General features: G+C 41.8%; 1 protein-coding gene across 1 annotated transcript; it reads right to left on the reverse strand.

Moving 5' to 3' along the window:
• Positions 1–26386: 26386 nt before the first annotated feature.
• Positions 26387–187583, reverse strand: LOC124556626 (homeobox protein engrailed-like ceh-16). Its single transcript, XM_047130595.1, has 5 exons — positions 187523–187583; positions 145439–145584; positions 42766–42983; positions 39906–40042; positions 26387–26627 (listed from the first exon to the last, which is right to left on the reverse strand). The coding sequence occupies exons 2-5, from the start codon at positions 145569–145571 to the stop codon at positions 26453–26455; spliced, it is 663 nt and encodes a 220-aa protein (XP_046986551.1). The 5' UTR covers positions 145572–145584; positions 187523–187583; the 3' UTR covers positions 26387–26452.
• Between the last annotated feature and the right edge of the window lie 100775 nt (positions 187584–288358).

The raw sequence follows: 288358 nt of genomic DNA on the forward strand, positions 1-288358 counted from the left end.
AACAATATCTGTAGCACAGTTCTTATGACAATTTTTGAATAAGGTATATTTTACTAACAGTGAAACAGTTCCTTGTTTGTACTAAAAGTCTTTCCGTTGTCCTCCTGAAGACAGAGATACAGTTATGCCCAGGCCAAAAGCCCAGCAAAAGGAATTAATTAATCTCTGCAACTGGTAAGAAAGCGTTTGGGGTGATTCTCTCCCATTTTTCTCAAATTTTACTGCGTTGATTATTAGATTTTTGCAGCTAAACAGTGCTTTCTACATTTTGGCCCTAATTTTCCTTGAGTTTCATGAAGACAGATATTAAGTTGTGGAAATATAGATTCACTGATACTTATCAGTGGCATTGTTGTATACGAATGTGTCATGGCGTTCATTGACTGCACGAGCGACTCTGTCTTTTGCTCGCTCGAGGTCATAGAACGTGGTTTGCACGTAGATAGTGCACGAAAACTAACTGATCGCCTTTATAAAAAGCATTTTAAGCGATAACGAGAAGCTTCATCTTCACTCAGATATGAATTTTCTGTGGTGTTGCCTATTAATGACATCTCTACTCATTTACTTTAAGTAAACTTCGTAATTTTGCGACTTCCTTTTGTGTATAATTTCCTGAATCTGTGCAACCAGAGGGCACAGTCTTGGAGAAATTCCTCGGTAATGGTGCAGTGATTATCATGAGCCGTTCTTAATCTTTCGAACTGTTTTTATTTCAGCCTTCTGCGAGTTTCATTTTTACGCATATTTCGTACTTCATGAAAATCTTTCTTCTATTTATCAGTTTACCATCAGATTTTACGAAAAGAAATCTGCTGTACACACTATCTCTTTACTTTTTTAACCAAACATATTAAGAGCATTTTCTTCATCACTGCAAGCTATTACTGTATGTGATTTTCTTCGGCTTCGAAAGTATTGCACTTTTGTTCTGCAATTTAATTACCGCAACAACCCTCGTTCAGATCACGATTCATGAAATCGTTAGAGTTATTCGCTGTTTCTTGCAATGTTTACAGATTTTCCAACGAAATGTCGACATCTTTCGAATACGTTTCTAAGAATTTAACTACTAAATGACAAATATATTCGTCTTTTAGAGAAGTAGGTGATTTCGATTGGATACCGCGGTCTTCATATTTCATCCCTGCAAGGTTTAAAACGTAACTGGATTCCACATTACTGCACAGATTGACTCTATTAGCATGCATATACGAAGAAAACTAATTCAGTTTCATCTCCACTGTTAACACTTAGTGATACTGCAAAGACAACTGCTGATTATTATGGATATTAAATGAGTTGTTAATTCTAATCAGTAGTAACTGTGAACAGTTGTGATAGACAAACTATCAAAGAAAACTGAAATTCGCTTCACCAATTACGATCACGTCGAACCATTTTATCTGGTTATTGTTGAGCAGATAGCCAAGGACAGGCACTCACCTCTTTGTGCCTGCTGTGTCTCTAGGTAACGGTGTACAGTTCTCCAGCCACCTGGCGAGCTACGAATATGGTAATTTTCAGCATTAAAAAAAATTTGTATTGGGTCTTAGCAACTAAAATTTTGACATCGTGTTTCTTTCGGTGTATTCTTCCCGTACAAAAAACATTTCAGGCCCGGTTTCGACAAGTCGTGTTGGACCATTTCCTTGTCAGCACCACATCTGCGCTTATTATAGAAAGTATAACCACTTGGGTTATCAAGTAGTTGTAACATACGATTATTGTGAATGATGCATTTATCTACAATAAAGTACGGCCTGAAAAAAGATGCACATGTTTTCAGATCTTGAGAAGATAGGAGAGTGGTGCAAACATTGGGAACGTGCTTTAAATGTCGAGAAACGCAAAATTTTGCGCTTCACAAAATTATAAAATCGTCTATCCTAAGACTACAAATATTTGGGTGTAACAATCTTTAGGAATATGATAGGCAAGGATCACATAGGCTCAGTTACGGATAAAACACGTGGCACAGTTCGTTTCATTAGTAGAATACTAAGGAAATGCAATCAGTCTTCAAAGGAAATTGTTTACACACCCATCATAGAATATTGCTCAAATGTGGTTCCTGTACCAAAGAGGACTAACAGGGGCTATTGGTCACAGATTTTTTGTTTTCCCTTGGAAGAGTGTCACGGAGATGTTGACGAATCTAGCTGCAGACTATCCCGAGAAAGCTGTTCAAAAAGTTTCAAGGACTTAGGAATATACTCCGACGCCCTACGTATTGCTCCGGTAGGGATCAGAAGGACAAGATTAGTTTAATTACCGCGCGCACAGAGGCGTTTAAGTAAGTATTACCGCCATGGTTCGAATGGAACGGGAAGAAGCCATAATAATTGGTGCATCCACATTTATACTCTGCAAACCACTGTGAAGTGCATGGCAGATGGTACGCTCCATTGTACCAGTTATTAGGGTTTCTTCCTGCTATGGAGTGCGGGAAGAATGAGTGTTTAAATGCCTCTGTGTGTGCTGTAATTAATGTAATATTGTCCTCACGATCTTTATGTGAGCGATATGTAGGGGACTGTAGTATATTCCTAGAGTCATCATTTAAAGCCCATTCTAGAAACTTTATTAGTAGACTTTCTCAGGACAGTTTGTCTAGCTTCCAGTGTCTACCAGTTCACTTTCTTCAGCATCTCTGTGACAATCTCGTACGAATAATGCTAAACCTGCAACCATTTGTGGTGCCTTTCTCTGTACAGGTTCAGTATCTCCTATGAGTCTTATTTCGTACACGCCCTACGGACTACAGCAATGTTCCAGAATAGGTCACACGAGTCACTTGTAAGCAGTCTCCTTTCTAGCCTGATTGCATTCCCCTAGCATTCTTCCAGTACACTGAATGAGAAATACCCTCTGACATGTTTTGTAAAATATGGCTGTAGATGCAGATAAATAGTCTTATGATGACTTGTGAAGAAGACAAACATACTGAAACTGTTTGTGAACCAAGCCTGACAAATATAGTAAACGGATTTCATTAAAAACTGGCCACTGTGTTCTCCTTTGGCGGGATGTCTAGTCCACGTAAACTTTTGATCAAATGTTTGGGCAGAGCGAAAACTAAAGTCTCTATAAATTACGCGATGGGCTTTCGTCCATACATTCATAATCAAACGAAATGTTATAAATGGACAAATGGTGTATCAGATTCACCAACGTGAGACCTAGTTTTCTAAAAAACAGGTTTCTTTGCTTGGAAGTAACCAAGTTAGTTAAGAAAAATGTAATGATAAGAGGGAAAATTTTTGTCCAAATTTTGATAATCAAGCTGAAAGTGGAAAATGGACAAATGGCGTCTCAGAATGACCAGTTTTAGATTTATTTTTGCACAAAACAAAAGGTTTAATTGTATCATATTTCTGGTTCTGTAGCCGTAAGATTCTATCCCTAGATTCACTCCATGGTTTGTTGAGACTGCAATAGCTGAGTTATGACGTAAGAAGTCGGGTGAGAACAGATAGTACAATGAGTATCAATTCTGTGAGTCGTTACGCCAATTTAGTAGGCGAATGATCTGACTGGATGCCGCCACAGGAGCTAGCACACGAAACTTCTAAGACTGATTTATTAATGTTTGGTAAAATACGATTCAGATTTAATTGTCTATCATGCTGAATACACTCTCAATATCAGCTATAATCCACCTATTTTTGATCTCATATTTATAACAATTTTCATTAAAATGTCAACTATAATCCACTAATTTTTGATCTCATGTTTATATCAGTTTTCGTTAACATTAGAATAACGATTCTCAAACGAAGCATTTCCTGTACCTATGGCTCCCGCCAAAATGCAGTATGAAGTTAAGTGGTTCAGGTTGTCGAGTCACTCAGGAACAAGAAGTTGGACGATTTGGATCACGTTACAGGCCACATAATTAATATCTCAAACGCGCGCCGAATAAAAACTATATTCTGTTGTCGCGACTCTGCGTGCAAAGTAGAGAACGCAGGCGTATTTTGTGCAGGATACTCAGTGTAATGGACTTCTGAGTGATTCTAGAACAAACTCTGAAATTTGTGATTTTGTAGATGCATATCCAGGGTGTCCTAGAAATGTTGCCACAAACTTTTCGCAGAGACGGGGCACATCATAAAGATTAAGAATTGCGTGGCCTCAAGTGTCGTCGTATGCTGCTAGTTGGTGCTGGACGCGAGCGTACTGGAGCGGAACGGCCCCAGATTTACCGAGGCTTGATTTTTTTTTATGGAGAGCCATGAATTCTCTCGTGTACTGCGTCGTAAGAATCGTCTGCGAAGCTGCTACGATCGAGGAAACTTCCGGTGTGTACGAGTGTCAGTGTCACGCATGCATGGCGTCTGATGGTGCAAGCTTCGAATATCTGTTGTAACATTAGAGCTGTATTTAATTCGTACACCATGTGTACTCGTTACATCCAGCAACCGTTTCAAATGGATCACTCTCTTGTTTCCTTCCTGATCTTCGAGCTCTGCTACCACTTAGCACTGACGTTTGCGGCTATGGGTGCTATGCATTTCGCTATCCTTACGATGTGCCTCATCTGCTTTGGAAGTCCTTTGCAACAGTTCTGGGACACCCTGTATCAGATCATTTAGGAGAACTGAGAACCTTATCCACTTCACCGGCTATTTTCCGGCCTTAGCTCAAGAACAACTAGTCGCGACATGACCACTACATCTATACTAGGACAAGGACATCTACAGACGATCTCAGGTTTGTGGAGTAAGTGTCAGGAATGGCGAGGAAGGGAAAGCAGTGGGCACCCGTTGAGGTGAAGATATCAAACATGTTTTAATAGCACGGTTATTTAGTACAGTAAGAAAGAAAGGCAGGCCTAAAGAAGCCGCCGAAACTGAATGGGCGACTGCCCAAGACAGCAGGAGAGGAGAGCGTCTGGCCAGGTGAGAAGCTGCCAGCAGAAGAGAGCGGACGGCGTGTCTGCTCCCGACGGCTGGCCGCGGTTCCACCCCCACGTGACCGTTCCAACCGTCCCTATTGGACAGCCAAGTTGTAGACGCGCAGTTCGGTAGCGTTACCTCGTTAGCAACACGTGAGTTTAGCTGCTGATGGTTCAACACGTGAGTTTTAAAGTGGTTCTGTCCAGTTTTGTGCAACGTGACTGATACGCTGCAACTAGCCGCCAGGTAGAAGGCACTGACGAACATAAAGTGAAAAATAAAATCACATTTTTATACTATTAAATCCATTCAGTAATGGCCCAGACTGTAGACCCTTCTCTCCACCTCCGCAGGAGTGAAGCAATGAGGGGGGGGGGGGGGGGGCTAATTGACAGTTACTATTCAGCTCCTGCGAAGGACGGCCTTACATAATTTTGACAATACATTTTTAATTTTTATTTAACTTGCATTGAAAGAATGACAACAATATGGTAATGAGATCTTGCGTGGCAAAATCTGGACGACAGAGGATGGTGCGGCGGTAGTGTGAGGCGCTGCGAATAGCGGCGCTAAGTGCGGCGATGGAAAGAATGAATGACAAGACCATTAACCAAAATATGGGTGCATTTCGTGCTAAAATGAGTATTTTAGTGATTAATTTGCTACTGGTCCATACTGTTTTTTTTTCCTTTTTGCGTTTTGGTATTTATTAATTAATTTTCTTCCCATAGCTTAGATTAGTGTTGTGAAATGTATAGAATGTTGTATAATATGACTGGTGCTTAACATAACTACTACATCACGTGAAGTCATCCATTACACAATTACTGGCACATCAACAAACTTTTGTCACTGGTTTACGATTGACTTTTTTTATGACACTAGTATCTTGCATTTTGTGATGACATACTTTGCTTTAGTTACTGCATTGCATTTATGCTGAAACTTCTGTGTGTACACTTCATTTTGTTTACTGGTTTACCATAACGATTTTTTTGCAGCGTATGCATAGGATAAGATACTTTGCTGTATTGTCTTTCTAATAAAATATTTGACATATTCACATGTTTATGATAATCAATTTGGTTCCATTACTCTTCTGATGAAACTGTTTCATGAATATATGTGTATCGCAGCACCTATCGTTTCGCGATAGCTCACTTAGGAGAAGCATTTAGTATTTACTGTATAGCGGACGCGCTGTCACGTTTGCCTGAAACCGATCATCGGCTTGTGGAGGACGAGTCTGAAGGCGCACTGAAACTGTACTGCTTTCAAGATGCAGAAGGTTGTAATAGAGTAGAGAGCATCTGTAAAATCATGCGTCGTCATCAAAACGAGGACGACTGTGTAATAATTGTTAAGAACAAGTATGGCGAAAAGAGTAGAGAAAGGGGAGTAACTGAGAAAGTGTTACAAAATATATAACCGTATCTTGTACATACGTAAAGGTGAAGATAGCAAGAACTGGCGAGTGTGTTGGCGAGCCAGTACGTCACAGAGATAATTGACTAGTGTCATTTAGCTTATGGTCATTGCAGACCAAAGAAGTGTGCTGAAAAGCTAGCGGAAGTTGTAAATTTTAATAATATACAAAAAAAAAGTTGCTGAAAGAATAAAGATATGTGATAAGTGCCAGAGGGTGAAGGTAACGAATTGCACGAACCGTGGCCCTGTGCAGAGCATAAGACCTAACGATGTGCTGGATTTGGTTTGTACGGACCTCTATGGTCCACTGCCCAAGACTTCGAGGAATTTCGCGTACATATTACGGGTGCCAGAAGCAAAACCAAAAGCGGTTTTGTCCGATAACGGAGCGCAATTTACTTCCAAATTATGGAATGAAGGAATGAAAAATAATGGCATTGATGTAATACACATTTCGGCCTATTGGCCAAGCAGGAATCCCGCGGAACGGCACATGTGTGAATTAGGTCAGCTTTGCCGAACGTATTGTCACCACAATCACAGATTGTGGAGCTATTACGTCGGCGATTTCGAGAAAATAATGAACGCCTTGACGCATGAATCCAGGGGCTACACTCCAGAAGAAATACTATTAGACTATTAGTCTAAAAGTTTAGTGGAATAAATCATCGATTTGTCTCCGAGAGTTGATATTAACCATGAAGTAAAGTAAGAACACCTACGAGAAATGATGAAAAAGAAAGCTGAAGTACGAATACGGCATCATGACGCTAAAGCGCGGTTTGCCAAATTTGCTATTGGCGATCTTGTAGTTGTTAAAGCTCACGAAAAGTCAAGCGAGATCGACCATGAAATTTCAAAATTGAAATTCATTTACAATGGACCATTTGAGATTATCAATGTACCGCATACTAACGCTTACTGTTTAGCTTTTCCTAAATCAGGCAAGCTGTTAGGTATGCGTAATATTGTCGATTTAAAATTGTACCAGTCAGGTTGTAATTAGTCCGAAATTAAAAAATAGAAACCGAGCCATTACGTGCTATTCTAGCATTAGTGAGTTTGTGAATTTTGTATATGTATGTATTACGTTAAAATTTTATTGTAATCTGTATGATATGAGTTATTACCCATGCACTTAGACGAACTGTAAGTTCAGGTCTGTGTACACGTGTGTATTAACGGACAGCGTTGAGTTATCCACTGAGATAGATTTAAAAAGAGTACTCCTTGAGATTGCTTGGGAGTGAGTAACAGCAATTTGAGGCAGGTGGACGTTCTGGAATGCCACTGCATACACAAACACGGAGATCTAGCGTGCCGCTATAGCGCACGCAACATTGCTCCGCTTGAACGGAGTCGTTGCCGGCTCTTGTAGCGCTGCGACGTTCTTTGTGAATGTGCGTGTGCAACGCGAATTGGTTTTCTTTCAGCGCCAGCTGTTAAAGGTTTTGATGTAAATGTCTATGTTTGGTATCGACGTTATTTAAAACATACTCACTCGCGCAATGCGAGAGGACACTTGAAAAAAAATTTTCATGTTCATTATACACATTTATCTAATGAATTTTGTAATTACTATTTCTTATCTTGTTCTGAAAGTTTTTTTACTATTCTTTCTGTACCTTTAAATGATGCTTGAACTTTTCTGTGCCAATATTAGGTATGTTTTCCATTATATTTGTAGTAATTTTAAACTTACTGATTTCTTGAAGGAAATGTTTTGAGTAATAATGACACAAGGTCGTCATGTAAATAACGTGCCCCCTACATAACTGCAATAATTATTTGAATTGATAACCAAGCAATTATTGGATTTTATGCAGACATAATTATTTAACTGTATACACGTGCATTTCCGTTTGTTTAAATTTTAGGACATTCCCTGAATTTGTTTTCCTCCAGAAAAAAAGTCATGAAATTTGGGGCACGTGTAACACCGAAAATGCATGATGCATGGCACCTGCTACCGATATACACTACTGGCCATTAAAATTGCTACACCAAGAAGAAATGAAGATGATAAACGGGTATTCATTGGAGAAATATATTATACTAGAACTGACATGTAATTACATTTTCACGCAATTTGGGTGCATAGATCCTGAGAAATCAGTACCCAGAACAACCACCTCTGGCCGTAATAACGGCCTTCATACGCCTGGGCATAGAGTCAAACAGAGCTTGGATGGCGTGTACAGGTACAGCTGACCATGCAGCTTCAACACGATACCACAGTTCATCAAGAGTAGTGACTGGCGTATTGTGACGAGCCAGTTGCTCGGCCACCATTGACCAGACGTTTTCAATTGGTGAGAGATCTGGAGAATGTGCTGGCCAGGGCAGCATTCGAACGTTTTCTGTATCCAGAAAGACCCGTACAGGACCTGCAAGATGCGGTCGTGCATTATCCTGCTGAAATGTAGGGTTTCGCAGGGATCGAATGAGGGGTAGAGCCACGGGTCGTAACGCATCTGAAATGTTACGTCCATTCTTCAAAGTGCCGTCAATGCGAACAAGAGGTGACCGAGACGTGTAACCAATGGCACCCCATACCATCACGCCGGTTGATATGCCAGTATGGCGATGACGAATACACTCTTCCAATGTGCGTTCACCGCGATGTTGCCAAACACGGATGCGACCATCATGATGCCGTAAACAGAACTTGGATTCATCCGAAAAAATGACGTTTTGCCATTCGCGCACCCAGGTCCGTCGTTGAGTACACCATGGCAGGTGCTCCTGTCTGTGATGCAGTGTCAAGGGTAACAGCAGCCATGGTCTCCGAGCTCATAGTCCATGCTGCTGCAAACTTCGTCGAAATGTTCGTGCAGATGGTTGTTGTCTTGCAAACGTCCCCATCTTTTGACTCAGGGATCGAGACGTGGCTGCACGATCCGTTACAGTCATGCGGATAAGATGCCTGTCATCTCGACTGCTAGTGATATGAAGCCGTTGGGATCCAGCACGGCGTTCCGTATTACCCTCCTGAACCCACGGATTCCATATTCTGTTAACAGTTATTGGATCTCGACCAACGCATGCAGCAATGTCGCGATACGACAAACCGCAATCGCGATAAGCTACAATCCGACCTTTATCAAAGTCGGAAACGTGATGGTATGCATTTCTCCTCCTTACACGAGGCATCACAACAACGTTTCACCAGACAACTGCTGTTTGTGTATGAGAAATCGGTTGGAAACTTTCCTCATGTCAGCACGTTGTAGGTGTCGCCATTGGCGCCAACCTTGTGTGAATGCTCTTAAAAGCTAATCATTTGTATATCACAGAGTCTTCTTCCTGTCGGTTAAATTTCGCGTCTGTAGCACGTCATCTTCGTGGTGTAGCAATTTTAATGGCCAGTAGTGTATAACTTTTTTTTAATTTATGTAAATATTTGTAATTTAAATGCTATCTTTTAATAAGTAAGGACATTGACTCACTGTATGTGTACATTTAGGTAGAAGTCTGTTGACGTTTCATTGTATTTATCTGTGTTTTACTGTGAAACTTGTAAGCTCTGGGAAAAAGCCAAAGGAATTGTTATTTGAATCGACTAGCAAAGACAATAGCAGTGCTTGTGCGCTATAAAATCTTTGGGTGGGGTGTTGTTGCGCAGAGTGCGCGGAGAGACGGGTTCCAGCGCTTGTAGTGTGCGGAAGTGTGGTGTTAACGCTCTCGCAGTAGGGAGTACCATTTTGGGCGGCGTCATGTACGCGCGCCGGCCAGATGTCTAGAGCAGGAGTACAGACAGTTAATGGGCGGAAGAGGCTGTATTAATTACGATTGCCCGTTCCTATAATTAGCCGTGGCTCTACAAAATGCTACCGTCTTCAACAGCAGCAGCAGTTCTAGCAACACAGTTTCGTCGTCTGCTCCGAGTTTCGTCGTATGCACAGCACTGAAGTAAAACTGTTCATTGGTATAATGTATTAAAGGCTAACCCAGCAGCGCCAATGAATATGATTTGATTGATAAGATTTATTTAAATAATAATCAGTTAAACTCAAGGCGATTGTGTCCTCATTACCCTCAGACATTGTTACCAGGCAGGATCCTTGTTTCTTTTTTTTTTTTTCTAATATGCTAACTGAGTGTCATAAGAAACAAATTGAATATTTACAGTTAGTTTATTAATGAATAATTTCTCTTTAAAGAATTTTAGCCTTAGTCTACTTTCAATTAACTGTTGTACAACAGAGGCTTCAGTATGTGACTAAAGTAAAGCAATTTCATTTTTCCAGTTTGAGAATCAATCACTGGAAAAAGTCCAAATCTAAAGAAATGCACAAATTAAGAGCGCAGAAATTTTATTTATTTTACATATAGCTTGGAGCACATGGCTGTTTGGTTTGGTACGTATTCTAGTATTTAATTCTGTTCACGTCAGTAAAAAAGGCTCAGTTGTTGAGACAATAATATGAAACCTTTATTTGCCACGTCAGTGTTTAATAATAAATGTTTTTCTTTGCCATCATCTTGTACAGGATTTTTGATGTAAGTTGCCCTAGTGGGCTGGCGACCGTTAATTACTTCCTTTTCGTTCATTAGTGTAACTTTTGGATTCGTGATCAATGGTACCCCTTTCTGTCCAGTGTTGTTCGTGAGGGAATGCACAAAATAACTTTCATTTTCCAACAGCCATCGGTAATGTTGAAATTCAGTATGGTGGACGCCCACCTTTAACCTTGATGACAGATTCCACTGTCGCAGGTATACGTTCAGTCAGGTGCTGGAACGCTTCTTGGGGAAGAAGAGGCCATTCTGCACGGAGTGCTGCACTGGGGAGAGGTATCGATGTCGGTCAGTGAGGCCTGGCACGAAGTCGGTGTTCCAAAACATCCCAGTGCTGTTCTATAGGATTCAGGTCAGGACCCTGTGCAGGCCAGCCCATTACAGGGATGTTATTGTCGTGTAACCACTCCGCCACAGGGTGTGCATTATGAACACGTGCTCGCTCGTGCTGAAATATGCAATTGCCATCCCCGAATTGCCCTTTAACAGTGTGCTGCTGCTACGGTCGCAGGTTCGAATCCTGCCTCGGGCATGGATGTGTGTGATGTCCTTAAGTTAGTTAGGTTTAAGTAGTTCTAAGTCTAGGGGCCTGATGACCCCAGATGTTAAGTCCCGTAGTGCTTAGAGCCGTTTGAACAATCTTCAACAGTGCGAAGCAAGAAGGTGCTTAAAACATCAATGTAGGCCTGTGCCGTGATAGTGCCACGAAAAACAACAAGACGTGCGAGCCCACTCCATGAAAAACACGACCACACCAGAACACCACCGCCTCCGAATTTTACTGTTGGCACTACACACGCTGACAGATGACGTTCACCGGCGATTCGTCAAAGCCACACCCTGCCATCGGATCGCCACATTGTGTACCGTGATTCGTCACTCCACACGACGTTTTTCCGCTGTTCAATCGTCCAATGTTTACGCTCTTTACACCAAGTGAGGCGTCGTTTGGCATTTACCGACGTGATGTGTGGCTTATCAGCAGCCGCTTTACCATGAAATCCAAGTTTTATCATCTCCCACCTAACTGTCATAGTACTTGCAGTGGATCTAATGCAGTTTGGAATTTCTGTGTAATGGTCTCTATAGATGTCTGCCTATTACAGCTTTTGTGCTGTACGTGTCTCTTCACGTTTCCACTTCACCATCACATTGGAAACAGTGGACCTAGGGATGTTCAGGAGTGTGGAAATCTCGCGTACAGACGTATGACACAAGTGACTCCCAAACACCTGACTACGTTCCAAGTTCGTGAGTTCCGCGGAGCACCCCATTGTGCTCTCTCAAGATGTCTAATGACTACTGAGGTCGCTGATGTCGAGTACCTGGCAATAGGTGGCAGCACAGTGCACCTAATATGAAAAAAGTGTGTTTTTGAGGGTGTCCGGATACTTTTGATCACATAGTGTACAAGTAAACGAATTACCACTTGATTTGACTTATTTGCCTCTCTTTTGTACTTACGGACGAGCGGGCACCAGACCGAACCAGAGAGCTTGTACCATTTCCTAACTCGTACAAATTACGCCACAAAGAGGTAATAGGCCCAACAATAAGCAACGTCGAGAAAGCTGCAGAACGATGAAAGAATTCGCAACATCTTAAGGTAAACGTCAAAAAGCTATGCACTGGTCAGAAAGTACTTGTGGAACTCCACCATTTGTCTCATAAAAATAAGCATCTGTGTCATAATTTTTTCTTGATGTACAATGGATCTTACAAAATTCATCGAATAGCACATGAAAACGCAGTAGAAGTGGAAACAGTATGTACTAAAAGGAGCAAAGAACTCCATCACGTGTCTTACATCAACCCATTTGTAGAATAGTGATTTTTAAATTTTGCCCAGAGATCGTAGTCTTAAAAACTACCCTGAACTGTATGTTGCACATCTCCGACACGTTGTGTTCTTTATGATGTTTTGTGATCATTTGTTTTTTGATCTGCAGCATATGACATACGAGAGCATTATTGAAGTATGTACTTTTTTCTTTTGTAACTAACTACACACATTTTTGTTATCAGGTCAGATAATATATTAAAACGAATTTGGCAACTATGCATATATCCGAGATTTATGAGACACAGTCGCATATAGGCTGCAAGGTAAATGTCATGACAAATAAAAGAACTATGAATTTGGCTGTAGGAAGACAGTCAGCTGAAAATATAGTAGGTGTGCCTAGAAATATGAAATCAATGAGTCATAAGAAATGGGAGTAGTAAAAAGTGTTAGTAGGCAGATCAAATAAAATTGCATATAAGCTGTGGCTGCAGAAAAATGTTGACTGTAATGTGGAAATATAAATGAGTCCCGGATAGTTGAATAATGACTATATGTTGTGGTTATTATGATGTGATAATGAAATTCAGACAAATTGACTTTTTTGAGGGTGAATTGACATGAGAAGTATTATTACGGGAATATCCTGTTTTTGACAGGTAAACGAAGATAAAAGATATCATGATAAAAGTATGAGATTTCAGTGAACATGTAGTATGCTTACAGTACAAAAGTTAGACATTTGATCAATTCAATAGAGTAGTACATAACACTGGGATAAAACATCACACAAACTGACTGAGACTTTAACTTTGAAGTGTGCTTAATCCTTCTTTCCGTTTCCGTTACATGAAGCATGTTACATTTGTCTGTTTGTCCCTTGTTCCTGGTCTATACACCTTCCGCTTACGTTAAGTGTATGTTTTCATGTATGCATTTTTATGACTGCTGTTTCTATGTTTTGCATGCTAGTTCTGTGTAACTAGACGTTTTCTAAGTGATTAGGTAATATAAGATGTATTATCTTGTGCACACTATATTTTCTTTTATATTATCATGGCCATTTATCACTACTGAAAGATAATGGTCTTTTGTCAGTTGCTGCTCTTGTTAAAACTTGACTTTTGTATTTTGCACAATTCGTTGTGTATGTATGTGTTTTCTGGTCATGTTGATTACTACAGTGTACAGATATTCATGGTTTGTACATAAGCTTTATCTAACATTTTCATACAACTCTCTTGTACTATTTCACATATTTGCTAGGAAGAAGTTCATTTCTTTGTGAGACAATATTGCAAATGTAATTCATATTTTTTAACGTATTGTAAAAATCACAAATTCAATGAAGTAGCCAGGGATTTAACTGATTTTTGCACTCTCTCCAAGGAAATAGTACTACTGAGTGCGACGATATCTATGAGGCTTGAACTTGACATAATACACTCCTGGAAACTGAAATAAGAACACCGTGAATTCATTGTCCCAGGAAGGGGAAACTTTATTGACACATTCCTGGGGTCAGATACATCACATGATCACACTGACAGAACCACAGGCACATAGACACAGGCAACAGAGCATGCACAATGTCGGCACTAGTACAGTGTATATCCACCTTTCGCAGCAATGCAGGCTGCTATTCTCCCATGGAGACGATCGTAGAGATGCTGGATGTAGTCCTGTGGAACGGCTTGCCATGCCATTTCCACCTGGCGCCTCAGTTGGACCAGCGTTCGTGCTGGACGTGCAGACCGCGTGAGACGACGCTTCATCCAGTCCAAAACATGCTCAATGGGGGACAGATCCGGAGATCTTGCTGGCCAGGGTGGTTAACTTACACCTTCTAGAGCACGTTGGGTGGCACGGGATACATGCGGACGTGCATTGTCCTGTTGGAACAGCAAGTTCCCTTGCCAGTCTAGGAGTGGTAGAACGATGGGTTCGATGACGGTTTGGATGTACCGTGCACTATTCAGTGTCCCCTCGACGATCACCAGTGGTGTACGGCCAGTGTAGGAGATCGCTCCCCACACCATGATGCCGGGTGTTGGCCCTGTGTGCCTCGGTCGTATGCAGTCCTGATTGTGGCGCTCACCTGCACGGCGCCAAACACGCATACGACCATCATTGGCACCAAGGCAGAAGCGACTCTCATCGCTGAAGACGACACGTCTCCATTCGTCCCTCCATTCACGCCTGTCGCGACACCACTGGAGGCGGGCTGCACGATGTTGGGGCGTGAGCGGAAGACGGCCTAACGGTGTGCGGGACCGTAGCCCAGCTTCATGGAGACGGTTGCGAATGGTCCTCGCCGATACCCCAGGAGCAACAGCGTCCCTAATTTGCTGGGAAGTGGCGGTGCGGTCCCCTACGGCACTGCGTAGGATCCTACGGTCTTGGCGTGCATCCGTGCGTCCCTGCGGTCCGGTCCCAGGTCGACGGGCACGTGCACCTTCCGCCGACCACTGGCGACAACATCGATGTACTGTGGAGACCTCACGCCCCACGTGTTGAGCAATTCGGCGGTACGTCCACCCGGCCTCCCGCATGCCCACTATACGCCCTCGCTCAAAGTCCGTCAACTGCACATACGGTTCACGTCCACGCTGTCGCGGCATCCTACCAGTGTTAAAGACTGCGATGGAGCTCCGTATGCCACAGCAAACTGGCTGACACTGACGGCGGCGGTGCACAAATGCTGCGCAGCTAGCGCCATTCGACGGCCAACACCGCGGTTCCTGGTGTGTCCGCTGTGCCGTGCGTGTGATCATTGCTTGTACAGCCCTCTCGCAGTGTCCGGAGCAAGTATGGTGGGTCTGACACACCGGTGTCAATGTGTTCTTTTTTCCATTTCCAGGAATGTAGTTGTCAGTGTGAAGCTACTTTACCGAGTTTTCTCATATTTGATTCTACATTTACCACCAATGCTCAGAGTGTTATCAGTGATGGGCAGTCAGTAACCTTACAGAGTCTGCCTCTGTTACAGCTTTATCAGTGTTTCAAGAAATGTGTCAATATTGCGCTAGTTGCATTCTATTTCTTAGCCATAGGATTTATGACAAGAGACATTAACAGTATCTTCGTTGGTGCTAAGTCATGCAACATTTTGCGTTTAATTTCATTCACATACTAGCTTCAGAATTAATGATATGAGAAATTAAAGCAAATCTTCGATGGTTATGAATGATGCAATATTTCCTTACAATCTACAGCACTCGGCAAATTGTATGTGCTCTTCCTCCCTGTGCAAAGACAACCTTCATATGTAAAACACCGTTCAGAGCATTATTTTGTACATTTTGTAACCTAAATCAATGTAGTAATATTTATAGTTGTAACTTATTGAATTCACTTCTTTGTAATTTTCTTAAAAATTTCATTGTCCTTGCCTTACCAAGCCTACGACAATCCCTACGAAATTTTTTTCTGGGGGTAAGCGATAATGTAAGGTTCTCATATGTTATCTGGTATTGTAAATATATCATCTTTACTGTTCTGGGAGAAAGATAAATAAGCGCACTTCATGAGCAGTGAATAAAATCTTTAATTCTGTGGCTGACTTGCTAGTCAGTCAATTGAACAGCGCTGGGTCATTCATATTTGAGGCTCTGTAGCGAGCAGTTGTGTTTTTCAAAGGGTGAAATCTGTTTTTTTTTTTTTTTTAATCTGGGAGAAGCTATATGGAATACTTTATTACGGAGAGGAAAACACATTTATAGCACGTTTGTTTGTCAGCACTATTAATAGAAGGAAGTCTCTGTCCCTCAGATAACTAATAACGTTCATGATTAGAGTTATTTTGATCTCTTTGTTTTTTATTATCTCACAAATAACTCAATTGGCTGAACTTTGTAAGTGTAGAGTCCTTTTATGTTTGCAGGTTTTTGTCAATAGTCAGAGTTTAATTTCTCAAGAACGATTTGTTTCTGACACACCAGAAAAATTAGAGTAGATTTTTCCTTTAGCACCTTCATCTGCTAATTTCTATTTCCTTTCGAGGACGTCGGCACATAAGACACAAAACAGAATGCTGAGCAAGAGGTAAGTCACTTTTATTCCAGGGCAGATGTAACCTTGTGTTCTTGAGCAAACAGTGTGTCGCCGGGATTGACAGGTGTCTTGCTAGCAAGTAGATTAGTTTTTCAGTGTTGGTTATTTAAAACAGTTATTTTATTCCGAGTAGAGCAGTAACTTATTTTTGTAGCTATTGTAAGTCAAACATTGCACCACATGTTAGGCACCGTTCATAATGTACTTCGGCACTAAGTTTCAGTTATACAGTTCTTATTGGACCCACAATTAGTTTCTTTTGGCATTTAATGAGACTCATTTTCTTTATTTCAGATTTTGCTTTTCATGAAGTTTAAAGTTTCGATTCACGACACTGTTCACATGTGCACCACAGAGCCAACCAACAGTCAGTTTTGTTCAGCAACTGAATACGATATCTAAAGTACACGTTACGTGAGAAGAAAGTTTTGGAAAACAAAATATTTAGTATTTACACATACAGACAATAATTACATAGAAAGCTTACGCCACTTAAAATATTAAGGAGTTACCAGTAGAAGTTGAAACATTACCACTGCAAAAGTTCAGAGGTTTTAAAGTTATAACTATTGCAGTTATTCATAATTTGAGTAGCTACCACTTTCGGTTGAGTAAACAATTAAGTGTTTATTTCTCCGATTATACAACCTCAAATTCCATTGGTACAGTATTCCGATTATACTGTATGTGTATATGAAGGGCTTATTTCAATAGTGGTACAAGTCCATTTTTGTTAATTGTGAGATACAGAGTCCAAAAATTAAATGAGCTCTGAAAAATCTGCAGATGAGATACCAGAAATATTGAAGCATATGGCTTCTTGCTAGAGATGAACCTATCTTTCTGTTCGTCTGGATCATTAATTTCAGAAGCATTATAGACAGAAAAGTGGAGGTAATGGACTTTTGAATATATTTCTGAGTGTATGTGATTGATGGAATCTGTTCAGTCATGACAGAAGAATGATTATGATTTAATTAAAAGTAGTTATAAAAATAGCATTATTTTGTTCATTTTATTTCTAGTTAAAGCAGAGTTTTTACCATTACGACAACACAAAGACCTCTGAATGTACTACATTTTCATTTGTGCAAGGAAGTCATTTTTCGTAAGTATTAAACATTTTTGTAGTTGTATTGTCATATTTTATTGTTCTGACTAATAGAACAATTGAAGATTTTTTTCCAAGTTCTATTTTTTACAAATATTATTTAAGTCATATAATTTCTGTCTACACCTCGATCTTCATGTGTGAAATATTCGTAAATTTATGTGCAACTGCATTTTTGTCTTGTATTTTATGAATGTTATGTGTAAGGTACTTAATTTGAGAGCTTTTTACGACCTGAAATATATAAAAACTTACATCTATCATAGGCCGCTGTGTTCACATTGGTTGCACACATGCATGCATGACTGGTGAGTGTTTTGGTTGCCATAGGAATGTTAGTTTTAGAGAGCTGTGTAGCTACAACGGTAGATCGTTTCACTGGGAATAATATATTATGTAACAACAACAACGCTGTACTATTATACAAATAATATTTTTTTCTGATTTTTCGATAAATTAGTGTAATTGATGTTCCGATTTCATTTCTTTTTTTGTTTCATGCCATTATGTTAAAGAAATTGTAAACAATTTTCAATGTGAATATTAATGTTTATGTCAAATTTCAAGCAATATTGTAATAGAATTGAAGTGTAACAAACGTTGAATCTATTGTAACATATTTAAAATTGTAATTGTGCGTCTGGTCCATACGTAGGCAATGTGTTAGGATACGTAGAACGCAAAACCTCTGGTGAATACCCTGTCTGTAGGGGAGCGGTAAAAGGTGGATGGCAGGTGACCGCGGGAAAATGCACACGGGCGCTGCACGGCATAACGGGCTCAGCAGTAGTAGTCGGAGTTGGGCATTGGTTTGAGCAACACGTTCTTGATCGAGGAGGCTCTCCCGGAAGACGTAGTTTCATTGAGCCTCGGATATGCCGTTCCGACGCCTATACAGCATGGCAAAATTCCATAGGCACTAAATGGACAAGTATTGCGACGCTATGAAGAAGTAAAGTGCCGATACACCAAGAGCCATTGCTGTGGTTGTATGTGTGCTCTGTGCCTCGCCATCTCGCCGCTCGCCAACCGCCACATCGATACAAACAGGTTGAAACTTTTAGTACTGTATTCGTGTGAACCAGTGTTACTTTTGTTCCATACTGTTCAATAACAACTTAAATTTTACCAGAACTGTCCTATCATTTAATTATCCTCACAACTAACCTAGACAGGGTCCTTTCCAAATGTTGTGCAATCCGAGTGTCCCGAAATGAAGAATTAAAGTTTATGTTAATAATAATTACCGGCAGACCTAGCTATGTTAGAATGATGTTTAAAGAACTTTTTTGTTGATGTACCAATAGACGAATAACAAGGTCTGACAAAGTTGGAAGATAATTTTGATATTGACTTAGTAATGAAGCTTAATTATTTCGAGACAGATATAATGGTATTTAAATGAGTAGGAAATAAGATAAAAAGAGTAGTAACTCATATATTGGAAATCTTGAGCGCATAATGATTTCAGTAATCCAGTTTTTTTATACAGTGATCATAACAGTTTCAGGGTCCCCCCCCCCTCTTTTTTATTCATTTGAATTCTGAAGTGTTCTAGACTGATTTGATCAGCAAAGTTAAAGTCAATATAAAAAAAAACCAAAATTTATCAGTGTTTTACCTTTATCAAAATTGACATTGTGTGTATGATTCGAAAGTGCTATTTCTATGGTAACCTATGCCCGATTTTAATCAGATCAATAGACAGTACGAAGTTTTGCAGTAAACATTATAGTGTAGTGTTATGTATTTATGGTTTATCCCTATCAGTACAGAAAGTGAAATTATCAGTTCAATAGATTTTCTGGTTCTAAAATTTACCATATTATGCTGTGTTACTACGTGTTGTTTTGCTTGAACGTACATCATCTCGTACAGGGAAGAAACTCAGTTAATGCCTAATTAGGCTGGCGACCGTATTATTAACAAATTGGTAGCATCTTCTGTGTTGTTTCTTGTCCGTCCTGACGTGTAGTTGCATTTCGGACTTGCTTGACGTATCATTGTTATTACAGAGTGGGTGTAAGTATGATTTGCCTCCATTCAGGTACACGCGGTCAATTTCTATACAAAAATCCTTTCTCATAAGGTGAAGCCCGTCAACTTACCATAGTACAGGCTTTAATGAGTATCGTGTGCACTAGCGCAGCGTTACAATTAGTGTAGGAGACTGCGAGCTGACTGAGTCTCCTACATGTTATTTTAGAGCCTACGCCTGAAATGGAGAAATAACTGAACTTAAGGAACTTTTTGCGTAATAGAACTCAGTATGTTGTCCTCGGCGGCGAGAGACAAGTGTATCGTCAAGAGTAACCGAGGGAAGTGTATTAGGACCGTTATTGTTTTCTGTATACACAACTGATATGGCGGACAGGGTGGCAGTAATCTGCGGTTGTTTGCTGATGATGTTGGGGTGTACTGGTTGAGTGACTGTGACAGGATACAAGATGGCTTAGGCAACATTTGTAGTTGATGTGATGAATGACAGCTGACCCTAAATATAGGAAAAAGTAGGTAAATGCAGATGAGTAGGAAAAATATCCGTAACGTTCGAATACAGTGTTAATATTGTCCTGCTTGACGCAGTCACGTCGTTTCAGTATCTAGGTATAACGTTGCAAAGCGATATTAAATGGAACGAGCATGCGACGAATGTGCTAGGGAAAGCGAATGGTTGTCTTCTGTGTATTGGGAGAATTTCGGGAAATTTAGTTCACCTGTAAAGGAGAACGTATATATCATGCTGGTGCGACCTATTCTTGAATATTGCTCAAGCGATTGGGATCCGCACTAGGTCGGAGTAAGGAAGCACCGAAGCTGTTCATAGGCGGCCTGCTAAATATGTTACCGGCTGTTTATACCATCTCGCAAATCTTGCGGAGATGGTTCGGAAACTTAAATGCGAATCCCTGGAGGGAAAGCAACGTTCTTTCGAAAACACTATTGAGAAAATTTAAAGAACCGTAATTTGAAGCTGATGGCAGAACGATTCTACTGCTGCCAACGTTATTTACGCTTAAGGGGCACGAAGATGAGATACGAGAAATTAGGCCTCATATGGAAGCATGTAGATAATCGTTTTTCCCTAGCTCTGTTCGCGAGTGGAACAAGTAAAGAAATAACTAGGAGCGGTGCATAGTACCCTCTGGCAGGCTTGCGAAGTATGTATGTAGATTTAGATGTAGAAGGACGAAGGGAAATAACAAACAACTATTGCCAGGTGGCCTATAACTCGAAAGGAAAGAAAGGGGAAATTGATAGATGCTTGTAATGTGTTTAAGGCGAAAAATACCATGCATCAGATTAACCTTCTCGTCACTGATGTGAGGACAGATCCTTGTTTAGGTAAACTCAGACCACAGGTATTAAAAAAGGTATGACTAAACATTTCGAGCCTCGAACCATGGAAATAAAAACAAGCATATCGAAAAATATTCTGTGCCTTAATATAAGATGGTCTAAAATAAAATTTAGGAACTTTTGGTTCGCCGCATGTGTGTACGAGAGTACCTAATGATTCTGATGTTGTCAGAGAAAATAAATAATTATGTTTATTTAGACCAAATTAAGGATACTAGTCATGCAGACATTGATATCTTTACAGAATGTCGTCTAACTAATGGAACAGATATTTTGAATGTGGTGGGATACAGTTAGCATCATCTAACTATATACATCAGATAGTAGAGAAAGGAGGCGTTCCCACTTACATCGGTAAAAAATACAAACAAATGTGAAATCACTTATACAGTTCGTACTTATCAGTATCTGAAAGCTTATGATACACAAACATAAACTGATGGTAAGTTAATAGTAAAGGTGATAATATACAGGGATGCATATAGGAATTTCGAGTAATCCATGAAATAGATGGATTCTTTGTTAAGCCATTGAACTTCTAATCAGAGTGAGGCACAACTAAATGCGGACTTAAATTTAAAATTTATAGAATATAGTTAAGTGGATTCACACTAAAGGCCCATTTAATCCGGTTTTCTTTGTACAGTTGGGACCCAGCTCTAGGTGAACTAGGACTGACAGTGGTAAGATTTTATAGACAGACACAAACACATTACACAACAGTAGTACAAATCCTGTAACTAATCGTCTTGCAAATTGTGATGCTCAAATACTTGAATGTTTTGTATTAAATGAGGGAAGACGTGTGCCTTGAAACATAAGCGTTTATTTAGTTGATGTAAAGGGAAGCAGACACAATATTTGCCTAATATTATGAAAGTTTGCAATCCGTAGATTTAAACTTCTGACAGGATTCACTCCATCTATTCTTGTTGTTGTACCGAACTGTGCATGAGTATAATAATATACACCGATAAGTCAAACCATTATGACCACTGCCCACTGTGGCCTTGGATACCGCCTGGTGGCCATGAGGGCACGTGACGCTGTAACCAAAGTATGTAAGCAGAGGAGGCATGGACGGGGGCTCATCCTAGCGAAGATATTAGCTGTAAATGGGGAAATCCATTGAGATAAGCGACTTTGACAAAGGAAAGATAATTATTACGAAGAGCCTGTGAACGAGAATCTGGAAAACGGCGAAGCTGGTAGAATGTTCACGTGCTATTGTCGTGAGCATCTACGGAAACAAATAGGACAGAAACTGCCACTACGCGCTAAATCGTTGGACGTCCACGACTGTTCACAGAGCGTGGGGTTCGCAGGCTTGTCTGCTCTGTAAAGTAGGATAAATGGTGGTCTGTGGTATCTCGTACCAAATGAGAACAATGCTGGTGCACGTACAAGTGTTTCGGAACACACCGTTCATCGTACATTGCTGAACATTGAGTTCCGCAGCAGACCTCCGCTACATGCCCACATGTTCACCCATCGACATCGTCAGTTACGATTGCAATGGGCACGGGATCATCGGGATTCGATCGTCGAGCACTGTAAATGTGTCGGCTTTTCAAGGGAATCACATTTTTGCTACACTAGGTCGATGGTCGTCTCCACAAACGCCGTCATCGAGGTGAACGGCGGCTCGAAACGTACTGAGCGCCAGGAACGCAAGCTGATGGGAGCATTATTACGCTACGGGAGACATTCTCCTGCGCTTGCGTGGGACCTGTGGTAGTAATCGAAGACACGTTGACAGCTGCGAACCACTTGCATTCCTCCATACTTGACGTCTCCTCCGGCGGCGATGTCATCTTTCAGCAGTATAATTGTCCGTGCCTCGGAGGCAGAACCGTGCTACAGTCGTTCTAGGAGCATTGTACTGAACTCATGTTGATTCTCGGCGACCAAATTCGGCTAATGTACTTCGTATGGAACCCAGGTGGGTCGCTATCGGCTGCCATCACCGTGCACGCAGATCAGCGGTGCGTTATTTACGCGACTTACATGGCATGTGCCTAGACATCTAATGCCACATGTCTCCACATACCTACCGACAAACTGTCAGATCCCAGATTCGCAGAATCAGTGATGTATTCCGTTCCACAACAGGTTATTAAGCCAGTTATCATAATCGTTTGGCTGATCAATGTAAAAAAAAGATACTAATTTATCACTGTGTGAGACAGATATGTGGACCTAGTAAACAAGTTAAAAGGTATATCTGTCTCACACAGTGATAAATTAGTATCCTTTGATGTGAGCAGTTTGTTTTCTAACATACCAGTAGTAGAATGTATTGACATTCTGACCTATTAAAGTATTGTAGAACAAAAGCAAACTGGTGCTTTTCATTTATTATTATAATGTTGTTCTACCAAGAACCGACGGAAGATTCTGTTAATATGGTAAAAAAAAGAGAAAAAAAAGCAACGCACACAGATGAAATGAGTTTCGATAGTTTCGACGGCTTCTGAAAAGTAGCACATTATTGAAGATGACACATTACACAAGCAAATTGAGTAATTGTTCTACAAACCAAGCAAATTAGTGATCAAGGCAAAAAAGTGTAGCCCTCACTTTCAACCATTACTGCTATTATGTAATAGTTTTAGATACATAATGAAAATAAAGTCTTGAAGTTGATGGCAGATGTATACTGAAATTTGTTCGAACGAGTATTTTGAGAAGAATTTATTTTTTGCTCGGAAATAATTCTTATAATCTTTTTGAATCCACGGCTACTGTTGAACATCAAAAAACAAAGGATGGTTACAGTCCCTGCAGATATTTTCTTATGTGACTTATAAAGAAGCGGATTTCTTTGTTTTAGTGTATTAGCTGTTTCATGTATATACTAGCGATTTGAGTGATCCGATAGCAGGTGGGCCACGCATGGCATCCTCTGTAGTTTTATGTTTCCCGCATACGTTGGTTAGTGTAAGAAGTGTTGCCTCGTTAATGCTGTCCGCTGTCCAAAGGGGAAGTGCACGTTCAAGAGAACCTTCACCAAGCTGAGCCACAATCTGTTGTGTTTTCCTCCTGGTTCCGCTCTGATAAGGTCGCGTGGCTGTCTTTCTGTAGTTCGAGTCAGGTCTTTCAGTCAAACAGATAACAGCTGCAATGTGGTCCAGCGAAGACAACACCCATATTATACTTATCTATGGCGAGACGTACCACAATGCAGCTGAGGCCAGAACGCTGTTCATGTTTTAGACGTCCAGGGATGCATTTAAGAACCGTCGGAGCTTTCTGGGTACAACGTGTCGTGGAAAGACAAATCCGCGACCCACACGATGTTGCCCGGAGCGTTAATGAGTCTGTTGAGAACATCCTACGTACGGTAAACGTAGCTTAAATGAAAATAACGTGTACTTACAATGTAGCATAAACGAAAGTGTTATCGTGCTAATGTATTTAGTTTGCGGTATTATTTATACATGTAATAATAAAAAAAAATATAATACTGTTATGGCCAGCATTATTATTATTAAAGTCATGAGATCTCGCCGAATAATACCTATTTCTCATCGTAATTAGGACAAAGAAGAGCTACAGCGGACCTGCGGATATCAAGGTCTTCGGTACAAAGGATTCTGGAGGAAAAATGGCACCCATTTAAGCTGCACCTACACCAACAGCTATACGGAAATGAATTCCAAAATAGGGTATCGTTCTCCATATGATTCGTAAATAAAGTAGACAAGTGGAAGATGTTTTGAGCACCAACGGGTTCCCTACACGGTATTAGGCACTGTGCTGTGCTTCTTTGTTTCCATATTTTTATCCAGCCCCCGTAACAGTACACTCATACTGATATTGTTAGGTCTTATGTCATAAGCTGTGCCTTATATTCTCCTTATGAAGTGCGATGAATGTCCCCTATAAGCCTCAGTATTTCATATACCTGTACGCAATATCTATACTGGAATTCAAACAATTTCAGGATGCAGTTTACAAGGGACGATCCAAATGTTTCCTTTTTTCCTTTTAAGGGCGGTGTTGCAACGGATTTCCAACGTAGCGCGACTACATTGACTGCATGTAAGCACCGACATGTAGATAAGGGATTATTTTGGCATTAGTGTCTTTCCTACGCGCGTGCGCTAAATGCGGAACGTGAACTATGGCGACGTTATTACCATATGCATCCAAACAGAACCAGCGTGCTGTTATTCTTTTCTCGGCTGCCGAAGAACAAACCAAGGTAGGCATCTATCGGAGAATGAAGACTGTATACGGGCCAACATGTCTGCTGGAAATCACCGTTGAAGAGTGGTACACCAAGTTCCGTGCAGCTCGCAATTCTACACAAGAAGCCTGTCCATTTGGGACCCTGTTTTACCAATTATTTATTTCAGTGTACTTGGTGTCGCCATCACTTGGGAACGTTACTGTGTAACGCTGGAGAAATTACGACGTGCATTTAAGGCGAAACGTCTGGGAAAACGGCGACATGGGGTGCTGCTGCTTCATCATAACGTACGTCCCGATATCGCAAATGTCCTAACGCAGAAATTACGGCAACTGAAGTGGGATATACTCAAACACAGGCCCTATAGTCTTGCCTCGAAGGGTCGACGGTTCCTGTCGGACAGGGACGTGCAGCAGGCATTTACAGACTTCTTCACGCCCTGGTGCGTGGGATGATCGTGTCATTGTTCGCTGGAATTTTGCCTGCTTGACCTACCTATTTTGGACTGTACGGCCTTCGAACGGAAACTTTTTGATACCCCTTATAAAAGAGCGGTTCTAGGCGCTTCAGTCTGGAACCGCGCGACCGCTACGGTCGCAGGTTCGAATCCTGCCTCTGGCATGGATGTGTGTGATGTCGTTAGGTTAGTTACGTTTAAGTAGTTCTAAGTTCTAGGGGACTGATGCCCTCAGAATTTAAGTCCCATAGTGCTGACAGCCATTTGAACCAACCCTCATAAAACAGTATCTTTTCAAGCGGGATTTGAATGAAACAAGTAAATATAATTAACAAACACTGCATTACTGTAATCAACGATTTCGACCAGAGATGTAGTCGCTGTTTTCTGTTAGTAAAGACCTCAAGTTCCTTACATTGTTGATAAAAACACTAATTTTCTTAGTAAATTTAACTCATTCATTTTAATCCTGCTGCATGAGATGCAGCAGTTGCGAAAGTCCGTTAAGGTTTCACTACTACTGAAGATGAATCATCTGCCACAGACAAGGAGTGGGTAACTATTTACAAAATCTGTCTCTCGCTGGTACACGAATTTATTTCTAATTCTACAGTGATACGTAAAAAAGAGTGTGAAGAGGCTGCTAGAAGGTGATCTGCGCTGAGCCGTGTTGCGCGGCGCCGAAGTGTGCCGGGTGCAGCAGCGGCGGAAAGCCATGTGTGGGCGGCGGGGGTGGCGGCGGCGGCGGCGGCGGTGGTGGTGGTGGTGGTAGCGTCGCAGGCGTGGGCACTGGCGCACCCCCACACCAGTTGAAAAGCCTGCAATCACAACAAAACGGTCCTACAGAGTCCACATTACTTGGCTTAAGGTCTTCATGTAGGCCCTACTTCTCTTTCATTGTGAACTGTATGCAGGAATGATTGGCTGTGCAGTTCGAGATTGTAAAGTTAGTGATCTCCGAAACACTAAAACTCGAAAACGTTGAGCAATCACGCGATGACCCACCCATTGTGCTTCTCCATGTCCGCGTTGCTATATCTAGAAAAATAGGAATTGTTCTCGGAAGGCGAGACATAACTCCTATTTTGCGACCACCGAAGAAGATAAAGGAGCGCCTGCGATCGGTTAAGGAAAGTCTCTACGCTAGGGTACCTCGAATCGAGAACTTGAAAAGCCAACCATTTCTGAACTACTCCTCACAAATAAACGCAGTATAATGTTTGATGAAACGAAAATCTTGTCCCAGATTCTACACACTGGGAAGAACACTACAGTGTAGAACATTAGAGTACCAACGGGAAAATGTTACTATGTCAGCCACAGCTAAAGCAATTATACACAATTGTTAGTCAATCCATTAAGTATCACAAGGTGTTTACATATATATGTTAAGACATTTAAAACAGAAAACGGAATGAAAAGTCCAATAGGTTGCAGTAGATGTATTTGTTAAAGTTGATTAGAGACTTATACAAATGGTTTCGCAACTTTTAAATTGCGTCGTCTGGTATACATCCGTACAGAAATTTTTCTAAAATTAATACTTTGATAATGGGAAATTAAAATTAATCTGAGATGTTTTCAAAGTTCGGAGTGATTAGATTTAAATAAGGAAGAAAATATTGTGCACCTGGTTAGGAAATTAAGTATGGATCTCAAACGCCCCAGAAAGAATGGGCCTACTCGTATACAATAAATAAGATTTTAATTTCATACCAAAAGATTATTGCTTACAATGCTATATCGTATGGTATAGCGAGCTATTACGAAGTACCGCGGAGTAACATTGGGCGTGGCTAGGTAAAGTTTCCAGCTTTCTTCAGTTGGAAAAACCATCATCGGTGATGAATGACCAGTCTATAAAAGTGAAGGAATGAAATTAGGAATCAGAAACTGATCCGCGTCAAAATCAATGTCTTCTTTATTTACCGCTTCACTGTCTTTTACTCAAGGACCATTTTCTGATTCCTAATTTCATTCCTTAAAATTAGGAATCAGAAAATGGCCCTTGAGTAAAAGACAGTGAAGCGGTAAATAAAGAAGACATTGATTTTGACGCGGATCAGTTTCTGATTCCTAATTTCATTCCTTTTTCTGTTTTAAAAGTTTTAACACCTGTGGTACATTGTATGAATGGTCAATTTGCGAATTTGGCAGGGTACTTAGAAATGCAACAGGCCTTTTAAAGAGAATGCTTACACTACGCTTGTCCCATTTTCTGGAGTACTGCTGCGCTGTGTGGGATCCACATCAGATAGGATTACGGAGGACATCGAAAAAGTCTCGTTTTGTATCATCGCGGAACAGGGGAGAGAGTGGCACGGATATGATATACGAATTTGGGTGGCAATCATTAAAACAGAGGCGTTTTGCGCTGCGGCAAAACCAGAGTGAAATTTCAGTCACCAGCTTTCTCCCCAGAGTGTGAACATATTACGTTGACGCCAACCTACATAGGGAGAAATGATCATCATAATAATATAAGAGAAATCAGAGCTCGCACAGAAAGATTTAAGTGTTCGTTTTTTCCGTGCTCTGTTCGAATGTGAACGGTAGAGAAGTAGCATAAAGGTGGTTCGATGAACCTTCTAATAGACATTTTATTGTATTGCAGAGCAATCATGTAAATCGGGATTTAGATGCAGAGACCCATATCAAATAGGACTAACAGGGAACATCGAAAATATACAAGGAAAGGCCAGATGAACGGCCACAGCTCTGTTTTAACCATGAGAGAGCATAATGTAAGCGGCGAACAACACGAACTGGTAGACTCTCGAAAACGAGCAACTATCCCGAGAAAGCTTACGTGCAACATTTCAAGAATCAGAGCTAGTTGAATAATCTAGTCATATTCTTCAGTCCCCTACGTATCGCTCCAATAGACAGGATTAGACCAATCACAGCGCGCAAGCAGGCAGTTACGAAGTCATTCTTCCGGGGCTTGGAATGGGAAGAAACACTAGCATGTGGTGGACTGTTAAGTACCCTCTGCCATGCACTTCACGGTTGTCTGCTAAATATGTATGTAGATGTAGAGTGACATCCGGCAATACGTAAAAAAGTATCCGCGAAACCTCATCAGGTTCATGAAGTGCTTCGGTTCGTCATCCAACTCCATCACATTTCCAATAGTAGATTTATCATGCATAAGTAATTGACCATTCATACAATATACCACAGGTGTTAAAACTTTTAAAACAGAAAAAGGAATGAAATTAGGAATCAGAAAATGGTCCTTGAGTGAAAGACAGTGAAGCGGTAAATGAAGACATTGATTTTGACGCGGATCAGTTTGAACTTTCATTAAGCATAAATCTAGCAGTTAAATTGAAAAAAAAAAAAAAAAAAATCACAGTGACACAATACCTTGAAGTTCAACTGGACGAAAGCGTAACTTTACACAACTCACTCAGGAAATCGCATACGAAGCAAGCAACATTATGCACATAGTTGCCCGCGCCTTCACAGCTAACTACAAGTTACCGCTACGTGCGGTGAGGACCCAGCGCGATGCTATTTTCACGTCCACTGGAGCCTTCACAGCAAGTGTCTGGATGTGCAGACTTCAGTGCGAGTGGGACAAATAATTCGACGTTCACAGAGAGGTGTGCTCCTCAGACTAGCGTGGGGCTTTGGCATCACCGCCTATCGATGCTTTGCTGGTGATCGTCGGAAGCTACTCACCAGACATTGCGGAAAGATATCGTGCAGCCTACTACAGGTTACATAAAGCGGATTCGACAAAAATGCAACTAATCGTAGACCAGAGGGTAACAATTAAGGCCCAACTCCTGAACTGGAAAGTGAGTACAAGGTAGGACAAATGGACAGCAGTGAAGGGTCCAACTTTTCCATACTTCCGAGAACGCCTGGGCGTTGATAATGTTAAGTAGAGTCCTGGAATGGAACATTACCTGACGAGACACGGCCCATATCCAGTTTACCTGTACAGCTTCAACAGGAAAGACGGTGACATGCGTCAGCGTGCTCATATGGAAACTCCCTATCCTTAATTGTGCCCCCCATTACGAAATTAGGGAACCATTAGAGACTAACCAATCAGTTTACAAAATTTTAAGACATTACAAGTGGAGGAAAATAACAAATTTCTTGGCATGAAAAAGACAAATATGTCAGGATATAGCAATCACAAAATCCCTCCCATTCCGTACAACGTCACCAAAGAAGTGTGAATGTGCTTAACGAAGTGCTAGCCAGTGCATTTATTGTTCGGAAGATGTGAATGTGAGTGTTGCGTTACAGAATGAGCATGTGCAACCAGGATCACAGCGCCGCAGTACCACATCAGCCCCACGACGGTGCAGCATCCAGTTCCACCACGGTGACGTTGACGAGGAAATGCGCGTCGGAGGGACGTGTTCAAAAATGGCTCTGAGCAGTATAGGACTTAACATCTGAGGTCATAAGTCCCCTAGAACTTAAAACTACTTAAACCTAACTAACCTAAGGACATCACACACATCCATGCCCGAGGCAGGATTCGAACCTAAGGCCGTAGCGGTCCCCCGGTCCCGGACTGAAGCGCCTAGAACCACTCGGCCACAACGGCCGGCGGAGGGACGTGTATACCACATCAAGTGTAACACATAGCTGTAAACAGTCACGATGTCTTTCCGAGACAGTTTTTCAAATACAATAAAGATATAAAATAAAAAAATAAAGTGATTAATACGGCAGAGATAGAACGGCGACGTTCTCTGACGCCATTCCACAACATATACACGTTTATAAACAAATACACTCATATCATCATGCAGTGGTAGTAGTCGTCCTGTTTTTCTCTGCCCGTAGAAGTCCTACTTAGAACCTGGTGTAAATGGTTTTTACTATCAGATACTGTCTGACTAGAATTCATTTTTCTATTTAAATTTTCATTTTCTGTACTTCTAGTCTATACATGTGCATATAGTCTCTCAGCTAATATTGTTACTGATTCATAATAAATTTACGTATACATACACATTTCTTTGTTTATCTGTACTTAACCATTACTGTCATTACTAATGTTGCTGTTATTATTGTTATTGTTACTACTGTTATTGCTACTTCTAATATGTTACGTAATCAATGAAAACATGTGACACCTACCAAAGTGTTATAAACACGACCTGTTATGGAGAGAAAGTAGATCTACAGCAAGCAATAAAATAAAATAAAAATTGGCGTGTGGCTACTAGTCTTGCTGCAAACAAACTAGTTTTTCGATAAGAATATGGAAAGACCGTGAGAACTGCATGCTTCAACATAAATGTAGACTCTTACCAAGACTGCAGATAGTGTTGTTGTATATGACAACGAATAGCACCTGCGCAATGTCCTCAAAGCGTTGAATGTATCAATAATGGTCATAACGGTGTTCTGTGCAGTTGTGTGTTCATAATGTCAGGGCTAAGTGAATTCGAACGTGGGCAAATCAATGTTGCACGTGTGGTGGGCGTTACGACAACTAAGGTAGCTCACGTGCTTGGTGTTTCAAGAGGCATAATGTCCAAGATACAGGGAAAGTGAAAAACCAAAAAGCGTGACAGATCATCATTGAAGAAGACTGTGACGAAAAATCGGAGGACGCCAACAAAATTCTCTGCAGAACTGAATGTTCTACTAACGAACCCCGCCAGCACCAAAACAACACGAAGAGAGCTCCATAAGCTGGGAATTGCAGGGCGAGCTGGAATTCCAAAACCATTCATCTTCATGGATACTCTGAAAGCCACATTTAAGTGTCTGGCAGAGGGTTCATCGAACCACCTTCACAATTCTCTATTATTCCAATCTCGTATAGCGCGCGGAAAGAACGAACACCTATATCTTTCTGTACGAGCTCTTGATTTCCCTTATTTTATCGTAGTGATCGTTTCTCCCTAAGTAGGTCGGTGTCAACAAAATATTTTCGCATTCAGAGGAGAAAGTTGGTGATTGGAATTTCGTAAGAAGATAGTGTCGCAGTGCAAAACGCCTTTCTTGTAATGACGTCCAGTCCAAATTCTGTATTATTTCAGTGACACTCTCTCCCATATTTCGCGATTATAGAAAACGTGCTGCCCTTCTTTGATATACTCCGTCAGTCCTATCTGGTAAGGATTCCACACCGCGCAGCAGTATTCTAAAAGAGGACGGACAAGCGTAGTGTAGGCAGTCTCCTTAGTTTTCTAAGTATCCTCCCAATAAAAGGCAGTTTTTCTTTAGCCTTCCTCACATCATTTTATGTGTGTTCTTTCCAATTTAAGTTGTTCGTAATTGTAATACCTAGGTATTTAGTAGAATTTACGGCTTTTAGATTAGACTGATTTATCGTGAAATCGAAATTTAACGAGATCCTTTTAGCATTCATGTGGATGACCTCACACTTTTCGTTATTTAGGGTCAACAGCCACTTTTCGGAACATTCAGATATCTTTTCTAAATCGTTTTGCAGTTTGTTTTGGTCATCTGATGTCTTTATTAGTCGATGAACGACAGCGTCATCTGCATGCAACCGAAGACGGCTGCTCAGATTGTCTCCAAAATCGTTTATATAGATAAGGAACAGCAAAGGGCGTATAACACTACCTTGGGGATCGCCAGAAATCACTTCTGTTTTACTCGATGACTTTCTGTCAATTACTACGAACTGTGACCTCTCTGACAGAAAATCACTAATCCAGCCACATAACTGAGACGATATTCCATAAGCACGCAACTTTACTACGAGCCGCTTGTGTGGTACAGTGTCAAAAGCCTTCCGGAAAGCCAGAAATACGGAATCGATATGTTCCAGAATGTTCAGCACACTCCGAAAGGAACCTAATTGTTATACAGTCTGGACCAGAAGACTTGCTTTTGTTAAGTGATTTAAGTTGCTTCACTACTACGAGGATATTTAATCCTACGTTACTCATGTTGGCAGCTGTTTTTGATTCGAATTCTGGAATATTTACTTCTTCTTTTGTGAAGGCATTTCGGAAGGCTGCGTTTAATAACTCTGCTTCGGATGTACTGTCTTCGATAGTATCACCACTGCTACCACGCAGAGAAGGCATTGATTGTTTCTTGCCGCTAACATACTTCATATACTACCAGAATCTCTTTGGATTTTCTTCCAGCTTTCGAGACAAAGTTTCGTTGTGGAAACTGTTATAAGCATCTCGCATTGAAGTCCCCGCTAAATTTCGATCTTCTGTAAAAGATCGCCAATCTTGGGGATTCTGTGTCTGTTTAAATTTGGCATGTTTGTTTCGTTGTTTCTGCAACAGTGTTGAACCCGTTTTGTGTACCAAGGAGGATCAGCTCCGTCATTTGTTAATTTATTTGGTATAAATCTCTCAATTGCTGCCGATACTATTTCCGTGAATTCAAGCCACATCTGGTCTACACTTATATCATTAATTTTAAAGGAGTCGAGATTGTCTCTCAGGAAGGCGTCAAGTGAATTTTTATCTGCTTTTTTGTATAGGTATATTTTTCGTTTATTTTTGGAGGATTTGGGGATTGTGGGCGTTCAAATAAAAATGAATGAAGTGAGGTGATGGCCCTCAATTACGTACCCTCTGACTCAGAGTGTTGAAATATTAAAAGTTTTGGCTGGTGTCGTTGTCTAGTGGTTGGGATACGTAGTTGCTTCATTACAAGCCAAATACTGCTGAGTCAGCAGTATACAATATGAATGTACACATGAATCGAATGGTCGAAGGTTCCTATTACTCGGCAATCGCGAATGTAACGTAGAAATTTATAAATAAAAGATTGCAATAAATAAAATCTGCTGGTACTATCTTAACGATTTTAAATGATTAGTACGGCAGTAGAAGTACTTTTGAGAATGTGGTATATTTATGCAGTACACTTATTGGTGTCGATGGGCCAGCAATTAAACAAAATATAAGTTGGATAAAAGGGAAACAATAGATTCCTACTGCACGTAATTAGTTATGAACGACTACATAGCTCGCGAGATATTCACTTCCAAACGCACACTACTTTTTCACTGTATAAACCTCGGAAATCTCACAGGTTCACAAGCCCGCTCTCCAAAGTATTTCTATCTCTTGCGACTATGCGCAAACCGCTCCACACTCCAAGTCTCTCTCGTGACCGTGCGTCCTTCGCGCCGTACTGTCCCCGCCCTCCGCATGTCCTGTCCCGTACTGACCAGAACTCTCTCTCGTACTGTTCTCCCACTTCCATCCAGTCTCCCGATTCACGAGCGCTGTGATTGGCTAGAGCACTCCCGGCCTGTCTTCAAGCTAACGCACACTCACAATCATAATGAAACACATTCTAAATACTGGATTTACATTTAAATAACCTGAAATTAATTAAATATTCCTACGGCTGGACCAGAAACACGCTCTAACACACATTGTTAAATACATAAACAAATTATATAGACATATATCAAAGGAATAGCAAGAAAAGTAGGCCAATAGCCTAATGTCTTTGTAGTTTGTAAAACACAGTAAATAGTTGACCAGTTCCTTCATGAATAGCTTATATCGGATATTAACAAAGACATAGATGAATAAATATATTTATAAGCATGCTGCTACCGTTTTTTCGTGTACTTGTGGAGCACTTACGGCCTGACGCGATCGATAGTAATTGGCCACTTCGACCTACAAATTTAGGTTTACACTAATAGCTTTCTAAAGACACGTTGATCGACAAAATCGGATGAGCCGTTTAGATTTTGAAAATTCGTTGCTGGGTGTTACTTGTATAATTTATCATCAGATACTTAACTTTAAACTAATAAAGATATCGAAAATCTGATTACACCAACAGAATCGTTGTGCGAATAATGGTAATGTATATGTTTCTTTTTGAGGTATCATGATTCATCTGATTACAATTAATTTCTATACGAACTGTGAAATGCCTGCCATTAATGTTTCACAAAGTCCGTCATCTTTGGCACTCCTGGCATGTCTCCTTCATCGACACAGCGTCACTATGGAATTCCCAGCCACGCGGCTGGACCATTTGCTGGGCTTACCCCCTGCTAAGCTAACGTTCGGCACCACGTTGTTAGCCGGCCACGGTGGCCGAGCGGTTCTAGGCGCTCAGTCCGGAACCGCGCGACTGCTGCGGTCGCAGGTTCGAATCCTGCCTTGGGCATGGATGTGTGTGATGTCCTTAGGTTAGTTAGGTTTAAATAGTTCTAAGTTCTAGGGGACTGATGTCCACAGATGTTAAGTCCCTTAGTGCTCAGAGCCATTTGAACCATTTTTGAACCACGTTGTTGCTGCCGGGCTCCGACCTGCCGAGAGGCCCCAGCGCGGCCACACCAACTCGGAACTTAGAATATTTTCAGGGTGCTACAACTCGCCCGTTACCTCACGGCGTTACAATATTCAATCTCGCTATGAAAACCCTGTGTTCACTAATCCCTGTATCGGTTTTGATGCTCATTATTAACTCAAGATTACTTGTTGCTAAGAGGTCAAGTGTGTTTTCACAACCGTTTACTATTTGCGTGGGCTCATGAGCTAACTGCTAGAAATAATTTTCGGAGAATGCATTTAGCTCAATTTCGGATGATGTTTTATGCATACCTTCGGAATTAAACATGCATTTTCGCCAACATATTTAGGGTAAATTAAAGTAGCCACCAACTATAATCGTATGAGTCAGGGATGTGTTTGAAATCAAACTCGAGTTTTCTTTGAACCTTTCAGCAACTGTATCATCTGAATTGCGAGGTCGGTAAAAGGATCCAATTATTATTTTATTCCGGTTGCTAACAATGACCTCTGCCCATACTAACTTACAGGAGTTCTATACTTCAATTTCGTGACAAGATAAACTACTTCTAACAGCAACAAATACGCTACCGCCAACCGTGTTTAGCCTATCCTTTTGAAACACCGGTAGTTTCTTCGCAAAAATTTCAGCTGAGCTTAATCTCCGGCTTTAGCCAGCTTTCAGTGACAGCAACGCAATTTACTAAAAAAAACGAAAATGACTGTAACAACAGTGACTCTCGCTTTATTTTAACCTACAGGCAGACTTCCGAACTGCAAAGCTTTCAGTTTAAATAAAAGTGTAAAATTGTTACTGACTACTAGGCATCTTCTATAAATCACGTCCCCAACTACAGATAGTTACAGTTTTAACATGTAGTTTATTGTGCAATTAATCATTCACTTAACTGCTGACCGATGATCTTCACAATTTATTATGCTGAATTAATAAAATGACTTGTACCTCCAATTGTGGATAACATCACACAATAAATTTAATAAATTAGCTGGAAAACACCGGATCGCGTTCCCAGCCAAACTTCACTAACATACCCTCACCAATAATCTGATTAATCGTCACCAATTTACTGTCCTAAATACCAATCGATTAAGAAATTTAACTGAAGTACCCACAGCTATGTGTGACACACTGTACAAAGTAATCAGAGTCCAAATAATGCTGGAATATTTCTAAGCCCCATAGGGCGCGAAATATTTCAAACACCTAACGAGTGCAGTTGGACCACCACTCACACAACTCTTTCTAACTCTCATCATACCGAATCACCAACTGAAGACAGACCGACTGCCCGGCTGTAGACAAAAGACCCTGGGGAACTTGCACCCGACCCCATAAAGACTCTGTCACCTATTCCAGAAAACTGTCGCCCTTTCCAACCCTCGGCGCCTCCATTCACGAAAAGCACGCCCCCTTACGTCGCATATGGGCATCATGTAATCACCAGTTCCTTTATACAATTTTTTATACACTACTTTGATCAAAATTCTGTTTTCACCATTAACTGTTTTCTAAAATTTCGCGCTATAAACATACAGTATGCAGCGTGTAGCGAAAAGATACATTTGATTTGGCACGTCAGTATTTCTGAAACTAGTAATACTATGCAATGAATTTTGTTTTTCGATGAACGGCAAATCCAAAAAGTTTTTTTCATACTTTTCATAGGTGTTCAGTGCGCCCCCCCCCCCCCCCCCTCGAGATGCACGGCATATGTCAATGCGGTTTTCACACTGCAGCGAGCATGTCTTGAGTTACAGCTTCCACAGCTGCTGTTATGCGATATAATTTCATACAGTCAAGTCTGGTGACCTTGGAGGCCAGTAATGTAAGGCTGAATCATTTGGTCCAGTGCGACCGATCCATCGTTGAGTAATCCCTTGATTTAAAAATTTCCGCACTTCCAGATGCCAGTCTGGCAGTGTGCCATCCTGTTGGTAAATGAAGTCGTTCGAATCAGTCTCCAACTGTGAGAAAAGAAACTTCTCAAGCAAATCGAGATATGTGCTTCCTGTAACAGTGTTTTCGGCAAAGAAAAATGGACCATAAACCTTTTTCCGTGAAACTGTAAAAACACATTAACTTTTGGAGAGTCCCTCTCATGTTGTACAGCTTCATATGGTTGTTCCATATTCCTTATCCTCAAATTATGACAGTTCTCCTTTCCATTTGAATGGAATGTTGCCTCGTCACTAAACACTAAGAGTGTAAGAAAAACTATCATCCTCCACCTAACCAAGAACGAAATTACAGAATTACACACGTAGTTGTTTGTCACCTTCACGAAGAGCTTGCAGTAGCTGAATTTTGTATAGTAAACTTCGACCCAACTCACACCAGACGGTCATCGAGGGCATGTTAAGCTATCGAGCTGCACGGCGAACGGATTCCTGCGGACTCATTGTGAAACAATGATGGATGCGTTCGACGTCTGTCCCGACACTCGGGACACGAAAAGCCTGTTTCTCGGAATTGTTCATGCCATCGTCTAATGCTCTGTGCTGTAGGAGGATCCACACCATACCTAGTACGAAAGTCACGCTGAGCTGTTATTACTGACCCGCACTACGCAAAACGTAGAACACAAAACGCTTCCTGTTGTTCCGACACCATTTTTACTAGAACTGAAGTGGGCGCACACTGCTGCTACCTGGCGGAAACCATGTAAAACTCGAGAGTTCATTCTTTCTAACAGTACGTTGTTCACGCACATATCTCAAATGATATATGATTTTTAAAAATCGGATGATTCTTTTTGATACACCCTGTATAATAATAATTTCTAGATGCCGTAGTTTGCGCTCAAATCAAAGTTGTAAATATTTCCAATTTGTGCTCGTAATGGTGAGAATTGATTATTCTCGTGGTACCTTTACTATTACGCTATAAATATGAATAGTAAATCAGTTTTTTGGTGTTTTGCTATTCTTTCCGTTGCTGTCATTACAGTTCACGTTTATTTAATGAGACTTAAATTATAGGCAAAATTATACGATTATATCATAAAGCAATAAAAATAGATAAAAATAATAAATCTTAACATCTAGATGGTGCGTGTGGTAAATAGCAATAGCTGCCATGTTCTTACTGCGTCTGACTTCATTCGTAAGGTATGCTGATTTCAATTAATCTTCCAACTAAAATATTCGCACAGCTTAATTATTGAAGCTATTGATAATGTAAGTAGTTCTGTCGATGTGTCATATCAAGACTTGCAAACTGAGTGCTCGGTCTCTTCGGTGGAATGAATATTTTAAAAGTTATAAGCTATTCACTGCATTAGTTATATTCAAGTCTGTTTGTCTCTGTATCTCATCTCATATGTCATTTCCAGATTATAAATGTATAATATAGGATTCATAATCAACTTCTCTTTCTTTTGACACCCCGTACTTCACCGCGTTCATGACGGTTCGCGCTGCACATGCACAAATAATATCAACGCAAGTTGAAAGCTTTAACGGCTACCAGCCGCTGATGTCACGACCCACGTGTAGCCACGCTGCCTCTGGCAGAAGCGAGCCGCTGGGCAGCGCCACCCAGTCAGTGCTCAATCATTACCCGGCTGGTGGCACCAATTCTGCACGCCTCAGTGCGTGTGGGACTCTCAACCAAACAGAACCCAATATACAGATATTACTCGGCGTATTACACGATACAAATGCCGCTAACAGGAAAATTTTGGTGCCGAAGCCATTGAACGTGGACTGTGAAGCAATGGAAGAGAGTCATTTAGTCGGATGAGTCTTGTTTCACACTGTTCCCAACTCCCAACGTCCCAAGAGTGAAACTTGACGGGTGTTTGGTGACTATTTTGGGCAGATATAACGTGGTATCCCACAAGCTCCACGGTTGCTCTGCAGCGTCGCATTACTGCGAAGGAATATGTGACCATTTTGGCTGATCGGATGTGTCCCATGGTACGATGTTTGTGTTCTAAGACGACATCGTCCAGGACTGGTCTTGTGAGCACGAGGATGAATTGTCGCCTCTCCGCCACCCACCACCGTCACCAGACCTTAACATTATTGAGTCTGTGATCTAGTTTGGAGATAAGGGCACGTGATCACTATCCAGCTCCATCATCGTTACCTCAACTTGCAATTATTTTGTAGAAGGAATGGTGTAAGACATAGCTGAAAACCATGCAGGGCCTATATTTATCCATTCCTAGGAAACTGGAAGCAGTTTTCAATGCCATCGAGCTTGTTATTAGGCATGGTAGTGTGTTTTGTTTGTTGTGTTTCTATAGTTTCTATACTTTTGTCCGCCCCTTATAAATGATGAGGCTGCAAGATCCCACACGGACATACAAACTGGCAGGTCATTGAGGCCCTGAGTGGCGTAGAGTATCGCCTTCTGAACCATCAATTCCACATTCGCAAGATAGTCGTGGAATCCTGAACAATGCGAGCAGCAGTATCTCAGAACGAAAACCTGTAGTCTCGAAAGCCCACAACGCAGCCGCTGTCGAACTCCGAAACGTGTTGGTAGCCACTCTCTTTCTTCCTCGAGTCATAACACAATCTGCTCAAAAACAACAACATTCAGGCGCGATTTCTGAATGAGAAACCCGTTACGTAGTCTTTCCTTATATACGGAATGGTTCGACGTCGTGCGATTTACCGGAAATGGTAATCATTTGCACTTCCAGGCACGAAGTGCACATTGTACCAATATGAAGCTTTTTCTCGCCATCTTCATGATGGCACAAATATAACTGCCAGCAGTGTAGTAAATAGCCCCAAAATTGTAATGTAACCAGTACGGTAAGTAATATAACAGTAATATTGAAATATTTTGTGCAGCGTGTGACAAGAGGAATAGTGGCATACCAGAGACGATCTCCCACGAAGATGGGCCTGGGCGCCATGATGCCAAGTGAGCTGTAATACTGTTGCGCCACCAGCTCCAGCTCGTTTGTGTATTTCCTCTTCCACTTGGTCCTCCGGTTCTGGAACCAGATTTTTATCTGAAACATCAAATACCCATCACTTCTGATGGAAAGTCTGCCAAGAGCAATTGTCTGTTGTTTATCGTCTAGCGTTCCGAAGCCAGATTTTTACAGTAAATCGAAGCAAATAATCTTTAACGTGTTGTAGACTCCTCTGATCATAAAATGCTTATGAATAATACACTGACGGAGATGAAAAGTGTTACGCCACAAACAGCTTTCAAATTGATACTCCAGTATTTTCACGCCTGTGAGATACGTTGATTAAAATTTCGTCGTTACAAGAAATTGTTTTCAGTATTTTCAGTACACAAAAAAGCCATTCAAATGATGTGAGTAGATAAGGATTGGGTGCGTCTAGCATAACTCAAACTTTTCAGGTGTTGTTTGCAACACAAAAACTCTTCCGGGCTTAGTGGCAGATCGAAATCATTGGAATGTGTGTCATGGGAGCATTATATCGACAGAACACACAGTAGAGCAATAACTGGAGAACCAGTGGTTACTCAGAACAACAGTGTTGCTGGAGTAGTCGGCACGAATTCCTTCAGAAAGTTATACAGTACGACAAGATCGAGAACTGGTCGACTGTCCGCGACGAACAGATGCAAGGTAGCAACTGAAATCATAGAAGTCGTTACAAGCAGGACGTCATCTCGAATCATCGGGAATAGGTCACTGGAAACTAAGTTATCTCGCGGTGTCATGTGTATTTTACCGTTGGCACCTTACCGCGGGCCACTGAGGCTTGCGTGATGTACAGCCAGAATCAGCTGGGACATTGAGTGCATTCTCTAGTGATGAGCGATAATTCACTCTTCCGTTTGTGGTGGACAAATCGAAACCATGATGCCCGTAGACGACTTGGTGAAAGGTCACAGAAAGTAGAGAGACTCGAGACACGCACCTGTATAACTCCTTGAATCATGGTGTGGGTAACTGTGAGATGCGACGTCAGGAGTGATTTGGTAACAGTTGGAGAAAAGCTGAATGCTCGCCAATAAGTGGCAAGAATGGCAAACACTGTTTTTATAACCTTCGCTCCTAGGGTACCAAATGCATATTACAGCAGGATAATACAAATCACGTACTGCACTTCACACCGCAAGCGCCTTGAGGAATGTATGGTTATTGACTGGTCTGCCTGGGAGTGATTTGTCACAAATGAAGCATGTTTGGGACGCGACGGGAAGAGGTATACTTTTAGACCAATCTCAAGCTAGAAATCACAAACTGACACATCAGGCATAGCGGGAAATTCGTCTAGATTACACAACGAATACAAGAGTGTATTCCTGCACGTGCGAGTTGCACCTCGCACTGATGTTGATGATAATGATTTCCGAATAGAATATAAGTTTAATCATTTAATACCCGCTTCGTGCTGAACGTCTCCACAAAATTAATTAAGCATGGTGCTTTAAGATACGGCACTATTCATTTCCGTCAATGTGTTTTTCCGTTGTTGATTATGCGACAGTATTAGCTTAACTTATAAAAAAATTGACAAACATTTTAATTGGTCATACAAGGTAAGAATGTTTATAATGTAAAAAGCAACCAATCAGAAGTATGAAACTTCCTGGCAGATTAAAACTGTGTGCCCGACCGAGACTCGAACTCGGGACCTTCGCCTTTCGCGGGCAAGTGCTCTGCCATCTGAGCTACCGAAGCACGACTCACGCCCGGTACTCACAGCTTTACGTCTGCCAGTATCTCGTCTCCTACCTTCCGAACTTTAAGAAGCTCTCCTGCGAACCTTGGTCCCGAGTTCGAGTCTCGGTCGGGCACACAGTTTTAATCTGCCAGGAAGTTTCATATCAGCGCACACTCAGCTGCAGAGTGGAAATCTCATTCTGGAATCAGAAGTATGTTTTAAAAAGGTTTTGAATCATACTACGACCAGTTTCGAATTTATTACAAATCCATCTTCAGATCGTTGTTACAGGTTTCCTTCCTTTCTTGCTGGGGCCTCCTTTTGTATTCGTCGTCTGTTTGTTGCTGTGTTATCATCAAACCGATAACGAATGCAAAATGAGGCTCAAGCAAGAAAGTGAGGAAACTTGTAAAATGGTTCAAATGGCTCTGAGCACTATGGGACTCAACTGCTGAGGTCATTAGTCCCCTAGAACTTAGAACTAGTTAAACCTAACTAACCTAAGGACATCACAAACATCCATGCCCGAGGCAGGATTCGAACCTGCGACCGTAGCGGTCTTGCGGTTCCAGACTGCAGCGCCTTTAACCGCACGGCCACTTCGGCCGGCTAGGAAACTTGTAACAACCATCTGAAGATATAATTGCGTAGGCTTCTCCCGCCAGAGTAAGTCGACATAAAAGTTTTCTGGGTATGGTACCGCGTCATACTGTATAAACTACTGCTGGAGAAAACCAACATTTCGGCCACGGTTGCAGCTGCCTTCTTCTGGCTCTACTAGTCATACTAGGAAAGACCCAGTAGAAGGCCGCTGCAACAGTGGCCAAAACTTGGGTTTTCTCCAGCAGTAGTTTATACAATATGACGCGATACCATTACCGGAAGACTTATGTGTCATCTGAAAATAGATTGTAAGAACTCCGGAACCGGTCAGGGTTTGATTCAAATAAACCTTTTTAAACCACACTTATGGCTGGTGGCTCTTCAAATCATAAACCATATAGAACTACAGTCACTGTTCCCAAAATGTCAGTTTTCAAAAAGGTTACATTAAGGTTAACGGCGGGGTAGAGCATTAACGAACTTGCGTCTCGGTGAGGCCGAGGTCCCTGCTGAGCGCCTGCCTCTTGGCGGTGGAGAGGTACTTGTTCGCCTCGAACTCCGCCTCCAGCGCCTTGATCTGCTGCGCCGAGAACGCCGTGCGAGGCCGCTTCTTCCGCTCGCGACTGCTGCTGCTGCTGCCGCTGCTGCTGCCGCTGCTGTTGTTGCCAGTTCCTCCACCATCGCCACTGCCGCCCACTGCTGCAACACAGCAATGTCCCACGTAAACAACCATACCAAGATAAGTTCACCAGACTAATATTCCCGGCGGAGGTTCTAGTCCTCCCCCGGGCATGGGTGTGTGTGTGTGTGTTTGTCCTTAGGATAATTTTGGTTAAGTAGTGTGTAAGTTTAGGGACTGATGACCTTAGCAGTTTGGTCCCATAAGATTTCACACACATCCATCACTAATATTCCTCTCAGCCTTAAACGCGCACCACTCGTCGCTTTGGATCTATTTACACACAGTCAGCACAGATTCAGAAAACATCGTTCTTGTGAAACACAACTGGCCCTTTATTCACACAAAGTAATGGGAGTTATCGACAGGGAATCTCAAATTGATTCCGTATTTCTAGATTTCCAGAAGGTTTTTGATACAGCTCCTCACAAGCGACTGCTAATCAAATTATATACGTATGGAGTATCGTCTCAGTTTTGCGACTGGATCGTAATTTCCAGTGAGAAAGGACGCAGCTTGTAGTAAATGAATGGAAATCATTGAATGGAACAGGAGTGCTATCCGACGTTCCCCAAGGAAGTCATGTACTCCCACTGCTGTCCCTAATCTTTATATATGATTTGGGAGATAATGTAAACAGCCCTCTTAGACTGTATGAACGTGGTGCTGTGGTTTACCGTCTAGTATAGAATCATCAAATTACAAAGTGATTTAGACAAGATATCTGTACGTTGTGGAAAGTGGCTTTTGACTCTGAACAACAAAAAGTGAGTTCCTTCACATGTGTAGTATAAAGGATCCGTTAAATTTCGGTTACACGGTAAATAATACAAATTTAAAGTTTGTCAATTCAACTAAATACCTAGACATTACAATTACGAACAACTCACAGTGGAACCATCGTACACAAAATGGTTCAAAATGGTTCAAATGGCTCTGAGCACTATGCGACTTAACTTCTGAGGTCATCAGTCGCCTAGAACTTAGAACTAATTAAACCTAACTAACATAAGGACATCACACACATCCATGCCCGAGGCAGGATTCGAAACTGCGACCGTAGCGGTCGCTCGGTTCCAGACTGTAACGCCGAGAACCGCACGGCCACCCCGGCCGGCTACACAAAATGTAAATAAACCCAAATTATATTTGTTTAAAAAAGCATATACAAATTCGCTTGACGCCTTCCTATGAGACAGACTCCATTCCTTCTGAACTGAGTATTTAAGGGCAGACCAGATGAAGCTTGAATTCGGAGAAATAGTATCGACAGCAAGTGAGAGACGTATACCAAATAAATTAGTAAGAGACGGAAATGATCCAACATAGTACGAATAATAGTTCAGAACACTTGCAGAAGCAACAAGAAAAGCATGACAAATTTTAGTAAAAATGCGAAATCCCTAAGATTATGTAAGAGATTGTCATCAATGATTTTAGACGGCAGTTTTGCAGGTCACTTCTGTTACCCTTCATGTAGAAGGGTGCGATCTCTGCTTTCTCCCAATCACTGCGCACAGTTGTTTTTCTTTTTTTTGCGCGGGTGAGGGGGGGGGGGGGTTATACTCACTGGTAAATTCACTGTAGAATCCGATAGGAATTGCTTCGGGTACTTGGAAATTGTTCACTTTTAGCAGTTTCAGCTGTTTCTCAATTCCACTTATATTAATGTCTTTGCAGCGATGCGAGAATTAAACTGAACTATGCTACTAGATCTGCCTTTTTAAAGGAATATTTGAAACGGTGTTCAACCTTGCTACCGTCACATTTCTGTCCCTGTGTCTTCCATAAGTATCTCGATACTAACTTTGGTGCCACTGATAGCCTTAACATACTATCAGAAATTCTTTGAAGTAATAAAACGCCATTTGGCTGTATATTACTGTATTTTTCTTTTTTACTATCTAGATTTCGACTTTCACGCCATTGTCGAGTACAATGCTAAAAGTTCTTAGACAATTAACACGTCATATCTGGTAAAGTCAGCCCAAATAGGTATACGTTTTTGTTTTTTTTATGTGAGGGATTTCGAGGAGAGTCCGGTACGGCAGTTGTTGAAGGCTTCGCGCATTGTCCATTCGCTATGAATTTTACCTATTACTCCTAGGTCGGCCACACAAACCGCTGTCGGTCTTTGGCCTCACCAGTCAGCCTCGTCCATCTTCTTCGGTCCATGTACACTTCTCCAGTTAGTCCTATCGTTCTCATATCCTCTGTGATCCCGTCGATCCATCGTAGCCGTGCTCTTCTCCTAGGTCCGTTACTTCTGATTTCTTCCTAGTGATCTGGCTTTCTCAAAGCATTACGTGTCCATACAACTTCAATTCCCTCTCTTTAATCACTTCCGTAATGTCAAGCGATTTGTACAGGGCATGCATTTGGTAGTTTTTCCTTTTTCTCCATTCGTCTCAAACCTTCACAGCGAGAGAAATAGCTCAGTGGTTAGCACACTGGACTCAAGTTCAGGAGGACAACGGTTCAAACCCTCGTCCGACCATCCAGATTTAGGTTTTCTGTGATTTCCCTAAATCGCTCCAGGCAAATGCCGGGACGGTTCCCCATCCTTGGCACGATCCGAGCTTGTGCTCCGTCTCTAATGACCTCAATGTCGAGGGGACGATAAACTCAATATTTCTTCCTTCCTTTCATCCATCACTGGTCCAAAAATCTGCGTCAGAACAGCATTCTCAAGTGTTAGGAGTTTTCTTTCTATTTTCTTGGGTCAGAGTCCAGCTCCGTGCTCTGTATAGAATTTCGGGTTGTATTACAAACTTTTAGATCGTAATCTTCGTGGATCTCGGTAGAAGCTGGGACTTGAGCAGCTTTCCGAGTGCAAAACTGTTTCCTGCTTCAATTCTTCCCATTATTTTCTGGTCCATCTAATTCCTTTCACAGAGTAATGCCCCAAGATATTTGAACGGTTTTATCCTTTCAAAAATTTCAGCGCCTTCATCTAAGAATTTGTCATCGTTCTGTATGCTCACTATCAAGCATTTGGTCTTATCCATATTCATCTTCAAGTCTGCTCTCATTGCCTCTTCTACTAACATCTGAACCGGATCTTGCACATTCCGTGCTATTAAAAGTACGTAATACGCATAGTCCAGGGTGTTGATGTTTCTAAACAGCTGAAGTCCTATCCCTAGGTTTGTTATTTTTCTCAGTGCTCTTTCTAATACTACAAAGGGTCGACATAATTGACAACTTACGCCCGAAGAAGAATAGTGTGCAGAAAATGTTACTTTTTAAAAACAGTCGTAGGTCATCCAATGTTGTTTATTCGCCCGGACAGGGCATCATGAGGTAGTGTTAGAAAATCAGATATTTTCTGCCAAAAAGCATCCGTGAAGAAGGCATGGTATCGTATAAAATGTACTAAAAGGCAACCTCATGGGGACGACGACAGGCATAGCAGCGTAGAACAAGACCTCGCGCGCAAACTGCAAACAGCCGTACACTACAACGGCCCCATAGGCCCGTCCGTATTCACGTAGTGCATGCAAAACATTGGGCTAGTAGTAGTGACAGTCGTCATACGTCGCTGCCGTCGGGTATACAATATAATAACGGCATAAAATTCAAACAGTAATGGATTAATTAAGAAGTGAAAAAAACATAAGAGAGCATATTGGCATATACATTATGGAGGACGTGCCAAGGCGAAAGCTATGTACAGACACATAGAAAACCCTTATACACAAAAGCAATGTAAAAGAATAATGGAAGAAAATGCATAGAGTAAGAAAATAAAGATCCCACTACAAATAAATGGCTAAAAGGTAACAATGCCAAAAAGATAAAATACAACTGCATACACAACACAAGCGACGAAGAGCCTGGTAATAAAAAACTAGAAACTAGTAAACTGTGCAAAAGTGGGGAACATGCAGTCATAGAGAACCCGCTTCTACTGGACAACTGATCATTGAGTAACTTCTTAGCGTGTGAATGTTTAACAATTTCGATCTCTTCAAGCAGACTGAGCCTCTTACCTTTGGTAGCGTGGTGCAAAACCTTTAAGTTTCCGAGCGTATGTAGTTGGCGGTCACTGGTTTTAAGGTCCTCAGCGTAGGCGGAATTATGCTTAACCTGGCGCTTATTATTGAGCAAATACTCCCGAAACCCAGCCGCGCGGAGTGGTCGCGCGGTTTGAGGCACCATGTCACGGATTGCGAGGCCCCTCCCGCCGGAGGTTCGAGTCCTCCCTCGGGCATGGGTGTGTGTGTTGTTCATATCATAAGTTAGTTTAAGTAGAGTGTAAGATAGGGACCGATGACCTCTGCATTTTCGTCCCAAAGGAATTCACACACATTTGAACATTTTCCTGAAACCTAATTATAAAAGCCCTTCCCTTCTGGCCAATATAAGCCGCTTGATATTCACAGGATATTCGCATATGCTCTATTATGTTTTGTTGGTTGGTTGGTTTTGGGGAAGGAGACCAGACAGCGAGGTCATCGGTCTCATCGGATGAGGGAAGGAAGTCGGCCGTGCCCTTTCAAAGGAACCATCCCGGCATTTGCCTGAAGCGATTTAGGGAAATCACGGAAAACCTAAACTAGGATGGCCGTCTATTATGTTTTGGTTGGTTCTTTTTCCACTACAATTTGAATTTCTTGCCGTTATGTCACTGTTCACCCGACGGCAGCGCCACACGCCGACCGTCATTACTACTAGCCCAATATTTCGTATGAGCTCCTATCATTCATACGTCTGCGTTATGTGAATACGGAGGGCCTCTGGGGCTGCTGTAGCGTACGGCTGTTTACAGTCCTGTGCTGCGCTGCGCTGCTATGGCCTTAAGTGTGTTTTGCGGCATCATGCATCCTTGATGTCTGCTTTTTTAACATAACCTGATGATTCCCTATTCAGGCGAAACGCGTCATTCTTAAGTAAGGAAAGAACATTCTGTAACCTTCGACTGTTTTTTAAATAGTAGCAATAGAAGACTGCTGTACCACCACGCCAAGATGGAATAATTTTTTAAAAAATAATAAGATTTAATGGTCTAACGAGAGACTCATTAAGATGAGTTTTTTTCACCAGAGTAAAGCTGATTCCTTCTGTGTGCCAATCTCAAAGCTGAGCTACTACGTCCCTCCAGTGGACACAACGTCTACGGAACAAAGAAACACTAAATGAGAAAAGAAAGGAAGACCTCGGCTACTTCTTACCCGAAGAGCTGAAAGCTGTATTTCGGTAACGTGGCGCTTTGTCGAACAGATATAATAGACATATATTTTTCTTCAGAATTGCTACCATCTGCGGTGTTTCACTCTGCAGTAGGTGAGTCTGTCGTGAAAACACAAGTGCCTCGTTTAGAGCGGAGAATTGTGCGCTGGTTAAAAAGTCGTTGTGGATACAATTACCGACCGACAAAGTGATGGCGTACTACTGACAACTCCGCGGCCCGCGCCCTGCGATTGGCAGCGAGGGGCTCTATTTGTGTGCGCAGCGCTGACGGAAGGTGTTTCCTCGTAATTAGGCAACATTTAGCGCGCAGTTTGTCTTCGTACGTCTAATTAAAGCGGACGCTCGGCCGGCTCACTTCTGGAAGCTCTTCATCTCTCGGGAGGCAGGGCTGCCCAGCGCGGGACAACGGGCGGCGTGCGCGTCGCTGTTTGCAGCCCGCTTATTTATCACCTCTATTTACGCGCGCATATGTGCCTCAGCGCTGACTTTTTCTTCATTTTGTTATTAGTGCTTACTGCGATTTCTTACAAGGGAACAGTTAAGCGCTGACCAAGTTTACACATTTAAATGGAGCTTATACAGAAGAGAAACATGCTTAGATTTTTATACTCTTACCGCTGCATCTTCTTGTGAACCTACCTATCGTCTAGCTAAGTAACGTGCGCAGTTACACTGATGAGCCAAAACATTACGACCAACTACGTAATAGCTTTTTGTCCGTCTTTGGAACGAGATACATCACTGTCTCTACGTATCAAGGATCCGACAGTTCATTGGCAGACTTGTAGAGGTATGTGGCGTTAGATGTCTATGCACAGGTCATGTAATTCGCTGAAATAACGGGCCGCTGGGTTTTGTACGCGGAGATGGCGCCCGGTGACCGTGATGGGTTCCATAGGATTTACATCACGCGAATTTAGTCTGCGAGACATCAACGTGAGTTCACTATGACGCACATCAAACCAGTGCAGCAGCATGTCAACAATTTACGATGAACGATGTGGTCCGAAACACTTGTGCGTGCACCATGATTGTGTTCTTTCTGCAGAGATGCCACAGATCACCATCTATTCTACTTTACAGAGCAGTCAAGCCTCCGAACTCCAGAGTCTGTGATGAGTCGCGGACGTCAACCATTGAGTGTCTAGTGGTAGTTTCACTGTCTGTGTACCTCTTTCTGTAGATAATTACGACAATAGCACGTGAACATTCGACCAGCTTCGTTGTTTTCGAAATACTCGTTCACAGGCTCTGCGTAATCATAATCTGCTCTTTGTCCAAGTCGCTATCTCAATGAGTTTCCCCATTTGCAGCCCACATCTTCGCGAACGTGATCGTCCGTCCGTGTCTGCTCCGCTTACATACTTTTTTGTAATTGCAGCGCCACCAGGAGGCATCCAGTGTAGCGGTGGGCAGTGGTCAGGATGTTTTGGCTGATCAGTGTGTGTTCACTAGCTAATCAAAAGTATCCACACAACCCTGTGTAACGCGAAGTTGAAAACTTGGCGTCAAGAGAGGTGGACCCGCCAGTGTAAAAGGAGGAGTGGAGTACTGTGCTGTCAATTAAAAAGCTCAGGAGAGCTCAGTGATTTCGAAAGCGGGCTAGTCATTGGCTATCACCGTAGTAATATATCCATCAGGGACATTCCAACCCTTCTGAAGCTGCCCAAATCGACTGTTGGTGAGGTGACTGTGAAGTGGAACATCCACAGCTAAACCAAGACCAGGCAGACCTCATGTACTGACGGAAAAGAATTGTCGAGCACAGCCGAAGGTTGCTGAAAAAATTCACTTGAAATCAGTGAGTTCTATGGTGCTCCCAGTGCTGTCACACTGACTGCGCGTAGGGAGTTAAAAAGAATGGGGTACAATACAATGGAGAGATGGTGTTACGCTATAGCGATAATTTCGTGGTTAGCATGTGGAGCTCTTACTGCGCATAAGAAAGTGGTAAATGCAGAAGGATATGAACACATTTGGCAGCATTGTATACTGTGAACATCAGAGGAACAATTCGGATGTGATGACTGTATCAGCATGTCAGTGCAGCCTGTCATAAAGCAGCATATCTGAGGCAATGATTTGTGGACAATAACATTCCTGAAATGGACTGGTCTGCCCAGAGTTTCGACTAGAAGCCAATGGAAAAACTTTGGTATGAGTTAGAACGTCTACTTGCCTCCGTACCCCAGAGTCCAATGTCACTACCTTCTTTTGTTTCGGCTCTAGGGGAAGAACGGTCTGTAATTCCTCCACAGACAATCAGACTTCTCATTGAAAGTGCCACCAGCAGAGTTCTAGCCGTCATACAGACCAAGAATGCCCCCTAATACGTGTCTGGGTACTGTATATCCAAGGTTCAGTGGGTCATGCGGCGAGCGATTTTCAGTAGCCTCTTTGTCGACTTCAATTTAACTCATAGACTATTCAGAATGCAGATTTTTGTCGCAATAAACTTTCTCCTGTGCATAGTAGTTTATCTGAACGATTATTGAAGGTAGGAGCACGGGTTGTATGGTAAAATTTGGTGGGTATCGGTTATGCATTTTGGGAAGGTGCGTCTAACGGTCTGGACTGTAATACCTTTCCTAACTTAAGGAAAGGCAAAAAATTTGATCTGCAGGTAGTTTTCCAGCATTAAAGCTGCGATTCTATTAAATGAAATATTTCTTACAACAAATTCTAAAGAACTTGCCAACAATACAGTACAGTTGCGAACATTCTTATTTCACTAAATATTTATCCGCCTCACAACGGCAGATTTCTAATTTTAGTTTTACAACCAATGAACTTACGGCCACATAATCATCAACTAAAGAACTATGAATACTTGAAATGTGCGAGCCAATTTTTATAAGATTTTTACTGCTTCCATATAACGTTGTTAGTCCAATGGTTCATCTTTTCGAAATTTTACTCCACGACTTAAAGTAACACAGATTGTTTTCCTTAATCCTACATAGCCCCACTGCGGTAAATTTTATGTTTTGCTAGAAATGGAGAAGCAATGTTTTTTTTATTTTTAGTTTGGGGCACCATATTTTTGTTTTCAGACACCATTGTGGGCCAAATGACAGCTGCTTAACGAACAGGAGAGAAACACTAGTTTACACCGGATGAGAGAAAACAGTAGTCACTCGGGAATGTTACTTTAATGTATTTCATTTAATATCATGAAGAACTCACAAATATCAATAAACATACTACAAAAATTTACATTAGTGGTTAGGAAAACTTTGGTAAAAACTCATTCGCTTACTAGTGCATCTTAGTGACTATTTCTCTGAAGGAGCCGTTCAAAAGGTCGGCTTCCACAGACGGGGCAGTGCAGTGATTACTTCGCTCAGCTCGCACCTACATCTAAATTTATATCTTTACTGCGCAAGGCAACTCACGGTGAGTTGTGGAGGGCAATGTGATGTACCAGTATCATTTTTCCTTCCTATTCAATTATTGCATATAACACTATCGCTATTGCCATCCTTATGACCCTACGTGAGATGCATGTTGGCAAAATAAATATGTTTAATGTCTCATTTTGGAACGAAGTTTATTACAGTGTCGCAAGCAAGGCTGTTTGCGATGTAGAACGTCTGTCATGCACGTTTGACAGTGTATTTAGATGAGGATTTGTCTGACACTCTCACGTTGAGTAAACAAAGCACTGATGAACTACGCAGCTCTTCTTTGACATTTTCTAACCCATTCATTAATACAGCTTGGTGTAAGTCTCTGACCAACAAAGAATACTAAAGAACAGGTCGAAAAAATGTTTTGTAACCGACCCCTTTCGTGTGTGACTTAAGCTTTCTTACGGGTCTTTCAAAGAGTCTGAGTCTAGCACCTTCCTCTCCCATGGTTAAATTTCTGTAGTCCTTCTACCTTAAATCTACATCTACATATACATCTACATGGCTGCTCTGCGAATCACACTTAAGTGCCTGACAGAGGGTTCATCAAACCACCTTCACAACAATTCTCTATTACTCCACTCTCGAAAAGTGGCAGAAAAAACGAACACTTATATTTTTCTGTGCGAGCTCTGTTGCTCCTCATTTTATTATGACGACTGTTTCCCCCTATGTAGGTCGGCGTCAACAAAATATTTTCGCATACGGAAGAGGAAGCTGGTGGTTGAAATTTCAGCGCAACAAGAAACGCCTTTGTTTTAATGATGTCCACCCCAAATCCTGTATCATGTCCGTGATTCTCTCGTCCCTATTTCTGTATAATACAAAATGACCTTTGAATTTTCTCGATGTACTCCTTTAATCCTGTTTGACAAGGCAAGGATCCCACACCGCGTAGCAGTACTCCAAAAGAGGACGGACAAGCATAGCGTAGGCAATCTCTTTAGTTGATATGTTGCATCTTCAAAGTGTTTTGCCAATAAATTGTAGTCATTAGTTAGTCTTTCCCACAGCATCTTCCATGTGTCCTTTCCAATTTAAGTTGTTGGTAATTGTGATTCCTAGGTATTTAGTTGAATTTACGGTCTTTAAATTGGGTTGATTTATCGTGAATCAAAGTTTAACGGATTCTTTAAGCACTGATGTGTATTTCCTCACGCTTTTCATTATTTGGGGTTAACTGCCAATTTTGGTACCATACAGATATTTTTTCTAAATCGTCTTGCAATTTGTTTTAATCTTCTGATGACTTTACTAGAAGATAAACGACAGCATCATCTGCAAATAACCTAAGACAGGTGCTCAGATTGTTTCCTAAATCGTTTATGTATATACGGAACAGCAGAGGGCTGTAACACTACCTTGGGGGAAGCCAGAAATCACTTCTGTTTTACTCGATGACTTTCAGTGAGTTACTACGAACTGTGACTTCTCTGACAGGAAATCATGAATCCAATCACTTCGGACAGAAACTTCTAGATTCTTGAAGGTTGTAACATAATCGGTAGCGTAGTTAAATAATATGGGTCTGTTCACACCCAATGCATTAAATTTATTTATGTTAGGGGCCAGCTGCCAATCTCTGTAGCAGGAACTGATCATCTACACGTCTCGTTGCATTTCGTAATAAGTTTGTAGCAATGTTTACTCCTCGTGCATAACGGTGTCGTTTACGAACAGCCTCATAGGGCTACATACGTGAATCATGTTTTCTGCCTGCATGTGAAGGCTAATCTCAGGAACTACTGTAGGAATTTTGATAAGAACTGCACGATGGCAGTTCCTATCTGTTTGAAACTGACAAGTCAGTGTACAGTTGGAACACCTCGACTGACTGAAATTTTTTAGTAACATAAAAGAACATTTGAATTTTTTAATAGAAAAATGAGCTTTGCATTTTCATTTTCCTTTCAGCCACGTTTAAAAATTCTTCAATCTGATTACCCTATAATCAGTGAGTGCAAGTTTTTGCCACTGTGCGAAAGTTTACTTTTTGTAGTGAAAAGGGCCAGTGAACACGGTTCTTGCTCACTTCAGACCATTACTTTTGTTTCACTCAAAAGTATTTACTATCCCTTCTTGCTGAGAGAGGTGACACAATGGTAAGAAACTGTACTCATACACTCCTGGAAATTGAAATAAGAACACCGTGAATTCATTGTCCCAGGAAGGGGAAACTTTATTGACACATTCCTGGGGTCAGATACATCACATGATCACACTGACAGAACCACAGGCACATAGACACAGGCAACAGAGCATGCACAATGTCGGCACTAGTACAGTGTATATCCACCTTTCGCAGCAATGCAGGCTGCTATTCTCCCATGGAGACGATCGTAGAGATGCTGGATGTAGTCCTGTGGAACGGCTTGCCATGCCATTTCCACCTGGCGCCTCAGTTGGACCAGCGTTCGTGCTGGACGTGCAGACCGCGTGAGACGACGCTTCATCCAGTCCCAAACATGCTCAATGGGGGACAGATCCGGAGATCTTGCTGGCCAGGGTAGTTGACTTACACCTTCTAGAGCACGTTGGGTGGCACGGGATACATGCGGACGTGCATTGTCCTGTTGGAACAGCAAGTTCCCTTGCCGGTCTAGGAATGGTAGAACGATGGGTTCGATGACGGTTTGGATGTACCGTGCACTATTCAGTGTCCCCTCGACGATCACCAGTGGTGTACGGCCAATGTAGGAGATCGCTCCCCACACCATGATGCCGGGTGTTGGCCCTGTGTGCCTCGGTCGTATGCAGTCCTGATTGTGGCGCTCACCTGCACGGCGCCAAACACGCATACGACCATCATTGGCACCAAGGCAGAAGCGACTCTCATCGCTGAAGACGACACGTCTCCATTCGTCCCTCCATTCACGCCTGTCGCGACACCACTGGAGGCGGGCTGCACGATGTTGGGGCGTGAGCGGAAGACGGCCTAACGGTGTGCGGGACCGTAGCCCAGCTTCATGGAGACGGTTGCGAATGGTCCTCGCCGATACCCCAGGAGCAACAGTGTCCCTAATTTGCTGGGAAGTGGCAGTGCGGTCCCCTACGGCACTGCGTAGGATCCTACGGTCTTGGCGTGCATCCGTGCGTCGCTGCGGTCCGGTCCCAGGTCGACGGGCACGTGCACCTTCCGCCGACCACTGGCGACAACATCGATGTACTGTGGAGACCTCACGCCCCACGTGTTGAGCAATTCGGCGGTACGTCCACCCGGCCTCCCGCATGCCCACTATACGCCCTCGCTCAAAGTCCGTCAACTGCACATACGGTTCACGTCCACGCTGTCGCGGCATGCTACCAGTGTTAAAGACTGCGATGGAGCTCCGTATGCCACGGCAAACTGGCTGACACTGACGGCGGCGGTGCACAAATGCTGCGCAGCTAGCGCCATTCGACGGCCAACACCGCGGTTCCTGGTGTGTCCGCTGTGCCGTGCGTGTGATCATTGCTTGTACAGCCCTCTCGCAGTGTCCGGAGCAAGTATGGTGGGTCTGACACACCGGTGTCAATGTGTTCTTTTTTCCATTTCCAGGAGTGTATTTGAGAGGATGAGAGTTAAACTCTCAGTCCGGCATCCAGATTTAGGTTTACCGTGATTTCCCTATACCTTTTAAAGCAAATGCTGGTTTGGTTTATTTAAAGAGGTACGTCCGACCTTCTTTCCAATCCTCCTTCATTCAGAGGTTTGTTCCGTCTCTAATAACTCGTAACCGACGAGATGTTAAACCCTAGCCTTCATAATTTCTTTCCTCCATTCCTTCTCCAGATTAACGGGTGGTAACAACAAATTGTTCGATGTTGATAATCCAGGGAATAGCTTCATTTTGAATCACCAAAGTACAGTATGTGGTCAAAGTGTGGGGTCTTGACCACTCGTCTCTAATAGGGAGCGTACAGGATCCAGCGTTCTCGGAATGCTATACAACAATTCAAACAAATAACATTAGTAGTTTTATTTCTATAAAGCAACAGACAATACTTAACTCTGGAGATTTACAAATAGCAGTCGCAAACGAGGGGCGACCTGCAATATAATTTATAGTCCTTGATAGGTGAAATGTTCAGGCACGTTGACGCACGTCACTAATAGCTAACGTCTGCGATCTGAGCGGCCCAGGCTAGCAGGAGCGTCGCTTCAGCCTAGTTTACACGACGACATTGGGTTGCGCCACTCGTTGCGTGGAATGAGTTGCACGCAAATGGCTTCATATTTGACTGTAGACACGGCGAAACCAGTGTATACTTCAGTTTCGTCGTTTTGTGGGTCCCTGAGTCGTGTCTGAAATGAAAGTTTTGGCAGCTGCACGTCGCACGAGATGTTATGGACTTAAAGTTTGTTACGTGGAATCAGTGCATAAGAAAAAAATAAGAAACGTGTTTCGATTCGTGACTGGATGAAGAAAAGACGTCAGCTCGGTTGCTCAGCATCCTTGCTGAAATAATTTATAACGGAAGATCCTAGAAGTTATTTTAATTATCTTAGAATGTCATCAGAACTGTTCGAGTTTCTTCAGAATAGAGTTAATTATGCGATAAGGAATGAAGGTACTGTAATGCATGAAGCATCATCGCCAGAACTGAAATTATATATCATACTGTGTGCATTACAATCGAGAACACTTGGCATGCTATAGGATACGGTTTCAGTTGGTGATGATGCTATTTCATTAACACTAATAATTGTTAACATTAAGAGTAATAATTATTAACATTAGCCACAATTATTATTCGAAGCAGGCCGCATTAAGAAGAGAATGGTTTGCAAACTACTCCCTTGTAGACAGATCTGTTCAGTGGCAATATTTCAAATTTCTAACAAGTGAATGGGGAGCACTGCAGCGACGTTTTAAATAGATGAATATCGAATAAAGAAGGCAGCTTCATGAATTTGTATAGCCTTCCCGGTGTGGCCGAGCGGTTCTAGGCGCTACAGTCTGGAACCGCGCGACCGCTACGGTCGCAGGTTCGAATCCTGCCTCGGGCATGGATATGTGTGATGTCATAAGGTTAGTTAGGTTTAAGTAGTTCTAAGTTCTAGAAAAATATAATAATTCCAATCCCAAAGAAAGCAGGTGTTGACAGATGTGATAATTACCGAACAATCAGTTTAATAAGCCACAACTGCAAAAAAATAACGCGAATTATTTACAGACGAATGGAAAAACTAGTAGAAGCCAACCTTGGGGAAGATCAGTTTGGATTCCGTAGAAATGTTGGAACACGTGAGGCAATACTGACCTTACGACGTATCTTAGAAGAAAGATTAAGGAAAGGCAAAACTACGTTTCTAGCATTTGTAGACTTAGAGAAAGCTTTTGACAATGCTGACTGGACTACTCTCTTTCAAATTCTAAAGGCGGCAGGGGCAAAATACAGGGAGCGAAAGGCTATTTACAATTTGTACAGAAACCAGATGGCATGTATAAGAGTCGAGGGGCATGAAAGGGAAGCAGTGGTTGGGAAAGGAGTGAGACAGGGTTGTAGCCTCTCCCTGATGTTATTCAATCTGTATATTGAGCAAGCAGTAAAGGAAACAAAAGAAAAATTCGGAGTAAGTATTAAAATCCATGGAGAAGAAATAAAAACTGTGAAGTTCGCCGATGACATTGTAATTCTGTCAGAGACAGCAAAAGTCTTGGAAGAGCAGTTGAATGGAATGGACAGTGTCTTGAAAGAAGGATATAAGATGAACATCAACAAAAGCAAAACGAGGATAATGGAATGTAGTCGAATTAAGTCGGGTGATGCTGAGGGAATTAGATTAGGAAATGAGACACTTAAAGTAGTAAAGGAGTTTTGCTATTTGGGGAGCAAAATAACTGATGATGGTCGAAGTAGAGAGGATATAAAACGTAGACTGGCAACGGCAAGAAAGCGTTTCTGAAGAAGAGAAATTTATTAACATCGAGTATAGATTTAAGTGTCAGGAAGTCGTTTCTGAAAGTATTTGTATGGAGTGTAGCCATTTATGAAAGTGAAACATGGACAATAAATAGTTTGGACAAGAAGAGAATAGAAGCTTTCGAAATGTGGTGCTACAGAAGAATGCTGAAGATTAGATGGGTAGATCACATAACTAATGAGGAGGTATTGAATAGAATTGGGGAGAAAAGGAGTTTGTGGCACAACTTGACAAGAAGAAGGGACCGGTTCGTAGGACATGTTCTGAGGCATCAAGGGATCACAAATTTAGCATTGGAGGGCAGTGTGGAGGGTAAAAATCATAGAGGGAGACCAAGAGATGAATACACTAAGCAGATTCAGGAGGACGTAGGTTGCAGTAAGTACTGGGAGATGAAGAAGCTTGCACAGGACGGAGTATCATGGAGAGCTGCATCAAACCAGTCTCAGGACTGAAGACCACAACAACAACAACAACAACAACAACAAGTTCTAGGGGACTGATGACCTCAGAAGTTAAGTCCCATAGTGCTCAGAGACATTTTTTATAGCCTTCCCTCTTGTCAACAATATTCCTTAACAAATAGTTGGCCAACTCGAACGATGGGATTTTAGTCTTGAATGGAGTGTGATTGTAGAGTAGTACAAGAGTGGGAGAGAGATTTCTCATGTGTCACGGACCGCTGTGAGCGGTATTGTGTTGAAATGTAGGGAAAGAATTAAGTTTAGTCACCACTCTTGTAATTATGCCCAAGAAACAAAGTAGGCCGAAAACACTCGGTTTTTGTTGCGACTACATATGCTCAGTAGCGAACGTGACGTCACGAAGTATTGGAAGCGGCACACGGACAGCGAAAAGAGGTATCTGGAGCGAAGGTATCCAATACTTCTTCCTTTCGAAAAGCATTGTTTTGCGATAAGGGGGGGGGGGGGGGAGGCTAATCTTTGCACAACTTTTGAATGCGGAGAGTCCAAGGACAAAGAACGATAGCGTTTGTCCTTGGTCAAGTCACCAACCGTCGGACCGAGACGCTAGAGAATACTCAAAGCATCACAAATAGCATTATTTTCAGTCGCGTGGGGTAGCCGTGCGGTCTAGGTGTCTCGTCACGGTTCGCGCGGCTGCTCTCGTCGGAGGTTCGAGTCCTCCCTCGGGCATGGGTGGGTGTGTTGTCGTCAGCGTAAGTTAGTTTAAGTTAGATTAAGCAATGCGTAAGCCTAGGGACCGATGACCTCAGCAATTTGGTCCCATAGTCCTTACCACAAATTTCCATTATTTTCAGATAATATGAGACCACACACCGCGCAAAGGATAGGGCATAGGACTGTGGTTAGGATGGATTTGGATGCCACAACCGTCCAGTCAGATTTTGTATCTAACACCGAAACCTCCAGATGTTAGACACTCAGATCTGGATCAAACATTGTATATTGATACGGTATCAACCAAAACTCCGATTTAATTCGTACTATATGCTGTCGTCCAGCAGAAGGGGCGTAACTGTTAACTAACAGTAACACCAGAACTATCAGATCATACAGACAGCATGTCTGTGATACATAGGCCGGCCGAAGTGGCCGTGCGGTTCTAGGCGCTGCAGTCTGGAACCGCGAGACCGCTACGGTCGCAGGTTCGAATCCTGCCTCGGGCATGGATGTGTGTTAGATAGGTTTAACTAGTTCTCTGTTCTAGAGGACTAATGACCTCAGAAAAAAATGGTTCAAATGGCTCTGAGCACTATGGAACTCAACTGCTGAGGTCATTAGTCCCCTAGAACTTAGAACTAGTTAAACCTAACTAACCTAAGGACATCACAAACATCCATGCCCGAGGCAGGATTCGAACCTGCGACCGTAGCGGTCTTGCGGTTCCAGACCGCAGCGCCTTTAACCGCACGGCCACTTCGGCCGGCAATGTCCTCGGAAGTTGAGTCCCATAGTGCTCAGAGCCATTTTTTTTTTTTTTTGCGCGTATTACGTTACGTAGTTACGTTTCAGCCGCGTTAGCGAGTGGACGTTGTTTACTACTGCGCTGCGCTTCCGTGTTTACATCGCTGTCTTGTGCTTCGCCGAGTGCTGTCCGTCCGTTAATCTCCGTGTTCGTTCATATTCCTTGTGATCTGATGGCTCCTTCTGGTCGTGCTGCTCCTAACTGGAATTCCGGTTGTTCAACCGAAATTTCGTCGCTCGATTAACCATGGCTGCTAACCTCAGGAAGAATACCCTGGTATTTTCTTTTGACAAGGAATCCCGTTCTGTTCAGCCAACATCCCTGGAAATAGATGACTGGATTACACTGGTAATTGGTCTCAATGCTGAAACTGTCCATACCAGGCAACTGGATCAGGAAAAATGTGTTTTTGTCAAATTATTCAGTGCTGCGACTGTTGATGAAATGTTACGAACGTGGGGCTACGAAGTAGATTTTGTGCATAGAAATGGTGATAAAAGTAAGGTTTCCATCTATAGAGCTGACATTGATTACAAAACCGTTCGTGTCGTGAATCTTCCCAATGAAATTGAAAATGATAAGATTAAGGAAACTCTTTCAAACTTTGGGGATGTTAAATCAATGCAAATGAAAGATGGTCGCCTCGCTGTAAACTGCAATCTTTCAACAGGGTCCGCTGTGTAGAGGTGGACGTTAAGACAAATATTCCGTCTCACATAACTGTTTGTGGGTATAAGGCACAAATTGTTTATGCAGGTCAGGAAGCTGCATGTCATTTATGTAACAAAACCGGCCACTTCAGACAGGAATGTCGGCGGCGAACTGTTGTTCTTAAAAGTAATTTGATACAGCGTCAGAAACTTGCCTTAAATGATCTGTTACCAAAGAATAGCCCGGGTCAACTGGTTGAGGATGTTAACGCAATAGGCCAAGCTGGTGTCCCCCTTCACTATAAAGTCAATTTCCTCCGTTAACAAAAAAGGGAAACCCTGTTACCACTACTCGTGAAACTGAAATGCAACCGGAAAAACGACCTCCGGAGACAGTTGACAGTTGCTCAGAGGACGAGCTGTCCTCTCCAGCTCCCTCATTTTGCAAGCAAACACAGTGCGATGAGGAGGCAGAGGAACCGGAAGGCAAAATGCCAATGGAAACTGATTAACTGAAAGGTAATAAACATACGGTACCAGAAAATGAAGGGAGTGTAGTTAGTATTAATTTGCAAGAAACAAGAGATGACGTAGCTGATTGCAAAGATCAGCAGCTATCCGTTAGTAAACAAATTCAGGGAGAGGTTGCAAAACTGCCGTCTCCATTTGTTACCCTCGATCAGGAAGTAAGTGATATTAATAAAGAACAGGGAAGTGGTGTCCAAAATGAACTCACGGTCAACACCGCAGGGCTGGCATCAGCAGCACAAATTGCGAAAGCGTCTGCTGCTGCTCCAGATGAGCCGCGAAGTAAAATAAAACGCAACCAAATGTGAATGTAGCTCGTAACCAAGGGAAGGGCGACCCAAGCTCAAAGAATGTTTAGTCCGAAACGATACTATACGAATCACTGGAGGAAAAATCAGAAAGTTTACAGGGGAATCAGTCTGCTAGCGGTACAGCGCAATGACGCAATCTTATTCTGTCACCACTATAAACATAAATAAAATTACGTCCGGTTTGAAATTATTGGCATTTGAGGAATTTTTGTACGAATCCGCGACTGATATTGCCCTGTTACCAGAAGTTCTAGTGACGGATTTAGCAATTCTCAGTTATGTCAGTTACATAAATGTGCCTCACGAAACAAGTGTTGGAACAGCTGTTTTGGTGAGGGAAAGGATTCGAGGAAGTGAGGTGGAACGACTGGAATCCGGAATGGGAATAGGAATAAATATCTATGATGTGCCTATCATCAACATGTATGCCCCTTCAGGAAGTTCTCACCGCGCTACAGGGCACGTTTCTTTAAACATGAACTCGTATACTTGTTAAGAAAAAATACAAGACAGTTATTACTTGGAGGTGATTGTAATTGTGTTTTAAATCGAAAAGATCAGTTACCTAATTTTAATTTCACAAGTGAACTAAAACAACTAGTTACTGGCTTAGAATTAAAGGATATATGGGAAATCAAATACCCTCCATTGTTGAGTTCACTTATGTCAAGGCAGCATCTCGTAGCAGCATTGATAGATTATACATTTCTAAAAATCTTGAAACTTCCGTGACAAAAGTAGAAACCATTCCTGCGTAATTTTCAGACCATTCAGGTGTCTTAGCTTGCAAAACTCTTAACAAGACAGCCAATTCGCCGATTCAAGAATCAGTGGAATTTGAACATTTCCTTGTTAGTAAATCATGATTTAGAAGACCTGATTAAAGAAGCATGGGCAATATGCCTGCGTTCTCCTAGTAGATATGCCACTACTATCGACTGGTGGGCTGAAATGGTGAACCAAAGATGAGCAAGGTTCTTATTCAATACAGTGCCCAGAGCGCAAGAGAAATGAAATGTACTATAGAATATTACTATTCCGTTTTGAGAGTTCTATATGATCAGGTCTCAGCAGGTTCCTCACTTCGGATAGCAGACATCAAAATAGTCAAAGCCAAGTTACTTAATATCAAGAGAAATCAAATGGAAAGGTTGTAAATAAAATTGAAGGCAAATTCGGTGTCAGAAGACGAAACTACTTCCCTGTATCGCTTAGTGTAGCATACGAAAAACGGAAGGAGGACTTTTATCGATGAAATTCGAACAAAAAACGGTACGACTCTCAGAACCCAGCAGGATTTCATGGACGAGATTTATCGCTGTTATTGCGAGCTATATTCTGTAAATCAAAATAGTGATGCATCCTTGGAAGAATTCCTTGACATCCTGGCCCCACAGCTGACAGAAGATGACAATGAAAATTTTCTCGAGGTAATCGGTGAAGAGGACGTGTATGAGACTCTGTGCTCCTCATCACCAAAAGAATCCCCAGGACCGGATGGTCAGCCAGCAGAGTTTCACATCCGTTACTGGCCAATAGTGGGCGCAAATATCACGGACATTGTAAATGAGGTTATTCAGGGTAAAATGATTCCGGCTGAGTTTAAGGAGAGAAAAACTGTTCTTCTGCCAAAAAACAATGGAAACAAAGATTTAAATAATTGTCGTCCAATTTCACTGCTGAATTGTAATTATTAATTAATAGCTAGAATAGTAAACAAGAGAATTTCATGCCTTACAGATAAAATTATTTGTAAACAACAGAACTGTGCACAAGGCAGAACCATTTTTCAAAATCTAGCGGAATTCAGGGATATCATTGCAATAACTTCTGTAACAAACATAAAGTGTGATTTATTTCTTTTAGATTTTTATAAAGCCTTCAATGTAGTAAATCATGGATGTTTTCTACAGACGTTGAAGAAAATAGGTTTCAACGATGGGGTCATAAAGTTGATAAACAACATAGCAACTGGAATAAGTGCAAAAATAGCGGTGAATTGTCAACAATCCAGGCCGATACAAATAAAACGAGGTGTTCCTCAAGAAAATCCTCTGTCGACGTCGCTATTCGCCATTTCACTGGAACCTTTCCTCCGACATGTCAGTGCTAGATTAAAAGGCTTAACATTATCAGGAAATAAAACAGTTATAAGAGCCTATGCTGACGATATAGGTGTCATTATTAGGAATAATGTAGAGGTAACCATGCTAGCAACAGTGATTGATACGTACTTTAGAGCATCTGGAGCCAATGCAAACGAAAAAAAAGTAACATTTTAAATCTCAGAGGTTTTGTTAACATATTAAAAAACTAGAAACCCGCCTCGACTGCGAAAAAAGCACCTAGTGTTTACCTAGGTTTCGGCGTAGATAACTACACCTTCTTCAGAACAATAAAACCCACAAGTGCCTAAAAAGACCTTTGTCAATTATTAAAAGAACACCATGGCTATACATTTATAAACGAAAAAAAGGGAAAACACAAACAGTACATATGTACAAAGTCTAAACCGTTACTTAACTTAATCTTGTAACCTCCACCTCACACCGGCTTATGTTCGATGGGCCGCCATATGGCGGGTCGTGGCCCATCGAACATAAGCCGGTGTGAGGTGGAGGTTACACGATTAAGTTAAGTAACGGTTTAGACTTTGTACATATGTACTGTTTGTGTTTTCCCTTTTTTTCGTTTATAAATGTATAGCCATGGTGTTCTTTTAATAATTGACAAAGGTCTTTTTAGGCACTTGTGGGTTTTATTGCTCTGAAGAAGGTGTAGTTATCTACGCCGAAACCTAGGTAAACACTCGGTGTTTTTTTCGCAGTCGAGGCGGGTTCTAGTTTTTTAATATATTAACCAACGACTGCTGACGCGCTGCAACGTTGAAGGTTCTTAAGTTTTGTTAACATCAACGTCGAGTGGCAAAAATTAGTCCGACTACATAAAACTCTTGGGAGCACCTTACACCATACCCCATGAAAATGGCGGCTTTGAATTGGAAAGATGCAGCAGATAAAGTGCAAGGAGCCATAATAGAGAATTTAACTCGATATATGAACCAAGTTCAAAGACAAAGTATATCAACTCATGCATCCTTGCTAAATCTTATTATACTGTCCAGCCGTTTCCAATACCGAGAACGACAGCGAGAAGAATAATTTCCAAAATCACAAATTTTTGTGGAAAGATGAAGGGGTCAGAGTACCTGCTAAAGTAGTCACATTAAATCCTAACTAGGCGAACTAGGATTAACTGATATAACGGATAAAGCCTCTGCACTTTTTATCAAAAGGCAAGTTAATTTAATAAGAGACTCGCGAGAAAGCATAACCAGCTAACTTTTCCAGATAATTAAAACTCGAAGCCTGCTTCCCCCGATTGACGTGCAGAATGTCAACAGTCGTTTACAGCATGTGAGGGTTTTCTATGTTGAGTTCAGTTACGTAAGTGCCGAAATCAGACAGTCACGACACTTAACATCAAGAGCCATAATGCGGGAACGAAAGAAAACCAAAGGAAGGAACAAAGTAGAACGACAGTTTCCAAAAATTGATTGGACTGAGACTTGGAAAAAACATTAGTTGTAATGTGATCACGTCTAATATATAGTTAGCACCAATGGAAGACTGTACGCAATCTGACTCTGTGAAACAAATTTGTGTCAACAATGCCATCTAGTTGACACAATAATTCATCGATACACATGCAGCGGTCACACGAATAGTTGGAAGTGGACCCGAGAGCAAATATCTCTGATTACAAGGTCATCCCCTAAGAGTATATCGCTATCACTAAGGCATAGGCATGAAGCACGCTATTTCCCAGAGGTAAAAAATAACGCTGTGTATTGGTTGGTGGGAAATTTTGTCAATTACTTCATTAGCAAACTAGGATCCGACAGCACTATAGAATTCAAGGTACACATGCTGTGGGAATACCACAAAATTATAAGGTATTCGAACCACAAGAAAAAGTTCGGTATTGTGTTAAAAATTGTATTTGGAAGAAGGGGCATTGGTTAATATAAAAACAAAGAAGTCTGTGTTGACAGTGATTCATTGTAGTTACCTCAAGGATGTTATTCAAATTTTTATTGTAAATTTTTAGTGCGTACTTTTTCTACTTCAGAAAGTAGTTTTTGAAATTTAATGAACTAATATAGAAAACTTATGTGGCAGTCAGATTGTGTGTCTAATAGTGTAAAAACACAAAACATTAAAGCTGCATGATTGGTTTATAGTACAAATATGAAAAGTGACAGTTTTTATGGAAATGTCTTTATCGATTGGTTAAAACCATAAGATCGTATAAAAAAAATTATAGAGCGATAGGTTGGTGAATTTGGAGAATTAAGTATCCTGGGTTCAAACCCCGATGATATTTTTTTTAACGGCATTATGTGTGAAAGTGTTAAATGGGACAATATTTTTCTGACATCTAAAATGGCTGTTTTGAGTTTACAGCAATGTCCTATTGGAAGTGTGTTTTCGCTATGTTTCTCTGAAAGTAGTAAATCTGTAGAGTACATTTGTAATTTCACACACTATACAATCTGAACAGAAGAATACAGAAACAATTTCATCACATGTGTGGAAATAATAATAATAATAGTAATAATAACAATAATAATAATAACAGTAAACAGTAATAAACAAACAAAATAAGACAGCTGGTGTATGCGGCGCTGCTATCTGCAGTCAGTTATTATTATTACTATTATTATTACTATTATTATTAGTACTTCCACAAGTGTGATGCAATTGTTTCTTTATGCTGTTGTCCCATTGCGTCTGTTTATTCTGTGAAACTACAGATGCGCTAACTGCTTCATTGTTCTGTCGCACATTTTTGACAGAACACCAACACCTGTAATCTATAGATTTGCTGCTTTCAACTAACGAAGCGAAGCGAGAGTCTGAAACTTACGTCTTATTCTTCGAACTTTCTTCAGTACAACACACACAAACACACTCATATTTTGCTGCATAGTACTGCTGCAGATGAATATACCGTACAGGAAAAACATTACATTTTAATCAGGCAAAGGAACGAGGGGCGTAATTGACCTACCGATACCGTTTGTCTGATTTTACCTAAGACATCTTCCACACGGCAGATTTGAACCTTTAATTGGAAGGAAATATACGCAAATTACGCGCTGTAACACGAATTGTAGCTATTCTCGTAACACCACATTCGAAGGTTTCGGCAACTCACAAACAGCTATTACCTTCCAGCCTATCGTAGAACCCTGGCTACGCTTCAGATTAGTCTGTTCCCACATCCTACATTCAAAAACATAATACAGGACCGAAAGAAATATTTTGTAGGCCGCTGTGGCCGAGCTGTTCTAGCCGCTTCAGTCCGCAACCGCGCTGCTGCTACGGTCGCAGGTTCGAATCCTGCCTCGGGCATGGATGTGTGTGATGTCCTTAGGTTTAAGTAGTTCTAAGTCTAGTACTCAGAGCCATTTGCACGATTTTTTTTGTAGGCTCTGTCCTATCTCTGTCTCAGCATGTATGGCGTCACTCACCACACCATCGCGTCAAACGTCAAAACCGATATCCGGTATCGTTAGTTTCAGTATATTCTGAACAAGCTGGCTTCAGTTATGCATACACAGTATGGCACAAGGAACCACTTGCAAGGCGTGGACGAAATTATAGAACAGAGCAATGTGTGTGACTTACCACTCTTTTCTCATCGTTGGAAAATATCGTTCTCCTCCCCCCTCCCCCCTCCAAGTGTTCTTTCAGCTTTCGGAAAACATGCAAATCGCCTTGTTCAAGATCTGAACTTCCCGATCAGCACCACCCACATCTGTGCGGCCATGGTCAAATTATTGGCACCATTTTACTACGGCTGGACGTGACACAGCATTTGGACCACACATCGACAGAACAGCACGGTGAATCTGTGTGCAATTTACATGTTTTCCCAACAAGAATCTTACTGTCCCGCGTGTTTCAGCTTTCGGGTACTTTTCCAGTGGCGCGCCATTTCAATCGCACACTATTATGCACTTGTTAACCGTACCGCAGCAGACCTGTGTCTTCAGGAAACTGGGAACATTTACTCCTTCTGACAATACACTACTCTTGTTGCACGATGGTTTTAGCGTGGGGGCGACATGTGTAACTTCTTTTCTGAACCCCGTACGTACTGTATGACAGTTACATATCGACTTTAAATGTGAAAAATTTTCAAAATCTGAAGGTCACTGAGCTAGCAAGGGACAAATTCGTATGGGGAATTACTGGGAGAGGCATTAAGGCAAGTAAATAGATGAGTGGTAGACTAGAGTGGAAGGCGTAGAACCGAACTGAAAATGAAATACAGATGGCCGCGACGTGTAATCAGCTGGACTGTAGTAGCAAATGGACCAATAGTTTGCGCCCGCTACCCACTGAAAGTAGGTAGACGACATTTGAAGACATGCAGGAGCCACAATGCTGCGTGTTATTAAAGACTCTAGTCCTGGGTAAGATATTCTGGAGATAAAATAGTCCCCCAATTCGAATCTCTGGGCGAAGACTACTCAGGAGGACGTCCCCATCAGGAAAAAGAAATCTGGCGTTCTACATGTCGGACTTCGATGTTTTAGATGCCTAAGTCCTTTATTTGGACTAGAGAACTTGGAAAGAGAAAGGGATAGGTTGAAGTTAGATATAGTGAAAATTCGCTTAGTGTAGGCTATTGTCAGAGAAAATTGGATTATAGTCAGGTGAGTTCAGGACTATCAACACAAAATCAAACAGTGGTAATACTGGATTAGGATTAATAATGAACAAGAAAATATGATTGCTAGTGAACTACTGTGAATAGCATTTTGAATGGAATATCACATCCAAGACAGACAAAGCCACGAGCTACTATAATAATACAAATATATAGGGTGTCAGTGAAGTATGAATACGAAATTTTTGAGTGTTCAGAACAGGTAAAAAGAAATAATTTCTTATGTGAGAAAAATGTCACAAGTATAGCATTTCCCCTCTTGGCGTCTACGAAGGTTTTGACACCAGTGATATTTAGAGACTGTGTTCAAAGTGCCATGGTTCAAATGGCTCTGAGCACTATGGGACTTAACATCTGAGGTCATCAATCCCCTAGAACTACTTAAACCTAACTAACCTAACGACATCACACACATCCATGCCCGAAGCAGGATTCGAACCTGCGACCGAAAGTGCCATGTCATGAATGATATTTTAGAAGTATTGTTGAAATCCTATGTATTTCTTCTTGTGGTGGTAGATGAAGCGTTGCCCGTTTGGGTTAATTTCAAGCCCTTATTAGTGGAACACTGGGTTGTTTAGAATGGGCCACACTGTCATTATCAGGCGGGTTCCTTTTGTGCATTAATTTAAACAGACGACATTTTCAGCGATGTCTCTGGAACAACGTACATTACAAAGCAAAGTGACCACCATCTATGAACAATAGAAGCATCTAAACATTAATGGACCCCTAGCTGGGAAACAGAACACCTTCAATGTTTTTGTCACGTAGAAAAACATAGAATTATTGTCACATATCGCTACTGCATACTGATTCATTTTTGCCACCATATCGTAGCTAATTTTTTTAGAGTGTTCTGGGCATATTTATTAGAAGGAAAGCTTTGTGTCTGTGTCACAGGGAAGGTGCTCTCCCGGTATGGTCTTGGGGCACAGTTTGTTGTCAGGCGGTGGTCAGTGACTATCTTTCGAGGTTCCCTGGCAGCTGGGCAGTTTTCTAGGAAGTAATGCTGCGGCCTGCTTCGTGCTTTTCTCGACACAGGTGCTCTCGTAGTCCTAAGCGGAAGGCGCTTCGCCGCCACTGCCATCCCCCAGAAAAACTGAGCGTGACATTTTTGCCTATTCTGTTCGTATATCAAAGGACGAGACTCCGAGATGCCTTCTTAAGGTCCGGGAGCTCATTACTTGCTTACTTTGCCGTGCAACTTGTGTCTTAATTTGATTATAATTCGTGGCATCACGTTGAATCGTATGAGCAGATCTTGTTGCTCTTTCTCTACACTTTTGGTACCTTCCCACAATTTTAGTTAATTTTGTAATTTTATAAGAACATTTTATGGCTGGTTCCCTTCTTTTCCCTGCTGCAGCGGGGCATGTAACTCAAATGAAAGGAAATGCATTGGTCAAAAAATTTACATAGTTTACTTATGTGAAACTGAAATATCACAAAATTAATTTTACACCTTCAGACCGGATTTTATGTGCAACAAAATTTTGTATGTACTTCAGTACTACAACATGTGGTTCCCAGAGGATAAAGGAGACACTTTACATCATATTTGTCCGTGCTATGTCACTTTGTAAACTACGTGTTCGCCACACACCGAATTTAACCTACGTATTTTACGTGTACTTGAAGGTTAACTTTGAACATCTATATCACGGAAACGGTAAAGATATGAAGGATTTATTCAAGATTTTTGAGATCGGTATCTTAGGAATATATCGCAAAAAATTCAGTCATTTGCTGTGGAATCCTCTACTGGGTTTCGATCCGCTGGTGACGGCGGAGATATAGTAAAAAAACACTTTTTGTGGGGTTTTCCGAGGAACCGACCATAAAATAATGGTGCCCCCATAAATCCCATTTTGCCCACCGTAGATCTCATCAAACGCAAAAACACCCAACCAATTTGCTCCATTTGTCTAAGAAAGAGGAATTGTGTAATGTTCATACTTCGACTCTGTACTTTAGGTTGGTGACACTAAGACGATGCTTCTGTTGGGCATACAAAGGGTCCCTAGCCCAACCGCTATCGAAAACACTTTATGCTACGGTTTTATTACCAAGAGTGCCCTAGGTATGAGCACTAGAACATTCTGTGTTTATGCGCGGCGCTTTGAAGTATTTTAGGTACGCATGCTGACACACTGAGGTCTGGCGCCTTACATCGCTCCTGTCCAGAGCCTGTGTACCGGGAGAATGACTCATGCGTGCACAGTAACAGATGGTCTGAAGCGGGTTCAGTCGAGTACGTAGTTCTAATTTTCATTTGCTACAGGACAGTAGTGCACAGAAACATTCAAGAAATAGGTCAAGAGAATGTTTTTGTGAATTGTTCGGTTTATTTCTTGAAGGCTTTTTTGTGTATGTTTGAACAATTTTGTATTTTCTTTTAGTAGTATGAATGATGTGTGAATGTGGCCTAAAGTAAATATGTAGATCATTGTTCTCCTGATAAACGCTGTACGAACTAGCGTGAGAAATTTTTGAGACAGTGTGAATGCAGACGACGGGGAATTTTGTATCATAATATGTTAAGTACGTTTATGGTAAAAGGAAAGCTAATTCGAGTGCAAATAAAAAAAATTTATAACGTTAAGTATAAACAAAATATCAGAATGTTAAATATTTATTTCGGAAAAAAATACGGTTCGAAAGTGTGTTGCTTGTTGATTAGTTAGTGACGAAAAGCGCGTAGTAGCGCTGGATAATAATGTTTTTCTATTGGCCCAAAAGAAAACTGACCAGTCAGAACGGAGTATTCTCCACGCGTGTTTTCTTTTAGAGATAGGGAATGCTTACAGCAGTCTAAGTAGCCAGTGCCCAGCCTTTCAATGGTACGGTCGTGTGTTGTATGAGCTCCGAAGGAAGTTATAATTTGCCGGTTGTAGTTGTGTTACATGTTTCAAAAAGTGTTTTAAAGTGAAGGCATATTTATTCTGGTATACTTTTAAGAAAGTACGGATTTTTAAGTAATTTTGTGTACGAGAAAAGACAGTAATTCCGCTTGGCATATTGAGCAGATCGGTGACTAAAAACTTGAGTGCATAAGACATCGATGAACTTAATAGTGTGGCGAGTATTTTCATTTAAGAACAATCCGTGCTTTGTAGCTGTTCAGATTTCGGGAAATACATTACCATAAACTTGCTAATGTGAATGAAAGGGTTTCTGCTTGACTGTGATTAGCACTGGCTTGGCAGTGAACGTGTAATTCTGGTCGTCAGAATATACCGAAGTTTTGCAAGCATTTTCACCTTTCATTCAAAATTAAGACCTTTTCCCGATATACCGAAGTTTTGCAAGTATTTTCACCTTTCATTCAAAATTAAGACCTTTTCCCGATTCTTAGAATAGTTACGTTGTAAACAGACTGGCGCGAGTTGCAGTGCGGTAGGTTCCTGCTCGGCTTTCCTACCGGCGATCTGCTCCAACGAGTTCACCGGTAGGTGCAGGTAAAAAGGACGAAAGGAACCGCACCGCCGCAACATGCATACCGATTACATACTTATGACGGAATACTGCTCATGGACCACTGACATATACTTGCTTTTGAACATTTTAAGAATTCTACTTTGCGAAACCGTATTTTATGAGTTGCAAATTTGCACAAGAGTTTCATTTACATGTCCTGTTTCGCTCTGGTTTGCTGTGCATCATTACAAAATTTGTTAACATAGCTCCATTAAAAATCGTTTCTTGATAAACGCTCTATGAGATGACGAAGGTAGCTCAACGAAACAGCTAGACCACCAGAATGCTATTTTGGTGTGATAACTGCTCGTCTGCATTAAGGTTGGCACTAATAATCTAGTTCTGTTAGTACCGATTTTTCTTTTTATTTTTTTTAATCCTGTTTCACGTTCCTTTGAGTGTAGCCATAGTGTTCCTCTACAGTTAGATATACGTTTCAGCCCATTACCGTAAATGCTTTAAGTTGAACCCATTGAGGCACGCCAGTGTGCTCGTTCTCACCATCCGGATGTCGCAGCTCCCACATTAAACACAGTGTGTCGCAGAGTTTTACTGTGTGGCATACTGCTGCCCAGAGACCTAAACGTTATATGTTTAAAATAGGACGCATTCTACTATTTACGTGATCTGTAGTAGTCAGTATTTGCAAAGGCTGTGATTTATTTTTGCTTGGCTGTAATTCAAACGACGGTAAAACCAAATAACAGTGATTACCTTAATCCTACCTTTTACAGAAAAGAAGAGGAAGAGCCCTTTGGTCACTTGGTCAGTTGCAGTGTACAAACAGCTAAGGTGGTTAGTGGTTCAAAAATGTTATTTCAATTTATAAACGACGCGCCACGGGAAGCACTAATAAGTACCTACCACCAAACGACTTGGCTGATGTCGCGGTAATACAACGGACCCACGATCTCCGGGGGCCTATTACAGAGTTACTGCATTTCGTGTGAAATTTGGAAATTTGTGGTAAGGGCTATGGGACCAAACTGCTGAGGTCATCGGTCCCTAGGCTTACGCACTATTTGATTTATGTTAAACTAAATTACGCTAAGGACAAAGCACACACACACACACACACACACACACACACACACACACACAGACACACTCATGCCCGAGGGAGGACTCGAACCTCCGATGGGGGGAGCCGCGCGAACCGTGACAAGACGGCCTTGACCGCACGGTTACCCCACGCGGCCATTTCGTATGATTTCTTCCCCCAGTTAACTTCGTATTTGTATTGCATTGTGAAAGTGTCGGCGCTACGAGTTGTGTGTCTTGCTCCCATTCACTCACGGTACCTGCTGTCGACAACTTCAGTAACCATTTTTCTCTTCGCCTTCAAACTCGCATTCAGTACTGCTCCGACCCGTGTAGTGTTTGTTTGTGCTGCAGTATTAGCTGTACATTAACAGCGATACATATATGTACGGATAGATTTATTGGTAGAGCTTCGCTCTACCAAAACTACGGTTCGTTAATATAGTACATAAATGACGTAGTAAATGATAGTATTACCGGTAGTACTGACAGCCTTGGTGGGGAAAGAAATATAATGGAACGTGTGACAGGGAAACTGGAAGCCGACGGATTCCTTTTGTTTTTTGTTTGTTTGTTTTGCACATTACACGAACCGGACATCGTCCAGAGTTAGTACATTGTGTATTTTATATCCTTACAAAATATAAATTGCAATCTATAAGTTATAAAAATTAGTTTATCACATAATTTCTACGTTTTTACGTTACAAAAGCAATCACTTTTCATGTAAGTACAGTTTACATGACAAATCTTAAAAAATCTACATAATTATTGTTAATAACATGAATACAAAGTATTAATGTTCCACAATCACTGTTGCTATTTTTGACTCAGTAACACGTTTTCATAATGAGCAGAGGCAAGAGTTTTCTGTTGTTATTAAGTGTGGAAGTTTTTTGTGACTAACAGAAACATGTTTTATAAAACCTCGACGAAGTATTGAAGCAATTTTTGGTATTTTTTTGTTTTGCGTTTATTTAAACGTTACCTTAAATTCGGGAAATTTTAGTTTCTAGCGCTATATGATAAATCTGTATTGTTTTTTTGTTTTCACTACTACACCATCCTGTTTCACGTTACAGATCAACAATTTTCGAGTAAAACCAGAATTAAATATTGAAAATTTCAAATTTACTATAAACATTGCCTTTTTTTAAATAACAGACTGGGGGATAACGATGTAGAACAATAACTTTATATGCCCTCACCCAGTTTATAGACAGTTCACCCTATCCAGTTTCTAGAGGAATCTAGTAAGACGCTGACCGTATACGCAGACAAAGCAATCGAAATGAGGTAACGCCTGATAGGTATGCAACATACTTTACTGACTAATGCTATTAGGAAACCTACTGTAGTCTGTGCTTACTTACGACAGTCTATGGTAGTTTGCTGTGAAAGAGTTGGCTGGTATGCACCTCGTGTGTGGATTCACTGCATGCACTGCAAGTGCGCCACGTGAGCTGTCCTCGCAGCGACGGCAGCCACACCACAGCGCAGGGTTCCGTCTGCTGGTTATTGTATCACTCTGTGTTGTGTACGTTTGGTTATTGCACAGTACAGGCTTCTCCACTGATGTGGGGGGATTTTTATCGAACCAAGGGTGTTTGCGGTAACAAACCGAATAAATAATAATTAAATTATTACTTTATAACAAGCCGCCGGAGGCCGTAGGTTCCTTGTACCAAAATACTCTGAAGGTGTCCCTGAACAACCTCAAAGTTTGTCGATAAAGTTCTGGTTCTGTCTGTACACACAAACCTTCGTTAGTAAACACTGTACCTGTATCAAAAACCGTACAGCAGTTCCTGAGATTAGCCTTCACATACATACTGAGAAACGTGGCGGGGACCTTAATAATATGTATGGATATGTACATGTTCTTGTCAAGCGTTGCTGCCCTCTGGAGATGCAGCGGCTGTTTCCTTTACTGCTTGTATCACAGACATCGTCTCGTCTCAAACTGACTTGCGTCTCACGCCCTGCTGGTTGTGATGCTGATTGGCTGAAAATTAGATTCATGACGTTATACACATTAGTCAATCAGGACCGTAGCTAAGATTTGAGTGAATGCCACATCATTGCTATACTCGTTCTCGTATTCACACTGTGTCGATCTGAACGAATGCAACATCTTTGCTTAACTTAGTCTAGCATTCACACTGTGAATTATTTCGTAGAAATGGCTTGTTCTATTGCGTGTTATGTGTGTGATAGAGAATATTCCGCGAGAAAGCATTTGAATGCTCATTTGAGAAGTACGCATAAAATGCAGCAAGATGGAGAAGCTACGAGAAGTGCTCAGAAAGTGGATGCACCTTTCAATGTAATTTTTTGACTAAGTTGTGGCTACATGTGGAGAAAGAGCACACGGTTGAGGTGGTAAAAGCAATTAGTGAATTCCAATCGAAGGACGATAAGTTAAGGGCACACTGTCTATTTAAATTAGTATCGTTGTTGTTGATTGTTACATACTTGCCTGCCCCGCGGTTATTAATCCTTACTTTTGTTGGTCAATAGAACATGTGCTTATTAGAAAGCCTAAAACGACGCGTTTCGCATGAGCTGTACACTTAGTGTATGCTACATTCAGTATAGGTTAAACAGTTGCAAATAAGTCCTGTACACACAAATTTAAATGATCGACATCACAGTAGTAACAATATGGTGTCAGTAATTCATGTGGGTATCCAACCGTGCAATTTATGTTTTGACTCCTGCTGTTTAAGTTGCTCTTGTTGAATCTCAATGTATTACATTTTTTAAATATATTTTTGTGGTCATTTCAGTTAGAGTTAAAAAGAGGGTTGTGGACCTTACACTAGGAATAGCACTGTAATTGTTTTTCTTCGATGGTTTTATTTTAGACTTTCTGAAGTAGAAGTCTGAGGAAGAGAGGAAACCCAAAAGTAGTTTTGTGATTCGTTATGACACTAAGCAATTAAAGGATGGCACTGCAAAAACCACCTTTGTGTGCTACAGCAGTGGTACATTTTCATCGAAGTCAGGTGGCAAAATGTTGTTTAAGTCGTAAGGTACTTGCAAGATGGGGAACCATTGCGTTGCTGTTACAGAGCTTCGCGGAGAAGAAGTGGAATTTTTAGTGTGATTTTCTACAGAACACATTTCGGCCATGAACAGAACATCGCTTCAGTAGTTCTGATAGAGAAGCCATCGCTGGTAAGTATTACCTTAATTGTAGAGTTCTGCTGTCCTTCCCCAAGCACATGAGTCACACTTGAGATTAAAGTATGGCGAGAAAGTTCCTATACCAATTGTCAAACTTGTTTTTAGTTATACGTAGTTGACTTTTACTTTTTGGCAGTGAAGGAACATTGTCTTTTACTGTTTTTAAATGAATATTGCTATGGAAATGTGATATAGAGCAAAAGGTGTCAACGTATTGATTGGCAGTTCACATGAACATGATGTGTGATGGTAGCATGAATGCAATTGTGAAATACGTTACTGTTGTGATCCACGTTGAGCACAATAATGGTGATTGTACTTGGGTGTGTGAAAGCAGCTGCAATGCATTACAGAGATGCAAGTGTGGAAAAAAGTTCTGAAATCCATGATGCCTTGTCATTGCATGTGTCGTAGTAACTTATTTCACAAGAATAGATCACTAATGCCTCTGCATAGACTAAATGCAACATATTTATTCTTTATTGCCCAGCATGTTACACATAGTGGATCAGGGTATCCGAAACTGCAGTAATGGATTTGAGACCAGACTGAAGCACCAGGTGCAGTGCTTGGACGTCCACTTGCAGACCTCATAACCAACTGAAAGTGGTCTTGGTAGCTGAAACAGGTCGTGAAATAACATGCTGCAAGTGGTGCTGTTATCTGGTCTCAGTTTATTCTTCCGCCCAACGAGTGTTAACGGGATCTTCAGTACTGTTGGAACGGTACACTGAGTATATCGTTACGCCATTTTTTAAACTATCCAACTTAAAAGTACTCACGGCAACTGATATATTGCATGGATTTGTTTTATGCTGAGGTTGTCACTTTCCAGAGAATTCTGGGTGATATTAGAGACAATTCATTCCAGTGAAGTGGAGAGGTTGCATCTCCTCACTCGACATGACCTCTACAACGTAAGAGACTTCACCATTGGAGATGATGAGCGGACTAACATTGACGAAGTCAGTGTGAGTATGTGGTTGGAAAAAAAAAAGTGAGATTGTGTTCTCCTCTATAAGAAAGAAGGTGAGGACAGGGAAGATTTTGACAGCAGTGATTCAGTGATAGATGACAGATTACCAGAAACAGTTATTACAGAAATTTGGACAAAATATTGTATGTGGAGGATCCACATATTGTACAAATGTCTACAAGTTGTTGTGACCACACTGTTAGTGGTAGACGATTTTGTTTCAGGTATGCCTGTAGCATTCTGTATGTCAAATTAGGAGACTACTTCCATAATGACTCATTTGTTTAGTGCTGTGAAAGGGAGAGCTGGCGTCATAAAAGCATGTGTACTCATGTCTACACTAACACTTTCCGCAGTGTGTGGGCACGAGTCACGTGCCCCGCGGAAAATAATCTGCTGTATGCTTCGCTCATAGATCGCAGCTGGCGGAATAATTTGAAGAAAGTGCATGGCAATAAGAATAGAAATCACTTCAGTACAAAGGTCTTCGTACATTGCTTGAATAAGTGGGGACAGACAATTTTAATGAGCTGTTGGAGTCATTCGTCAGGCACCTTGAAGGAGATGAAGATATTAGACACTTTGGTATGTATTTCTTTTCAAATTGTTTATTCCAGCCTCGGCAGTGGGCATACCGTCACTGTCGCAATCTGAGCATAAACACAAATATGCTCCTTGAAGAAATGCATAGTGTTTTAAAATATTGTTATCTAGATGGAAAAACAAACAATAGATTTGACAAAGTACTTGTGTTAATGAAACTAGTGCGTGACAGACTGCGTGATCGAATGTTTAAACTACATTAAGCTGGCCATTCATATAGGATCAACCTTATTTAGACTCGTCACAAAGCTTCATACAATATAAATGTGAGTGACATAACAGTCAATACTGATGGCACGAAATTTCGTGTGAAATCACAAATATATCATGGCGTAGCACATCCAGTAATTTCAAATAATATTGAGTGTAAATTGGAGTGTGAGTTGAAATGTTCCATTTTTAATATACACTCCTGGAAATTGAAATAAGAACACCGTGAATTCATTGTCCCAGGAAGGGGAAACTTTATTGACACATTCCTGGGGTCAGATACATCACATGATCACACTGACAGAACCACAGGCACATAGACACAGGCAACAGAGCATGCACAATGTCGGCACTAGTACAGTGTGTACAGTGTATATCCACCTTTCGCAGCAATGCAGGCTGCTATTCTCCCATGGAGACGATTGTAGAGATGCTGGATGTAGTCCTGTGGAACGGCTTGCCATGCCATTTCCACCTGGCGCCTCAGTTGGACCAGCGTTCGTGCTGGACGTGCAGACCGCGTGAGACGACGCTTCATCCAGTCCCAAACATGCTCAATAGGGGACAGATCCGGAGATCTTGCTGGCCAGGGTAGTTGACTTACACCTTCTAGAGCACGTTGTGTGGCACGGGATACATGCGGACGTGCATTGTCCTGTTGGAACAGCAAGTTCCCTTGCCGGTCTAGGAATGGTAGAACGATGGGTTCGATGACGGTTTGGATGTACCGTGCACTATTCAGTGTCCCCTCGACGATCACCAGTGGTGTACGGCCAGTGTAGGAGATCGCTCCCCACACCATGATGCGGGGTGTTGGCCCTGTGTGCCTCGGTCGTATGCAGTCCTGATTGTGGCGCTCACCTGCACGGCGCCAAACACGCATACGACCATCATTGGCACCAAGGCAGAAGCGACTCTCATCGCTGAAGACGACACGTCTCCATTCGTCCCTCCATTCACGCCTGTCGCGACACCACTGGAGGCGGGCTGCACGATGTTGGGGCGTGAGCGGAAGACGGCCTAACGGTGTGCGGGACCGTAGCCCAGCTTCATGGAGACGGTTGCGAGTGGTCCTCGCCGATACCCCAGGAGCAACATTGTCCCTAATTTGCTGGGAAGTGGCGGTGCGGTCCCCTACGGCACTGCGTAGGATCCTACGGTCTTGGCGTGCATCCATGCGTCGCTGCGGTCCGGTCCCAGGTCGACGGGCACGTGCACCTTCCGCCGACCACTGGCGACAACATCGATGTACTGTGGAGACCTCACGCCCCACGTGTTGAGCAATTCGGCGGTACGTCCACCCGGCCTCCCGCATGGCCACTATACGCCCTCGCTCAAAGTCCGTCAACTGCACATACGGTACACGTCCACGCTGTCGCGGCATGCTACCAGTGTTAAAGACTGCGATGGAGCTCCGTATGCCACGGCAAACTGGCTGACACTGACGGCGGCGGTAAAAATGGAAATGTCGTGTGGCTAGGGCCTCCCATCGGGTAGACCGTTCGCCTGGTGCAGGTCTTTCAATTTGACGCCACTTCGGCGACCTGCGCGTCGATGGGGATGAAATGATGATGATTAGGACAACACAACACCCAGTCCCTGAGCGGAGAAAAATCTCCGACCCAGCCGGGAATCGAACCCGGGCCCTTAGGATTGACAGTCTGTCACGCTGACCACTCAGCTACCGGGGCACAAATGCTGCGCAGCTAGCGCCATTCGACGGCCAACGCCGCGGTTCCTGGTGTGTCCGCTGTGCCGTGCGTGTGATCATTGCTTGTACAGCCCTCTCGCAGTGTCCGGAGCAAGTATGGTGGGTCTGACACACCGGTGTCAATATGTTCTTTTTTCCATTTCCAGGAGTGTATGTATACACGCTTTCAGTTGCTCCTGTGCGGAGAGTTTAATTCATTTTTACATATGCAAACACATTTATGCTGTGTCAATGACCTATGCATTACATTCCAGTGCCGCATTTAAACCAGCTGAAGCAACAGTGACTGAAGCGGCTTCTGTCGTTTTGTGTGCACTTAAAAAAAATGCTAACGATCATGAGAACACATCTCTGGTGCGAGAACTAGTGTCCACGTATTAAGTTTTGATTAACCGTGTCAGTTCAGGTAAAGTGTCCACAGAAACACTGAAATCATTTCAGAAAGATCCAACTTATTCGCAGCCACTTTTTCAGTCAGACTACAGGGAATTTCCACGATACCACAGCAACGAGAAGGTGAAAGTGCGAAAAGATTTGGTAAATCCAACAAACAGCCAAAAGGCAATTTCAAGAAACCAATGGTTGATGAAAAAGTATTGTTGTTTTGGCACTGAGCCAGCCTGAAATTGAGATATTAAATGTTGATATTCATTCTAATCATACTTACTGTCCACACCAACTTTTAGATGTGTGTGCTTCTGCACACTCCATGGTTTGTAGGCCTAGAGGGGAACTCGCCACATAAAGCAAAGAGTAATGCATTGTGCTTGGTACCCAAGCGATATTAATACAGAAAATAATTTTTTTTGCAAAGTTGTCTCTCAGTTAATATCTTTATCCCTTTTATTTACATATGTAATTAAAAACTGTTAGTTGACGTTCTAATTGATTACATTAAAATAAATTGCTGCGTAACCTGTGGAGAAAATTTAGATGTGACTGTAGAGCAGTGTGTTTGGCATGCATGTGAAGCCACCTTTTACATGATGGAACAAAGTCTGTCGTGTCACAATATATTACTAAATGCAAAATGAAAATTGCTTGCATAACAATTACAAGATATTTTTCACTTCTGAAACACATTTCAAATTGGTTCATTTCTTGAGAGTTCAACAGAATAAAATTCAGTGCATTTAAGCTAAGTATGTTATGCTCCCTTATATTTATTTGACGACTGTGAGTGTGGCAACTCCTTGGGAAATTTTTTACATCCATTCTTACAGTAATTATTGACCAAGGAAATTTGTGGCAAAGAATTTCACATATTGTTCCGTTTGAGAAAACAAGTTTTCGGAATCGGATATGCACTTACTGAACAGGATTGTACAATTAGCAGGATTTACAAAATGTTAAGAATTGTAGAGTATCATTCCATGCTGCTTTAGAATTATTTTTAGAGTTTACAATCTCATTATATGCTTTACATCTAGCAATTACACTTCCAGATTTACGTACCTTTCCTTGTCTTCAGCACTTTTTATGAGATTCATCTTCCAGAAAGAGTTTTTGATACTGTGTAATATTTTGTTGGCAGAATTTACCAACTAGTAGGTAGCTAAGAAGAAAACAAACTATTTTGGAGTCTTTCATACAGTTCTTATCGGTACAAAAGATGCTGTAACTGATTTTTTCTAGTCATTACAGCAGTTCATTAAGTCGTCTTTAAGAGAGTTTACAGTAATGTGGAGAATAATTTCATCATTTTTCACTGGTTATTCTTTACTACAAGTTGTTAGTGATTTTTATAGGTAATAGCTGTGTGTCAGCTACAGTAAATTTAGTCACAGTAAAGATGATTTTCACCTGTTTTTTGTCACACATCACTGATGAGATTACCTCATTCCTGTCTTTGGAGTTTTATAGGATTTTTTCAGAGTGGAAGTGGAATTTGCATTCGGTACTCGTCACTTTCTTCCTTGGTTCATTTTTTTAACCAGTCATACGTCACAACATGATAAGCTCCAAAAGTAAAAATTTTACACGAAAATGTACAGTATGCTGCTAGGAAATTAAAAGCAATAGATATACTAATTGATTCTAAGAAACCAGAGATTATAATGTGAGAACATGGACTAGAAGCAAATGTAATCAAGATATACAGCGTTTTTACATTTGACTGGTGAAGTCTTCCATTTTTAAGACATGCGGCCATCCAGACTTGGTAGTAATTCCATGTAAATGTCTAAAACATTATTTATGACTCGTTTCGAGTTGTCATCATCAAATACCTGTGGCAAAATTTACCCAAAAGACAAATTAGAAAAGCCAATACAAGATAATTACGAGGCGAAAGTAACAACAAGAACGGAAGTACATACTAGGTACAAGTACTTACAATATGCTTAGGAAAGCTCAAATAAGTAAGCAATACAAGAAAGACATACCGTCTCATATGAAATTGCCGTTAGACGATATTTGCGAAAGATATTCTTTGGAGACTTCGCATGCCTGACTGAACTTAGCAGACTCGAAGACCATATCATATTAAATTGGCGCCAAATGGCATTGATGTCAGAGATCGAGACAAACCAAGACATAGCTTTTATACTACACAAAACAACGTAAATATTCCTACCACATTTTTTGATACTTGCATGTTTTAGTGAGCAGGGACATAATAGAGTTGGAGCTGCTATCTATTTAAACAAAGAGGTAAAGGACACCACTTCATGGACAGACAGAAACATAGAGAAATTGTCTTTGAAGCAGCAGGTATATAGAGAAAGGAAGATGAGCTTAATTCTAGAACTGTACAGATCTCCAAGTTGCCAGGTAAGACGTTTTCTCAAGTAATTACGTCTACTGATAGAAAAGGATACCAGCGAATTCACTTGCATAATAGTTGTAGGTGATAATTTAAGAACAATGGAAGACAGTTCTCACTCAAGAGAGTTATATTATCTAATCGGAATCCACAACCTAAATTTATATGTAAAAAAAGAAAAGAACACCATGCAAGATGCTCTTCCACTATAAGGCTCTCTGATAGATCAAGTCATCACAAACGTACCTCAGTCTATGCAGAAAGTTACATTAAATATTAATTTCCGACCATTTTGAGCTGTTGTAGAAATAATGGACAACTCAAAACACAATGAAGTTACATTTATGGATGTAAGACAGATTAAAGAAACTAAGTATGTTACATTTAGCTCAGAAAAATGGAGTAATCCAGTTATACCAAAGTACATGGATAAACGCTTGGAAACTTTCTGTTCATCTCTAAGCTACTGTCTAAATATTTTATGCTGTCAGAAAAGCAAAAATATAAAGAGAAATAAGTGGATCACACCAGTCATTAAATGTGCAAGACGGGAACTGTAACATTCATGTGAGAGACACCAAAAAAATTAAAAACTGAAGCAGTGTTGAAGACTACAGGAATATATATATATATATATATATATATATATATATATATATATATATATATATATATATAGAGAGAGAGAGAGAGAGAGAGAGAGAGAGAGAGATTACTGCGGATTGTTGAAAGAAATGAAGACGATGTACTACAAGAAAACACATGAAAGTTCACATATTATCGCAAAGAGTGTCTGGACTTTTATTAGCACAGACAGAAAATAAGTAAATAGAAAAAAGCAATGAATACATAATACTTAAAAAAGACGGAAAGGAATTTTTGTATCCAGATGAAGTCACTTCTATTTTTTATGGACACTATCATAACAGTGGTAGACAAACTCTTAGGACAAAATCCCACAAAACGAAAACAAAAATAATTTTTTTTAAGTAATGTAAATTTAACAGAATGTTTGCTCCTTTTTCCCAGAAAGAATATGGAAATAGGAAAAATAATCAGCAAAATGAAAAGAAAAACAGAATTGGATGATATATCCACAAGAGCAGTTAATTACTGCTCACAGTTTCCGGTAGAGTCACTGACATTTCTAATAAACAAGTGTATGGAAGAATCCCTGAGCCCCTCAAAGCCAACACAGTATTTGGACAACTGCTTCGGAATGAGATTTTCACTCTGCGGCGGAATGTGCGCTGATATGAAACTTCCTGGCATTCCTGGCAGATTAAAACTGTGTGCCAGACCGAGACTCGAACTCTAACAGCTTTTCGTTCTCTGTGCAAGTGATATGATTACACTAAAGGGTGCAAATGCCATAGCATATGCTGGTGATACATCTATTGTAGCTAGCGGTAGCACTTAAAATGAACTGGATAAAAGAATTACTCTGAACATAGAAATGCAAGAAAGGATTTCAGTAGTAGCAGTATGTTCATAAATGGTAGTCTCAACGTACCTGCTGTTCCAAACCAGCAGAAATATTCACACTGCAAATATCGTCCTTAAATAGAGGAACACAGATCTACAAGAGACAAGTAGCTCTAAGTATTTGGGCCGGGCGGGGTGGCCCAATGGTTCTAGGCGCTACAGTCTGGAACCGCGCGACCGCTACGGTCGCAGGTTCGAATCCTGCCTCGGGAATGGATGTGTGTGATGTCCTTAGGTTAGTAAGGTTTAAGTACTTCTAAGTTCTAGGGAACTGATGACCTCAGTAGTTAAGTCCCATAGTGCTGAGAGCCATTTGAAATATCTAAGTATTTGAGCGTGGTGATTGACCTGGGAAAATAATGTTGATAATGTGTATAAGAAATCTGTACTGTTCTAATCAGTCCTGTAATGTATTTGAAATATCTAAGTATTTGAGCGTGGTGATTGACCTGGGAAAATAATGTTGATAATGTGTATAAGAAATCTGTACTGTTCTAATCAGTCCTGTAATGTAAAGCTGATTTTATTGCTTGTTTCAAGATGTCATGTCTGATATCGTGTAAGATCATCTAAAGACAAATAAACATAAACGTGATTCTTGTTTCTTTATCAAACATCGGATTTATATGTTTTACATGTGTCTGTTCATCTATTAATAATGCAGTAACCTCGCAGACTTACTTTGTGTCCGGAAATTTTATGTTCAATTGTCACGTAAAACGAATAATACCGTTCCATTCGTTGCAAGATTTTGATGTGATCGTAAGTCGTCTACCAATACACGAGAGTATTTGCAATACGGCGTGGTAGATCAACATGTGAAGTTGTGTGAGACATTTAATATTAAAGTTTACCAATTACAGATATTGGAGTTACGTTTCGTGGAAATACACTAAACGACACTGTAATGTAGTCGATTTCATTTATTAAGGGATACACTTAATCTGTAATTATACTGCTACCAGCAACCTTGCTACTTCCTGCCAGAAAACCACTGGGCGTGTGTTTTGATTAAGAGCACTGGAGATGCCACTACCAGAATCTGAATCTACCACCAACATTGAATTAATTTTCACCATTTGTAGAATGTGCAACTACAAATATCTTTTCAGTACTCACTCAATAATACTTGCTTCCTCATACACAAATGAACAACCGTATTTAAATCAACGCATTTTGGAGAGATCTTTACTGCGGTGGGTCACTGAAACTGTGTATTTTCGTAATATACCGGCATAAATACGAGAAACATGATACAGATAACAATACATATGTTACACCCTCATCATTACTATAATTGTATCAAATTCCCAACAGTAGTTCCTGAGGTGAGCCTTTGCATATTAACAGAAAAATGCGCTGGGGGACTTTAGTTTATAGCAGTATGTAGGGTGTCCCAAGAGGAATGGTGAGTATTCAGGGATATGACAGGAAAGATCAGGCGAAGCAAAATAGTCTAGTAAACATGGGCTCTAAAATGTATGCCAAAAGAGCGATGTGCACTTGTTCGCTCTGTGAAACGTACCTCGTCTTCTGAACACGTGCTCATAGCTCAAGTATGCGTTTAGGGCCCACGTTAAATAGACATTTTTGCTTTGAATGATCGTTCCTGTCATGTGCCTGAACATTGAGCATTCGTCTGGGATACCTTGTAGGTTACGGAGAGACTTATGATTCGTAAACAGAGGACTTCCTTTGCTGACTAAATGCAGCTTATAAAAGGCAACAGTGACAGAGTGTGATGATGATCAGTATTGTTTATTATTACAGTCTAACAATGGGTTCACGATCAAAGTACGTGAAATTTATTAGTGCTGAAATTAGTGGAATTAAATACTATTACACATAATATTCACATATTACGTGGAAGAAAAATATGAGTATATACTCGTATTTCTGCATAGGGGCCCCGCAGTTGATCAGTGCTGTGGGCTCTGCGTGATCTAAAGAACAGATGTAGGGCAAATTAGTTAAAAAATTTGTTCCTTTTTATTGCTTGATTTATTAGATTGATGGTTGAAGAATGACATCTCAACGATTCGTGATCAAAATCTGCCTGGAAATACACTGATCAACCAGAACATTATGACCACCTACGGAGGCTTTCCGGCAGTCGTTCTTCCCGCGAACCATACGCGACTGGAACAGGAAAGGGAGGTAATGACAGTGGCACGTAAAGTGCCCTCCGCCACACACCGTTAGGTGGCTTGCGGAGTATAAATGTAGATGTAGATGTAGAATAGCCGGCATGTTACCTTTGGCATAGATAACAGCGGCGACGCGTCGTGGCATGGAAGCAGTGAGGCCTTGGTATGTCTCGGGAGGGAGATGGCACGACATCTGCACACACAAGTCAAATAATTCCCTTTAATTCCGGGGAGGGGGTGATGAGCTCTGACGTCACAGTCAGTCATATCCTAGATGTGTTCGATCTCGTTCAGATCTGGCGAGATGGGGCCAACACATCAACTGGAACTCGTCGAACCACTCCATCACACCCCTGGTCTTGTAACATGGCGCGTTATCTTCTTGGAAAATGCCACTGCCGTCAGGATACATGATCTTCACGAGTGTGCGCGGTCTGCAACTAGTGTACGATACATCTTCCCCGTCATGATGCCATGCTGGATGCCCACTTGAATGTCCCCAGAGAACAATGGAGCCGCCGCCAGCATGTCTCCATCCCGCCGTACATGTGTGAAGCAGCTGTTCCTTTGGAAAACCGGCATGATGAAGAAGGTATCGGAATTCGTAAGGCCATGCAACGCTCTGCTACTGCTTCAACTTCCAGTGTCGATGGTCACGTGTCCATTTCAGTCGTAGCTGCCGATATCGTGGTGTTAACTTTGGCACATGCATGGATCGTCGGCTGCGGAGGCCCATCGTTACGAGTGTTCGGTGCACTGTGTGTTCAGACACACTTGTACTTTGACCAGCATTAAAGTGTGATGTTAGTTCCGCCACAGTTCGCCGCCTGTCCTGTTTTACCAGCCTGCCCGTCGTACGACGTCAGACTTCTGTAATGAGGGGTGTTCCCGAACCTCACGACGTCTGGACGTGCTTTCTCCTTGGTTTAGCCACATGTTGACGACACAACATAGCACTCCTAGAACACCTTACAAGTCCTACAGTTTCCAAAACGCTCGTGCTGAGCCTCGGGGCCATCACAAGCTGCCCTCGGTCAAACTCTGAAAGATCGCGGGCCTTCCACATTCTATACACGGACAGCACGCTCGCTGACACTACACGCGCCGTGCCTGTGTGTGAGTAGCAGTCATTCCTCGCCAAGTAACGCTACTATCGACTGGACGGGTTTATATCGATAGTAGGTAGGTGGTCATAACTTCTGGCTGATCAGTGTAAGTTTTTATAAAATTTCCTTGGCCATTTGCGTCTGCCACGGTCTCTTTTTCTATGTTGTGATCAAATCCTCCTCTTTGCAAGACTTTTTGTGTAAATTTTTCGGTCACACAATCGAAACAAATTGCAGATGTTTCTAGAACGCTGTGAATGAAATGTAGGGCAAGAAATAAGAAGATGGGAAGTCACTGGTGGGTGCTAACAAACTGATAGACAAATAAATTCACAAATTAGAGACACATTATGGGAAAGCCATACGGACAACGTACACTGTGTGAAAACAGTGCAGCAAGCAGCGTGGGGCCGGCCGGAGTGGCCGTGCGGCTCTAGACGCTACAGTCTGGAGCCGAGCGACCGCTACGGTCGCAGGTTCGAATCCTGCCTCGGGCGTGGATGTGTGTGATGTCCTTAGGTTAGTTAGGTTTAATTAGTTCTAAGTTCTAGGCGACTGATGACCTCAGAAGTTAAGTCGCATAGTGCTCAGAGCCATTTGAACCAAGCAGCGTGGGCAATATCCTTCCACAAACTTTCCACAGATGAGAAGCCTCAGCACTTCCTCTGTGACATATCGTGGAGCAAATGTGTTTAGGCAGAAGCCAGAGAAAAGCCTTATACCCATAGGCATTGTCTGACACTAATTGTTTTAAATGTTACAAAGCCAACTTTCAGATAACTGGCCAGTCCTGAACTGCTGAAAAAATGTTTACATGGGAAAACACAAAATACTAATGAAAGCTACAGTCACCTTACATTGATGTTTCGTCCGAAAACAGTATTTATGTCCTTAAATCTTGGGAAGACATCTGCCTGTGACGCCTGTCTAACATCCGGTAGTGGAAATGTAAGTAGGATTAAGTACCTTCAGAGATTAGGCTTCTATCCAGGAACATTCACACTGAAGATACTTAGGAGCATCGATGAAGCATTACTTGAGAAAGACCAGGTAGTAGAAGAAGATATGCAAAAGTTGGATCTACAAAGGAGGCAGGGAAAGAGAATACTCCAGGAAGACAAGGAAGGGAAAAAAGATTATGGATACTTTTTTTTTTTTTGTTTGGGTTTAAGGGCGCTCAACTGCTGAGGTCATTAGCGCCCAGTCACTGTTGTTAGAGCACATGGAATCCGGTAAAACTCAAGAGGATGGGGGGGACACCAGAAGGACCTGACAAAGATGCAGATAAAATAAGTAAAAAGGTTAGATGTCTTTGGACAAGCCAGTTAATGTTATAAAACGCAGAATACGAGCAGCTGCTCGAGCGTCATCAGCTAAAACATCCGGTAAAGTAGATTGCAGGGACAGGATAACACGAAATTGACTAAAACGGGGACACGACAATAAAACATGGCGCACTGTTAATGCCTGACCACAAGGGCACTGCGGGGCTGGGTCACCGGAGAGCAGGTAGCGGTGGCTAAACCGGCAATGCCCAATCCGCAACCTGGTCAGGAGGACCTCCTCGCGCCGAGATGTTCGGGAGGATGTTGTCCAAGCAGTTGGGAGCGGTTTTACTGCCCGGAGCTTGTTTCCTTGTAGGGATGACCAAGCATCCCACCACAATGACACAAGCCTCTTACATACATCCCCACGAACGTCAGATGACGGGACACAATGGGAGGCTGGCCGAGGCAGGAGGACTGCAGCCTTGGCTGCAGCATCCGCAGCCTCATTCCCAGGCACACCTACATGTCCGGGAACCCACAGAAAGCTGACAGAACCACCATTATCAGCGAAAGAATGGAGGGTCTGCTGTATCCGTTGAATCAAGGGATGGACCAAATAGGGAGCTCCAAGGCTCTGAAGAGCACTGAGTGAGTCAGAGCAGAGTACATACGATGAATGGCGGTGGCGGCGGGCATACTGAACGGCCTGATGGAGAGCAAAAAGCTCGGCCGCAAAGCTGGAACATTGGTCGAGGAGCCGGTATTTAAAGGTGGCGGCCCCGACGACAAAGGCACAGCCGACACCATCGTCAGGTTTGGAGCCATCGGTGTAAATAAAGGTGTGACCGGCAAGTCGAGCACGAAGTTCGACAAACCATGAGCAATACACTGCAGCCGGAGTACCCTCCTTCGGGAGTGAGCTGAGGTCGAGATAAATATGAACCGGAGCCTGGAGCCAAGGTGGTGTCGGGCTCTCACCCTCTCTGAAGGTGGTAGGGAGGGCAAAATCCAATTGTCGAAGCAGGCGATGGAAGCGGACTCCGGGGACAGCAGGGCAGACACATACAACCCGTACTGATGGTCGAGAGAATCGGCAAAGAAGGACTGATAAGAGGGGTGGTCGGGCATTGACAACAGCTGGCAGGCATACCGACACAGCAGTACGTCGCGCCGGTAGGTCAATGGTAATTCGGCAGCTTCAGCATAAAGACTCTCGACAGGACTAGTGTAGAAGGCTCCGGTCGCAAGACGTAACCCCCGATGGTGGATGGAGTTGAGACGGCGTAAGAGGGATGGCCGAGCGGACGAGTAGACGAAGCTCCCATAATCCAGCTTCGATCGGACTATGGACCGATACAAGCGAAGCAGGACAGTGCGATCCGCTCCCCAAGATGAACCGCTAAGAACTCCGAGGACATTAAGGGAAAACGTACAACGGGCCGCCAAATAAGAGACATGTGTAGAGCAACACAGTTGGATGGTGGATGGAGTTGAGACGGCGTAAGAGGGATGGCCGAGCGGACGAGTAGACGAAGCTCCCATAATCCAGCTTCGATCGGACTATGGACCAATACAAGCGAAGCAGGACAGTGCGATCCGCTCCCCAAGATGAACCGCTAAGAACTCCGAGGACATTAAGGGAACACGTACAACGGGCCGCCAAATAAGAGACATGTGTAGAGCAACACAATTTCCTGTCCAACGTGAGCCCTAGAAACTTAGTTGTGTCCACGAATGGGAGAACAACGGGACCGAGATGTAAGGATGGCGGAAGGAACGCTTTATATCGCCAAAAGTTGATACAAACCGTCTTCTCTTCAGAGAACCGGAAGCCATTTGCCACGCTCCATGAGTAGAGGCTGTCTAGACAACGCTGAAGGCAGCGCTCCAGGAGGCATGTTCTCTGGGCACTGCAGTAGATCGCAAAGTCATCGACAAAGAGAGAGCCGGAGACATGAGGTGGAATGCAATCGATAATTGGATTGATCGCGATGGCAAAAAGGGCTACGCTCAAGACGGAGCCCTGAGGCATTCCGTTCTCCTGGAGGAAGACGTCGGACAATACGGAACCCACACGTACCCTAAACTTTCGATCCGTTAAAAAGGAATCAATAAAAAGGGGCAGGCGACCGCATAGGCCCCACCTGTGCATAGTGCGGAGGATACCTCCTCTCCAACAGGTATCATAAGCCTTCTCCAAGTCGAAGAACACGGCTACCGTTTGGCGCCTTCGCAAAAAGTTGTTCATAATGAATGTCGACAAGGTCACAAGGTGGTCAACAGCGGAGCGGCGGCGACGAAAGCCGCATTGGACATTAGTAAGTAGCCGTCGAGATTCAAGAATCCAGACTAACCGAGCATTAACCATGCGCTCCATCACCTTACAGACACAGCTTGTAAGAGAAATGGGGCGGTAACTAGCAGGAAGGTGTCTATCCTTCCCGGGTTTGGGTATAGGAACAACAACGGCGTCACGCCAACGCATGGGGACTTGACCTTCGGTCCAGACGCGATTGTAGGTACGAAGAAGGAAGCTTTTGCCCGCCGGAGAAAGGTGTGCCAGCATCTGAACGTGAATGGCATCTGGCCCCAGAGCAGAGGATCGGGACAGTGCAAGTGCACGTTCGAGTTCCCGCATAGTAAAGGGGGCATTATAAGTTTCCAGATTCAGCGAGTGGAAGGAAGGTCGCCGAGCCTCTTCTGCCTCTTTCCTGGGAAGGAAGGCAGGATGGTAATGGGCGGAGCTTGAAACCTCCGCGAAAAAGCGGCCAAAGGCGATGGAGACAGCCACAGGATCAACAAGGACCTCATTACCTGAGGTCAGGCCAGGTACCGAGGAGTGGGCCTTAATGCCCGACAGCCAGCGCAGGCTACCCCAAACGACGGAAGAGGGAGTAAAACTGTTAAAGGAGCTGGTGAAGGAGGCCCAACAAGCTTTTTTGCTGTCTTTGATGACTCTACGGCATTGCGCTCGGAGTCGTTTGTATTCAATACAATTCGCCAACGTAGGATGGCGGCGAAAGGTGCGTAAAGCACGTCGTCGAGCACGGATAGCGTCCCTACAAGCCTCGTTCCACCAGAGGACGGAAACGCGACGTGAAGAAGAAGTAGTATGAGGAATGGAACGTTCGGCAGCATTGATGATAACAGCCGTGACGTATTCGACCTGACTGTCACAACTGGGAAAATCGTGGTCCGGAAAGGTCGCCAGGGAGGAGTAAAGTCCCCAGTCAGCTTTCAGTATGCTCCAGCTCGAAGGACGTGGGGATGGGGTGTGGTGCAGGAGACGAACGACACAGGGGAAGTGGTCGCTCGAATAGGTGTCAGAAACGACATACCACTCGAACCGACGGGCAAGAGTGGTAGAACAGATCGAGAGGTCCAAGTGGGAGTAGGTATGAGTAGAGTCCGAGAGGAAAGTCGGGGCGCCGGTATTGAGGCAGACAAGATTGAGATGGTTGAAGACATCCGCCAAGAGTGAGCCTCTTTGACAGGATGCAGGAGAGCCCCAAAGGGGATGATGGGCATTGAAGTCACGAAAAAATAAAAACGGCGGGGGAAGCTGAACGATCAGGTGCATCATGTCAGCCTGACTAACAGCAGATGACGGTGGAGACTAGATGGTACAAACTGAAAAAGTAAAAGCAGAAAGAGTAATGCGGACAGCTATTGCTTGGAGTGGGTTGGTCAATGGGATGGGATGGTAATAGACATCGTCCCGAACGAGCAACATGACCCCACCATGAGCCGGGATACCGTCCACAGGGGTGAGGTCATACCGCTCCGAGGTATAGTGGGTAAAGGCAATACGGTCAGTCGGGCGCAACTTGGTTTCCTGGAGACCAAGGACGAGTGGACAGTGCAGGCGGAGGAGCAGTTGTAATTCCTCCCGATTAGATCGAATACCTCTTATGTTGCAATGAAACAACGCCATCGCTAGTCAAAAAGTTGGTGGAACGAGACGGGGGAAGAGCTGGTCACCTCGACGGCCGCGGAGGGCCAGGTTGCGAGAGAACAACGCTACAACCGTCGGGAGGCGGATCCGGTTCCATCGACACGTCGCCAGCTGTGGCCGCTGTCCCTGGTTGTGTAGGAGGGGCAGCATCATTTGCCGACGAAAGGCCAGCTGGGCGCCTGGCAGCAGAGTGTCCCGGCGAAACTGAGGACGACCGGGAGCAGCGACTCACGGATGGAGCGTCAGATGAAACGCGCTGGGGTGGAGAGGGGGATAGAGACTTCTTCTTGGAGGCCTTCTTGGAAGGCCGAGGAGGCACAGGGATGGTGGGCTGGACCCGAAGAAGGTCCTCACACGCGGGGTCCGTTTTGGAACGCCGGACCTCGGAAGCTGGGGTCCGGAACGTTTCCCCGATGGACGCCTGAGAAGAGGAAGGCTTCTCAGGTGGCGTGGGGGGAGGAGGAGGAGGAAGGGTGGCCCCTGGGGCAGAGGTGGTGGGGGCCACGGGGGAGGAGGATTCGGAAGGGAGGGATTTGGGAGGCAGAGGCAGAGCCCCCTGCAGGGCGGAGGAGGCGGAGGGGGGACAGGATAGGGGTGAGGATACCACGGAAGGAGTGGACACAACTGAGGCAAACGAAGTGGTCAATGGCACGGGATGGAGGCGGTCATACTTCTTCCTGGCCTCAGAATAAGAGAGCCGATCCAAAGTTTTGATTTCTTGTATCTTCTTCTCCTTCTGATATGCGGGGCAGTCTGAGGATCTAGGCGAGTGGACGCCAGGACAATTAATGCACCGAGGTGGTGGGGTGCATGTATGTTCCTCACGAAGAGGACGTCCACAATCGCCACAAAGGGGCCCAGCCTCACACCGTGACGACATGTGCCCAAAGCGCAAACACCTAAAACAGCGCATAGGAGGCGGGACGTAAGGTCGCACGTCACACCGGTAGCACATCACCTTTACCTTCTCTGGGAGAACGTCCCCCTCGAAGGTGAGGATAAAGGCCCCGGTGTCGATGCGACGGTCTTTGGGGCCGCGCTGAACTCGCCGGACGAAATGCACGCCTCGGCGCTCCAGGTTGGCCCTGAGCTCCTCATCAGATTGTAGCAGGAGGTCACGATGAAAAATAATCCCCTGCGTCCTATTTAGTGCCAGATGTGGGACAATGGATACTGGGATGTCCCCTAGGCGGTCGCACGCCTGGAGCGCCGCCGACAGTGTGGCGGAGGTGGTCTTGATAAGAACGGACCCTGAACGCATCTTGCTGAGAGCCTCGATTTCCCCGAAGATGTCCTCAATGTGCTGAACAAAGAACATGGGCTTGGAGGTGGCGAATGTCCCCCCATCGGTTCGAGAACAGACCAAATAGCGGGGGAAGTACTTCGCCCCAAGCCGGCGGGCCTGTCCCTCCTCCCATGGAGTGGCCAAGGGGGAAAGGGCAGGAGAACCAGAACTAGAAACGGTACCTTTTCTTTTGAAAGACTCGGCCGCAGGGCGACCTGATACGTGTTGACGTTTCATCTGCGAAACGTCCGCCCCGATACCACCCACTCCGACCAGGGGCTCTCCCCACAGGCGCCACCCAGCCGCAGCAAGGGCCACCTGGCAGGATGACCATTGCCGGGAGTCCTGATGCCCCAAGGAGACGGGCATCTACTCCTTGGCCGACGTGGGGAGGGTGCAGCTCAGGTATCAGCCGTACGATCCCTGTGTTGTCAGGGGGCTACAACCTAGAGGGTACATGATGACCCCACCACAACGGGCTGGCTACCGTGCTGGGTTTCTGGTGCCATGGTAAGTCCATCATGAGCGCTGGTGCAGATGGAGATGCACTATGGGCCTAACTTGGACAACCCATCAGGCGTTTAGGCCCAATTTGAGGAATAGTGGGTATGGTTACAACGCCGGTGCAATGCTGAGTGCCAAGGTCTGAGTGCACTTAGGACCAGTGGTACACCATGTAAGGTGTCCTTCCCCAAAAGGCTCGCACTTCTGTAGAATTTTGAAAAATGGAGGTCAAACCCCAAGGGGGACCATCACATGGAAGGCCGAAACGGTTGAAACTCCTTTTAGTCGCCTTGTACGACAGGCAGGAATACCTCGGGCCTATTCTTACCCCGGACCCGCAGGGGGGATTATGGATATGGACAGCATTAGTGGCTACAGGTGTGGCAATACTGTAAAAACTGAAATGAAAAATTTAAATGAGGTTTATCACAATTTTTTTGAAGTATAATGTGCCTTTTCTCAGGACTTATAAATGCTGTCATCCTGAAATTTAGCACAATTTTTAAAAATAACTTACTGATTAATGCGGTGCAACATTTTTTTCTTCATTGTGTGTCTGAGAAAGTTCTCCTTTATGAGGAAATAGAGTAGTCTCGGTTGATATAAAACGTAAAAAGTTAACTTGAAAGTAACAATGAGCTTAAACAAAAATCTGTTGAATTCGTTTTGATAGCATTTTATGCAGATGTAAGCTGTAAAGTTTCAGCTTTATGCTTGATTAGTTTTGTAACCATTCTCGCAACCATTTCCTTTTTTCCCTCTTTTATGTTACATGGAAGGTATGGCTAATAAAATTACAGCATACTCATTCTTTTGGGTGTTCGAGATCTCAACCTTGTAACACAGAGTTAAAAACTAACATTTTTTGTCAATATTATTGATGGTGTGAAGTCAATTCAATATATGGAAGGATCGACAAAGTAGTATTTTCAATAAATACTGAACGTGTGCAGACCACTTTACATATATGTGCTGTGACCTAGCCTTCCTGACATCTCAGATTTAAACCGATGAAATGTCACGTGGCCACACCTCCTTATATACTGGGTGATCAAAAAGTCAGTATAAATTTGAAAACTGAATAAATCACGGAATAATATAGATAGAGAGGTACAAATTGACACACATGCTTGGAATGACAAGGGTTTTTATTAGAACCAAAAAAATAAAAAAGTTCAAAAAATGTCCGACAGATGGCGCTTCATCTGATCAAAATAGCAATAATTAGCATAACAAAGTAAGACAAAGCAAAGATGATGTTCTTTACAGGAAATGCTCAATATGTCTACCATCATTCCTCAACAATAGCTGTAGTCAAGGAATAATGTTGTGAACAGCACTGTAAAGCATATCCGGAGTTATGGTGAGGCATTGGCGTCGGATGTCGTCTTTCAGCATCCCTAGAGATGTCGGTCGATGACGATGCACTTGCGACTTCAGGTAACCCCAAAGCCAATAATCGCACGGACTGAGGTCTGGGGACTTGGAGGCTAAGCATGACGAAAGTGGCGCCTGAGCACACGATCATCATCAAGAGTTCTTTCACGCGTCTAGCAATACTTCGTTTGTATTTTTTTGGTTCTAATAAAACCCCATTTCATTTCAAGCATGTGTTTCAATTTTTACCTCTCTATCTACATTATTCCGTGGTTTATTAAGTTTTCAAATTTATACTGACTTTTTGATCACCCGGTATATATGATGATTATTGAAAGTACAAAACCTTAAAAAATGAGTGTCCATGAAGATTATCGAACAAAATCTATGCAGAATATCGAGCACTATGTTCTACACCACAGTCTCGCGTTGTAACATTTTTAACTGTTGTATTTTAGAGGTTACAAAAGTTTAAATGTCAGTATGCACTTCGGCCTACGCTTGCCCTTAATCCGGCCCTATAGGGAGACCAAGTAAACCGATTCAGGTGTATGTAGGCTGCAGTAGTTATGAACATCTGCAGGGACTCAGAGACTAGCCTAGCGTGGAAGGCTGCGACAAGAGGAAGATGGGGCTGGACAGCCCTGCGGCGGTGCGGCGGTGGGGCGTGGCGACCCAGAATATCCCGCACGATCGCTCACGCCGCAAAGAGCCAGAGCCGTTCCGCGGATGTGCTCCGCCCGCCACCATTAACACTCGTCCCCGGTTCACGTCGCTGGGATACCGGCGTGGCCACGTCAGCTTTCACTCGGTTTAAATCTGAGATGTCAGTAAGGCCAGGTACGTAAAAGGGCCTGCACAAGTTGAGTACGTATTGACAATACTAGCTTATCGGCCGTTCAATGTACAGAAGTGACCTCACACCACCTATAGTATTGACCAAAGTTGGTAGTCGACAACATGGTTTTACCTGGTTAACATCTACATGATTACTCTGCAATTCACATTTAAGTGCTTGGCAGAGGGTTCATCGAACCACAATCATACTATCTCTCTACCATTCCACTCCCGAACAGCGCGCGGGAAAAACGAACACCTAAACCTTTCTATTCGAGCTCTGATTTCTCTTATTTTATTTTGATGATCATTCCTACCTATGTAGGTTGGGCTCAAAAAAATATTTTCGCATTCGGAAGAGAAAGTTGGTGACTGAAATTTCGTAAATAGATCTCGCCGCGACGAAAAACGTCTTTGCTTTAATGACTTCCATCCCAATTCGCGTATCATGTCTGCCACACTCTCTCCCCTATTACGTGATAATACAAAACGAGCTGCCCTTTTTTGCAACCTTTCGATGTCCTCCGTCAATCCGACCTGGTAAGGATCCCACACCGTGCAGCAATATTCTAACAGAGGACGAACGAGCGTAGTGTAATCTGTCTCTTTAGTGGGCTTGTTGCATCTTCTAAGTGTCCTGCCAATGAAACGCAACCTTTGGCTCGCCTTCCCCACAATATTATCTATGTGGTCTTTCCAACTGAAGTAGTTCGTAATTTTAACACCCAGGTACTTAGTTGAATTGACAGCCTTGAGAATTTTACTATTTATCGAGTAATCGAATTCCAACGGATTTCTTTTGGAACTCGTGTGGATCACCTCACACTTTTCGTTATTTAGCGTCAACTGCCACCTGCCACACCATACAACAATCTTTTCTAAATCGCTTTGCAACTGATACTGGTCTTCAGATGACCTTACTAGACGGTAAATACAGCATCATCTGCGAACAACCTAAGAGAACTGCTCAGATTGTCACCCAGGTCATTTATATAGATCAGGAACAGCAGAGGTCCCAGGACGCATCCCTGGGGAACACCTGATATCACTTCAATTTTACTCGATGATTTGCCGTCTATTACTACGAACTGCGACCTTCCTGACAGGAAATCAAGAATCCAGTCGCACAACTGAGACGATACCGCATAGGCCCGCAGCTTGATTAGAAGTCGCTTGTGAGGAACGGTGTCAAAAGCTATCCGGAAATCTAGAAATACGGAATCAACTGGAGATCCCCTGTCGATAGCGGCCATTACTTCGTGCGAATAAAGAGTTAGCTGCGTTGCACAAGAACGACGTTTTCTGAAACCATGCTGATTACGTATCAATAGATCGTTCCCTTCGAGGTGATTCATAATGTTTGAATACAATATATGCTCCAAAACCCTACTGCAAACCGACGTCAATGATATAGGTCTGTATTTCGATGGATTACTCCTACTACCCTTCTTAAACATGTCGAACAACTGAAAGAAAGTCTGTGATGTTATTATATTAGCTATACACTGCAAGCAACATAAAGGAGCGAGAAGAGGAAATAGGTCCGCGAATGGTTACAAAAAAAGAGCGACTGGTCACATTAATTTTCTGACAAATCAAAACCACGGAGCCGGCCGATGTGGCCGAGCGGTTCTAGGCGCTACAGTCTGGAACCGCGCGACCGCTACGGTCGCAGGTTCGAATCCTGCCTCGGGCATGGAAGTGTGTGATGTCCTTAGGTTAGTTAGGTTTAAGTAGTTCTAAGTTCTAGGGGACTGGTGACCTCAGATGTTAAGTCCCGTAGTGCTCAGAACCATTTGAACCATTTTTGATAACCACGGACCCGAAAGATTTCATTAATTATTTTTCGAGGAGTCCTACAGCGCACGACACGTAACTGATACAGATACGACATAAAACAGGGAAACAAAATAAGTTAATGAGAGAGGAAATCGTAGTAGCCGCGAGATTAGTATTAACTTTGAGATTTCTGGCGACAGGCAGGTCATCCGAATGCTCGAAGTTAAGTTACAAAATATTAACAAACACAGTAAAACTCTATGTAAACATATGAAGCAATTATATGTGCCTGGCAAGGGTATGTTCAGGCAACTAACGTAAAACACTTCTTTTACATGTTGTAGTAATTTGTTGAAACTGACACGCATTTCGCAGACCTCTTACCAGTAATTGCAGGTATATGACGCATTTTTCGAAGAGGAAGCATTTTTCTAAGCTGCTGTGTAATTCACCAACCTATACCATCCTAAAGTCGTAAATACAGTATTATCATCACATAGGTCTCTTAAAATTGTGTTGTGTTAAAAGACTACCTGAAAAAATCAATGTGAGGTGAGAAATCGGTCTCCAGATCTCTTTTGCAAAGAGAGAATATGTGATCTTTGACACACAAGCACCTAAATTCATGAAGACGAGATATGGTAATATTAAACGAGCCCCATAATTTAAATATCTCGGCGAAAGGTTTCAGAAAAATGGATTCGGAAAGAAAGATCAAACGAAATTAGAAGCCAAAACATGGAAACTGCTTGACGACTTATCCAAAGTATCAACATGAAGAAACTTATCTCCAAGCCCACAAAACTACGACATTACCATACATTAATTAAACCAGAAGCCTCTATGGATCAGAAACACTGATTCTGAACAGAAAAAAGCCACTAAAAACGTGAGAAAAAAGGAACACAAAATCGTATGAAAACTTTTAGGGCCAAACCTTGGAGACGAACAATACCGACCCACAGACAAACAGGAAATCAGACAATACACAAATATCTACAGTGACATTAGAAAATCCAGCTTCACATTCTATGGACTCATTAAAAGAACGAACCCCAGCATACTTACAAAACATAGTCAAATTCTTTGACACCTGGAGTAAAGCCAAAACAGACACGATAACATGGACTAACAAGATAAAAAATGATCAGAAATTCTACATCTACATTTACACCGACACTCCTCAATCAACCTTACGGTGCGTGGCGGAGGGTACACCGTACCACTACTAGTCATTTCCTTTCCTGCTCCACTCGCAAACACAACAAGGGAAAATCGACTATCTACACGCCTCTGTATGAACCCCAATTTCTCGTATCTTATCTTCGTGGTCCTTACGCGTAACGTAAGTTGGAGGCAACAGAATTGTTCTGCAGTCAGCTTCACATGCCGGTTCTCTAAATTTTCTCAATAGCGTTCCTCGAAAAGAACGTCGCCTTGCCTTCAGGGATTCCTGTTTGAGTTCCTGCAGCATCTCCGTAACACTTGCGTGTTCTTAGAACCTACCACCTCTGAATTTCTTCGATGTCTCCCTTTAATCCGAAACACTCGAGCAGTACTCAAGGACAGGCCACACTAGCGTCCTATATGCAGTCTACCATACATTCCTAGAATTCTCCCAATAAACCGAACACGACCATTCGCATTTCCTATCACAATTCTCACATCCTCGTTCCATTTCGTATCACTTTTCAGCGCTACAGACAAATATTTAAGTGACGTAATTGTGTCAATCAGGACACTACTAATGCTATATCCGAAAATTACGAATTCGTTTTTCTTACTTATCATCATTAACTTACATTTTTCTGCATTTAGAGCTAGTTGCCATTCATTACACCAAACAGAAATTTTATCTAAGTCATCTTGTATCCTTTTACAGCCTCTCAACTTCCACACTTTACAGCATCATCAACAAACAACCTCAGATTGCTACCCACCGTGTCATTTATGTATATCGAGAATAATAGCGGTCCTATCACACTTTCCTGGGACACTCCTGACGATAACCTTGTCTCTGATGAACACTCACCGTCGAGTACAACACACAGTTTCGACTTAGCCCCATACGATTTTCATCTGTTTCTAAAGCTTAGAGAACACCTTCTAGGAGTTCATTTCGATAGCGATGAAGCGGAGGTGAGATTGTGGTTCCGTCAACAGAGTCAGACATTCTACAGTGACGGTATCAACAAAATGGCTTCTTGTTGTGAGAAATGTGTTCGTCGTCAGGGTGGTTACATTGAAAAATAAATATGTAGACATGATGCATGAAGATGTGGAATGTTAATAACGGTTGTTTTATGTAATATATTTTAAGAGTTTTCACACAAATAATTCGGAAACAGTACTTTTCATCACGTCGTCGTAATCAGCTCTATGTCGTGTGGTGTTGCACTGTGTGAGAAATAATTATTTCGTCATTATGGCAATTTATTCTTAATCTTAATATGTAGTTAGATAGACCAAACGTGTGCTAATCTGGCTAAAATTATTGTTAGCAAACAGGAGAAATCATTGCTGAATACCTACTTACGTGTTTGCTGTTTTTAACTTTGAAATCCTGGTTGTGTTGTACATATGAAGAATCGCTTGGGCATCAGATTCATTTCACATATACTGTTTGTGTGTTTCTCATGAATAATAAAATACTCTCATTTGAAAGACACGAGCAGGGAAGTTGAAATGAATCATTATATTTTATCTCATGACTAACCAATATTGTTCACAGTAAATAACGTGCAAAACAAGGACGATTTTCGAGTAACAAACTGTAGTACGTATAATAAGGCATTCAGCATTAAATTATCCTGTCTGCTACTAAATTTATTTGCAAGTAGAACATACATTTTGTCTTTCCAGTTAAATATATTGATTCAAGTTGAACAATCTTGACCATTACTAAGAAATAATTACGTTAGGTACAGCCTTTAATATTTGAATGCAACCATCCGAAGATGGGCATATACACCTCAAACCGGTTATGGCTTGAATGAAGTATTAAACTTGTGTAAAAAAGTGAGTGCTGGATTTTAATTATCTCCTAATACATAAATTAATTTCGTTGTTTTTCTAAAATACTAGGCTCATAGTGAATGTTATGTTGCAATTCCTACAATGTAATAAAAACGTCTTTATTATCGTAATCTATAGCCTCTACACTATGTATTGACATGTTATTAAGTCATTGACTGCTATTACGTGACCATAGTCTACATTTAAAAAGTATGACCGATTTCGATGTTTCCTCTTAAGAGCTTTGTCAAAGAGAAAAAACTTTGGTACCGGAATTAATCTCAGACTACAAACTGCATATGAAGAAGATTATATATATATATATATATATATATATATATATATATATATATATGTGTGTGTGTGTGTGTGTGTGTGTGTGTGTGTGTGTGTGTGTGTGTGTGTGTGTATAGCCAACAGTGCTAGGATTTCAGTGAAACACTTCTCTTCATATATGGGAACTGAAGTATCCAAGACTCAAACTGCCTCCACCGTACACAAAAAATAGAGTTGGCGAGTTTGTTACAGAAGATATGTGTGTCACTGACGTGAGCTCGAAACAAAACTTACAATGGTGCTCTGCACATTAGGCAATTATTTACATAACATCGATTCTTCGTCATTCTCTGTGTCCTGCTACTCTGTTTGTCGTTACATAGATGCTATAATCGCTGGTACCAAAAAACGTTAAAATGTATGTGAAGCCTTATGGGACTTAACTGCTAAGGTCATCACACTACTTAACCTAAATTATCCTAAGGACAAACACACACACCCATGCCCGAGGGAGGACTCGAACCTCCGCCGGGATCAGCCGCACAGTCCATGACTGCAGCGCCTCAGATCGCTCGACTAAGCCCGCGCGGCATCGCTGGTCCATTTTTCTCCATTATCTTCTTTTTCCACTAACCATACTTTTTCAAAGCATCTGCCAAAAAGCGTTGCCTTTCTTGATAATGTCGAAACCACTTGTTTTTCCTCTTTAAAATCTCCAGTGATTTTTTTTTTAAGTACCATTTTCAGTAATTCTTCATTCCTAACTCTTTGTTCAGACTATGTTATGAGATCAGCTGTAGATTTCTCGACTTTGGTGACACAATGAGAGACTTGTGAGGTCGCACTGGATGGGTTACGTTTACGTTAAACACGGGGAACAGTCTCTTAGGTGGCAAATTACGTTGGAAACACTGCGACCTGGCTGTGAAGATCTCACGATGTTCGACCGACCGCTGTGACGTCCTTAGGCATTCATCATCGGATGCGGTGCGGATGAAGTTGAGGTCAGCACACTGCATTCCTGGTCGCTGTCGAGACGTCGATTTTGGAGCTGCTGCCTCTTAATCAGATAGCTTCTTTTGCATCACGAGGCTGAGTGCACCCCGGTCCTGTCCTGCTAGCAAGGCAAAATGCCTGGCAGTATCGGGAATCAAACCCAGGTTCCCCGCATGAGGGTCTGTCCTATTGACCACTCGACTACCGAGGCTGACACGTTTGAATGCACCTCGTGTTTTTTAGATTAGACGAAACCCCGATGTCCCCAGAAGAAGACCCAGTTTGAGATGAACTAATTGTTTCAACGCATCGGATAGTAAATGCAGAGAGTGGGCATCTCAGTAAAATCCCAGAACTAACGGTTCTTGTAGAAAGTTTCCCCATATCATACTAGGAACTCAGAGCCTGAATTACAAATCTCCTGCCGAGCAGAGGAAGAAAAATCACCAATACCGCTTCTACCAGCAAGAACTATTACACTTCAATTAATAATTCTTTGAAATTGCGTAAATCATTTTCATTGTTTGTTTGGTATGATCTCCCCAAAGAAGTATTGTCATTGACAACCGCACAAATCCCCCTAATTTTGCCATTTCAAATTTTGAAGAGTGTAGACAGTGTGCTGGCAAGAAAGGAATCTCCCATTTGTAGGCTCTAATTGCAGAGTAATTACAGTTTTTACTCATTTTTAATGGTCTGCACTGCGTTTGCATGAATTGTTACAATCCTCAAAGAAAATTGACCGATATTTGCAATTTCGAAACCGCAACGTATCGATAAACTTTTCAGTCCATGCTGGGTTCATCATCTTGCAAAGTAGTAAAAAACTGATAGTCCACGGCAATCCATTTCACTTCCAACTTTATCTCTACGCACAACTCCAGGGGAATTTTCTTCTGGGATTATATTATGACCATTGTTCAATAGATTCCAGTTCACTCTCAAAAATGAACTGTTTGCATTGTTACACTGACTTGAGTATGTATGGCACACTCCAGAAACTTAGTTTTATCTGTTACGTTCGAAATGTCACGTTTGTGCTAATTCAAAAGAATCTGTGCTTGAATTGTGCACTATGACATTTTAGACATCGTGTATCTCTCTTCGCGCGTCTTGGCTTTTATAGTGTCTGGCCCATATGATACGCAGAACAATTTACACAATAACCTTCTGTATATGCTACTTTGCCTTTTTGTCTGCATATGCTCTGCTATCGTGTATCGGTTGTTGTCCAAGTTTGTACCTGATCTAGAATTCAATGCAAATATTAGATATTTACCTATGCAAGACATGCTTGCATATCGCCAGAGAAATGTTTACAACATATCAAAATATTTTTACAGCCTCCGAAAAACATAAAAATCTTATTGTATCTAGTAAAAGCGCATCTGACAAGGTTAGTTTATAAACCATAGACAACAAATTTTTCTTCCTTGCAAACTCAACAAAACTGCTGCTAAAATAACGGATTAATATGAGGGGATATACAGCAAAAATATAAGAAGAAACAGCCGTTAAAATCTTTGAATCAGAAGCTCAGAGAGAAAGAGCAAGTGTATTAAAACCGTCGAAGGGAACTCCATAGTGATCATGCACGAAGAGCGTTAAGTCAGTAGAACTATTGAAAACGACATTTGTGAAATAAAGTGGGTCACAAAAGCACATTTTCAAGAGAGAATGAGAAGCTTCTCAGCAAATCTATTTTCAAGCCGATAAACGGGGTGATTAACAGTAATGAGCTAAAACATTAAGACCACAGCCCATCGCAAAATTGAATGGCGCCTTGTGGAGTTGCAGGCACGTGTCGCGGCAAGGAAAGTATATAAGCAGACAAAAGATGAATAAAGAATCATTCTAGCGACGATACGGGCCGCTGACATTAATGACTTTGACAAAGGGCAGGTCGTTATGGGCTGGCGGCTGAGAACGAGGATCTCGGAAATGGCGAAGCTGGTCATCTGTTTGCGTGCTACTGCTGTGAGCATTTTAAAGATATTGAAGGGCTGTGAAATCATAAGTAGGCGACAAGGTGTCCGACGTCTAAGCCTTATTCCAGAGCGTGGATGTCGGGCAGGATAGGCGGCGATCTGTGCTGGTGCAGGCTCAAATGTTTCGGACCACACCGTCAGCTCACTTTGTTGAGATGCAAGTATCATCTCTTCGGAGCTCCAGAGGTGTATGTATTTAAGTTCCAACATTCATTCACTGATCCGATTTTATGTATTTCCCAGTTGAATGACATTTACAGACTTTCATAATGGCCAGTGTTCGACATCTTCCGAATAGACATTGTACTGAAGAGTGACAGATTTATAAATCTTTTGTATCTGTATATATTTCTACATTCAAATCTACTGCTGACAACTGAAGCAAGTTGAACAAAGTTATGGATTATTTTTGCTACTTGCTCCTGTATACACTAAAGAACCACACAGGATGTAAAGGAAGCTATGGTCGCAGGTTCGAATCCTGCCTCGGGCATGGATGTGTGTGGTGTCGTTAGGTTAGTTAGGTTTAAGTAGTTCTAAGTTCTAGGGGACTGATGACCTCAGAAGTTATGTCCCATAGTGCTCAGAGCCATCTGAACCATTTTTTGCAAAGGAAGACATAACAACGTTGATGTCTTGACCACCACATTCGCCTAGTGGTACACTTTTTGGCGTCACCGGGATCTGCCTCTGCACCCACAAGCCACAGGCCCACAACTTACAGATGATGTTCGACCTGTGCGGACAAATCTGGTGCCACATACCTCCGGAAGCCTACCAACGAGTTGTCGAATCCATGTGACACAAAATCGCTGTTGTATTGCGTTCCAAGTGTGGATCGACAGTCTATTAAGCAGGTGGTCATAATGTTTTGGTTTATCAAAGTATGTAGATGTAACTACACCGCCGGCCGGAGTGGCCGTGCGGTTCTAGGCGCTACAGTCTGGAACCGAGCTACCGCTACGGTCGCAGGTTCGAATCCCGCCTCGGGTATGGATGTGTGTGATGTCATTAGGTTAGTTAGGTTCAAGTAGTTCTAAGTTCTAGGCGACTGATGACCTCAGAAGTTAAGTCGCATAGTGCTCAGAGCCATTTTTTGTAACTACACGTGCGAATAGATGCACACGCCTTCCTTCCCCTGGGTTACCTGACGCTCTAGTGACAGTTAAGGGCATCCGGCGACCAAGTTAAAATAAAATGCACTTTCCAAATAATGAAAACAGCTTACCGCGTACGAGCTGTCAAACGCTAGGAGAGACAGAACAACTAACGAAAAGATCCACGGTTATTTCATGTAGGACAAAGAAAGAGCGCACGTCCGCAATGCATCTATGACAGTATTGAGGGTATCGTTCTCAAAATCAAAAACATCTCATAATACTGTTTTTCCATTCTGCAAAGAGCACTTTTTTCACTTTTTGAACATTTAAAGCAAGTGGCATCTCTTTGAAATCTTCTCACCGTCTCACTAGATATTTGTGTCTATTTTTTTCAGACAGTGCTTCTAAAGAGAAAATTGTGGGATCTGCAAAAGTCTGCCGGGCGGGGTGGCCGAGCGGTTCTAGGCGCTACAGTCCGGAACCGCGCGACCGCTACGGTGGCAGGTTCGAATCCTGCCTCGGGCATTGATGTGTGTGACGTCCTAGGTTAATTAGGTTTAAGTAGTTCTAAGTTCTAAGGGACTGATGACCTCCGAAGTTAAGTCCCACAGTGCTCAGAGCCATTTGAACCATTTCTTTTGCAAAAAGTCTCAGTCACTATTAATATTGTCTGACGGATGATTAACATGCAACATGAACACTTCTGTCCACGACAGTTCTGAATACGGAACCATAATTTCAGTTGTCCCGTCGTATCACCTTACACAAGTGTGTGATTCGTAGTACGTGCCCCTGTATGCCACGTATGTGTATGCAGAGAGTTGTTCCCTGGCTACTGCTCTTCGTTTCTTACATCTATGATTGACTACTCCATACGGGACGGGAGGTCACTATTACAAATAACCGTCACAACTTTCTGGTATATGATGCTCATGCTCTGAAAACTAGCTATACGGTTTTGTCTGCACGGTTCACAAGTTACGAGCCTTCACTCTGAATCACCAGATTTTCTGAGTCTACCGGACACACGTCATTAGTAGAATGTTATTGCACCTATCTGAATAATTATTGACCACTGAAAGCGTATTTCATTATCAAGCTTCTCGTAAGCGATCGCAACACAACTGAATGTATGTATACGGAATTCGCATTAAAGTTCATGTTTAATTTATTAGATACACTTACCGCATATGTATTCATATAAAGACTTTTACGTCGCAAGCTATTGTACATACTTTCTGTGTTAGCAGTTCCATAAAATCCAAATCCACCTGACCTCGCGACACGACTGCAACTCTCCTAAAGGTCTCGGCGCTTGTGCATTCTTGCTATAGAATAACGCTGGCGGTTCTACAGTATGCTGAGAGCCTAACCTAAAAACCGGGAAACATTCCAGCAGGTTTTCTCGGTGTGATTAATAGTGTGTTTTTAGATATACGGCCGAGTTGCTAATTTCATTTCATGCACAACATTTAGACGACCGACCCAACAGTCTTCTTCATGTGCTGCAAGCTATGATGGTATGCCTAATCGCGGACTGGACTCCAACCAGACGCATGACAACACAGCTTGCAGCACCTGAAGAAATCGACTGCCTCGGTCTTTGAGAAATTGTCCATAAAATGGAATCAACTACACAGGTACTCCGTCTGATATACGGGAAATTAAACCCGAACACACAGAACTTCCTACCCGATTGGTACACATACACTCCTGGAAATGGAAAAAAGAACACATTGACACCGGTGTGTCAGACCCACCATACTTGCTCCGGACACTGCGAGAGGGCTGTGCAAGCAATGATCACACGCACGGCACAGTGGACACACCAGGAACCGCGGTGTTGGCCGTCGAATGGCGCTAGCTGCGCAGCATTTGTGCACCGCCACCATCAGTGTCAGCCAGTTTGCCGTGGCATACGGAGCTCCATTGCAGTCTTTAACACTGGTAGCATGCCGCGACAGCGTGGACGTGAACCGTATGTGCAGTTGACGGACTTTGAGCGAGGGCGTATAGTGGGCATGCGGGAGGCCGGGTGGACGTACCGCCGAATTGCTCAACACGTGGGGCGTGAGGTCTCCACAGTACATCGATGTTGTCGCCAGTGGTCGGCGGAAGGTGCACGTGCCCGTCGACCTGGGACCGGACCGCAGCGACGCACGGATGCACGCCAAGACCGTAGGATCCTACGCAGTGCCTTAGGGGACCGCACCGCCACTTCCCAGCAAATTAGGGACACTGTTGCTCCTGGGGTATCGGCGAGGACCATTCGCAACCGTCTCCATGAAGCTGGGCTACGGTCCCGCACACCGTTAGGCCGTCTTCCGCTCACGCCCCAACATCGTGCAGCCCGCCTCCAGTGGTGTCGCGACAGGCGTGAATGGAGGGACGAATGGAGACGTGTCGTCTTCAGCGATGAGAGTCGCTTCTGCCTTGGTGCCAATGATGGTCGTATGCGTGTTTGGCGCCGTGCAGGTGAGCGCCACAATCAGGACTGCATACGACCGAGGCACACAGGGCCAACACCCGGCATCATGGTGTGGGGAGCGATCTCCCACATTGGCCGTACACCACTGGTGATCGTCGAGGGGACACTGAATAGTGCACGGTACATCCAAACCGTCATCGAACCCATCGTTCTACCATTCCTAGACCGGCAAGGGAACTTGCTGTTCCAACAGGACAATGCACGTCCGCATGTATCCCGTGCCACCCAACGTGCTCGAGAAGGTGTAAGTCAACTACCCTGGCCAGCAAGATCTCCGGATCTGTCCCCCATTGAGCATGTTTGGGACTGGATGAAGCGCCGTCTCACGCGGTCTGCACGTCCAGCACGAACGCTGGTCCAACTGAGGCGCCAGGTGGAAATGGCATGGCAAGCCGTTCCACAGGACTACATCCAGCATCTCTACGATCGTCTCCATGGGAGAATAGCAGCCTGCATTGCTGCGAAAGGTGGATACACACTGTACTAGTGGCGACATTGTGCATGCTCTGTTGCCTGTGTCTATGTGCCTGTGGTTCTGTCAGTGTGATCATGTGATGTATCTGACCCCAGGAATGTGTCAATAAAGTTTCCCCTTCCTGGGACAATGAATTCACGGTGTTCTTATTTCAATTTCCAGGAGTGTATAATACGATATTTTCATCATAAAAGATAAAAGATAGTGGAACGCGCTCCAGTATGCAGAGTTGTAGCTACAGGAGGTGCAGCAGATGTGTTCTCCCCAGGTAACAGCTCTGGGGTGACAAAACTGTCTAGATTCTGTGACACGACATGTAAAAATATTTTTTTCCGTCATTTCTTTCGTGACTTCGCTCCAAGAGCTGAGAACGTCAGGGTTAAGTGCGACGATAGATTTATACACGAAACTGATACACGTTGCTAAGCCATGGAACATGTGTTAGATCGTTTCCATGTTTTAGAGCCCAGCAGTCTGATTAAAACGTCAGAAACTGAACACGATGTGATTTCTGAAGGTTGTATCCTCTCAGACATTCCACACCTAAGAAGAATTCTACAAGCTCCCGAAGTTTCCTTCGTTGGACACCTTTAACAAGTTCCTTCGTTGCACATCTTTAGCAAGTTTTTGGCTGGAAGTCTTTAAGAAGTTCCTCATTTTGACATCTTTAACAGGTTCCTTGGTTGGACGTCTTTAAGATTCCTACAGCGCGTGACTAAATATAAATGTCGTGAATCATTTACCAACCACAATTTTGGTATTAAAATTTTTCTTAACTTTGTGTGTTTCGTTAGCGTCACGTGAAAGGAGTTTCTCAAAATGTAGGTTAACTATGAATCAAGCGTGACTCTCTACCGTTGCAATTTTTCAGTCGAAAATACTGTAGCTGAAGGTATGGATTTTGATGATGCAATTTCAAAATTTGCAACAGAAAAAAATTATAAGGAAGAAATTCTAAGATACATGTTAAAGTCCTCCACCACTAAGAAGGTTTTTGGTTATTTGTACTTCTTTATTAATAAAAAGTTAATCTTATTTACAAAAAATTCATTTTATGGGTTTTGACTTACGGAATTGCTTACAAAATAGTTAGCATTATACGTTACTTCCTTAATTACTAGTATCAAAATATTTCCTTTCCTCTCAAAAAATTATTTGATATTCTTATGACGTTGGTGAGTTGTGGGTGGTGACAAGTTAAAATACCGCATTGAGTGCCAAAGTACTTAGCTACGCCGCTGTCTATATGCCTGGATACTTTTTGTGGCACTGCGGTATAGTTATTGTGCTCGTATTGCTGTACCGTTGACACCACAACCCGGCGCCCCCATTTCGATTAGCCGTATTTTTTTCCTTGCGTTCCACCACGAGTGACATTGATGTGGACAGTGCCTCTTTATCTTGTATTGCTTTCTTCTTGTATTTAGCACGAGATTTCAGAAAAGTCTAATGCTTTTTGCTGATTTTCAATATGAAGAAGACAGCATTAACCTTTCTAACATGTGTGTCTTGTATCCGGATACCGGCGACAATCAGTGGTAACTTGGTTTTATGAATACTCACCTTGGACTCTACAGGATGTCCCAGGAGGAATGGTCAATAGTCAGGGATACGACGAGAACGCTCCTTTAAAGTAAAAAACTTCGTATTCCCCATTCCAAATGGTACCTGAGACAGAACACTTTCAATCTATAAGAAGCGATAAAAAAGTTTCCGTTTGAGGGTCTTACTGGAACGTATATGCAACGTAGCGCGACTCCGATGCTGGTACAGAAGCACCGAGCTGTAGGCAATGTGTCTTTCCGATGTGCGTGCGGTAAATGCGTAAACGTGAACTATGGTGACATTATTACCAAATCTGTCCAAACTTCGGCGATCGACGATTCCTGTCGGACGACGATGTGCAGCTGGCAGTTACGGACTTCTTCACGTAGCAGGACACGGTGTTTTACCAAACGGTGGAAAGATTGCCTCAGTGAACAAGGCGGTTTTGCCTGATTGGCAAACCAATTCTGGAATGTACAGCCTTCGAACGGAAACTTATAGATCGCCATTTATACATTTGTTTTTCGGCTAGTTGATAAATCCTGACAATTTACAAGAGGAAATGACAGGACATAATTAACTGAATTTTTTTGGGAAAGTCGTTTATTGAACATCTTGAGGACGTTGCTCTAGCCACGCGGCCTGTAATGTACTTCTATCATGACGGAGTCTCTCCGCATTTTATCAGACGTTTGAGGGAACATCTCAACCGCACTTACCCTAATCGCTGTATTGGTCATGGTAGTACAAATGACTGGCTACCAAGGTCGTCTGATCTTACACTATTTATGGGGTTGGATGAAGTCTGAGGCGTACAAACGAAAGGTGAATACACGAATGAACTGCTTGGTCATATCAATGGCGCTGCTACACTCATTAGCGAACATGCAGAATCACTCAGAGAAGCAACTCAACATGATCTCCCAAGAGCGCACAAATGCATTGAAGCTGACGAAGGTATATTCGAATATTTACTGTCAAGCGTACATCATCTGTAATGTGACGTTTACGATAATGCTTAGAGCCGACTGTCTCAAAAATACGTATTTTTTTTCAATTGATAGTTCGTAAAACGCATGTTGTAATGTCTGCTAACTGTTGAACATGTGTAAACCTAACAATGTATTGAATAATACAGAAAATACATAACAGCGTGCATTAAATGCGTTCTTTCTCGAAAATAATTCTGACTAGGCATATGCCCAAGGTTTTCCTTCAAATGATCGTTTCTGTCATATCCCCTAATATTAATCATTCTTCCTGAGAGACACTGTATACTGTTCAGTACGAACGTTGTATCATATTTAATGCCCGTAATTCTCACTTATAACATTAATCGTGTGTCACGTATAATTTTGTACCTTAATACACGAAGAACAAAGCTAGTACTCGATTATTACCTATTTGACGACAGTTTCTAGAAATATCTAATAGTAAATAAGTAAGTGAATGAAGCAAACGGTCAACAATACCAGTCATGTGGGGTGTTGGTAGAAACCTTTGGTTCATTACAGTGACTTCGAGGTACTAACGTTGGCTGTAAAATCACACCTTCAGCCACCACACTCAAATTTTGTTCATTTAAAGAGATAAATGAGACTATTTTGTGGTGTATTCAACTCATTTACTATGTAGATGGTATATACAAGATGTTGTAGGGTACCTACCACTAGAGGCAATGTTACTCTTTCCATGTATGTCTTTGAAGAAACATGTTTTCATTTATCTGCATCGAAAACACTGCTGTGCAGCATTTCGCCGGTTACAGTACCTGATCTTACTATCACACATTACTTCTTTCGAATATAGGGAAAAGTTATAGCTTGATAACTTCCAGTATTTTATGACATTAAGCCATCTTACTTAAATCAGTTGGTATAATCAGTATGCACACATGGACAAATTACCTTCTCTTTTAGGTTCGTCGTAATTACAGTATAGGTCTCATTCATTCTTAGTTTCTAATTAATCGTACCAAACAAAGTAATCGATCACCTCAAATAATATACAAGCAGAGCTTTTTACGAAACGCTCACTCTGTACACTTTATCCATACCAGATATATCATAATTAAGGAGAAAACCGGAATAGGTGAAATATTTGATAATACAAGCAAAAACTTTCCAGTAAACATGAGTCTGCGAACGAGTCGTTACGAGATTATTGTGAATGTGTGATTATAAGCCGGCACTGAAACTTATTTGAAATGCGAACTTCATCTAGTTGGGCTGAAATTTCACCTATGGTCCATCGTTGGGGAGCTGCGTAGTTGCATGGTGAGACACTGTTTCATTTTACTGCTGACTTAAGGCGACATTTAATACATTAACTTGATCCAATTTGCCTAAGTTGAGCAGGGCCTGTACCTGAGCCTCGAAGACCGTTGGATTCCAAAACTGCTTTCTCAGAACCACAAAACTCAACAGGCAATTGTTTGGAGGAAATGTATTCGGAATTGTGAATACGATAGATTTCTGCTACACAGTTTATTAGTGACAGATGAACCAGGTTTGCTGCTTTACGCGGGTGGTCGCCTTCACAACTTCGACTATCCGAGCACGCCTCCAGAGCCGCCCAAATCTCCAAATGTCACTGAGAGTCCACGCACAGTTGCTATGATTCCTCCACAGGGAGAGACTTCATAATTATTGGCACGGCCTGTCTAGGCGTGTAACACATTTTGCAGTGTGTGTTTTACTGTGTACTATGTAATGTCCTTCAGACATGCATGCATGTAATTGTGAATACATTTCTTCTATTTCATATAGCTGCAGATCGCAGCAGTGTCTGTTCTTTCAGACAAGAATGCATGTCTGGAGGAGATTGCATAATACACCGTAAAACATAGGAACTGGAAATAGTAGAGTAGCAATTGTTTCTCTAGAATTCCGTTTTCGTTACGACGCGGATGGGGAAGATCTGCAGAGAATGGTGACAACTGACGCTTCCTGTGCTAACATGAAGACAAAGTAGCAGTCATAACACCTCCCCAAACAAAGATAAGAAACGAATGACGGGAAAAAGATTAACTAGCCAAACTGTGTGAGCCAGCAAGTTTGTGGCAACCATTGCTTGGGACACTAGAGGAATCTCGTTTTGGGTTTCGTGGAACATAGAAGGACAACCAGTTTTGAAGTCTACTGTAAAACATTAAGAACACAGCGAAGAAAACTTCAAAACTAGCGGCGTGGTTTCCTTAACACTTACTTCGTGATTTTCACGACCATGGCCTCCCACATTCTGGGCCACACACCATCCGGAAAACGCAAGAACTGTTGCGTCACCTCATGGGTCGATTCCGAATATCCGGACCACAGCCGAGATTTGGCTTCAAGTGATTTCCAACTCTTCATACCCGTGAATAATGGCTTGTCTCTCAACGGTTTGACTCCAACGAAGGACTTAAAGATTCTGCGACCAGCTGGGTGCACTCTAAGACGGCAAAACTTCATCCAGAGGAAACTTGTCAATCTTTTAATAATGGTTATTTAGAGACGCAGCAAAATATTTAGTTTTGAGATCTTTCTAATAAATTTGCTTTATCAGCTCCAGTATGTCATTTGTGGACTACACTCAGCAAAACTTTCGTATTACAGTAATAATAAAATACTATGGAAGGACAACTGCAATGAAGTATACCACAATCAGCTTGCAGAAAGCTGTATTCTGCAGATAAATTGCTTTCTGAACAACCTGTTCGGTCTGTTGTTCATTCATTTCATTGTCTTCTAATTCTGTTACTGTGAACGTGAACTGTTTCAGTCACGCCTTTCATTTCACTGTAAATGGAAGAGCTGCCACGTGACTGTCATCTTAAGGCTATTTGTAGCTGCATCTCCCCAGCGTGTTTCTGAGCAGCGATATCATTGGAAGATGAACATTTGTTTCTGTACCCGCTGTAGAATGAGAGCGCCATCTGCTCAATGTAGCCGGTTTTGATGAAGCGCTGACTGAAGAATGACGAAAATGTGTGGAGTTTCAGCATAACTGCTTCCAAACGGTCTGTAGCAGTAACTATTCACAGACACTAGGGACAGATAGTTACCAGAGAGAGTTACGGCAGCTGCGTGGATGGGGAAGTGTGTGACTAATTTGCGGTGATTTAGTGGAGCGCCCGATGTATTTTAAGGACCGGCGGAGCACTGCGCCAAACGCTAATTCGTGTTAGCTAGATGCTGTCATTGCTCCCAGCGCAACCTCCAATAAACAAAGAAACTAATGAAGCAATACTGCCTGTCTGTAGCATCTCGCTACACATCAGGAAAAGTGGATCGTGGTATGCACAGTGCTACGTAATCGCAATGGAAAATTAATGGGGGCTTTTTTAGGCTTTTCACAGCTCAGATGTTCCCAATTAAAAATCTCCTGTTATGAATAGGAAATTTGCCAAAGCGTTAGCTCTCAATGAACAGAATGGTCGAAAACGATGCCTTTCTTCATCCTTTTTCACTTTTTAAAAATAATCTAGTTTGACCATAAGGGGTGTGGTTTAGTTTAGAAGGTTTAACGGCAGTATTAGTCATTACCAGAATTCACATTTTGCTCCCCGGTGGCATTACAGGGTCTTTACATTATCAAACTAGAACAGCCTTATGACTTACAGGATAACTGTATTTTTACGTTTCCGGCTGAAAAAGTTTGATTGTGGTTTGTTCGAACTGTCAGTGAGCGAAATTACGTGTATGCAAATATGGACAAGAACCTGATCGTCTGTCTTCAAGTATATAATGTATGCTATTTTGACAAAAACTGACATATTGAGCCCGTGGCTGTGTACAGAACATAGGCTGACTCTTACACGGAAGATTACAGCAACCAGTCACTTTTTACAATGCTATTTATTTATTTACACAGCGCCGTTACCGGGGTTCGAACCGATAGGTTCAACTTGAGACGGGTAGTTCACGTTTTACATTACATTTCGAGGTTTGTTTCTCCACCTGACAAAACTACCTTGGGGTGGTGATGCCCTACAACCGAAACAAGATCTGAGAAAAGTATTTTTTAATTGTAATTGTGCCTCAAGAAGATTTTAAATGATTTAAACAAATTTTTATTTAATGGGAGGTGTTTCAGTTACTTAAAACGAAGAATCCTCGCCATTACCTGCACCGGAACGTAATGGCAAGGATCTTCATTGTAAGTAACCGAACCATCTTCCATTTAATTATAATAATTTGCTTACATAGCTTAAAATCATCGTGAGGTACAATTACAATTAAGAAGACGTTGTCTCACATCTTGTTTTGGTTGTAGGGCATCACCACCCCAAGGAAGTTGAGTCAGGCGTGGAAATAAACCACGAAATGTAATGTAAAACGTGGACTAGCCGTCTGAAGATGAACCTATCGGTTCGAAAACGGAAAGGCGCTGTTTAAATGAATAAACAGCATTGTAAAAAGTGACTGGTTACTGTGTAAGAGTCAACGTATATTACATAACGTGTTCCATGAGATTACGGCTGTGTGTAGTGTTGTTAAGTATGGACCTTTATTCAGTTCCGTTAGGGAACGCAATATTTGTTAGTTAAAGATAAGAGTAAAACATATCACATTTCTGAAAGAGAATTTTTAAATTCACGATACCAAGTGCCGTTGGACGCATAGAATAATGGACAAATCTGAAAAACAGCACTTAGCATCCAAAACTAGTAGTGAAACTGAAGATTATGAGATTGAATGTGACTATATTAATTACGTTTTGTGTGATTAGTATATTTACTACCTATATTTTACGAAATACGTAAAATTAAGGTAAATTTTCTGTAACATCCAAGTGCAGTATTCTATTCTGAAAATAGAAGAGCTGGTAGTCTACTGGGCTAAGTAACTGAGGAAACAGTACTAATGATATTTCTGAAGTATTTCAAACGAATATTTTTGCAGTGTCATTGTTGTGGCTGGTATATGCAGTAAAATACGCAAAAGATGATCAAGACAATGTTTTAAACCAGACAAAGCTGATACGGACGTCGAGAATCTAAATACCAATATATGTGTCGTCTTTTACTTATTACATCCGGAAACAGATATATGTGTCAATGTTGCCCACTAAATATTAGAATGAAGTATAAATCTATGTTGTATTGTCAGGAGAACTTATATAAAGACAGTTATCACACACTCATACACGCTACAGAAGAGAATGTTGAAATAGATCACATATTTTAGTGGAGCTGATAACAGACAGCCAGAGGCGGATCAAGAACATCTTTCCATACAAGAGATATAATTTGATACCCCACCCTCTCACTTTTTATACATTGTTTACCTTTCCATGGACTCTTGGCAAGACCTTAAAAATAAATGTAAAGATAATGCGCCTGAAAATTACTTGTTTTCGCTGCTAATTATGGTACACCTGCGAGTTAACATCCCAAAGATGTTCGGGCTCACATGCGGTTCCTCTTCGGCGAAATGTCTTGGCTCAAACTAGTCTAGGTGTTGAACCGCACATGTCGCATTGCACGCCCTAAATTAGACACTTGTGACCCTTTGGTTAAATTGTCTGGCTAATGGCAAGTTTCCGAAATACGAAGTTAATATAACATATAATAGCAGTAATAATAATATCGGGAACTAAATTAACGACCCATAAATGATGTAGGCCACACAGTTGCGATTTGGTTAGGATAATGTTTATTCAGAAAGCAAAATAATAGCTAAAGTGGGCGTATTTAGAGTTAATGTTATACTCGAGCGCATATCCATTTGACACAGTTTTATCATTCACTGTCTCATCGCGAAACGCAAGTCCGATACTCCACCTCGTCAGTTACACGAAAAGTTAGAGTTCACAACAGGCGTGCGACTGCTCACCGCTCAGAGACTAAGCCCCGCGATACCACACAACGCGAAATTTTCTAAGTCGTTTCACTTCCTAGCTGCCTAAGACCGACCGTCCGCTTTCGCGTCTGCACCCGTACTCTACGCTTTGGTGTCTCCAGCCGAACTGTCCGTTTCCGAGCGCGCCAAATCTTCGCTCAACTGACTAGCGCAATTCCCTTTCCTGAAGCCGTCCATCTGATTGGCTATAGCTTATTCTATATTACTTTACATTTTAACATTTTTAAATAATCAAAGCTTAAGTACTTTCACGTTCTAAATAAAGTAACAATAATATCCATTACATAATAATCGTTAAATTCTTTTAGATAAAACCAATACGATTTCCTTCTTAACTTTGAATGTCACGGCCAGAAGCCTCGTATAAATGTGCTTTCTGATAAATAAATAAAGAACAAAAGTAACTATTATGCACTAAACTCTACAACAAATATTCTGTTACCTAATGATTCAATAAGGTGTCATGCTGTCATCGTCCAATGTGTTTTGTGTGGAGGAAATGATGATCGGATGCTTACCTAAAAATACTGATAATTTAAATTTACTATGTCTTTTAAGCAAATAAAGTTACAGAGCTGATATTTACAACGTTTGTCATTTTAATGATGCGCTTCTATATGAAACGTCGATCGTTAAGATCGACCAAAGCGTTCAGATTTTAACGTTCAGGTCTTTGGTCCAAAATTTGTTAATTTCACTTTAACAGTAAATCCTAAACTATTATAGATATGATCAATATTCAAGTTTTATTGAGATCACCATGAAAATTTATGGAGGACGGCAGATTGAAATTACTGTGGCTTGATTCCCTGCATTACTACAGAATTAAATACTCGTAGTTTTCATAAATGTTTCCCCTTATGGCCGATCTTAAGGCAACCATATGTAACACCGCTACGTCTCCTCGGACAAAAATGGCTTCCATTGGGTTTCTCTATGACTTAAGTTCTCGTCTGTCTCATTCGCACACTACAGCGCTTAGGCCTCAATAGACCCCTGTGAATTTCCCCATCTCGTGGTGAATCTGCGCCCTTTGTGGCAAGCGGTCCTGGACGACAGGGCCCGTTTCACAATTTCTGTAGGCTGACTCTGTCGGCCATATATTTAAATGAGAGCTCAATGCTCGTTAAGTCGCACACCCTACGTATAACATCTGCATTAGCGGCGCCTCTGGCTCCTCTCTCATCTCGGCTCCGCTTGTCAGCGACACAGCTATTTCCTCAAATAAATAAATTAAATTTTTCTACTTTCCGCGTCAGAAAATCTTTCGTAGCAAACGAGCTTCAGGTAATTAAATCATAATGGTAGAACTGTTCCATGAAAAGGGAATGAATAAATATTTTAAATGGTTCCAAAAACTTGTCGTCAGGATTAGTCTGCTCCAGGTATACGATTTATTGTTTTTGTCGTCTTCAGCACCGTGACCTTCACAGGATCTACTCATATATTTAAGTCAGGTACACACATTCCCCGTACTGACGTAAGTCTTGAAAATTATATGTTTATTTCCAGATTTATCCCAGCAAAAGAGTGCCATGAAAATTAACTGGTTACTTCCTGGAAAGGGATTTGCAATAAGAAACTGCTCACAAGTTATGAAGTGAAATTAGTTATCACCAATGAAACAAAATAGATAATTAGCTATGATGAAGGACTTGTGGAAATGAAACAGAAACTACGCAGAAGTTCCATCATGGATCGCATGGCACCATTAACATGAATAATGACAGAATAACAGACCTGGAAGACGCCGAGAAAAGGTTCAGTAACTCGTGTACAAATTATCCTACTGTAAAACATGTGAGCACTTTTCAATCATTACCACCTCTGCATTTATCATACACAGGGTGGTTCACGATGATATGCAAATATTTTAATGTTATTCTACAAGTAATACCAAAGAAAAAAGTTCATATAAACATAAGTCCGCAAATGTTTAGTTATGGAGTTACGGCTAATAAAAGATTTTGCCTAAAATTTAACAACTTCGCTAATATGAAGTCATCTCAAAACCGTACGAGGTTAAAGTAAAGCACGATTTCCGTTTATTTTGTTGTTATTGATCTGGTGAATCTAATAAAACATATCCCAGACGTGTATCTGCAGTAGTTTCCCATAACATCTAGAGAAGCAAAGACGCAATTTCGTGAAATTTTTAATTTATTAACTAACTGGCCCAATTTGTTTTTTTAAATTCCCGACAATTGCACAAAGTTTTCAACAGAAGTTGTAGAGAATTTAATTTTGGAAAAATGATGGTAATAACGTTAACTGAAACTGTACGAATGTGTCAGATAATGTACTTTTATTAATACCACAGCACACATGAATTCGTGTTAAACCGGAAGAAACAAAGTTCAGTGTTAAGAAAATTGTACAGTGTACATAACATTTCACAATACATTCACAATAAATGTTCAAAAATGTCTCCACTGAGTTCAATGCATTTAGCTGCACGTATGTGAACAGATTTTGTTGCTCGTTTCAGTTTCACAGGGTTGTTCTAAATTTCGTCTATTGCATTCATAATGCGAGCAAGTAACGCCTCACGTGAATGGACTTTGTCCTCATAAACCAACTCGTTTCCAGGTCAGGAAACGACTGAGACAACTGAACGGTTGCCAACAATGAGATAAACGTTTCTACATTCTTAATGGAAAGTAAACAAATTTACTTGTATTATAATCTTTACTTCTCTGGATGTTCTGGAAAACTACCGCAGATACACGTCTGACACACGATTTATTAGATTCACCAGACCAGCAGCACCAAACTAAATGGAAATCGTGCTTTACTTTAACGTCGTACGGTTTGGCGATGGCTTCATATTAACGAAGTTTTCAAATTTCAGGCAAAATCTTTTATTAGCCGTAACTCTATAACCAAACATTTGCGGACCTATGTTTATTTGAACTTTTGTCTTTAGTTTTAACTGTAGAGTAACATATTAAAATATTTTCATATCTTCGTGAATCACCCTGTGCATCAATACAACGCTTGGCCTCTGCACACAACCATGGGAAAGTTGTACAAAACTAGGGATCTCAAATTGTAGCTCAAGATTGTGAACATAAAATTATTGTTTGCTTTAGTCCAGTGAATAATTGACAACAAGACAGCACAAAGCAGTTTTCTTACTTTGGATTAAACTGAAGTAAATACGATGCTGAGTGCTGCGGGACTTTTATTTTGTTAGAAGACTGCAGAAAGAAAAAGGAATAAAACTTCATCTGGGCACCTCACAAATTCAAGATAACGGAGACAAATATTAAATACAAAGAACCGAGCATACAAGATGCCTAACAGAATTAGTTACCTGTGAGCTTCTCGAACGATGGATTGCGCAACAACCTGAGCGAGACATTTTGCAGTGAGTGGGTGCCAGTCATGAGGAGACGAGAGATGGTAAGCGAATAGATGTCAAATTCAAATTCTTTCTTCTGAGCTGTCCACAATTACAAAATTACACTTGGAAGGGCGTCTGAATGCTGCTGAAGATGTGGAAAACGAGAACGTCCGTTACCATGTAAAAACAGGAGAATGCAACGGAACCTTCTCACTCAACTTGCACAAAAACGCCTATCATGATTAATTTGGTTGTTACTGGTACCGAACAGTCTCTCTCCTCTTGTCGGTGTCATTCGTGCCACGTCTTGGGGAAGGGGTGAAACTTAGGACTGGACAGCTCGTAAGGGATGGAACTTTATCACGCCGCCAGGATAGTGTCAATAGGCGGCAATAGACGGAACTGAGCACAATATTTCAGGAAATGGGAACGTTCTGCGAAAACTGGGAGCTTCCCAAAAGACTGCCGTACCCTGCTTTTGAGATGCAGTGAAAGCTTTTTGCCGCTGACCAAATGGGACACTGCCGTGCACCCCACACATTCCCTTCCTGCGAGAAATCGAATAACTTTACACTCTCACAAAAGGTACAAAGCTCCCACCCAATAAAGTACAAGTAATGGTAACAGAGCTGAAACAAAACTCTTGACGGTAAGTGTGACAGTCATGTTACATTATTGTATCAGTTCATCTGATGATGTGTTGACCACTTTCGGTACTGCGGCGTTCAGTTCAATGACCATTTATTTATGTACAATTTCTTAACAACAGTGGCAGATATTCTTATCAAAGTGAATGTTAATGTACAAAGCTGTTTTTGCACGGTCTGTTTTATTTCGAAAGAGGTTTTATCTCTAAATGTATCATAGCTTAAACAAGGGCAACGACTGTGCGACAGTACACACATGTGCAGTACAGGGTTTACATGTGTTTGCCCAGAGTGGGCTGTGACTGCTTTTGTTGCAAGTAAAACGAGAAACGCAGATGAAGGTAACATAGCATTTAAAATTTTAACTGCTTTGTGTGCAAACTAAGTTAACTCATTCGTAAAATTAATCGCTGTTTCTTCTTCTTCCATCAATACATCGCTTAGATCCACGCGGAATAATCACTTGTTGACCTGCCTTTTAGTCCAGTACTTGTACATGCATTTTGGCTGAGTGCGTAACCATGTCTGTTGTTTGAGTTATCTCTCTTCTTCCTTGAAACCCTATGTTTGTATGATTTTCTCTGGATTTGGTGGTCCCGTTTCATTAAGACCTTTTTCGGTTTGTCTGTACCAGTAATCTTATTCTTTAATAATCTTGAATCTGATCGGTTAGCCTTTTGAGTCAGTTCTTTCTATGTGTTCCGTGAGTTGGATTCTTCGCATATGCATTGAAATCGTGATTTTTCAGGGTTTGCCTGCAAAATTCTGCATTGGGTTTTGGGTCCCGTGTTTCATCTTTAATTCTTGTTTCACAAATTTTTATCATAATTTTATTTTCCATTACTTTTAATTGTTATTTCATTGTTTTATGTTGTGTAGAATACTTATATTTCAAAGGCTGTTATGTGATGTCTGATTTTACAATTCCAGAAAAGGCAATGTATTTCTTTAATAGAAAAGTGATTTCAGTTTTCTGAGTCTGAATTCTAAGCCTTTATTTTCGTAAAAATTTTCAGTGATTCGTTCACCTAAATATTTAGATTCTTCAACAAAGAATACGTCTTTTTATCTCATCCCAGCGCCATTTGTATCAGTCATGCATGTTGTTTCCTCAGAAGAAATTACTAGTCCAATTTTCTCTAGTTGTTTCTGAAATATTTCAAATTGTCTTTTTGCATCAGTGGTGTCCTTGGCAATTAGTACCATGTCATCCGCAAATGCTAGACATTCTAATTCTACATTTTTAAGTTGAGGTCGTAGCTAGTCTGTTGATGTAACTCCTTTTCTCCACTACCTTAAAATTTTTGTCAAAGGCATAATTGAATAGTAATTGGAAATCCGCTTGTACTCTTGTATCTATTTTAATTTCTTTGCTCAGCTTACCCATAAATTTTACTTTTGATTTTTGTCTCTATAAGCGCCTCTAAGTGTATCAAGCAATGTAATCCATTCATAACACACATTATACAAGGCACCACGGAATGCAAAAATCTCGGGGACAAGGTAAAATTTATGTGGAACAGTGGGTGCGTTAATACTGGACACAAATGTTCAATTACTTTGTCAAGACGGTCGTTCAAAAGTGGGTACGCAATCCTTATCAGACAACATGGTATACAAGAAAAAGGTGCAAATGGGAAGACATGTAAAATAGCTAAAAACAATAAAGGGAGATATTATGAACAAACACAGATGACTCTTTCTTCGAATGTCTGACTTCGAACAGTTAAAGTGAATGACACACTTAATTTTCCATAATTCGATTAGATTTAATCATTGATCATTCCCCAGTCATCTCTGCCAGTCGTACGTACCAAATAATACTTATAGTTCATGTGACAAGGTAACAATGAGAAACATGAATCAAATTTGCTCCCATGGTGGATGTACACTACATAAACCAAGGAAAGAGATTATTACAGCAGTTAATCAAATATCAGTCGCTATAAAATAATATGGGAATTTTCCTTCGTCAAAATAATACATTATTATGAAAAAGGAAAGATTTTAAAAAATGAAAGCTTAGTCTGAGTAGTTCAAGATAATCTTTAAAACACTCAAAAATAGTTGTATGGCTTTTAGGCTAAATGCTAAATAAAAGTTTTTTAAAAATACTGAAATGCTGACTGCTCCAGTATCCAGCTATTACTTTCCCATTGTTTTATTCTTGACTGCACATTAACAAGGTTACTGCCTTTCTTATGTCCTCAATTCTAGGAGTTAAATGGTGCAGCTTTTCATGGTGTTTTTAGATGTGCGTGCATGTGCTGCTTGTCGAGAAGGTAAAGCTACTCGAGTTACAGCCACATTTACACGTTTTCACTTTTTGCTGGCGGTAAACGCACAGAGAAATATCTGCAGATGGAAAGAATGTAACATGTATAACAAGTTCAATAAATAATATGGAATTTGAGAAACAAAAGGCATTAGCAGAAGACAGAGTAACTGCTGACATGTTGAAAATGGATGGTAATCAACTGACCCTTCAAGAAAGGATATACTAACGACTGCAATTGTGCAATGTGGAATTGTTACTGCTGTTCTGTACTGTAATTAAGTGCAGCACTTTTGAATGTTTACCCTGTGGTATAAGAACTGTCCAGTAACGTTTTTGATCTATAAATGCCTTTTTATTTCCTTTTTATTTGTGCAACAGTTTTATTTTTGTATTAGCTACTCCGACTGCAAAAGAGAAAGTTAATGAGGGAATCTGCAGTATGCAATATTTATTCATGAGCATTGTGCTTATGCTGCTTTGCGCTAAGACGGCTAAATTATAGAAGAAACCCACAATTAGTCGTACTCAGCTGTAAATTAATAGTTTTCACTTTCCAGAATGAAATTTTCACTCTGCAGCGGAGTGTGCGTTGATATGAAACTTCCTGGCAAATTAAAACTGTGTGCCGACCGAGACTGCAACTCGGGACCTTTGCCTTTCACGGGCAAGTGCTTTACCATCTGAGCTACTGGTGGAATAGAAGCTGTGAGGAGGTGTCTTGAGTCGCGCTTGGATAGCTAAGATGGTAGAGCACTTGCCCGTAAAAGGCAAAGGTCACAAGTTCGAGTCTCGACCCGGCACACAGTTGTAATTTGTCGGGAAGTTTCAGTGTTCACTTTGCTTTTTCGTCATCAACTATTGATATAGAAAAGTACTACCGATTGCACAACTTTGATTAATTATGTTAGACACTTTGTCGAACCTTGCCATCACTTATGTACTTGTTTAATTATTTGTCTTGTAATACTCGAGTCCTCAACCTTCTATGTGAAACATTAGTTTGTACAGTAGTTTGCACGCGCTCCTACGTCAACCGCTGTCGACCCGTTCACTGCTACCACCCGACTCCCACTGAATTAGCTTCCATTCTGCCGGGTGCGTCTACTTGCATTACATGCTGTGCTCACGGGAATAGAAGGTTGGGGTTAACCGCGACGAAACATGCTCACTTTACACGATCGCCAGAGAACTGCACTGTTTCTCTGGGCAATTTCTTTCCTCGGTGGTGCTTCTATAATCAAACAGTTACACAAAAGGAGCACTGAGTTCAGGAACGAATTTAGATACACATTTACGCCTATGTATAAAGAATATTAATTATCTGTGCATTAATAGACATGCGATGTGACATCTAAGGTCTCTGAGGATATAAGGACCTCACAAGGGGGCAAATAAGATGCAAGCAACTGTAGAGGAGGCTTCTTACTCTCATTCGGCTATCATAACTTCTCTAAATTCCTACTGAATGTGTTAGAGGAATAAACGAACCACTTGATTGTAGAATACAAAATAGGAATTTAAAACAACGGATCGTGTGCGGAATTAATGCCGAACTTTAAAACCCTTCTTCAAATTCGCAAAAGCCCAAAACTGTATCGTAATTGTAATTTCATATATGATTCCATATAGACTGAGGGACATTGTTCAACGTACTACAGAAATTACTAGTTCATAAGAAACAAGGGAACTGATAAAAAAAAAAAAAGCTTCGCAACCACATCATCACAAGTTCATCCTTTGGGAGAATTTTTTGCCATATTCGAGATCGAGACACAGGTCAGACAGTAACATAATGTATCCCCACTGCTGTTAAATTTAGTTCTGTAGTAAGCGGTTAGAAAGTGGCAAAACGAATGTAAGAGCATAATTGTTGGCAGATATTAGTGCTGTAAACTCCGTCGAGTTCAAAGTCGTTGGAGACAGGCCACAGGCACGAACTAGGGAAGGAAGTCGGCCATGCCGTGTCAAAGGAACCATCCCAGCACTCTATTTAAACGCTTTAGGGACATCACAGGAAACCTAAATTGGATGGCTAGGCAAGAATTTTAATCGCTGACCTCCCGAATACGAGCCAGTGTCTTACCATTGCGTTACCTCAATTGGTAACAACCTACTTCTTAATTACCTAGAATTTGTTGATGATATTGCAGTCCTCTCCAATAAGAGGCAAGACGTAATCTAGCCTCTAAAGAAACTAAATGAAATAGTGGTAAAAACTAAACTCAGAATTTCACACAGTAGATGCAGTGTATGGATAGAACCAGACTGGGATTCATCAGTCAACATTTAATAACTAGATTTGGAGAAATCTCTCATCTGGACCAATTTCAGTATTTATGTGAGATTACTGAACTACTAGGCTAAATCTGGAAGCTAACGAATCAAGAGTTGCGAAATTACAAACGGAACAGATATAACAAAAATGTCTTGTCACAGAAGACAGAACTACGGCATTCTAGCACGGTAGTTAAACAGGAGAACTTAATATATCGGAAACTATGATAACTGGTAGCAGATCTCAAATCAAAAGTATGCAACGTATGAGCAGATATTGAAAGGAAATGATAAGAAGTGCTACGTGAATACGAAAGTCCTCTTTCGTTAGGTGCAAAGAATAAGAAAGTGAACATGACCAGTTGGGGTTCTACCCTAATTCCTCCTATTCTTCACTGTCGTATCGCTCGTTCATATCTGCAGACGACGAAAACTAGAAAGAACAGATTTGTTAGAGAGGCTGAAAGAGTTGGCTGTTGAATAACGAGACCACACTGAAGACTTTCTAACAGAATGGACCGACAAAATTACCGTTAAATATCCTTAAATGGGTTTGCTGCAGAATCCTTGCACACATTCTGAGTTCGAAAATAATAAATTTCCTTGAGCTGGAAAAACTTGTGTCCACAAATCAGCACGGATTTAGAAAGCATTGATCGTGTGAAACTTAGCTTGCCCTTTTCTCACATGATATCCTGCGACCCACGGGTGAATGATAAAAGGCAGATTTCATATCCCTAGATTTCCGGGAAGCGTCTGATACTGTTCTCCAAGGCGGACTGTTAACGAAGGTACGAGCGTACGGATTAGGTTTGCAGATACGCGAGTGGCTCGAAGACTCTTACATAATTGAACCCAGCGCGTTGCCTTCTACGGCAAGCTTTCATCTGAGACGAGGGTATCATCAAGAGTGTCGCAGGGAAGTGCGTTAGCACCGTCTTGTTCTCTATATACATAAATATCTGACAAACACGGTGAGTAACAAATCTACTGCTGTTTGCTGATGGCCCTATGGTGTACGGAAAGATGTCGTCGTTGAGAGATTGTAGGTGAGTACAAGAAGACTTAGACAAATTTTCTAGTTGGTGTGGTGAATGTCAGCTTGCTCAAAATGTAGGAAAATGTAAGCTAATGCAGATGAGTAGGAGAAACAATCCCGTAATGATCTAATACGTAGTGTGTCACTTGATACAGTCACGTCGATTAAATATCTAGGCGTAACGTTGCTAAGCGATATGAAATGGACTAAGTGTATCTCACATATAGAGGAGAACGCGTATAGAAAACTAGTGTGACCAATTCTTGTATACTGTTCGAGTGTTTGGGATCCCCATTAGGTCGGGTTACAGGACGACATTGAAGCAATTCAGAGCTGTGCTGCTGGATCTGTTACCCGTAGGTTCGAACAACACTTGAGTTTTACGGATATGCTTCGTGAACTCAAATGGGAATCCGCGGAGGGAAGACGGCGTTCCTTGCGCGAAGCACTATTGAGAAGATTTAGAGAACCGATATTTGAAGGTGACTGCAGAACGATTCCACTGCAGCTAACGTACATTTCTTGTAAGGACCACGAATATAAGATAACATAACAGAAATTAGGTCTCGTACGAAGGCATATAGATACTTTGATGACAAATGTTGATGGTGTTGAGACAGCAACTAGCCAAGGAATTTATTTTAAGTTACTTTATTCAAAGGGTACCGTTACCGGTTTCGAATCATTACGATTCATCGTCAGACGGTTTTCATGCTTTCATTACAACATGTGCTGCTTTTTTTACTGATTAGTTATCCTAAAACATAAATAATACATATAAGCACGTCACAAAGGTGATTGAGTTACAGATGTGCATTGGGATGTGACTCACGTGAAATATCGGTTTGGAGTACTTATTTTCATAGTTTTCGTCCAGCAGACAAAGTTTGTAGTTTTCGCCGCATTCACATCATTGCACACATAAACTTCCATAATTGAGCTCTTCACTGACAAATCTGAAGTCGTGTTCCCTGATCAAGCTTTCAGGATTTGTCTCCAGAGCGACCTTTGACGCTAAACGTCATGTATTTACGGAGGTAGTGGAACGTTTGAGACGTAATCGAAAAGAAGGGAAGGAAGATCAGGGTTTAGCGTCCCGTAGACGAAGAGGTCATTAGAGACCGAGAAAAAGCTTGGATTGGGAGAAAATAGGGAAGGAAACCGACTGCGTCTTTCCACATTATTTACTTTAAGAGATTTACGAAAACAAACGACAACCTAAAATGGATGGCTAACCGTCTCTCCGAAACGTCATCCTCCAAATGCAAATCCAGTGTCATTACTGCGCCACCTCGCTCGGTGGACTTCATCGAGGCGGGAAACGCCCACCTGCTCCAATTCCCTGTTGCTGCACAGTCGATCCTAAGCAGACAAGGCTATCCAAACATTCCAGTAGAGCGTTTACCAGTTGGAACACTAAGGGGTACGAGACGATCTCGGAATCCAGGCCGGGGGGAGTCGAATTTAGCACAGTGTGTCGCCCCACTGCACACGGTTACCGCACTTTTGGGCTGTTAATTGATGTGCAAATCCAAAAAAAAACTTGGGTCGGAGTGAGTGACAATAAACTACTACACGTGGATCCCACAACAAAGCCATTGTTACTTCCAGCCACCTACAAAAAAGACAATGTCCTTATATGCTCCGAAATTGGCCACGCTCAGGCATGGCGTCCTGCACCAGCACGAAGACATGCCTATTTCCAATATTTGTTGCAAACACTTCACATAGAAATATATTTTAAGCGACTGTAATTCGTACGCAGACAGAAGAATGTAAACGTGAAGGGACACATACAGCACAAAAGCGTAATGGTCGACCCCGTCTGTTGGCTGACAGACATCACCGACAGTTGAAGAGTGTCGTAACGTGTAATAGGCAGACACCTATCCAGGTCGTCACACAGGAATTCCAAACTGCATTAGGATCCACTGCAAGTACTATGACAGTTAGGCGGGATGAGAAAACTTGGATTTCATGGTCGAGCGGCTGCTCATAAGCCATACGTCACGCCGGTAAATGCCAAACGACGCCTCGCTTGGTGTAAGGAGCGTCAACATTGGACGATTGAACAACGTAAAAACGTCGTGTGGAGTGAAGAATCACGGTACACAATGTGGCGATCCGATGGCAGGGTGTGGGTTTGGCGAATGCCCGGTGAATGTCATCTGCCGGCGTGTGTAGTGCCAACAGTAAAATTCGGAAGCGGTGGTGTTATGGTGTGGCCGTGTTTTTCATGGAGGGGGCTTGGACCCGTTGTTGTTTTGCGTGTCACTATCACAGCACAGGCCTACATTGATGTTTTAAGCACCCTTTTGCTTCCCATTGTTGAAGAGCAATTCGGGGATGGACATTGCAACTTTCAACACGATCGAGCTCCTATTCGTAATGCACGGCCTGTGGCGGAGTGGTTACAAGACAATAACATCCCTGTAATGGACTGGCCTGCACAGAGTCCTGACCTGAATCCTATAGAACACCTTTGGGATGTTTCGGAACGCCGACTTCGTGCCAGGCCTCACCGACCGACATCGATACTTCACCTCAGTGCAGCACTCTGTGAAGAATGAGCTGTCATTTCCCAAGAAACCTTCCAGCACCCGATCGAACGTATGCCTGTGAGAGTGGAAGCTGTCATCAAGACTAAGGTTGGGCCAACACGATAATAAATTCCAGCATTACCGACAGAGGGACCCGCGAACTTCTAAGTCATTTTCAGCTATATGTGCGGACAATTTTGATCACTTAGTGTTTGCATATATCATTTTACTCTATACCTGTATCTGGAACATTCTGTAGTTTCTAAATCTTCAGATTTTAGATCATCTTTGTTACTCTATCAGGCAAGCATCCAAAGATTACAAAGAATTATTAATATTTTAGTGCATAATCGACTGAAAGTATTTCGTGTCATCACTGTTAAAGCCATGCTGATTCAGTTTTTACCAGTTATAACGTGATTCATCCAATAATGAATTTGCATGGCTTCTAATAACTTCAACGTTGACTATCCTACATCCAAACAATGACAACCGTTTGACTTCTTCTCAGAATACATTAATGTTTACACGAAAGTATCAGCCAACGAAATCGACGATTAATAGCTGCAACTGAAACCACAATTCGGGAGACACTTCAAAAGATATGGACCACTTAAGTGACCCATTGTAGCAAACTATTTCGGTGCTTGCGATCCCCTCTAGGACGGATTATAGGATGATACCGAAGATGCTCACAAACTTGCTGGTAGATTTGTTACATGTCGGTTCGACCAGTACGGGGGTATTAAGAAATTACTCCGTGAGCTTAGATGGGAACCATCAGGGCAGAGATCCACAGACCACGGCTCCAGGGTTGCATGCGGCCCATCATTTATCGAATGGCGGTTCGTCCCTTACCGTTCGTTATTGTATTTTTTTTTTTTTTTTGTAATCATCTTTCATTCCCTCCTGGGAATGAAAGGGTGGGCCCTTGTGAAAACTACTAAATGGCAATCCCTGTAGGATAATACACTCTAACACAAAAACGAAACAAAAACGGCGCATCATGAAGATAATTATCCGATTGGGATGACAATCGGTAGATGTGATGCACATTACAGACAAACAAATGATTACAACAGTAGTAGGACAAAGTTCGCTTCAGTGCAATTTGCTAGTGTGAGTTGCCTACATCAAGGGCAGCTATACACACAGGGGTAAACCTATTGTTCTCCTTAGATTGACAGGTCATTAACCAATTGTTCTCCTTTGATTGACAGGTCTTTCACCTATTGTGTTGCTAATAGAATCCTTCCTTTTGATTGACAGGTCCTTAACCTATTGCTCCCCTGCCCTCTCCCGATCCCCCCTCCCTCAGGACACAACCAGCCACCCCCTCCTCATCGCTGCTACAGGTACTCTTTCAGGTCTGTGTTACTGGAATAGCTTCTCTCACACTTATCAGTTTGATTGACTGCTTAATTAAATTAATCAATGAATTAATTTCCTCCCCTCTATTAAACCCCCTCCCCACCCACCCTCCCTCCCAGGAAATGGCCAGGAAAAGACTCAGTTGATTGGTCATTTGGAGGGAATTCTTTTTGCGAAATGCTAACTTATAGAGGAAATTTAGGGAAACATCAACAACAAATGCAAAAGAATTCTCTTTGTAACAAAGTACGTTTCGCATGAGGACGGCAAGGATCATATGATATCTGTGAAGGCTCATGCAGGCGATTATTTTTCCTTCTCTCCATCTGGAGTGGAACAGGAAAGGGAATGATCAGCTATGGTACCTGATACCCTCTGCCATGAATATTATAGTGACTTGTGGAGCATGTATCGTATGTCGTATGCTATGGAGACACTATCGTCTTGCAATCTGTCCAACAACTAAAGGTGCGCGTATCGAAACGGACTTAAATGGATATAAAAATTGGTACCATCTGAATATTTTAGTGAAGTCTGGTAAAATTTGTGTTTGTTGTACTGCATAATACAATTATATAATACTGGCACTCTTTTCTGTGATCTGTCTGCTTCATATTATCACTTCCATAAATAAGATGATTTTAGCTCATTCTGAGTCATTGCACTTCAACGTATATCTTTCGTTTCTGTCTGCGTCTCAGAGTGGCTCGGTGGTCGTGATTTATGTACTGTAAAATTACTGCGAAGGTCGGATTTCAACGTTTCATGTTCAGCGCAGTAATTACACTCGAGACTAGTTCAATGAGGACGGATGGTTAAACGAAACAGTCACATCCTTATGAAAGGACCGTCCCGGCACTCGCCTTATGAGATATGGGAAAACGGCGGAAAAGCTAAATCAAAATGGTAGGACGGCTTTACGAACCGCACTCCTACCGAAGGCAAGTTCACTGCCTCTATCAGTGCGCCATTTTGTTCGATCGAAAAGAAGGACAACACCTTTAACCGAAAAGTGAGCAGAGAGACAATAGTAACGTATCGGAGCAGTTAAAGAAAATTAATGACTGTATTTCACGACGAGTTGCGTGAAGTTCCAAAATATTACGGTTTTAGAACAACCGGAAAATACGGCAACTGTTTGTTTCGTGCAATGACAAGGAAATGCTGAACAGTAGACACAGGCGGTATATTCGCGACTGTAAAGCGTGACAGAATAGGAAGGCTGTTGTGTTGAGTACAATGCAGAGCAGCCGAGAGAGGAGCCGGGTCTAAAACGGAACGGCCCTCAGTATTTGGCGCCGTACGTGTTTGTTCTGCCTGTCCAATCAGTTAGAAATATTGCCGCGCTGCTAATGCAGCAATTAAACGATATTTATAAAAACTACGAGCTGGATTCTAAATGCTTTAGTGCTGCCTCGGGCGTCTGTTTTTGTGCACTCGAGTGCGAAGGATGAGGGCTAATTAGCTCGTCAAAGCTTCCAAATAACTCTGGCACGGTGCGGCTTTCTTGCTCCGTTCCTCCCTCTTCGGAATTTTCTCCTGCCAAGCTATTCACCGCTGGAATCGTGTACTTCGTTGTATTCTAAACATACCACTGTCCGAGTACATCGTATACATTCCACTTTTGAAATCAGAAAGTCTTATATGCCAAGCGCTCCCGTTGCTCTCGCCTTCAGGCCTTCTGGTTGAGGGACACATGAAGTGCAGCTTCAGCGATCGCATTTGTATTTTGGAGCAGGAGGGTTCAGTTTCCGGTAGTAACCTTCCTCATTTACACTTACCATTATGAGCCCTAAACAAGAAACGGGCAGTTTCCTTGGCCATCCTTTACAATTTCTGCTTATTGTGCATCTCTAATTACGACGACGAAGACAAACTTTATTTTTTATTCAGTACCGAGTGAGGTGGCGCAGTGTTCAGCACCCTGGACTCGCATTCGCGAGGACGACGGTTCAAATCGGCGCCAAGCCATCTTGATTTAGGTTTTCCGTGATTTCCCTAAATCGAGGCAAACGTCGGGAGGGTTCCTTTTAGAATGACACGGCCGCTTTCCTTCCCCACCATTTCGTAATTCGAGCTTGTGCTCCTTCTCATATGATCTCGCTGTCGACGGGATGTTAAACTAGCCTAGCTTCGTTCCTTCTTCATTCAATGCACGAAAAATGTTTAGATGAATTAGTTAGTAGAAAAATTATTTGAAATTCTTCGAGGATGTAAAGATATTGTTCAAAGAATTTCAAGTGTTATTTTTATTTATTTGTTGTATGATTGAACAATTACGGTCCTGGACCATTATCAAGCATATAAAACGGAAGTACCATTTACACAATATATTAGCATCAGTTAAGAATTAAACACACAGTATGTCAGATCTCAAGATATGTTATAAAATTTATGACTTACTCCACAGAATATTGTCAGTGGTACGTTATGCCACACAGGTAATTGCTCCTGTGTGTGTTTAATTAGAGTTCATCGTTGTTGTGCTTGTGACTATATGTAACTGTCATAAAACTGGTTCAAATGATTCAAATGGCTCCAAGCACTATGGGGCTTAACATCTGAGGTCATCAGTGCCCTAGACTTAGAACTGCTTAAACCTAACTAACCTAAAGACATCACACACACCCATGCCCGAGGCAGGATTCGAACCTGGGACCGCAGCAGCAGCGCAGTTCTGGAGTGAAGCGCGTAGAACCGCTCGGCCACAGCAGCCGGCCATAAAACTGGCAGTGTTGGATCAGTTAACATGAGACAACGTCACTACCGAACATATGTTGCAGAGATTTTAAGTTAAGTATACACAGATGTACAAAGTGGATACAGTAGTTTCAAAGTACATGGGTGGTGCACAACGGGTGTTATTCTGTAATAACGTAAATAACGTAATAGTAATAATATTAATCAGACTAAAATAAAGTCAAAGTATACAATTCACCATTTGAGCATACAGACGTTAAAAGTGCGCCTTCAATAGCCGTGTAACGAAAAAGTAACGCAAATAATGAAATTAGAATAAGATTGCCTCGATTTATTATATGTTTATATAATATTCTTCATATTGTGGCTCTACACGTTTATGACTATAGCAATTCCTGTGGTTTATATGGCTCTGCGACGTTTTATCGGAATACTAGCGCAAGACTGTCCACAAATTTTCCATTGCGTAGTTCTCCTTGTTCGTTTAAAACTGTCTCCTACTGGTTCTTTAGATGCGTATAAATTACAGTCTCTTCCATTACGTCCATAATTTTACCTTTCTGTATTTTATGCGGGACCTGCAGATAATTATTAGTGTTGAGTGTCATGGGGTTGGCGTCTTTTAAGTGTACAGAAAAGGCTGCGAGGTTATTATCACGTATTGTTGCGTCTTCTTTAAATCGTGTGCTAACCTCTCTTGCTGTTTGTCCAATATAAAACTTGGGGCAGTCTTGACGACGAATGTTGAGACATATAACACAGAAATCAGAATCTTTTAGCAATCCGAAATATAAAAAATTAACAACGAAAATTTCCCAAAAGATATACTTACACATTTGACTAACCGAGCAACATATTATATAAGGATCATGCTCAAAATAAGTTTTGCACCGTCCGAATGACTTTCATAGTTGTTTTCTTCTGGACCATAGATGTAGATGTAAAACAGAAGTTCATATACACATATTATATTCCGTATGGTTCGCGAGGCATAACATACATATACTCACTCTGGTTTTAGCTTTTGTGTCTCAATGCCTTTCCTAACATAGATTAGTTGAGTGTTATTGCTACAGGTGTATGGACTTGAATTATTGCAAATGCGTCACAGTGAACCATTTCAGTGTGCAAGTTTCGGTAAAAATACCAGTTGCTCTCGATAGCACCGAATGTACAAATATTATGTACGTTTATGAATTATGCTATGACTTCTGTTGCTGTTGAGTAATACCACGGGTACCTTCCGGATTATTGCTTTTTTTTCATGAGAATGTCGAGTATACTGCGTCAGAAAGGTAACCTGCTCAGCGTTCACGTGGCAGCTGACGTAAGATTTCACCTAAATGTGCAGGAAAGGCAACTCGTTGCACATCGTGCATCATAGGCCTTCAGCTAGAAGTCTCAATTTTCTACAGGTATGAGTGTGACGTCTACAGGTTGGAGAAATACTTCAGGACGTGAATTGTTTCACTTTTTAGTTGTGGAGGAAAGCATGACAGAATGCAATAAGATTTTTTTCATGGGGATAAGATGTAAAATACAGGGAGCGAAAGGTCGTCATTGTAGTCTACCCCCCCCCCCCCCCCCGGTCATTCAATGTACATTGAAGTAAAAAGAAAGAAAAAGTTAGTAGGAAATTAAAACTTAGGGTGGAAAAAAACGTAAAAACTTTGATGTTTGCCGATGACATTGTATTTTGTGGGAGACGGCAAGCAACATGGAAGCTCATCTGAACGAAATGGATAGTATCATGAAGAAAGTTTACAAGAGGGACATAAATCAAAGTAGATTAATAATGAAGGAGTGCAGGGGATGTTTGAGGGGATTACACCTGTAGACGAATTTTGGCATTTGGGCATCTAAATAGTTGTCGGCGGCAGACGTAAAGAGAGTATTATAAAACGTAGACTAGCAATAGCAATAAAAACAGAAATATTGATAATATCTTCTTGTGATACCAGCAGAGTGACAGCGTTGTCTTAAGCAACGGCTCATCTTCGTATGAAATGGTGATTAGGAAACTCGATGAAACGTTGCTACAAGAGGACGCTGCCACTCGGCTGATGTGAAGATTTCATCAACGATATTCGCCGAGGAAGCTCGCATTGCCGGAAGAGGAATATGTTAACATCTAACATACTTTAAGTGTTATCAGGTCTTTTCTGAAAGTATATATTTGGATTGTAGCCTCATATGGATTGGAAACATGGGCAATAAACAGAACAAATCTTAAGTATGGGAGCTTTTGAAATACGGTCTCACAGAAGAATTCTGAATGTTACATGGATAGTCATTCCAACGCATAAAAAAAATCTTTATGACACAACTTGGTTGAAAGAAGGAATCTGTTGATAGGATACACCCTGAGGTTTCAGGGAATAGTTGAATTGGCAGAGGAGGAAGTGTGATGTATAGAAATTGTAGAGGGAGACCAGGTCTTGAATATAGTGAACAGGTTCAAATGGATGTGGGTTTCAGTAGTGATGTAGATATAAAAAGAGTTGCGCTGGATATAGCAGAGCTGCACCAAAAAGTTTCCTGAGTAAATATAACAACACAACTACTACTACTACTACTACTACTACTACAACGTTCTTTGACAAAATAAATAATGTTCTGTTCGGCATCCAGAATTCAGTGTACTTCCAGTGTGGGAGAACCACTTCACACAGGGCTTCCCACGGTACGTATGAGGCAGCATCTCAACATATTTGCCATATTGATCGGAGAACTACCACTATCTGGATAGGTCTCCATAAATAAGACTGCTATATTTCTACCGACGGTATGCGATTAAGATCGAACCGCATAATAGTGTGGAAGATGTGCGGGTTGAATTGAGATGCCCTATTATAAGCAACTTTATATCAATTCCAGAGGTTACAGAAGTGATTTCAAGTTGATGGTAGACTTTCCAGGGTATTGTAAACTGTTAAAAATTGATTGAACTACTCCAGCAGTTACGAAAGATGGGTTCAAAAACCGGTCGTAACACCTCGAGTATTTTGTAGCCACGAAAGGTCATCGTCTGATTTAGTATTTCATACGTAAACTTGAATAAATGTTTTACCTTGTGTAAAATATTCAACTTCGTTTCGTGATTAATTTGCGTGTTATTCAAATCTGAAATCGCCAAAACATTGTGAAACACCCTGTGTTATGAACTGCTGAATCAGTACTGTGATATTTAAAAAATTATGACGTACGAAGCAATACAACCACATTCACTGGACAAAGAAGCTAACTTAGCAAGGGCAAGGAATATAGAAATGGCTTTTCAAGTAACAAAAAACCTGCGTAACAAGGACTCTATTTCTACAAATATAAACCTCCGGCATTACAACACTGTCATAAGGCCAGATTGCCTTTATGCTTCAGAGTGACTTCGCTTAAATACAGCCAAACAATTAGGTGAAACAAAAAACGAAGAAAGGAAAATAATCAGGTAAATCTTGGGACCAAAATATGACAAGGGAAAATGGAAATTAAGATGTAATAACAAAGTTTATAAAATAGTACGAATATTAGGCACAATGAGGAAGAGAGGAACTGTATTTTATAGATCACCTAAAAAGTCTAGATGAAAAAAGAATAACAAAAAGAATTTTTAGCTTTTTTGACAGAAATCCAAAACCATCAATGACTTGGATCAAAGAAGTTAAATCTGACCGGAGGGAAACGGAAATAATGGAGGAAGAAATAGCAGAAAGAGAAATGTTTAGAGCGAAAGTAAAAAGTTTCAAGGGCTCCCAGCAGAAAACAAAATGACAGGTGCAATAAGCACAGAAGAAAGGAGAGAAAAACAAAGGGGAAGAGTTAAAAACTAGTCAAAAGAAAGGAGAAAAGAAGTCCTTCGCAGACCAAACCAATAAAAAATAAATGCAATTACATATAACAACATAACATCATTCAAAATGATGATAAACGTTTTATTTCGAAAGAGAGCATGCGTCTGTATGAACTTTCTTATAGAGAATGTAATTATAAAACTTCCTGCAATTTTGACCTTGTTTAGCGCGAAAAACTTGATCTTCTCACTCCGAGGTTCATATACGGTTCTTCTGAAGTTTCAGCATTTTAGTCTCCCACATACGGAATTTTATGTTTCATTTCCCGGGTAAAATGAAAATGGAAATGTCGTGTGGCTAGGGCCTCCCGTCGGGTAGACCGTTCGCCTGGTTGGCAGCCTGTACCATACACTCGTGTGTTGCTCACAGCGTCACGCATTAACCTTTCAGTTGTGCAGTCCTTCACGTTGCAGGCCAGACACTAAGCGTTTAAATGCTGTTACTTTAAATTTGAAATGGATACGTACAACGTCTTTATTACTTTCGTTTTTACCGAAGGAAGTGATTACAAAGCACATGAAAATCACGCTATAGACATGCGGAAGACAGGCAAACACATTTTTGTTGCAAGTTCATAACCAGCATCAGAGAAAGAGTATCGTTGATTAAATAAGAATTTTTTTGCTTTTGTAAGTTTGATACGTCATGCTGTTGTGGTTTTCAGTCTGAAGACTCGTTGGATGCAATTCTCCACCGCAGTTTACTCTCTACAAGTCTCTTAATCTCTGCGCAAGTGCTGCCATCTACACTCATTATAACCTGTTTCCTGCATTCAAACCTCGGTCTCCCTCTACAATTTTTGCTTCCCAGGCTTTCCTCTATTACCAAATTAACTACTGTTTCTTGACCTAATGTCTCAGTGCGTGTCCTACCATTCTATTCCTTCTTTTGCTCAAACCAAGCGAGGTGGCTCAGCGCTAAGACACTAGATCCGTATCCGGGACGACTTTTCAGAGTTAGGTCTTCCATAACATCCCTAAATTGCTTAAGGTGACTGCCAGGATGGTTCATTTGAAAGAACACGGCCGATTTTCTTCTTTGTCCTTCCCCAAACTGAGATATTGCTCCATCTGTAATGGCGTCGTCATCAATGGGCAGTAAAACCTCAATCTTTCATCCTTCCTTTTATTTTCATAAAAATGCGCAATAAATGACTATCTTCCTCTATTCTGTTCAGAACTTCATTGGCTATCCGCTCTACCCCACCAGTCTTCAACATTCTTCTGTGACATCACAATTCAACAAATTTTATTCTCTGCTTGTCTGTACTAATGATAGTCCACTTTTCACTTCATAGATGGATTGACTCCAAACCAACATTTTCAGATAAGTTTTCTTTACTATTAGCAGCCTCAATTTTATACCCTCTTCACCTCTACGATCGACAGTTGTTTTGCTGCCCAAATAGCATGCCCGTCTACTACATGGTTATTCAAAATGATCTCTATACTTTAACTGATTGTAAAAAATGTTCTCATTGAGGTAAGGTGTTATACAATTACGTATATGGAAACAGAAGAAGTTCTTTTTGTTACAGTGATAACTGACAACATGGCTGCTAGCCAACGGAGAAAGCATTTCGCGTAGTCCATGCAATAATTGTAAGAGGGTAATGATAACTTCATTTTTAAACATGATGGTGCTCCATTGCACCACTACAACGATGTTAACGAGTTAAAAAAATGGCTCTGAGTTGAATGGTTCAAATGGCTCTGAGTGTTAATGAGTTTTTGGATACTGAGATACTACGATGATGTATCGGTCGTGCATCAGCTGCCAATCTGATTGGCATGTGATTTTTACCTGTGAGGGCACATCTAAGACGCTATTTTCACACCTCAACTTCCCCACAACATCGCTGAATAACGAGGACGTATCAGGGTAACTGTGACAGACAACGACGCGGACACTTTAGGCCGAGTGTGAGTGCACTATAGACTGGACGTGGGTCACGTGATTAACGGTTCACACAATGCACATTTGTGAACGTGGCGCAAAAACATTTCGAGTTGCTGTTTCACCATGTAGTGCATAACCTCAATACTGACTTGAAAGTGTCTATATCATTTTGAATAATCGTGTTTTCAGTCCCTCATTTCCTAATGCAGGTCTTCCAGCATCACCGGATATACACTGAAGCGCCAAAGAAACTGGTATAGGCATGCGTATTCAAATGCATTGGTATGTAAACAGTCAGAATACGACGTTGCGGTCGGCAACGCCCATATAAGACAAGTATCTGGTGCAGTTGTTAGGTCAGTTACTGCTTCTATATGGCAGGTTATCAAGATTTAAGTGAGTTTGAAAGTGGTGTTATAGTTGGCGCACGAGCGATGGGACACAGTATCTCCGAGGTAGCGATGAAGTGGGGATTTTCCCGTACAACCGTTTCACGAGTGTACCGTGAATACGAAGAATCCGGTAAAACATCAAATCTCCGACATGGCTGCGGCCAGAAAAAGATCCTGCAAGAACTCGACCAACGACGACTGAAGAGTTGGTTCAACGTGACAAAAGTACAACCCTTCCGCAAACTGCTGCAGATTTCAATGCTGGGCCATGAACAAGTGTCAGCGTGGGGACCATTTAACGAAGCATCATCGATATGGGCTTTCGGAGCCGAAGGCCTGCTTGTGTACCCTTGATGACTACGCGATACAAAGTTTTACGCTTCACCTGGGCCCCTTCAACACCGACATTGGTTTGCTGATGACTGGAAACATGTTGCCTGTTCGTACGAGTCTAGTTTCAAGTTGTATCGAGCGGATGTACGTGTTCGAGTATGGAGACAAATCCATGAATCCTTGGACCCTGTATTTCAGCAGAGAACTTTTCAAAGCTGGTGGAGGCTCTGTAACAGCGTACGTAAAGAGGAAGAGGAAACGCTGCTAGTAAAAATCTCGAAAAGTTCTTGAGCAACTGATTTCAAATTTTTATAAGAGCTCTCATAAACATTCGGACGAACACTGGCTATATATATTTTTAATATATAAATATATATTTAATATACAGAGGGGAAACCTTATTAGCAAAAATCACGAAAAGTTCTTGACCGTTTTACGTCAAGGTGTTACACGATACTCTATTGACACACTGACAAACGTAGGCCATATATTATTTGGAACAAAAATGTGCAGATTTCTGTTAAAATCAACTGCGAGAAAGAAAATGCTGTACTGTGAAAATGCACAGTTTCGTTTGCTTTCTCGTCGTTAATTCTAACTTAGATATCAGAAAAATTAAACCCTTTCTTTCTCTTCACATATAATTTTAAACAAAAATTATACACACAACATTGTGCTGTTTTGTTTTCTGCGTTGCGATCACTTTTAAGAGGACAGACGAATAATGTGTTCATGGGTTATCGACTTATGATTAGAATGAAACTCTGCAATCTCACCCGTTTATAGATAACGACTATGAGCAGTGGCGGATTTAAAAACACCATACTATATGCCTCCCCCCAAAAAAACATGTTTTAAATAGTAACTATTACCCGATCACTTCACAATTGCCGTTTTAGGTGGGAGCGCTGTGAGCTGTTTCCGTACTCTGCTATTCGTTGTTCTGAAGGACGCGTCAGCAGTCTAGTCGCTATCAATCAGAATGTAATAAGGTTCCTGAACTGTACTTAGTGTACGGCAGTGGATAAAACAAACTTAAAACTGTATTGTTAACACATTCTTCTGTCGAAAGACAACAGAAACGAACACAAGGAAAATAACTTTCATTTTATGACCGAAAAATTCAGCAAAGCGTGTAGGAGACAACGGATTTTTGTTATACATTTACTTTTAATATGTTCTTTTACATGAAACCGTTGAAAAAGAAATTAAAAAGTTGTGTTACGATCTAAAAATTGAAGCGAACTTGTCATACATTAGGAATTAATACGCACTTTTACAGGGATGCGTTCAAAATTAAAATTAAACTGCCTATTTATGATCTGATAACTTGAATCTGTAACACTATGACAACACATCACATCAACTGCCACAGTGCTTGGGTAGCTCAGTTGGTAGAGCACTTTCCTGCGGAAGGCAAAGGTCCCGAGTTCGAGTCTCAGTCCGGCACACAGTTTTAATCTGCTAGGAAGTTTTATGTAGTCTTGTTGGCAGTTGATGTGGTGTGTTGTCATTGGTGTGAATTACAGTAATTACAGTAACGGAGGGTTGACTTGATACTTCCCCGCAATTTCTACAAGAAATTTAAGTAGAATCGTGTTTATGTAGTGAGGCCCACACATGTGACAGTATTTAAAAAACTGCTGATTAGTTTATCACAGATTTTCAGGGATCCCGGTATTTCCGGTATTTTCATGGGGAATATATGGTAGGGTTAAGTAGAAGCCGGTAACATTCTCAGAATGATAACATTTCAAACATTGTATTCTAGATTGCCGCCCTGACAGCTTACTTCACAAAATTTTGAACAATCATGAGGATGATACCAGACAGAAACCCAATGTTAAATTTCCATTCAGTCACCAAGTAAGCTATGTACATTTTCAAGCTTGTATTGTCGAAATTCGTTCTTAAGGCTTATTTAAACTAGCAAGTTGTTTAACAATGTTAAAAAAAATTGTCGTTTGTAAGTGCAGTTATTTTAAAACGTAAACGGTTAAAATGAGTACAGAGCAAAACATGCCCTCCCCTTAACCCTAGAACGGTCGGGCTGGGTCTGTGAGACCACTGGTTTTTGTTTCACTGAATGTATATTCTTATAGTTGCTAATTTGACTTGAGCGCCCTCCTACCTTCTGAAACATCCGAGAGAAAGCATTATTGTCGTGAATAAGGTTTTTCTTTGTTTAGTCATTGTTTGGCAGTCTTTCAAAAAGCGCGCGGGTCTCGCAGACCCAGCCCGACCGTTTACGTAACTAATTTCTGCCGGTGCAACCCCATTTCTATTTTGGTGTATCATTGAGTAACTAGTTATTTTGTGAAGTATATGTGATGTTCTAACACCGAATTATCATTGTCAGTAGTCTGCAGTATAACATGGCAAGAGAAAGTCCTTCTTACAGTGAAATTTGCAGAATTTTGTATGATGATCAGACTGAAGCAGACGATTCTGATGCGGACCCAGACTTCGAAATAAACAGTTATCATGACAGCAATAGTGAAATAAGTGGTGATGAAGAGGAAGATGTTCAGTCATCTGCCGACATCTATGCACCTGCTATTGCTGATTCAAGTACAGTCCTTCAACTGAGTCAGGTACGTCACCTATACGCTATTACAAAGAAAGGAATGAAGCAACTAAATGGCGAAAAACGTGTTTCCCACAAAGCGTTCGAACAAGACGTCACAACATAATAACAATGTATTTGCCTGGAAGTATTCGAGCTGCGATGGATGTACATTCACCGCTAGAATCATGGCAGTTATTATTTAGCAATGCATTGGTTGATACAGTTCTTGAATCAACCAATATCTATATTGATTCAGTTCGAAACAATTATGCAAGTGACCCGAACATGGCTAGGCCTACCAGTTTTGATGAACTGAAGGCATATTTTGACCTACTTTATTTAGCTGGAACATTGCATGGCGGTAAAATGAATATTGAAGGCTTTTGGAAGGAGGAAGAGGAAATAGACAGAGAGGGAGGAGATGAAGATAGGTCGTATATGCAATTCCTATACATATTTAGCAACTGTGAGGCAGTGCAGGGTTCGATAATAAGTTAGGCTTGCAGACCATTCTATATAAATAGTTAAATTTTACAAAACTCATATTTGTACAGAGAGATGGTCTGCCACTTCACTGTTCCTGATTCGGATTTGTTCGACCATGCTGGAAACGTCTGCGCCATCTAAGCACAGCGTCATACGATTATGCATTGTTGCCGTTCACTTCAGGCAACTCAGCATTTCCTTTTCTTTTCTTTCAAAATTATTCCCTTTAAATGCAGCAAACGGATTACCGAACGATAATCCACTCTAGCAATGGGTTGCACTATTTTGTTTTGTTCCTCTGTTGGAGTGCTACTGTACAGTGATGATGGGACTTGGAAAGCGAAAAAAGTTATTTCCATACATTATAGGGATAACTTTGTGACAGTACACGTACCTACATAGACAAGTGAGACAACTGAAATTATAGGAAACAAATAGGAAAATTAGGGACATTTGTGATAGGCTTAGTAAAAAGAGGCAAAATTGTATTTCGCGTTATAACATACATTTGCTCAGTATATTGTATGAAATGTATCATGACTGTTTTTTATCATACTTTTGAAATTTTAAGTTTCTAACAGTTTGAACTAATACCTTGCTTAGAGGAGACTGTGTTAAATTTAACTGCTGTCCTGTTTTTTGTCACACGGTTCCACTGAACAAATGCGTAAATAAGTGTGCAAAAGTTATGTTTAATTACCTTGGTTAATGCAGTTTAGATTTTTCTGCATTCTTATTTTGTTTCAGTGAGGATAAACTTATAATTATTTAGATTTAAAAAAAAATAGAAAGTATGTCTCACCAAACTGACAAACTTTGTGGCAATTTTTTCTTTTTATTAATAAAACAAAACTAATCAAACTGGGTAAATTTGTGACAATGATATAATATGTCTCATAAAGAAAGACTTCGTTACCATATACTTGTGACAGATGAATTTAACTCCGCTTTCCCAGTCTTTGACTAGATGTTGCAATGTTGTCCGCTTTGTGACGATTAACATTCTATATCCCGAATACCTTAATGAACATAAAAACTTTATTGCTATCAGAATTAAGGGTAACGGTTATAAAATTATATATATATATATATATATGGAAATTAAATATAACAGTACATTTTTTATAAGTTTAGGTTATAAAAAGTTCCAAAAGTGCCACAAACTCGCAGAGTTTTTTCGGTACGCTATCCTTTCATAACCGCTTTTCCATATACTGTCCACTCCAATCAGTTTATTTTCTAAGTAGTTTTCTGTCTGACAGAATTACTGTGTCATCACCAAACATCAAATTTATTGAAAGGCAAAGGTCCCGAGTTCGAGTCTCGGTCGGGCACACAGTTTTAATCTGCCGGGAAGTTTCATATCAACGCACACTCCGCTGCAGAGTGAAAATCTCGTTCCGGATCAAATTTATTGTCTCTTCTCCCTGAATACTAAATCATTTTCCTTATTCCTCCTTTGTTTGTTTTACTGTTTGCTCAGTGTGCACACTGAATAACATGAGGGAAAGGGTACAACCCTTTCTCCCTCCCTTTTGAAATTACTACTTGCTCTTCGCGTCATTCGACTCTTAGAACTGCAGTCTCGTACATGTACAAGTTATTTATAACATTTCGCAACGTCTATTTTATTTTACTGATAACAGCAGAATTTCAAAAAATTGTACTACAGGCAACATTTTCAAAGGTCTTTTCTGAACGAACAAATGCTATAGATGCAGTTTTCTTTTTAATGAATATCGTTTTATAATCGCTTTACAGACACTATTCATTCCCTTACACTTATTTTCCAAGTAGTTTTCTGTTTGCCAAAATTATTATGTCCTAGGGCAGTTTCGCGACATATATACTAATTACTAAATTAAGGTCCTCTGCCGCGCTTTTCTGTCTGTATGTGAAGGCCTCTCTCAGGACCTACCGTAGGGATTTTGATACGGCTTTCTCTAGTAGATAGACTGATTCACGAGGAAGGCTTGTTTACATAGCCCGTCCAAAAATATCCGATGTAGGTACAATTCCGTGTGCACTAGCGTAATCAGGGCAGTTAACTACAGTGGCAGCTTGAACTAACAATTGTAAACGAAACATGTGTATTCGGCCAGTCAGTTGTTTGCTGGCAATATTAAGTAGTGGACGTGTGGCCGTAGGTTTTCAACTTTGTTGTGCTAAAAATCGTAATGGAGAAACACCTCTACACCAGCTGTTAAACACATTCTCCAGAATCTTTTGAAGAAGAGAATAGTGTTTGTAAAGTTTGTTCTGCACGTCTTGACTACGAATAAAATCAACAACGTGTGGACGCCTGCTGAGACTTGGTTGAAATGAAAAAAAAGTGGACAGTTCCATTCTGGAAATAACTTGGTGTTATCACTATGACTCTACCACAAAACGACAAAGTGCATAATGGGTCTCTTCTGGTGGTTTGCCAAGACCGAAGAATAACATAAATTGGAACGATCACATAGATAATGTGGTGGGGAAAGCGAAACAAGGGCAGCGATTTGTTAGCACAACACTTAGAAAATGCAGTAGGTCTACTAAAGAGACTGCCTACATTACGCTTGTCCGTCCTCTTCTGTAGTATTGCTGCGAGATTCGCTACAGTTAGAATTGACGTCGGAAAAGATCAAAGAAGGGCAGCTTCTTTTGTATTATCACGAAATAGGGAGGAGAGTGCCACGGATACGCAAATTCGGGTGGTAATCATTGAAACACAGGCGATCTTCCATACCACAGGATCTCCTCATGAAATTTCAATCACTAGCTTTCTCCTCCGATTGCGCAAATATTTTTCTTGGTGCCCACCTACATAGGGAGAAAGGATCATCGTTACGAAACAAGAGAAATCAGAGTTCCCACGGAAAGATGTAAGTCTTCGTTTCTCACGCGCACTGTTCGAGTGTGGAACGGTAGAGAAACAGCTTGAAGGTGGTTCGATGAACCCTTCGCCAGGCACCTAATTGTGAATTCAGAATAATGATATAGATGTAGATACAAATTTAGTAGCGAGTGTGAAATCCCCAACACCGACTTTTCTGACAGTTTTACGTTGCTGTGTGAACATTCTGTGCGTTGTACTGTTGCATTAAACCACCATGTTTATTTTTTGTAATTCTGTCACGGAACTTTTCGGTTTGACAGTGTATATAATTTATTACCGCTACGCCAGACAAGTCGTCCGCCTGTAGACAGTAAATGCAACTTGTGCGGAGTCGGGACGAGTCGATAGTGTGTTCCTAAATTTCTACGGAACTTTGGTCTTCCCCCAGATGGGTTTCTGCCAGTTGTCTGATATTGTTATGCTAGTCTATAAGTCTGTGATATGTGGCAGACAAATAAAAATTGTGATTCGTTGCTGATGAAGATGGATTTCCTTTCACGCTTACTAGACAAAGTCGCTTTTCTAAAATAAAATGACAACAGGTAATGATTGATAACTCGGAGAAAGACATTACGGTCTTTTGACGACACATATGCACCGCATATTGATCACATTGGCGGAAGGGGAAGATCACTTACAGGGAAGTTCCAAAGGTTATGCGAGTAATAAAATACGGCGTTTTGGAGTTTGTACGTGAAAGGCAACTGACCGGAGCTGAGCTCTGGAACTGGCTAACCTGTGGCGGCGTGGGCGTGAGGCGACGGCGTGTTGGCGTGGCCGGTGTGTGCGGGGGCGGGCGGGGGCGCAGACAGCAGCCGCTCAATGGAGAAGGCCGGCGCCGCCACCAGCTTCTCGTCCTGCACCGCCATCCCTCTGCACCATCTGCACAGCATCACTCTCATTCTAACATCGGTTACGCCTTTTACATTTCCTATAATACCGGAAATCTGATCAACACTAGTTGATTAAAACAGGGGATTGAAAGCACTGTAATAGTTATACCGAAATAAGTGTTTTAACAGCTGAGTATACAGTATATGAAAAATTTTAACTCTAAAGTTAAGGTCAACCAACAGAAGACGAGAGTGGATTTAGATTTGGACAAACAACAGTGGGTAATTTATTCACTTCGAAGATATTGTTAAATAAAAGAAGAGAATTTAATAACGAGAAACACACAGCTTTTATCGACTACGAAAAGGTATTTGACAGATTAAATAGGACAATCATCTGGTCAATATCACAAGAAAATGGAATTCAGCTGAACTTTATATGGACTACAAAAATCTTACCTAATGAAATTAAAAGTGAATTAAAAATAGGGAACAAAACAAGTAAGAATGACATTATACATCTACATCTACATCTACATGAACACTCTGCACATCACATTTAAGTGCCTAGCAGAGGCTTCATCGAACCACCTTTACAATTCTCTATTATTCCAATCTCGTACAGCGCGCGGGAAGAATGAACACCTACATCTTTCCGTACGAGCTCTGGTTTCCCTTATTTTATCTTTGTGATCGTTCCTCCCTATGTAATTCGGTGTCAACAAAATATCTTCGCATTCGGAGGAGAAAGTTGGTGATTGGAATTTCTGGAGAAGATTCCGTCGCTACGAAAAATGCCTTTCTTTTGATGATATCCATCCCAAATCCCGTATCATTTCTGTGACATTCTCTCCCATATTTCTCGATAATACAAAACGTGCTGCCTTTCTTTGAACTTTTTCCATGTACCCAGTCAGACCTATCTGGTAAGGTTCCCACACCGCGCAGCAGTATCCTAAAAGAGGACGGACAAGCGTAGTGTAGGCAGTCTCCTTAGTAGGTCTGTTACATTCTCTAAGTGTCCTGCCAATAAAACGCGGTCTTTGGTTAGCCCTCCGCACAACATTTTCTATGTGTTCCTTCCAATTTAAATTGTTCGTAACTGTAATTCGTAAGTATTTAGTTGAATTTACGGCTTTTAGATTAGACTGATTCATCGTGTAACCGAAGTTTAACGAGTTCCTTTTAGCACTCATGTGGATGACCTCACACTTTTCGTTATTTAAGGTCAACTGCCACATTTCGCACCATTTCGATATTTCTTCTAAATCGTTTTGCAGTTTGTTTTGATCTTCTCATGACTTTATTAGTCGACAAACGACAGCGTCATCATTATAGCTAACCAACGCCTTAAACAAGGCCGAATCATGAAGGACTGCCAGAAAAAAAAGAAAAATCATCCAAGAATGAACATGAACATGTAATTTACGAAGAGATGCAGTGCAAGCCGCTTTCGTCAGTCTATAAGAGGTAATAAACATTTAGAAAACGCTGATTTCGCGCGCAGTGACTATGAACTGGAGATAAAAAGCGACACAGTCACATGCCATCAGTAAACAGACAGCCCCAAACGCCGAATGTAGAGACGCTGAAACGTTAAGCAAGGCAGAGTTACAGGCCAGGAGAGTTTCAGCTGGAAGCCTTAGCTTACCAACGGCCTGAGCGAGTACTGTGTGACGGAGCATTGTATTCTGTTAAGCTTGTGCACCAAGAAGGACTTGCAAGGCTTTCCCTAATTGGTCTCTGGAGTAGGGCGATTGTTTTCCATCCTACATTTGGCTGCATGTACCTATGCTTGTATGTCACTTTCATTGTGACAACTACTCGAATCTAAGGGCTCGATTAGAGCAGTAGAATCTAGCACTTCCATAGTTCGTGCTCTGCAATACCTTACGTTACTGTTTATACGCGAATCTCTATAAAGTTGTAGGCCAGGGAGTCCATTTGTTCAGGTAACTAAGTGGAGAATTTAGAAGCCTCACCTATGTTTTACACTTACTAAAGTTATAAACGAGTGTCTGTGCTCTTCTGCATGTTCGTTGCAAACATGTGAAGAAGCAATAAAAAGCAAACCAGTAAGTCAATCCAGATTCCCATTTCCATATCATCAGCATATCTACCTTCTTAGAAGGGAACCTCCCCATCGCACCCCCCTCAGATTTAGTTGTAAGTTGGCACAGTGGATAGGTCTTGAAAAACTGAACACAGATCAATTGAGAAAACAGGAAGAAGTTGTGTAGAACTGTGAAAAAATAAGCGAAATATACAAACTGAGTAGTTCAAGGCAAGAGAAGCAATAATAAGGACAATAGTAACTTAGGAACGCTGTGGTCTCGTGGTAACGTGAGCAGCTGCGGCACGAAAAGTCCTAGGTTCAAATCTTCCATCAAGTGTAAATTTTAATTTTTTATTTTCAGTTTATGTGACAAACTCTTATGTTTTCATCACTTTTTTGGGAGTGATTATCACATCCACAAGAAAACCTAAATCGGGCAAGGTAGAAGAATCTTTTTACCCATTCGCCAAGTGTACAAGTTAGGTGGGTCGACAACATATTCCTGTCATGTGACGCACATGCCGCCACCAGTGTCGTATAGAATATATCAGATGTGTTTTCCTGTGGAGGAATCGGTTGACCTATGACCTTACGATCAAATGTTTTCTGTTCCCATTGGAGAGGCACGTCCTTTCGTCTACTAATCGTACGGTTTTGCAGTGCGGTCGCAAAACACAGACACTGAACTTATTACAGTGAACAGAGATGTCAATGAACGAACGGACAGATAATAACTATGCAAAAATAAAGATAGTAAAATTTTCAGTTGAGGGAAGACTTGAAACCAAGGATCTCTCGTTCAGTAGCTGCTCACGCTACCACGGGACCACGGCACTTCTAAGCACACTTTGTCCATGATGTTGCTTATGTCACCCATGGACTACTCAGTTTGTATATTTTGCTTATTTTTTCACAGTTCCACACAACTTCTTCCTGTTTTCTCAATTGATCTGTGTTCAGCTTATCAAGGCCTATCCACTGTGCCAACTTATAACTAAATCTGAGGGGGGGGGGGGGGGGTGCGATGGGGAGGTTCCCTTGTTAGCCTAACATCGGAGTCTTTCTGTACTGTCTCCAACCACAGAGACCTAGAAAACCTCAACTTGACCCCATCGCCGTCTCACTCATATACGCAGTCACTCGCGTCCCAAGAAACGAAATATCTAATCCCGTGTCAATTATGACCTGAGCGTGAGCTTCTAAGAAACTATGTTGTGACCGACACTGGTTGCGACACAGGATTGCAATCTTTCCTCGGTTTCATTCAGTTTATATATATATATATAAATAGCATGACTAAAAATGAAATGAGGAAACAAAAAATCAAGACGGGATTAAAGCTAGGTAAGGATCATTATACAAAAACATTAACGTACGCTGACTACCAGATTATAATAGCCACTTCACAAGAATAAGAAAGAAATGTTATTAAATTAATCAAAATTAGTCAAAATCATAATTTCAAAATACCTATAGAGAAGACAAAAGTGGTGGTGTTTCTAGGAAAAAAACAGGTGCGATCCAAATTTGAGATAAACAACAAAATAATCGAGCAAGTAAATAATTTTAACTACATGGGCTGAGACATTTCTTTTCATCATGATAAAAACACAAAGAATAAAACTGAATACTTTTAGGGTGACTGTGGGACAATGAAAATAACACTGAACAAAAAGACAATTCAGAATTGTATAAAACGCTAGCTGTTCCAGTACTGCTTTACGGATCTAAGGTTTGGATACATAACAAAGAAGACAAATCGATTAGTCCCGTTTGAAAGAAAATTTCTCAAATCAGTTAAAGGATTCAAATTAGAAGATAAAATGACGATCTAAGATTTTAGGAAGGAGGTTCAAGTATTTAAAGTAACAGAAATAATGTACATAAATAAGCAAGAAAGGAAGGAACATTTGAACAGGATGGAAGGGAAATATCCTAAAAAAGTCAACATGTACCCAAAGGGGTAGGGGACGTAGGTCGGTCCAGGAAACGATATAGCTGAGAAGTTGAAGCCGGAACCTAATCCACGAATGTAAGTGGCGGTGATTAAAACTTTAAGGTTCGTCGATGAGACTGGCAGACACAGCTAAGGACGAGGATGATCATCTGAGCAGAAAGGATAATATTTAAACAAGAGTTTATAAGATGAATATAAAGAAAAGTAAAAAAATGGTAATTAACTGTGCTAGAATTAAACCAGACAGTGCTGAGTGAAGTACATTAAGATTTGAGACACTGAAAGCAGTAGGCGAGTTTTGCACTTTGGGAAGTAAAATAGCAAACGATGGTAGAACAAAAAGGATATAAAATGTAGACTGACAGTAGCCAGAAACGCGTTTCTAAAACAGAGATGTATGTAACAGCTAATATAAATTTAAGTATTAGAAAGTCTTTCCTGAAAATATTTCTTTGGAATGTATTCTTAGATGGAAGTCAAATGCGGACGACAAACATTTGCATACAAGAAGAGAATATCAGCTAATGAAGAGGTACTCATCCGAATCGGGGAGAAAATAAATTAAGGCTGCACACTCCATTAAGCAATAGTTAAATCCTGGAAATGGAAGGGCTTCTGTGAGAGGGGGTGGTGTTGGTGGGGGATGGGAGGGGGGGGGGGGTTGCAGAAGCAGATAATGCCTGACGACAGTCAATAAGAAGATTCAAATAGACTCGTGTGGAGATATGCATCTAAGCAGTCTGTAAACAACAACTGTAGCATAACAAATAATAACAACAAATTAATAATAGAATTGGAAGGATCATTTGCTTAATAGTTAATAATAATAATAATAATAATTATTATTATTATTATTATTATTATTATACTATTATTAAGATAATAATAGTAACATTAATAATTATTATTATTACTTTTTATATTGTCCTTAAGGTTTACTAGTCTTAGATGCTCGTTGCGGCAGAATGATCGAGACAAACCTTTTGCTGTCTTTTCAGAAATAATTTCCCAGGCTCTACTCTGTCTGCATGTTTCTAAATCACTCTGAATAGTGTCAAAGTCTCTTTTATGTTGGGATCAAAGATGTCATCTTTGAGTGAGAATTTCTTCTGTCATTCACTTGATGGTCCTGTTTGTTGGTGCTATTATGACATGCTGTAGACATTGCAATCCTTTGACATTACTTGCTGCTATTATATTCGGTTCTTTACATACGTTATAAAGTTATGAAGCATTCTCCAAAAATTGGTACTAAGGTATTTTATGGAGCCAAATACTTTCATTAAGATTCTGCGGTTAAATATTCCTAATGGATTTCTCTCTCTCTTTTTTTTTCTCAAGGTGTTAAAACTGGTGCAGCTGAAGATTTTCCAATGTAGAGTTTAGTTTTGCTAGAAAGTTTTTGAGAACTCTCTTAAGGCCACATTAGCAAGTGTTAGCCTTTTGACTCGTTATTCGATTTCTTCTTTTATGGGCCACTAAGAGATTCGCAGGATCCTATGATTATTAAATACACTGTTCTTTGCAAACGCTGTGTTATTAATTTTAAGTGCATTGTTGTTTGTTAGGTGGCGAGTGTGACGTAGTATCCTAAGCATATAGAAAGATATTAATTCTGATATTCATTGCGCTACACTTCGTAATAATTTGACTTCTCAGTTGTTCACGTTGTGGTCTTTAGTCCGGAGGCTGGTTTGATACTGCTGTCTAGTGCTGTGCCTGAGCAGTTGACGTCAAAAATCGAGAAATCTCTCCAGCTTTCAATCGCCGCACGATGCAGCGTCACTACCTCCATGACGACTAATAGCGTTATTAATATATTATGGAGTTTAATCATGAAAATAACGGCGAAATAGATATTGCAGTATCTTATAGAGTGCAGGTCATATGCAAACACAGCCACTAATAAATAGACAAATTATCACAGTCGCGATTTATTCTCGAGATCTATCTCGTCCGGCGATGTATTGATTTCTGTTGGTTCTGTCTCCACAGTGAGTCTTTCCTCTGATAGTTACCCTCGCGGTTGTGTTATCAGTGATAGGCTGCTACCCTGCTTCACTTCCTTCTCAGTAACTGTCTCCCTTTCAAAAAATCGGTTCTTCAAAATGCAGTCTGGTCTCTGTACAAGTTGTGCATAGCGTTTAGTTCTCTGTATTTTATCCCTGATAAATTCAGGTTTTCAAAGAGTGCATTCCAGTTTGTATTGTCAAAAGTATTTTCTGAAACTACGAAAGGTTATAAATGTGAGTTTGCATTTCTTCTACTTTCTTCTCAAGAAAAAGTCGTAGGGCCAATATTTTTAATTTGTTTTGCTTTCAGCTTGCAACCCATACACCCATCTCACAGTGTTTCATAGAAATTTCTTAGGCCTTTACAGAAAACGACAAAATTTATTCAAAATTTCGTAATTAAAATTCGCATATCATTTTGATAAAGAAGAATTGCCATATTAACCGGTAATGGTAGATGATATCTGATTGACTATTGTAAGAAATCACTTCGTTGATTTGCGTACAGCTAACATGCTAAGCAAATTTAGCTTTTATCGCCTACTGTTATTGCGTCAAATCAGCAGCAAAGGTTATTTCGAACATATTTATCATACAAATGGCTGGAGGATGATCTGCGATAAAATGACAAGCAGATTCTGGAACTTATGAACTTTTCGTTCGTTTTAACTGCTTAGAACCTCGTCTTACATGCTACGGCTGTGTATCTGTACAATTTATCTCTTTGGCGCCTTTGGATGATTAACATTTGTTTACCCATTGGCTTATTGCTCTTTTATACAATGTAGAAAAACAAGAACTCTCATTGGGAAGCTAAAACAAGTCTTTTTAACTAGATATTGAACACAAGAATGCACAGTCCACTTAGTCATGCCGTGTGGTTTTGGAGTCGTCCGTATATATCTCAAAATACTCAGCGTAGTTTATCAGGACTGCCATTTTTTGCTAAATGCTGTGTTCTGGCAAATATTTTAGTTTGAAAGGTTGTTTTAGTTATTTGTTTACTTTGGATATGATCACGTTCTTCGGAGATTATGCAAAACTCCTTTAAATTTGTTGAACTGAGCAGGGTCAATTCTCTGTTTATTCAGTTTCCTATGAGACTACCTTTCGAATTCCTGAATTGTTGTTTGCATATTTGTTAGGAGGAATATGTCTCTGAATTTCCAATGGACATTTCAGCGGATTTACCTAATAATGTATTTGTTAGCATAGGACGCGTAGTTCCTAGACAAGTCCTGATACAACTAAACTGGATTTTTCTTGCTTGAAAATAGCTTCCCTGTTGCCTCCGAAGAATAACATACAACCACAGTCGAGTCTGGATCTTATTATCTTCATATATATTAACAGCAGAATAATATGATCTGATTCCCACCGTCGTCTCGTAACCGAGCGTATTACGTTGATACAAGGCTGTGTCTCAACAATGAAATGTGCAATATGCCCAGTCAATGATTGGGTGAGTCCAAAATCATTCCTACTAATTCAATTTTGCTCTTCACAGGAAAATGCTGATTGTTGAACTTCAACTGTTGTAGTCCCTGTGGAAGTCAACACCTACCAAAGTTAACAATTGTCTTCTTAAGAACTGAAAGTTGTATTGCCTTTAGATGTCGCCAACTTATTACTACTCTTGTTCCTTCAACAGTATTTGAGGAAGTATTCAGGGTGAGCTAGAATTTCACAGAAAAACTTTCAGAGTTGGTAGTATGGACCAAAGCGAGAAAGAAATTTAGGCTCTAAAAAGCATACCTTAGGAGTGATCAGGACTTGTTCTTCTTCACTGCTGTGAAACATACATCTTCTACTGAAAAAGTGCTCATTACTCCTACCACATGTATTTTAGAGCCTATATTTAGTGGACATTTTTCCTCGTTTTCACCCATGCTACCTCCTCCAAAAATATGAAAATCAATGAGTGTGCAGTAGAAGAGCTATGTTTCACAGTATCGAAGATTAATGGTCATAGCTCTGAAATTAGCGTTCATGTTTACTAGACTTTTTTTCATGTTTTGGTCCATCCTACCACCTCTGGAAGTTTGTCGGTAAAGATCTGGTTCACCTGTATACAAAAATATCGTCGACATTTTGCAGTCCTTGAATATCTTTTGGAAGCCTTCCTCCTGTGTTTGCCGTGTAAACGACAAACAGTTGCGGGGTCAATATCTATTGCTATGAAAACCCAGCAGTAGCATATTTTGTTTCCAGAGTTTTATTTTTAGACGTAAGAGGACTGTCTTTTGAACGAAAAATTTGCTTATTTTATAAACGAAGTTACAGCGCAGTTCAGTCTGTGTTATTCTTTGCGATCATAAAGGAATAACATTATCGTACGCCCCTTCAGTATCCACAAATACGGCAGTAACATACACCATGAGATCAAAAGTATCCGTACACCTAGCAGAAAATGAATTACAAAATGGTTCAAATGGCTCTGAGCACTATTGGACTTAACTTCTGAGGTCATCAGTCTCCTAGAACTTAGAACTACTTAAAACTAACTAACTTAAGGACATCATACACATCCATGCCCGAGGCAGGATTTGAACCTGCGACCGTAGTGGTCGCGCGGTTCCAGACTGCAGCGCCTAGAACCGCTCGGCCATTCCGGCCGGCTAATGAATTACAACTTCGTGGCGCACTTCATCGGTAATGCTAGAATTCAGTATGGTGTTGGCCCACCCTTAGCCTTAATGACATCTTCCCCTCTCGCAGGCATACGTTCAATCAGGTGCTGGAAGGTTTCTTGGGGAATGGCAGCCCATTCTTCACGGAGTGCTACACTGAGGAGAAGTATCGATGTCGGTCGGTGAGATCTGGCACGATGTCGGCGTTCCAAAACATCCCAAGGTGTTCTACAGGATTCAAGTCACGACTCTGTGCAGACCAGTCCATTACAGGGATGTTACTGTCGTGTAACCACTCCGCCGAAGGTCGTGCATTATGAACAGGTGCTCGATCGTGTTGAAAGATGCACTCGCCATCCCCGAATTGCTCTTCAGCAGTGGGAAGCAAGAATGTGCTTAAATCATCAATGTAGGCCTGAGCTGTGATAGTGCCACGCAAAACAAGCACCCTCCATGAAAATCACGACCACACCATAACACCACCGCCTCCGAATTTTACTGTTGGCACTAAACTCGCTGGCAGATGACGTTCACCGGGCATTCTCCATAACCACGCCATGCCATCGGATCACCACACTGTGTACCTTTACGCTCCTGACACCACGCGAGGCATCGTTTGGTATTTACTGGTGTGATGTGTGGCTTATGAGTAGACCGCGGATTTTAGGTAAAAACCTATTTTGTTCCTGAGTTCCTATTTGCATAAAAATTTGTACTTATGCGTTTCATGACTATTTACACTTAATAGCGTTAATTCTATAGGACCTAAAAAAGGCTATTTCGACGTTAGGGCCTATTTTTGCCTATTTCGGCTTTAATATCCTAAAGAGTGCCTATTTCATCGTATAAGACAGTGGCTCCAAGTTTTTCCACAGTATACGACAGATGGAAAAAAAATATTTTCTGCCCAGCGTGCAGCAAGGTGGCTAGTTGGTAGGCGCTCATGCTTCGTATTTGCCTAACACTTCGGTCTTTTTTTATTTTTTTATATCACTATCCCTGTTAATACCAAATACTCTTTATAGGTGCTTTATTATTCATATGTAAAAAATAGATCATGGATCTTTAGGTTAAAACCTATTTTTTTTCCTAAGCTCCAATTTGCATATAAGTTGGTACTTATGCGTTTCATGACTAACTAAACTGAATACCGTTAGTTCTATAGTATTTCGACGTTGACGCCTAATTTTGCCTATTTCGGCATCAAAATCCTAAGAAGTACCTGTTTCGTTAATCTGACAGAGTTCTTGCGTTTTCAAAGATTAGAAAAAGGAAGTAGACTTAGGGCTTTACGTCTCGTCGAAGGTAAAGGTCGTTAGAGACTGTTCACGATTCCTTTGCTTGCCTTGCTACCAACAACACTCGGCACAGTTGAATGGTCACCCATCCAAGTACGCGCCGAGCGCGACGGTGCTTAACTTCGGTGAGCGAATGGGAACCGGTCAAAGATTTGAGTTACACATTAGAATCGAATGTGGGAGAACTAAATGTTATATTTGAAAATGTTTCGTTCGTAGGATTCTGGCCAGCTGTGTATTTTCTCAAAGAAACGGTTTCATAGGCCTTAAGCTGAGCACGGATTAAAAAATCACAATGTCAATCGTAGTCGCCCTCTATAGCTACATTACTGCCCTTCGCTCATTTTCTTGCTGCTGTCTATAGGGAATCCTATCAAACTACTCTGTTTCGTGAAAGGTATTATACGTGAATTTTCCGGTTCCAAAAATAATTTGCCAGTAGTGAGATGTTTTCATCTGAAGCACAGGTAGATCCAATTCGCTTGTTCAGAAGGGGCGGCCATCTGTCAGGTGCCATATGTCCAGCAACGAGTACGGTACTTCCCCTATCGCTCCCATGCACCGCAATAAAAGGAAAAAAAAACAGGTCATCGTTCACTTTTTCCTAGCGAAAACAAATCAGTACATTGTGTAGCGACCGACGTGTTAAGTGTTACTGACGTTCTAAGTGCAAAATAAATTCTAATTTCTGTGTGAGAATACTACGCCATGCCGAAAACAGCTAGTTCAAAGTCTACTCATATAAGGCAGTGGCTGCAAGAATTTTCCGCATTATACAACAGATGGGAAAATTATTTTTTGCCAAGCATGCAACAAGGTTAGTTGATGTTTTTCTTAGACTTCTTATTTTCCTGTCACTTAGGATTCTTTTTTATCGTTATCCTTTAGTAATACGAAATACTCTTCATATGCGATTCCAAACTGTATTTCCCTTTTTTCTCGTATTAGGTTTCGAGTGTTAAGAAATCTCACTTAACTCAGCATGCAGATGGAATCGCACATAAAGCTAATGTTGAACGAAAGTCAAAATTGAAGCAATCTCTTTTAACCAATAAATCTGGCGAATCCTCCGAAAAAAACAACTTCTGCAGTGATTTGTGTCATGCATTTGTGGCAGCAAACATCCCCTTTCGGAAACTAGAATACCCTATTTTCAGAGGTTTTCTTGAGAAGTACTGCCGTCAATCTATTCCTGCAGAGTCAACTTTACGTAAGAATTATGTGGATTCAGCTTACAATGCTGAATTGCACAGAATCCGAGAAGATGTTGGAGAATCTTGTATATGGATTTCTGTGGATGAAACTACTGACAGTCTTGGGCGTTACATTGCAAACCTGGTTATTGGCAAGCTAGATCCAGATGCTCGCTCCATCCTGGGCTCATTTGATTTACTCAAAACAGCTTGCAAAAACTAACCAACAAACAATAGCACAGTTTGTGAACAATGGGCTTAAGGTGCTATACCCAAACGGAGTGGATGAGAATAAGGTGCTTCTGGCCATCACTGATGATGCTGCATGTATGATAGCAGCGTTTCGACTATTAAAATTATTCTACCCATTGATGCTGCACGTAACTTATGTAGTGCATGGGATCAACCGCATAGCAGAGCAAGTAAGGCTACAATTTCCTAAAGTAAATAAAGTAATATCTACGGTGAAGAAAATTTTTGTTAAGGCACCATCAAAAATACAGGCATTCAAATAACTGCTTCCAGATGTCCCATTGCCGTCAGAGCCTGTTGTCACGCGCTGGGGCACGTGGCTGATAGCAGCAGAATACTATAGTACGCATCTCTCAGCTGTCCAGAAGGTGGTTGAAAATATACCGGAGGATGCTGCATCCGTAACTGCAGCAATGGAGTTACTCAAAGATTCTTCTTTAAAACGGGACTTATCTTACATTAGGCCCCACTACACATTAATGGTAACAATAATTTCGCTATTAGAAGGCTGAGGGACACCTATCTACGACAATATTTCTTTGCTTGAAGAAGTCAAAATGAAAATTAATGAAGCGCCAGGTGAAGTAGGGGAAAAAGTACTGGCAAAAATGCAAACGGTTTTGCAGAAGAACACTGGCCTGAAGGAGTTGTGTGCAGCTGCCGACATACTTAGTGGAAAATCCAGCACTCCTGACTGCAGCATTCCTGTCCAAGATGTGCCGAAAATGAAGTACGCCACTGTTACATCTGTTGGTCTAGAACGTTCTTTTTCAGAGTATAAATTGATTCTGACTGACAAGCGCCACAGTTTTTCACTAGAAAACCTAGAAAAGATTTTGGTTATTTATTGTGAAGCCAACTATGGTAAGAATATGTGAAACTACGAATATATTAATTAAAACAATTCCCCCCCCCCTTTTTTTTACGGAGACCTTTATCTTGCAGGAACTCAAAAATATTTGGAGTTATGTTCAACATTAATGTTGTAGATTGCTGTGCTCTGTAACTGTAAATTTTCACTCTCCTTGGTTTAATGACTAATAAGATGTTCACACTGTCAACACTGTATTTTAATTTATTTTTATTTTCTCTGCATAATTTTTATTAGAGCCTATTTTAGGCTTTATATAGCCTAAATGAACTACTGAAGGAGCCTATTTTAGGTGCCTAAAACACACTTTTTTACGACCTAAAAATCCGTGGTCTACTTATGAGCAGCCGATCGTCCATGAAATCCAAGTTTTATCACCTACCGCCGAACTGTCATAGTACTTGTAGTGGATCCAAATGCAGTTTGGAATTCCTGTGTCATGGTCCGGATAGATGTCTACCTACTATACATTACGACCCTCTTCAACTGTCGGCGATCTCTGTCAGTCAACAGACGAGGTCGACCTGTACGCTTTTGTGCTGTACGTGTCCCTTCACGTCTCCTCTTTACTATCACATCGGAAACAATGGACCTAGGGATGTGTAGGAGTGTGGAAATTTCGCGTACAGACGTATGACACAAATGACACTCAATCACCTGACCATTTTCGAAGTCCGTTGAGTTCTGCGGAGCGCCCCATTCTGCTCTCTCACGATCTGTAATCACTACTGAGGTCGCTGACATGGATTACCTGGCAGTAGGTGGCAGCACAATGCACGTAAAATGAAGAAAGTATGTTTTTGGTGTTGTCTGCATACTTTTGATCACATAGTGTGTGTCTTTGTAGAGTAGGTATTGACTTGGATGCTTTTACATTTCACCGGAATCCAAACTGCTCTCAGCTTGGATTGATATCTTTCCATTTTCTGTTAATTTCTGTTACTGTTTTGCAACTGCGACATATTAAACGGATGGTCTGGTAATACGCCTTTCTGCCCATACTCTATTTGGTATTGGTGTCATTACATTTTTCTTTACGTCTGAGGGTATTTAGTCTGTCCTATATATACTGTATACTAAATTCAGCATTTATGTCATCCTTACTTTTTCCAAGGATTTTCATAATTAATCTACTTCGGGAGCCTTGTTTCGACTTAGGTATTTTAGTGCTGTTCATATTCTTACTGAAGTACCGCATCTCTCATCTTCTTTCACAGTATTCCCAAAATTTCTTTCTTTTATATAGTCCTTTCATTTACTCTTTTCAAATTCTATTCTTTTCTTCGCACATAACACTGATTATGAGCTCTCGAGATTCATATAACTGCTTGTCTTTTTTCCAACGATTTCTTTAATTTTCTTTATCTGTCAGTCTCATTTTTAGGCATCTGCATTCCATTTTGCTTGTTTCATTTGCTGTATTTTTATATTTTCTTCTTTTGTCAATTATATTCAATGTCTCATGTGTTATCCAAGTATTTCTACTGAGCCTTGTCTTTTGCCTATTTGATCCCCTGCTGCTTCCACTATTTCATCTGTCAAGGCTGTCCACTCACCTTCTGGTGTATTTCTGTTCTTTACTTAAGTTAATGCTTGCCTCATGTAGGCTCTGAAACTCTGAGCAACATCTGGTTATTTCAACTCATGCACGTCCCCTCTTCTTAATTTACTACTTTAATGCCATGTCTTCACATTTGTCTGCATTCCTTAAATAATAAATTATGGTCACTGTATACATCTCTTCCTAGAAATCATTTGCACTTTAAAATCTATGAGGCCTACTCGGAAAGTAAGGTTCGATCTGTCGCAAAATGGAAACCACCATGAAAATAAAAAATGTTCTATTTCCAACAGTTAGCTACACCTTCCAACTACTTCTCTACATAGTCGCCGCTCCGATTTAGACATTTGTCGTAGCATTGTAAAAGTTTTCAATGCCTTCGTCATAGAAGTCAGCCGCCTGTGCTTTCCACCAGTTCTCTGAGCTGATCTGCAGCGCGTTGTCTGTGCCAAAACGCTGTCTTCATAGCCAGCAGTTCATGTGAGCAGAGATGCAACTCAGGGAGAGTCAATTACGGGCTCTATTGTGGTTGATCAAACACTTCCCAACGAAAACGCTGCAGGAGCATCTTCATTGCCCCTTCAGAGTGCGGCCTAGAATTGTCATGCAGAAGGAACGTATGGCAGTTATGTTATGTGGGCTGCATGACATAAGGCGAAATCTCACACCAGGCCCTCATACTTGGCGGGAGACACTATTTTTGTAAGTATCTTTACGTGCCCATTGTGCGCTCAGAGCTGGAAAGATCGATGTGACGCGATCGACGGGCATACTAGAGACACTGCCCAATACATCTGTGCAAAGCTTCATCGGATTTTCACTGTTGTTTCCGTTTCGTACCCCATCGGATATTACTTTCCGAAAAGCCCTCTTAGTTTCTAAATCACTGTAGCACTATTACATAACATATTTAAATTTTTCTGGTGCCTCCAATTCTAGTTCGCATGTACAATCTTCTCTCAATGTTCTTAATTATGACTGAAATGTGTTGTGTGTGTGTTAAATTCTATGAGGTGGCTTTTCCTTTCATTCCTGTCTCCCAGTCCATGTTTTCCTACTATTTTTCTTTCTCTTCCTTTTTCTAGTATCGAACTGAAGTAGCTCTCCATCAAAATTAAGTTGTAATCTCACTGAAAGTAATGTGTAATTTTTTCCATCTCTTCATACATTTTCTCAGTCTCTTCATCATCTGCCATGCTAGTTGCAAGTGTACTTTAACTACTTTTCAATTACTTTGTCAGTTATACAACAAGTATAGCGACTTGAACCTGTGGTACTATGTTCAGAGACAACTTAGTGTCAGCCAGTTATTCCAATCAGACTACAGAAGCTTCATAGTGCCACTGTTGGAACAAAGCGGAACGCTGCGGTAGCCCTATTTTACATCTAACAGGAGAAGCGTACATACATCCAAGACTCAATCGTGTACGGGAAATCTCAGCTCAAGGTTTACGAGCCTGCCGGATAGCATACGGTGGCGACAGTCGTGTAGCAGCGGCGTTAGCGTAACTAACACAACCGGCTCAAATGCAAAAAAACTTGCACAAAATTTCCACTTCAGGTATCAAATTCCAGCTCTCTTTAAATGTGGATACTTGCAAGATAATGTTTACAAGGAAGAGTAAGAGCCCGATAGTATTTTATTGCAGAGATAGTAGTGAACATCCGCTGGTGATCTGCCTCCTATGCATTATCTTATTTCGGTTGTCAGGTGGCTACCGACGTCGCTTGCTGGGATTCCTCTGGACAATTCGAAGTAAAGGTTATCGTGGAGAGGAGGTGGGTTGGTAGACTCCGATAGATGACTGCTTGTACCCTGGGACACTGGTTTGCTACAGCGAGACGATGATGCCGGTGTAAGTGAGGTTGTCGAAACAACTGAACGCCGTATAGCACGAACGGGGAGGATGGCTACCAGTTACCGAGGGCCTGGCTGCTAGCGATACCACTCCAGCAGGCCGCGCGTCAGCAGATCCGCATGACTCTATTAACAAGAGGCCGCAGTAGAACTTTCGTGCGGCATCAACGTTTCGTTGCAGGAAAACACTAACCCTGAGTACAACCTGCCTAACAATAACATGTCAGAGTGGTGCGTACCGCCACCACTCCATTGCAAACTTTACTTAGAATTGTCCAATGACAGCCCAGAATGTGACTTTGGTACTCACCTGACAAACGAAATGAGACAGTATATAGGGAATGACAATCACCAGAGACCACCAGTTATTCGACACGAAGAGGACCGCTGCAAAGATCGTCTAAACGTCGGAATTTTAGCTGTTTTTAGTATTATCTTATTAGACTGCTTAATACACAAAAGTTTTTATTCAAGTAGAGGATCTTTTACACAAAACTCAACAGGTACAAAATTTGCAAAAATGAGTTGTATATGTATTGGTGTACTTCTAAATGAGACGAATCCACTGCAGTACACGGATTTTATGGAAACTTACTATTTGTTTGTTTAATCTTGCACACAAAACCGAAACTTTTCTAGCTCTACTTTTATAAAAAAATATTTTTTTTCCCAAATATGAACATCTATTCCCTTTGGTAAACTTATGATGTTAGTTTTTGACAAAGTAGATCCCTACTTCCCAATCACAGGCTACAGTTATATGTCCTCTGATAGGGTATTTGATACCAATAAAAATAATAGGGTAAACTTGGAACAACCTTACCATCACACTTTCAAGAGGTTCTGAGCCATCACAGTACCTGTATGCTTCTGGGTAAGGACTGACATGTGTACAATATCATGACCACAGATTAATAAAAGAGAAACTACTATTGAAAATGTCTGACGCCAGAGTTATTATTTATAAAAAGCAAACAAAGGTAGTGCCATCTGAAAAGTCGAATCAAAATGCTTTTCCTTTCCGATCATTGTTGAAGTGAAGGAAACTGAGGCAGATAGTTTCAAGCACATTGATTAGACAGGTGTAATAAAACGTAGAAACCACGTGAGTGTCAAAGACGCTAACGATGTAAATAAGCTAACGAGGTCCTTTGATACACCATCAGAAGAAGCAGGAGAATTCTATGGGAGGGTCTTGGAGTTTTGCGATGAGAATGGCAATGAACACAATAAAACACAGTACTTTAATGAACCAGTTTATTAAATTATTATTTGTTCAGTAGGTTGAAATAAACTACACTACTGCCCAATAAAATTGTTACGCCAATAAGAAATGCAGACGATAAACGGATATTCATTGGACAAATATATTATACTAGAACTGACATGTGATTACATTTTCACGCAATTTGGGTGCATAGATCCTGAGAAATCAGTACCCAGAACAACCACCTCTGGCCGTGATGACGGCCTTGATACGCCTGGGCATTGAGTCAAACAGAGCTTGGATGGCGTGTACAGGTACAGCTGCACATGCAGCCTCAACACGATACCACAGTTCATCAAGAGTAGTGACTGGGGTGACTGGCGTATTGTGACGAGCCAGTAGCTCGGCCACAACTGTCCAGACGTTTTCAGTTGGTGAGAGATCTGGAGAATGTGCTTGCCAGGGCAGCAGTCGAACATTCTCTGTATCCTCAAAGGCCCGTCCGGGTCCTGCACCATACGGTCGTGGATTATCCTGCTGAAATGTAGGTTTTCGCAGGGATCGAATGAAGAGTAGAGCCACGGGTCGTTACACATCTGAAACGTAACGTCCACTGTTCAAAGTGCCGTCAGTGCGAACAAGAGGTGACCGAGACGTGTAACCAATGGCACCCCATACCATCACGCCGGGTGATAAGCCAATATGGCGATGACGAATACACCCTTCCAATGTGCGTTCACCGCGATGTCGCCAAACACGGATGCGACCATCATGATGCTGTATACAGAACCTCGATTCATCCGAAAAAGATGTGGTTTTGCCATTCGTGCACTAAGGTTCGTCTCTGAGTACACCATCGCAGGCGCTCCTGTATGTGATGCAGCGTCAAGGGTAAGCGCAGCCATGGTCTCCGAGCTGATAGTCCATGCTGCTGCAAACTCGTCGAACTGTTCGTGCAGATGGTTGATGTCTTGCAAACGTCCCCATCTGTTGACTCAGGGATCGAGACGTGGCTGCACGATCCATTACAGCCGTGCGGATAAGATGCCTGTCATGTCGACTGCTAGTGATACGAGGCCGTTGGGATCCAGCACGGCGTTCCGTATTACCCTCTTGAACCCACCGATCCCATATTCTGCTAACATTCATTGGATCTCGACCAACGCATGCAGCAATGTCGCGATACGATAAAACGCAATCGCGATAGGCTACAATCCGACCTATATCAAAGACGGAAACGTGATGGTACGCATTTCTCCTCCTTACACGAGGCATCACAACAACGTTTTTCCAGGCAACGCCGGTCAACTGCTGTTTGTGTATGAGAAATCGGTTGGAAATTTTCCTCATGTCAGTACGTTGTAGGTGTCGCCACCATCGCCAACCTTGTGTGAATGCTCTGAAAAGCTAATCATTTGCATATCACAGCATATTCTTCCTGTCGGTTAAATTTCGCGTCTGTAGCACATCATCTTCGTGGTGTAGCAATTTTAATGGCCAGTAGTGTAGATCATTACAGCTATGAAATATTTGTTCTGTAGATGCTGAGTTTTGAAAAAAGTTCATGATCTTTACGTATCTTTTTATCTGCGTGTGAAAGCTGATTGATACGTTTTTTCATTGTTGTATTTTGTATTTAGAGTTTGTTTGTGAAACATAATTTTATAAGACATCAGTGATGTATATTTTCAGGTAATTCAATAAAGCGTATTTCCTGAAATTTTTTCCTTTTGTAGATGTTGGCTTTCGTGAAAATAGTTCTCAATTAACACTTGTTATGAATGTATACCAACGTATACCAAACAGACTCCTTACAAAATAACCGACCGACCAAATCAGATAGTGTTAGTCTATGTCATCACCGTAACAAGCCATTGTAGTCTGTGCACGACGGAAAGGTTGATGTCTTTGGGGATAGCACTGTCACACTTATATCAACAGTATGTGCTCTTGCAGCTTCTTACATGAAATAACCGTAGATCTTTTCATTAGTTGTCGGTTGTCTGAAAAAGACCGCAGTATATTTTTCACATACCTATTAGAGGTCAACATTTAATGGAGAATGATTGGCCCAATAATTCATGTCGAACTAATTGCACATCATACGCCTGTTTTCTCATCGTGCAGATACTTTGATGTATCTGATGCGGATTTTCAAAAGTCCAACGTGATTCCAAGTCTGGATCGTACAGAAGGGGTGGCGAGGTAGACCCCCGCTGAGGGCAAGCACAGAGCAGACGCAAAAACCGAACAGAAAAAAAGAGAGCAAAGAAGACGGTTTAAGAATTAACCGGGAGAGTTACGTGACCTCTCCTACCACGATTGTTCCTCTCTGCTGCCTACTGGGAACTTTTCCCTCGCCACAGTGTCATTTCGTCCATGTAGTATCATAAGAAAGCGACTACTTTCCAGAGGTCCGTTGCCAACACGGTTTATGTGACAACAGTGCGCTCTTCTCACAGAGATGAGCCTGAACAGCTCACTCACGTTCAACACTGCTCGTGCTACAGTTCATAATTGAACTGATCAGTGACACTTACTTTTAGAATACTTCGCGATAAATACAATAAAGTCAGCACCCGATGCAATGATATTTTTCATACAACATTAATTTTTGATTTTCTTGTACGTTCAAACAGATGGTAAAGTATAATTTGTTTTTTATTCACATTTAAAAATATGTAGTGAAAAGTCGTTTCAATTGAAGATTGTAATACTAAAAAAATTTTTCAAACATGTTTCATAATTTTGAGAACCATACGTAATGATCATAATTATAACAATAACAATAATAATAATAATAATAATAATAATAATAATAATTACTCCTACACGATTATAACGTAGAATATTGATTACGTCTATTACCCAATCGCAAATTACACGTAAACTTGATTTTGCTTGTATACGAGGGCTTGCTGGAATGTAATGCCTGCGTGTATTTTGTGTGAAAACTCTTAAAGCTTCTGTAAAACTTATCCATTACGGATATGGAACACTGTGACTGCGATGATTAATGTTTTCCAGAAATTACTGCAACCAGTCGCCTTCTGTAATTCGTCAATTTTTACTTCCCTTGACCGATTTAGAGTCGCCTAGTGATTCATCATCAGGTGGTAGACATTTATTGCATCTGATGATGAATCGCTAGGCGATTAGAAACCGTCGTGGTTAATAAATATTGAAGAATTAGAAAAGGCGACTCGTTGCAGTGGTTTATGGAAACCTTAACGCTTCTTAATAAAATTTTATTAGCATTCCCCATCTTTATTTTTCATGTCTACTCTATTTCTCAACATAGTCACCATATTAACGAACTCATTTCTCCGAACGACAGACCAGTTTGTTGATGCTGTCACTGTAGAAAGTCTGACTTTGTTGACGGAGCCATGACCTCACCTCTGCCGTCTCTGGCTCATCAATATGGAAGTGAATTACTCAAAGATGTTCTTTAAGTTTTTGAAACAGGTAAAAATCGAATGGGGCCGAGTATGAAGGATGAACGAAGGCAGTGAACCGAAGGCGGTGGATTGTTGCAAATGTCCCAGCGCTCGTGTGTGATCTGGCATTGTCGTGCTGAAAGAGAGGTTGCCCCATGTGTGGACGAACTCGAAACTCTATTATAGCACGCAGTTCCTCACACACCTACATAGTTATGTTACACACCGCTACAATTCGGAGCCCTCCAGCGGCAGAGGGCTGCAAACGTGTAGACATGAAGGCAGTAATTGAAGATTTTGTGTTTTATGGTGTGTTTTACCGAACGAGTCATTAAAGACAGAACCAATTATGAGAAGAAGTTCCGCAACGTATCAGTTCTAAAGTCAATTCATATCCACAACCGCGATCCTGGATTTCTCCTCTCTATAAACAGGAAACGTACTTCTAGATATACTGTGCCATTGAGAAACATCGAGAAAACTACAAAGAAGAGAGAAAGACCAGTCGTAAACAATTTTTACAAGTTTTGTGAATTATTAGGCCACACAACTTTAATTTACTACTCTTTTGTGTTCTCAAGGTATTTAGAATTAATCGTGCAGACCACACCACTGATCACCAGTGAAGTTTGCTTAACATTTCTAAGTGAAATTTTTATTCCTTTGCAGAAGAGCAAGTTAGAAGCTTCTTTGCGGCACTGAGGTCAGCGAGCAGATGTTGAAGTAAATATGGTACTTCCGAAAGCTTCCAACTGACGGCTGTTTGAGCTACAGCACCTCAACGTATCTGATACACATATTGAAAAATGTGCAGATGTGGAAGAGATATTAACGCAGCGGAGCAATTTTACGAATTACTTGCTTTGCTGCTCTAGACGATTGATTGAGCTTCTGAAAAGGAGTGGCACTGCTTCTCGCTTGTATACCTCGATTTCTATTTTCAAAGTATGGCATACTCAGACATCGAAATAACTTGCAGGATATTTATGACAATGCCACTAACTGCACTGTAAACGCAGGAAAGATGAAAAAAATTATAATAAAAACACAATTCTTGGAAACAGATATTTTCTCGGCTTTTATTTATAACCCTTTTCCTTTATCTCTGATTAGTAATTTATGCACTAAAAGTAATTTATGAGGAACAATTAAAATATTTTCTGTACTATATATCATACTAAAATCAATGTACAGTGGCTACATAAACAATGAGATATAAAATTGTTTTTACTTTCAAAGTTTGTGCAGCTCGTGGTTTATTTAGTATAACTTTTTTAATTTGTTGCGTGCAATATTTTACATCAATAGAATTAATTTTGATAATATTTTCAATAACGCTTCATTTTTATTGAATTTACTTACAAAATTATAAAATTTGCTGCATTTGTGTTTAAAGACAGTATAGAAGGGTAGTTTTATGGGAAGGAGAGGGAGCGAGGGGAAGGTCGGCAGTTCTGCCAGGGGCGAGGGACCACCTCGGCACGGCTCTCGTCCATGTACTCCAATCACGCAGTCTTCCTTCGAAAGACAAAAATCGGGATTTCAGGATCAACTGTAGACGATGTCACTAAAGCAATCTTTTACCGGTAGTATGGCGTTTGGACGGGGGAGGACACTTGGTAACATTTCTGTCCAGGATCAAACTCGATGTCTCTTGAAAAATTCCCGTTGAGCTCTAGAGCTGATGGTGATCCGTCAGTCGAAAGGAGCGTCAAGCTTAGCGTACCTCTGTGTCTTGAGAGTAGTAGGTGGTGTGCCGGCGCCATATTTTAGTCTCTCTCTCTTTCTCTGTATCTCTCGTCTTCACAAACATTGTACTACAGTCCACATATACTCCTCACAGACAGCCCCTAGCTGCGATTATGGAACAATAGAATCCTACCAGAATGTCAAATTTGTGAATCCTTGAAGGTAAAAATGAGCCAATAGCTTCAGAGCACTTCTGTCTTGTAGGCATTCCATGAAGGGGCGAAATTTTGCTTTTCTCGTGACAGATGAAAGAGGGTGTGCTGAAAAAGTAATGCGTGCATGGGGCAGAAGTGATACTGGAAAACGTTAGTAGTCTAATTCCACTCATCCAAAGCCTAGTCTGAATGGGAGACTCATTATCCAGCTCCTTACTCATTACACAGGTGGTGTTATAGTCAAATTCTAATACTCCTTCGGTTTGGATTCGGGTCCAAGAGGTTTCTCAAGTCCGAGCTACGAAGGAACCTGAGCGTAACGTAGCCTAGCCACTGACATTACTTAAGATTAATTAAAAATACTCTCCCTCAAATTCTAAAGGTGGCAGGTGTAAAATACAGGGAGTGAAAGGCTATTTACAATTTGTACAGAAACCAGATGCCAGTTATAAGAATCGAGGGGCATGAAAGGGAAGCAGTGGTTGGGAAGGGAGTGAGACAGGGCTGTAGCCTATCCCCGATGTTATTCAATCTGTATATTGAGCAAGCAGTAAAGGAAACAAAAGAAAAATTCGGAGTAGGTATTAAAATCCATGGAGAAGAAATAAAAACTTTGAGGTTCGACGATGACATTGTAATTCTGTCAGAGACGGCAAAGGACTTGGAAGAGCAGTTGAACGGAATGGACAGTGTCTTGAAAGGAGGATATAAGATGAACATCAACAAAAGCAAAACGAGGATAATGGAATGTAGTCGAATTAAGTCGGGTGATGCTGAGGGAGTTAGATTAGGAAATGAGACACTTAAAGTAGTAAAGGAGTTTTGCTATTTGGGGAGCAAAATAACTGATGATGGTCGAAGTAGAGAGGATATAAAATGTAGACTGGCAATGGCAAGGAAAGCGTTTCTGAAGAAGAGAAATTTGTTAACATCGAGTATAAATTTAAGTGTCAGGAAGTCATTTCTGAAAGTATTTGTATGGAGTGTACCCATGTATGGAAGTGAAACATGGACGATAAATAGTTTGGACAGGAAGAGAATAGAGGTTTTTGAAATGTGGTGCTACAGAAGAATGCTGAAGATTAGATGGGTAGATCACATAACTAATGAGGAAGTATTGAATAGGATTGGCCAGAAGAGAGGTTTGTGGCACAACTTGACTAGAAGAAGGGATCGGTTGGTAGGACATGTTCTGAGGCATCAAGAGATCACCAATTTAGTATTGGAGGGCAGCGTGGAGGGTAAAAATCGTAGAGGGAGACCAAGAGATGAATACACTAAGCAGATTCAGAAGGATGTAGGTTGCGGTAGGTACTGGGAGATGAAGAGGCTTGCACAGGATAGAGTAGCATGGAGAGCTGCATCAAACCAGTCTCAGGACTTAAGACTACAACAACAACAACAATTAAAAATTGTAATAATAAGTATCACTTCTTCAACATGCCTTAGGAATAGTGAGAAACGTCTTATTTGTTCTTTTTCTATTACTTTCGCAATTTTCTCTCTCCATCTCACACTTGATTGTCATTAGTTTCTATATTATTATCATTAGATATTTTTATTTTGTAATATTAAGTGGAAGATAGTTTTGAGGAAAAGACATCACAATATGAAGGTTATTTTAAGATATAGCAGCTACAATATTTATGAATTTCACACAATGTGCTTAAAATATTGTGAAAAAACATACATCCATATTAGTAACATACGTGGTGGACCAGTAATAAAAATAAATACATTAATGAAAATAAATAAATACAATAATTAATAAAAATAAATGTTCAGATAACTGAAAAACTCACCTTTAAAATAAAACATACTACATCAAAAGACGCTTAGAAAAAAAAACAGCTATTCAGATCAGGTGGTGAATCTATCCTACGGAGGTTTCCAGCGAAAAATTCAGTTCACTTCTACGTAACAAAGCGTAAATTACACACCCAGAAAAGTGTAACTCTGATACAGGCCCAGCTCACCTTTTTACTGTGGCAAAAAGCGTTTGGAGCATTTAGGTATATGCTTGATAAAGACAAGCTCGAAGTTGTGCCTCTTTTGCTATGAATAACAGGTAAGTGTTTTGAGGCTTTGCGGTTGCTTACATCATGTGCGCAACATTGATAGCCATAGCCACTGCCGTCGCTTTTGTTCTGGAGGTATGCCAGAAACGCTTTTAATAATTCTGTGATTAAGGGCTGCAGGCGCGGGACAGCAAATTGCTCGACTTTCGTACTGTCTGCCTTCTTCAGCGATCAAGAAAATACGCAATGCTGCGCGACAAAAACTGGGAACCGGCCAGCCCGTGCCGCCACATTACGGTTGTTTGTAGAGAAACACGTCTGACCACAGCGTGCGATGGACGTGGGCGTGCAGAGAAAGACCTCATCATCGAGTTAGTCGTATCGCTTCAGAATGAAGTTGTCCTGTCGAGTGAAACGTTATATTGTACGCGATATACCGAGGCTAACCAGCGATGCAGAAATCTTATGGACGAAACAACAACAGAACATAGTATTAACAAGATGACTAAGAGGTAGCTCTGCTCTTAAATTCATTTTAATTACGGATGTTATTTTGTTTAAAATCGGGACGAGATATCAGTTTTTTCAGAAGACCGTATAGATCCTTAGTTAGACATGTCCCAAAACAAAAGGCCTAATAGTAATATTTCAGGCGCCCGCCCCGTTGGCCGTGCGGTCTAACGCACGACTTTCCGGTCGGGGAGGAGCGCCTGGTCCCCGGCACGAATCCGCCCGGCGTATTTGTGTCGAGGTCCGGTGAACCGGCCAGTCTGTGGTGGTTTTTAGGCGGTTTTCCATCTGCCTCGGCGAATGCGGGCTGGTTACCCTTATTCCACCTCAATTACACTATGTCAGCGATTGCTGCGCAAACAAGTTCTCCACGTACGCGTACACCACCATTACTCTACCACGCAAACATAGGGGTTACACTCGTCTGGTGTGAGACGTTCCCTGGGGGGTCCACCGGGGGCCGAACCGCACAATAACCCTGGGTTCGGTGTGGGGCGGCGGAGGGGTGAAGTGGACTGCGGTAGTCGTCGTGGGGTTGCGGACCACTGCGGCTGCGGCGGGGACGGAGCCTCTCCGTCGTTTCTAGGTCCCCGGTTAACATGCAATACAATACAATATTTCAGGCTGTTGAACGGTCGATTGCCGTCAAAAATTATTACCAGTGGGCATATTTTGTGACTTGGTTAAGGCTTTTGATTGTGTGAACCTCGATTTCCTTACACAAAAGTTTAAACGTAATGGAATAGTGATTTCTGTATTGTCTGCGTGATACAAAGTACTGGGTATCAGTTCTATGTGGATCACATAGCAGTAGGCACTTAGGATCTGAAGCAATCAGTCATTGTGTACCGCAGGGTTCTATTTTGGGCCATCTGATAGACATAAAAAGTCTCCCACTTATACTGTCAGAAGAGCAAATGTTGTCTTTTTTTCAGAATATTCAAGCTTAGGAAGAATATAGCACCAGTTCTCTTGCTGACAAGGCAGCTAACGAAATAACTGAAAACGTCCACAGATGGTAAAAAGCTAATACATTATCAATAAGGTTTGAGAAGAATCAGTACATACAATTGAGTACTTCTCATAGAAAATCAAAAACTACAAATCGGCTCTATTCAGATAACGAAATACAAGTAACAGAAAGTGTTTTTAAGTGTTCCTTACGACGGATAAATCACAATATTAACTGGAAAGCCCAAACCATACAGTTAATGAAGCGCCTTAGTTCAGCTACATTTTCAGTACGCAAGGTTGTCACCATAGGTGGTATCAGAATTATGAACCTAGTTTATGCTGTATATTTAGTTTATCTAATGAGTTAAGGAATCATTTTTTGTTGTACTGAAGATTATATTCCCAACACTTCTTAAAAATAATGTTTTAGATAAGTTTATAAACAATATTAGCACTGCAATACAATAGGATTTCAAAATGTTAAATCATTTCATTGTATTGTATTGCACTAAAATAAAATATGCATCACTGATACCCAATCGGGTATCTGAAGGCGTTAATGCGTCACTTCCATGAAATGGGGAGGCGAATATGACACGGATCGAATCTGTCTCGCAGTTTAACCACGATGTTTGGTGATCCGGCCAACATGGATGGGGTTTTTACGACGTTTCTCACACCCTAATTGGTAAATATCGGACTGGTATCAAAGTCCCGTCTCAAATACACGTTACGCAAACATTCAGAAAAGTGTCACATTTGCACATAGACGCAGACGGATGGGTTACACAGATTCCGCCCTGCGAGATGAATAAGAGACTATTGCCATAGATTTTTAGTCTCTTAAACCTATGATCATCATCGTCATACATCTGACTGCTTTGCATAACCAGAGACCACTCTCCACGGCGTCCGGTCATCCTGATTTAGGTTTTCCGTGATTTCCCTAAATCGCTCCAGGCTCTAGTTCCTTTGAAAGGGCACGGCCGACTTCCTTCCCCGTCCTTCCCTAATCCGATGAGACCGATGACCTCGCTGTCTGGTCTCCTTCCCCAAACAACCCAACCAATCTCCAAGACGTCTACACAGTATGAATGTCATGTAATGTCATCTGAACCAGAGAGTAAAGCATCTTGTTTCTTTTGGTATATCAGTCACACGTGCGACTTCTGTCAGAAAATACAGAAGGTACATGAAAAGAACAGTTGAGTTGTACACACAAAGGTATCCCTACAGACGGTGTCCAGCAAGACTGACGATTCAGTAAATGTGCAAGAAGTTGTTATAGGAAGGCCACTGGAATACTAAGGAGTAAGCCTACAACAAGCGAAGCGAAAGAAACAGATGTTCTAACAGATGCTGCTCATAATCCACACGTAACTCCAGAGAAATTGCGAGTGCCTCTGGAAAAAAGTCAATGCAGCTTTGTTCGCATTTTGCGCTCAAACAGCTTCCATCCGTAACGTGTATCACTTCAGCAGCAGATTTATCGGGGGAACTGCAGATGACGCATGGAATTCTGTTGCTCTGTTCTCATGAGATATTAGAAGAATTCCTCGAAGAATTGGCTTTACTGATGAAGTTACCTTTACAAATGATGGATAGCTGGACGTAAGAAATATGCATTATTATTCCTCACTGGTTTGGGTAGACAGAACATCAGGAGACGTAGAGTGTGAACGTTTGGTGCAGAGTTACTGGAAATTAAGTGTTTGTTCGCTGCATCATTGAAGAAACCTTAAACGATAATTTATCACCGATTTGCTACCGGTTTTCCCAGAGGAATTTCCACTTGGAATACACAGATGTTTAGGGCACAAGCACGATGAGTGGCCGGCTCACAACACGCATGTGGCTAGGAAGGCGCTCAAACAGCTCTTTCCTGGTAGTTGATACTCGTAGTAGGTGAAAGTTCTCCTGAGTACACTCCATAGCGTGTTTTTCTCTGGGATAAACTTAATTTTGAAGTCCTTGAACAAGTTCTGACGACCCATTAGGATTTAAAACACTGTATTGTTGCAGTGACATCGAAGTAAACTGTTCAGTGTGTCCAAAAGTCCTTGCACCAGCGACTGAAAACGTCTATTGCAATAGATGGTGGGCATTTGATGACATAGTCCGCAGCTCGTGGTCGTGCGGTAGCGTTCTCGCTTCCCACGCCCGTGTTCCTGGGTTCGATTCGCGGCGGGGTCAGGGATTTTCTCTGCCTCGTGATGACTGGGTGTTGTGTGATGTCCTTAGGTTAGTTAGGTTTAAGTAGTTCTAAGTTCTAGGGGACTGATGACCATAGATATTAAGTCCCATAGTGTTCAGAGCCATTTGAACCATTTGATGACATAAATGGAGATTTAAGGAAGTTTTAAAATTTCAAACATGGCTGCACTTCAGCAACTGTGTACGTAGACACTTGATAGCATCGGGTAACAACAGCCAACCTGTTGCAGAATTAAAGGTTTAATAAACTTTCACCACGATTTCGACAAACATAACTTTGTCTTCTTCAGAAGGAAAAGGACTTATTGAACAAATTGTTACAAAGTAGTTACAAATGTCATACAAAGGAGGAACCAAATTCGATAGCAAAAACTACAAAATTTTTGTAGAAAAGCATACTCACACTTAGAATCACATATTGACAACAACACATGGTGGAGTCAAAATGGGTCGTGAATGTGAACTCTAAGTTCTTAGAAGTCAGTTAAATTTACATAAGCAAAATCAACCGATCCGTCCGTTAATTAACCGTATAGCGAGTGCACACCACATATTATCTAGCCGTCTCCATTACAAAATCAAAGACTTTTTCGTATTCGAACATAACTTGTCAGTTAAAACTAGTGCTGACATGATCAACAAAATAAAAATATTAAAATGCGCACCTAAGACTAGGTTGATTTTGTTCGACATAGGACGCTACTATATGAACATACCAACAAATTTGACTCTCAACATCACTGACCAGAATTTAATACAGTACGAAAAGGTAACTCAGGTACAAACTGTCGAGCTTATTAATTTATTACAGGTGGTACTTAAATACAATTCATCCACGTTTAATGGTAAATTTTATGTACAATCATATGGCCTAGCAACGGGGAGCCGTCTTGCTGGAATCCTAGCTGACATTTTCGTTAATTCTCTAGAAAACGGTTTCTTTGACTCCAGCTAAGGTAGCAAAGCAAGATACATTTTTATGCTCCTTATGTAGACGACATAATTATTGCTTCTGATGGCAATGATCATGCAGTAGAACTGTTGTTTAACATCTTTCACTAAAAAAATTCACTTTACAAAAAAAATCCATCATGGAAAAGCTGAGCTTAGCTTTCTCGAGCTCAAAATATCTACAGCTTAGCAAATAACAATATTAGCGTTAACATGTTGTTCAGGTGCTCAGTCCGGAACCGCGCGACTGCTACAGTCGCAGGTTCGAATCCTGCCTCGGGCATGGATGTGTGTGATGTCCTTAGGTTAGTTAGGTTTAAGTAGCTCTAAGTTCTAGGGGACTAATGACCAAAGATGTTAAGTCCCATAGTGCTCAGAGCCATTTGAACCATTTTTAACATGTTCTGTAAGCCAACGTATTCCGATAACATTATCCCTGCTGAATTCTGTCATCCACAAGCTCACAAATTAGTATTTTCCCATTTCTCTATTAATCATACCATAACAACACCCTTTTCCCTTATTAACCTGCAGAATGACATCAATGTGTCAAAATCCATTCATATTAACAACGCATATGGACAAGATGTAGTAGATCATGTACTCAGTAAAAAAAAGACCACTAACAAATTTTCAGCTTTACAGGGTAGTACGTTCCCTTGCAATAAAGACGAAAATAATAAATTTATTTCCGTCCCCTTTTCGATAATGTGTCCTACAGAATAAAACGCCTTTAAGGGAACAGATATAAATGTGATGTAACATTTTTTGCTATTAACAGTTTAAAGACAAATCTTGTGCACACTATCAATATTCCCGAGGATCCGTTCTCTAATTCGGGCAGGTACAAAATGATTTGGAGTAACTGTCCCAGTTGTTATAGAGGTATAACAATGGAAATAAGATACAAAAAACTTCTACCGGGGAAGAAAGGTGGTAATACACGCAGTTACGCCCTCGCATAACATTTACTTACTGCTGAACATTCTCCGGGAGATTTAGAGGATAGCACAATTCAAGGCAAAGAAGTAAAAGGCAGGAGATTAGATTTGTGGGAAGAACTTGAAATTTTCAAACATTTAGCGAACATTCACCGCAATATTTTAAACGACCAGCTCCACTTTGCAAGTATACATTTGCCTGAAGGCTTTAAGCCGTTACTTCTGGCCGTGTTAGACAAGTTTACCGCTCGTTGTTGGCCTCCGAGTGATTTTTGTTTTCCTCAGAATTCTATTTGCAGTTACGATTCCTACATTCAGTTTGTAATTTCACATAGCATTCTTTGTTGCTCATAGGCACCATCTTCGTTTTATTGTTTCATATTTAATGTACCCTCTTGATACTTTCATCCGATTTTAATTTGTTCACAATGGATGCTTCATTATTCACGGCTACTTTCCTTGGTATGTTAACTCGTTGGTTATAATTACAATCCTTACCTGCCCCCGCGCCTTTTTTTGCTAGTGTTTTTATGGGTTCCATTCGTTTATTTTCATAAGTATCTTTTCTTTCATTTTAGTTGAGAGCTGCTTAATACGGCTCCACGTATTTGTGCATTTTTAAACTATGTTAACACTTTTACCACGTGTATTTGTTTTCAACACTGTTACTTGGCATGTTCTCGTACGTATTTACAAGTTCTGCTCGTGCTACCTTATGTACGTACTTGTAAACAATTAAGATTGTTTACCTGAGCCAGCTTACTCTTTATATGTCATATGATCTTAATGTCTTCCTGCCTCCACCCTCCTCCACCCTTTTCCAACCCTTTTTCCTACTTTATTAGCCTTATTCTGTTTTAATTCTAGCTGTTAACCATTTTAGTTACTGAATCAGGCATTTTGTTTTCAGTGCGGCTGTGCACATAGTGGTTCGCGCAGTGAGGCCACCTACCATAGTTTACCTATCGCTAGTGCTGCATATCTTAGTTAGTCGGCGAGTATCACTAGCATTCTATGCGCCATGCTAAATGTCTGTTGAATCCATATTCATGTATGTTTTATTACAAACGTTTCACGAGAAAGCCCTATAGTTCTGGGCTACTAACTTCAATTATGCATTTGAACTGTTGATATTTGTGGCTGGCATGCACAGTATACTAGACAAGAGCCTTCTGACTCCAACATATGTTGTCAGTATGTGATTCTACGACTGAGTATGCTTTTCTATTGAATTTGGTTCCTTCTTTATGACATTTGTAACTATCTCCTAATAATTTGTTCAATAGGCCCTTTTCCTTCTGAAGGAGACAAATTCATATTTATTGAAGCCATTGTTAAGCGTTAATAAATTTTTAACTCTTCAACAGGTTGCCTGTTATTTTTCAGTCCTATCAAGTTTTGCGGATGTATTTATGGCCACATTCTTTTGCTATTTACTTTTTGTTGCTGTCGCTAATGTAATTATGATGTGTAAGTATGTATCTCAACATTGAACTAGTGATGCGAAATGATTATTTAACGGTCTTTGTACCTCAGTTTCCTATTTTACTAACCCACTGAATTTTTGACGTGTACCTTTCTTTGAAAGCTCTTGTAGAAACAAGAGCGGAAATGTTAGCGTAGTTTACGGGTGATTCGCCATGAAATGCCACTTACTTCGCCTTCCAGTTGGTGTGCCGGTCCAAGCACGTGTAGCCAAGCATGATTTGCAGCGGCTTTAAATTAGACTCTGCTCCACTTGTGGATGTAGACTCTCTTAGCCGCGTCTTCAGCCTGTAGCGACAGTTCCGTATGTCACCACGAACTTCCGCGTTTCATATTTAAAACAAATAAGTCCTAAGTTCTAAATATTGTAATGTCTTTGAAACTACAAACTGGATTTTGAAGAGCTGCGACAGTAGCAGCATGAATTACTATAGCTAGTTACATTTAAAATGCGAAGTTGATACCGTCATCTCTATTATTAATAAATACATGAAAAGAGACTGTCATTTAATGAGGACTTTTTCACAATTCGTTCTGAAGAAAACAGAATTATATCTTAAACCGTTCGGAAAATATCTCAGGTGAAAAGCAGATCTGAAGCACCCTGTGTATAAATGGTGGTCAGAAATAGTCTGAAAAGCCTGTAAGAGTGTTGCAGGGTAGGTTGTGCCGAAAAATAATTGTTAAGAAAAAATTCGATACGTTGTGCCGTTTCCGAGTTAATTAGCTTTGAAGTTAGCCAATCAGGCCGTTGCGCGTGAAGTCGAGCAGCCCGCCAGATATAGTTAGCGTCAGTTGTTATAGCGTAGATGATAGGGAACGAATATGGTCAACCTTTAGCTCGGGTTCGATCCTTACTACCGCCACATATCCAATTTTTGTATCGATCTCTTGTCCAATTTCAGGAAACGAAACGAAGAACACATTTGGCGACACTGTCTCTGGCGGTCTGATGACTAACTTCAATGGTAAATTACTCGTAACCGGTGAACATGTCCAGAATCACGTTAGCCCGTTTATGCACTGAGGTGTACATAACTGTCTGAAGCGTAGTAGTCTGACGGTGAAGAAGTTCTAATATATTATTCCAGGTAGCTACTTATATATTTGAGTGCGGATAATCACAAATTATAGCGTGTTAAGCTTCTGGTGCCAACTGAACAGCCGTTCTAAATAGACAGCAGTTAAATCAACGTACAAATCGCAAGAACAAACAAACTGCTAGGGGGAAACTAGTCTGTGCAGCAAAATCCGGCAGATGTGTATTTGTTACAAGGCAATCCCCAGAGCTAAGAAGACTGCGTTAAATTCTCTCGATGAGATCGCAACTACGTGAGAATAACACCTTGAATTTCGGCGTCAATACTATCAAGGAAAGGAAAACGATGCAGGGATACTACAACATCTGGTACAAACGGTATCGAGTTTGGTTGTCATAGGCTTCAGCGTCCAAGAGGGTATCGAGACGACTTTTAAAGTAAGTTGCAACCTTATTCGATCACTATACCACGCAGACGATCATCCATAACTATAAATCATGTTTATCTTAGCTCCATGTCAATGTCTTTCCTTTTCTTTTAGCAAGTCGCTACACTGGTTTTGTTATTATGGGAAGTATGTCCAAATAGCTATTAAGAGAAAATTCTCCCTGATGTAGAAGTTTACAGTTCCAGCCAATTCCTAACAGTAATCTCCTGTTTATGATCTTAACAGAGCGCACAAACTGCATATTTCACCTAGCTGCTTCAATGGTAGAATTAAGTAAGTAAGTTTAATGTTTTGTACGAGCGCTTTCTGTGGCAAAGATTCAAACAGATTTCAATAAAACGTATGCTTGTTTATAAATTGTGTTATAGATGTATAACTGCGTTAAACAACTGAAAAAATTTGGACCACCGAATACAAACAGAAGTAAAGAGGAATCAAAATGATAGTAAAGACCGAATGAGCTATTAGAAGCAGCATTACGATATTTCTTAATGCTCACAAATATATTCTGAATAAGTAAGAAAAGGTACTGCTGCCACGGCAGTAACAGAAAACATTTCCGTTGCTACATAAAACTTAGTAACACTTTATTTTTGTACAAGGTGGACTACAATAATAATTTCATTTCAGTAATAGTAGTAGTTTTAGTATTTTGTTTCCAAGCAACTCACAGCTTTAGACTATTAACCGACAGTGACTGGCTATTAAGTTATTTCTTTGCGCCTTTTATGTAAACTGCAGCGTCTGACTTTGAAGTGGAATGAGTAAGTTTCAAATTGCAAAGCGCTTTCTCAGTGAAAAATATGGCAACACGCTGAGCATTTATACGTACATTGATTTATTCTCTCTCTCTTTCACTCATCCCCCCACCCTTACACACACACACACACACACACACACACACACACATTATAGCATTCTTCATAACAAACTGTGCAATAGAGCAGAAAGAACTGTCAAATAGATATTATTTCAGCTTTTGTTCAAAATTAACTATGTAATCTATTAGATTCTTCACATCACGGAGTAAGTGGTCAAAGATTTTTATGGTTGCATATCTCTCTGTGCCACATTACCACTGAATGAAAGATAGTGTAACTCATTCTCATTGTTCCTTACAGTATTATATTTATGAACGTTTCTGTTCTTGAACTGCAATTTTTTGTTAACAGACATAAGGCAGTACAAGTATGTGAGCTTGTTAGTACGCCTAACTGTTTAAAGAACTGTCTACCGCAAGTTCGAGAGTGGGCACAATATATTATCTTTACTGCAATGGGCAACGAACTCTTTCTTTCTCAAACTAGAGTTGCCCTAGAAAGTGACGCCATTAATGAATGAAAACAAGAAAAGTAAGTCAAGTTTTTGACATTTTCAGCTCCTAAGTCTGCTGGTCTCCGAAACATGAAATTTGGGCTGATGAGACGCTTTGGACTTGTACCATGATATTTTTTGTTCAGGCTGTTATCGATATAAGCACCTGAAAATCTATAACATTCTGTTTCATTTATTGATATTCTCTAGTGCTTTATTTCCAACAGTGCAGCCATTTAAAAAAAATAACGAACATTATGTACTGCATTGTATCTTAAGATTAGTGGCAGTCCGTTTGTTTGTAGTTCCTCCATTAGACCTCATTATAACATTTGTATCCTCAGCAAGGAGAAATATCTGTGCTTGTTGAATATGCGGCAGCAGAGTTATGATTGTGGTACCAGAGCTACCCTACGTTACTCACGGTTAAGTTGGCTTGCAGCGTGTGGACGTAAATGTAACAAAAAATTGAAAAGACGATAACTAATGAATAAATATGCCTAGATATGATCTTGTTACTACAAGAATGCAAAGTTACCATTTCGTATACAACGAATCTAAGGACGATATTTTTTGAGGAACCGAGTGTCAGCGTCAGATGGAAAGTGATAAATCTTTCGTTGTTCGGTAGGACGCTTAGTAACTATTCGGCTGTAGAAACTGGCCAGGAGAGAAATCGTGTGCCACGAAGTAATGGCGGCTGTTCCAAACTAATACTATTTTGAAATACTAAGTCTACGTTAGTTTCGAGAAACTTCTGCAAGATTTTTTTGACAGAAAGCGCAACACGCATCTAATTTCCAGTTCAGTTAGTGCAATAAAAATTAAATTTTAGTTTTGGTGTGATAGTGCAATCATTTACAGCTGGTAGAGTCGTCGCCATTATTTACAAGTTTTCATTTTTGTACACGATTTTTCGGCTCTTTCGCTGGTTGTATTTTTCAGGTGTAAAGTCCTGACTTGGTTCCTCGATGTTTGGACTATATCGGAATGAAAACTACCCACGATATCCGATATCTGGAGCCACATTTCATTGGGCGATACACAAAATTAGTGGAGTTGCGAATATGCAGAATTGTGTGTGATCTGAGGTTTTTGAAAATTTCTCGGGTATTCAGCCGCGTGGCGTCGCCCAAGAGGCGCGATATTTCGGCAAGCCGGCTTCTTGCCATCTTCAGGCGTTCATGGAGGCTACAGGCTTGCCGAAATATCGAACCTGTTGGACGGCGTCATCCGGCCTAATACCCAAGACATTTTCAAGATGCAGAACTGTGTTAGACAAATACTTGCATCAATATATCTGTTATTAGAAGAGTTAACAATATTAACCGTAAACAATATTACGTGCCACTTTGCCGGAAAACTCGTTTGGAGACGAAAGAATGGAATTATCGGCTGCAGAACTTCGAGGGTTGTTCAGTCACCTTGTCAGAAAGTCATGTCATAAGTTTATCTGTTCAGTGCAAGTGACTCTAATCACTGTGAGTATGGTGAGGCGTCGTTTGCGTTGTTTGGTGATGAGGCAAGGGAGAGATTGCCAGACTCAAAGTCCGCATCTGTCGGAGAGATCACCGTCAACACTATCACAGGCTCTCAGTTCGCTGATAGCTTTGGGATTCACCTAGGACAATGACAAAGTAACTCATCAGATTCTTTATTTCAACACCTTTCCTCCCCTTTTTAACCAAAAACTGGTGGTGAAAATATCTTCTACAGCCAGCATTCGAATCGACCGCCTCCGAATCGAACGCTACCGCAAACACGAGACTCGCCCTAGCCCCTCAGTGCAAAAGAGATTCGAAACTGGTTAAAAAGGACAGAGAAACTATAACATGGTGATTTTAAGGCTTCAGGTGTTTTACATGGTCTACCGCACTAAAGTAAAACCACATAATGTTCATACAACTGTGTAAAAAGGTCAGAAAAGTTGTTCTTTGGGATGTTGTTCAACTCGGGCGTCACGTTGTCTTGAATGCTGATCGTGTCATCAAAGCGTTGACTCCACATGTGATTTCTGCCCGAGGCAGGATTCGAACCTGCGATCGTAGTCGCTCGGTTTCGGACGGAAGGGCCCAGAGCCGCTCGGTCACCGCGGCCGGCGTTCAGTTGAAGAAATCCAAGAAGTAATTAAATGACTACGACAGAGCAACAAGAAAACTGAAATTCAGTGGATACCATCTCACTGTGACTTAGACGGTAATGAAAAAGAAGATTTTCTAGCCAAAAAAGACACAAAAATTAAATATATTGAAAAAATTAACATACCGTATTTTGAAGCGAAACGCATTATTAACAACACATTTAAAGAAGAATTAAAACACTTCAATAATATTTCATGTGATGAAAAGACTTGTGAAAAGCTCATGGAAGACTCTGCAGTGTCTGATGGACCAAGAAGGCAAGCAGTAGCCATATTCCGCTTGACATGACTGTCTGGCCGCCCATCAGCATAAGATATCCGTTCTGCCGTCCCCAGAACGTGTTGTGTGTCACAAGATTGCTTCGATCATGAACAAATACATTTAAAAGAGTATATACAATTAAGAGATTGTAATGCATATTTATCAACATTGTGGTGGGAAGCAAGAAGACGAATGACAATAAGTGGAGAACATTAAAATAACAATAATGATAATAGTAATAATAATAATAATAATAACTTTGGTTGATCCCACTCGGACATTCAGGTTGCCTCGTAGAGGCATTTGCATTGTGTGTTACCACTGTTCAAATGTCAATTGTGCTAGTCTCATCTCTTGTCATTCTTTACAGGTGGTGTATTTTATTCCTCTCTCTTACAGTTTCTTGAAATTTTTGATAATGGTTGCAAAGACAGATCGTGATGCATTGGCATGCATCTTGAGACACACCCAAAACTCCATTTGTTTGTGAAGTAAAGTCGTGATCCAGGATATACATCTATATGACTAAGCTGTAATCCACACTTACGTGCTGGAAAGAAGGTTCATCGAGCTACCATCAAACTATTTCTCTACAGTACCACTCTCGAACAGCGCACGGAAAAATCGAACGCTTAAATATTTGCGTGCGAGCTCTGATCTCTCTTATTTTATTGCGATGATCATTTCTCCCTGTGAAGGTAGGTTCAACAAGATATTTTCGGATTCGGAGGGGAAAGTTTGTCAGTGGAATATCGTGAAAAGATCTCGCAGCAACGAAAGACGTCTTTGTTTTAATGATTGCCGCCCATACTCACGTATCATATCCGTGACATTCTTCCCCCTATTTCACGATGGTAAAAAACGAGCGCCGTCAACAAGTCAAACATTCTACCGCGACGGTATCAAAAAACTAGTCTCTCGCTGGGAGAAATGCGGTCGTCACCAGTGCGACTATGCTAAGAAATAAATATGTGGACATCTAGAGTATGTAGAATGTCAAAAACGTTTGTTTTACTTAAAAAGCTTTAAGAATTTTACTAAAAAAATTATTCGCTGATTGCGAATAGTTTGACATTAGATGTTTTAGCGACACGTGCCGGACCGGGACTCGATCCAGCTTCGGCTATCCGTGCACGCTCCCGAGACCGAGTCAAAGTTCCATATGACACCTTGTCTACATTCCCTAATGCGCGCGCGAAATAAGGAGAGTGAGACAACAACATGTTCAACGTTATTATTATGATTGTCATTTTGCCCATCTAGCGAATTCATGTCAGAGACATTCATGCATGTCAGAGACATTACTTTCCATCACGTCCTCATCCAATGCCACAGTAAGAACGCTATTGAAAAGGCAGACGGATTTTATTATAGGGTTTTCCTTTATTGCACAGTCTGTTTTGCCAAGATTAGGTACTAATCTACTACGGTTACCATGAAACGTGCAATGTCATTTGTCCATTATGTGACCGTAGGTGATAACTTTTCCGAGAATAATTCATGACCTGCAAAAGATGAAGGAAGCCTACGGATTTCTATGCTCCTAACTTCTATTTCCATCGAAAAAATCCACGGTGGCACTCAAAGGATCTTGTTTCCAGTTTGTCGGTCTAGCTACTGTAATGGGCAATCAAAAAGTTTCCAGTTGAGCCTGTAGCGGCAACGTGACTCCGTTGCGGGTATTTAAGCACCATCATGAAAGCAAGGGATTAGTGTGTCATTCGTGTCTTTCCTGCGTGCGTACGGTAGATGCAAAAACCTGAACGATGGCGACATTACATCTACATCTACATGTAGCTATTGCGTCCAAACAGAACCAACGTGCTGTTATACTTTTCTCGGCAGCCGAAGTACAGATACCGGTAGGCATCCATCGGAGAATGAGGAATGTGTATAGGGCACCAGACCTGTTCAAATGTCCGTAAAAATTGCGACAAGGGCGTGCTGCCGCACGTCCCCATCTCGCAAATACGGTAATGCCGAAGTTGCGCCAACTCAAATAAGAGATGTAAATAAATTATACACAACTGCAACCAGTCACTTTTTTCATTAATAATGCTTTATTACATTAACCGGTTTTCGAACCCTTTCAGGTTCATCTTCAGATGATTTCGGGAGAATCCGGGAAGTTACATCATTACTGGTAGTAGCATAACTACTACCAGTAATGATGTAACTTCCCGGATTCTCCCGAAATCATCTGAAGATGAACCTGAAAGGGTTCGAAAACCGGTTAATGTAATAAAGCATTATTAATGAAAAAAGTGAGCCGGCCGCGGTGGTCTAGCGGTTCTAGGCGCGCAGTCCGGAACCGCGCGACTGCTACAGTCGCAGGTTCGACTCCTGCCTCGGGCATGGATGTGTGTGATGTCCTTAGGTTAGTTAGGTTTAAGTAGTTCTAAGTTCTAGGGGACTGATGACCACAGATGTTAAGTCCCATAGTGCTCAGAGCCATTTGAACCATTTGAAAAAAGTGACTGGTTGCAGTTGTGTATAATTTATTTACATTAATATACAGTCACGGTTCTAAAATATCCGTAATGGATAAGCATAATCAAATAAGAGAGTCTCCAGCGCTCCAGCGGCCGCCATGTAGTCCTGATCAACCCCCATGCGATTATCACGTCTTCGGTCCCTTAAAGGCCTCGATGAGTGGATGTGCAGCAGGGTGCGTCGGCGGGATGACTGCTCACGGCGATTTTGCCTGATTGTTATATCGATTGTGGACTGTACGGCCTTCGATCGGAAGCTTTCTGATCGCTGCTTATAATATCTGCGAACAGAGGTTTATGTAATGGCCATGTGATACACAGAGTAGACGACCATCTGTTTTGGAAGGTTACAGCTTAACTTTTTGCAGATTTTTGACGGACTAACGTATGGCGGACGGCGGTCGTTAAACACACTAAGCGCGAGTTACATTTGCGTACGAATCGCTTCTAACGTATTTTTTAATTGTCTCTATTGAAGTGTCTCAGTATGTTCTTTGCATTTCACTAATACCTGCAAGTGTACTACGAAACGGAAAAATGACGTATAGCAGTTTGTAGTTCTAGGCCAGAACTTACATCTACGCAAGCCGGTGTACAGTACATGGCGGAAGATACATCTTACCAATATTACTGATTTTCACTCCCAGTCGATTCGCCTGTTGAGCGAGGGAGAAACGACTGTCTCTCTGTACGCACCCTGATCTCTCTCGTCTTATTCTCATGTTCCCTACGTGAGATATACCATAAAGGCAACAGAATGTTCGCATAGTCTTCTCCGTAGTGTTCACTTAATGTATCCAACACGGTTTAGTGAGAACTCGTTTTTCCAGGTATTCCCTTTTAAGGTCCCCGAGCATTTCTGCTGCGATCCTAGCAGCGCGCCAATGAATTGCTTCCTAGTCTGTTATGCCTCTTCACGGACTCCAGGCAATGGTGCAATCCCAATTGCAGATGCCTATTTAACGGCTTTCAGGGGAAACAAAAATTTAATTTTCTGTATTTCCTATAGAATAATTATTGACCGAATTAAAAAATTTAAAATAATCTCATAATCCACTCGTTAACATGTAGAACTTTACCTTAAAAGTTCAGCATGGTAAGAGACGTATTACTGTTAGAAACTGTGTAAACGTTTTGAGGCGGCGTAAAATAATATATATATATATATATATATATATATATATATATATATATATATTTCGCTGTTCTGCAGTACATCTACATCTACATCTACATTGATACTCCGCAAGCCACCCAACGGTGTGTGGCGGAGGGCACTTTACGTGCCACTGTCATTACCTCCCTTTCCTGTTCCAGTCGCGTATGGTTCGCGGGAAGAACGACTGTCTGAAAGCCTCCGTGCGCGCTCTAATCTCTCTAATTTTACATTCGTGATCTCCTCGGGAGGTATAAGTAGGGGGAAGCAATATATTCGATACCTCATCCAGAAACGCACCCTCTCGAAACCTGGCGAGCAATCTACACCGCGATGCAGAGCGCCTCTCTTGCAGTAAAACCTCTGCATCAGGTGTGACATTTTAAGTTGTTACTCCTTTATTACTGACTATTCGCAACTCATTTTGCAGACAATATCTACGTATTCCACTGAATATAACTGAAAAACTATATTGTGTACGAGCCGTAGTTCACTCAGACTGCGTAAAAACATACTTTTGCTTAAAACTAAGTGCAAATTACTCAGAATATACTCATCCACTATTTGATAATGAGAGCACTTAGTGATATCCAACAACCTTTAAACATAATTTCAAGCCTTTTCTAAACTTCTATCGCTTACATACTTAACGTAAATCGTTTAATATATTAACTCATTTGTTAAGTAAACTGACGTTCGAAACTGTTTTATACGTGAATGTTCTATTCTTTAAGGAATTCTAAGTTTATTGGTGCTCTAGAACTTTTACGTTATTTCATTTACAGATGCATTGCATTTTGCCAGATCCCCTCTAACACATTTAAGCTATTCATTCGCCTTACCAATACTAATTTACGTGATTGTCCCATTTAATATTGGTACTTGTACAATGTGATGTGCTCGAGTTGTTCACCACTAATCTTTTAGTCAGATAGTACTGGGTTCTCTCTGTTTCAGGACAGGAAGGTCAACGCTAGTCGCAATATTATCTGTGTTTTATTGCACATTTAAATTGCAGCTAACAATGCACCTATGATCAGTGCGTTACAGGCAGTCATGTAGACTCACCATAGTTATAACGACACATATTACAATATAACTTTGGCATCTACAAGTATCAGTCAAACCCCAAGGAATCAAACAGCATGTCTTTTCTCTCTGTTATAGGTATTATCATTTTACATTTCCTTACGACACTTTCTCTCACACTATAGCAGTGTCAACAAACAATTTTATAGTGCTGCTGATCTTATCTGATAAATGGGTTATGTACTCGTATATTGAGATAATAACAACTGCTTAAGGCACACACGTTGTTACTTTCGTTTCAGTTTATCATTCACCGTCCAGTACAACATACAGGCTTCTAGTAGTAAAATATTCATGGAGCGAATCACATAGTAACGAAGATATTCCGTATGATCGTATCCTGGTTGGTTGCAGACGATATAGGCTGTGTGTCGAATGGTTTTCGGAAGTCTAGGAAGTCGGAATCTAACTGCGCACCTGCCTCTACGTTCTGTAAGTTATCATGTGTTTCACACGAGCAGTTTTTCCTGAATCTGTGTTGATTCTTTGAGGCAAGCATTGTTTCGGCATGGAACGTCATGATGTTTGAGCTTAGACTGTGCTGGTTGGTGCAGCAACGGAATCTAACGATATTAACGGGTAGCGCACTTACAAATGCATTTACGCTGACGTATACGGGATATACGTGTACATTTACGTGACACATTCCTGCGTATCCTGACATATAACGAGCTGACTAGTCGCTTTCCATTGCAAGAGACGGTTAGTAAAGTAGAACTGCGAAAGCTACGTACGTGGTACTGAGCGCATGTAGTGGCGACGAACAGCAGCGAACTGGCGCGTGAAGCCGCACGGCGTGGCGCCTCGCACCTAGCGGGAGGGGCAGCTGCAGGGCGTGTCATCCAATGGCGCTTGCGGTGGGCGTGGCCTAGCACTTTGCCACCACCCACTGCGCGTCAGCCGGTGGTAGGGTGGGGGCAACACATGGTATCCCCACGAGGATCGGGGCGCCGCTGTCACAGCGCAATTTCCACCAGATCTCTTCTTCTTCGAAGCCGCCATCAACCGCTTCCGGCGAAATTTAAAGCGGGAGATGGTGAAGGGTCAATGAGCGCATCGTTTCTCAGAAACGGGAGTCGGCAAAAATAAGTGACAAACATGCGACGCCGGATTTCCTTGACACCTTCGTCGGCTACGTAGCCCATAGTCCCCCCCTCCCCCTCCCCCACCATCAAACTAGTCTTCTCCCAAATTCGGCACCAGATGGTATTAACTGCTCTAACTGCTCAACCACAACACACTTTCGTTGTATGTTATTTCGTTCCAAAAATGATCGAAAATAGAAACTTCGTTAGACACCGAACGAGGGGGTGTTGAAAAGCTTCCAACTTTTTATGGAAAGAACAGCCTCTGCTTTGGCAGTACTTATTTATCCAGCCCCCGCCCCCCCTCCCCCTCCTCCCCGATTTTTTTGGATTCATATTCTTGTTAAAATTTTCCAAGTCCATTGAAATAGAAATGGATGGTCAAACCTGCTGTCAGCGGCATGTTTATCTTCTTCGGCATCACCAAAATGACGACTTTTCATGTTAGGAAAAAGCTGGTAGTCCGAAAGCGGGAGAGCAGATGAGGAAGAGGATAGAATCGTAGGATCTTCAATTTGACAGCAACAAATCTGGGTATGTTTGAAGGTGCATCGTTCTCTCACTTTAAGGCAAGCTTTGGTCAACTTTCCACGGCGTTTCGCCTTAATTACCTGTCAGCTGCTGGAGGAGACTGGAATAATACTCTCCGGTTATATTACAGATTTTAGGTAGGTTGTTGAGCAAACCAGTACCGCCTTTTTCGCAGGAAATAGACGTCACAACGTTTTGCCCAGTTGCTGGAGTGGAACATCTTCGGTCGCGGGAGCCTACTGTGGCTCGATTTCGGGGTCATAAATGGGGATTCAAGTTCTTTCCTCAGTCTCTAACACAGCGAAAAATTTGTGTGGAGCATAAAAATTGACCAAAACAGCTATAGATGTCACAACGTGCGCCTTTTTCTATTCCTCGTTCAAAAATGTCAACACCCACTTTCATGAGAGCTTCCTTCTGTGTATGATATTATTAACAATTAAACCATCACGCTCCTGTTAGATGTCCAGTATCTTGCTCTCACTTTTGTCGGATAAAAAAAAGGCTCTGAGCACTATGGGACTTAACTGCTGACGTCATCAGTCCCCTAGAACTTAGAACTACTTAAACCTAACTAACCTAAGGACATCACACACATCCATGCCCGAGGCAGGATTCGAACCTGCGACCGTAGCGGTCGCGCGGTTCCAGACTGTAGCGCCTAGAACCGCTCGGCTACTCCGGCCGGCTTTTGTCAGATATTTGCAGGTGTTTAAGAAGGAGCAGAGCATCGTTTGTTGCCGAGTCTGTCGTTATGGGCTGCCCATTGCTGTATTCGTCTTCAATGGAGAAAGACTCAGTGTTGAAACGAGACGCTAAGTTTTTGACAGCACACTTCTCCTTTAGTGTTTGTGACATATGAGTGGGTATGTACTTTGCAGACCATCCCATAAAAAATAAATAAATAAATACAAAACTTCGTGACGCCCAGTTAATCGAAATTCGCGTAACTGGCTTGCCGTCTGTCTCATGTTGTAGCTGAAAATAAAAATACTTACTAAATTATAGGCAACATGTGGTTTTTGCACAATCACACAGCGTGATATCAAGCTTACTTACGATACCGAATTCATTTTTAATCCCATTTGCAAGAGGTCAAAACCAGAAATTTTCATCCCCTCTAGCCCTTTCTTGTATTCAGGGGACTAATGCAAGAACGTCAGTTTCGAGAGACGCTCGCATGAATCATGGATCAGGTACCGGTTGGTTATAATTAAAGTGCACCTACTCGCGGGGGTCCATTGCGGGCTGTAATTATCGTATGGCAACGGAATTTGGTAGATATGCTGATGCGTTAATGCGGAACCGGTTTATTCTGGAAAACAAATGAGTTCCGAGCAGGGGCAAGTCTGGTTCTGTACACTGTTTGTATGATGGTAAGAAACGTCATTTGAAAAGCCAATACGCAAGTGAACAGTAGGGCTATCGAGAAGAGAGACCGTACGCTGTTAGTGAAATTGTTTTATGTGCACAGCAGTAACTACAGTGTTGCGTTGAGAGAATATCGCCGACTGAAAGGTCTGATGAGATGTTTGATGTCATTATACTGTTTGAAAAAGATGATAATGAAATTTTATAACACGGATGTGCTTCGTGAGACACCTGGAAGAAGACGGCGTCCTATCTACATCTACATCTACATTTACACTCCGCAAGCCACCCAACGGTGTGTGGCGGAGGACACTTTACGTGCCACTGTCATTACCTCCCTTTCCTGTTCCAGTCGCGTATGGTTCGCGGGAAGAACGACTGTCTGAAAGCCTCCGTGCGCGCTCTAATCTCTCTAATTTTACATTCGTGATCTCCTCGGGAGGTATAAGTAGGGGGAAGCAATATATTCGATACCTCATCCAGAAACGCACCCTCTCGAAACCTGGCGAGCAAGCTACACCGCGATGCAGAGCGCCTCTCTTGCAGAGTCTGCCACTTGAGTTTGTTAAACATCTCCGTAACGCTATCACGGTTACCAAATAACCCTGTAACGAAACGCGCCGCTCTTCTTTGGATCTTCTCTATCTCCTCCGTCAACCCGATCTGGTACGGATCCAACACTGATGAGCAATACTCAAGTATAAGTCGAACGAGTGTTTTGTAAGCCACCTCCTTTGTTGATGGACTACATTTTCTAAAGACTCTCCCAATGAATCTCAACCTGGTACCCCCCTTACCAACAATTAATTTTATATGATCATTCCACTTCAAATCGTTCCGCACGCATACTCCCAGATATTTTACAAAAGTAACTGCTACCAGTGTTTGTTCCGCTATCATATAATCATACAATAAATGATCCTTCTTTCTATGTATTCGCAATACATTACATTTGTCTATGTTAAGGGTCAGTTGCCACTACCTGCACCAAGTGCCTATCCGCTGCAGATCTTCCTGCATTTCGCTACAATTTTCTAATGCTGCAACTTCTCTGTATACTACAGCATCATCACGAAAAGCCGCATGGAACTTCCGACACTATCTACTAGGTCATTTATATATATTGTGAAAAGCATTGGTCCCGTAACACTCCCCTGTGGCACGCCAGAGGTTACTTTAACGTCTGTAGACGTCTCTCCATTGATAACAACATGCTGTGTTCTGTTTGCTAAAAACTCTTCAATCCAGCCACACAGCTGGTCTGATATTCCGTAGGCTCTTACTTTGTTTATCAGGCGACAGTGCGGAACTGTATCGAACGCCTTCCGGAAGTCAAGAAAAATAGCATCTACCTGGGAGCCTGTATCTAATATTTTCTGGGTCTGATGAACAAATAAAGCGAGTTGGGTCTCACACGATCGCTGTTTCCGGAATCCATGTTGATTCCTACATAGTAGATTCTGGGTTTCCAAAAACAACATGATACTCCAGCAAAAAACATGTTCTAAAATTCTACAATAGATCGACGTCAGAGATACAGGTCTATAGTTTTGCGCATCTGCTCGACGACCCTTCTTGAAGACTGGGACTACCTGTGCTCTTTTCCAATCATTTGGAACCTTCCGTTCCTCTAGAGACTTGCGGTACACGGCTGTTAGAAGGGGGGGGGGCAAGTTCTTTCGCGTACTCTGTGTAGAATAGAATTGGTATCCCGTCAGGTCCAGTGGACTTTCCTCTGTTGAGTGATTCCAGTTGCTTTTCTATTCCTTGCACACTTATTTCGATGTCAGCCATTTTTTCGTTTGTGCGAGGATTTAGAGAAGGAACTGCAGTGCGGTCTTCCTCTGTGAAACAGCTTTGGAAAAAGGTGTTTAGTATCCTGGTGGAAGTTATCGACAAGGTTACTGGGGGTAGGTGTTGCTGTAACTGACCATTCAACATGTGTCGCGAGCAGTGCAGTGTCCATCCCATGGTCACAGTACGGAAAGTTTTGAGGTCTACATTACACTGGTACCCGTACAATATCCAGACTGAGACTTCGTGATCCACAGCAAACTTCTGTATTTGCTCTTCGGTTTCTGGCACGGATTGAAGTTGAAGACATCTGGGCGGACAATATTCTATAATATTCTGTGGAGTGACGAGCACATTTTACTCTACGGATGCAGCGAATACACAGAACTGCAGAATACGGGGTACTGTAAAACCGCGTGCTGTGCGTGAAGAGTCACTACATTCGCCGCATGTGGATGCGTGGTGTGGATTCGCAAGCATCTTTGTTCTCGATCGCCCTTGTTTGAAGAGGGCTTGTCAGGTGTACCATGACGTCTGCACATTATCGAGACCACCTTGTGCAGAATGTGATCCCTGCTTAATGCATTAGCATATCTACCAAGTTACGATAATTACAGCCCACACATGATTCCTGTGAGTAGTTGCGCTTTAATTATAACCAAGGTAAGGTGACGTGGCACTTCAGTGTATTTCGAATCTCTTGTGCTATCGCTGCAATATATCCACAAGCTACCGCACGGCGCGTACAAGGGGATACTAGTACCACTACATGCCATTCTCTTTCCTGTTCCACTCGCAAATGGAGCGACGGGGCTGACTGTCTATATGCTGCCGCAGGCCAAGGCGCAACCAGGACGTCGACGATACTGTCGTCTGCTAAGTTATCTCTAACAGAATGGGTGGAAGAAAGCCTCTTAGGCTGCTTAGTGCAGGTGATTTTGGAACGGAGAGGAGAAGCTCATGGCTTTGTAAGAAGTGCAAACGCTTAAGGATTCAATTTAAGAATACTTTCTTTCACAATAGTCCACCCTTACTCGGAAAGGTGTCGTAGTGGCTATATACCCTTACACATCAAGAATTATATCCCACCTTGGCATGCGGTTGTCCCTTGCAGCAACTCACGGTTCCGGAGTTCAACCTTTCACTATCAGAGATTACTGCTCTGCTTGTAACTCGTTCCTACAAAACACAAATAATTCTCTAACCGCAATAGGGGACAAGTGCGAGACAGCATTCATTCCTTCTTGTATTCTGACACACAGAAAATACTAATTATCACTCGTTGTGACGCACGCAATTAGCTTATTCACATTAACCTCTTCAGTCCGGAGTTATCATATGTGATACCTCCAAGTTTTACTTTATTTTACCGAGCGACCGCTACGGTCGCAGGTTCGAATCCTGCCTCAGGCATGGATGTGTGTAATGTCCATAGCTTAGTTAGGTTTAAGTGGTTCTAAGTTCTAGGGGACTGATGACCTCAGAAGTTAAGTCCCATAGTGCTCAGAGCCATTTGAACCATTTTTTTTACTTTTTTTTTTGGCTGCGTATGCACCAGAACTTTTTCTGGCCTGTGGTATCATGCACGATACACATCCACATGCATAGCTCAGTTGTTCATCCTTCTGCCGAGCACCAGGAGAAGTCAGTATTGATTGCAAACTTCAGATTCTGCAATTGCACAGCATGTTTCGGCGAAATAAAAGTAAAGGCACATCTTTTATCTAATTACTACTCTTTTCACATGCTTTAATAACTTATTACAGCTGTGCAGACATTACTCAGTTAATAGCTAACTATAAATTAATGTTGTAATTGATTTATAAATTTTAAACTTTTGGGGATAATATATGATACCTCGGGACTCAGTGCCAACTTTGTCAATAGAAGCGTGGTTGTACTTTCTTCTTAGCCAGCTTGCCGGGCTTCACATGCATGTTCAGCAAAACAGTCAAAATTCCGGGAAGAAAGCTGCACCTTTGTACGGTGTGAGCAGTGTAAAGCCTTCCTTTGCTTACCTTACAGATTCCAGAAAAAAAATAGAATTAATTTAGGTGAAGTAATGTTAATACCGATCCATGTGGTGATTCAGGAAAAGCAAAAATGCTTTTAAAAATTTTGCTATGGTAATTTTGTTTAAGTATTTCGAACTGATTACTTACAATTATTAAAACTTTTGACATCAATTGTGTATTTTGACCTATCTTGAAATCTACAGCAAATAAGAAGAATATGTGTAATTTATATGACCTTTTTTGTAATAAAGCAATACGAAGCTGCTAAATTGTATGCATACTTGGCCTGATTTAGTGCTCAAGTATGAAACTAATACCACCTATAAAAAATTCGCTATAGTTTCAAGAACTTTTTAAGGGTTCTAGGGTGGCTGTAATTTCGCTTCTTACAAGCACTCATCCACAAACTTTGCCGTGATCTACAAACATAATTAGGTGTCATGTGATAGGTTGTACATCGTCTATATGAATATATAAAGGAGACTGGCATTGTCACGCACATCTTGTAAATAATTGTTAACGCCTATTGCATGAAAGGTGACAGATTGTCTTTATTATAAAAAAGGCGTAACGAATGATTGCCTACACTAGTAGAGGTTTGAACGCCAGTGGAAATGAAACGGCTGGTGGAACTGAAGCCCTGGGTGGAAGGCCCACACATGTGTGTTGGTCCTGCTTAAACACAGGAAATAGCAAGACGGACGTCGTAGCACCTAAGCGACCGGCCGGTATTGTAGCCGAACCAGAAGGATTATACTTCGGAAACGCTGAAAATCTTGGACGCAGGTGAGAGGAACGAAGAAGCGGCACCTAGGAAACCACGCAGGCTGGGTTATTTCCAAGGATTTTTACTCAGAAGCGTACCATTGTACGAGTATAGGTTTTTCCTCGCAAACTTTCCGCGCTGGACGACAAAAGACTAAAATATGGTTGGTCGGCGTTCGGAAGAATCTATAAAGAGGGATAATATTCCGTGGTTTCGGGAATATGATTAGTTTTCGGAATTACGAGGGTGGGGAGCCAAGCCTTACTGGGAATCCATCACTGGAGAGACGAAGTCTTCTGTTTTGAGCTCCCGTGTGTGACGGTCGCTCAGTATCAGCTTCTTGTTGGAATGGACGGACTTTGCTCTCACGAGATTTTATAGTTAGAACGGTTAGGCACTGTACTGTTGTGAACTTATACGATTCTGGACTTCGCCTCCAGGTTGGAAGTCGTCGTTGAGTACGCAGCATTCAGTATTTGAGAGCACTTCTACTTATCTGAACTCCGTCCTTGTGGCTGGGAGTTCGCGTTTCTCGTCTGTAGAACACAGAGAGGAGAAGACAGTATTACAGTATAATAGTCAGAGGTCCACCTTCAGCCTTCCTACTCTTTGAAAGAGTTTATTTTGTGGCTGGAGTTCTTCCATCGTCGCAGACGTGTACGAGAACCATCACTCCGACGCATCGGACGCAGTACATACGGTAATATTGCTAATTGCTTTGGCTTATTAGGTGCTATAACGGTAAACAGCTGTGATCACGCAGGATTTATTTCCACTGACGTTGCACTCCATTGCAGTTCATCTTTAAGAGTAGTGTCTTCTTGTGTTTGGTACATAGATGATGTCAGTCATTTCGGGTTACTTATATTATATTGTGCAGTCATAATAAAAGGGCAGAGTTGTTCAATGGATCAGTAATTTTAGTTAGGAAATATAGACATATGTAATAAAGATTGTTTTCAATATACAGTAAAGGGATAAGCAGCAACAACGTTTATCATTTGGTATAATTAGTTCCCTTAATCATTCATTTCTGTTTAGGTTGGAATTTATATGTTAAAGAGCATTAAGAGGTCCTAAGATCTGCTTCAGGGGGTAGTCAGACAGGGTCAAATCTTCATTTATTATTATTATTTTCCGTTGCTCACAGTCACATAATACCCACCTGGAGTAGCATCCTTGGATATGGCTTACCCTGCCAGGATCCTACTTAGACTCTTCTGACAGTAGGCATAAAGTGTTTTGAAACCTCGGAAATTTTCAAAAAAATTTTCTCCCATTTAATGCTTAGGTGTTGTTGGTAGTGATCACCAGCTTACGTGTATAGTTTTTGCAGTGTTTGTAAAGTCACGCTATAACATTAAAGAAACAAATAATATTTGTGTATTTTATTGTATTTCTTTTCAAAGGCTTTGCGCTTCAACTTGCAGGCTGCAATTTATTGATTTTGTAATTTTTTTATCATTGTATTTTGCTTGTATTTGTAAGGTGGCAACGGCCTTGCACCTTACATGAATCAATTTAACGTGACACTTTAGGTTTTGTTGGAGTAATACTCTAAATTACGGTGTAGGAAATCTATGTGGAAACGCATCGGCACGCGACAATTCCGCGATTTTGTAATTATAAGATTTTGCGGAAAGGCAGTACGCGAGACAGATCTCGGCTACCTCCCCGCCTAGCCGCCGAAGGCCACAGCCTAACGGTATGAATGGTGAACTGGGCGATTTCTGTAATCCGTTTAGAGAGGCTACAGCGGTCGCCAACCTCTGAGGGACGTGCGGCTGCAGGTGTTCGAGTGTTTACCAAAACAGAGCAGTGGATACCTGGACGGGCTTTCCTGTGCGTGCTCTCGCCTATGTCCCACTAATTTTACGCCTTCGAGTAACTCGAGTGGGGCAGACTCGGAGTTCCGAATAACAAACTTTCAATGCAAGAATCTGTGTTCGCCACGACGGAGAATCTTGCCAGGAAAATCTCGAGTGGTCTCTTGGGAGAAAACTTCCAGTAAACGTGTTATTGCCCACAGCTGTGGTTCTTCCCACCTGGCGAGGGCGGAGTTTACTTGTGAAATTTTGTAGAAATGAAAGGATGGTCGAAAAGGGTTCTGTTCACAGGCCGTACATCGGTCGGCTCTGGCAAACTGTGCATTTTGAGAGCTTCTAGTGATGTGATTCGCTCGGTAAAAGTAAGGGGAGAAAACAAAGGTGAAGAGCGATCTTGTCGGACTGTCGGTAAAGGTCTTCCGTTCTGGGCTCTCGTACTGAGAGGACGTTAGCCAACTCATCTCCCGCCTTGGTCTTCCGTTCTGAGTGGACGTTAGCCGCGCCAGCTCTTTGCTACAGGGAAGATCGTTGCAAATAGAGAAGTTTATGGTCACAGCGGTCTGTTGTCCGAGTAGTGTAGGAGTGTACTTTCCGAGACGCCACACGCCAAACGCACAGCCGCGCCGTCGTCGTCGTCGTCGGAGACCGCCGCTGCAACAGGAACATCACGGTCAGATCGCTCCCGCTTCGGCCTGTGTTGGGAGTAACGTTAAATAGTTGGATCACGGGCAATTGCTGTTTCCACAGAGGTTTCACGGTACTTTGGGGTGTAGTGGGTTTTCGTATTTTACATTTTGTGTCGATGTCAGCCGGTCAGCCAATTTATAAGAGATCGCGTTTTGGACCAATTTTCACACAGTTCACTGCCAATGCCAGTCAGGAGGATAATTTGTAAATTGTTTGTCATTTCTTTGTTGATGATGCTATGGATTGTTAATGTTTTTATGTATTACATTTAACACACTGTGAACAAACACATTAGATAAATTGGTGGTCGATCCGAACTCTTATTACAAATATTAATTGTCACAGTAAATGAAAATGCAATTCGTCAAAGAACGCTTTAGAACATAAGATTTTGGAAATGTTTAAAGAGTATACACGTTAGGGTATCACTAGACTTGGTCAATCAGTTTGGGAAATGATGTTTTTTTGTGATGTAGGCCAAGAGCATAAATATGACCAAGTAAAAATTACACAGAATGTATCATAGAATTTTATGTATTTGTATAATGAACAACAGATAACCTCTTGAATAATTGACATAACTGCTTGTTTTGCATATTAATGGCTAAATGAAGCACATGTAATTTATTAGACGATCACTTTGAAAAGATCAGGATAATTTACTTTAATATTTCTTGACTCAACCTATGTCTTAAGGATGAATGACAGAGAGCGTAGGTCTTAAATCTAAAGAAAGATGAGAACTGCCATTTTTTGAAAGAGCATAAAATGTTTTGGTAATGGTAGATAAATTCTTTTGATGTTGTATATTCCAATCGTCATTTCTCGGAAAAATGTCCCAAACATAAAGGATAGACAGATTATAATAAACATGTAATAAGTAAATTTATGGCAGAAAACCCATCAATGAATGCAGAATGACTGTAGAAGGCAATTCATGATTCAAGTGTTCCTCTGTCCTCGTATTCTTATTAATTCGCTTGTACAGACAATTGATGATCATATGATTTTGTATTGGATGAGATAATACTATAAGAATTACCCCATCCTAGTACAAAATAGTTCGTTAGGTGGGAGTATTCTAAGGTGGCAATAATATAGCACCTTACAAGCACTGTTCCACATACTTTGCCGTGATCTACAAACACAATTGGTACCATGTGATAGGTTGTACATCGTATATATGAATATATAAAGGAGACTGGCATTGTCACGTACATCTTGTAAATGATTGTTAACGCTTATTGCATGAAAGGTGACAGAGTGTCTTTATTATAAAAACGGCGTAATGAATGATTGCCTATACTAGTAGAGGCTCTAACGCCAGTGGAAATGAAACGGTTGGCGGAACTGAAGCCCTGGGTGGAAGGCCCACACAGGTGCGTTGGTCCTGCTTAAACACAGGAAATAGCAAAACGGACGTTGTAGTACCTAAGCGCTGTAGCACAATAGAAGCGCGACCGGCCGGTGTTGTAGCCGAACCGGAAGGATTATACTTCGGATACGCTGAAAATTTTGGACGCAGGTGAGAGGAACGAAGAAGCGGCACCTCGGAAACCACGCAGGCTGTGTTATTTACAAGGATTTTTACTCAGAAGCGTACCATTGTACTAGTATAGGTTTTTCCTCGCAAACTTTCCGCGCTGGACTACAAAAGACTAAAATATTGTTTGTCGGCGTTCGGAAGAATTTGTAGAGAGGGAGAATATTCCGTGGTTTCGGGAATATGATTCGTTTTCGGAATTACGAGGGTGGGGAGCCAAGCCTTGCTGGGAATGCTGCGCTTGAGAGACGCAATCTTCCGTTTTGAGCTCCCGTGTGTGACGGTCGTTTAGCATCAGCTTCTTGTTGGTACGGAAAGACTTGCTGCCTTTGCTCTCACGAGATTTTATAGTTAGAACGGTTAGGCACCGTACTGTTGAGAACTTATACGATTCTGGACTTCGCCTCCAGGTTGGAAGTCGTCGTTGAGTACGCAGCGTACAGTGATTGAGAGCACTTCTTCTGCTTATACTTACGTTGAGACTTTATCTGAACTCCATCCTTGTGGCTGGGAGTTCGCGTTTCTAGTCTGTAGAACACAGAGAGGAGAAGACAGTATTAGAGTATAGTAGTCAGAGGTCTGCCTTCAGCCGTCCTACTCTTTGAAAGAGTTTATTTTGTGGCTGGAGTTCTTCCATCGTCGCAGACGTGTACGAGAACCATCACTCCGACGCATCGGACGAAGTATATACGGTAATATTGCTAATTGCTTTGGCTTACTAGGTGCTATAAGGGTAAACATCTGTGATCACGTAGGATTGATTTCCACTGACGTTGCACTCCATTTTAGATCATCTTTAAAAGTAGCGTGTTCTTGTGTTTGGTACATGGATGATGTCAGTCATTTCATGTTGTTAATATTAGATCGCGTAGTCATAATAAAAGGGCAGAGTTGTTCAATGGATCAGTAATTTTAGTTGGGAAATATAAACATTTGTAATAAAGACTGTTTCTAATATACAGTAAAGGGATAAGCAGCAACAACGTTTATCATTTAGTATAATTAGTTCCCTTAATCATTCATTTCTGTTTAGGTTGGAATTTATATGTTAAAGAGCATTAAGAGATCCTAAGATCTGCTCCAGGGGGGAGTCAGACAGGGCGAAATCTTCATTTTAGCGTTTATTATTTTCCGTTGCGCACAGTCATTTAACACCCGCCCGGAGTAGCATCCTTGGAGGGTCATTCATTGTTAACTATCGTTACCAGAATGCAGTTAACACAATAGCAGCCCAATTTTACATTTAATACGTGCTCGGGACTGAAGAGGTTAGGATACAAGTGTAAAACGGCACTTGTTCCTCTGTGTATTCTGATACACACAAAATATCAGCTATTATTCGTTGTTACTATAAACACACTCTACAGAGCTTGTTCTCTACTAACAGGCAGAAAACTCAACATAATATCTGTTGCTGGATACTTAACTGAAACTCAGTTGATCTCTCTTTAATGTGTAACAGTCTTCTCGAAGTTTACTGCAACATCATCGTAATGTCTCTTCATAGTGACTCCGAGCCTCGGCTACAGTACCGCTCCCGACCACCAGGCTGCTCCGTGGCAATGACTGTTACACCATTTCCAAATGCGGCTGCACCTGACTTAGTCCTGTGCACTCGTCGTTTATATACTGATTTTTCATGGTCTTCTGAATGGGTTTCTCTAGCAGTGTCAGTTTCTCCTGATGCTACCGAAGGTTTTGGCTCTGGCTCTGAACACTATGCGACTTAACTTCTGAGGTCGTCAGTCCCCTAGAACTTAGAACTACTTAAACCTAACTAACCGAAGGACATCACACACATCCATGCCCGAGGCAGGATTCGAACCTCCGATCGTAGCGGTCGCTCGGCTCCAGACTGTAGCGCCTAGAACTGCACGGCCACTCCGGCCGGCACCGAAGGTTTTCCTAATAACCGAAATCTTCCAGTACACCCTAGACAACTTTCGAACAAACCGGAAACTTCCAACCTTTGTGGGAATGATTCTCAAGCACGGCAGCCTAGCACTGGCTCTGTTTTATCTTGACCGTCTCGTCGTGATTACTCCTTTCACGAGCGGAAGTCGAAAAGTAAAGAGTATTTTGAGAAAAGCAGTATTTATTCTAATGATAGAAAACTGAATCATACATTATTTTCTACACAATCTCCCCGTACCTCAACGCACTTTGTCCAACGTTTCACAAGTTTTTTGATTTCGTCAGAAAAAAGTTTCTCGGTTGCGCCTGTAACTAGTTTTGTCACATCCATGACTTCTGCATCAGCTGCAAATCATCTTCTCCTGAACGCTTGCTTCAGTGGTCCAAATATATGGAAATCGCTTGGAGCCAGGTATGGCGAGTGTTCCAGCAACTCGAATCCCAACTCCTTTCTTATTTCGGTCGTCTGTTTGGCAGAATGTGGCCGAGCGTTATCTTGCTGCACTGTTGTTATCTTTTCACAGTTTTCTGCGACGTTTGAATCCTATTGCAGGTTTCAGCTTAGTTCGCAACACGTCACAATAGTTCTCCCTGTTCACAGTTTCGCCTCTTGGAGTGAAATGAACGGCTATCATACCTTCTATGTCGCGGAATAGTGTTAGCATAACCTTACCAGCTGATAACTGACGTTCAACTTTCTTAACTTCTGGTGAAGATAGGTGTTTCCAAACCATGTTCGGAGCCTTACCTTCCGGTTCGTGATGATGCACCGTCGCTCCGTCTACAGTAACGATTTTCTTTAATAATCGACGGGACATTAAACCCAACCTTCCCCCCATCTTCCTTCCTTTTTTGCTATGAAAATCCATTTCCCTCGCGATGGTAACGGTCCAGATGTTTACAAGGGATGCCCATCCTTTACGCTTTATGCTGCGCTGACAATTCTTTCGGTACCCACCTTGCACACACTTTCCGAAAATTGACAGCTTCGCCCACTATGATTCGTGTGTCTTCCACCACCGTACCCTCAACGACTTCCACATTGTCCTCAGTCGTTGACGTCGATGGCCTGACCGATCTTTCTTCATCATATAGATACGTTCTTCGCTGTTTGAAGCGCTCTACCCATTCGAAGATACTGCTTCGCTATAAACAGCCGTCCCCAGAGTGCGCTTGCATTCGACGAACGATTTCCGCAGGTTTAACACCTTCCGCAAACAAAAAGCGAATCACTGCCCTCGCCGGCCGCGGTGGCCGTGCGGTTCTAGGCGCTCCTGTCCGGAGCCGCGCTGCTGCTACGGTCGCGGGTTCGAATCCTGCCTCGGGCATGGGTGTGTGTGATGTCCTTAGGTTAGTTAGGTTTAAGTAGTTCTAAGTTCTAGGGGACTGATGACCACAGCAGTTGAGTCCCATAGTGCTCAGAGCCATCACTGCCCTCACTTCCTCCTTGGTGAAGCAATGGAGCTGCTGTTTTTCACGGTCTGCTACAATACAACGACTAACGAGGGAATGGAGTGACACGTTGTACAGAATTGCTGCAGACAACAATACTTCAGCCTGGTTACTAGCAGCATTACCAAGTCATACGGCGAGAAATTGCAAAAGTCCCTTTACTTTCTGACTTCCGCTCATGCATTACGTTAAATTTCATACAGGCACGTCGCCACCGAGCGAGGTGGCGCAGTGCTTAGCACAGTGGACTCGCAGTCGGTAGGACGACGGTTCAAACCTGTGTCCGGCCATCCTCATTTAGGTTTCCCGTGATTCCCCTAAACAGCTTCAGGCAAATGCCGGGATGGTTCCTTTGAAAGGACACGGCGAACTTCCTTCCCCAACCTTCCCTACTCCGTTGGGACCGATAACTTCGCTGTTTGGTCCCCTCCCCTACATCAACCAACCAACCACGTCGCCCAGGCAGTGACTATGACTGACATATCACTTTTCACGATGTTGACACTTAGGTTCACTTTACTTTCCGCCGACCATATGCTACACGCACCTGGTCTTCCCAGCACCATGCTTTTGCATTGTCTTCATATTAGGGGGACGGCAAAGTTTTGTCGTTTTTACGTTAAAATTCCAACAGATAAATTGTTAACAAGCTCTTATTTTTAATCAATAATGTAATCACCCTCATTATCACCGTCCTTTTGAAATCTAGTATGAAAATTTTGAATGCAGGATCAACAAAACACGACGTTTTAATTTCACAGAATGAGCACAGGTTTAATGAAACTGAACAGTTAAAATTTCTAGGTGTTCAGATGGATAGTAAACTGTCGTGGAAAGCCCACGTCCACGATTTTGTTGAAAGACTTAATGCTGCCATTTTTGTAATTCGAATGGTATCTGAAGTAAGCGAGAATTCGACACAAAAACTAGTCTACTTTGCTTATTTTCGTTCCCTTATGACGTATGGTATTATATTTTAGGATAACTCTTCCAATTCTCAAAGGACATTTTTGGCTCAGAAACGGGAGGTTCGGCCAATAAGTCAATAAGTGGTTTAAGCTCACGAAGCTGTTGTCGACCCCCGTTCTCTTGTCTGGATATTCTGACATTGGCCTCTCAATATATATATTCCTTACTGTCATTTCTTGTTAACAATGTAAGCTTATTCCCAAGAATTAGCAGCCTTCACTCAGTTAATACTAGGTAGAAATCCAATCTGCATTTGGATCGCTCTTCCTTAATTCGTTTGCAGAAAGGTGTGCGGTATACTTCTGCATCCATTTTCAATAAGATACCACAAGACGTCAAAAATCTTAGCAGTAATCCACGTACTTTCAAATCGAAGCTGAAGAGTTTCCTCATGGGTCACTCCTGTTCTATCTTGAAAAATTAAGCTGATTCCTGTGTTAAATTGTTGATTGAATTTACATTAACTTATGGCTTGTCTTTTTTGGATTTATAAACGCTTTATTTTACCTGTTATTACTTTTATATTGTAATTTCGTGTACTGACACGTTCCATGAGCTTGCAGATTTGCTTCTCAGTTTAGTCCTACGGAACTAGACGTGTGACGTCATAAGCGCGTGACTGCGTGTGAGATCGCTCTCTAAGTTTTCATCTATTTTTAGGTTTCAGATATATATTTTAACTGTTTTTGTGATAATATTTACTATTTAAGTGACTTATTAGTGGTTTCTTCATTCACCTCTGCATTTCTTGTGTTGTGGCCTGATATTTGTGAGTGTTTCGTATCGAGCAACTTAACCTCTTACCCGTGTTTACATTCCGTGCTGACCAGTTGCAGCTATAGCGGCTCATCGAAAGCTAAGTACTGATTAATTGTTTGTGTATAGTAGTTTATATAGGAACTTTAGTAGTCTTCAACCGGTGTTCTTGGTGTTTTCCGGTGAAATAACTTCAGAAGAAATTTTTGCGAACTGCTTTCAGTTCGTTACTGTCATTAGACGTTTGATTTTCTTTCTGTGTTAGTATTTTGTTATATTCTCATTTGTTGTTGATTAGTACTGTCAATAATAGTAGTTACTTCCCTTGTAGAGCAAGTTTGTGATAATTGTAGTCAGTTTTTAACATCATCTTATTGTAGTAGCGGAACTTAGATAAAGATGTTTTCTTGTTTCAATAATTGTAAAATTTTACCATGAGTGAGAAGTGTGGGCTTTGCCGTAGGTTCGTGAGTAGTGGATTGCGGTGTGAGACTTGTTCGAAGTATTTTCACTGGGGGGAATGCAGTGGGGAAGCCAGTGGGCATTCTGGTGAGATCCTCTCCTGGAACTGCAGGTTATGTAGCAAGAGTAAGTTGATAGAGGAGCAGGAGCGTAAGATCTGTGCCCTTCAGGTGCAGTTGAAAAACGCACAGGAGGAGCTAGATAGGATGAGGAGGGAGAAGGGGGTTGGGGAATGGGAGCTGGCTGTTGGCAAGAGATCTGCTAGGAGAAGGAGATTTTCAGATAGTTTTACTATTGGTGTTTGTAATAGATATGACCAACTGTCAGAGTCTAGTGGAGAGGAATCTCTAGTAGCTGTAGATGTAGGAAGTATGCAGCAGACCTCAGCAGTTACGGTGGCTAGGACAGTTGCAAAGTCTAAGAGAAAGAAGAAGGTTCTGCTGTTAGGTAGTTCTCATGGTAGAGGTGTAGGCCAGCAGTTGCAGGAAGTTTTGGGGAGTGAGTACCAGGTCACCAGCATTGTGAAGCCTAATGCAGGATTGGCTCAGGTGACTTTTAACATAGGGGGGTTATGTAGGGATTTTACTAAAGAGGATCAGGTAGTGATTGTGGGTGAGGCTGGTAATAGTATTGATAGGGATGGGGAGTATGACATAGATGGTGACCTGGAAAAGATAGCCACTCAGACTGGCAACACGAATGTGCATTTCGTGGAACTGTTTCAGCGTCACGATCGGCCTCATCTTAATACAGCCGTCCGGCGTAATAACATGAGACTTGGGGGTGCGCTGATGACAGAAGGCATGAGTCACATTTCAGTGGTGTCGGTGGAGTCTATCAGTAGGACGGGTTTCACTAGACATGGCCTGCACCTCAACAGGTATGGGAAGGGGAGGTTGGCAAAACTTATAGGTGATAGCATAGGTGGGGGTGGTGGGATCACTCACGGGAAAATTCCGGTAGTTGTGGGTGTTAGAGCTGTACCTTTTTTAGATTGAAATCAGCTGATAGGTATTCCTGCTTAAGGGAAGTCTCTCTAACAAAGAAACCACTTTCTACAAAGCTTGGGTATCCGATTAATGAGGGAATTAGTATATTTCATCAAAATATACAAGGTATTAGAGATAAAGTTAGTGAACTGCTTATAGATGTTGGCTCTGAAGTTATTGGTATATCTGAACACTTCTTAAATAAGGAGATAATTCAGAGGCTTCCTTTACCAGGATACAGGTTGGCTGGCAGCTTTTCTAGGAGCTCTTTGCGGTGTGGGGGAGTAGCCATGTATGTGAAAAACGGTATCCCATTTGAGTCAATTGATATTTCAAAGTACTGCACTGAAAAGGTGTTTGAATGTTGTGCAGGTGTGGTTAAATTTAGTGGAGCTAAACTTCTTACTGTTGTTATTTATAGATCCCCAGACTCCGATTTCACAACATTTTTGCTAAAGCTAGAGGAGGTTCTTGGTTCACTTTATAGGAAATACAAAAAGTTAGTTATATGTGGTGACTTCAATATTAATTGTATAAGTGATTGTGCAAGGAAAAGGATGCTGGTAGACCTCCTTAATTCATATAATCTTATGCAAACCGTATTCTTTCCAACGAGAGTGCAAGGGAACAGTAGAACAACCAAAGATAATATTTTTGTTCATTCGTCATTATTAGAAGGGCATTCTGTTAGCAAAAAGGTGAATGGCCTTTCAGATCATGATGCACAAATTTTAAGTCTAAAAGATTTTTGTGCTGCAACACATGTTAAATATACACTCCTGGAAATGGAAAAAAGAACACATTGACACCGGTGTGTCAGACCCACCATACTTGCTCCGGACACTGCGAGAGGGCTGTACAAGCAATGATCACACGCACGGCACAGCGGACACACCAGGAACCGCGGTGTTGGCCGTCGAATGGCGCTAGCTGCGCAGCATTTGTGCACCGCCGCCGTCAGTGTCAGCCAGTTTGCCGTGGCATACGGAGCTCCATCGCAGTCTTTAACACTGGTAGCATGCCGCGACAGCGTGGACGTGAACCGTATGTGCAGTTGACGGACTTTGAGCGAGGGCGTATAGTGGGCATGCGGGAGGCCGGGTGGACGTACCGCCGAATTGCTCAACACGTGGGGCGTGAGGTCTCCACAGTACATCGATGTTGTCGCCAGCGGTCGGCGGAAGGTGCACGTGCCCGTCGACCTGGGACCGGACCGCAGCGACGCACGGATGAACGCCAAGACCGTAGGATCCTACGCAGTGCCGTAGGGGACCGCACCGCCACTTCCCAGCAAATTAGGGACACTGTTGCTCCTGGGGTATCGGCGAGGACCATTCGCAACCGTCTCCATGAAGCTCGGCTACGGTCCCGCACACCGTTAGGCCGTCTTCCGCTCACGCCCCAACATCGTGCAGCCCGCCTCCAGTGGTGTCGCGACAGGCGTGAATGGAGGGACGAATGGAGACGTGTCGTCTTCAGCGATGAGAGTCGCTTCTGCCTTGGTGCCAATGATGGTCGTATGCGTGTTTGGCGCCGTGCAGGTGAGCGCCACAATCAGGACTGCATACGACCGAGGCACACAGGGCCAACACCCGGCATCATGGTGTGGGGAGCGATCTCCTACACTGGCCGTACACCACTGGTGATCGTCGAGGGGACACTGAATAGTGCACGGTACATCCAAACCGTCATCGAACCCATCGTTCTACCATTCCTAGACCGGCAAGGGAACTTGCTGTTCCAACAGGACAATGCACGTCCGCATGTATCCCGTGCCATCCAGCGTGCTCTAGAAGGTGTAAGTCAACTACCCTGGCCAGCAAGATCTCCGGATCTGTCCCCCATTGAGCATGTTTGGGACTGGATGAAGCGTCGTCTCACGCGGTCTGCACGTCCAGCACGAACGCTGGTCCAACTGAGGCGCCAGGTGGAAATGGCATGGCAAGCCGTTCCACAGGACTACATCCAGCATCTCTACGATCGTCTCCATGGGAGAATATCAGCCTGCATTGCTGCGAAAGGTGGATATACACTGTACTAGTGCCGACATTGTGCATGCTCTGTTGCCTGGGTCTATGTGCCTGTGGTTCTGTCAGTGTGATCATGTGATGTATCTGACCCCAGGAATGTGTCAATAAAGTTTCCCCTTCCTGGGACAATGAATTCACGGTGTTCTTATTTCAATTTCCAGGAGTGTAGTTACCAACTTTTTAGGAAAGCTGATCCAGTTGCTATACAGACTTTTGTAAACCTTATCAAGGAACAAGAGTGGCAAGATGTTTATAGTGCTGATACAGTAGACGATAAATATAATGCTTTCCTCAAGACTTTTCTCGTGCTCTTTGAAAGTTGCTTTCCGTTAGAACGTTCAAAACAGGATACTAGCACAAACAGGCAGCCTAGGTGGCTGACTAAAGGGATAAGAATATCTTGTAGAACAAAGTGGCAATTATATCAAAACGTTAGAAACAGACAAAATCTAAATGCAGCAGCCCATTACAAACAGTATTGTAAGGTGCTTAAAAAAGTTATTAGGAAGGCAAAAAGTATGTGGTATGCAGATAGAATAGCTAAGTCTCAGGATAAAATTAAAACCATATGGTCAGTCGTAAAGGAAGTGGCTGGTCTGCAGAGACAGGTCGAGAATATAGAATCAGTGCGTAGTTGGGATGTCCATGTTACTGATAAGTCGCATATATGTACAGTACTTAATAATCACTTTCTGAATATAGCAGGTGAACTAAATAGAAACCTAGTCCCAACAGGGAATCATATAGCGCTCTTAGAAAAAAGTGTTCCGAGACTGTTACCTGAAATGCTCCTCCATGATACTGACAAGAGGGAGATTGAGTTAATAATTAAATCACTAAAGACCAAGAACTCTCATGGATATGACGGGGTATCTAGCAGAATACTGAAGTATTGTTCCACGTATGTTAGCTCAGTACTTAGCCATATCTGTAACTTTTCCTTTAGGAGTGGTCGGTTTCCTGACCGATTAAAGTACTCGGTAGTGAAGCCACTTTATAAAAAGGGAGACAGGGATAATGTTGACAATTATAGACCTATTTCTATGCCATCGGTGTTTGCTAAAGTTATCGAGAGGGTTGTATATACAAGGTTACTGCAGCATTTAAATTCACATAATTTGCTGTCAAATGTACAGTTTGGTTTTAGAAATGGCTTAACAACTGAAAATGCTATAGTCTCTTTTCTCTGTGAGGTTTTGGACGGATTAAATAAAAGGTTGCGAACGTTAGGTGTTTTCTTTGTTTTAACGAAGGCTTTTGACTGTGTTGACCACAAAATATTGCTGCAGAAGTTGGACCATTATGGAGTAAGGGGAGTAGCTTGCAATTGGTTCGCCTCCTACTTTAAGAACAGAAAGCAGAAGGTAATCCTCCGCAATATTGAGAGTGGTAATGATGTTCAGTCCCAATGGGGCACTGGTAAATGGGGCGTTCCCCAAGGGTCGGTGCTGGGGCCACTGCTGTTTCTTATTTATGTAAATGATATGCCTTCTAGTATTACAGGTGATTCAAAAATATTTCTGTTTGCTGATGACACCACCTTGGTGGTGAAGGATCTTGTGTGTAATATTGAAACATTATCAAATAATGTAGTTCATGATATAAGTTCGTGGCTTGTGGAAAATAATTTGATGCTCAATCACAGTAAGACTCAGTTTTTACAGTTTCTAACCCATAATTCAACAAGAACTGACATTTTAATCAGACTGAATGGGCATGTTATAAGCGAGACGGAACAGTTCAAGTTCCTAGGCGTACAGATAGATAGTAAGCTGTTGTGGAAAGCCCATGTTCAGGATCTTGTTCAGAAACTAAATGCCGCTTTATTTACCATTAGAACAGTATCTGAAATAAGTGACATTTCAACACGAAAAGTAATATACTTCGCATATTTTCATACGCTTATGTCATATGGTATTATTTTTTGGGGTAATTCTTCTGATTCAAAAAGGGTATTTTTGGCTCAAAAACGGGCTGTTCGAGCTATGTATGGAGTAAGTTCGAAAATCTCTTGTCGACCCCTATTCAATAGTCTGGGAATTTTGACATTGCCCTCACAGTATGTATTTTCTTTAATGTCGTTTGTTGTTAGCAATATTAGCTTATTCCCAAGAGTTAGCAGCTTTCACTCAGTTAATACTAGGCAGAAATCAAATCTGCATGTGGAATGCACTTCCTTGACTCTTGTGCAGAAAGGAGTGCAGTATTCTGCTGTATCCATTTTCAATAAGCTACCACAAGAACTCAAAAATCTTAGCAGTAGCCCAAACAGTTCCAAGTCTAAACTGAAGAGTTTCCTCATGGTTCACTCCTTCTATTCTGTCGAGGAGCTCCTGGAAGAGCTAAAAAATTAAGCAAATTCCAGTGTTACATTCTTGATTTTCTTTATTTAAACTAACGACTTGTCGCCTGAATATGTTTCTTATATTTCATTTTATCTGTTTCTACAATCGTGTTATAATTTCATGTATTGACTCGTTCCATGACCATGGAGACTTCTCCTAAATGTGGTCCCACGGAACAATAAATAAATAAAAATAAAATAAAAAATAAAATGAGTTGGTTTTTGAGCAAATTATCTGGAGAAGGTATTTCGGACATAATCCACATTTCCAACTTTTTTGCCACTTAGAAAGTGGTGTAGCGATCGGCATAAGTGGAAATCCGATGGTTCAATATTGGGCGAGTATGGTGGGTGAAACAATACCTCCCACCCCGACTCATAACGTTTTTCCAGGATTCGTCTTGCGCAGACTGGTCTTTCAATATCGTACTGCAGAATAGTGCCTTTTTTTTGACAATTTCTGTGTACTTACCAGTTAAAGATTGTTTTAGTCGTTTCAGGTGTTCACAGTAGAGGTCTCTATTCAAAGTTTTTTTGAGATTTCAGCACTTCAAAATGAACAATCCCTGAAGTACTCCACCAAACGCACAAAAGAACCTTTTTGAGGTGTAAACCTGGCTTAGCTGCACTTCATGGCGATTCGTTCAGGCGGAGCCACAGCCTTATGCGCTTTGGATTATCGCAGACAAGCCGCTTTCCATCTCCAGTGATCAAGCGGTAAAAAAACGCTTCTGTATTGTGCCGCTGAAGCAGTAAGTTGCATCTGCTGCAAATGCTCTTGGATGGTTCACCAAGGTTCATTAAGAATGTCTGTCAGTTCCTCGAATCTCTGACAGTATCCGTTTCCTCTTCGCATTTAACATGCCATTGTCTAAAGTTGTTGTTCCTGATCGATATAAGTTGCAAAAATCAAAACTATCGAATTTGAACCTACTTCTATGTCGTGCATACGGGAGACTGATCGACGGTAGAACGGCAATATATCTGTACGATCCTTCTGTGTGAATGATTTTTTTAAACACGAAATTTAAAACATCAGTTTTCCTTTTGCTGTCATCTATTGTCACACCAGACTGGCCGGCGAGTGGCTGAATGAAAGCCATCGCCCCGCTTAGTGATTTTACGTACGACCAAAATTTTCTCGGCCAAATCTTTCGGTAACGTATGTCGGTGCAGGGTTTTTTGTATTTCGAGCACGGATCTTTTTATAGATGCACGAATTTCTACTAAGTTTTGTCCGCCGACGCATGCATTATAGACGCTTTTACGAACGTCTAACGCACTTGGATAAACTCCCGAACTGTTTTCGGTAGCAGCGGTTGCGTTATTACCCTTTCGGAGGTCTGGAAGCATACGATGTCGAATATGCATCTATTCTGGTAATTGGATGGTCAATTCACCATAAATTGCGAAAAAAGATTTAATTATTTACGAGTAAATACGTCACTATAACCTAAAAATGTCGTTGGCACAGCTCTGAAGCACACAATAGGCTGATAAATGACGAACGAATATCGACATGCGCAGGAACGACATTACTTTCTGGTCCTCCTAATCTAACTCTTCACAAAATTTCTGTCCTTGCCTCGCAGTTATGCCACTTCTTAAATTCATAAAATTTCATAGCCAAAGCACCTCTTCTATTAATAAAATGTGACAGCAATGATACCACTTACATTAACAAAACTTGACAGCCATGACCTGTCTTCATGGTTCTTACATGAAATGTACGCTGGCGGCAATGGGTGGGACCAGACCACACAGCGAGGTCATCGGTCTCATCAGATTAGGGAATGACGGGGAAGGAAGTCGGCCGTGCCCTTTCAAAGGAACCATCCCGGTATTTGCCTGGAGCGATTTAGGGAAATCACGGAAAACCTAAATCAAGATGGCCGGACGCGGGATTGAACTGTCGTCCTCCCGAATGCGAATCCTGTGTGCTAGCCACTGCGCCACCTCGCTCGGTCCGACGGCAGTGGATTCGTCCTGTATTCAGCGGCAGATCTTCTCAATAGCGTTTCGCGAAAAGAACATTGTCCTCGCCCCAGGATTACTCCTCTGAGTTCAGTAGTATTTACGTACTAATCGTGTCTTGATCAAGCATACTGATACATCTAGCAGCGCTGTGACGTCTCCCTTTAAACTGACCTGGTGGGGATCCAAAGCACTCAAAGCAGCACACAATAATGGGTCGCACTAGTGTTTTATACGCCGTCTTCTTTACAGATGAGCTACAGATTCTGAAACGTCCCCTTAGAAAAATTTATATGTGACAGTGCTGGAAAACCTCTACGTTATTTGATTTTCAAACAGCTGAGCAAAACTGAACGTACTCAGACATTTCTCTCTTTACTTATTCTGATCAACACTAAACTGACACACAATATTTTTTTTAGCGCAACGCAATCTGACTTTCAATAATCCCTACAAAAGAATGGCCCTTTACTTTTGATGTCTTTCCAAATTGGATCCTTATCTTGTTCATGAGCAATGTCCTTTAAAGATGTGATGAAGTTTTCAAAGGTGACTTTCTGAATGTAAAGAATACTGAAATTTTTTTCGAGGTTGCCTTCTGTATGACTTTTCTCAAGCCCAGCCAGTGCACGTGATAGTGCGTCCGCAACAATGTTCCCCTTGCCGGGAATGCAGACTATTGTGAAGTGGAATGCCCAACGTTTTAACCTGTCATGATTTAATTTTGAAGTCATAATAAATTGTAATGCACGATGATCACTGTATATTTTTACGTGCTTACCAGAAAGAAAGAAACGGAATTTGTTAAATGCCCAAACGATAGCTAAAGCTTCTAATTCAGTAACGGAATAATTTATTTCAGATTTTGTTGGCACTCGGCGAGCAAAAGCAGTGGTTTTCTGAACAGTAGTGTCATTTTCTATGGCTTCCTGAAATAAATGGGCACCAAGACTGACTTTAGAAGAATCCGTGCTAAGGCAGAAATCTTGTGACAGATCTGGATGAGCTAGTATTGGCGCGTTAAGCAGCGCTTTTTTCAAAGAATTGAATTCCAAATGTGCCTGTTCGTCCCAGTTCCGAATAGTATTTTTTCCAGTGGGAGAACAAAGTTTTGGTGTAACTAGAATTTGCATGTTCAGAAAACGACAGTAAAAATTTACGAGACCTAGAATACCGCGGACTTGTTTTTTTGTGGATGGAACTGGAATGGCTCTGATTGCTTCTAACTTTTCAGGATCCGGCTGAATGCCTTCACAAGAAATAATGTCCCAAAAACTTAACCTTTGACCTATCGAATTCAGACTTTTCCAAGTTAACTGTAATTCCAGATTCTGCAAAAATACGTAACACACTGTTGAGGATGCGATTGTGTTGTTCTCATGAGGCTTCTGCTAGTAGAATATCGTCCACATATAAGGTGATGTGACGTTTTAAGAACTCAGGTAATATGGAATAAGTTTCCGAAATTGTTAACAAACGCTGAAACAAAGAAAAGCTGTGTATTTTCTACATTCTGGATGAAGTTCGGTCTGATAAAAAGCTGGTTCTGAGATCAATAGAAGACAACACTTTTGCACCGTTAAAATTTTGAAGAAGTTCTTCCAACGTTAGCGGCCTGTCTGTTTCAGGAATGATGATAGTATTGATTTGTCTCGAATCTAAGACAAGCCTGATCGATCCATTTTTCTTCTCAACAACATGTAATGGATTGTTGTATGAGCTTACAGCTGGTTCAATAATGCCCTCATCAAGCATAGATTGTATTTCTGTTCTAACACGGTCCCTATAATGTGCCGGAATTATGTATGGTCTAACACAAAATTTAGTATGCTCTCGAACACGAAGTTGGTATTGAAATCCCTTGGCTGTTCCTGTTTTGTGAGTAAAAACTGTGGAATGTGCTTGTAAAATCTCAAAAAGGTCCTGTCTATCAGTGTTATTACAATTCTCAATTGTTTGAATTTTATTCTGAATTAACTCATTAGTATCAAATACGCCGTCGATAACATCCCTGTCAATACTTGCAGAGTGATTGTTAGTGTCAAGGTCCGTCGAAAATTACGAACTGTTGTCTAACAGGAGGTAAAGCCGATTAATTTCCTCGTTATGATTTGAGAGCTAATCTTCAAATTTCAAACCTATTGACTTACCTTCTTTCTCTAAACTTATTTCAGCATCGTGGAAGTTTAAGATTGCTTTGTATTCATTCAAAAAGTCTACTCCAAATATAATTTCTGTTGACAATAATGGAACGATAAGAAAGTTCATTGCGAATCTGTGGCTTTGACAAAAGAATTCTAAGTTGGTTTGTTGGCATGCATCTACAGTTTTTCCAAAGATTGCACCTTGTAATTTAATCTTACGTAATGAAGTGTGGGGCAATCGTTCGATTTGTTGCATTTGCTAAAGGCTGTTTTACTAATTAGTGAAATGGGACTGCCAGAGTCAAGTACTGCCGTAAATTTTACATCATTTACTGTAATGTGAATTACAGGATATGCAATTTTGTTCTGTTTTACGTCATGTTCCTGGAGTAATATGTCCCTAATGTCTTCCATTTTTACGTAATTAATAGCCACGGCAGCTGCGTCGTCAGCTCCATAAGTACGTTTTGTGGCTGCCATGCGGTGTGTGTCATTGTCTACTGCCTGTTTGTTGTCGCGCGTTGTTATTGGGATTTGGAGATCTAACCTCTACAACTTCAGCTTGTCGAGAGGGCCCTGCCCTGTTTGCATCCCGCCAGTTCTGATTAAATTCTGGTTTGTTGTTAAGTTATATCGTCTGTCGTCATGTCAGTAGTTTCTGTAATTTTTTTCTTGTCGGTCACATTGTGGAGAACTTCTCCCTGAGTCGTAATTGATCGCTGGCTTGTTACATATGAAGTTGTTCTGTCTCCCTTGATAATAATTGTTCTGGTTCCCATATTGTCTGTTTCTGTGATTGTCTCTGTCACAGACATTACTGCGGAGAGGTGATCTTTCCCTGTAATTATTGCTACTCTGCCAACGGTAGCCATATGGGTGGTGTCTGTTTTGGTCACGATTTGCGTTGTAAGAATAGCCTTGTCGTGTCCAGTTATTATTTCTGTCATCGCGGAATTGCGGCGAATGTGACCTGCAATTGTTGTGTTCCTGTTTTCGCGTCCAGCGATTGTCAGTGTCAATTTCCAGTTCTTGTAACAGTCCCTGAAAAGCTTCGATGTCGTCTTTGCAATGTCCTGCCAAAATAATATGTCCTAAATTTACAAGAAATTTGATTAAGCAAATGCGAATAAGTTCTGTATGGGTTTGACAGATACTGATTCTTATGCAACATGTCTTCAAAATATTTCACAAGACTGGAAAATTCAGATTGTTCGAAATGTTTCATCATTTTGATGCAATGTTTTACGCGATCTTGAGTAGCTTGAGAGCAATATGCTGAGAGGAAGGCATGATAAAATTCTCCTTCACTGTGACAATCGTGAATGATCGATCGCATTCTTACAGCTGGTTCATTCTCTAAGTAGCCACACATAAATTCTAATCTGTGCTCCAAGGACCAGTTGGGAGGAAAACAATGAGTGAATTGATGAAGCCATACTTGTGGATGAATGGCGTTGCCGAACTTCTTAAATGTTTTGAATTTACGTGTAGTAATAAACAGCTTATAGTCAAAATCATCATTTCGGCGAGTCATTGTTCATCGGTCATTGTTACGTCGTTTCGGCGGTTCCATCTCAAAATTCGGTGTACCTTGCCAATTTCTTTCATAATTTCCGAAATGCCCTGTGTTATTATTTTGTGGCTGTTCCGTATTTCTATGTCCCTCTTCCCGTATTGGAACGCGTGTGCCCTCTGAAATATGTAATTCTTGTATTACTTGTGCCAACTGATCTTGTACTTCCCGGATTTCCCTTTTGTGTTCCGTATTAATTTGATTCTGATTTTGTTTGAATTTTCTAATTTTCTCATACTCTTCTGTGTCAGTGAAGGCTACCGGTCTTGTCATTCAGATTATCATCTACCTTTGTAGTTAAGTTAGTGAACTGATCCATTTGTGTTGAAATTGTATCTACTGTGTCCTTTAAATTTTCCTGAGTTTTTACAAATTGCGTAACCGAATCGGTAGATGCAACTGAGTCAATTTTAGCTTGCAACGTGTCGTGATTTCCATGAACAATAGTTTGCAGTTCTTATATGGCTGCTTCGTGATTCTGTAATGCATTTTCATGACGCGAAAATACAGGTTGGAGATGCTCACAGACTTGTGTTTTTATGTCATTACAGACTTCTGACATTTCGATTTTAAGTAACTCAGCAGTTAAACCATCACGTGTTTGTTCAAGCGTGGTGTCTAACTTTTGAAGCTGTTGCTGTGTTTGTCTCTGGTGTTGTTCCATTGTGTCTAACTTTTGAAGCTTTTGTCCCATTTGTTGCATTAATTGTAATAGCAATGCACTGGTGTCTGAAACATGTTCCTCAGTGCTATTCGGCAGTGCATTTGAACCGGCAATATTCGCATTTTGAAAAACAGAAAATGTGTCTTGACTTATTTGAGAAAACGGTGAACACGCAAACCCTGAATCTACAGTATTTGCAAGATTGTGTCCTGTCATTTCGGATTCCTGAGGCGAGCTGTTGCCGACCGAGCGATCGATAATGCTTCCCTGTTCACTAATTGTTTCATTGTCTACACCATTATTTGCCGCCCGCTCCATTTCCGTGTGCACAATTACCAAATTACTACATGGAATGCCTGTTAATTCATTACACGGTGGTGCTGATAAGATACGCTCGTCGTCACTATCATTTCTCAATTTACTTTGGAGCCTAGTGTTACGTTTATCACACACCATAATTATCACGTATTTCACACGATAACAAGAAAAGCACAATTTGAAGAGCAAAAACAAGAAACATATTAACGTTGCACTGAAAATAATATCTAATTAATTGCAAGCATGGCTGCGAATTTTTTGGTGCAAATATACATGCATGCCACAACTGTTGTACAGTACAACAATGAAAAACTACAACTACAAAGAAGATTCTGTCTACAAGTACGCGCTAGCAGTAAACAATAGCTACAGTAATTACACCAACTTCAAGAAAAAATGAGAAGATTCTAGCGAGGTATCCTCGGCTAAGGATCGACAAATGAAACATCCCCTTAGGAAAGTTTATAAATGACAGTGCTGGAAAACCCCTACGTTATTTGATTTTCAAACAGCTGAGCAAAACTGATCGTACTCAGACATTTCTCTCTTTACTTATTCTGATCAACACTAAACTGACACACAATATTTTTTTTAGCGCAACGCAATCTGACTTTCAATAATCCCTACAAAAGAATGGCCCTGACTAACAATAACCTATACCTTTCATGAATCACTTACCCTACACATACCTTCCTTACTCGAACTACTGCAACACAGTGAGCGCTAATACTGCCATCTAAATAAGATTCTAACTACTGAAGGCACTGACTACTGATAGGCATAGTTAGCAAATGAAAGATTTTGATAGAGAACAAACAATGTATTTACCTTAATAATGTTCAAAAGTCTTCATATATAAATATCTATCAATTCATGACCTCCATCTTTACAAATTTCCTTTTTCTGGGGGACACACGTCCAGGTCGTCCGCATATAGCAACCTGTCAAAACTCTGGCATCTCTCTCCACATCCACCACTGCTGGCTGCTCACCTCCAACTGCACAACGATACGTGCTGTTCACATCCAACTGCCCAACACTACAATAGCGAATATTCCAACAATTTCAATCAGCCACAGACTGCCCACAGCACAGTCAGTGATTTTCATACAGAGCGCTACGTGGTGTTACCAACAAAAAACCTTAATAGCCTAATTACATAGCACCCATGCTCCCCACAAAAAATTTTACAAATTGTTTTGGGCAGTGCCCAATAATTATTTGCTAAAAGTTTTTTTTTTATATTAACGATAACAAATATATCAAATGCACACAATTATTAATACAATGTTGGTCAAAAGCAAAAGTTGTTCTCATCAAGACACTCCTGATCATTCATCACAGTAGGAATTACATTGCACAAATTCTCTTCAGTAAAAGAAAATGCACACGGAAAGAGTGGATTTCAATGCAGTCTTGAAGAAGTAGTGTTGTCTTTCCAACGGAAAGACAGTGCTAACTCTTGACATGCAGACCGGTAATGGGCCACAACAGAGCAAACCCACAGCAGAAGCCGTCGAATTTTTGAAGAATATTGGTAGGTAGGTCTTCACAGAGCAGACCCACTGTAGTCCTGGTAGTGATTATGGTATTGATGGGCAATCAAAGGCGCAGACCCACTGTAGTCCTTGTAGAGATGTCTAGCAGCCATCTGTTGCAACTGTGCGGGTGCACAATCACCATTGACCAACCACCACTTGTGCACTCATAAACTTTTTGGAATGTCCTTAGAACCAGCAGTGCTGTTAACCAGTCCCTTGCTGAATTATCATGCGAGCACTAACAGTCCCCCCTTTCTTTTTAAGTTCTCACATATAGTGAATGTACTATGACCAACAGAAACGTGTGCAGTGAAATGAAACATAATTTGAAGAACTGGTGTCTATACAATTATAAATTTACAACATGACAATACAATTACAAAGGTACAGAAAACATCATTAAAGAACATAATAATACAGATAACATTTGTAGTAATACATGGTTTACAAAAGAATAGAAATGAACATATACATCAGTGTTACAGGGATTATGACATAAGTAAATACATAAAGGATGAGAATAGCTTTCGAAACAATAACTTCACACACGAACATTAAAACAGAACTGAATAAATAATGCCTAAACATCTTTACAAAATAAGTAACATTTATTAATGGAAATTATATTTGAGAATAACAGTATTCCTCATCATAGTGAATATTGCTTAGTATTAGAAAAATTCTACATCAATACAGGAAGAACACAAATACACAAGGATGCACAAACACATAGCGGAATAACACAATAGGAAAGGATAGGATTTGTTTTCAGTGTAACATTTGGTGCTGCAGTCCACCCACAACTTCATTCTGTAGATCTTTCCTCTTATCCATTATCTTACCTCATCATTTGTTTCCAAGAAAATTCTACCTAAACCTGTAGTCCCTAAACCCTACTTTTTTGTTCATATCTTCTTTAAATAATTATTCTTCATTTTACACTACCTGTTTGGCCAAGCCTTTTCATATAGCTTCTCAATGCATTTCTTCCAGTTCACCACAATTTATTCTCATATATAGCCTACCCCCTCATAAGCTAACTTAAATCTACTGAGCTCAGATATATATACTAGAGAACTGTCGTGTCCCACTGACGTGTCCTGAGAGGGAGTGGAAGGACTGCGTTGGTGCGCGTCAGAGAACTTACTTGGCATGAGGTCTCGGTGGTGTGGGCCGCCAACTCCGCACTGCTCCGTTGTAGAGAAGGCTGCAAGGTGAGCTAGAGTACGGAACTCGGATAGGATCTTAGGGAAGCTTTCATATATGAACACTCGATGTATAGAACGATTATACTGGAGGTACCCCTGGCACTTGTGATTTAAATAAGATTCTATATACAGTCTCCAATGATTGTCTATCTGGCTATGTAGTTGCCATCCCTACTTCCCAAACCTAAGTCCTAATACAGCAGAGGCGAGCGCACCAGACTAAGTGTCAGCTGTGTCGATTCAGCCTAAGTCCCTACTTGTTGCTGTGCTCAATACTCTCCTGCAACTCTTGCAGCATCCCGACGCAGACTGACGTGGACCGGCTTCCTAAGTACCTCACTCCATCACTGTCTTTCGATCTAGCGGCTATCCGCTTTTATAGGGGTTAGTGCACCCGGCACCACTTGTTCTAGAAGGTTCTAGAAGGTTCTAGCACCCCGAACTTTGAGCCCTGAGTAGGCTAGTCACGCGGCAGCATGTGATGCCTACGTGATGAACTAGCCATTCTCCACTGTTTGCTGTGTCCGCGGGTTGCCACTAACTGTGTTTGAGCCTCGTGATACTGCATACTCCGCTCTTGTTAGTCGAGTACACATTACACATTACACATGAGATAGTCTGGTCACGTCCGCCTCGCTTGATCTGCAGCAATAATTTTCCAGCCTACAGCCTACATGATTTTAATTCTATCTTCTACTATTCGCGACACCTCCCCTTCCCCAGGGGAAAATTTTGTAAGCTTGGTCCCTCGAGATTACAAAATTTTCGTTTTGTACTCGCGGTGCCAGTAAAACTTACCAGTCTTTATTGTCATCAAGACTTGACATTATAAACATAAGAATACATGGCACAAACATAAAAAAAACACAAGAAGTTATAAGATACAGTTGAGTGCCGTCCATAATGTGCATAGAACAACCAAAATTCATGTCACATATTCAAAAAATGCTGCAAATTTTTACCAAGAGCATACAGAATAGTTACATACATAAGTACACATTTGAGTTTTATACACACACAAAAGATCTGATTTGTCATCAATTTAGGATACATCAGGAGGGTAAGATTATCAATAAACATACAATTGTGTTATCTCCTGTCTGTCTTGGAGGTTAACAGCTCCATTGCTCTGGCACGGGGCTCTGAGAGTTGTGGCGTTCGACTCTGTTCTCTCCATTGCACCCTATCGGAGAGAGGAGTGCGACGTGTACAACTTAATTCATACTCTCCACCTTCTGCTGCCGCTTCACATTGCTCGGTTTGTCGGGCAGGGGTGTACCGAACACTTCGTTCCCAGCGGCCATCCGCTACCACTGTATTTGTCACACACACTTTAGCACAACAATGTCCTCCGATTTCACACAATCTCTTGCCACACATACGGCAACACTTACAATAGATGCATAAACAACATGATATAATTAAGACAACAAACACTACTGAACCCGTATACCTCCATACGGAATATACGCTCTTAGACCATCCGCTAAAGGTGGTTCGCTGCTGATATTCTATTTCACTCTGCAGTTCATCCACTTTGTGACTGGCTACCTTGAGGTCATCTAAGTGTCTAACAGTATGTTCTAAGGGTAAATCTATAGGTATACGTGTGACCTCTTGCTTTGTTTCGTCTACGATACAACAATCTATATTTAAGTTTAGCATAGGTGCTATATCATTCTTACTTACATTAGTACTAATTATATGGTCAGCTTGTAACATGACCTGCGCACCGTATCGTTTACACTGACTCGTAAAGGTTAACTTTCCGGTACCCCTTACAATAAGGTCATTTGGGGGTAATCCGTTACATAATATTGTCAGTCCTTCATCCTTGGGAGCGACATACAGCCACTCATTGTCCTGTATCTGCGTCCAGATACTTTCGTTCAGTATGACATACTTTTGATTGCAATCTTTCGGAATTTCCCTTATAGGCTGTAGCATTCGAGCTTCACATCGCTCGTGATCATAGGTCGACATCAGAACGAACCGTTGTTTACAAATTTGAGTTCTCGCCGTAACCGTTTTACACTGCAATTGGTCACGAGACAGTAGTGCGTACTGTCGTTTCGCATCGTCAATAAGTAGAAAGTTTCGTTCAGGCTCGATATACGCAAATAACTTCTTAGCTGCATCATATTCTGCGGGTAATGGCCATATTCTATATAAAGTGTATACACTACTATCTACTAAAGGTATATTTAGTACATAACTTAAGGTACTGCCGGCAAGAACTACATCTATATCTATTATACGAAGTAACAGATACCCTTGGTCCTTCGTGAGTTCAACGGGAAATTTCTTGTCTTTTAAGTCCTCCTTTATCAGTTCGAGATACGTAACTACTTGTACAGGGTTAATCAAGTGTGGTTCCAATAGCCCTTTCTGCGCATTAACTATGGCAGAGATCAATAGATCATATTCTCTTTCGAGCTCATTGAACATATTAGAGATTTGCATAAGTTGTTCCGTAATAGTCAAAACAATCAGGGTGTGTTGTATCTTCCTGTTGGTACTATTTTCGTAATCCTCGACATGCTTACTCAATTTCCTTATCCCATCCGCAATTATTTGAGTATTCCTGGTGACTGCATTAATTGTTTGGTTCACCCCCGTCAGTGACGCCCTCACAATGGTTACTTGTTCCTTGGACAATCGCAATAATTCCCTTTGCTGTTCCTCTAAAACATCTATCTTAGCTTTAAAGAATTCCGCATCATCCTCATCTAGTGTACCAAACAATACCTTGCTTGTTACCCCAATAAAGTTCAATATCCCCCTTTTGGTTCTGGGCCGTTCATGTCTAGCCAACTGGTCAATCAAGTCCTTTGTTTAAGAAATCTCTCCCACCTGCCATTTTACAGTTTGTTGTACATTTTCACATTCTCCGGTATCTAACTTTGCTTGATTCATCGTACTTATACAATGTGCTATCGCTCTATTGGCCCCCACCTGCGTCTCTTCAAATTTGTCATGCAATTCCTTGAGGTTGAAATAGGTCACCACTCTCCACGTTGTGCTGTATAGTTTCACACTGCCCTGGTTGTCGTAATGCATTCCTGGTGCAGACTGGAATTTTTGCGCTCTTACATCTTGTGGGTTTGCCTCGCGTCCTGCGAGTCCGATCTGCCATATACTCCCGAATATCGCTGTCATCCACAAAGCCCTCATCAGTAGCATCTGTAATAGGATCGCACGTGTCACTCTCATGTTTTGCTATCGCCTGCAGCCTGTTCACTTCCTCTACCAAGAACAACTAAAAGATATTCTTGCCTGCTTAGTAAAATTCCTTCAGCCTATTCGCGTGCACTTTTATACATTTATTTCGTTTCAGTCTAATTATCACGTTCGGTTCCTGTACATCTACTACAGTAAACGGTCCTCGCCACTGGCTGTCTAACTTCCTTGAGCGTCCCCGACGCACGCTTTCATCATACAGTAATACGCGATCGTCTTTTTTAAATTCCCTCGGGTTCTGCGTTTTATCGTAATCGCTTTTATTCCTGATTTTGCTTTCCTGTGTTGCCTTACGGGCCTCTTGGTGTACTAACTGCAGTCGCTGTCGGATTTCCGTCACGTAATCATCATAATTGTAGATCACGTTGGCTGGCTTCTTCTGTAACCACCCTGGCAGATTACACTTCCTGCCGAAGAATAACTGGAATGGAGTGTATCCCGTGGTACTGTGTGGTGTTGTGTTGTACACAAAACATGCGAACGATACCCATTCGTCCCAATCCGTCTGGTCCCGGTTCACGTAATGTCGTAACATTTCTGTTAGCGTGCGGTGCGTACGTTCTAATGCTCCGTTCGACTGCGGATGATACGCCGTTGTTTGTATCTTCTCTATTCTCAGTAATTTGCAGACTCGTCTCATCGTATCACCAATAAAATTACTCCCCATGTCACTTAATAGGGCTGTCGGAACGCCGAACTTCAAAATAATGTTTTCTACTAACTTTCGAGCTACTGTATCCGCGTCCTGTCGAGGTATCGGTTCAGCAATTTCAAACTTCGTAAGAGAGTCTTGAAAGGTCAAAATATACTTGTGGCCAACTCGGGTAACTGGTAAGGGACCTACTATATCGATGTCACATCGCTCAAATACGAATTCGGGAGTCGGCGTTAGTTCCATCGGTTGCTTCGTTTTGGCTTGGGTTATCTTATTCTTTTGACAACTTTCACACATTCTTATGAATTTTTCTATATCGGCTTTCATACCCGGCCAGGTACAGTACTGCTTTATTCGCGCATATGTTCTTCCCATTCCCTGATGGCCTCATATGGGAGATATGTGCATCTGTTTTAGGATCTCCGATTTGTCCTCTGCGCTTAGAACGTCTTCTTCGTTTATCGGCGGTGCGGCTCCGTCTTCACTTATCTCGGTCGCGTCAGCTGTTTCCTCGGGGTCCGTTATCTCAGCTGTCGCTACTGCTTCTGTCGCTGCCTCGTTATCTACTTCTCGGTTCTCGTCCCGCTGCGCGGCGTCCGCCTTTATTTCTCCTTGCCTCCCGCTATCCTGCGGTACTTCCTTATCGCTGTCTTGTACACTCCGAATCCGTGATAATGCATCAGCTACGCGGTTTTGTTTCCCTTCCTTGTACAGGATTTGGTAATCATATTCCTCCAATTTTAGTTTCAGTAATCGAGACGATGGATCTGTGATACTGCCTAACCACATCAGGGGTTTGTGGTCCGTGAGTATTTTGAATTTCCTCCCAAACAGATAAGGACGAAAATATTTAACAGCCCACACTATAGCAGTTAACTCTCGCTCTATTGTACTATAGTTTATCTCTGCTTTATTGAGAGTGCGCGATATATACGCAACCGGTAAATCTTTTCCTATAGGACCTTGACTCAGATACGCTCCTACCGCGTATTTGCTGGCGTCTGTGGTTACCAAAAATTCCTTAGTGAAATCCGGGTACTGTAGTATTGGAGGTTTGGTTAACTTCTCTTTCAAGGTCTGAAAAGCTTCCTGTTGCACTTCGCCCCATTCGTACGGAACTCCCTTTTTCAGTAGTTCATGTAGAGGCTTGGCAATTTTACTAAAATTGCTCAGAAACCGTCGGTAATATCCGACCATTCCCAGGTAACATTTCAATTCCGTAGTTGTCTTTGGCGGCGGGTAATTTTCTATTGCCGTTACTTTCGTGGGATCGGGTTTCAAACCTTCTGCCGTTGAAACGTGTCCTAAGAACGTAACTTCTGTCCGCAAGAATTCGCATTTGTCGACCTGCAACTTCAGGTTCGCTTTTCTTAAATGTTCAAATACTTCTTCAAGGCGTGCGTTATGCTCCTCAAGCGACGCACCTACGATGACGATGTCATCTAGATAAATGAACACTTTATTCCCTTGCACGCCCGTCAGCACGGTGTTCATTAGCCGTTGAAATGTAGATGGGGCCGTTTTTAAGCCCATGGCCATTCTATTATATTCGTAATGTCCCGTCGGCGTACTAAATGCCGTTTTTTCCCGATCCTTCTCATCTATTAATACTTGGTAGTATCCCTTCGCGAGATGTAACGTTGAAAAATATTTTGCCTTTCCTAGACTATCTAGAATTTCGTCAATTCTAGGTAACGGGTAAACCATATTTATCGAGACACCATTTAGTTTCCTATAATCAACAACTACTCTCCATTTGGGTTTACCACTAGCATCAAGTTTCTTTGGCAACAATAACAAGGGGAAATTAAATGGACTGGTACTCGGCGAGATTATGCCGTCTCTCAACATGCCCTGAATTTCCGTTTGCAGCGCATCCTGCTGAGCTTGTGGGATGCGATACGGTCTTTGATTTACAACTGTTCCTTCAGCTTCCGGCGTTAGTGGGATCTGGTGCTTCACTACGGTAGTGTAGGTGAGCACGTCCCCTGGTAAGTGAAACACGTCGTTATACGCCAAGCACAATTCCCGTATGGCGTTGTGCTCCTCCCGATTTAAGTGGTCTATACGCATATTTTCCGTTAACAACTTTTGCCGCGTTTTTCTCTCGATCCTCCTGTTCTGGGGTGCACGTCTAACTTTGTAGCTACTGGGCGGTGGGACCTCTTCTGCTAGTACTTCCGGTACTCTAAACCGCACTTCTTGGGTTCGGGTATTCATTACGCTCGTTATACATGTTCCATCTTGGACGGCCACTATGGCTTCTGGTATATAGACCCCTGGTCTAATTTCTTGTTTGGGAATTACTGCCTCCCTACCTATTTTTCGCGTCACGCGGACTCTTATAAACCTCTCTTCCCGGGGTCCTATCCTGACTTCTTCCAGATCCTCCGGGGCTAGCGACTTGTCACGCCTACTCGTCGTGATATTACAGGGCTTCTTTGCTCGTTCTGGCAGCTCTTCGTTTCGAATAACTTCACTGTCATCTGGCATCGCACAATTCTTACAAGTTGGCGCAACCGGCACTCGGCTGTCTCGCCTCATCGGGTATTTGGAGTAACCGCCACCCTTACTATCTGTATAACTCGGACCGCTATCTCTTATTTGTTTCCCAGCGACTGCGCGCGCGCTCGTCGTAACCTCGAGCGGCGCCTTATCTCCTCGCGCTACATCTGCGTAACTGGCTCTTACCTCCGTCCCAATCTTACCACTTTGCGCAACTAATCGATTTGCAGTGTCCTCTTCGCACGCTTCTCGTAATTTTACCCATTCGTCTTGCACATACATTCTCCGTCGCCCATAATCCAGCACGACTTTATGTTCGTCCAGGAACTCCCGTCCAAGTAACCCATCAAACGGCAGATCAAGACATTCATTTACAACTTGAAACTGAGTAACCCATTTTCTTCCTATACCCCTACTTAATTCGATTAATACAGGACCCTCCGTCCTGACCTCTTCATTGACGATACTCTTTATTGTCACTGCCCTGTCGGTTTCCTTCTTTACACCATCCCTCAAAACCCTGGATTTAATGAGGTTAATGTGGGCCCCACTATCTATTAGTAATCTCGTCTCAGTTCCTTTTACATCTTTGCTCCTCACACATATATAGTCATTTTTGCCCGTGCATTCGGCAGCTCTTATTATTCCTGACGCAGCGTAATGGAATTGCGGCATTACGCCCTCTTCTCGTTTCCCTGCATATTCTTCCCACGGATGTTAACCCATTTACTTTCGTGGCAATCTCGAGCATAGTGTCCGTGTCGGTGACACGTGAAGCATGTCACTGGTTTGGCTTTGGTACACGGGGGTGTGTGTCCCGGTAGGTTACATGCTGTACACCGTACGGGTGGAGGACACTGAGCTCGTCCCCCATTTCCCCTAAATTCCCGCACGTCAATTTCCTTGACTGGTAATCGATTTCGGTCTGTCCCCTGGGAGCCGCCCTTTACCACGTCTGTTTTTCGGACGGTATACTTTGTTCTACATTCACGCGCTACATGCCCTTCTTTTCCGCAACTAAAGCATTTCATACTATTTTTCCGTCCTGTACTGCTTGCAGTCGCCACTCGGCGTTTATCTCGCTCGGACGTTATCGCACATTCCTCCGTTGCGGATAAGTCAATAGCCTCTGACAGGGTTATCCGTTCGCCTTGTGCCCGTATTACTGTTTTTATTCTCTCGTCGTATAATCCCTGTATGAACACGGCCCGCCCTAGATTCCCTATCAGGATTTCCTAGAAGAAAGAACACAACATGTCATTCTTAACGGTTCAAAATCTGCAGATGTAGAGGTAATTTCGGGAGTACCGCAGGGAAGCGTGATAGGACCTTTATTGTTTACAATATACATAAATGACTTAGTTGACAACATCGGTAGCTCCGTGAGGCTATTTGCAGATGACACGGTTGTCTACAAGAAAGTAGCAACATCAGAAGACTCGTACGTACTCCAGGAGGACCTGCAGAGGATTAATGCATGGTGCGACAGCTGGCAGCTTTCCCTAAACGTAGATAAATGTAATATAATGCGCATACATAGGGGCAGAAATCCATTCCAGTACGATTATGCCATAGGTGGTAAATCATTGGAAGCGGTAACGACCGTAAAATACTTAGGAGTTACTATCCGGAGCGATCTGAAGTGGAATGATCACATAAAACAAATAGTGGGAAAAGCAGGCGCCAGGTTGAGATTCATAGGAAGAATTCTAAGAAAATGTGACTCATCGACGAAAGAAGTAGCTTACAAAACGCTTGTTCGTCCGATTCTTGAGTATTGCTCATCAGTATGGGACCCTTACCAGGTTGGATTAATAGAAGAGATAGACATGATCCAGCGAAAAGCAGCGCGATTCGTCATGGGGACATTTAGTCAGCGCGAGAGCGTTACGGAGATGCTGAACAAGCTCCAGTGGCGGACACTTCAAGAAAGGCGTTACGCAATACGGAGAGGTTTATTATCGAAATTACGAGAGAGCATATTCCGGGAAGAGATGGGCAATATATTACTACCGCCCACATATATCTCGCGTAATGATCACAACGAAAAGATCCGAGAAATTAGAGCAAATACGGAGACTTACAAGCAGTCGTTCTTCCCACGCACAATTCGTGAATGGAACAGGGAAGGGGGGATCAGATAGTGGTACAATAAGTACCCTCCGCCACACACCGTAAGGTGGCTCGCGGAGTATAGATGTAGATTGCATCCTGCAATCTCGTCCTCATCCATGACCCTCTTCATTGCCTCTCGAAAGTGGAACTGCATAGAATCAACGCGAGAGCCCCATTGAGCAACACTTTCACCGTTTCCCTGCCTACTATTAAACATAGTACAAGCATAGTAGTCAATTGTGCGCTTGCTCTCATAATTTTCCAACAATATAGACCTCACGGCAGACCAAGTCTCTGTATGATCCCTAACCAATAGTTTACTGCGGGCTGAGCCCGTTATCTGACCAATAATGAACTTCAGAAACACTTGCTTATAACTAGGGTTCACTAAATGGTACGCATTATCGCAATTATCAATAAATTCGGACAATCTTTCTCTGTTCCCATCAAATTTATGGGGTACCAACTTGGTAGCCTCACTATAACTTAAATATAGCCTGCTTCCACTGGAGAGTGTCTGCGGGCCTTCGCCCGAGTCTACTTCATTGGAGGTTGACATCTCCACTAACCTTGACTCCTGCTGGCTGGTGCCGAATGTGGCGCGTCGCGGTGGCGGCGCGTAGACCCGCTCGAGATGAGCGCGGTGCGAGACGGTGCAGCTGCTGGGACGGCGCGGACCGGCGCCTCTCTACCCCGGCGGCGGCGCGATGCGACGCTGGTGCTGCGTTGGCGTGAATCAGCACCTTCTGCTTAGACGTGCCGCGGCGACCCCCTGGACCCGCGACGGTGCGCTGCGTCGACCCTCTGGCTCCGCAGCTGCGCGATGTGTCGACCCTCTCGTTCTGCGACGGCGCGATGTGTCGACCCTCTCGTTCTGCGACGGCGCGATGTGTCGACCCTCTCGTTCTGCGACGGCGCGATGTGTCGACCCTCTCGTTCTGCGACGGCGCGATGTGTCGACCCTCTCGTTCTGCGACGGCGCGATGTGTCGACCCTCTCGTTCTGCGACGGCGCGAAGTGTCGACCATCTCGTTCTGTGATGCTGGTGCTGCTTAACGCCCCTCTGCCTATTCCAGTACTCTATACTGTCGCTTCTTCACCCGTAGATACCTCACCTATACCCCACACCTGGCACCAGAAAAATGGTCTAAACCTCTGACGTGTCCTGAGAGGGAGTGGAAGGACTGCGTTGGTGCGCGTCAGAGAACTTACTTGGCATGAGGTCTCGGTGGTGTGGGCCGCCAACTCCGCACTGCTCCGTTGTAGAGAAGGCTGCAAGGTGAGCTAGAGTACGGAACTCGGATAGGATCTTAGGGAAGCTTTCATATATGAACACTCGATGTATAGAACGATTATACTGGAGGTACCCCTGGCACTTGTGATTTAAATAAGATTCTATATACAGTCTCCAATGATTGTCTATCTGGCTATGTAGTTGCCATCCCTACTTCCCAAACCTAAGTCCTAATACAGCAGAGGCGAGCGCACCAGACTAAGTGTCAGCTGTGTCGATTCAGCCTAAGTCCCTACTTGTTGCTGTGCTCAATACTCTCCTGCAACTCTTGCAGCATCCCGACGCAGACTGACGTGGACCGGCTTCCTAAGTACCTCACTCCATCACTGTCTTTCGATCTAGCGGCTATCCGCTTTTATAGGGGTTAGTGCACCCGGCACCACTTGTTCTAGAAGGTTCTAGAAGGTTCTAGCACCCCGAACTTTGAGCCCTGAGTAGGCTAGTCACGCGGCAGCATGTGATGCCTACGTGATGAACTAGCCATTCTCCACTGTTTGCTGTGTCCGCGGGTTGCCACTAACTGTGTTTGAGCCTCGTGATACTGCATACTCCGCTCTTGTTAGTCGAGTACACATTACACATTACACATGAGATAGTCTGGTCACGTCCGCCTCGCTTGATCTGCAGCAATAATTTTCCAGCCTACAGCCTACATGATTTTAATTCTATCTTCTACTATTCGCGACAGAACGAGGCAATGCAGCAGCACAAAACAATTAACACAAATAACAATGACAAAGAAATGCAAATTGTCAAAGCAAGCAGCAATATATCTAAATTAGCAAAGCAAATGTAACATTACAACTAATATGGCCAATGTGCAGCAACAAGAAAAATACATCAGTAGCAAAACTGGCTTAACAGAGTAATTCAAAGTGAAATTCAGTAGCACTATGCCTGGCAAACAGCAGCAGCAAATGCAAGAACTTATACCTAAACATGACAAAACTCAAGCAAAAAAAAATACTACAGTAAAGATAGGAAATGTCTAATACCTATGTCAGATTTTAACACTAGAGTGATGCATCACAATAACTTACTCTACCAAACAAGTTACCAAATCATTAAAAAAATTATGTATGCAGTTCTTGTGAAGGGACCACTTGGGTCTCGTGGTGAACACAGTTTCCCACCACTTTGGATAATGGTACCTGCAGCATCAGATGACATCATGTCTGTTATCTTGGACGACAGTGCCCTCTGCTGGTGGTAGTGTGTACTAGGTCAGTTGGAGTCTGGACCTTGTGATGAACACACTGGATGGCTGTACTGCATTAAATTGTTTAAATAAAGACTTATGTCTGGAACTGGTCAAGTCCTTTTCCTGCGAATCCCTACTAGGTGGAGGTGGCGGTCGAGTGACGAGGTTAGTGGAGGTGACCTTTCTTTCCTAGCATTTTCTTAGGTTAGTAGAGATACACCAATTGATCTAGCATCCCACCAAAATTCAAACTTGGCGCCAGTTCCTAGGATGAGGTGGCTGTCGGATGACTAAGGTTAGTGGAGGTAGCCCAAGTGACCTATCTTCCCGTGATTTTCTTATGTTAGTAGAGGTAACCATGGTGTGATGCATTATCCTGTTGTAATTTGAACTTCCCTCAATTTTTCTGGGGGAGGGGAGGGAGTTAGGTTAGTGCAGGTAGCCCAATTGACCTATCTTCCCGCCAAAATCCGCCATTTTCAATGATGTCTCAGCCACCATCATCGATGATGTCATATGCTGTTGCCAAGTCTACACGCCGCCATCTTGGATGAGGTCATCGTCGCCACGTTGGATGTATCTGGTAACATTGCAGAGTGGTTCTTTTTTATATATTTTTCTTTAAAGTCAGTACCGCCATTAGACTGTTGTTTATTTACAGTGTTACATTAACACTTACACAATCACGATTTCGGCTTCAAAGTGCCATTATCGGGTGTTTTCTGAAAGCATGTTAGACAATAACAGTGAAATACATAACAAGTGATATAACCATATAACAATCCATATTTGTAATGCTTACTTACAAGTGTTATAAGTTACCTAAGATGGCATACTGCAGTATTAAAATACACTATTAGACACATTGTCTAAGAGTCGATATTTCTGGCAGAGCCTACTGCTTTGTTTCATTACTGAGTACACCATCTTGACTGATTGACAGCTGGCTAAGTGTCAAACTGTCTTGGTCAAAGAAATTCCTGTTACAAGCAGGTGACCTTTTTTAGTCTTTGGACTCAGTGTCCGGTAGGATAGGAAAGGTTAGGTGCAATTTATTTTCTTTGGTAGTTGTTACATCTTTGCAATACCTGTTTATCTTAATATACAATGAAGTTGCCTGCTCATAAACATAAACAATAACAAACCTCTCGATAATATTCGCTGCATCCATAAATATAAAAGTCCAGCTAGTCATTGACATCGTTTAAAAGTACATTTTAGTAGGTTATTATACAGCTTTGTACGTGAACTTAACATATGGCCAACTCTTAAGTTGTGTAATTTTGGCTCAATTCATAATTAATACAATACAGTGCAATTACTTATTCTACTTACTCATGAATTAGCCAGTGAGGTTTGAAGCGATATTTATGATGTATGTATCACCAGCAACGTAAATCCTGTTATCTGTGTTGGAACATTACTTAGGAATAAGTGCAAATAAAACAGGTATGTGAAACATGTCATGTACATAAAAGCATTTAAGCAAATAAAAGAATCAAACTATTTCATGTTAAGCAACACATTCAAAATTAACATAATATAAAGAGTAGGGATATCCTAATATTTGTTAATGGTTGATGAGATACAATTACATACTTGAGTGCACCGTGGTATTGAAACATATGGCTGTAATCTTGGTGTTATAAATCTTATTTACATGTTGTGGTAGTGACATCTTATTTATATGATGTACAGATGAAATATACCGAGCGAGGTGGCGCAGTGGTTAGCACACTGGACTCGCATTCGGGAGGACGACGGTTCAATCCCGTCTCCAGTCATCCTGATTTAGGTTTTCCGTGATTTCCCTAAATCGTTTCAGGCAAATGCCGGGATGGTTCCTTTGAAAGGGCACGGCCGATTTCCTTCCCCATCCTTCCCTAACCCGAGCTTGCGCTCCGTCTCTAATGACCTCGTTGTCGACGGGACGTTAAACAACACTAACCTAACCTACAGATGAAATAGTACTGTTAACAACTTAATCAGCTCCCACATATGAAGGCCTCAAAGTCGGTTAATTCCTATTTCTTAACAACAAAGATAAATGTAACATTATTGATCATAGTTTCTTCTTGAGAGGTAATGAACAATTGAGAAGAAACACAAGGTCTAGAATACTATAAATCAGTCATTGAAGACTGTAGGCATGTGGAGTGTAAGTGTAAGGGGGAGGAGGGGGGGGTGTAGAAGGATGGATGAAGGGTTATAAAATGACTAAAGAAATGAAGAAGAAGCTATTATAGTGGGTGGTAGATGGGCACTTTTATATGTTAAAGCTTGGACCAAATATAGCATACGTTAGGGCATTGTGTGGGAATGATGTGTCCAAAGTGAAGGTATGGCTGAAGGGGATACGGAATCGCCTATCCCCGCAATCTTAAAATATGCCTGCTATAGGGAACATTTTCTCACAAACTACTCGAGACAGAGAGATAAAATTTTTACTGTATGTGCATTGATATGTTATAACAATACTGAAACAACAGTTTATTGTCAAAGTATTTTCTTATACAGATATTTTACATTTATTTTTAAGTAAATTTTTTCCATCAATTTTTACTAGATTATCACCCCTAAGCCTTTTGTAAATCAAATAATTAAAAAACTGTTGTTTCAGTGTGTAAAAGAAACCCATGTGACTAAGCCATAAAAATTTCAGACTTCTAGGTTCACCAGTACCTGAGATAATGTTCCTAGAAGAAATAAAAAGCAAACTTACGGGAGAAAGAAGATTATAACATTCCTGATCCATAGTTAACACCCCTTCACAGTCTTCATAATCATCTTCAAGTCTTCTTTTGGCACCCCTCTGCACCAGTCTTTCTTTTTTCACTAATGTCTTGATTATGTTGTCAGCATGCCTTAGTCTGTGGTGAACTAAAGTCAATATAGCACATACTGTACAGGAACCAACACACAAATCCAACTTTTGAAGGACCTGGCATTTAGTTATATTCCCAAGATTGAAGGTTGCCACTGCATCATACACACCAAAATGTAGTGTATTAATTCCGACGAACACTGTTTTTGGGAGACGATGCCATATCACACTATTCAAGCACTCGTTGGGGTTCTGCGTTGTTCCAAGAAGACATTTCATCAAATGACTTCTGTCAGCCAGATCTCTGAAAATTGGCTTTATTTCTTCCATGATGGCTAATGGTAGACTGTTGTGATGAATGTATTTCTCTCCAGTTGTTAGTCCCCTACTGTATTTACACCAGCTCTTTTCACCTTTGTGGCACGAACCATGTTCTGGATGCTCATCTGTGGATGCAGTGTGGAAATACAAAGCCCATATAGTTTTCCTCATTTCTTCAAGATTGCCTGTATTTTGCCTGATTGCAAGGCCATGGCAATTCTGAATGTGGTCCCAGATACTTGACATACCAAACATTCTACCACTCTGAAGAGCAATGAAATTTTTTTTCACCCCAGCAGCCTCCGTGCCACCATTACTACCACAATAATTAGCAACACAGTCATCACTATGTTCATTTTTCAGCCTGTGTATGCATCTGCAGTATTTAGACATTACTGCATCATCAGTAACCTTGCCAGTGTCAACACTAGTTGCTGTTACAACAGCATTGTTGAAGGTGAGACCCCTTTTTTGCCACATGCCATCAAAAGTTACTGTGAGGACATGACTGCCATCATTTTCTTTCACTGCTTCTTCCACAGCTACCTGCATTGACGTGTGTGTTACATCTTCAACTGCAGATCCTAGTACATAGTCGTAAGCATCAAACTTTGAAGGTGCACTTGGAAGATTTAGAACACCACGTAGCATATCACCAGCTGCTTTGCCCGTACCAATTGCTCGCAATCCATAAACTAAGCTAATATTTACACTACAAAATTCAGTTTTCTTGTATCCATTATTTACAGTTACTGAAACATAACTTGGAAACTTAAAGCTGTACTTACAAACACTGCATATTAAATTTAACTGGGTAGCCAGGCCAACATGGACTTCTACTTTCAGAGAAACGTTTCCTTGACATTTTTTGCAGCACACACTGTTTTCGAGAGCTTCGCACAATATACTCGTATAAATGAGTTCAAAAACTTCTTTCTCTTTATCAAGTAAATTATATATGTCTTCCAAATCTCTTACTTTTTTATGAGAAGCACTGCTTTCATTTGGAGTAAGTTCGTTCGGAAAATCAGTAGTAAGTGGACTCACATTTTCCAACAGTGATGAAGAACTGCTTTGCTTTGCTAAGGAATCATCATTTCTTTTGTTTTGCCAGTTCACACGCTTTTTAAACACTTTTGCTCTAGCTCTAGGCACTTTCACTGCGAAAAATGAAGCACTAAATACGAAATAACTCGACAACAACAACTTTCATATAGCACACTGTTTACAAAAAATCCCGTCACAAAGTCAAAGAGTAACTTGAGGAAACCAGAGGGAAATATTTTCGAACAAATAGTATCTAAAGAGTCGCTGGAAAGCGGGATATTTGAATTCGAATCACAGAAATGTACTGCCAAAAACTTTATGGTCAGCCATGAGAGACGTGTATAACTAAAGCGCAATACCCGATCTCACAAATCTACAAAAATAAAATAGTTATAATTCTAGTAGAGCTATGTATGTTACGCCATTTTAAAGAGGAAACTTGGCGGCATATAATACGTCAATAAAACGAAAATCGACTTTTTAAGCCACAATCCGATACTGTATTCCCTTACTGTGTATCAGTATATTCTGTGTGTGGATTCATATATCCTAGTATTTTAAGTATTAAACATATGTGATACTAAAATTTGTTCCATAAATTTAATAAAAGAAAAAGTTTTATTGAAACTTACTCAGTTTGCCCTTTGGTTAGTGATAGAGGTTCGGGGTGAGGTATGAAGAGGGATAACTGATTCCTCATAAAAGTAGTACGTCTCAGAGGGAGGAAGGGGTTAGTGAATCAGTGATTAGCAATAATCCCTGATGGGGATGATGGGCATGTTACCGATACATCCAGCGAAGGGTGGGGGTGGGGGGGCATGTTAACAATACATCCAGGGAAGGGGGAGGAGACGGCGATTCTCAGGAACAGAGGAATCATGCATAACAATGTGAATTAAATCCTAATAAAGTAGAGAACAAGAAGGGGAGAATGTTATAAAAAGCAAAAGGAGGAGAAAAGACATAAATATTCCACATTGTGAACTATCAAACGAATAGTCCACAAACAGAATATATTCATCTCAAAATATAAATTTGGTGGCTGGGGTATATAAAAGTTGTAATGCCTAAGATAGAAATTCACAATGTAGAAGCACTCTACTGTATTAGGGTTTAATTCACATTGTTATGCATCATTCCTCTTTCTTCAGCATCCCCCTCTCCCCCCCCCCCCCCTCCTTCCTTGGATGTACTGTTAACATGCCCATCACCTGATTTAAGTTCCACGTGGTTTCATTAAATCACTTAAGGCAGATGATGTGACAGTTTCGTTGAACAGGTCACGGTCGATTTCCTTCCCCATCCTCCACGTATACAGCTATTTTCTGCAAATCACCTTACTGTGGATGGCGGAGGGCAGCTCATGTGCCACTGTCACTTCCCCCTGTTCCGGTAACGAATGGTCTGCAGAAATCTCCTACTCTTTTTTTAAATTTAATCTCAGTGGATAATTACTATGACTTCAGTATCAGTTCCCTGAGAAATTCCCCTTTAATACAATATTTTGACCCATGAATGAGTATTAACACGATATGATTTATTTTTATGAGATATTCTGAGACAGGAAAAACTTTCGTAGCACAGATGTTTAAGTAGTACAGGATTACTTCAGACATACACAAACCTGTTAACCACAAAATATACTGCATCCCCGTCTATAGAGGGAGCATGTAGTGAAGATACAGACTCCATTCTGTGTAGTCTCATACCACCTACAGACAGCATTATTCACAATAGTCACTATCAATATGCTCAGTATCGGCCGTGTCTTGAATTTCTCAGCAGCTTATACTACTTGCTGTAATATACACTCACAAAAAAAGAGAGGTGACACAACAAGAAGAATTATCCGAATGAGACAGGAAACGGTAGATATGATTTACATATACAGACCAAAAGATGATTACAATTTCAGAAAAAATTGGATGGTTTACTTAAGAGAAAGAGCTTCACAAACTGAGCAAGTCAATAACACGTTAATCCAACTGTGGCCCTTATACAATCCGTTATTCGGCTTGGCATTGATTGGTACAGTTGTTGGACGTCCTCCTGAGTGTAATCGTGCCACATTCTGTCCAATTGGCGCGTTAGATCGTCAGTAGTCCGAACTGGTTGGAGGTCTCTGCCCATAGTGCTCCAAACGTTCTCTGTTGAGGAGAGATCCGATGACATTGCTGGCCAAGGTATGGTTTGGAAGCAGGAGGACAATCAGTGTTAGCTCGCTCCATATGCTGGCGGGCATTATCTTGCTGAAGTGTAAACCTAGGATGGCTTGCCATGAAGAGCAACAAAACGGAGCGCAGAATATCGTCGACGTACTGCTGTGCTGGAAGAGTGCCGCGAATGGCTATCAAAGCGGTCCAGGGAGGTTCCGGACACGTCTTCGGCCTGGACTCTCACTGACTAGAGCAGAACTGTCTTCAGTGATGAGACCTGCTTCGAACTGAACCCCGATGACCAGGGAAGACGTGTCTGGAGACTACAAGTATACTTCAACTGTGAGGTGTAAATAAGATCCAAGAAGGGACCAAAGGGTAGAGGCCATGTTAATAACGTGCTAGCCTCTCAAAAAGGAAAATACTACTCCAAAGGGGTATTTGCGTCACTAATGATAAAAGATTACATGGTTGTGCCTGTATGCTACAACTGCTCTGATTTTATCACTAAAACGTGTAGGGAAACTGAGATCATATGTGGAAATGTGGCAATACGAGACACAAGAAATGAGACTAAGTCCAAAGATAATCCGATTTCCACATCGTGCATTACACGGAAGTGGTGAAAAACGTGCTAAAAAGTTGAAGGAGGACAGCGCACAACCTACCAGCACGTGAATATATGAAAAAGCTAACTATAAATCTTTGAACATAGCTGCTAAGGTTCAGTGACCGTATCAGAATTATATTAGAACAAATAAGCCCTCGGCCACGAATATTAAGTCAAAATTGACCAGGTTTCGACGCTACTATGAGCGTCGTCTTCAGAATTGAACTAACTGTTCTATAACATAATAGTTATATAAGACATTAATAAACTAAAGTGTGTACTGACTGAAAAGAGATGCAGTACTTACAAGTCACATTCTAAAAAAATCTAAGCCGGAAAGGCGACGTCATGAAAAGTTGTAAATAAGATAAGATGGCGAGCCGCTAAGGGCTGCTCGTACCTGAGTAAACACAGGTTGCAGCAAAACTGAGGTGCTCACTTCAGAAAGTGTGGCCAAGTAAACACGGTGCTGCTACGAGCGCCATCTAGTAGCCGCAGAAACAATTAGGCTACTGTACATTCAAAATTACACACATGAAATTGTAATGAAGCTGATTCAGGCATAACGTAAGCACTATTAATAATAAGATCAAGTTACATATTTATCTGGTTTAAACAGAGATACATTTTGTAACGTAAAAAAACGACAGTTATGACATACAAGGAAACAGCAAACACGTGATAGGAAAATGACATTTCGGCAAACTGCATGAGGAAATCTGAATCAAAGATCAAGCAACGGCTTTATGCAGGTGAAAAAATTTTTATTTCGCAGCTGCAGCTGTTAGTTGAGAATGGGGCCATCATGACGAGATAGATGTTTGAAAATCTCCAATTCCTCTAAAACATCTAACCTACGCCCCTTCTTTTCGGTATGCAGAGTATTTCTATCGCCAATGGCGTTTATACGATCATCTGTGATACCTGCTCTTCCTATTATATAGGGCAAACTGGGCGTGTTTTCACCATCAGATATGAAGAACATCTTTTGAGAAAAAACGGCACCAGTCCCCTAAATTCATTCTTTGCCGATCATCTCTTAATTACTGGACACGTGCCTAAAACTGCAGAGTGAAAATCTCATTCTGGAAACATCCCCCAGGCTGTGGCTAAGCCATGATTCCGTAATATCCTTTCTTCTAGGAGTGCTAGTTCTGCAAGGTTCGCAGAAGAGCTTCTGTGAAGTTTGGAAGGTAGGAGACGAGGTACTTGCAGAACTGAAGCTGTGGGACGGGTCGTTATTCGTGCTTGGGTAGCTCAGTTGGTAGAGCACTTACCCGCGAAAGGTAAAGGTCCCGAGTTCGAGTCTCGGGGAGGCATACCGTTTTAATCTGCCAGGAAGTTTCATACCAGCGCACGCTCCGCTGCAGAGTGAAAATCTCATTCCAGATTACATAATGGTAAGACAGAGACACCAAAATCAGATTGGACTCAGATCACAATTTAGAAGTGATGAAGAGTAGTCTCAAGTTTAAGACTAGTCAGGACGAATGAATGCGCAAAGAAGTGGAACACTGAATTACTAAGGAATGAAGAGGTACGCTTGAAGTTCTCTGAGGCTGTAGATGTTGTGATAAGAAATAGCTCATTAGGCAGTTCAGTTGAAGAGAAATGTACATCTTTAAAAAGGGTCATCACAGAAGCTGGAAAGAAAGTCGTAGGTTTAAGGAAGGTAACTGCGAAGAAACTATGGGTAACAGAAGAAATGCTTCAGTTGATCGATGAAAGGAAGAAGTACAGAAATGTTTAGGGAAATTGAGTAATACAGAAATACAAGTCGCTTAGGAATGAACTAAATAGGATGTGCAGGGAAGCTAAGGCAAAATGGCTGCTTTAAAAATGTGAAGAAATCTAAAAAGAAATGGTGGTCGAGTGGACCGACTCAACATATAGAAAAGTGAAAACAACCTTCGGTAAAACTAAGAGTAACGGCGGTAACACGGAGAGTGCAATGGGAATTCCAGTGTTAAATGCACAGGAGAGAGCAGATAGGTGGGAAGATAACATTGAAGGCCTCTATGAGGGGATGACTTGTCTGATGTGATAGAAGAAGAAACAGGGTTATGTATAGAAGAGATAGAACCAGAATTCAAAAGAGCTTTGGAAAACTTAAAATCAAATAAAGCACAAGGGATAGGTAAAATTCCATCAGAATTTCTAAAATCATCGGGGGAAACGACTATTCAAGTTGATGTGTAGAACGTGTGAGTCTGGCGATATACCATTTAACTTTCGGAGATACATCATCCACATATCTCCGAAGACTGTAAGAACCGACAAGTGCAAGAATTGTCGCACAATCAGCTTAGTAGCCCATGCAGTTAAGATACTGACAGGAATAATATACAAGAAGAATGGAAAGGAAAATATTGAGGGGCTGTTAGATGAGGATTAGTTTGGTGCAGACATCAGAGAAGCAGTTCTCACGTTGCGGTGATAATAGAAGGAAGACACGTTCATTGGATTTGTCGACCTGGAAAAGCGTCCGACAATCTCCAACTGGTGCAAAATGTTAGAAATTCTGAGAAAACTAGGGGTCAGCTGTAGGGAAAGACGGGTATTATACACTATGTACACGAACCAAGAGGGAACAGTAAGAGTGGAAGACCAAAAACGAAGTGCTCGGATTAAAAATAGAATAAGACAGAGATGTAGTCTTTGGCCCCTACTGTTCAGTCTATACATCGAAGAAGCAATGACGGAAATAAAAGAAAGATTCAAGAGTGGAATTAAAATTCAAGATGTAAAGATATCAATGATAAGATTCGCTGATGACATAGCTGTCCTCATCGAAAGTGAAGAAGATTTACAGGAACTGCTGAATGGACTGAACAGTCTAATGATAAAACAATATGGATTGAGAGAATCGAAGAAAGATGAAACTAATGAGAAGTAACAGAAATGAGAATAGCAGAAAATTTAATATCAGGTTTGGTTATCACGAAGTAGATCAAGTTAAAAAGTTCTGTTACCTAGGCAACAAAATAACTCATGACGAACGGAGAAAGGGGGACGTAAAAAGCAAAAAGGGCATTCCTTGGCAAGAGAAGCCTACCAGTATTAAACATAGACCATAATTTGAGAAAGAAATTTCTGAGAATTTGTGTTTGGAGCACACCATTGTATGATAGTAAAACATCGACTGTGGGCAAACCAGAAAAGAAGAGAATCGAAGCATAGGACATGTGGTACTATAGGCCGGCCGGAGTGGCCGTGCGGTTCTAGGCGCTACAGTCTTTAACCGAGTGACCGCTACGGTCGCAGGTTCGAATCCTGCCACGGGCATGGATGTGTGTGATGTCCTTAGGTTAGTTAGGTTTACTTAGTTCTAAGTTCTAGGCGACTGATGACCTCAGAAGTTAAGTCGCATAGTGCTCAGAGCCATTTGAACCATTTTTTGTGGTACTATAGAAGAATGATGAAAATTAGGTGGAGGAGTTTCTCCGCAGAATCGACGAAGAAGGGGATATATAGAAAACACTAACAAGAAGAACGAACAGGATGGACATCTGTTAAGATATCAGGGAATACTAGAGGGAGTAGAGGGAGCAGGAGGGGGTAAAAACTGTAGAGGAAGACAGAGAATGGAATACATCCAGCAAATAACTGAGGACGTATGGGGCGAGTGCTACTCCGAAATGAAGAGGTTGGCACAGGAGAGGAATTCGTAGCAGGCTGCCTCTGACTAGTCACAAGACTGAAGACTAAAATTTAAAAAAATAAGGCCAAGGCATGTGTGACTGCTTGCCGGGTGTACAGAACCCTCCTGGGCCTTAGTCCGCATCAGTTTGGCTTTAAAGGAGGAAAATCGATCGATGGCACTACGAACAGAGCAATAACAATAGGTTCAGAAACACCGCACAAATACGCAACTCCAATAACCAAAGGCATTGTAGGCGCCTTCGATAATCTCTTGTGGCCTGCAATATTCGTGAGGGTAAGAGAAGTGAAGGTACCTGAGGCCCTGTAAAACAGTTTCCTTAATTACTATAGAGACAGGGTCGTAAAATGGTGCTCGGGCAACTGCAAAGTCATTATAAAAGTAACCAAGGGATGCCCGCAAGGATCGGTCAGTGGGCCCATTTTCTGGGACTTATACATCCAACTGTCCTCCACGCTCTGGATGTAGACCTGAGAACGGTTGGAGTACTCGCGTACGCAGATGACGTTGTAGTTATCATCTCAGCAGCAAATAGAACCCAGCTAGAAGAGAAAGCAATAACACATTGGTGCAACACGAACAACACCTGTTCTATCGAAAGGATCACTGCTAAGGGATCCCTCCAGTAAAATGAGGGACCCAACGCACAACAGTATTTGGAGGTACATATAGACGAAAGATATAAATTCAAGCAACACACATTGAGAGGCACCCACGTGGCTTACTCATACTGTGGCATCAAGCAGTCAGGCCTGCAAGATGAGTGGTCTGCCAAGCGAGTGGATTCATTCTTATTTATCGAGTAACATGAACTCTAGTACTCACACTTAAGTTACAAGTTATCCTCCTATATGATTATTACGCAACGGAAACACGCATCTGACTATCAGTAATTTACAGAACTCTGAATGTACACTACGCACTGGCAATACCACATTTTCTTTCTTTTCTCATTTAACGGCTTTTGTCAACACGTGGTCACCGCACTGAATATGAATGGCGCACACATTATAAATTTGGGACATTATGACAACATACAATTCGAAGGAAAAGTCCACCAATCTTTTTCTTTTCACTATCCTATTTATTCCGATAAGTTCTCTAACCTAAACTCACAAATTCTATAACCTACAACAATATCACAGGAGAAATTCCGCCCAGTGGGCATGGCTTTACATTGGTGTATCTCTATATTATGGTCTCGTAATTATTTAACGCTACAGTGCACTTTCTGGATAGGATGGTGGATCTTTTATTATACCTCACACTTCGACTCTCACAATCATCATCACGAAACTTTCCTCCAGACCGAGCGGTACCGAAGGAACAAGCATAACCCACTAATCTTTTGAAACTACCTCGCTACTCTCCCATGCAAACCACACATACCCAAATTACATGACATGCACCACACTACAACATGAAATACTACACAGAGAATAGTCACAACATTATCACTTTCAGCTTTCCCACTTCAATTAATATTTATCCCAGTTTCACACGACACTGCTCCACTTCGTAATTCCACTTTCCTACTATGAACTCTGGAGATATATGCACGTATTCCTGTGCAATGCAAGCCAAGTGGCGTTGCTGGATAGACGGCCGACTCACCTTGCTTCTCTCTCAGAGTTTGAATCTAGCGTCACACGGAATCATATCACGCAAAGTAATATTAAGAACGTATTCATCACACACGCGAGTCCTCAACTGATACCATGGACGAGTACTTCTCTTTATCTTTTGTCTCATACACAGTTTGAGACTCACACATTACTCACCACGTGGAGGTACTCGTCTCTAATTTCAAGTCCTGCACACGCCATTTCTTAAATATTTCAACTTATGGTACACACGCTATTTCTTAAATATTTCAACTTATTGTACACACGCTAGTAATTCAGCTTAACTTAAGCACACGGAAGTATTTCAACTTATTGCTACACGTGGTTTCATTGTGACCGTTGGTCACTTCCGAAGATTACTACAATCCCATTAATATTACCTGCCTGACATTTAATTCTCCCCACAAAAGTTCCTGAAATAGAGAAATTAATATTTCAAACTACTCTTAAATATTCCACATGCATACCATGTCTTCACTCTTTCGTCATTACGGAGCACAACTAAAACAGGTCTTAACAGCACAAGATCCAGCGGCAGAGTGCCGAAACATGGCCGTTCTTGAGGTTCTCTCCCACCTCTGTCGAAGTGGGGAGGCACCTTGCTACCCTATTGGTCAGCCACATTTCAGGCGCTCAAAGCTCTGGTAAATTTCATCTCTTTGGTCCCACCAAAGGTGGCCAAAGGATCGTCTCAAAGATGATCATATATTCACATTCACTATCTGCGGTTAGCAGACGACCATACATTCATTCATTTCACAGATCTCACCAAACTGGATGTAGGGATTTACTTTGTGGGAGTGCACATGTGATCAATTAAATAAATAAATTGTCATTCTTTCCCACACTGGTATCTGGCTTCGCTGTATTAATTGAAATTGAGTTATTTTACAAAAAAAATGTGTTGTTCTGACAAAAATAACGAAGTATGTTGTACCTATTTTCAATGTCGGGCGGTACTGTACCCTTTCAACATGATTGACAACAGATAAAGCAGAGAAAATTCTACATAAACTGGTACGAATGAATTGAGTTAATTACCGACTGCCAACCGCATTAATACGAATATACCACAGTGCAGTCTCAGAATCAGTATTGAGCGTTGGTGCAAGTGTATAAGCACGTCGTCTAAAACTCGCCACGAGCAGAAGAGCTGTCAGGCGAGATCAGAGAAGCGTGTTGCTAAGAATATCTGGACGTTCGGTACCACATCAGGAGAAGTATGGTACGTGATACTACGAATATACATAGTCGGCATTACTATCAGATATCGTGCGGCATCATACTGGTTGAAAATGGGCAGACCGGATAGGACTGAGGATATCACTGGGGTACCAATACACGAAAATCGCCAACTTAAACGCTGGCTAGTGGTGACCTGGAAAGAACAATGGGAGGTCACTGATAGTGGTGCTGTGTTTACGACATATTCCTAATATACAGAAGTCGTTGAAAATTAACTACGTCAGTCCCAGCCGAGACTTGGATAACTTTCAAACTTAACGCGGCCCTTTTTCCACGCACTTAGGCAGCGTGACACTAAAGAGTAACTCAAACTGCACATGCGAGAACTGAAACCCCAGAGCACATCGTCTTGACCTGTACCAAGTTCAGTAACCTGGCGCAAACGGGACAGCACAAAAACTTACCAATGCAAGACACCATAAACAACATAGTAAACTATGAAGACGCATGGAACACAAAAATGGTTCAAATGGGTCTGAGCACTATAGGACTCAACTTCTGAGGTCATTAGTCCCCTAGAACTTAGAACTAGTTAAACCTAACTAACCTAAGGACATCACACACATCGAGCGAGGTGGCGCAGTGGTTAGCACACTGGACTCGCATTCGGGAGGACGACGGTTCAATCCCGTCTCCGGCCATCCTGATTTAGGTTTTCCGTGATTTCCCTAAATAGTTTCAGGCAAATGCCGGGATGGTTCCTTTGAAAGGGCACGGCCGATTTCCTTCCCAATCCTTCCCTAACCCGAGCTTGCGCTCCGTCTCTAATGACCTCGTTGTCGACGGGACGTTAAACACTAACCACCAAAACCACACACATCCATTCCCGAGGCAGGATTCGAACCTGCAACCGTAGACGCATGGAACACAATAAGCATGTGAGACGTCATCCTATGCCAGGTTGTCTTCTCACATTTTTATGCCTACTTAAATAGTGATTTGCCCGCATCTCGTGGTCGTGCGGTAGCGTTCTCGCTTCCCACGCCCGGGTTCCCGGGTTCGATTCCCGGCGGGGTCAGGGATTTTCTCTGCCTCGTGATGGCTGGGTGTTGTGTGCTGTCCTTAGGTTAGTTAGGTTTAAGTAGTTCTAAGTTCTAGGGGACTTATGACCACAGCAGTTGAGTGCCATAGTGCTCAGAGCCATTTTGAAATAGTGATTTGTATGTATCTCGCCTATCATCTTCAGTCTCTCTTTCGATTCAGACGATGTTTGCTTTCCTCGAACAAACTGTTTTCGCGCTTAGCTCCATGAGAGGTCAGGGGCAACAATATACTTTATTTAATCTAAGTTCTGATACTGAGGAAATATGTCATTATTTGAGTTTACAAGACGTTCTGTATCTTGTTGCCTTCGGCTCACGGGAACTCCAAATTCGGGGCGAGAAACAGCCGTCCCACGGGACAAGGGTGCTAAAGGCGATTCAGAAACAGAGTTTGCTGTACTGGCAGGAGAAAACAGGAGTGAAGCCCGGCCTGTCTAACCCGGGTTACTGATTGGCTTTGTGGTATCTAAATTGTTTGTGGGAGCCATCGGGCTCGATTCCAGTCCCTTCATTGGAGGAACAGTTAGACCCTTTCGCTGACTAGCGTAATAAAGTGGACAAGCGGAGCCACCGACGCCTGAAGGGAAGTGAGATGCGATTCTTTAGATGAAGACTCATTGAGACTTGGCGCTGGGTGTGAGTCTCAGGACTGCCGTTATTCTGATAAGCCAAGTCGCGGGAGATTGATTTAGCAGTTCACAGGACTTAGATAACGTTCTCGCGATCGCGTCTGAGAAGATGAGTGCATCCTACGGTGACAGCCACAACAGCCTCCCCTGTGCCAGCCAGCGGCAGAATAGTGCATGGCACCGTCACGTACATTCATTGCTGACTCGGTAAGCCAGCACTGCAATGCAATCGATCAACGATAGGAATTTCAGCTGTTTGAGGCGAGAGAGTTTCATCTCTATGCTTCCGTTTCAATTAATCTCTTACTGTAACTTGGCCTGCCATATTACATACGGAGGGAATACTTTAAGCACGGCTCACTTATTGCCTTTGAAATGATGAATAATTACTTTGAGATCACGCTGATATAATTATTCCAGTCTTCTTGTTCCCTTAGTGGTGTTGCGCACTCAGTTCAAGTCCTTGCGTTTCCGTTTTTTTTAATAATTTGAAGGAAGTAGGGTTGAATTAAATTGCTAGCTCCGATATTAACTGAACATTATTTCAGCCAGTACTGCACAGCAGTACGCTGGTGGCGACCATAGTCTGTTTTTCTGAATAATTGTTTTGTAAGTTAACGTCTAAAAATGATTTTTTTATGTGTTATTCGTGGATTAATAAATGTATATCATTAGCAGATCCAACTCTGATTCAAGTATTTATCTCACTGACATAATGAAATTGCCAACGCCCTCCACCCATAAACACTTAACTGAGGCCCCCTGATGAAATGAGGATTTAAGTTAACGTTTCCTGCAAGCGTCAAAGTCATCTTAACAATCACTCTTAGTGGTTCATGGAATATGCTGCCGATTTCTTATCTGCAACGGTGGTACTGGCCACTGAAATTACTTGCCTATACACAGAGGTTCGTATCAAGTTGCCAGTTGTATTTCTGAATACACCCGACTTCTGGCAAACACTGGTTGACACCATCTCCGCAGTACCGCACAGTGAATACTTGACCAGGACAAAAAACAAAAAAAAAAATGCAGCACTAAGACAGATTCCACAGGGTGTGTACATCGATCAAAGACTGAGAAACAGTCGAAGAGGCATTTAATACACATTTATTGATTAGCAAAAAACTGCTAATTAAATAAATGTAAACTAGGTATAGAAAGTAGCTGACTTTTACACCCATGTGCACTATTAACCTGTAATGGAAATGGAAATGAGCGTTTGGCGTCATTGGCCGGGAGGCCCCTCGCGGGGCAGGTCCGGCCGCCATATCGCAGGTCTTATTACAGTCGGCGCCACATTGGGCGACCTGCACGCCGGATGGGGATGAAATGATGATGAACACAACACAACACCCAGTCCCTGAGCGGAGAAAATCTCCGACCCAGCCGGGAATCGAACCCGGGCCCAGAGGACGGCAATCCGTCACGCTGACCACTCAGCTACTGGGGCGGACATTAACCTGTAAATACATGTATGTATTAGATGTAGTAAATGATCGGTTATTGTACCGGAATGTCACTATAAACCTGTACGTAGATGAATACATTATACTTGGATATCTAAAATTATAAGCATAGTTCACTTAAAACTGTAGATATTACAACTAAGCACGTCATCATAATTATGCTACAAAACTTAGGATAATGAATGTAACATAGGAAAATTAAAGAAGACCGGACGCCAATGGCTCAACGAAATATTCCATGGCTTTCACTTCCGGACTTCAAGGTGGCGCGACAAATCTCTGTTATATACTCTACACCATCTTTTTTTATTTCTCCTCTTAAACAGTGACCTCATGATAACCTCAAACCTCAGTGTCAGGCGCAGGGCTAAGAGACCTAAACGGCCGGCAATAAAAAATATAGGCAACCAACCATAAAAATAAAGCAGTAATAATAATAACAATTTTTCTAAATGCCACAATAGTCACTGATTACAAGTATTTGTTTATTCAGTTCCCAGTTTCGACCATTTCGATCATCGTGACATTGTCTAAATACAGAAATGTGCATATGTTATAACAAATGTACATATTGGTAGGCTATCAACTGGAATAAACAGTGTCCTAATATGCATAGTCTGGAAAACAGACAAAACATACCGGTCTTCATGAAGTTAACAGAGAAAGCAATAAAAATTTGTTGCCATAAGTGACATTGTCACGTGGATTAAAATCATGATGAATTAGTAACCACACATGTCCCGTAATGTCGGGTTGTCGCTTGTGTACAGTACTTACAACACTTGTGGAAACAGCTAGAATTATAACATGAGTGGAATGGGAATTATTGGTTTAAATTCTGAAGGGTAGCTCCAGATAAATGTGTGTGCCATATGCAATAGTGTAAAGTTAATGAAAACCAGCTTGTCAAACGATAAAAAAGTTGCGGGGGTAACGGGCATAGAAAAAACAAATCTGAAGGAATGATAGCGGCACGGGACCGAGTGATAATGAAAAAGGACACACTGGCGAATAAAATTAATGAAAGCTCCAAGGCTAAACAAAAGAATGCTAATGACCTATCGTTAAAATTATAAAAGGTAGTACTTAATAGTTTGTAACATGTACAACACACAAATAAGAGAACTGAAAGCAGCGTATCAAAACACGTTATAATGGTTGTGGACACAAAAGACTCACTGAAACCGAAGCAGTTAGCACAGCAGAAACCACAGAGCTGCTCGAAATGCTAGAGTTCATGCATTCCTATAGTTATTTCACATTTAATAACAAGCTATTTTTCCAAAAACGAGGCTTTCCAATAGGAAATATCTTGGCGGCGCAATAGTAATTTTCCAATAAATTTCCGGACTGTACAGATCAAGTCTTCTTCTACACCGTTACGTAGATGACATCTTAGTGATGTTAAAGGGAAGCACCAATGACATCGATATCTTCGCACGAAGGTTTTGTTCCACGCTTAAAAAAATTAACTTCACCATCGAAATATAATAAAATAGCTCTGTTAATTATTTGGGCTTAGCAATCTCCAAAACCAACAACAGGCATATATTCGGTAATTATAGAAAACCTGTACGTACAGAAAATATCATTCATCCAAAATCTTGCGACCTGATGTGGTACAAGAAGTCCTTTTATACTTCTATGGTTTACCTACTTACCCGTCTGCCATTAGATAATGATGAAATACTTAAAAAGGTAAATAACTAAATATACTTAGGGCCGATTGTATAAAGCATTTGACCTTATGTTAAGATAGAAAATTACCTTAGATCAAACTTAACCTGGAAATCTGCGTTATATAAGCGTGAATTCTAGAACATATCGTCGTGAAGTCGAATCATATTTGAATGGCGAAGATTCGCGGTTCAACCTCAGGTTCAGCTCTAATCCTCAGTTTATAGTGTAGTGGCACTGCGATTCATCGCTTTTGTTTTTAGCAGACAGCAATAGAAATAATAATAAAAAGTTTTTATTAAAACAAAAAATGGAAAGTAAACTTGTGAGTACGTCATTCCCACGCCGCTGATGCTCAAAATACTTTTCTCGACTTGGAAAGTTAGGTTAAGGAAATTAACGGCTACTGTGTGTACTTAACGATCAAATTCATAACAGCTTTTGGAAAAAACTCGTAATTTATGTGATTAGTTCAAAGGCGTTTTAGACACTTATAAGCAGAGTGAGAAAGAAAATTCAAAATATTTGCAGTGAACAGTTAAGTATGGGAATTCTGACAGCAGCCAACAACGATTCAGCATCAATTGTATATGTTCTCTTTCATCTCAAGTAGCAGTAACTATGCAATTCTTATTAAATTGTTAATTACCGATCACGTCATTAAACTGCTATGATAATTCCACGTGCGTTGATAGAGAACATAAGCAAGTACGTTGAAATGCAGTAAACACATAACCTTATTTCATTCAGTTCGGCGGCTCAGAGGTTGCGTTATGGACTGTTGTGTAGAAGACTGCACGTCAGAACCCATGACAACTTCTGAATATTTTTCCGTTTGTTACTGCTTTCTCTACATTGTTGGTCGTGAAGATAATTATAACAGCATTACCATTCCATTCCATGCCACTGAAACCATACCACACACCTCGTTTTCCGAGCTTTCTGAACCACTGTTGAGCAAAATTATGTGTGCAATAACCCTATGCGATGTGAATTACATTGTTTCCTTTCGTTTACTTTACAAATATCTTAGCATGCAGATGTATCCACAGAGGACGACGATGACGAGATACAACGAGCTCCCCGCACGTTCCGTGAAAGGGTGAAGCCACTCTTGGAGTTAAATAACACGTCATTTAAGCTGAGGATTCGTTTCGAGAAAAGTACTGTACAGCAGTTGCGACGAAGGCTCAGGGAGTATCTGATGAAACCAATCACTGACTGCAATGTGCATGTTGCTGTTAAACACACGATTTTACGCCACAGGAACCTTTCACGTAGTGTTGGTGATCTGGTTAAAGCAGACATAGCAACAGCCTGCAGAGCTGTCCGTAAGGTATCGGCCTTGCGAGAGAATTAAAGTCAAAAGCAACTTATCTCCATGCCTTTACCTTGTTGACCACAGTCACTATGTTTAATTTTGCACTCAGTTATATCTTTATACTGGTCCAACAAAATTTCCAGCAGCAAACCTTTCTCGTATTGAGAAAAGTTTGGCGATCGCTACTTTTTCTGTTTACTTGCTCCCATGGTTATAGCACGGCACCTCCGACAATAAACACTGCGTATCTACGATGTACACTATGTGATCAAATGTATCCCCACACCTGGATGAAAATGACTTACAAGTTCGTGGCGCACTTAATCGGTAATGCTGGAATTCAATATGGTGATGCCCTACCCTTAGCCTTGATGACAGCTTCCTACTCGCAGGCATAAGTTCAATCACGTACTGGAAGGTTTCTTGGGGAATGGCAGCCCATTCATCACGGAGTGCTGCACTGAGGAGAGGTATCGATGTCGGTCGGTGAGACCTGGCACGATGTCGGCGTTCTAAAACATCCCAAAAGTGTTCTACAGGATTCAGGTCACGACTCTATGCAGACCAGTCCATTACAGGGATGTTACTGTCGTGTAACCACTCCGCCACAGGGCGTGCATTATGAACAGTGCTCGATCGTGTTGAAGGATCAATCGCCATCCCCGAATTGCTCTTCAACAGTGGGAAGCAAGAAGGTGCTTAAAACATCAATGTAGGCATGTTCTGTCATAGTGCCACGCAAAACAACGAGGGGTGTAAGCCCCCTCCATGAAAAACACGACCACACCATAACACCACCGCCTCTGAATTTTACCGTTGGCATTACGCGTGCTGGCAGTTGACGTTCACCGGGCGTCGTTTGGCACTTACCGGCGTGATGTGTGGCTTATGAGCAGCCGTTCGACCATGAAATCCAAGTTTTATCACTTCCCGCCTAACTGTCATAGTACTTGCAGTGGATTCTGATGCAGTTTGGAATTCCTGTGTGATGATATGGATAGATGTCTGCCTATTACACATTACGACCCTCGGCGGTCTATGTCGGTCAACAGACGAGGTCGGCCTCTACGCTTTTGTGCTGTACGTGTCCCTTCACGTTTCCACTTCACTATCACATCGGAAACAGTGGACCTAGGGATGTTTAGGTGCGTGGAAAGCTCGCGTGCAGACGTATGACGCAAGTGACATGCAATCACCTGACCACGTTCGAAGTCCGTGAGTTCCGCAGAGCGCCCCATTCTGCTCTCTCACGATGTCTAATGACTACTGAGGTCGCTGATATGGAGTACCTGGCAGTAGGTGGCAGCACAATGCACCTAATATGAAATATGTATGTTTTTGGGGGTGTCCGAATACTTTTGATCACATAGTGTACGATAAAGATCTGCAGTCGAAGCACAATAATCGTATCGATTTTAGCCGTATTGCCAAGCATGTTATGTACCACCTAAGATCAAATCTGAACCTGCTTCGGTGAATTTGCGTTCAGTGGTATACAATAGAGCTGAGTCCTAAATATAGTTCTTTTACTGATCTTGTTGTGGGTTGGCAGGAGTTACTAGAGGAAGCCGAAAGGCACGCGTTTTAGCTCACGCAGGCTGGCGTGAGGTCTGGAACAGGTCAAGGAAATTAGAATTCAGAAAAACGGACGTAGCTGGAGGAATACTTAACTTTAATCCATAAATGGTGAACGTCGCTCTTGACTGTACATTATTACAGTATCAATAGTAACTGGTACTGGCGCCTTGCTAGGTCGTAGCAAATGATGTAGCTGAATGCTATGCTAACTATCGTCTCGGCAAATGAGAGCGTATTTTGTCAGTGAACCATCGCTAGCAAAGTCGGTTGTACAACTGGGGTGAGTGCTAGGAAGTCTCTCTAGACCTGCCGTGTGGCGGCGCACGGTCTACAATCACTGATAGTGGCGACACGTGGGTCCGACGTATACTAACGGACCGCGGCCGCTTTAAAGGCTACCACCTAGCAAGTGTGGTGTCTGGCGGTGACACCACAGATCTAATGTCAGATTTGATCTCCAGTCAACGGTGTTTATAAATTCGGCCTCAAAACAAATAGCCGTAGCGAGGTATAGACCGAAAGCTTTGTCACATGTATGCCAGACAAAATACAAACACTCAGGAGCACAGATAACCATTATCAGTATCAAGAACTGTGTCCGGATGACATATTTTGGACAAAACCATCAGATGCGTTTTTCAAATAAATAATACTCCAAAAATGCAGCTCAGGTGTAAAATATGTCACGAACGGAATAAGTTTTTCAATTCAGGTGTCGATAGGATACAATGCAGGGTTTGTGAGAAGTTTTACCTTGGACAGAAGGGCATGAATTTCAGCATAAGGTTCAAGGAGCACTCACATCCACAAAACAGAACTGGTTTTGAACAACATTTGGCTACTCAGAAACATACTGTTACTAACGTAGACCACAATATGCAGGTTGTACACATGCCCCTAAGAGACGTCTGTTGAATCGTTTGAAAGAGATAGATTTATGGGAATAGGAAACGCTACGCTCTAATCTTCTTAATGAATTTGCACATTTGCACCCAGTGTCTATTTTGTATTATTTTACAAGCAGTTGTAGGTCTTTACCTGGTATAGTTCTGCACCTCCCGCTGCCTCCCGCATTTTCCTTGCTTCTGTTTCGGCGAATTTCTTGTGCCCGCAGCCTTTATATCGTGTTTTGATATGCTGTTTTCAATTGGCTTATTTTTGTATTGTACACGTTACAGACTAATTCTAGACACCACGTTTTATAATTTTAACGATAGTTCACTGTAATATTTTTGTTTAGCCTCGGAGCTTTCATTAATTTTATTCCTCAGTGTGCCTATTTTTATTATATATTGATCCTGTGCCGCAAGCTGTTCCTCAGATTTGTTTTTGGTATGTCCGGTATGCTCACGACTTTTTTGTCGTTTGACAAATTGGTGTCTATTAACTTTACTGCACATACATTTATTTGCAACTACCCTTCCGAAGATAAAATAATATGTCTCCTTTGACTCATGTGATAACTCTCTTTCAACTGCATTTTATGTGTTCAGTTTAGTTGCATGTAGACGCAGCTGCTGTCGAGTAACTTTCCTGTACTGCATATGGCACGTACATTTATTTGGAGCTACCGTTCCGAATTTGAACTAATATTTCGCCTTTGAATCACGTTATAATTCTAGCTCCATTTAATTTGCATTGTATGTATCAATTTAGTTGTGTCAGACGTAGTCTAAGATTACGTTTCTGACTTTGTATTACGCCACTGCAAACTGTAGCCGGCCAACGACATGTAGCGGCCACGCCTCCTCAGCCGTTTGCACCAGTGTTGTAAGCACAGAACGCAAGCGACGACCCGACATTACGGAATAAATGGTTCAAATGGCTCTGAGCACTATGGGACTTAACATCTATGGCCATCAGTCCCCTAGAACTTAGAACTACTTAAACCTAACTAACCTAAGGACATCACACAACACCCAGTCATCACGAGGCAGAGAAAATCCCTGACCCCGCCGGGAATCGAACCCGGGAACCCGGGCGTGGGAAGCGAGAACGCATTACGGAACCTGTGTGTTTACTAGTTTATCATTATTTTAATACATGTGTCAATGCCACTTTTAGCTACAATTTTCATCGCTTTCTATGTACATTTGTTATAAAGTATGCACATTCACAGTGAATAAATCACCCCTTATCAATAATAATAACAATAAATAATAATAATAATAAAGCCTCCCACAAATGACGCAGGATAAAGCAGAATGTTCCAATGAGTCCATTATTTGTTCTCCGATGGCAAGTACAGATACGCTTACGATATGCTTGGTGCACTGTTCGACGATCCTCCCTTGTAGTGCTCACACATGAAGGACAAGGACGTAGATGACGAATATACGTGCCTCTACGTTCTCATGGTGTCCAACATCAGGCCAATGATACATCCTGCGCAATTCGGACAGTTCACCAAATGGGGACAAAAAATGAGGCCAATTCAAACTCTGTCAGGGGATGATAACGCTGTCACGCGAGTACACAGCATGTCCGTGTCCTGCACAGGGATCATTCAACATCAAACGCTGTTCACACGACTTACGTACCCTACCAGCTCTGTTAGTAACAATGAACAGGAACATCGCTAATACACACAGGCACACAGGTGACCGTTCCACCTGTCACAGAGAATTGAAACTCTACTCATTTACATACCCGCCTATAGCGTGTACGTGTACGAAGTTACATTGACCTCCGACCATTTCTTATAGGTGCTTTACTTTTTTGTCAGGCAGTGTATGAACTAACTCGCACATCGTTTGGTCTCATTGCTGCAAAATTGTTATAAAATGCGGGGAGACATCACAGAGGTCAGTGTATGATGCGAAGACTAGCAGCCGATCATCAACATAAATAAATACAATGTATAATGTATCATTAAGTCTACGACACCTGCGTACTGTAGGCTGATGTTTAAAATTGTGTCATCTGTACTAACAAATGATAAATGATCCCAAATGAGAAACAAAAACAAAAAAGAATATTTTAACGGTTACTTTTATAGAATATAAAATTTGCTGTGCCTTGAGCACAAACCTCCATGTCTAAGAATAATTATTAAAAGACAATATATTACATGTAGACGCTTACAAATTAAATACGTGTTATTAGACGAAGTCTTTCCATATGTATATTGCAGTATTTGAACTATTTTCGTGAGCAACAGTGAAGCTGCTTTGCGAAATGTCATTTCTGAATGATAAACAGAAATTATTGTATCACGGAAATGATACAGACGACAACTGTAACGAATCGCAGCTGTGCTTACAGCAAGAATACAGTTGCAATTGAAAGAAAATTAAGTTTGATCCTTCTCATTAAGTAAGGCTGGGAAAAGGTTCATTATACCAAATTATAGATGACACGGTCAAGAAAGAAGAGACACAGCATCGTGGCCGTAAAAAGACGTAGGAAGAAATATACTCCTGCTCGAAAGTAAAATCACTACTCAAGAACTTGGTAAGGAAATACAAGAAACTTTACACATCTTTCATGAAATTCGCGGGTTCCAAAATTGACTCAGGAATCAATTATAAAGATTTTTGTAGCCTAAGTCTAACTTCAGGAGGTCAGTCACACCGTTGTGTCATTATCTATACCGAAAAATTACAGTATAGATGCGATACAATGCACGCAATCAAATAATACGAAACATCGTTTGTCTATCGAATCGGTGATCAGCAACAGGAATCAATCACAAATATTAAGTTAAAATGGTTCAAATGGCTCTGAGCACTATGGGACTCAACTGCTGAGGTCATTAGTCCCCTAGAACTTAGAACTAGTTAAACCTAACTAACCTAAGGACATCACAAACACCCATGCCCGAGGCAGGATTCGAACCTGCGACCGTAGCGGTCTTGCGGTTCCAGACTGCAGCGCCTTTAACCGCACGGCCACTTCGGCCGGCTATTAAGTTAACTAGGAGTGTCTATTCGAAACGGTTTGAGATGTAGCGACCACATAAACATAGCCATGGGCACTGCATATGTCAGGAGAATGTCGGAAAAATCCCAAGGAAGTGCAATGCAGGTACAAAGAAGTTGCTTGCTCGTCGACCAGTCTGGCGTGGCAATGGATAACAGAAAAAGTTGTTGTAAAGGTGTTGTAAATTTCGCGTTTAAGAAATCATTCTCGCAGGAGGATCGTACAAACCTACCGTCGTTTGAGTGCCACTCAGACTCTGGCATGGAGGACATACAAATAGGCATCCCCGGAGTAGATGAACAACTGAAAGGATTGGAATATCAGTTCGGTTTTACATAGACTTTGGCCCCTTACTTAGCTTGCATTTATAACGAAACTGTAGTCCAGGGCTAAATCCCAAGTGATTGGAAAAAAGCGCAGGTGATTCCTGTATAAAAGAAAGGTAAATGAGCGGACCCGCATAATTACAGAAATACAACATCGGTTTGCTACAGAATTCTTCAACACTCTTTGAGTTCGAATACAGAAAATTTCCCTGAGATAGAAAGGCTTATGTTCAAAAATCACAGATTTAGAAAGCATCGCTAGTGCAAAATTCAGCTTGTCATTTTCTCGCATTATATGCTTCAAACCAAGGTTGGGGGGCAACGGGCAGATTCCATATTCTTCGATTTTCAGAAAGCGTTTGCCACGGTGCCCCACTGCAGACTGTTGAGGAAAATCTGAGGATGTGGATTGGGTTCACGGATATGTGAGCGTTTCGAAGACTTTTTGTTGTTGTTGTGGTCTTCAGTCCAGAGACTGGTTTGATGCAGCTCTTCATGCTACTCTATCCTGTGCAAGCTTCTTCATCTCCCAGTATCTACTGCATCCTACATCCTTCTCAATCTGTTTAGTGTTTTCATCTCTTGGTCTCCCTCTACGATTTTTACCCTCCACGCTGCCCTCCAATTCTAAATAGGTGATCCCTTGATGCCGCAGAATATGTACTACCAACCGATCCCTTCTTCTAGTCAAGTTGTGCCACAAATTTCCCTTCTCCCCAATTCTATTCAATACCTCCTCGTTAGTTATGTGACGTACCCATCTAATTTTCAGCATTCTTCTGTAGCACCACATTTCAAAAGCTTCTATTCTCTTCTTGTCCAAACTATTTATCGTCCACGTTTCACATCCATACATGGCTACACTCCATACAAATACTTTCAGAAACGGCTTCCTGACACTTAAATCTATACTCGATGTTAACAAATTTCTCTTCTTCAGAAACGCTTTCCTTGCCATTGCCAGTCTACATTTTATATCCTCTCTACTTCGACCATCATCAGTTATTTTGCACCCCAAACAACAAAACTCTTTCGCTACTTTAAGCGTCTCATTTCGTAATCTAATTTCCTCGGCATCACCCGATTTAATGCGACTACATCCCATTATCCTCGTTTTGTTTTTATTGATGTTCATCTTATATCCTCCTTTGAAGACACTGTCCATTCCGTTCAGTTGCTCTTCCAGGTCCATTGCTGTCTCTGATAGAATTACAATGTCATCGGCGAACCTCAGAGTTTTTATTTCTTCTCCATGGATTTTAATACCTACTCTGAATTTTTCTTTTGTTTCCTTTACAGCTTGCTCATTATACAGATTGAATAACATCGGGGATCGGCTACAACCCTGTCTCACTCCCTTCCCAACCACTGCTTCCCTTTCATGCCCTACGACTCTTATAACTGCCATTAGGTTTCTGTACAAATTGTAAATAGCCTTTCGCTCCCTGTATTTTACCCCTGCCACCTTCAGAATTTGAAGGAGAGTATTCCAGTCAACATTATCAAAAGCCTTCTCTATGTCTACAAATGCTAGAAACGTAGGCCTGCCTTTCCTTAATCTATTTTCTAAGGTAAGTCGCAGAGTCGGTATTGCCTCACGTGTTCTAACATTTCTATGGAATCCAAACTCATCTTCCTCGAGGTCTGCTTCTACAAGTTTTTCCATTCGTCTGTAAAGAATTCGTGTTAGTATTTCGCAACCGTGGCTTATTAAACGGATAATTCAGTAATTTTATTTTATATCTGTCAACACCTGGTTTCTTTGGGACTGGAATTATTATATTCTTCTTGAGGTCTGAGGGTATTTTGCCTGTCTGATACATCTTGCTCACCAGATGGTAGAGTTTTGTCAGGGCTGGCTCTCCCAAGGCTATCAGTAGTTCTAATGGAGTGTTGTCTACTCCTGGGGCTTTGTTTCGACTTAGGTCATTCAGTGCTCTGTCAAACTCTTCATGCAATATCATGTCACCCATTGCATCTTCATCTACATCCTTTTCCATTTCCATAATATTGTCCTCAAGAACATCGCCCTTGTATAGACCCTCTATATACTCCTTCCACCTTTCTGCTTTCCCTTCTTTGCTTAGAACTGGGTTACCATCTGAGCTCTTGATATTCATGCATGTGGTTCTCTTTTCTCCAAAGGCCTCTTTAATTTTCCTGTTGGCAGTATCTATCTTACCCCTAGTGATATACGCCTCTACATCCTTACATTTGTCCTCTAGTCATCCCTGCTTAGCCATTTTGCACTTCCTGCCATATCGTTTTTGAGACGTTTGTATTCCTTTTTGTGTGTTTCATTCACTGCATTTTTATATTTTCTTCTTTCATCAATTAAATTCAATATATCTTCTGTTACCCAAGAATTTCTATTGGCCATCGTCTTTTTACCAACTTGATCCTCTGCTGCCTTCACTATTTCATCCATAAAAAGCTACCCATTCTTCTTCTACTGTATTTCTTTCCCCCATTCTTGTCAATGGTTCCCTAATGCTCTCCCTGAAACTCTCTACAACCTCTGGTTCGGTTAGTTTATCCAGGTCACATCTCCTTAAATTCCCACCTTTTTGCAGTTTCTTCAGTTTTAATCTACAGTTCATGGCCAAGTGATTGTGGTCAGAGTCCACATCTGCCCCTGGAAATATCTTACAATTTGAAACCTGGTTCCTGAATCTCTGTCTTACCATTATGTAATCTGTCTGATACCTTTCAGTATCTCCAGGCTTCTTTCATGTATACAACCTTCTTTCATGATTCTTGAACCAAGTGTTAGCTATGATTAAGTTATTCTCTGTGCAAAATTCGACCAGGTGGCTTCCTCTTTCATTTCTTAGCCCCAATCCATATTCACCTACTACTTTTCCTTCTCTTCCTTTTCCTACTATCGAATTCCAGTCACCCACGACTATTCAATTTTCATCTCCCTTCACTATCTGAATAATTTCTTTTATCTCATCATACATTTCATCAATATCTTCGTCATCTGCGGAGCTAGTTGGCATATATACTTGTACTATCGTGGTAGGGGTGGGCTTCGTATCTATCTTGGCCACAATAATGCGTTCACTATGCTGTTTATAGTAGATTACCCGCATTCCTATTTTTTTTCATTATTAATCCTACTCCAGCATTACCCCTATCTGATTTTGTATTTATAACCCTGTATTCACCTAACCAGAAATCTTGTTCCTCCTGCCACCGAAATTCACTAATTCCCACTATATCTAACTTTAACCTATCCTTTTCCTTTTTAAATTTTCTAACCTACCTGCCCGATTGAGGGATCTGACATTCCACGCTCCGACCCGTAGAATGCCAGTTTTCTTTCTCCTGATAACAACGTCCTCCTGAGTAGTCCCCACCCGGAGATCCGAATGGGTGACTATTTTACCTCCAGAGTATTTTACCCAAGAGGAGGCCATCATCATTAATCATACAGTAAAGCTGCATGCCCTCGGGAAAAATTACGGCTGTAGTTTCCCCTTGCTTTCAGCCGTTCGCAGTACCAGCACAGCAAGGCCGTTTTGGTTAGTGTTACAAGGCCAGATCAGTCAATCATCCAGACTGTTGCCCCTGCAACTACTGAAAAGGCTGCTGCCCCTCTTCAGGAACCACACGTTTGTCTGTCTTCTCAACAGATACCCCTCCGTTGTGGTTGCACCTACGGTACGGCTATCTGTATCGCTGAGGCACGCAAGCCACCCCACCAACGGCAAGGTTCATGGTTCCTGGGGGAGGGAAGACTTTTTAAATAATAGAAACCAGCACGTTGTCCTCGACGGCGAGTGTTCTTCAGAGACTAGTGATTCGTCAGGAGTGCCAAAGGGAACTGTAATAGGACAGCTGTTGTTCTCTATGTACATAATGATGTGAAAGACGGGGTTAACAGCAATTCATAGATGTGTGCTGACGACGCTGTGGTGTACGGGAAGCTGTCGTCCTTGAGTGACTGTATGGGGATACAAGATGACTTAGACACAATTTCTGGTTGGTGTGATGAATCCAGCTCGCTCTAAATGTAGAAAATATTAGTTCTGTTATGTTCGAAAACAGCATTGGTAATGTTCTGCTTGACACAGCCACATCGATTAAATAATTATCTAGGCGTAACTTTGCAAAGCGATATGAAATGGAATGAGCACGTCAGGTTGGTAGTCGACAAGGCGAATGCTCGAGTTCGTTTTACTGGGAGAGATTTGGGAAAGAGGAGCTAATCTATAAGGGAAAATGAAATGATCGTATGGCATTACTGGCCGCGGGACACCATCTGTGGTTGCTCAGTCGCTTAGTGCAAGTCTTTTTATTTGACGTCACTTTGGCGACAACTTGCTCGTCGATAATGATTAAAAGTTGAGTTTCCTTTTAAAACTTTCATCTTTTATTGCATTTTCTTTGAATGTCTTTTCGGTGCCTATAGTTCTTTACGGTTTTGGTTTTAGGATATTTTTACTCACGTCCTTCTTTGGAATGCTTTATGTTTTTTTTTTTTTTTTTTTGAAGTTTCCAAGTTAGGTTTGTTGACTTCTTTCCTCACTGTGTATGTGTTTTCGTTTGACGATTAATTTCAACAAATAAATAACTTCCTGTTACTAATATACAAATTTTTATAGGATAAAAATGTATGACAGTAGGATGACTGTTTACACTGTTGCTAGTTTGTAGTGGAATCTGGTATATTTTCATTGTTCAAGGACTTCGCTTCATAGTTTGGAGGTCCTTATTTTATGTGAATAAGGTGGCACAGACATTTATCGTAGGAACAGTGGAAATAAAAACACTTTATGTTTATATTATGGCATACAATTTTAACAATATTAGGATTTTGATAGGGAGACTGTGATATATGAGACCTAAATGAAGGGAACATGGGGAAAGACATATTGAGGGTAAATTTAAATCTGTCACTTCACGTTCAGAGTGATAGAGTCATAAGCATGAGATTTTAGAATGGAACTAAGCTTTTTGTATGGGTGCGTTTCAACCGGGCCCCCTGAATGGCAGTCTGCCGCGCTGGCGACTCTACAACGGAGGAGAACACTCATAAAGGAGACAGCGTATAGAACGCTAGTGCCACTCTTTTTTGAATACTGCTCGAGTATTTGGGACCCCCACCAGGTCGGATTAAAGGAAGACATCGAAGAGATTCAGACGTGCTGCTAGATTTGTTACCGGTAGGTTCGTTCTGCGCGTGAGTGTTGGTGTGAACTCATTGGGAAACCCTGGAAGGAAGACGACGCACCATTACGGAAATTTAGAGAACCGGTATGCCAGGGCGACTGCAGATCGATTCTGCTGCCGCCAACGTACATTTTGCGTATGGACTACGTAGTTAAGATGAGAGAAATTAGGGTTAGTACGGGGGCTTGTAGATAGTTGTTTTTGCCTCGCTCTGAGGAACAGGAAATGAGATGAGTAATATTGGTATGTGGTATCCTCCGCCATGCACTGTACAGTGGCTTGCCTAGTATGTATGTAGATTTAGATACCGATTCTTGACCACTATACACCAGTCTGGGAGCCGATTCGTTACGGGTATATTTAGTCACCTCCAGAGTGTCAAAGAAATTGTCAACAAACTTCACATGACGTTGCAAAAGAATTTGTGTCTCACAGAGAGCCTTCGTCTAAAAATTCCCGGTGCATACCTCCTGATACGAGCCAACAAACGTGTTGCGTGCTAGAATTAAAATTTCGCAACTGGACGATTTTATAACGTTATATAGTCACATAAACAGCAGGTAAATACATAAAAATGTAAGTGTTGTATGGCTCTGTTGGTTGGGACACCCCACGTAATGGGTTCAGACACCTGTCGGAAAGAATGTTCTTTCTCCGCGCACACTCGCCTCTTTCCTTGCGGATATGTGTAAGTTGTGTCGCATTTTTGCAGTGTGTCGGTGAATGTAATAGATGTGTGTATAGCGTAGCGTTATGTTTGTGAAAGTTTCATCCACCCCTAAGATTCGAACCAGCCTATTTCCGATTCTACCTTGCCACCGCTACAGACGTGTAAGTTAAATGCACAAAGTATTTTGCACCACAAGCTAGTAAACAAATTCGTGCAGAATATACGAACGGATATAAGATTGGCTGGAATACTTCTCAGCGAGCAGAACTCTGTACGTCTCTCTCAACGGAAAGTCATGGTAAGAAGTGGAGGAACTGTGGTACGTTCCTTCCAGTCTTACTCAGAGATGCCGTGCCACTGCGCGAAATCTCATTTGCTGCCGCGGTCGCAGCTGCGGCAACACACTCCCAACCAAATGCGGCACGCGTTACTAATTACGCTACCTGTGGCACCATTTATTCACAAGGAAACTTTCATCTGCCGACCCGCAGCAGTAACCCTCACAGCTACATAAAAAAAAAAAAAAAATGCTATAATAAGGGTCGCTGTCCTCCTCTTTGAACCACCAGGCTCAGAGGAAATAGTCACTACTCAAACACTAAAGGTAAATAACCTTTATCGATCTAACCGAATTCAGAAGGGTTCCGAGATGGAATGTAAAATGTACACTTACCCCATACAGTTCTTTTAACTAATTATTTGCAACTTCTGCAGAAATCACGAAAAGGCAAAAACCAGGAGCGACCAGGATTTCGGCTCGCAGATCACGCCTAGGCACCACTGCCGAAGTGCTCAGCCTCGCTTCACATTTCCGCCACCGCCAAGCCACGCTGTCTGAGCACGAGGAAGAGGAAGACGGGAAAACTGCGAACTCGCTGCCTTTAAATGGGGGTACAATCACACTGCATACTACTTGGTTTTATAGTACGTATTTCTCAACTATATAGGTCACAAACAAAACAAATTTTCAGTACTATTTGATTATTTTTGGCGCACTGAAGACGTAATGTAATTTTATTTGATACCAACTGCCGGCGTATGGACAGATGCAGACAATTTCACAGCGTTTCGCACTCAAGTTGCCACGTAATTGTGGCTTTTTTAGTTTCATAATCGAAAAAAAGGTCTTTCGCACAAAACATGTCGATCGAAATATCCTAGCACTTTTGCAACCTCATAACGGAGACTTGCAATCTCTACCTGAAGAAAGTAATGTTGACGTCTCGGACAGTTTTAACGTACAAACGTTTGTCATTGAAGCTGGAATTACCTTGAAGGTACATCAATTACATCTGCACATGCACAGGATACTTTGAGCTGAAACGATAAAGTGTCTCAGAAACAGCTGACAAACAGATGTAAGATAGACAGTGTCCTCAAAATCTTTATAAAACTATCCTTGTGAAGCCACAATAAATTCTTCAGACCTGACCAATGAGCTTAGGGAACTGAACTGTCTTTGTCAGAATGTGCCCCTTCTACAACGTCATTTTCTTTTTAAATGCATCCCCATTAAATCAGAGAGAAGCTAACTAGCCATGTCTTACTGTGAGCAGCGTGCATTCAAATCTAGTTAAAATGCGAAGGCTGTAATCCATTCCAGATGTTCCAATTTTCTTTAGAGCATTACTTTTTCCTTAATAAATTCAACAATAACGAGTTTTAAATCGGAAAATCGTTCCACTCATGCCCATTGACTTAACCAACGTACTTCGCAGTAATATATGAAGTCTTCATATTCTTCGTCCAGTTCCACTGAAAACTATTGCAACTGACAGTGGAAAAATGCGCGCGACTTCAGAAATTTTACTATTCGTACCATCAGTTTCTTCACATGCCTGAAAATTCAACGCTAAGTGCTTCTTGAAGTTGAGAACAATGAACCCCGTCTGGCGATCGTTTTCGCTCTTTCATTGTCAACTAAATCTTTGTATTCCTTGGTGCTGTAATGTCAATTCATAGCCAGTATGTAGTACCTGTCGCTTATGCGGATTGAGAATTCTCGTCCCTCTCTTTTGTCATTCCCATTCATATTTTAAAGGATTGCGACGACAGATCGCTATATGCCTCTTTTTGTGGAAATAGCCACTGGACCTGTGAACGTCTTTCATACCACGAACAAGCCGCGAAGGTTAAACAGCGCTGACAGCACGATTCTGCTGAACTCGGAGAGATGTGTGGACCGCAATGCTAAATGAAATGTCTCGCTATTCCGGGTACTTTCGAGAAGGACCGTGTAAAGCCGAGTGATGTCGGCGGCCCGCGCACGCTGCACGCCACAACACGGCTGGCCCAGGCAATAACAACTCAACGCCGATACGTCAAAAGACTCACAAAATCGTCACACTTCCAGTTTCCAGGGAACAAATGAAATTCATCTCAATTACACTTCCAACTAGTTAATTACTTCAAGATTATTTTAAAACATCCTCTTATTGATCATAGGCTCAGGCATTAAGCCGAAACAGCCATTCTTACGGAATCGCGAAATGATTAAACAGAACGTCCGTCTTTGGAAGACACACTGAAGAGTTCTACTCTTGAATGTTAATGTGGGTGAAAGTTCGCCCCAGGGAAATTCAGTATCTTTGTTGTGAAATGACAAACCTGCTTAGTGTGTTGACAATCCTGATAGTATGATTTTGGTAGTATAAGTTTATTGTTGAAACATGTCTGCCGGCCGCGGTGGCCAAGCGGTTCTATGCGCTTCAGTCCGGAACCGCGCGACTGCTACGGTCGCAGGTTCGAATCCTGCCTCGGGCATGCATGTGTGTGATGTCCTTAGGTTAGTCAGGTTTAAGTAGTTCTAAGTTCTAGGGGACTGATGACCTCAGATGTTAAGTCCCATAGTGCTCAGAGCCACTTTTTTGAAACATGTCTATCAGTTGCTTCAGTATTTCTGTGTCATTTTACCATTAGTGTGAATTTGTATTTCCTTTTCTGAGTATCTTCTTTATGTGAATTCGATATTATTTCAGTGTTAGTTTTGTGAATACGGAGTACACTATCGTTGATGTGCAGAAATCATAGATGATGAGTTACGAAAACTTGTTTATGATGTTCTTAATGAAGATGAGCTGTAGGATGAAGAGGGTAGTGCACAGGAAAGCATCTGTGATTAGAATGATGTTGAAGGTGATGTTATTGCTGGAGGTGACAATGATAGCGATTTTCTCGAGAAAATATCAGCGATCTAGATCTACATCTACGTGATTACTCTGCTATTCACAATAAAGTGCCTGACAGAGGGTTCAATGAACCACCTTCATGCAGTCTCTCTACCGTTCCACTCTCGAACGGCACGCGGGAGAAACGAGCACTTAAATTTTTCTGTGCGAGCCCTGATTTTTCTTATTTTATCGTGATGATCATTTCTCCCTATGTAGATGGGTTCCAACAAAATGTTTTCGCAATCGGAGGAGAAAACTGGTGGTTGAAATTTCATGAGAAGATCCCGTCGCAACGCAAAACGCCTTTGACTGCCACTCCAATTCACGTATCATGTCTGTGACACTATCTCCCCTATTTCGCGATAATACAAAACGAGCTGCCCTTCTTTGTACTTTTTCGATGTCATCCGTCAGTCCCACCTGATGCGGATCCCACACCGCACAGCAATACTCCAGAATAGGGCGGGCAAGCGTGGTGTAAGCAGTCTCTTTGGTAGACCTGTTGCGCCTTCTAAGTGTTCTGCCAATGAATCGCAGTCTTTGGTTTGCTCTACCCACAATATTATCTATATGATCGTTCTAATTTAGGTTAATTGTAATTGTAATCCCTAAGTATTTACTTGAATTTACAGCCCTCAGATTTGGGATAACTTATCGCGTAATCAAAATTTAGCTGATTTCCTTTAGTATTCATATGAATAACTTCACACTTTTCTTTATTCAGGGTCAATTGCCACTTTTCACACCATACAGCTATCTTATCTAAATCATTTTGCAACTCGTTTTGATCATTTGATGTCTTTACAAGAAGGTAAATGAGAGCATCATCTGCAAACAATCTAAGACGACTACTCAGACTGTCTCCTATGTCGTTAATATAAATCAGGAACAACAGAGGGCCTATAACACTATCCGGCCGTTGTAGCCGAGCGGCTCTGGGCGCTTCAGTCCGGAACCGCGCGACTGCTACGGTCGCAGGTTAGAATCCTGCCTCGGGCACTGATGTGTGTGATGTCGTTAGGTTAGTTAGGTTTAAGTAGTTCTAAGTTCTAGGAGACTGATGAACTCAGCTGTTAAGTCCTATAGTGCTCAGAGCCATTTGAACCATTTTAACATATAACACTTCCTTGGGGAACGCCGGATATTACTTCTGTTTTACTCGACGACTTTCCGTCTATTACTACGAACTGTGACCTTTCTGACAGGAAATCACGAATCCAGTCGCACAACTGAGACGATACTCCATAGGCACGCAGTTTGGTTAGAAGACGCTTGTGAGGAACGGTGTCGAAAACCTTCTGGAAATCTAAAAATATGGAATCAATTTGACATCCCCTGTCGATAGCACTTATTACTTCATGAGTATAAAGAGCTAGTTGTGTTTCACAAGAACGATATTTTCTGAATCCGTGCTGACTATATGTCAATAAATCGTTTTCTTCGAGGTACTTCATAATGTTCGAATACAGGATATGTTCTAAAGCCCTACTGCAAATCGACGTTAGTGATATAGGCCTGTAATTCAGGGGATTCTTCCTACTTCCCTTTTTGGGTATTGGTGTGACTTGTGCAATTTTACAGTCTTCAGCGACGGATCTTTCTGTGAGCGAGTGGTTGTGTATAATTGCTAAATATGGAGCTATTTTATCAGCATACTCTGAGAGGAACTTGACTGGTATACAATCTGGACCGGAGACCTTGCCTTTATTAAGTGATTTAAGCTGCTTTGTTACACCGAGGATATCTACTACGTTTCTCATCTTGACAGTTGTTCTTGATTGGAATTCAGGAATATTTACTTCGTCTTCTTTGGTGAAGCAGTTCCGGAAAACCGTGTTTAATAATTCTGCTTTAGTGGCACTGTCATCAGTGACTTCACCGTTGTTACCGCGCAGTGAAGGTATTGATTGAGTCTTGCCACTGGTGTCCTTTACGTATGACCAGAATCTCTTTGGGTTTTCTGCCAGATTTCGAGACAGAATTCCGTTGTGGAAATTATTAAAAGCATCTCGCATTCAAGTACGCGCTATATTTCGAACTTCTGTAAAACTTTCCCAATCTTGGGGATTTTGCGTTCTTTTAAATTTGGCATGCTTTTTTCGTTGCTTCTGCAACAACGATCTGACTCATTTTGTGTACCATGGGGGATCAGTACGCTCGCTTATTAATTTATGTGCTATATATCTCTCAACCCCCCCATGAACCATGGACCTTGCCGTTGCTAGGGAGGCTTGCGTGCCTCAACGATACAGATAGCCGAACCATAGGTGCAACCACAACGGAGGGGTATCTGTTGAGAAGCCAGACAAACGTGTGGTTAGTGAAGAGGGGCAGCAGCCTTTTCAGTCTGGATGATTGACTGATCTGGCCTTGTAACATTAACCAAAACGGCCTTGCTGTTGTGGTACTGCGAACGGCTGAAAGTAAGGGGAAACTACAGCCGTAATTTTTCCCGAGGGCATGCAGCTTTACTGTATGGTTAAATGATGATGGCGTCCTCTTGGGTAAAATATTCCGGAGGTAAAATAGTCCCCCATTCGGATCTCCGGGCGGGGACTACTCAGGAGGACGTCGTTATCAGGAGAAAGAAAACTGGCATTCTACGGATCGGAACGTGGAATGTCAGATCCCTCAATCGGGCAGGTAGGTTAGAAAAATTAAAAAGGAAATGGATAGGTTGAAGTTAGATATAGTGGAAATTAGTGAATTTCGGTGGCAGGAGGAACAAGACTTCTGGTCAGGTGAATACAGGATTATAAATACAAAATCAAATAGGGGTAATGCAGGAGTAGGTTTAATAATGAATAAAAAAAATAGGAGTGCGGGTAAGCTACTACAAACAGCATAGTGAACGCATTATTGGGGCCAAGCTAGACACGAAGCCCACAGCTACTACAGTAGTACAAGTTTATATGCCAACTAGCTCTGCAGATGATGAAGAAATTGATGAACTGTATGATGAGATAAAAGACATTATTCAGGTAGTGAAAGGAGACGAAAATTTAATAGTCATCGGTGACTGGAATTCGATAGTAGTAAAAGGGAGAGAAGGAAACATAGTAGGTGAATATGGATTGGGGGACAGAAATGAAAGAGTAAGCCGTCTGGTAGAATTTTGCACAGATCATAACTTAATCATAGCTAACACTTGGTTCAAGAATCATAAAAGAAGGTTGTACACATGGAAGAACCCTGGAGGCACTAAAAGGTATCAGATAGACTATATAATGGTAAGACAGAGATTTAGGAACCAGGTATTAAATTGTAAGACATTTACAGGGGCAGATGTGGACTCTGACCACAATCTCTTGGTTATGAACTGTAGATTAAAACTGAGGAAACTGCAGAAAGGTGGGACTTTAAGGAGATGGTACCTGGACAAACTGATTAAACCAGAGGTTGTACAGAGTTTCAGGGAGAGCATAAGGGAACAATTGTCACAAATGGGGGAAAGAAATACAGTAGAAGAAGAATGGGTAGCTTTTTAGGGATGAAATGGTGAAGGCAGCAGAGGATCAAGTTGGTAAAAAGACGATGGCTAGTAGAAATCCTTGGATAACAGAAGAATTATTGAATTTAATTGATGAAAGGAGAAAATATAAAAATGCAGTAAATGAAGCACACAAAAAGGAATACAAACGTCTCAAAAATGAGATCGACAGGAAGTGCAAAATGGCTAAGCAGGGATGGCTAGAGGACAAATGTAAGGATGTAGAGCCGGCCGAAGTGGCCGTGCGGTTAAAGGCGCTGCAGTCTGGAACCGCAAGACCGCTACGGTCGCAGGTTCGAATCCTGCCTCGGGCATGGATGTTTGTGATGTCCTTAGGTTAGTTAGGTTTAACTAGTTCTAAGTTCTAGGGGACTAATGACCTCAGCAGTTGAGTCCCATAGTGCTCAGAGCCATTTGAACCATTTTTTTAAGGATGTAGAGGCTTATCTCACTAGGGGTAAGATAGATACTGCCTACAGGAAAATTAAAGAGGCCTTTGGAGAAAAGAGAACCATATGCATGAATATCAAGAGCTCAGATGGCAACCCAGTTCTAAGCAAAGAAGGGAAAGCAGAAAGGTGGAAGAAGTATATAGATGGTCTATACAAGAGCAAGGTTCTTGAGGACAAAACTCTACCGTCTGGTGAGCAAGATGTACGAGACAGGTGAAATACCCTCAGACTTCAAGAAGAATGTAATAATTCCAATCCCAAAGAAAGCAGGAGTTGACTGATGTGAAAATTACCGAACTATCAGTTTAATAAGTCACAGCTGCAAAATACTAACACGAATTATGTACAGACGAATGGAAAAACTGGTAGAAGCCGACCTCGGGGAAGATCAGTTTGGATTCCGTAGAAATGTTGGAACACGTGAGGCAATAATGACCTTACGTCTTATCTTAGAAGAAAGATTAAGGAAAGGCAAACCTACGTTTCTAGGATTTGTAGACTTAGAGAAAGCTTTTGACAATGTTGACTGGAATACTCTCTTTCAAATTCTAAAGGTGGCAGGGGTAAAATACATAGAGCGAAAGGCTATTTACAATTTGTACAGAAACCAGATGGCAGTAATACGAGTCGAGGGACATGAAAGGGAAGCAGTCGTTGGGAAGGGAGTGAGACAGGGTTGTAGCCGATCCCCGATGTTATTCAATCTGTATATTGAGCAAGCAGTAAAGGAAACAAAAGAAAAAATTGGAGTAGGTATTAAAATCCAGGGAGAACAAATAAAAACTTTGAGGTTAGCCGATGACATTGTAATTCTGTCAGAGACGGCAAAGGACTTGGAAGAGCAGTTGAATGGAATGGACAGTGTCTTGAAAGGAGGATATAAGATGAACATCAACAAAAGCAAAACAAGGATAATGGAATGTAGTCGAATTAAGTCGGGTGATGCTGAGGGAATAAGATTAGGAAATGAGACACTTAAAGTAGTAAAGGAGTTTTGCTCTTTGGGGAGCAAAATAACTGATGATGGTCGAAGTAGAGAGGATATAAAATGTAGACTGGCAATGGCAAGGAAATCGTTTCTGAAGAAGAGAAATTTGTTAACATCGAGTATAGATTTAAATGTCAGGAAGTCGTTTCTGAAAGTATTTGTATGGAGTGTAGCCATGTATGGAAGTGAAACATGGACAATAAATAGTTTGGACAAGAAGAGAATAGAAGCTTTCGAAATGTGGTGCTACAGAAGAATGCTGAAGATTAGATGGGTAGATCACATAACTAATGAGGAGGTATTGAATAGGATTGGGGAGAAGAGAAGTTTGTAGCACAACTTGACTAGAAGAAGGGATCGGTTTGTAGGACATGTCCTGAGGCATCAAGGGATCACAAATATAGCATTGGAGGGCAGCGTGGAGGGTAAAAATCGTAGAGGGAGACCAAGAGATGAATACACTAAGCAGATTCAGAAGGATGTAGGTTGCAGTAGGTACTGGGAGATGAAGAAGCTTGCACAAGATAGATTAGCATGGAGAGCTGCATCAACCCAGTCTCTGGACTGAAGACCACAACAACAACAACAATATCTCTCAACTGCTGTTGATACCATCTCCTTGAAAACATTCCTGAACTTTCCTACACTTACATGATTAGATCAGAAGGAGTGAAGACTGTCTCTTAAAAAGGCGTTAAGAGCATTTTATCAGCTTTTTTAAATAGATATACTTTGCGTTTCTTTTTGATGGTTGTAGGTGTTACGGTATTCAGTCTAGCAGCAACTGCCTTGTGTCGCTAATCCCTGTATTCGTCACAATACTCACTATTTGTCCAGGATTATTTGTTGCTAAAAGGGCAAGTATGCTTTCGCAACCATTTACGCTTCGAGTGGGCTCATGAACTAATTGTTCAAAATAATTTTCTGAGAAAGCATTCAGTACAATTTCGGATGATGGTTTATTCCTGCCGCCGGCTTTAAACGTATAATTTTTCCAGCATATCGAGGGTAGATTGAAGTCACCACCGACTATAATTGTATGATCGGTGTACTTATTTGAAATGAGACTCAAGTTTTCTTTGAACTGTTCAGCAACTATGTCTTCTGTGTCGGGGGGTCGGTAAAACGATCCAATTAATAGTTTAGTCCGATTGTCAGGTATAATCACTACCCATACTACTATCACTACTATCTACTTCAATTTCACTACAAGGCAAACAGCCCCTGACAGCAATAAATACTCCACCACCAACTGTATTCAATCTATCCTTTCTGGACACTGTAAGATTGTTTGAAAAAATTTCGGCTGAACTTATTTCCGGCTTTAGCCAGCTCTCTGTATCTTCAACCATTTGAGCGTCAGTGCTTTCTGTTAGGGCTTGGAGCTCTGGTTCTTTCTCAACACAGCTACGCAATTTACAACTACAATACCAATCGTTTCTACAACTACCCTACTGTGTTTTAGACGGTGGTTCTCTGAGACCCTCTAACCGAAAAAACCGCCCAGTCCCTTCCACACAGCCCCCGCTACCCGTGTAGCCGCCTCCTGTGTGTAGTGGGCTCCCGACCTATTAATCAGAACCCGGAAACCCACCACCCGATGGCGCAAGTCAAGGAATCTGCAGCCTACACGGTCACAGAATCGCCTGAGCCTCTGATTCACACCCTCCACTCGGCTCTGCACCAAAGGACCACAGTCGGTTCTATCAACGATGCTGAAGATGGTGAGCTCCGCCTTAATCTCGGAAGCAAGGCTGGCAGTCTTTATCATTTCCGCTAGCCGCCCGAAACCAGACAGAATCTGCTCCGACCCAAAGCGACACACGTCATTGGTACCGACATGAGTCACCACCTGCAGTGGGCTGCACCCTGTATTCTTCATGGAGTCCGGAAGCACCCTTTCCACATCCGTAATGACTCCCCCCGGAATGCACATGGAGTACACACTGGCTTCCTTCCCCTCCCTGGCAGCTTTTATCCTAAGGGTCCCCATCACGTGCCTAACGTTGGAGCTCCCAACTACTAGCAAACCCACACTCTGTGAATGCCCAGACCTTGTGGGCCGAGAAGCTTCCTCTGGAACAGGGTGGACGATTGTATCCGGATGAGAGACATCGTCAGCCACAGATAACGCCCGAAACCTGTTCGTCAAACGTACCTGGGAGGCCCTACGACCGGCGCCTCGGAAAGTTTTTCGCTGCCTGCCAGACTTTGGAATGATCTCTCACTGCCGGCCGGGGTGGCCGAGTAGTTCTAGGCGCTACAGTTTGAAACCGCGCGACTGCTACAGTCGCAGGTTCGAATCCTGCCTCGGGCATAGCTGTGTGTCATGTCCTTAGGTTAGTTAGGTTTAAGTAGTTCTAAGTTCTAGGTGACTGATGACCTCAGAAGTTAAGTCCCATAGTGCTCAGAGCCATTTGAACCATCTGATCTCTCACTCGACCACGGGTGTGGGGTCAATCTCATTGTAGGCAGTACCCGGGGAGGTCACAGCAGTGGACCGATCGGAGGTCAAGTGGGACGTGTTCTACGTCCCTCGCATCCGCGCGTCCGATCCCCCACAGTGACGCGCCTTGGCAGCAGCCTCAAGCTGTGTGGCGGAAGCCAACGCAGCCTGAAGCTGTGAGCGAAGGGTCGCCAGCTGAGCTCGCATCTGTACACAACAATCACAGTTCCTATCCATTACTGCACTCCTCCTGCTTGAAGCACGTAAAAATATGTAGCAAGCGAACGGTGTACTCGAATTATTAGCAGCAGGAACTAGCGGTGCGCTCTCGCTAATGTTCTAACTGAGGAAGTGTAAAATCCAAAAAACCTTTGAACAGAAAATTACTGGGTTGAAGTCAAGGGAGAGAACATCACTATTCCGAAGAAGACTATTCCAAAGAGAAAAAATGGTTAATCATCAAAGCATCTCGAGAGGAAAAAGACTCCTTCAAAGAATATCAGTAGGACAGCTATGCCAGATCCACAGGGTGATGCTCGCAAAGATCAAAGTTCTGAAGAACGCTGGCGTCTCTTCTTTAATGAAAATATGCTGAGTGATATTGTTCGTTACACCAACAAAGAAATTGCTATACAAAGATAGAGATATTCTTCCGAACTAATATTTACGGATGACTTCTCTCCAGCAGAGCTGGAAGCATACATCGGCCTACTTCTGTCACTGATGTTAGAAAAGATAATAATATGAGTGGTGATTTTATATGTAATGCTTTGGAAGTCCTGTTTATACATCAGTTATGTCACTGATGGGACTCAGATTTATTACAAATTGTTTGACGTTCGATGACAAGCAGACTAGGACAGGCAGAAGAGACAAGGATACTTTTACAAATGTCCGAGATTTCTGGAACAGTTTTTTCGCACACGGCAAAGAGTGCTACACAACCTTTAGTGAATGCACCATTGATGAGCAGCTTTTAGTATTCGGAGGTCGATGTAAATTCCGGATGTATATTCCTAATAAACCAGAAAAGTACTGCCTAAAACGTGTCCTCATATGTGACTACTATTATAAATTTTTGATGACAGGAATACCGCACATAGTGAAAGAAACCTGCGGCACATTACTTGGTGAAAGAACTAGCGAAGCCAATTTACCACTCCAAGTGAAACATAGCCGTATATAATTGGTTTGCATAGTTTTCTCTTCTGTCGGAGATGTTGAGTCATAGTATAACTATCGTTGGAACATTACGAAGGAATAAATAAGAGGTTTCCAAAGAATCGCTTCAGACTAAACTACGACCTGTATCTACGCAAATGTTTCCAATGTTTCTTTTTGACTCCAATACAAATCAACAACTGGTATCCTTTTCGCCAAAAAAGAGGAAAATTATCTTAATAGCTTAAAGCATTCATTTGATGGGTTAGTGAATGCAAGTGGAATTATTATATATGTGATATGACAATATGTCGAGCAGTGGAATTACCCAAAAGACTGCAGCATCTTCAGAATCTTGGACCTGATACAGCAATAAAATTTATGAACAGAGACTGACCATCAGGAAACTTCCAAGTGATCTGCGGGTGAAGATAGAATCTGTACTGGAGCGGAATATTTCTTTGCAGGTTAACTCATCAAAGAAGGACAACAAATCATCTGCAACAGGTCCAAGATCGGGACAACGAAAACACGGCAAAAAGAATGACGGGAAGTATAGAGTGAAGTGCAGTGTCTGTAAGAATTTCATCTCTGTTGACCATAGGGAAGTTATTTTCGGAAACAATAGCAGGTCATAAATTACTGTGATTGGCATTTACAGGGTGTTTCAAAAATGACCGGTATATTTGAAACGGTAATAAAAACTAAACGAGCAGCGATAGAAATACACCGTTTGTTGCAATATGCTTGGGACAACAGTACATTTTCAGGCAGACAAACTTTCGAAATTACAGTAGTTACAATTGTCAACAACAGATGGCGCTGCGGTCTGGGAAACTCTATAGTACGATATTTTCCACATATCCACCAGTCTTCAAGAAGGGTCGTCGAGCAGATGCGCAAAACTATAGACCTATATCTCTTACGTCGATCTCTTGTAGAATTTTAGAACATGTTTTTTGCTCGCGTATCATGTCATTTCTGGAAACCCAGAATCTACTATGTAGGAATCAACATGGATTCCGGAAACAGCGATCGTGTGAGACCCAACTCGCCTTATTTGTTCATGAGACCCAGAAAATATTAGATACAGGCTCCCAGGTAGATGCTATTTTTCTTGACTTCCGGAAGGCGTTCGATACAGTTCCGCACTGTCGCCTGATAAACAAAGTAAGAGCCTACGGAATATCAGACCAGCTGTGTGGCTGGATTGAAGAGTTTTTAGCAAACAGAACACAGCATGTTGTTATCAATGGAGAGACGTCTACAGACGTTAAAGTAACCTCTGGCGTGCCACAGGGGAGTGTTATGGGACCATTGCTTTTCACAATATATATAAATGACTTAGTAGATAGTGTCGGAAGTTCCATGCGGCTTTTCGCGGATGATGCTGTAGTATACAGAGAAGTTGCAGCATTAGAAAATTGTAGCGAAATGCAGGAAGATCTGCAGCGGATAGGCACTTGGTGCAGGGAGTGGCAACTGACCCTTAACATAGACAAATGTAATGTATTGCGAATACATAGAAAGAAGGATCCTTTATTGTATGATTATATGATAGCGGAACAAACACTGGTAGCAGTTACTTCTGTAAAATATCTGGGAGTATGCGTGCGGAACGATTTGAAGTGGAATGATCATATAAAATTAATTGTTGGTAAGGCGGGTACCAGGTTGAGATTCATTGGGAGAGTGCTTAGAAAATGTAGTCCATCAACAAAGGAGGTGGCTTACAAAACACTCGTTCGACCTATACTTGAGTATTGCTCATCAGTGTTGGATCCGTACCAGATCGGGTTGACGGAGGAGATAGAGAAGATCCAAAGAAGAGCGGCGCGTTTCGTCACAGGGTTATTTGGTAACCGTGATAGCGTTACGGAGATGTTTAACAAACTCAAGTGGCAGACTCTGCAAGAGAGGCGCTCTGCATCGCGGTGTAGCTTGCTCGCCAGGTTTCGAGAGGGTGCGTTTCTGGATGAGGTATCGAATATATTGCTTCCCCCTACTTATACCTCCCGAGGAGATCACGAATGTAAAATTAGACAGATTAGAGCGCGCACGGAGGCTTTCAGACAGTCGTTCTTCCCGCGAACCATACGCGACTGGAACAGGAAAGGGAGGTAATGACAGTGGCACGTAAAGTGCCCTCCGCCACACACCGTTGGGTGGCTTGCGGAGTATCAATGTAGATGTAGATGTAGAATATGGCGTAGTCTCTGAATGAAATTACCCGAAACCTTTGACAACGTGTCTGGCGGAATGGCTTCACATGCAGATGAGATGTACTGCTTCAGCTGTTCAATTGTTTCTGGATTCTGGCGGTACACCTGGTCTTTCAAGTGTCCCCACAGAAAGAAGTCACAGGGGTTCATGTCTGGCGAATAGGGAGGCCAATCCACGCCGCCTCCTGTATGTTTCGGATAGCCCAAAGCAATCACACGATCATCGAAATATTCATTCAGGACATTAAAGACGTCGGCCGTGCGATGTGGCCGGGCACCATCTTGCATAAACCACGAGGTGTTCGCAGTGTCGTCTAAGGCAGTTTGTACCGCCACAAATTCACGAAGAATGTCCAGATAGCGTGATGCAGTAATCGTTTCGGATCTGAAAAATGGGCCAATGATTCCTTTGGAAGAAATGGCGGCCCAGACCAGTACTTTTTGAGGATGCAGGGACGATGGAACTGCAACATGGGGCTTTTCGGTTCCCCATATGCGCCAGTTCTGTTTATTGACGAAGCCGTCCAGGTAAAAATAAGCTTCGTCAGTAAACCAAATGCTGCCCACATGCATATCGCCGTCATCAATCCTGTGCACTATATCGTTAGCGAATGTCTCTCGTGCAGCAATGGTAGCGGCGCTGAGGGGTTGCCGCGTTTGAATTTTGTATGGATAGAGGTGTAAACTCTGGCGCATGAGACAATACGTGGACGTTGGCGTCTTTTGGACCGCAGCTGCAACACGGCAAACGGAAACCCGAGGCCGCTGTTGGATCACCTGCTGCACTAGCTGCGCGTTGCCCTCTGTGGTTGCCGTACGCGGTCGCCCTACCTTTCCAGCACGTTCATCCGTCACGTTCCCAGTCCGTTGAAATTTTTCAAACAGATCCTTTATTGTATCGCTTTTCGGTCCTTTGGTTACATTAAACCTCCGTTGAAAACTTCGTCTTGTTGCAACAACACTGTGTTCTAGGCGGTGGAATTCCAACACCAGAAAATTCCTCTGTTCTAAGGAATAAACCATGTTGTCCACAGCACACTTGCACGTTGTGAACAGCACACGCTTACAGCAGAAAGACGACGTACAGAATGGCGCACCCACAGACTGCGTTGTCTTCTATATCTTTCACATCACTTGCATCGCCATCTGTTGTTGAAAATTGTAACTACTGTAATTTCGAAAGTTTGTCCGCCTGAAAATGTACTGTTGTCCCAAGCATATTGCAACAAACGGTGTATTTCTATCGCTGCTCGTTTAGTTTTTATTGCCGTTTCAAATATACCGGTCATTTTTGAAACACCCTGTACATTTCAGCAAGAGAACAGCTACTTTGTCAGATTTTTGTTATTTTTATCCTAAAACGAATTTTGTTATTGTTTACATGTGATTAACTTTGACATCATCCTGTAACATTGAGTTTATATATTATATATGAACCATGGTGTGTGTTTTAAATTAATGAAAGCATTAAATTTGCAACAATTTAATGATTTGCAGTGTAACGATCACAATTTTGAGCTATGTGGAAATTCACCCATGTGTATCTAATAAAGAGTTTACCACTTAAGTGTTACGATTTACAAGCTGGAGAATAACTTCACTGATCATCGTGGGTCACAAAGTTCTGTCAGCAGAAATCAGCAACAGTAATGAAAAGCCCCTCCAGCCTAGATTAACCACGACTTTCCTCCTTCACCCAGGAGGGCTAGTGAATGATTTCTTGATTTTGTAAACTTCCGGAAACTACAGAAACTGTTTAAACTTTTAGGCTTTTCAGTCAATTAGCCGCAGAACAAAAATGCAGTATTTCTTACTGACATTCTCTTACTTCCACTATGTACACTCCCCTCGAAAGTGCTGCTTACTGCTAGGACGTCCTACGTGTTAGTTAATGGTGTTGCGACAATGCCTGTTGTCAACAGAAAATCAAGCGAAATTCTTTAACACAAAAAATTAGGTTACTTCAGTTTCTAGGAGACAGTATTACACCTAGACGATATTGGACCTAGGAATACATGACGTTTCCTGGTTGGTGTTTCAATATAATGACCGATTCTAGAGTCATATGAAGGAATGGGCACTAGAAATCGCCTTAATCAGTTTCCGACATTTTCTGCTGGTTGTGCTGAGACATGAAGTTGTGTTTCGTGCAGCGTTTGTAAATATTAAGACGCCTACATAGTTAGGTGTTGTATAATACTTTAAAGCTATTTGGAAGATCTTGTTAATGATTCTGCTACAGTGTTTTATCATGAGTAAAATTCAAAATATTTTTAAAACTAGTTACATAAAAGATGGGTGGTTAAGCCATGTTTCGTCAGCCGTTTTCTATCTAGTACCTGGAAACTGCAGAAGACGCTCTGCCGTGGAATACGTCATATTTACAAATGTCTTAACAATTTTCCCTGACTTGAAAACGGAAATACGTATTTGTAGAGAATAGCTTCCATTTCAAAATGTTCTTAATTTATAACAGGTTTTTGACAATATTTCTTCTTAATCTGATTGCACTTCGTAATAATTGGTGTGTAGCAGAGTAGTAATGTAGTACACACACTGTTAAATACAGTACTGACAAGACTGCAGCACTTTCAAATTTGAATAGAATATTTCTTCCTAGGTACCTTGGAACTGTTTTTACATTTGGGAAACCTTACTTTTCCGGAGTGATTGTCGTTATTTCAGAAAAAAGACTGAATCACATGTAAAGTTAATGTTATCATTTCAGAGTGGGGTGAGAAAATATAATAAACTCCTATTACCGGGCTGGGTAGAGGCGAAAGTGTGAAAAATTTTCCAGGGTACTGTTGTGTCGGTAGTAGAGGTAGCAAAGAAATACAAAAACTTCTCAAACAATGTAACACATCAATGTTTATTTACACTGTGTACACTTAATATTTGAGTTACATATAACTTTGAATGCTTTAGGTTCTTCTCTAATGTTGAGTTACACACGATTAGTTTAATGTTCTTGATAGTAACAAAATAATCTTGGATGCTGATTCACCTGTGGAAGTCTTGGTTCAAATGGCTCTGAGCACTATGGGACTTAACTTCTGAGATCATCAGTCCCCTAGAACTTAGAACTACTTAAACCTAACTAACCTAAGGACATCACACACATACATGCCCGAGGTAGGATTTGAACCTGCGACCGTAGCAGTCGCGCGGTTCCGGCCTGAAGCGCCTAGAACCGCTCGGCCACCGCGGCCGGCAGGCAAGAAGAGAATAGAATCTTTTGAGAAGTGGTGCTATAGGAGAATGTTGAAGATATATTCGTAAATCGAATGTCTAATTGGGAGGTACTGAATCGAAACGAGGAAAAACGATATTTAGGGACAACCTGACCAAAAGAATTAATGGAGGGAAGGGAAGATTGCGCAGAGAGTTTCTCATTCAGAAATTACATATGAGTGTTTTTTGTGAAAGGCTTGTAAGTAGCCTGTTTAGGTTTTTATGTTGGTAACGCCACGTAGCGCTCTATGTGAAAATCACCGGCTGTGCTGTGTACAGCCTGTAGCTGGTTTGCGTTGTTGGAATATTTGCTGTTGTAGTGTTGGGCAGCTGGATGTGAACAGCACGTAACGTTGCTCAGTTGGAGGTGAGCCGCCAGCAGTGGTGGACGTGAGGAGAGAGATGGCGGAGTTTTGAGAGCGGATGATCTGGACGTGTGTCCACCAGCGACAGTAAATTTGTAAGACTGGATGTCATGAACTAATATATATATTATGACTTTTGAACACTATTAAGGTAAATACATTGTTTGCTCTCTGTCAAAATCTTTCATTTGCTAACTATGCCCATCAGTAGTTAGTGCCTTCAGTAGTTAGAATCTTTTATTTAGCTGTCCTTAGGTTAGTTAGGTTTAATTAGTTCTAAGTTCTAGGCGACTGATGACCTCAGCAGTTGAGTCGCATAGTGCTCAGAGCCATTTGAACCATTTTTTTATTTAGCTGGCAGTATTGGCGCTCGCTGTATTGCAGTAGTTCGAGTAACGAAGATTTTTGTGAGGTAAGTAATTCATGAAAGGTATACGTTATTGTTTGTCAGGGCCATTCTTTTGTAGAGATTATTGAAATTCGGATTGCGTTCTGCTAAAAATATTGTGTGTCAGTTTAGTGGCTCTGAGCACTATGGGACTCAACATCTGTGGTCATCAGTCCCCTAGAACTTAGAACTACTTAAACCTAACTAACCTAAGGACACCACACACATCCATGCCCGAGGCAGGATTCGAACCTGCGACCGTAGCAGTCGCGCGGTTCCGGACTGAGCGCCTAGAACCGCTAGACCACTGCGGCCGGCTGTCAGTTTAGTGTTGATCAGAATAAGTAAAGAGAGAAATGTCTGAGTACGTTCAGTTCTGCTCAGCTGTTTGAAAATCAAATAATGTAAGAGGTTTATCAGCACAGTAATTCATAAATTTTTTTAAGGGGACGTTTCATATGAAAATTTATGAATGACTGAGCAACGTTACGTGCTATTCACATCCAGCTGCCCAACACTACAATAGCAAATATTCCAACAATGCAAACCAGCCACAGACTGCACACAGCACAGCCAGTGATTTTCATATAGAGCGCTACGTGGCGTTACCAACATAAAAACCTAAACAGCCTACTTACAGGCTGTGTTATGTCTCGTGTAAGATGGATAAACCAGCACGTGTTGTAATTCGACAGCGATAGGATCGTGGCCTACCGAGACTGTGATTTATCGTTCCGCCATACTGATACTCGTGATCCCACAAATGTCGTGCAAATATGGAATCGATGGGTTCGGGATGGAAATACTCAACTTCATATAGGATCTCAACGATACCACCTGATTATCGCCCTAGAGGACCCACATACTGTTCACTCAGCCGTACAGGATCTTACAGTCACGTCAAATACTTTGAGTCAAGAAATGAGCTTGTTTGTAGCAACACAATTATCCACACAGACAACTTTCGCAGCTCCACAAACTGTCAGCAAGGTGACTATTGCTGCAGCTTCCCTTGGCGTACCAGTAGAGAGAAGTGCGCTGACTGTGATGCATCCGACAAAAACAATGGACAGAGCAGTCGCATCACACCTCATTCCAGACAACTGGAGGTTTTGCGTACAGAATCGCGATGTACTTGTCCATGTTTGGAGGCTCCGAGAAGAACAAACGTAGTCAGATGGCATTCGTCATTGTCATATAGGCCCATTACATTACCAACTGGTTAAAAGGTCGCTGGCTGTGACCAACCTGTTTCGACACGGAAGAAGTGCTACTTTTGTCCTGGGCAGCATGTTATCCAGACACCTCCCTCACTGAAAACATTCAGCCTTTAAGACTGATGACGTCTGACAGAGTTTAAACAGCATAGGATGACGTAATTGCCCGTGTCATCCAGTTCTACTCGATGCCAAGCCCTGTTAGGTCCGTTGTGTAGCTCTGTGTACTGCGTTTCGCACACTGTACACACAAAAAACTACCTACAAACATACTCATGCGTTCATCATACTATATCTTACACGCACAAGTACAATTTCGGGCCGGCCGGTGTGGCCGAGCGGTTCTAGGCGCTTCAGTCTGGAACCGCGAGATCGCTACGGTCGCAGGTTCGAATCCCGCCTCGGGCATGGATGTGTGTGATGTCCTTAGGTTAGTTAGGTTTAAGTAGTTCTAAGTTCTAGGGGACTGATGACCTCAGATGTTAAGTCCCATAGTGCTCAGAGCCATTTTTTACAATTTCGGTACTTGTTATTCTTGCTGGTGTTGCAGTTTTAATGGCTAACAATACATCTCCGCTGCAGCCCAATTTACGTGTAATTGGGACCTAGTGAGCCTATATACAAAAAGTGGACAGTGATAATATAGTTCCTGACTCGCAGTAAACTCAGGAAAATACGTTTTATCAGTATTTTGTTTACTTCAGCTACTCCAATGCATGTGGTACCGTTATACATTGAAGTGTCAAAGAAACGGGTGTAGGCATGCGTATTCAAATGCAGAGGTCTGGCGCAGTTGTTAGATCGGTTACTGCTGCTACAATGGCAGGCTATCAAGATTTAATTGAGTTTGAACGTGGTGTTATAGTCGGCGTACGAGCGATGGGACACAGCTTCTCCGAGGTAGCGATGAAGGGGGATTTTCCCGTACGATCATTTCGGAGTGCACCGTGAATACCAGGAATCCTGTAAAACATCAAATCGCCGACATCGCTGCAGTCGGTAAAAGATTCTGCAAGAACGGGACCAACGACGACACAAGAGAATCTTTCAAAGTGACAGAAGCGCAAACCTTCCGCAAATTGCTGCAGATTTCAATGCCGGGCCATCAACAAGTGTCAGCGTGCGAACCACTCAACTGAACATAATCGATATGGGCTTTCGGAGCCGAAGGCCCACTCGTTTACGCTTGATGACAGCACGAAACAAAGCTCTACGCCTCGCCTGTGTCCATCAACACCGACAGTGGGCTGTTGATGACTGGATACATGTTGTCTGGTCAGACGAGTTTCGTTTCAAATTGTGTCGAGCGGTTGGATGTGTACAGGTACCTGCATGTCAGCAGGGGACTGCTCAAGCTGGTCGAGGCTGTGTAATGGTATGGGGCGTGTGCAGTTGGAGTGATGTGGGGCCCCTGATAGTCAAGATACGACTCTGACAGGAGACACTTACGTAGGCATCCTGTCTGATCACCTGCATCCATTCACGTCCATTGTATGTTCCGACGGACTTGAGCAATTTCAGTAGGACAATGCGACACCCCACACGTCCAGAATTGCCACAGAGTGTCTCCAGGAACCTTCTTCTGATTTTAAACACTTCCGCTGGCCACAAGACTCCCCAGACGTGAACATTATTGAACATGTCTGGGGTGCTTTGCAACTTACTGTTCAGAAGAGATCTTCGCGTCCTCGTACTCTTATGGATTTATGGACAGCCCTGCAGGATTCATGGTGTTAGTTCTCTCCAACACTACTTCAGACATTAGGCGAGTCCTAGCCACACAGCGCTGCGGCACTTCTGCGGGCTCGCGGTTGCCCTACACGATATTAGGCAGGTGTACCAGTTTCTTTGCTCTTCAGTGTACATTACTTTAAAGATTTTAATGCAGAGTCCATAGCCTAACCTTATTTGTATACGGAAATATGGTACGTCTCGTCGCACTACTACATGTTGGTTGTCATTTCATTTTACGGAATTTAACATCTCTAAACGCTTATGTTCTACGTCTGATTGTAGTGACTGTTTACCAATTAGATTGTCACATTAGTTTTTTAAGGATAAATATTGACTGAAGGTTATTTACTGGTTACAACTAACATGAATTACGTAATTGCGAACAACAACGTAGAGATATGCTATGTTCTTCCAGTGTTGACTGCAAAAATAGAAGTGAAGATATCATGGTGCTAGTGTTTCCAGGAAATGACAGCAGTTGATGGGAGTTAATTGGGAAGATAGATATCGTAATGCATCCACGTGGGAATTTGCAATTAATCTCTTTCCGAACGGAGAAAGTATTTCGTCCTGTGATGTGGTATTAGTAATGTTCATCCAGGTCCCGAGTTCGAGTCTCGGTCCGGCACACAGTTTTAATCTGTCAGGAAGTGCCATATCAGCACACACTCCGCTGTAGAGTGAAAATCTCACTCTGGAAACATCCCCTAGGCTATGGCTAAGCTATGTCTCCGCAATATCCTTTCTTTCAGGAGTGCTAGTTCTGCAGGTTCGCAGGAGAGCTTCTGTAAAGTTTGGAAGGTAGGAGACGACGTACTGGCAGAAGTAAAGCTGTGAGGACGGGGCGTGAGTCGTGTTTGGATAGCGCAGATGGTAGAGCACTTGCCCGCGAAAGTCAAAGGTCCCGAATTCGAGTCTCGGTCCGGCACACAGTTTTAATCTTCCAGAAAGTTTCATGTAGTATCTGTTGGTCAAAACCGTGTCAGGATTGTAGTGTTACTAACAGTATTACGAAACTTTATATATTTTTGTGGCAATATTAGTGTCATACTGCAAACTTAGTACACGCATCGTAAAAATATTTTCTCATTTACTGCATAACACGCTTTGGCTTACGGATAACTAATGTTAAGTTGCAGAATAATGTCGTATCAAACCACGATACGTTCTTTCTCAGTGTTCCAATGGGCATAATGAGACAATGTGTTGAATGTGTGCCTCTTATATCTTCCCGTTGGTTACTTACTGTAACCTTTGATAGAACATTCGCATTATTCAGACGTGCGTAAAAATTACTATATTTTAATAATTCGAAATGTAAGTACAGGAGTACCTACGAATTTTGTATTCCCTGACTACAAAGAAAAGACTTAATACATACAACGATTCACCGACAATACGTTGCACAGAAACGTGAGAAGATTTTCGAAACTAAGTGGCTACAACTTTGAACGACGAATATCTCAACAAAATAAACTGAAATCCATATAGTCTCTGTGTAATAAAACAAATGAAACTTTTGTGCAATACTCGGTCGGCACCTGAAATATAGTGTATTAGTGCTCCGCAATATTTATTTTATATTTCGTCACGAGCCGGCTTTCGGCTTTCCAGGCCATTATCCCTTCAAATTAAGACTGAACAGATTATCGCCACGACATCAGAGACAGGTTCTATCACTACAATAGCTGTTATTCCCCAAGATTTTTCACCAGTTTACGACTATATATACGAAAAACAGAAATTTAAATACTTCAGATTCCTATGGGAACAAAACAAGAAATACACGGTGGTTATAATTAGACTGTCGTTACTTGAGCCAGTGCAGACGGAAAACTATTAACCGTACGAATACCCGGCTTTATAGGAATCATGTTCAGTCTGTGCGCTGCAGGATTTGCGTTATTAGTGGTCATGACTTGCCTAATGCGCCGGTGCAGTTGTTGCAGACCAACAACATGAGTCTCGCCAAAGTGAGCAGGGCTTCACTCGCAAAGCTGTTTTATCAAAACAACAGCAATAGTGCTCCTGCTCTTCGGGAGTATCGGCGCGTTAAAGGAATGCGGAGAGAGCCTCTTTCCGCACCGGAGTTGAAGAACGTGATTCGGCAGTTTGAATTAACTGGTGATTTGGAATTGCTCCTGAGATAGACCTACGTCCAACTGCGCCGCAAATTGTTGAAGTTAACATTGCCATGGCTGAGAATGCTGGAGGCAGTGTGCGATGTTCAAGCATTGCGAGAGCTATGTCAGGAGAGATGAACATTCCGTGGTCCACCGTTTGAAAAGTTCCACGAACAATTGTGGTATGGTATCTGTACAAACTTCCAGGTTGTCGTGGACGCAGACAGTCGTCCCACTGAACGACGTTTGTAACCTGGAACGGAAACATGGTGCGCAGTTAACAAATGTCATCCTCTCATATGGAAATGAAAATACGTTTCTTTCAATGGCCTGTCTGTTATTTCTCTCCGCATGTCCTTACAATATTTTCCACAAAGTTTCATTTTTTTACGATCACTCGTTTTTCATGGGCGCCAATGTTTAATTACAACCACCATTTATTTTGCAATGATGTACTGTGTTTTAACCTCTAAAGACGTGAGTGTATATCCCTAAACCCATTACTGACTGACGTAAACATATCGCACTGAACAAGGTATATAGATATCGGTTAATGTCTCTCAGCTTTACGGAAACTGTCATTGATAAGTATTTTGAAGTTAACACAAAGACGCATGATCAAATAAAACTTATATTCCATTCAAACATTAGAAGTAGGCCTATAAGAATATAAGGCGAAAACTGTATAGCAAGTGATTAGTGGCACAGACGGGTATGTTATATGGACAAAATTACTGCTAGAATTGATTAACAGACAAAACGAGGAGGGTGAAATGGGAGAAAGGAGTCAACCAATTGTGGGGGAATGAGGAACGGTTATACTACGAGTATTTAAAACAAGCTTATTATCTTAGGGTTTAAAACATTCAGTACTTCATTACAGAATATTTCTTGTTTTGTATCCAGATATAACTGAAGCATTGCAGTTCACGTTTTCAGTTTAGATAGCCTTAAAATGATCACACGTCTTTGGCTATAACAATCGTTGTACAGGCAGAAGCTGTCCCTTAAAATGGCCTATAAACACGAAAGACTGTTCACAACGAAATATAAAGTAAATATTGTGGAAAACTGCTACTGTGTGTTAAAGTTCTTAACAAACGAAAATTAATTAATTCTGTTCGGTTCTCTATATGTTCTGAAAACCGAATTATATGATCAATCACTTCTACTTCTTCTTCTTCTTCTTCTTCTTCTTCTTCTCACATTCTTCGAACATATACTCTACTTCACGACAAACTGTTCCTTTCACTCCCTGAATTAAATACATAGCTGTATAAGAATGATATTTGTTTTCATCTCTTATCAAATAGTAGATTGGAAGTGGTGCATACCTGTTTAGGAAGACCCAAGGCATCAGCTTCGGGCCCCAAACCGAGCGGCTGCAGCTGGCGGCGCTCGGAGAGCGGTGAGACGGACTCCGGCTCTTGTGTCTCTGACACGACAGGCGCGCCCGTCTCTCACGTCATACCCGAAAGAAACCTCATTTAAATCCGACTCCGAGAGCAGCTCTTCCGAACACTCGCCCCTTCAGGCTGAGAAATGACTTCTTACAATAGTTTAGCCTACCTCAAGATAATGGCGACAGAACCGCCGCTGTTCGCACGCTGCCGTTAATAAGTCAGCTGATAATGTCGGTAAATGTCGGTATACCTAAGACGCAGTTCGCAAACGACACAATTGAGCACAGAGAGGTGACATCACTACCAACTTGTTACGAAATGCCGAGAGAGTTGCACACGATCAGTGCCTGGTGTAAAGAGTTGCGGTTGGCCCTCAACATAAATAAATGTAATGTAGTGGGCGTAAATATACGAAAGATTATGTCATCGGCGATCAATCAGTCACAACCCTAAGCGATTTAGGAGTTTCCTTCCGAAGTTAATGTGGTGGAATGACGTAAATTTATCCTTGGGGAAAGCTGACGTCAGACTTAGAATCCTGAGAAAGTGTAGTGCACGTACGAAATCGATCGCTGACAAAAACTTTGTTCAGCTATTCTTGAGTATTATTCGCCGAATCATGTTTTACAATCAGTCGCGGAACATACTACTTCCTACAACACATCTTGCGTAATGTCGACACCAGAAAGAGACAAATTCGGCCTCCGACAGCAGAGTACCTACACTCTCTGTTTAATGAAACAAGAAAGATATTAGGGATTCACGCCCCGTCGACGACGAGGTGATTGGAGACTGAGCACAAACTCAGACCGAGCAAGGATGGGGAAGGTTATTGCTCGTGTCCTTTTCAAGAAAACCGTGCCAGAACTTGCCTTAAGCGATATAGAGATACGATGGAAAATCAAAATGTGGATGACAGGACGGAGACTTCAAACGCCTCCCTCCCGTACACGGAAGTGCACACCTCGCTCGCTGGAGATGAATGGAATGGGAATAGGGGTTGAGGGTGGGGATGTGACTAGTACACTATGCAGCACTGTATGGCGGCTTATGGAGTGCAGATGTAGAAGTATATGTTACTCATTTTATTGGTTGAGACGTATGCAGGGTGATTTTGCTAAGTGGAAACAAACTGCAAGAAACGATCCGTAAGCGGAAAATGTGAAACAGGACATACCACCAAAAATCAGTTTCAAGGGAGATAAAAATCTCTGACTATAGATTTCTATTATTGGAAGCACACGTGAGAACACGCCATGCTTCCGATCGTACTAGTGTTCTAGCTCCACAGTCGAAAGGGCAGTGAGCTGGGGCGCAACATGTAGCAGCTATCTTACTCTTCGTACCACCAAAGGCAATTCTTCCAGCGGAGGAGACAGGGTCACCCACAGCAAGTGCAGGTATGCCTTGCTTGTGAGACGTCGTGGAAGGGTGATCGGTCCCACGAGGCGGTCGCCAATAATCCCCTTCTATACACGAGGCTGAATCGGTTCTGATGGTTCGCTGCCCGCGTAACATTGGGGTTGTTCGTGGGTTGACGATACCGCTCCTCGTTAAGGTAGCCTGATTTGTGAACAAGATGGATGGCAGAAATTCGTGGACCTTGGTGGCCAGTGCGTTGAACCTGCAACAAAACCGTGGCCATGGATCCAGATCCGTAGGTAATAAGGCCTGCACACTTTGAAAATGGTACGGATATTAAGAGGAGTCACGAAGAATGTTGCACGCGGTCATCTGGCGTACCCCATGCTGGCGGGCTATCTGCCTGGTGCTGATAACGGGGTCACTGCCAAACTTTTTTTGTTTCAAATCTCAAGTGGTTGTACATCCCTTTGAATGCACATCTGGCCTTATGTCCATATGACTTTTTTTTCCTTCCTTGTCCTCTAAGTGGTCGTTTTCTGCAGTTTGTATCCATTTATTAGGTCTACAACTTACTTGTGCCTTTTTTCTAGAACATCGAGGCTTTATTGCGGACAACGATTCAAAGTACTGGTCATCGATGGCCACTGCGCTCTCCCAGCTTTAGAGTAGCGTACGGATCCTGTGGCGAAAGAACTGGTCGTCTTTTAAGGAGATCCGTGAATCGATCCAATTTTGCACTAGTTCATGTGACCAGAAGTGGTGCTCATCCAGGCCGCGTGCTACTGATCGCGATAATTGGTAGTCAGAGGAAGTGTCTGGAGAATACGGCTGGTGCGGCATTACTTCCCATTCGAAAATTTCTCCTCCAGCACTATGCCCGCCTTCGATGTTCAAAAAATGTTCAAATATGTGTGAAATCTTATGGGACTTAACTGCTGAGGTCATCAGTCCCTAAGCTTACACACTACTTAACCTAAATTATCCTAAGAACAAACACACATCCATGGCCGAGGGAGGACTCGAACCTCTACTGGGATCAGCCGTCTTCGATCTCAAAGTCACCGTTCTTGAGGCACTGAAACCATTTTCTGCCGGTGCTTTCACTAATAGTTTACTCACTGTAGGTCTTACTCAGCATTTTATGAGACTCAGCCGCATATTTCTTGATGTTAAAACAGAAAATCAAAATTTCATACAAATGACGAGAACTGAACTTGTAAGTTGACATATTCAATCGAGAATAAGTTTATGGTGCAAACACAAATCGAATGATATTTTGATGGCGTTATGTTTACAGGTTCTTACTTCCATTGTTTGACGCTTAAGATCCACTACCTGCATCACCATTTGCCGCTACTGCCATCTACTGCTGATAGGTGGAAGCAAAGTTGTAGGAGAAAAAATGGTTCAAATGGCTCTGAGCACTATGGGACTTAACATCTGAAGTCATCAGTCCCCTAGAACTTAGAACTACTTAAACCTAACTAATCTAAGGACATCACATACATCCATGCCCGAGGCAGGATTCGAACCTGCGACCGTAGC

This window comes from Schistocerca americana, chromosome X, assembly GCF_021461395.2.
Source record: "Schistocerca americana isolate TAMUIC-IGC-003095 chromosome X, iqSchAmer2.1, whole genome shotgun sequence".
In the NCBI taxonomy this organism is placed as follows: Eukaryota; Metazoa; Arthropoda; class Insecta; order Orthoptera; family Acrididae; genus Schistocerca; species Schistocerca americana.

Bases quoted from the DNA above. Each gene is read 5' to 3' on its own strand.
- LOC124556626 (XM_047130595.1), bottom strand. From the start codon at position 145,571: ATGGCGGTGCAGGACGAGAAGCTGGTGGCGGCGCCGGCCTTCTCCATT. The intron at 40,043-42,765 runs GTTCGTTAATGC...TTGATGTTTCAG, and splicing joins TCGGCCTCACCGAGACGCAA to ATAAAAATCTGGTTCCAGAA. The intron at 26,628-39,905 runs GTATGCCACTAT...TTGTGATTGCAG, and splicing joins TTCGTGGGAGATCGTCTCTG to GCTTTTCAACTGGTGTGGGG.